We start from the raw sequence: 285,441 nt of genomic DNA, 5'->3' as shown, positions 1-285,441 counted from the left end.
AATTCTAAGAGAAAAATGCTATAAGGCACTCGGCCAGGGTGCCCAAGCAGGAGAGTTATTTACAGTTTCTTTCTTTCAACAGCAAGTTTTCTGAGTGGAGCTAAAGCAAATATTCACTGGGGAATCTAATTTGTAAAAGACATTGAATGCTAAAAAAAATTGAAGGCAGAGAAGAGGAGATCAGACATGCTAGAAAGAGATAGCTTCACTCACATTTAAATTATTGACCCACAGACCTCTAAATAAACTCTCAAGAAAAATGTATAACAGTTCAAAGTAAGAAATTTGGACATGCAGGATGCATCCCCCCTTGTAATATTCTATCTCCAGCCAACACTGCATTAGTACACAAGAACTGAATATTAAATCCTTCAAAACTGTTATCTCCTTGTTAAAACTCAGGATAAGCCCAGAAGAACTTGAATTTTACCATCAAAGCAAAATTGAGTCAGAATGCCATTTAAAAATGGCATAAATTACTCTCCACAAACAGGACTGCAATCTCATGACCAAATCTATACTTACCTGGCATTTCTTTTTTGAAGTCTCTGATTTGAAGTGTGCTAACTCCAAGATAACAATTCTCTGAACTTCTAGGTAAGCACCTCACTTCCATTGTGAACATGAAATATGAATAGTTTGACCTGTAGGATTAAAAAATAAATTAGAAATACAAACATTTATGTATGGAAACTGTTCAAGCTGAGGGGAAATTTGAGCCTGCTGCTGAATGGGGTGGAGAGCCTGGTGACACAGGGCACAGAAAAAAGTGAGGTGTTGAATAAACACCTTCTTAACTTCAGCTTTTATTAGTAAAATCAATTTCAAAAAATTGATATTTTTTTAAAATTTATTTTGAAAGTTTTGAAGATTTGAAATTTTGAATTTTTTTTTGTTTTGTTTTTCTCCAGACCCTGGAGACCAACAGGAAAGTCTGGAGCAAGATGGAAGAGAATCAGGTCAAAAAATGCCAAAACAAACTGGACACACATAAGACCATGGTGGGATGCACTTGACAGTGCAGAGAGGTGGCTAATATATCCCAGCCTACATCCCAAAGGTTCCCTCTGTTCCACTGTTGGAGACAGTTTTGGTTCAGAGCACAGAGCACTGAGCACCTTGGCAGTTTTATCAGCAAGGCCCTGCTATGTATTTTACCTGTTTGTTTGTTCAATTGATCCTTATTGGTTTGCTTTGGCACTTTGACAAAAAGAAATTAAAATTTTTAAAAATGTCAATGTGGTTGCTTAAGTGAATCCAGCAAATGCAAGTGCCAGTCTCCGAAGGAAAACATACAAGCATGTTAAAATAGCAACACAGCCTCAGATGAGTCATATTCATTGAATTTTAGAACAATTTTTATTGGAGTGGACCTCCAGAGGTCAGTTAGCCCATCCATCTGCTCAAAACATGTCTAATCATATCAAGGGATGCTTGTCAACTCCTCATGCATCTCTGTTTTCTAAATCCCTTTCCATCCCTCTCAGTGCATTACCAAGGAGAAGACAGCTACTACCCCTATTATTTACAAGAAGGAGCTGGAAGAAACAGTGTCTGATCAGAGCTGTAAAAGAAACAAGAACTCTCCCCGTGGTTTTTGAATCATTTTAATGTTCTGGATCAGCCTTCCGGAGAGAACACAACAGTGAGCTCAGCATGGAGCAGGTACAGCGGCACTGGAGATGTTCTCCAGCCCCACCTCCACTTGCTCACCATCAGGGCACAACACAGCCCCCAGCACAGGGCCAGAGACTCCTGGTGGCCAGGGAAGACAATCTCTGAAAGGAAACCCTGACCTTCATCTGATCAGAGCATCTCTCTTAAGTGCTGCTCTCCACTAAGTGGGATCCCAGAGCATAGAGGAATGAAGAACAGCTAACACTGGGATCACACTCAGCAATTCAATCTCCATCTGTTCCAGAAGAAGCCAGGGCCATTATCCTGTGCTGTCAAAGTTGTTAATGAGATATTTGGCTTCACTGCTAACGTGCCAGCCTGCCTCCAAGAGAGATAGCAAAATGAATGGATCAGGACAGGGGAAACAATGACCCAGATGTCTAACAGTGTCTTCTTGCAAACCATGACAAAAAAAGATAGAGAAGAGCAAAGAGCTCATAAAGAATATTTCTGATTCACAGAACTCAGCAAAAAATTTGGCCACCATCATTTGAATTTTTGACTATAGAAGAGAAGAAATGTGGCATTCACATTTTCTGAAATATCCCTTCACCCAGGATTTTTCTCGTGGGAAGCTGAGAAGCCTCAGAGAAAAAAGAAAACAATTAAATCTGATTTGCTTCTCCTGTGTTGTGCTCATGTGGAATGTGTTTAGGGATTGTTTACCACAGGTGATTGTTCCATTGATTCTGCTGTGAGTTATTTTGACTCTTTGGCCAGTTGGGGCCAAGCTGTGTCGGGGCTCTGGAAAGAATCATGAGTTTTCATTATTATCTTTTAAGCATTCTGTAAGTATCTTTTCTGTATTCTTTAGTACACTTTAGTATAGTATTCTTCAATATAATACAGTATAATAAAGTAATAAATTATCCTTCTGAGAACATGGAGTCAGATTCATCATTCCTCCCCTACCACGAGGGTCCCTGCAAATACAATAAAGAAATAAATTCAAATTTAAAAATTAAATTTTTAAAAATCCTGTTCTTGACCATGACATAGGGACCACCAGATAGGAACAAAGGAGTGCTTTTAGACTTCATCTGTGTATAAAGATAGAGAAGAAAGAGAGGTTTTGAAAAGAGAGAAAAATTCTTTAGGGTTATGGAACAGATGCCTTATAGAGTAAAATGTATTCCAGAGCTCTTCCCTTATTTAAGTGTAGGTTATCAAAGTTACTGAGAAGTGGGAATTCTTCCATCTCAAAAAAAAACAAAAACCAAAAAATCAAAATACAGTTCAGCACTGAAATATGAACATATCTAAAAGCAATGCAAATATACAAATCAATTACTCAGGAACTTTCCTCAGGACACGGCAGAATCACTGTCACTAAGTCTGCAGCAAGCTGGGTAAAGGATCCATCCTTACTAAATCAGGAGCTGGGGTCCAGATAGAGAAGCCACTGGGTAAAGTTTCAAGGCCTGAATTTATTATGGGAGGGAATGATACAGAACCATAAGGAGCTGATCCAGCTTTAAGATCTATGAAGGATGGAATCCTGCTTTCATTTTGGCAGCAGACAATGTCTTGGATGCAAGTCCTCACAACTCCACTGCATACACTATATCTGAGCTGAGTAAGTGGGAGCACCAGCTGAGGATACAGCTTATGGGATGGAAATTTACAGAAATGAAACTAATTAGCAGCTTCCCAAGCTCAGCAGTATTCGTCTGACTCTGCTGCACTGAGTATGCTGAGAAGGCTTTGGCTATAATTATGCAGCCCTGCTCATTGCTCCACTGTCCAGACCAAGGTTTATGGAGTGACAGGAAATTTTTGGTTGTTAACCCTGGCTGTTAGTTACTGCTTTCACTTCATTTTTTCCCAGTCACAACCGATGTTTATGTTTCCTACCTGCTTTATGAGGGTTTCACAGTAGGTTTTTAGGCACAGTTTCCATCTGGCAGCATTGCAAGAGAGCCATTGTCCTTCTTGCTTGGTAGGATTCTTCATCTCAAAGGCAGATTCAGAACTGCAAGCTGGGGAGGTCAGCTCAGATTTCCCCTTCCTCACTCCAGCCTTGCTGGGCAAGCCAAGGCAGTTCAGTTTCTTCCACCTATTCCAGTGTGACTGACACTTCTCTTGGATCCAGGCACCTTTTTCCTTTCACCCAGCAGTTTTACAAGGTGATCTTCAAGGCATCCAGAACTGCTTCATCATTGCTTTGTAAAAGGACACTTATCTTTTATTATCATGTGCTGATTGTATTGCAAACACGCATTACCCTCACATTATCAGCGGCCTCTGATTTATCACCAGATTTATTATAGTTCCATAATGGGGTCAGATTTATGCTTTCATTTACTTTTATGTCTTAAAGAGACCAGCACTGGTTACATTTATCTCCTTTTCCTCATATTTTACTGAAAGCTACTTCTTTGCTGCTTTCTAACCAGAGTTCTCTTTCACACAATCAAAATCTTCTTGCCACACAGAGAGAAGCATGGCAACTGACACTTTCAAACAAAATTTTGACTTCACTCACTACAGTATATGCCACAGAAAAGGTGCTTTCCACACTGAGCAAGTACCTCTGCCAAGAGACAAAAAGTGTAAAAAAGAGTGAAATAAGGAAATCTTCTAGTCACTACCACCCTACAGCCTTCTTAATTAACCAGACTCTTAATATCATGAATACCTCTAAATCAGCAGCTATTTTTTTCTCACACAGAAATCCTTACACCTCTAAATGTGACAAGTGAAACCCACCATTGATCCAGGTGGGGTTTTCCCAGCACATCTTAATTTATCATCTCTTATAGCTCCTGGGCATGAAGTGCACCAGGAACCTCTGCCTACTCTGCTATCCACAGAGTATCAGCTGGAACCTGCTGTCAGCTAGGAATGGAAATGGAAGCACAAAGCAGCAGAGACAGAAGCCTCTTCCTGGATGAAGCAGAGCTCTGTCGGAAAAGAATATCTGAGTGCTGTATCTAAGAATTCTGTGCAATATCAGGTCAGGTATAGGCAGCAAAGTTATCCATCTCACACTAAGTTATCCATCTCACTGCCCTTGGTAACCTAGGCTATTGCAAATAGACTCCTTTTCATTAAAATACTGGAAATTTGTCCACATTGCACTTCCAAAATGGAGAATGCCTTGATTTAAGCTTTTCTCTGGCTACAAACATTTCAGCATATATTTTCAAGTAGTTTTCTCCCCATTTCCCTAGAGACTTCTCACTTGAGAAAGATTAAATGCCTCCTCATTCTGCTTCCCATATCATCCAAATCCTTTTCATATTACCATGGTTTCAAAATGAGAGGATAGAATTAGAGTAGGCATAAGAAAGTTTTATACAGTGATGGTGGTGAAACTCTGGAATATCAGTGAAGTGTAAATGCCTAGAGATCACTGGAAATATTCATGGTAATGTTGGACAGGGCTCTGAGTGACTTGGCCTACCGGGAGATGTCCTTGCTCACTGCCAAGCAGTTGGATTGATGACATTTAAAAGGTTCAGTGCACCTCAAACTGCTCTACAATTCTGTGATCCAGCGTTTCTCCCATTTGCTAGATGGGTTCAGAGTCAAAAGGAGTCAAAAGGCTCACAGCCTGCTAGAGAATGGAGCACATTTGAGTTTTTTGAGAAGCACCTGGGCAGCAGCACAGGGGCTCTAATTTATCCCAGGATCCTGCTTGTCCTGGCTGCTGTACACACTGCCCACATGCATGTTATGGTCCAAGGATAGGAGATGCCTCTCATTGTATTTGTGTTCTCCTCAGATGAAGGAAGGAAGGAATGATGAATCTGACTGCATGTTCTCAAAAGGCTAATTTATTATTTTATGATATTTTATTATATTAAAGAGTGCTATACTAAACTATACTAAAGAACACAGAAAGGATACTTACAGAAGGCTAAAAAGATAATAATGAAAACTCGTGACTCTCTCCAGAGTCTTGACACAGCTTGGCCCCAATTGGCCAGAGTCAAAACAACTCACAGCAGAATCCAATGGAACAATCACCTGTGGGTAAACAATCTCCAAACACATTCCAATGAGCAAAACACAGGAGAAGAAAATCAGAAAATTATTGTATTCCTTTTTTCTCTGAGGCTTCTCAGCTTCCCAGGAGAAAAATCCTGGGCAAAGGGATTTTTCCAGAAAATGTGAATGCCACACTTCTGCCCAAATTAAGGTGCAAAAGAGACCACATGCCAAAGTGAATAGTATGGACTTCATTTAACAGTAAATGTGAGGTGGAGAGATAGAAAGATCTAGGAGGAAGGCGGTGGGGAGGGAAGAGAAAGAGAGAGACAGAGCCTGACCACAAAAATTGCTTTTAGCACAGAAAGCACCTTAGAATTCAATGCTGTTTTTGCTTGGCAGTGCTCCAGGCCCCAGGATCACTGTGATGAAATCCAGCATCCTCTAGCACAACAAGGTTCACATCTGCTGCAGGCTCACTGCTGACACCCAGGCCTGAAAGGGAATTTGGAAAACCCACTTACACAGGCTCCAGACTGACCACAAACCTCACCTCTGTGGCAGGGCAGATTTTTAGCAGAACAGACACGTTCTGAACACACAAAAGCTCCTTGCCACTGGAGGGGCTGCTAGACCACTGTCCCAGTGTGGTTCATACCACCCACACCACACAGCTGGGACAATCCACCCCAAGTGGACGCTCCAGCCAGAGCAATCAAGAAAACCTTTCTGGAGCAGCTGGCAGTGGCCCAGACCATTTACAACTCCATGGCAAAACTCCTCCACATTTCACATTTCAGTCAGTATAGAGACACTTCAGATATTTTTACAAAATCTTTTCTCACTTTGTTTTATTTCCTCCAGCTAAACGGAGCTTGGATTACTTAAAATCAATATCACAAAATAAGAGTAAATATTGCACCTTTCACCAGCTGGACTGAGCAATTCTTAGCCCTATTTCAAGGTGAGAGGAAATCCCAAATTTTCCTCTCTGAAGTGCTCACACAGGTACCCAACAGTGTTTACCTAACTTGGTTTTTTATAAATTTTTGCATGGAACACTGCAACAGACATGGACAAGCTGTGTTTTATCAGGAAAAGATGAAGCATCCAGTGTTCCTTCAACTCTCTTTTTAAGCTCTCTGCTGCACAAAGCACAGTGTGGAGGCATAGCACCCATGCAGGGCTCACTATCTTCACTCAAAGCAGCTCTGGATTTGGTCCACTGATCTCTTCTAGTGTCAATTTATGGTGTAATGACAGTCTCTGTGCAATATCCTGCTCTACAGCCTAGGAAATTCAATCTGTCTCTCAACACTCCTGTATTTTCAATCTTCTCTGTCCCACAGAGATGTGCACTTCCACATCTGAGTGTACAAGCTGTCACCTCTCACTTGCCTTTCTTGAGAAATCAGCAGCTCAGTCCTTCCTCATTTCTGTTTTAGGCTGGCTGGCAGGGGATTTTTGCTCCATTCTTTTTCTTCCTTTCTGTGTTTCATTTGTTTGTTTGTTGCAATGTGTTTTGCATGAGCAAGCCCAGGTTAAGCATTGTGAGAAGTCATGACACAGCTGGAAAAGAACTGCCCATGGGAGAGGAACACTCTCAGAAGTAAGGATATTACAATGACTGCTGGTGCTGGTGAGCACAGTTTGGGAAAGCAGAATAGTTCCCTGGCTTATTCAGAAAAATTTGGAGGTGCTGAGTTTGCTAACACAGGTTAATAGGAAGATGGGTTTTGGTGAGACAACATCTTTCCATGAAATAAAAAGGGGATGATACAATACAACCCCGCTTCCAGAAACCAGGAAAAACCCAGAGCAAGGCAGAAGCCAAGAAGCAGGGAGGCATTGCTGGCCAGAATAAAACCCAGTCCTGCACTTCTCAGTGTGCAGAAGCTCAATGCTTTTGGTAGTCCAGAAATGGGAAGGGACCAGGACATGGCAGTTTCCCAGTGCTCCCATTAAATCAGGCAGTTCCTCAGAACTTGCCAGCTGCAGGAGTGAGCACAAAGGAGCAAGGCAGACACAGGATTGTGTGGTGTTTTAGAGCTCTTTTGCTTTTCACTGACAGTCCTGCAGCCTGTCTCTCTCCCAGACCTGCAACATCTCTCCAGAAGTCCCACAGCAGGGTTGTCCAGAGCCTCAGGGGTTCAGAGGAGTTTCCACCTCAGTTTTCTATGCTGGTGTTCCTAATGGCTTTGAATATCCTAATGTTATGGGAAGTTCCAGAACTACCCTCCTTTGATTTACCCCTTATTTTGTAGCTCCGGGTTTGCATTAACAAAAAAGTAAGACTTTGTGAATAATAGTCACAGTAAATTTAAACTATTTATGCCATTAGCATTTCCTGCAGGGTTAGCCATGCCCACCCCAGTCTCGTGCTGCACACACTACAGCCATCAGAGTCAGCACTCAAAGGCAGAGGAAGGACACCAAGACAGCTTTCATCCCAGGGCTGGGAGAAAAAGATGGAGCACAATCAGATTTGGGAGACTGGGATGCATGGCCGGGCAGTTTTTGCTAAAACACTCAGTCAAGCACTTGGGCAGCAGGAAAGTGTCAATGCCAGTGACTTTCACTGGCTAATTCCCTGCCACCAGCCAACAAGAGGATTAAAATTCAACAGCAGACCTCAGCTCTGCCTTCCTTTGCTGTCTGTATGAACAGCCACTGACAGAGGCTGAGAAAGGCTCACTGTGGTCCAAGGGGCAGCACGGAGGCAACAGCAGGAAATCAGAGGAAGAAAAAAAAAGGCAAATAATGATCAAGGAGAGCAGGAGCTGGAGAGGAGCTGTTTGTGCACCTGAGCATCATCCTGCCTGACATCCAGACTGTGCTGTGTCAAACACAGAGGGGTAAAACTCGATGGGAAAAGGGAGTCTGAAGCCCAGACTGACAGAGAGAAGTGGGACACTGATCTCCAGCTCACCCCAGGCCTGACAGAGCCCCCTGCTTTCCCCAGACCACTCCTGTGAGGAGCCCTCATCTCTGAATGCCTTAGAAACTCCAGGAACTACCAATAGGGAGGAGAATGGTACAAAATCCAAGGCAATGCTGATGGGAAAGAGCAGGAGAGCCCAGCAGGCCAAAGGGAAACACTGCTGGGCTTTGGAGAGGGCTGGAAGTCTATTTGCCCCCACCTGGAAGAGGGTGAAGGATTTCCATCTTCTCCTCCCTTTCCTACCTACAAAATCTTGCCCTGGGTAATGGCTGATTAAACACTGCAAACTGCATTGTTTAAGACACTGTTGCTGTGATACAAAGAGAACTTCTTTCAGAGCCAATATCTGAGAAAAACAAGCACCTAGAGACACTTAGAGCTCTTGGAGAAGGAATTTAAATTGGTCAGGAAGAGCCTCTGAAAACCAAAAAATCAATGACAATGTCCATTTCAAGAAGCAACCCCATGGAGAACTATGTTTTTCCTCACATGACCAGCTCCATTGACCGAAACCACACTGAATTGTGTTTTGTTTTTAGTAAGGAAAGCTAACTCAGCAAAGGCCCTTTGGTTATTATTTGTGTTTTCTATATCTATCTTGAAATATTGGAGGATACCCAAAAGTGGAACATACTTATATAAATATAGATATAAATAAATAGAAATAATTTTATTTTTATATATATATATATATATATATATAAATATATATAAAATTTGTTGTTTATGATGTCTTCAGACAGCACTGTGCTAGTAGTTTGTGAAAAAATGACATAATAATCTTTTATGTCCCAGCTGCTTCAAGGTGAACCAACTAAAGAAGCTGCAAAGATTGCTGAAGGATTTACGATCCAAAATCCTTGTGGCCATTGCCACAGGTCTGGAGAACAAATTCTTCCTCGATGTTAGGACAGGTTTATTTAGTTCTGTGTGACCAGCTCTCCTTTCCTTCACCACAAGTTAAGAAAACACTCAAAGATTATTTAAATCACAAGTTTTCTTTGGGTAGTGACTGTCCCATCTTGGGTCCAGTAGAGAGGGTTTGGGGAAAAAAAATGAATATTAAGGGCACAGTCACAATAAATTAGCTAGGCCAGACTCTGAGAAGGGCCTGTAGCTCTCTCTCCATGGATAATCTTTCTAACCAGAGCTCTCTCCCCTGTCTCTTCTCTCTTTAACAGTTTTGATTTTTGGAGCTCCAAGGTATTTTTTTTTCTGCTGAGTGCTGGGTTAACAAATGCAGGAAGCATATATTAGCAGAATTCTTTGGAGACCACCTACAGCAGCGAGATGAACAATGGGCCCTGAACCATGACTAATTTGTAGCCCAGAAATACGTTGTGTTTTTTAAATGCAAAACTGTTACTCACACTTAATAGTTTATTTGAACTAAAACCATATTATTATCCCCTCATTATTTTACCTGGTATATTTTAGACAACTTATCTCAGGGTTGCCATAGCTACCTGCTGAGTGCCTTTGACTGGAGTGTTTGCAGTAATCAAAATTAAAGGCTTCTTACAAAAAGAAGTATGCTCTGACTAAAGAGGAACCTGGGCAAAATTGCCCATAATTGTATTCTTTTGCTCAGTGCTGCTGCTGTTGGGTGAGCTTGTGTGGTGGTTTGAAGCACAGCTGGAAAATTAAACCCACTCAAGCTGCTCCCTTTCCCCTGCCTCTCCCAATAATGGGGGAACACTAGAAGACTGAGAGTTGGAATAACAATTTACTGAAAAATGGCAATAGCCACAATAGTATTAATAACAAAGAGTGTACAAAAGAGAGAAAGGGTTTTACCTACAGAAGGGTGCTCACCACTGAACAAACAAAACCAAACACACTTCAGTGTTAACTCTACAATCCTTAGTCTCCCCCAGAAAAATCACATGAAAATAAAAGTTTGGAGAGGACTCTGGAAGTCTGTGGTCCAACTTGCAGCTCAGAGTGGGTCCAGCCAGGATTAGGACCTTGTCCAGGCAGATGTCAGAGATATCCAAGGACAGAGGAGGTGTAAAGAAACCAGCACCTGGCACTTCTCAGTGGCTCCCAGTGTAAGGACAAGAGGCAGTGCTCACAAACTGAAACAGGAAATTGTGTTTGAACACAGCAAGCCCTTAGGAGTGGCCAAGCCTTGGAAGAGGCTGTGGAGTCTCCAGCCTTGGCAGCTGTGCAACCAGGTCTAGGTGACCCTACATGAGCAAGGGGGTTGGGAGCAACCCCAACCCCTGTGAAATTCACCATCAGGGATGCAATCCCACAAACCCTTGAAAGGCAGGCAGGACAGACCCAGTGAGACCTTCGGCTGAAAGGATAAATGCCATCAAAGGCAGGGGGAGTCCCCACTGACCTTCTTATCAGCACCTCCAAAAATGAATGCCTCCATCATGCCTAAGCTGGCCTAAGCCACGATGCCAAATCCCCAGGAAGCACAGGATGCATCCAAGCTCTGCCACTGCACCTCTGGGTGGCACAAGGTCGTTCCTGGCCCTTCCCTGTTCCTCTATTCCCCCTTTGGGGAGCAGACTGGACACGTCCCTGAGCTCTGATCAGGTGGCAATGACTTGTGGGGACAGGCAGAACTGCCCCAAGTCCCCCAAAGCTGGGACACATGAAGTGTCATCTCTCCACAGCAATGCTTCAGGATACCTCAGTATGCCTCTGAATGCTTTGCTTTTGCAAAGAAGTGAGAGCAAGTAACTTAATACTTTTGTAAAGAAACCATTTTCAATTAAATGGTTTTAATTCAGGGCATTTCATGCCCTACTGGAACCATCCAAATGAACTGCAAGCAGTTAGACAATTAAAATGAAGGTCACTACCAGTCCATACTAAACAACAAACCTGACAAAGTATTTAAGTACAGAAGGGCTGTGTCGCCTCGTTCACAGGGGTTCCAGGATGAGGGAAGAGACGAGAAAGTTGACTCCATATATCAGAAGGCTTGATTTATTATTATATGATAGATAATATATAAAAACTATACTAGAAGAATAGAGGAAAGGATTTCACTACCATGCTAAGCTAAGAATAGAAAGGAATCTGAAAACAAAGGTCTTCTCTCAGACCCGCCGGTCAGGTGAACTGTCATTGGCTCTTAATTGGAAAAAGCCTGACGGGGCAAATCACAGACATCCCCTGTTGCATTCCACAGCAGCAGATAAGAATTGTTTACAGTTTGTTCCTGAGGCCTCTCAGTTCTCAGGAGGGGAGAAATCCTAAGGAAAGGATTTCTCATAAAACATGTCGGTGAAAGGGCTGGATAGTGCAATTAAAACAGTTTGCACAAACACAGCTCCGCTGGGTTAGGGACAGACTTTTGGAAACCAATCAGCAAGGCAGCAGGTTGCATTCAGGGGACACTCTGGTTTTCCACTGTGGCTAAAAGCAGCTCTAGGATTGGGTGGATCTGAATGTTATCAGCTTGTCCCCCCCTCTGCACCACTTGTTGACAAGCATCCCTGTCTAGGGCTCACCTTAGAGAGCTGCGGCCCCTACAGAGGAGGCTCCAGAAACCTACTGTGATCCAGAGCAGGAGATGTGAAAACTTCCCTTTATTTTAGCAGATAAAACATCCCTGCAATCAGCAACAGCAGCCAGCTGGCAATGTAGGCACGCAGGGAAAAGTGAGTGGGGAGCTTGAAATACTCAACAAGTCCCTTGGCAGAGAGCTGGAGCCAGGAGTACACAGCCTCCCCCTGCCTCTTGCTGGAAGGTGTGTAGAAAGGAGCCATTTGTCCTTTACCTCCATTCATTCAGCTTTCTGGAAATGAGAAACAAGCAAACAATCAAAAAAAACCCCACAAACCCAAACCTCTGCAGATTGTGCTGAAATGGGGCCTGACACATTAATAAGGCAGGAAAACAATTTCTGCTCTAAAAATATGGAGTTGATTTGCCTCACACCCACATAACAACCCATGTGCCTGAAGCAAACTAGCTTCAAAAAGTCATTTTTCCTGTGCAGAGTTTAGCACCCTGAGTCACCTCTCCAGCACTGCAATCCCCTGATGTCCTGGTCTCCAGACTGCCTAAATTTCCACTCCTCAGGCTTCTTAGATTACTTGCTCTAAAATTAATCTGAAGTAAATTACTCCTTGAAATGAACTTTTTTGGGAAAGTTAAATGTCAGCCTTTCCTAGTGCCCACTTCAGCACAGATTTCAGGAGGAATTATTGGCTCCCAGTGCTGGTGTAAAAAGCCAATAATGCTCATTAGGTTATCCACTGCCACAGCTGAGGGATTGTCCCAGTGAGAAAACCCTGGCACCTTGCCCAGGTGTTGTAGAGGTCCATGTCCAAGGTACATTTTGATCCTAATAGCTGGACAAAAGCCATCCCTCCCCCTGGCTCCCACACAAGCACAAACCAAGTGTGAAACCCAAGGCAGTGCCCTCACCCTCTCCTTGGGCTGGGTGACCACTGCACAAGGCTTAACCCTGCACACTCACAGCTTCACTGAGGGGACCCACAGACATGTTTCATTATTTTGCAGCTTTTGTTTTTTTTTGCAAAAAGATGGTTACACCTTGCACAAAGAATAAGAAGAATCATTGGTGGCTCTTTCTTCTCCCTATTTGCTCAGAAAGCCCAGAGCCACACACACATGAATTTGTGCTCTGCAGAGACACATCTGGAATTACAAACCAGCTCTACTTTATGTGTGACACACCAAGTTGAGTGGTGCTCAGCTTGACAGAAAGCTCAACTCGTGCCCTCTAAGACACAGGAAATTTTACCCTCTGACCAAACCCTACCCTGAATGGGGGACAGATAGAAACTCCCACTGAGCCTCCCAACACTGCTGCCATTAACCATCCCTCTCTGGATCACTGCAGTGAATCCATGCTCGGCAAAGAAACCTGGGAAGAGCACAGCCCACTTGCCCAAAGATGTGCAAAGACTGACAAAGCTGCAGGAGATGGACTTTCAGCACAAGCTCAGAGACACAATTTGTCCTGTCATGACAAGAAGCTGCCCTGCCACAGCTCTCACCCCCACCACTGACACCAGGGAAAATCCCATCAGCCTGGGCAGGAAGCTGACTGCAACAGGCATTTAGAGGGATTCATCCTTAGAAGGGGATGAGTGGAGGAGAAGTCCTGAGAACTCATTTGGCAGCTGAAAGGTGCCTAATGTGTGTCAGGTGCCAACATGAGGAAGAGAGGTTGGACTGTGCTCCAGGTTAATGGCTCATTCAGCTGCTGAATCAAAGTTCACTCCATGCAGGAGCTGCAGTGGCTCCCAGCAGCTGCAGGGTACAGGATAGACTGGGTAGATGGGTAGAAAAATTCCATTTCTATCCCATGCCTACACCTCCCTGGACTACTGGAGTCCCTGCTGAGGGACCAGGAAAGCAGCATCTCACAGACATTGCAGTCTGTCACTGGTAGGAAAAATGTAATTCCACAGCTCCCAGCAAGTCCTGCACCCTGTGCTGGACTTGCACAAATGGCCAGAAAAATTGGGTGTTAATCTTCCCCATCACAGGAATAGAAGGTAAAGGAGATAACTCTCAGACCCAAATGTGCAACAAGTCCTGAGGGAGAAGAGAGAGCAATGCCAGATGATTGCTGAAAGAGCAGAGTTAGCAAAGCACTGAAGGTCTTAAATCCAGAGGTTTGAAAGGAAGAACAGCTCAGCACAACCCCTATGAGCCCCCCTTGGCAGCAACAACAGATTGATGGGGAGTGATTTTGGGAGGTTTTGTCCATGGCTTTTCTGGAACCAGTCCCCCTTATGCTGACACCTTTGCTTGAAGGGCTGAAGTTCTGCCCTTTCACCCTGGTGTATATCCCGCTCCCAGCTAAGCCTCCAGGAGAAGAGATGGGCTGCTTGGCTTAGCTTTGCTTGCTGTGTCTCACATTTACAGCTGCTGCCCTCTCCAGCATCTCTTCACACACCAAACCTTCACATTCTGCTCCAGACCCACAAAAGTGTCTCAGCAGACAAATTCAGCTGGCAGCCTGTTCTCCAGCTCCCCTATGCTGCTCTCCCCTATCCTCTCCTTGGAAGGATTTTTTTACTGTACAAGTGAAGCTTGAAGAAAGGAGCTTTCCTAACAGAACCTTTTCATGCAAGTTTTCTCAGTGAAACACAAAGCATAGCTCGTGTTCCTCTGTGTGAGCATGAAAATTGCTGCAGTAGGTTTTATATCTTTTCATCAAAGCAGTTTTTCCAGCATGGACTGCATAATGAACATTAGTGTAAAAGCAGGTCTGTTAAAAAGTTTTCTTCAATGTCATAGTGTCAAAAAAAAAAAAAAATCTGCAATTTTTCTACCATTCCCATCCTATGTTTGTTTTCAGGCACCCTCTAAATTTGCTTTTTTTTTTGGCATAGTTTTTCAGGCCCGTGTCACTGGAAGAAAGGACAGTGTAAGGAGATTTTCTTACAGCTTTGATAACACAATATGCAGCCAAATACTGAGCTGCAGAAGAGAATAACTTACTATTTATTTATTATTTTATGATCTAATTTATTATTTTATGATCTATATTATACTAAAGAATGCTATACTAAACTATATTAAGAATAGAGAAAGGATGCTGACAGAAGGCTAACAGAGACTAAAAATCAATGCATTAATTTGGCCTCAGGTAAAATTTAGTCTTACAGTGTTCTGTACAGGAGTACTTCATAAAAGTAAATTAAACAGGACTCAGTGGGAAAAAACAGGTTTGTTCATCTCACAAAAATATACACCTTAGATTCACAAAGAAAAGTTCTCTTCACAGTTCAGAAATCCCCCAGGTTAGCCCTGAGCACTGAGAGCACAAATCAAGTTCTCTCTGCTCCCAGGGCACCCACTTTTGAAAGAGTTCTATCTAGAGGTTAACACACAAAGCAACCTTGCACATTTCTCTTAGGGCACCATCACAAGTATGGAAAAAAATGCTTTGGAGTGAAACAGACTGCAACTAAAATAAGGAAAGAACCAACTTTGGTAAGCTGCCAAGTGACATCCCTGTCACAGCGACCTAGAGTACATTTGTTTTCCAGCAATACCACAGCTGTAACCCCATCATCTGTCATTCCAACCCTTGGCTTTCAAGGACAGCCACACATCAGAGCAACCAACAGACACCGTGGTGGAGGAAGAAATACTGAGCTACAAAGAGATGGTAGACAAGCACATTTTCCTGGGATATTTTTCTGGGAGCTCAGCTCAATGCAATTTGACCCAGTAAGACCATGATCTGCAGCTCATAAACCAGGTAAATGAGTTTCACAGCCTTGCTCATCCATTCCAAATCTGCCCCTTGTGCCACAGGGGCTCCCAGTCTGTCCTTGTCCCTCTGACCTCCCACAAACACAGCTGTGTGTCAGACACCAGGGAATGGGCCCCTTCTCACCCCTAGCCCAGCAAAGCAGCCCTTCCCTGGGCTCCATGGGCAGCCAAAGCTTCAAACTCTTTTTTGTAAATAAACTATTCTGCACCTGTCACAGGTGAAAAGGAGAACAGAGGTTCAGGAGGGAAAAAAAAATTAGTCTTTAGTGAGCAGCAATTTGAATTAGCTAAATATTGTGACAGACAATCTGCATATAAACAAAGTGGGTTTTGTGTATTCAAACATCAGCTGCTGGAAAACAACAAAGTTTTATTTTCTACACAGGAGGAAGAATAGATAGACTTCTGCATTCTGTTAAGTACCTCCATTATAGCATGAAAATAGCACAGCAAGAGTGAGTGTTTAAAACAGCTTTACTGCAACAGAACACCCAAATCTTCTTAGTAAATAATAGAAATGGTTTGGGTATGATTATCCATTTCAAACATATTTATGTCATACTTCAGAGAAAGGCAAAACTAATGTTAGAGCAAAAGAATACTTCAATGTACAATTATCTTGACTCTTGGAGCAAAGAATATTCCTATTAAGTCTACCACCTGGGGTTTAAATTTCACATTTGCTGTACAATTTTATTTTTTAAACAGGCTACCTCACAGGTATTGGGGGGTTGCATTAAAGAGATTTTATAGCTCCTTGGTGTAATGCTCAGTAGCTGTTTTTCTTCCACTAATTCACCAAGCCTGATTCTCTGGGGGTTCCCAAATGATGTTTTCAAGAACCATATGGAAGTTTGGGTGTGGTATTTTTGGGGTCCCCCATCATTGGGAGGAAAGGATGAATCTGACTCCATGTTATTAGAAGGCTGATTTATTATTTATAATCTATATTATATTAGAGAATGCTATATTAACTATACTAAAGAATAGAGAAAGGAAACAGACAGAAGGCTAAAAGATAATAATGAAAACTCGTGACTCCTTCCAGAGTCCCAACACAGCCTGACTGTGATTGGCCATTAAGTCAAAACAATTCACATGAAACAATTCACCTGTTGGATAAACAATCTCCAACCACATTCCAAAGCAGCAAAACACAGGAGAAGCAAACGAGATAATTATTGTTTTCCTTTTTCTCCGAGGCTTCTCAGCTTCCCAGGAGAAGAATTCTGGGCAAAGAGATATTTCAGAAAATATGATGGTGACAGTTTGGAGGGTTTTTGTCCTGCTAGTTGCATTGCCACATTTCTCTCAGTTTAACTCACTTCTCTCCTCTTGCTAACACTTCTCAGTGGTCAGTGGGAAGGAAACAGAATTTGAAAAACCAAGTGACAAATCTCGCAACAGCAACTGCCACACAGAAAAGTCGTAATTTTCCTGCATTCTGGAGCCTGCTATTTCCCTCCTCCTTTTCACAAACTTCCCTTGACAACTTTACAGAGATCCAATGCTCTCCATGAGCAGATGGCATCAAGCTTGGGAATCTCACACATGCACTGTTCCATCAAGCCCTGTCTGACCCAAAGCTGTTCCCAGCACTATCATTGGCTTTCTTGGAATAAGGAGCAAACCCATCTTCAGAGATTTTAGGCTCTTGTGTAGCCTGTAGTGTTGTTTAGGCAAGAAGAAGAAAATGCATAAGCCAGATTTTCTTGGATTTTGTTGACAGGGCGCATCTCAACATCTTACTTTATTCAAAGTTTTAGAGAGAAAGCAGTTTATCTTCAAATTCCAAGCCTACTGTTCCATTCAGTCCCCTGCTCTGAGAGTACAAGTTGGCTTTGTCCTCTCATTATTGCCAGAGGGATACATTTTTCCTCTACTTCCTTCCCAAGTTCTGTGCTCTCTCCCAGCTCCCTCCAAAACACAGAAAACATCATGATCTGCTCCATCCTTAGGTCCCACACTTTCCTCTGGCCTGGCCCTTGGACAGCACCTTTCACACAACCAGCATCAGGGTACAGGAAAGAATTTCATGGCTCCTTCAGCTGCTGTGAGTGAAAGGCACCCACAGGAGACATCAGCAGCAGCAAGGTCCGTGTTTGTACATGGAAGAAAAATGTTCTGTTCATGACCCAGCACAGCAGAGATGTCTCTAAACCAGGCTCAGCTGGAAGCTGAATTAGCTCAGCACACCCCAACCAGGAATGAACCTGTACATATCAGGGAAGTCCCTCCTTTGTTACCACAGCTTTGGATGGGACTGCAACTTTCCCCAGCTCAGGCTGTGCATTTGCCCTCATTTCTGCACAGAAGTCACCAAATGGAGTGATTTTAGTCCAGGCAGAAGAAAACTACCTCAGTCCATTGCCTCCCTGCAGTTCATGCCTTACCAGTGAAGCAGCCAGAGGCACACTTGGTTCGACCTGGTGAGCTCTGACTAAAGTTTTGCATGCCAGATAAATGTCTGGGCTTGGTGCACTGAAATGGAAGGGATGAGACAGTGGTGAAGCTCCATGCAGAGGGACCTGCACAGACAGGAGGGGGTTAGAGGAGGAAGAACCTCTGCTTTGCAGGGGTGCCCTTTGAGTCTTCCTTCTGCTCCACGACTCTTGTGCCCCTGAACTCATGAATGAGGGAAGTTTTCTGTCTCTGCCACCTAAGTTTGCACTTTGTGACACAGAAGCAGGAAGAAAATTCAGAGCCTGTACTCAGTGGGTTGGGAAAAAAAAAAAAAAATACTCCTGTGCTGGAAAAGGCTGTAGGTGACTTCAGGCACCAGGAGGAAGGTTGCTGCTCCACTTTCAGGTCAGCAATTACAAAATAGATTTAGTGCCATGATGCTGACATCCTGAGGGAGTTCTGGGAGTTCTTTTCTGAGCAGTGTTGGAGGCAGCTGAGCCTAAATCATCCGGTGGCTCCAGAAGAGAGAGCGAAGTGAGTGCTGAGTAACAGCAATGGGTGTCTCCCTGCTGGGGGAAAAAGCACTCACACATTCTTCTTTTAAATGGACGTGTCTCTGAAGTGCTTGAGCACTAACCCATGCAGCACGGGGAACAAGCAGGAGCCTGAGTGCATTCCAGGGCCATGAACTCATTTGGATCACTGTCACACTTTGCCTACAGGCTCATGTGCCTGGAGGGCTTTGATGGATGGATACTGTTCTTCAGGCAGAGCTGGCCAGAAGAGCAAGGATGGTTAACAGCTGGGTACAGTGATCCTAAAGGTCTTTTCCAAGCCAAGCTATTCTATAATTCCACAATAGGGAGATTCCTTTAAAGTGATAAAGAAGATGAATGTGTGAAGCTTTATTTTCAGGTGGAGAGCTAGGGAGTCATGCCCTGAGCACCCTGTTCTGGTTTACACTGCTTTGGGACTTGGCATAGTTTTCAGAGATGCACATTTGTCAAGGACAAAGTCCCTAGGCAGAAATCAAAGCTTCACCCCAAATACAGCAAATGTGAATTTTAACCTCCTTTTTTCCCCTTGTCCATAGGATTTTTCACTTATTTGACTCCTCTCTGCTCAGAAAGGGAGAAAATTAAAGCTGAAAGCGAGGACTCCAGGGGACTCATTAACTATCCAAGCCTAGGCACAGAGTTCTGCAAATGATGGACAGTAGATGTTAAATTAATCTCAGCATGTTCCTACACAATACCAAGGTGAGGCTGAGCATGACATCCTTAACAACCATGCCATGTTCAAACAATACTGTCCATTAATTACACAAATCACACACAGGCCCACAGTTTTCCAAAGGCTTTCAGAAGTCATTTTTGGGGGAATTTCCTGAGTGTCTCCTTTACCTGCCAGGTGTCATCATGTGGTTAATGGGCCAGAAGAGTTATTGAAAGGTTGTTCTCTGCTGCTTCAGGCTTGTCCTTTACGTGTGTAGAGTGTACATTTTGCAGGAAGAACATTACAGTAAAGGGAGCTCTCCTCACCTAGAATGAAGCAGAGGACAAATCCAGATGATGTTCAAGTACAAACAAACAAATCCAGGGATGTTCAAGTAAATATCTTTAACTAATGTCCTTTGGACAAAATAGACCAAATATGCCAATACAGACAAGTTATATAAATTTCACATACTTTGGCAGGGACTCTGCCCTTGAAAAAACCAATCAGGATGGACAGATGGCCTTTGAATCCATGAGAGGCAGGGAAGGGGAGCTAATCAGAGTTATTTGGCACACAAATGTCTACAACATTCACTACCCTGAGAAAAGACAGGCTTGCACATCTGTACCTTCAGGTTCAACAGGCCCTACCTAAAGTGCCAGAGGCTGGGAAGGACTTTCAAAGAGAAATAATTTTTGTGCACCTCCTTTCTTCTGAGCCCTGTCAGGAAGACAAGACTTGGTCCACAAGAGCTCCCTTTTTGCTTTTTTAACAAAGACAGCCCAACAGAACCTGAATGAGAAGGGCAGAGCACATCCAGTGACAGCAGTCATCACTGAACACTTCTGTGCTGATGAGAAAGGTTCAAGGTCAAGCAGGGAAATGAGGTCAGTGTCAGCAGGTACAGGACCAGGCACAGGCTTACCAAAGCACAGCTCAAGAAGAGACCAAGAGAAAGAGTCTGAACTTAGGGCACCTTTAAGACAAAGTTTTTTCCCAATACCATGATCTCAGGTTCCATCTGCACTGTCCTGAGAGCAGCCATGGTCCCAGGAAGGGGGCAGAGTGTGCAGAGCCCATTTTGTTTGCTCAGGTCCTGGCAGCACCAGAGGAAAAAGAAAGTAATGACACAAATTCTTTTAACTGTGGAACAGATAGGAGTCAGGATGACTTAGCAGAGCTTAAGAGTGAGCCCAGATCTCCTGAATCCTTATTCTGTGTCTGGCCCAGGAACTCTGCCACAACACTCAGTCACCTTATACACCTTAGGAAAAAAAATTTTTGTTGTTCTTAAGAGAAGTTCAGGGAAAAGATTCATTCGTCTTGTCCCACCTCTTCCCAGTTGGATGAAGTTATCCTTCTTCAAATAGGCAAAACGAGACTTTGAGAGTGCTTTGGTGTTCCTTTTATTAATAACGGAGCAGAAAAAAGAAAAAGATGTGTGAGAACTGCAGAGAGAGAAGTCTGCAGGGCTGAGAGGACTAATTGGAGACAGATGGCCAGATACAGGCTCTTAGAAGCATGAAGATCAGCTAAGAACATCTGAAAATCTCTTGAAATTCTGAAAGAGGAAAATCACAGATTTCAGTTCCATGAATCCAGCTGCAGTCTCCAGTAACGAAACCCAACGCAGCTCAGTAAACATGAACGTGGTCACAGCTGACACAAGACTTTATGCTGACACACCTGTAGATGCTCTCAGCAAGAAACCTGTGAGAGATTCAGCTCCTCTTGCTATTCACTCCTTCACCCCACCATTGCCATCCTTGACTGCATGTTTATAAACTCTGCCTAATCTGCCTTCACTTTCTCCTCTCAGGAACTCTGTCATCCCTCCCTGTGACCACCACCCCCACTGCCTGATTCAGAGGGTCTGCCTGACATTTACACCTCTGCTCATTGCAGAAGGAGTGACAACAGGCCAGTGTTGACTCCCCATCCCACAAGCATGTGAAGCATTCCCCAAGAGGGTTAAGACTTGACTTCCTAAGCAGTGTGTGTGCAGGCTTTGACAGACCCAGTCAGTGACCCCATATCCTCCCTGCCACCCTTTTGATCTCAAGAACAAGCAGAAGTGCTGGACTGAGGCAACCCCGTGGTCTGGGACAGAAGACATGGATGGGACAGATGACTTATGGCTCCAGAGGAAGGTCTGATCTGCCTTCTGACCACTCAGCCACGCTGCTGCTCCACACAGACAGCACCCCTGTGGGAATGGCATGGAACAGCTTCCTGCAAGGGACCCCAAAATGAACGATCCTCACTCGCACTCGGTCTCTGCGCCAGTGCAGGGAAGGGCTGCAAGTGTTCCAGCAGGCAGTGTGGGAGGTGTGGGGATGCCCATGTCCCCAGCATGATGCCCAGATACAGGGGAGCAGCCTCTCCACCAGCTCTGCCTCCCTGGCAATGGCCTGACATCCCCCTGTCAGCAGGAGCCCCCGGGAGCTCAGACCTTCACTGCTGCAGGCAGCACTGATCTTTCACGCTGCAAATGGGGCCATCCATCTCTGGCTAATGCAGCTTGTTAAAACAGCAGCCATCGCTTTGATGAAGCAGCACAGTGAGAATGTCGTTTCCTAGCTGCCACTTTTAGGGAGATAAGCTCAGAGATATCAGATAACAAAGATGTTACAGGAAACTTAAAACGCAGTGGACAAACCTCACCTCACTATCTCTGTCCACTCTCAGGGGTTTTTTCCCCTCTTCCTTATATTCCTTTGGATGTTCTCTACATATGCTATAGTCACTCCTTCTATCTCCCATGTTTAGTAGAGGGGACTTTTACTCCATCTACTCAGAAACAGAATCTGTTATGTTCCTAAGTCAAATACATCTCAGTGGAATTGTAACTCTTTGTGGCTCATAAAACACACTGTGTGAAGTCCCAAATATGAGAAAGATTGCTTCAAGGAAATAGCACCGCAGCACAGACGAGGGTAAGTCAGAGCAGAAGATATCTGGACACAGAGATGGAGTTGATCTTTCTTTATAGGGATATGTGCCTGCCTGTTCAATGCTAATGCCTCTCCCATCCAACATTTCTCTCCCCCATCTCTCCATCTTCAATGTTTCCCTTTTGTTTGAGGCTCCCTGCCATCAGGCTTCCAATACTGTGAATTTCTTCCCAAACACTGGTTATTTTTGAAGCTGCTGATGTGACACAGCTCTAAACTTTTTCCTTTTGGGGTGGGGGTTAATCATTGAAATTCAGATCTTCGCTATTAAAATCCATCAGACAACAAATGAATCAAGGTAATGAGACAAGACTGTCACTTTGTGGGAAATCAATGTCATGGTGTTTTAGATGCAGATTCCACTTTACAGTCACATTAAAAGAACAAATCTATCTAGGCCTCTCATTTCAGTGTTGATTCTGAGACATGCACCATCAAACACCAGCTATGCAGCCTGTGCAGAATATGAATACAAGCACATATCTTATGTTAGGAAGAGATGGTGCTAGGCTGCACTTCCCAAGACTTTTGGATGAAGGCTTCCTCTTTTTTTTGTAGCTTTCAAAGTTTTCAGTAGAAAGAATTGGTCAGTGTTCAATGTGGTTACCCAGGTCAGTACTGTTATCTTGTCCCATAACCACAGCAGGATGCTGAATCCCTGTTGGAAGAGCCTGTCCTGCAGAAACCTGCAGTTCTTGTAAGAAATCCCCCAGGAAAGCCATTATGATACCCTAAAACAGAGTCCTGGTGAGGAACAGCATTTTCTAAAGCTCATTCTAGGAGGTATCCTGTGAGCAGAAGTGTGATCCCACAGGCTTGAAGACACAAGGGGTTTTTCCTCACCAGCCTCTTTGCCAGGTTTCCATCTCCTGGGTGCCTCCACACAGCAAAGCCTGCATCCTAAAGACACAGATGCTCACAAAACACAGAACAACATGAACAAAGAACAGTGCCTTTACTGGCCCCCACAGCACCAGCAGCACTCACATGAGCAAAATCAGAGCCCCACCTAATTGCAGTCTACCTTGGTAGCACAGTTCCTTCCTCCTCTGCTACAGAATCAAGCACAAATATCCTTTAGAAGTCCAGGACAGAGGGGCAGGTCTTCTTTTGGGTTTCTTGTTGTTGCTGTAGCTGCTTTGCTTTGTTTTGTTTTGTTTTTCCAAGCCAAATATTCAACAGGAGATCTCCTTTGTCACAGGGTGTGGTTTTTGCAAGTCACCTTTAAAGTGAAGACTTTAGAGGTGGTTGTCTGCTCTCTACCCACCTGGAAACCTGCAGCCAGGCCCATCAGGTGGGCTGCAAAAACCCCACAAAAGCTGTGGTGCTTATTAGCCATGGGGGCTTAACAGCTTGGGTCAGGAATGGCAGCAGCACCAGGCATGAGGGTGCCCATTCCCTGCAGGGAATGTCCAACAGGGGAATCTGGGTCTCCAGGCTCTCACACAGCCTAAATACCTGGAGCTTCCTGTTAAAGAAGCTTTGCTTTAGCAGCTTTTGGAAAAGACCCCGCTGATTTGTTGGCTGTGAGCTACAGTCTTCAGCCCAAAGTTGATAAAACATTCAGAAGGGCTGGAGGGCAGCTCTTTCTTGTGCAACACCAGCTGATTGATTTAGTGTAAGCACTGAGAAATGCAGCTACCCCTCTGCAGTGAGATTTTGGACCCATGCTTTGAATTAATCTCTTTGGAGAACGTGCAGAATTTTTTTAAAAACAGACCCAAACACCAAGGCAAGAGTTCAGTGTCATTGCAGGAAAACCTCAAGGAAACTTTTTCCCTGGCAAGACCTCCTGAGTGCTCTGTGCCTAGGCACAGAAAGCAGTCAAACACGTCATCAAAGTGGGTGTGTGCCTTAGGACTGAACTCCAGGTGGAGTGCTGATCCTGTACATTGCATCACATAAGAAGGCTGCTGTCCCTGCCCAGAGCCCATTGCAGGATCAGGACCTCTTTGCACAGCAAGATGAATTATTTCAGGGAGCAGAACCAGAGCAGGGTTCTCCATCTGTGTCACAGCTGGAGGACCCAGAGACAGAGCATCCTCTCTGCTCCAGCAAATTGCTCTCAATGCCAACAGTCTGAGGTCCAGCCCAACCCCATGAACCTTCTTAACTCTAAATGATGCTGGTTATTTTCCTAGCAAATATTCACAGCCTTCACACTTCCTTAATGTGAAATGTGTATTTTATGATTGGCTTTTGGCAAATATTGAAATTAATATTATATGTGTTATGTTAGAAAGTTATGCTGTACTAATTCTCTTTAGTGTGTTAAATAGAGTTTTAGGCTATAACAAAATGTTAAAATAGAAACTATGCTATGTAGGATCCTTTTTTAAAAGAAAGGATTCACAGCAAGATAACAGCCACAGGACACCTAAATCTTTCAGAGAAAGAGAATTTATTGCTCTCTGATCAGAAGAAATGAACTTCTTCCTGCCTCGCTCATTCCTGAAGACGCCGTCAGGATTCAGAGGAAGAAGCTGACACTGCCCAGACAGAATCCTGTGTTTGAATGGAATTTATGCATCATGGGTGAGGTGTATGAATATGCACCAGGCTGTTGCTTTTAAGGGTTAATCCTCTGCTAACGTGGGTCCTTTTTCGGGCTTATTTTGCCCAGAAAGAGGTACCCAGACCATCCATAACTCTTTGTTTTTATTGTCTCGTATTGTCCAAATTCAAGTTGTCCAAATTTTTATTACTATAATCATTTTACAATTTTTATAACCATTTTATTCCTATGAAACTTTTAAAATTTTAAAAACAAGTGATTGGCGTTTTTCGCACTTCCCGAGGGGCTTTGCCCTGCGGGTGAGTTTAAATCAGCCTGCCATGGCCAATGGGTCACACAAAACACTGCTGTCCCCCCAGGTTTCCCTGCTGCAAGCCCGCTGGTTAAATTGGGACCCTCTTTGGGCCAGATGCTGATGTTTTTACTCAGCCATTTCCTCCTTTCTTGCAGACTCAGTGTTGAAACCTTGGTGCAGGGAAGTTCCCAGAAATCCAGGTAAAACTGTGGATGCCATGGGACAGAGAGAAACGGCAAGCGTTTCCCACATCGGCTTGTGAGAATTTTTAGGGAGTTGTAAGGATGTGATAACTTGCTAAGTACAAACAATCTGCAGGTGCTGTTTTTCTACTTCATCTCTATTCTTCTCAAGTGTGTGAGGAAGGTGTTTTTATTAGTTGGCCAATCAAGCAGAATTTATCCGATCACTCTATAAAACCGCGCTGTTCTCTTGAATAAAGCCTTCTTTGCTCTTCCCACAATCCTGCCTCTCGCCTGCTCCTGTGTCATCCTCAGCACAGAAGTGACACGAAGTCCCCCAGGGGCTCATGAAGCAGAGCACCATTGCTGCCGGGTGAGCAGAGCAGGACTGTGCCCGCTGTGTGCAGCAGTGTCCCCGTCCGTGCTGGCTCTGCCCGGGTGGCACCTCGGGCTGTGTCCGTGTGCCCTCTGTCGCCGGGAGCTGCGCGTTTGTCACCTGCCCACGCAGAGCCGCAATTCCCGCTTTCCTGATGCTGCTGGCAGCCCCATGCTTTGGCCAAGCAGTGCTCCCTTCCTGGCTGCCCAAACGGAGCAGCACCCGCTGAGGAACCCCCAGGAGTTTCCCTAAATTTGATTTGTGGAGAGCAGTGACCCAGAGCTGCTTGCTGAGCTGAAGGTCTGCATCCATCTCTGTCGCTGACATATTTTATGAAAAATCCTTTTGTTAGGATCTTTTATCCTGAGAAGCTGAGAGGCCTCAGAAACTAATTGTAAACAATAATTATCTGCTGCTGTGGAATGCAACAGGTGCATCTGTGATTGGTCTCATGGGGTTGTTTCTAATTAATGGCCAACCACAGTCCAGCTGTCTCGGGTTCTCTGGTGAGTCACAAGATTTTATTATCATTCCATTCCTTTCTATTCCTTGCTAGCTTTCTGATGAAATCCTTTCTTCTATTCTTTCAGTATAGTTTTAATATAACATATATCATAAAATAATAAATCAGCCTTCTGAAGCATGGAGTCGAGATTCTCATCTCTTCCCTCGTCCTGGGACCCCTGCGAACACCACCACACATCTCCCTCACTCTGCAGAGTCTCCATGCTCAGCTCTGCTCTGGAAAACTCTTCCAGAGTCCATCCTCTTCCATGCTCCTCTGAGGTGTGGTCTGCAAGCAGCCCAGCACGTGTTTTACTCCAGAAAAGTTTGAATTAATAACTCTGTGTCAGTCACACCTCACCAGCCTGACTTCCAAACTCCAAGTGAAAGCTGCAGGTGCTTAAGGCATGAGTCAGGATGCTGTTTTCCTCTTCCATGCTCTTTCCAGGGAGAGAAAGGCAGGCACCTTTCAAGAACAAGCCACAGGGAAGGTCTGACCAAGGAGGAACCTCCACTCTCCCTTCCATCAGGCTCAGAGCAAGGCTTTACAAATAGGAACTAGAACAAGTCTGGGTTTAGCATTTTAGCACCAGGAACATCCCTGGGGTTGTGGCCCCATTCTGTTCCAGGAACTAAGTGTCTTTTCAGACCTACTATACTAATGAGATGGAGTTGTCTAAGAACCACCATTATACCCATTCTTTCAGCCAGTGGAAACAGCACTTTGCCCTGGTTATAAAGCTCATTCATGGCCCAAGCGAGCTGGAAGAGAATTTAAATTCTCCTCTGTCACCAAAGGGGTTACCAATTATCACTGAAGGGGTATTGGGGACAGACAAAGGTGATACAGAGACTCCATCATCAGAAGGCATGAAAAAGCACTTTATTTTTAGAAATCCACAGTTCCTATAGAAACAATGGTGGACCTAAGACCTCTTTGGCCTTTAGGAATCTTCTCTCGCCTATTGGTCAAGAAGGGACAATCCCATCTTTGGCAAACAGAGATTGCCTGCCAGGTGCAGGGCTTGAGGTAATAATTGTGTTAATTCTTTCTCTGAGCTTTCTCACAGCTCCCCAGGAAAACCCTGGGAGAGCTCTGTCTCTCTGGCTCAGAGGATCTGTGATTACCACCCTCCTCCCCTTGATGAAGCTCTGTTCTTGCAAAGTTGGGCTCACTGTTTATGGGCAGCATAGGACTCAAACAGGACTGCCTTGCATTTCACACCTTCCTGAACCCTGCAGGAACCTTTCCTGTCTGCAGCAGACAGCACACACAGGACATGGTGCCTGGACAGACACACACAGTCCCACAGGTAGGGCTGTCCCTGTGGTTTGGCACGGGACAATGACAGTCCCAGGCAGCCTGACACGTGGCACTTGCAAGATCCTGTGTGTCCCTCCACAGGAGCCCCTGCAGGGGAACAGAGGGATGGGGTTACATGATTTACAAACAAACACCTCTCTGAATTTCAGTGACCCCAGTTTGTACCTAACCACTGGCATTTTAATGGGCACTGTGTAATTAGTGAGTAAAAATAACTTTAGGGCTATTACCATGAAAATGGGAAGGGACTTTACTGTCTGGTAATTAAAATCTTATCCCTTCTGGTAGCATACAGAATCAAGGAAGAGGAATTTTTGCTTAGGGTATAGAACCAAATTGCACAAGCAGTAACTGTGCTTTATCTCTTGGTAATGCACTATAAAAGATTCAGATTTAACTTCATAAAAGGCAGCAGTAATCAAAAGCCAGCACACTCTTATCAAACATTTCAAATATGCTCATATTTATTGAACTTTTTTGTGTGTCTCTCTCTTTTTTCTCTTCCTGAGCTATTTTACTTATTTTAATGGTCTGATGGTAAAATGGAGTGAAAATGTAGACAAAAATTACCCAGAGTTTCTCTTGAAGTTTGCTCAATGTGACTGCCAAAAAAGATCTGTGTGTACCATGTGCTCATGGGTCAGAGTGAGTTTTGAGGGTTCATTATTCCCAGTGCAGATAGATCAAAATATGCAAAAGAAAACTGCAAAAGAGAAGGTAAAATTACAACGAGAGTGTTCCCAGAGCTGTGCTCATTTTGAATCAGGAAACCACACCAGTAATATCCCATTCCAAAGGCCCCAATACTGTGCAAGAGCTCCTGCAGTGCTGGATGAGGAAGGGAAGGTCTGGCTGGGTTGGACTCACTGTCCATCAACAAGGCTGGAACAGCCCCTGCCCTTGGCCTTCCAGGACCCAAGTGTCATTCCATCTGTGCTCCTCAAGGCATGGAGTGCTGCCAGTCTGAGACCACCAGCACAGCAAGGACATGAAACTGCTGGAGGAGGCCAAGATGCTCAGAGGACTGGAACACCTCTCTTGTGAAGACAGACTGAGAGGGCTGGCATTGCTCAGCCTGGAGAAGAGAAGGATCCAGGAAGATTTTCTAGCAGCCTTCCAGTACTGGAAGAGGGCCTCCAAGAGATCTGAAGGACTTCTGACAAGGGGGATGTAGTGACAAGACTAGGAGGAATAGCTTTAAATGGGAAGAAAGTAGGTTTAGATAAAATGTTGGGAAGAAATACTTTCCAGGGAGGATGGTGAGACACTGGCACAGGTTGCCCAGAGCACCTGGGGTGTCCCATCCCTGGAAGTCTCAAGGCCAGGCTGGATGGGGCTTTAAGCAGCCTGGACTAGTGGAATGTGTCCCTGCCCATGCCAGAGGGGTTAGAACTAGCTGATCTTTAATGTCCCTTCAGACCCAAACTGTTCTATGATTCCATGATAACAACATTTCTTTGAAACCACCTAATATAAACCTGCTCAAATGCAATTTTGCTTTTATTAAGCAAAGCTTTGCACACTGATGGAAAGAGTCCAGAGCTTGCATTCATAAAGTTAAGTTATTGCTACCAATAAAAATAAATAGATGGCAATTACTGAGGAATTATATTTAGAACAAAACCGACTGAATTTATTACCCCTCGGAATATGTGCAGCATAATATGCAGCAAAACAGAAGTTTGAGGAGAAGGAGTGGGCAAAGAAACTTCTCTTTCTCTTTAATGATGAAGCCAAGCTCCCACAGTATCTGAAATCTGAAGCTGTGTGTGAAGAGGGCCTCTAGGTACAGCATTGTGTGCAGATAACAGCAAGTGGTTCAGTGGGCAGTGTAATGCAAAAAGAGCAGAGACAGCTCTGCATTGAACGAGAACACCAGGCTGAGAGAAATCCTGTTAGAGAGATGCCTGCTGTTAAACTTTATCCTCTACACCCAACAGGTTTCAGTCAAAACCCACTGATGTTCTTCCCACTGATGCACCCCAGCTCTGGCCACCAAGCCTCGCTGCAGGTCAGAGCCCTTTGCTCTGCCTGTGGAGTGTAATTCATGTGGAGCTCACTTGAAAAGTGGACAAGGTTATCAAGCCCAAAAGCACTTCCAAGGGTGTACATGTGCCTGCCCTTCAGGAGGAAAAAATGAAGTTCCTGCTGTAAAAGCATGACTGCAGCTTTTATCAGCTTTTCTGCCTGTGGGCACAGTGCTGTAATGGGAATGAGAAGCAAGCAGAGGATGCTCCCACACAGTACAGCCCAGACCATTCTCAGATTAATAATGACACATTCCAACACACATTCTTCTAATACAATATTGCTAAAATAGATTTTTTTTAAGAGCATTTAAAAGCTGGGAAAATTTAAATTATAGTTCTCACAAGTTACCTCTGACTGTAATCTCAGAAAACCACATCTAATACTGTGGAAATATGAGGTACATTTTCCTCTAAAGTGATAATAGTTTCCTGGTTAGGAAGTGGCAGTGCAATAGCTTCCAAAAGATGTTCTGAAACAGCTTCCAGATGATGTCCTTGAAAAATGAAGGACTGTCCAAAACCAAAATTGGCACAGATTATCTTAGATATGCTGTCTCAAGAGCAGAGACTCTTGCTCCCACCCAGCTCACCCAGGATGCAGCTCTGGAGGAGACTGGTGTGCAGGGCTTTGGTTGGTTTGAGAAATGCCTGGTTTCAGCTCAGCTTCCTCGCTTCCTTAGTCCTGTTCATCCTTTCTCTTCCAGACATATTCAGCCAGAGGGGGGCTCTGCCCTAGAAGCATCACTGAGGAGGAGCAGCACTTGCCACACACAGACTGATTGCTTGGTGCCCTTGTACCTAATACCCCTGCATGAAGTCCCAGAGTTCTCTTGCCATTGTGCTGGCAGGCTGTTAAAGACATCTCCCTTTAATTTAAAGACTCACATTGATGGAGAACTCAGTCCCTTGGCAATCAGGCTGATTGCTCTCTCCCTCTCTTGAAAAATCTACATTATATTTCTACATTGATTCTCGCTGACTTCAATTTCCAGTCACTGGGTATTACATCCTTTCCTATTAAGAAGCCCTCTAACACCTCTTCTCCCTGGGCAGTCATTTCATCAGGTTCTTTGTGACACACTGAATAGGTTGGCAGCCTTATTTAGGCACCACAATACAGCTGGTCCCAGCCCTGACCCTGCCCCTCCTGCTCTGTAGTTCTTTAATTTCAGGATAATATCTGCCTCCTGTTTGTCCAAGACTAGAGCAGAAAGGGACCTCACCACTGTTGCAATAGGGACAGAGTGGGATGGCCAGGAAGTCTCCCACCAGCCTTCTTGTGAAGATTTCAGGATTTTCAGGGTTTTTTTTTATTGTTTGTTTGTTTGGGCTGGGTTCTTTAAGAGGTGTTTTGTGAACACAGATCTGTTTAGTTGATACAGGGGCAGGTGAGAACTGATTTCCAGGAGGTCAGCCTGTGAATGCTGCTGTAGGTGCTTGTGTGGTCCAGAACAATGCTCAGGGGAGACCCACAGCCCTCACCTTGCCACAGACAGAATGTGAAGAGTGCATTTGGGATCATCACTATTACTCTTCTGACCACTATTCTACTGATATCCTGGGACATCTTTCTGATGCTGTGTATGAAGCCAAAGTCTTGAAGAAAGGTATCCTTCAGGAACTGTGGATCTCTGGAGCTGGAAAGGCAGGACAGCTTCTTCATGTACCTAATGGAAAGCCGATATTTGGCTCAGGCTGCCTCATGCCAGCCTAAGCTGGTCTCTCCAAAAGTGCCTCAAGACATCTCCATTTGCCCCTGAGCTCTGCAGCTTGGGGCTCTGTTCACAAGGCTCCCCATCATGCTGTGCTGATGTGGGGTTTGGGGCCAGGGTCTGCAGCAGCAGGGTCAGGATGCTCTCACAGGCATGGACCAGCTTGCTAAGGACAATGTGCCCCCTTGTTACAGCCTGCAGCGCTACAGCAGGCTCCAGATTTCTTTCCCTGTGGGCTCAGCTGCACCCACTTTATCCACATTCAGCCTCCCTCACTTTCCAAACACTGTCAGAATGACCTTTTGACTGAGGTATGCTCCAATTCTTCCTCCAGCAGTGGATACCCTCCAGACATCCTCTCTGCCCCATGGAACCAACCTCTGGCTTCTCTAAACCAGCACATTCCCCCATTCCTGTTCACAGTTTCACTCAGATTCTCTCAGGGTTATCTTGCAGCTGGGCTTTGTGCAGCCTGACCCTCTGTGTGGAAAACTCCCTGGAAGCAAAACCATCCCTGCTGCTGCTGCAGCAGCACAGCTCACACCCAAACTCTTCAAAGGAGGGTGAGCTGGAGAGAGCCCCTGACTGACCTCACCTGGGGAGAAAGAGGAGGCACGGGCCTGGGAAACATTCCCCCTTCCTGCCCAGAGCCCTGGTGCAGGCACTCTTGCAGGCACAGCTGGTCCTGGCTTGGTTTCCCAGCTGAGTGTGGAGGAAGGACTTTCCTCCTCTTCATTTTCCAGTGGTCAGACCATATGAGGAGTACTTGCTGTTTGTCAGAGCATGGATTGCCTGATTCCAGGTCAGGCTGATCCCAGGAGCCCCAGCCAGTTCCCCTTTTCCAAGGAAAGCCCACACCCACCAGGATGATTATTCTTCCTAACTGGAACCAGTGCTTGCCCAGTCCCTGTCTTCCCTGTGCCCCTTTTTCCTTCCTTGGCCATTGCTGGTGGCAGTGCCCTGCAGCCTTCCCTGAGCCAGGAGGGCAGGCTCCCTGCCAGTGCTGCCAGCCAGGATGGAGCAAGGCTTGGCTCCACTCCTCCTGGATGAGCTGAGCCAGACAAGGTGTTCCTGCCATCCCCAGCACACATCATCCAGCCCTGCCACAGTCCCATTTACAGATGGCCTGGATGTTGACTGGGGGAAGGTTTTCATGCCTAACCCAAGTCAGTACCACCAGCAGTTGGTGTTGATGTGTCCCTCCTTTCTGCAGCTGCTATTAACAGACCCCAGGCCTCTGGACAGATCTCTGTGGGACAGGACTGCCACACAAGGCATCCAAACCAGTCTGACAGCTGGCTACTCACCTCCAAAACCTCCTCATTAGCAGATGGTGTCAATGCACAACAAAACAAACCCAAATCAAAGGAAAATATGGTTTTTTTCCCATACATATATGCAAGAGCCTTTCATTCAGACCTCTGCTGCTTATCCCATTTAAACTGATCTACAGATGACAGAGAATGAAGAAGAACCAAATAGGAGCTGACTTACGAGTCACAGACCCTGTAAATGAAGAGAAAGCCCTCTTCTTACTCACTGGCATTCTTGCAGGTCTGCAGAGTTTAGCAGTGTGCTCCTAGAGCTGAGGCTGGGCAGACACATCAAGGTACTGGAGGTGATTTACCATTTGGCACTAGTTCTATCCAAAGGAAGTGCTGGGATGGAAACTGCATTTATGTCAACAGGAGCTCGGGTCCAGCTCAGCTCCAAGGGCTTTTCTGAAAGATACAGCTCCCATTCCACACCTGGGAGGCCAGGGGAGGAAAGTGAACTCCTTTGCTTCTGAATGAATCCCCAAAATGTCTCACCTTCTGTGCCAATCTCTGCCTGCTCCAATGTCCTGTCCAAGGTCTCCTGGCCACTTTTATCAACCCCAAGAGGAATGCACAGGACACACAAGGCTGCAGTTCCCCTCTCCTCTGGCTCATTATTGTGCTCATGGGATGATGCTGGGCTGCCCAGCAAGAGGGAGAAGAGCACCCTTCTTGAGTGTCCAGGGAATTTTTCTCACACCTCAGTGTCCATTTTAACTTTTCCCAGCTCTTTCCATCTCACACGAAATTCTGCAGGGCCTCACCTCAGCCCATTGCATCACTCACCCTGGTGATGGGTCTCCCCTGGCAGCTTGTGACAAAGCCATTCTATTCTGTGGGGGAAAGCTCTTTCTGACTGAGAGAGCTGCTCTCTGATCTCTGCTCAGACTCCCAGCCTGACATCCCATTGTCTCAGAGAGGTCAGCAGTCTGAGGAAACAGAAATAAATGGGAAAACCTGATCACTGCAGCTGCTTGGGAGGTAGGAGAGGGTCAGCTTCAAGGAAATCTGTTCTCCTCCTTCATTTCTTCTCCCCCTCTCAGAGAGAAGTCCTTACTTTTGAGCTCCCACCCTCAGGCTCAGCCCAGAAAAGCCAATTTGAAGGACTGCAGGGCAGCACCACTGACACACACTGACTCCTGCAGTCTTACACAGAAGACACAACTTTAAGCCAGAGCAAGAACTCTGGTCATGGGCCCAGAGGGAAGTGATGGATCTTGGCTGCACCCAGGGCACACACTGCAAAATGAGGCACTACTAAATGTGCTGGAAAACCAAGACAGCCCCAGAGGGAGATCAAAGTTAACCCACAGCTTGACCCTTTTCCATGCCCTGCACACAGCATGTGTTAGAACAGCTCCCCTGATGCATTGCAGCAGCCCTGCTTAATGGCAGCACAATCCAAAGCACTCTCACTTGCTCTGGCTGTGTATTGCTCTGTAGAAAACAGAAAAAAATATTAACCTGAGGTACCTGAAAGAGCTCATTTCACAGCAATATATTTTGACACTGCAACAAAACATCCACAGAAAATTCCCAAGCATGGCTAAATTCATTCTGCCAGTACACAACAGCCAGCTTGCACTTGCTCATTCCAGGAGAAATGCAGAAATCTCACAGGACCTCGAGACAAGGTAGAAAGACATCCCATTGTTCTCTGACCACCACTGCAGAGGTCACACAGGGCTCTGAAGCAGGGAGGCTTAGTGGCATTTCTGGATCCTTTTGTAAAACTGAAGCACAGCTATTCCTTCCTTGTTAACAGCCTGGATTTCTTCATAGGCACTGACAAAGCAGGGGCTGTTGATGAGTGCCCTCTCAGGTGGAGCTGCTTTGGAGAAGTCCCTTTTGTCTGCAGACAAGGGCTTTGAAGCTTTCACTTCGTGCCTGTGATCAAAAACCTCCTCAGCCTTTCAGCAGGAGTGGAAGGACAAGGATTCCAATTGCTGAGAAACAGCAATTTTGCAGTCAGGGGAAAATCATTAAGCCCTGATTGATTCTTCACTTTTTTTGCTATAGAAGCACGTTTTTTCAGCGATGGATTTCAGCAGGTAGCAATTGTGTGGCTGTTCAGCCTCTGCCCAAACTGCAGGGAGAAGCAGAGTGGCTGGGAATGGAGGGGGGATTTCATTTGCTGCCCTCAGCCTGGGCAGCACCTGTGCCTAAAGTAGCCAGGGCAAGCACACAGCTCTGCTTGGTTTAAATTTTATTTAGGACCTGATTTTCTGCTCTCTACAGGAATCCATTCTCCAACACCATCCTCATAGCCCAGGGAGCATTTTGCACGTGCTGGTGTTGCCACCTGTGTATGAGAGCACATCCCAGCCCTCCTCTGGATCTGCTGCTGGCTGTGCCTCGTGGATTGAAGAGCCAGGGGAGAGCTGGCAGTGCTGGTGAGAGGGAGCACAGCACAGCAGCAGCAGCCTGGGGCTGTCAGGTCCAAGTCTCTCCAGCACTGAGTAGCTCTGGGTACCTGCCAGGCAGAGGAGCTCCACCAGGTTGTGGAAGGGATTTTCAAACACAGCTGGAGAGCACAGATTTTTCTCCCCTCCCACTGGCAGAGCTGCAGCACACACTGCACTGCAGACACAGGCCTGCATTGCTGTGCCAGTGCCTCGCTGTGGCTTGCACTTCCTTTTCATGGCTTGTGCAAGGGCTGATCCTGAATACCCCAAACCCAGCGCTCATCTGATCCTGGCAGCTGCCATCCTGAGGCACTGCCACCCCTGCTTTGGCCACCTGGGTGGCTTTTCTAGCAGCTCTAACCCTCTGCAGCTTCCCTAAGGGTCACTTTCCAGTGTGATAAGACTCATTTCACCAGGTTGGTCTCTCCCCAGCCAGCTGACTGAGCCAATGCTTCCAGGCATCCAGGCTCTTCAGTGGGATAGGGAAGAGATGGGAGGTTTGTTCATGTCAAAATTAATAAAAGAGCCACAAGGTGAAACATGGAGGGATCCTCACATATATCACAGCCCCCTGCAGTGCAATCCATGGGCCATCTCTCACAGCAGCTGGCAGTGCTGCTGGCAGATAAACTAAATAATGGCACTGTTGTGTCCCCTACCCCTGCCTCAGCCAAGTGATTTCTTCTTCACACCTCTCCTCTAGAAATGTATGGTAACCAGATTATCCTCAAGCCTGCCAGACTGCCTTAATATTGGATAGAAATTCAGAAGTTATTGCAGGTAGGAAAACAAAAAAAAAAGCAGATGCAGCTGCATGAGCCTCAATCGCCTTGAAAAGTCTCAGTTCCTTGTGCAGTGGAGGCACAGGGGAGTGAGGCTGAGCCACAGAGCACCTGGCAGGAAAGGCAAGTAGACAAATTCTCTGCTTGGAGGTCAACCCACCAACTTCTGCTGTGCATCCTCTTGTTGCTGTGTACATGGGCACAGATTCCCAAATGGGGCCACCAGCAGTGACCCAGTGCTCCTTCTTGTGCCTCACCAAACTGGTTCAGCCACACCCCTGCTCAGAAGGGTGTCAAGTGCCCTGGGGCTGGTCAGGGTGGTTTCCCACTTTCAAAAGCTGGGCTGGGAAGGTGTTCCTGCTGTAGGAAGGTAGAGGAGCCACTGAATTCTTTGTCCTGGTGCTTCTTCCTTGAACTGTCCTTTCTCTGGACCTCAACATATTTTGCCCTTGCAAAGTGCAGATCTCCAGTATGGAGTATCTTGCTCAAACCTTTCATTAAAGCAACACCAACAAAATTAGCTGCCCCAGAGACCTGATGAAAGCCCAGAAAATGTTGGAAAGATTTAAAGGAGAAAAAAACACAACTATTGACAGTGGTAAATGCATCTTAATTAAAGTCTTGGAATGCACAATTCAAGCACACTCTAGTCATCCTCTAAATCCCTGCAAAAGTTAATGAGATCAGTTTTTCCTACAGCCCCCACTGATCCACAAAGTACAAAAAGGGAGTGAGAACTGAAAATGAAATATTGTGGGTGCAGGGCTAGATGCTGATTGCATTTACAGGAGTATAATTGCAACAGGATCCCTTGCAGATCCTGCTGGCATTGTTCCAGGAAGCATGGCAGCAACTGCTGGGTTGTGCTGCAGGGGCAAATGTCTGGCCCTAAATAACTGAAGCAAAAAGTGATGCTGAGGAAGTCCACCTCATGTTCCAAATGAAAAGCAAATATCAGGTACAATGGCTTTTCTACTTCTTCAGTCCAAGGGAGGATAAAATTACATCCTTGATTTATGAATAATAGAAGTTTGGTTGGTTTTTTTTTTTTTTTTTTTTAATCTAAAGAATCCCCAGAGTTGCACTGTTGCCAAAGCCTCTTGTAACTCAGGCCAACAGTGAGAGAGAGAGAATGTAACAACCCTGCAAATTCCCTTGCAAAAAACAGAGCAGCTTTGGTATCCCAAGGCTTGCAATAAACATCCCCTACTCACACCAAAGAAACAAACATGAGGCTTCTTCATGTGTGCAAGTCTTTCAAGATCTATATAATCCCTCTTAATGCAGAAAGATCACAAGTTTGATTTAGACAGGGTCAGGGCTAGCTATTTGCTTAAAGCAAACGCTCTGTTTGCCCTGGGATAATCTGTGAGTGTTCCTGTGCCCACTTGTGCTCATCCTCTCCCTGTTCAGGATGCCTGCTCACACACTGGGAAATTCACTGAGTGAAATCCACTCCACAAAGTGCCCCACATGCCCTGGGCTGGTGTAGAGGAGATCTGCACACACTTTCCAGGGAAAGGGGATAAAATTCCTACCAGTGACCCTCAGGGAGCTTCAATGGTAAGAGTATCTGACTCATTTTCTGGGGCTGGATGTCAGACAAAACATCACACTGCTTCACTTCTGCAGGTGGATTTGGGGCACAGAGCAGTACCCCAGGAAGTGACACCTGCCTGGAACGAGACTTTGCAAAGGGACAGCCATCACAGTCTCCAGCTGCTGGGTTATTCCACAGCACAAAATTTCCCAAAGGAAAAATAACAGGTATATGCACATTGTGGCCTTAGGGGAGTTTGATGCTGTTTGGCTCCTACTGGGGAGGGTGGGGGGTTGGTGGGATTTTGGTGTCATGTTCTTTGTGGTTTTTTACATAACACCACCTAGCACTATTAATACTGCTGCTCATTAGGGAGCACTGTGTTACTTCCTAGGAGTAAAGAGCTAGAGAAACCTCCTCAACAAAATCATGAAAGGGACACTAGAAAAAGTTGGTATGGAAGAGTTGCAATTGATCAATTTTTATGGAAAGAAGGGGCAAGGGAAGAAGGCAGGAAAAAAATGTGTCACCTGAAGGCACATGCTGCTTTTTTGAAATGGCTGTCTGGCTTTATTATAGAATCATAGAATGGTTTGGGATGAAAGGGATTTGAAAGGTCACCCAGTTCCAACCCCCTGCCACAGGCAGGGACACATTCTACCAGGACAGGTTGCTTAAAACCCCATCCAGCCTGGCCTTGAACACTTGCAGGGATGGTGCATTCACAATGCCCCTGGGCAACCTGTGCCAATGCCTCACCACCCTCACAGTGAAGAACTTCTTCCCAATATCTCATCTAAAACTGCCTTCAGTCAGTTTAAAGCCATTTCCTGTGGATCTGTCACTGTATCAAAAATCCCTCTCCCAGCTCTCTTTTAGGCCCCTTTCAGATACTTGAAGGCTGCTATAGGGTACTCTAAACATTTTGCCAAAACCCGTTGATTTTTGAAAGATGCCAGTAAAGAGGTTTTTAGTTGTTTCAACCCCTTGAGAACATCCTGTCAGTATTTCTCCCATGCCTCTATCTTAGAGTAAATGAAAACCCATAAGCCCTTTTAAGTCTCTCATCAAGCAAGTTTTGGGCCCCTACAGGGTCCCAACCACCTCTTTCTTGCACGTTAGAGCACCTGACTGAGAAAGCTCAGAAAGATTCTCACCAGAACCTGTCAGTGAAACAACAAATGTAAAGAAGAGCTCTTCAGGAGAAAGGGGGGAGCTGAAGACACCTGATGGAGTCCCTGCCTGTGTCACAGTCATGGGCCAGGCCACGATGAGAGCTCAAAAAAAATAAAAAGAGGGAGAGTAATTAAAATCCCCTTCTCATTCTGTGTTAATGCTTTCCATAGGTTAAAGAGTCTGATTCAGCAGCCTATGCAAGAAGGACTGATGACCAGAGTGACACACCATGCTTGCCCCATTCTTTCTCTGTGGGACATCTGAAAAGAGGATTTATCTAATCCCTTTCTACAACAAAATATTAAGAATATTTTACTCCAGCCTGCAGTGCCCTGCAGTAGGAGTTTAGATGCCTCTGCTCAAAAAGGGACATTGCTGGGGCAAGGGAAAGGCAGCCATCACCTTCCTGCTCACCTGAAACATATGTACACACACACAGAGCAAGGTCCACCCCCTCATCCCTTCAGTGAGACAACATTTAATCTCCCAGTCTCCTAAATCTGTCAGCTGGTTATTTCAGCTGCACCACAAAGTCTGGCAACCAAGCCCCTTCCCTGGTCTTTCAAGCTTCTCAGCATGAGCCAGCACTGCCTACAGAGAATCTTCTAGAAACCAAGGACTTACACTGGATAATTCAACCACAGAGCTGAAAAGCTCTGCAAGCCACAGAGAAACAAAATACCCCTCTGCCCCTGTTTCTCTTCTTTCTAGATATTACCTAGAAAAAAACTGACCCTCTCTAATGCCACCCTTTCCTGTTGTGATAACACCTTCTATAAATGGAGGGTGTGATGCTCTACCACCAAAGTCAAAATGTTTTCCCTACTGGTTTTGTTCTACACAGCCCCCTTGGGTAGGTACCCCTGAAACTTCCCTGTCTCCCTCACCCAAACCCCAATCTCTCCATCAGGGGAGGCAAAACCCTGGAGCCATCACCTCTGTCAGGTGTCCACGCACAGAGGCACAAATGCAAGCCAAGAGCCACATCCCCAGGGCTCATTGCCTGTTTCTTAAGGGTGAATTTTCCCCATGATCCTTAAAGCACCTGACTGTAACTCTGCTCACCCCCACACCCATTTCCAGTGCTGTGTCACATGTATCTGTCCATCTGTCCATGCTTCTGCCCAGTCCTTGAGGATCACAAAGCAAAAGTCCCTGTCTCATGCAAGACTGGTGCTGCTGTCACCGAGCCACAGCTTTGTGGCTGGGCTTCGAGGTATGTGGTCATCAGCAGGAAACAAAGTCTGCATCAGAGCTGTGATGATTCAGGGGGTTTTAGGGTGGTTTTTTTTCATTCCCCACCAGCCAATAAGAGCACTCACAGAACCACTTCTCTGGCAGGAAGCAGGGCAGATACTCCTCTGACAGTCGGGCTCCTCTTCTGGAGTGGTGGAGATGGCAGTGAACCTCCCCTGCAGCTTCACTGCACTTTGCTGTTTGGCACTCTGGAGCTTCACTGGGACTTCAGGTGGTAAGAATGGAAAATAATTGCTGTTTTCCTTGTGGTTTACGTTCTGTGAGTGCTGCTAGGTAGTGCTCTGGTAAATAACAGCCTTTCTCCAAGTGCTGCCCATGCTGGCTCAGCACTGCAGGGCTCAGGCTGCAGCTGAAAACCCAACTGCTCAAAAGACTTTCTCCTTGTGTAGTGAACCATGCTGTCCAGGGATATCATTTAGGGGTTTTAAAGTCAATTTATGGTTTTAACTCATTTGTCAGTGTTTAAACTCTGCATGACCTTGATTATTAAATCTAAAGGCTGCGGGTAACAATCTGACTTCTAAGTACAGATGGACACTTGAGTGCAGATTAGCTGACTTTTAATGAAGCATTAACCTGTTTCATTTCTTTCTTTGCTGAGCAAGGGAACTCTCTTGATTGCAGCTGGCCTTAAATCTTTAGAATGGGAGCTGCAGACATGAGTGTTTTTTCTCTGAAGGTTTTGGTCCAGTACTATTGAATATATTTCAGTATTACTTTGGTTCACATACACAGAAAGAACTTAGGGATGATGTTGGGTTAGCCAGTAGCTTGTTGTTTCTGTTGTGGTTTCCTTTGGGGGCTGCAGAGGCATGCAGGAACTCTGCCACATCTTAAATGTAAAGATAAAGCCCTAGCCTTGCTAGGGGGAGGAAGTTTTTAAAGGAGGAGGAAGAAATGGGGAGGAGGCTTTCAAAGCATCTGGTGGGGAAAAAAAACCAAACCAACACGTTGCCATCTGCTTATTTGTTTCACTGCAGCCTGGGAGGGAGCAGCCACAGGACTGATTGCTCTCTCATACTGCAGGAACAAGGTCCCCAAAGCAATCCTCAAGGAGGAAAGCACGAGAGAGAGCCTCTTAATACAACATTCAGCTCGTATCTGCAAACCCAGCCCTTGTTTGCTTAATAACAGATGGCTGCCAGTTAATTTTGAGCAACAAAAGTGTCTAACCCTACTATTGCCCAACAGAAGGAGCAGGAGGAGGGCTGACTTTTCCATCTCTCTCTGCACATTTCCAAATTCAGGAGCAAGGATGGGCTCTGAATAGGATGCTCTGGTCCTAAGCATCTCTCCCTAGAGCAGCAAGAGTTGTCTGCTCAAATTGTGAGATCACACACTCGTGCCCTCCGAGTATCGTGGGTGCCTGGCCAAGTTATGCTGTGCCTCTGCTCCCACATAGCCTGGATGTTTCAGGAATGCTGGGATGCCTACAGCCCTGCAGTGCTATCTCACCCTCTGAGCCAAGTCTGCCTTGTGCCTGGAATGGGGCCATCACCTTACACAAATTCTAATTTTTAGGAAATGGCACTGAAGCCAGAGATGAAATGGTCAGAAAAGGCTGCAGAGAGAAAATCAGAATTACAGGTACCTCACACCAGAGAGTCTCTGGGGTTTGGAAATAGAGTACTGCAAGCTGTTCCAAACACTGGAAGTGATTTCAGACCTGCGTGTTTGCCATGCAGTGACCACCTTGAATGGGAATGAAAGCACACAAAGAAAACCAAATCCTAGCCCTAGAGAATCTGAGACCCCAGAGGAAAACAGTGGGATAAAGATCTCCCACAAGGGCTCAGTAGATTTTATAGCCACTTTGCTCTGGTATGAGTTGTTTTCAACACCCAAGTTACAACAGGTGAACCAGGTAAAATGCCCAGTACTCCTTAGTGAAAGCTGGGGGAAAAATATAACCTATATCCTATAAACTATCCCCTGCTTACAACACATGGTATATTGAGTCTACCTGTCTACAACACCTGCCCAGCCTGCTCACCTCTCCAAGTGATGCATTTCAGAGGCCTGGCCATGTGTGATACTGCTGGATCTCCCAGGCACTGGAGTCAGGAACGAGGGCTCCTGGACCCTGACTCTTGGTTTGAATAACACACATAATAGTTTTCTTTCCATCCACACAGTGTGATTTCAGCCAGTCTCATTCACCCCATGCCTATAAAAGACGTCAGCATGACTCAAGAGGTTCTCAAAAGCCACAAAAGGACATTGTGTACAGATTGAAAGAGGCTGTGGTTATCACCCCCTTCTGCAAAGAAAAATATCTGATGTAAACATCCCCAACACTGCAACACCTGACTTTCCAACAAGTGTGAGAGCAGATATTCAAGCAAGGGGTTGGGGAGCAGCAAGAAGAGCTCAAGGCAGCAATCTGCTCGCAGATAGCCTGGCAGAATGTCCCAGCTGTTAGGTGAGCTCAGGAAAAAGCTGGTCCCTTCAGCTGTTGGGTTGGTATTGGTGGCACAGGAAAAAGCATTGCATTTCTGAGAAACAGGACAGCTGCCTGCTGGGCAAACCAAGGCCCTGCTCTGCCTGGAGCTTCATTTCTGCCTGCAGACAGGTCCTGCATGGCCCTCCTCCATCAGCTGTGAATGCCAATGCCTTAAACCCCTGTGAAAAGTTTTACCCATGAGCTGAGCATTGGGTGAGATGTGCTTGCCTGAGAAACACCTTTGGTCCAAGGCTGAATGGTCACAAGCTTCTGTGAGTCTCAAATTCCACCCTTGCTGCAGCAAGAAGACACCATCCAACAGAGAACAGTGTCTCCACATTTCTCCTCAGAGAGAAAAGCAAGGCACAATTCTTCCCAAGAATATTTCTGGGTTTCACATTCTCTGAACCTCAGAGACAGAACAAACAATGCTTATCTCTTTCACTGCTCCTGTGTTGCTCACGAGTGGAATGCAATGTGGAAGATTGTTTACCTGAAGGGAATTGATGATTGGATTCTGGTGTGAGTGTTTTGATTCTCTGACCAGTTGAATCCAGGTGTGAGTGTGGGGACTGTTGGCTGACAGTCATGAGATGCTGTGCAGTGTGAGCAGAATTGAATGCTTGGCAGATTCAGTTTAGATGTAATGTAATATAGATGTAATGTAGTATAAAATAATATAGTGTAATGAAGTCATTAATTAGCCTTCTGATAAGATGGTTAGATGCATCCTTCCTCCCCTTCGTCAGGGGCAAAAATATCATTGATAAATAGTCTTGGGACCTACAAGTGGATTTTGGGCTGTTGGGTGAAAAAACAGCACAACACTTGCCCAGTGCTGGCTGCACAGCCATAGTGCCAACACAGATCAGAGGCATGGCAAAAGAGAGCTCACCACCTCCACAGCAGACACAAAGCCACCTGCACAACATCCACTCCTCTCCCACACATGGCCTGGGTCTCTCAGCTCCCACCTGCAAGAAAATACAGGGGTCAATAAGGTAGCTGGGGTATCAGCCAGGAAGAGAGATGGATTTGGACATGCTTGGGTTGAGGAGGGATATGGAATTGAGTCTCTCCTTTGCAGGTCAAGGTGTAAATCCCTGAGCACTGTTAAAACTGGGCACAGCAATTAACACCTGTGAGAAGGATGTGACAGTATAAGTAGGATGTGCATAAGCAACATGTGAGATAAATTTTTGTCACCTTCCATGCTGATGATGTTACATAATTCTGGTTTGGTTTATTTATTTTTTTTTAATAGACTTCAGATCATCAAGCTGCCCCTGCAAACTCCTTAAGTACACAGCCTATGCTCTGTGCAGCTGGCTGTGGGTGAAAGATCTGTGAAAAAAAGCTAGAGGTGATAAAAAGCTTGACTTTCACAGCAGAATGAGTACAACCTCTGTGTGTACATATGTGTGCACAAACACACCCAGGCTCGCTGCCTGCATGCACACAGGGTCACCTCCTGCAGTGGCTGGATGGCACCTTCTGCAGGATTGGAGATTTTTTCCCTCTTCTTTGGTTTCAGAAGTGGGAAAATGGAGAGGAAGGGAAATGTAAAAGGGGGTGAAATAATGACATCAACTGTAAGCTCTGAGCTTCTTTTAAATGATTGAAAAATAAGCGGTGTGTGGGGAAAGAGCTACATAAGCAAGTAAAAATATACAGTAAATGGTTTTATGAAGTGCTGTAATGTGAAGGATCATGGATTAACCCCCACACTCCATAGTTTCCATTTGCTACACACCTTGCTTCTCCACTCCATGACCTTGGTAATCATAGCATTGTTTGGTTTGAAGGGACCTTAAAGACCTTCTACTTCCAACTGCCCTGCCACAGACAGGGACACCTTCCACTAGATCACGTTGCTCAAAGCCCCACCTAGCCTGGACTTGAAAACTTCCAGGGATTAAACATGTGTCCTATCATCCTTTCAATGAAGAATTTCTTCCTAACATCTGAATCCTTCTAACACAAAAACCTCAAGATGCCATCAAAGGTTTAAGGGTGGGGTGTGGGATAAAAACTTGTATCAGTAAGATAAGATATGCAAATTAAGAGCAGCAGGACTCTCGAGCCAGTGTTTGATATGTTATCAAAACCATACTGCGCTCTGAGCAACATGATCTATCTTTATAAGCAGTTTCAAAGTTAGTCCTTTTATAAACAAGGAGTTATAAGAGACATTGAAATAATATCTGTGATGCTCTGGCTTTTTCTAAGTAATTTTGAGCTCTTCTTTCACTTCTAGCAGCATCTCTTTATGTCACTTCATGTCCTAGGACTGTTTCACCATTTCAGACATATAAATGAAAACTGCTTTGTAACAGATGTGAACAGAGACCTTCTGAGGTACAAAGTAAAAGGGCTTAGCATTGGTTCAGAGGGCTGAAGCCCCCACCCTTTCATGCCCCTGATGTGTTTTACCTGATGTTTGGTGCTGTTTCAGGTACACATGTTACACCACCCCACTCTACCATAAGACCTGGCTTCCCTGTCCCAGTGAACACCAACAACCCCGAGGTCCGCAGGGCCGCTCGCTTTGGGGTCTACAGGTACAACAACAGCTCCAATGACCTCTTCCTGTTTAAGGAATCACAGATAAAGGAAGCCATGGTACAGGTAAGAGCAGCAGGCTCCTGATGGTTCTCCAAACCATCTTCTAACTGACTCTCCTCTGGCATTCACAAGATACAAAGTCCCCAATCCTCCTCAGGGCTGCTAAAGCTGTCCCCTGGAGCACTGCTACACAGGAGGGCTCTGCGTGGGTGACACACAGTTCTCAGGTGTAGCACTTGATTCCCAGCCAAAGCTTTGGCATCTCTTTCCCCTGCCCTCAATCTAAAGGATGAAACTGCTTTCTCCAGATAGTCAGAGGGCTGAAGTACATGCTTCATGTGGAAATCAAACGCACCGTGTGTGAGAAGAGGGATCACCCCAGCCTGGACAGCTGTCACTTCCAGAGGGAAAAAAACCTGCAACAGGTATGTGTTCAGTTTATTCAGGGTGCCCAGGAACTGCAGGGGATTCTTGGTCATCTCTAGCTGTACAATCCCTTTGAGACCAGCTCTGCCACGTCTCCATGTGTGTACAAGCCTCTCCTCTGCAGAGCCAGCTGGGGTGAGGCCAGGTTCTCACCTTTCATGCATCCAGGGCCAGCTCCTGCCTGCAGGGAGTTGAACCAGACACATCCACCTGGCCCATATTCCTGGGTGACTGAGGAGAGTGTGCAGAAATAGAGTAGGTGCTAAATAGCTTTCCTGGGTGGGAAACACTTTGCACAGGCTTTCCCACTAGACAGGATTACTTAGCAAACAGCACTTTTCCTAGGATAAAGTGGGCACACAAAAGGATGCTGTTTTACTCCTGCCCCATCACAGCCTGCAATGCTGAGATCAACCAGCAGACACCTGAACTTTCTCACCTATTCCCCTTTTATTCACAGATGCTGAGATGCTATTTTGAGGTCTGGATCACACCTTGGACACACAAAGTGCATATCCCTGTTGCCCACTGTCACCAAGACCTTTCCCCATGAGAGCCTGACTTCCAGAGAATCTCCTACCCTGAGTTTTTCCTTGCCTGGACTGCTGAGGTCAATACTGAAGTGGGGAACAGCTGTACAGAACTGCACAGAGCTTTTCTCTCAAAGGACATGGTTGTTTTTTCCTTGAGAAAGACTCTCAAAAGATAAGGCCTGCCTTGACTGAATCTCTTGCTATCCAGTTTTGTATCTGTTTTTCCAAAACTAAACTGCACATGAACACATGTTGTCATTCATTTGCCATCCATCCTCTGCCTGAATTCCCAAGCACTCCCAGGAAGCTCTGTTGCACTTGTGATGAACTTTCACAAAGCCATGATGGAAACAAGTCTAAACCACAGCATGTGTGAATACAACACCTAGGAAAGCTTGACAACAGTGGGGTGGTTTGCCTGGGAATACATACACACACAAACACACAAGTTTTAAGATTTTCCAGTGCCTGGGAAATGGTCAGACACATGTGTCAGGAAGGGCACCACTGCAAATGCCAAGGCTAATAAATCTAATCATATTGCCAAAGAATAATTCTGAGGTTAAACAGCATAGCTCCACTCAGGTTAATACACAACATTTAATCTCTGGCAGACCACAGCTTATATTCAGGTTCAGTACAAGGATGGTCTTCTCTAGGTGGCCATCTGCCATTCCTTCAAGTCTCCACTCTTCATCCATGGGCTAATTATTGCTTACAGTGGACTAAGGTCCCTGTTAGGAAGGATTTGGGCAGCTGCTCCCTTAAAACAGCCATAAAGTCTGAGCCCATGATCAGTCATACATAGACCAGCACTTCTAAATGGGCAGGCCCTGATCATAGCCACAAGCAACACTTTTTTTTCCTCACAAATCCTCCTTTCTTTCTGAAAGTTGTTGCCTTTCTGCAGCAATATTGTAACTCCTATTAGCAGTAACAGTCCCAATTTCAGCCCTTTTAACAACCATTCAGTCAAGAAAGGCCAGTGAATGGCCTGGCTCTAAGCCAAGCACTGGGAATCTTAAAACAGATTGTATTAAGAGTACAGCTGAGTATCTGCTCCAAGTAATCCCAAAGCTGGGCAAGTCTCAAGTTCTGCTTCAGAAACAACATTTGTGACAAACAGGTGGCTCAGCAGCAGCTCAAATTCAGCACCCAGTGCTGGAGAGGCAGCTGTGCTGCATCTTATCTTTGGGAACAGCAGGGAAGCAGTGCTCTAAAGAAAGCTCCAGAAGGGCCACAAGAGGATGTAATGAGATGCTACATTCAGCCACCACCAACAACCTGGTGCCAAAGACAAGAAGAAAGGAAGTCAGCAATGGTGGCTTGGGCTGTCCACAAAGCAGGAAAGCCAAGCCACAGCTAAGTTGGTAGGAGAGCAGGAGAAGCCAAGAAGAGCTGGTCTTTGCATCTCAGAGGGGTTAGGAATGGTCTCAAGCGCTCTTCTCCTTCAGAGAATGGCTTCACACAATGCCAAGGGCTTCCAAGCAGGCTGTCAGCTCTATGCAGTCTGGGCAGATCCACGTTCCTTCAGCCAGCAGGACAGCCTGGTGCTCAGGAACAGATGTCATCTGCCTCTCATGCCACCAAGGGGGCGAGCAGGCAGCATGCTGTCACTTCAGGTCTGTGCAGAGATGCATGCAGGCAGTAAGATGTCACACAACAGTGTCCCCTGTGCGACTCTCCAAGGCCCTGACACACAGTGCTTCATCTCAGCCACCTCACCAAGCCAATTCTCCATTTTGTCAGAGCAACAAAAGTTAAAGCCAGGTGAACTTGGCACCATGCAGCTGACAAACCCAACAGGCTTTTGCTCTTCTCCCAAGGAAAATGCAGCAGGACTGTTCAGACCTCTCTATGCAAAGAGAAAAGCTCCTGCTGAGAAAGACAGATCAGCCTTATGTTCAAAGCTGCATCCAAGTGTTCACTGTGACACAGAATTCCAGTGTGCTTTACAAGAAGAAAGGCACACTGGAATTGTAGCACCCACCATCCCCTCAGCTATGGTAACAGAGCTTTCATCAGCACCAAAGAAAGGAGCAGAGCTAAAGTCAACTGAGCTCTTTGTACCACCCCAGAGCACTTCACTCTGGAAGGATTTGGGTAATTAAAGAGGAGGAAACTGCTAGCACTGACCTAAAGAACTGCAGCTAAATATCACTTCATCACAATGACATGCAGCAGTCAAAAAGCCAATGTCTCTGCCCTCTGCATCTTGTTTACACCAAGGTTAACACTTCACCAATGCACTCCAAGGAGCTCATAGCCCTGCAGACCTTGCTGGGTCTCTGACATCTATTTCAGGTTACAATGGCAATTCAATAATATTTTTAGTAAAGATTTAGGGCATGAGGTGAGAAGGAAAACTTGTTTCTGCCAGCTCTTTGTGTTAAAGAAAAACAGGAACAATCCCAGCAGTGACATTAAGAGCTTGTGGCACAACCACAACCTGAGTTTTACCAGAGCTTCAAAGTGGCCAGTGATCCTCAAACAGAAATCTGCATTTGCTCATAAGCTCTGCTCTGCAAATAATTCCTCTCATACTCCCAATTTTTAAATTGCACAGGAAACAAACTGCCTGCCACCAAAATATAAAACATTGCTGACTGACAGACTTCCCACCTGGCATTCTCTTGACATCAGCAGCTCCACATGAAGGACCTGGGAGTGCTGCCTGTACCAGATGCACCCAGTTTCACAACCTGACTGACTTTGAGAGCCCACTGCCAGCTGGGGGAGTCACAGCTCCATGGAACCAACACAAGGTTTAGCTGGCAGCACACAGATAAGGAGACACGACAGCTGCTGACTGTGAGGAAAAAGCCTTCCACACATAGCTAACTCCAACAACTTACTGCTACATTTTTCAGTCCCTGTCTCAAAAAATCAGAACATTAGCAAAAATCAGCTGCCCCCTGTGCTCATTCTTTTGCAGCACTGTTTTTAAGCAGACTTGATGAGAAGGCCCAAGTGTCAGCATCATCAGATCCCTGTTGTGATCACTGAGCAGACAGACCCACAGGCTTAAGAGGTCATTATCTCACCTGCAAAGTTTTTACTGGCACAAAGCAGACATAAATTTAAAGGAATCAGATTTATGCAAAGTCTTTGCAATCACTTTCATCAGCTGTTCCCACTGAGAAACCAACCTTTGCATAAAGGTGTCAGGGGCACACAGGTTTTGTTCCAGCAGCTCTAGTACAGAAGTTTGCTCCAGACAAGAAACAGGGCACTTAAATGTGGAGTGACATTTTAAATACTTTCAGCAAAACCTTCTTGATACTTGTGCCCTGCAGAAACATCTATTCAACCAAGGCAAAACAAAGCACATTGTAAAAATGCACAGCTGTGGTGTACTCCAGCTCAGCTCCTTTCCTTGGATTGTTTTACTGCAGGGCTTTACATTAAATCAGAAATTTCTCCAGGCCTTTCAGGAGACAGGGCAACATTCTCTCACATGCCATAGTCTGTCCCAAAAGAAACTCAGGTAAGACACAGGAAACAGCCTCAGGCTTCTCTGGGAGTTATGCAAAGAGGACTCCCTCCCTTTTTAGGGAACCACAGCCCCTTTCTTCTGCCACCAGAAGACAATCATGCTCTGACAATACCTTTGGATACCTCTGTAAATGCTCTTGCATCCAGTAAGACTTCTCACACAAGAGAAGAGCCAGCCTCAGAGCTGCAGAGCTGTCATGTTCCTGCACTCACATCATCAAAAGAGAAGACTGGCTGGCTTTTTCCAAGCCTGACTTGTTCCAGGTTTCTCCCTGCTCAAGGCAGGTGTGTCACCATCCATCTGAAATCAACACATCACTGACTCAGCCTCTGTGGAAGTGGAATGAGCCTATAAAACCAGTCCTCACAGGAGCATCAAGAGGACTTTATGCCAGTTTGTTTATTCCACAGGCATTTTAGTGCTGCTGCTTTATTCTTCCATTTGAAAGCCAATCAAAGATTGGAGATTTTTTTTAGAAAAAAAATAGTTTCTAGAAAAATACTGTTCTTATGCTGAATAATGAGACCTGTGTGTTAGTCAACCTGGGTTTTACTACAGATCCTCTCACTTCTGCATACCCTGGATGGATTATCAGCACAAGACCAGGAATGGCAGCCAGCTGAATGAAGTGTTAAGGCTCTTATGAGAAATGGAACTCCAATGGCCTGGTTAAGCAGCCTGTCACCATGAAAAGTTTGTTGCTTAGCACTGTGCCACCCTCTACAGTTGGGACTTTACAGACTTCAGAGAGATTTAACCTCTCAGACTGAATAAAGCCTGTCTGTCCAGCCTGTACAAACAGAGGGAGCTTATGGGGTACAAGTCCACTCAGTCTGCAATACCCTTAAAAAAAAAAAACATTAACTGAGAACTGCACTCTGTCCAAAGGTTACTTGGTGAAATACTTTGGCAAAGAAATCACTAGTGGAAACTGTGTACCAAGAGGCAAAGCTGTGCTTGCCCCAAGGGTGCCAAAACATCAGAAAAAAAAAAATCACCACAGCAGATTTGCTTTTCCAACCCCAACTTGAGATCCCATCAAGTTTAACTTTCATATCCCACCAGAAGAGGACAAACAGCTGCAAGGGCTGGCAGAGCAGTGCTCACTAGCTGGTGCTGCAGCAGCCTACCCTGCACTGGGTATTCCCAAAAAGAGAAGGCCCTGGCCTGTACAGGAACAAGTCAGCCTGATCCAGTCCTGCCACAGGACTGCTGCAGCCTGGCAGTAACACAGAACAGGGTGACAGAGGCACTGGCAGGGAAGTAATTTTCATTTGCATAGCCCTCCATTAATAGAAGAGCAGAAGGCCATTGAAATCAGGCAACATTTTTAGCATCACCTTCCCCTTTTCTGGTGCTTTTCATTATATATTTATAGCAAATCTCTTTCCTTTTCAAAGGTGAAGAAATGCAGCAATAGTGTAAATTTAGGTTGGATTGTCACCCAGTGGCAGAAAAGGAGAGAGCAGCAAAATCTTCAATTCCAAAGTATCAATGCACTAAATCACACAGCTCCTGAAGGAACCCCTTTAGTTCTTCAAGATGCAAAAGCTCTTATTTAAAATTATAATATGCTTTGGGTTGGAATGGACCTCAAAGACCATCAGGGACACTTCCCATGAGACTGGGTTGCTCAGAGTCCCCTCCAGCCTGGCCTTGAACAATTCCAAATGTGGGGCATCCTCAACTTCTCTGAGTAACATGTTCTAATCTCTCTGCTCTGTGATCCTGCCAGGCACAGAGGTGAGACTGACAGGCTGCAGTTCCCCAGGACTTCCTTTCTTGCCTTTTTTTTAAATGGGGGTTATTTTTCCCTTTTCTAGTTGGTGGGAGCTTAACTGGACTACCACAACTCCTCAAATACAATGGATAGTGACTTCACCCATCAGTTCCCTCAGGACCTGTAGATGCATTTTAACAGGTCCTGTGCACCTTCATGTTCCTCAGATGATCTAAAGTGTGATCTACTGCGGGTGATTCTTCAGTCTCCCAGGCCCTGCCTTTCCTATCTGCAACTCAGGCAGTGTGGCTGGAGTAATTCCTGGTGGAGAAGGGGGCAAAACACTCATTGAGCACCTCACCCTTTGAGATGTCTCAGATAATCAGATCTCCCCTTTCCTTCCAGAGAGGGTCCTCATTTTTCCTAGTGTTCCTTTTTATCACCCACACACCTGCAGAAGCTTTTCTTTCTGTCCTTGATGTCCCTGGCCACATTTAATTATTTGAGTTTTATCTCCTCTAACTTTCTTTATCTTTACCTTAACCTTTATCTCCTCTCCTCCCTTGCTGCTTGAACAACCTCTCTGTATTCCTGCCAGGCTACAGCCCCTGCTTCCACCCTCCACAGGCCTCAGTGTCTGGGCTTGTCCAGGAGCTTCCTGTCCATCCACACAAGGCCTCCTAGCATTTTTGCCCAACTTCCTCTCTACTGGGATGCATCACTGCTGAGCCTGGAAGAAGTGATCCTTAAATGTGAGCCAGCTTTCTCTGGCCCTTCTTCCCTCCAGGGCTTTATCCCATGGTATCCTACCAAGCAGATCCCTGAAGGTGCCAGTCTGCCCTCCTGAATCCAGGGCAGCAAGTTTGCTCTACACCCTCCCCCCTGCCCTAAGGAACTTAGACTCCAGCACCTCATGATCCCTGCAGCCAAGGCTGCCCTTGAGCTGCGCATTCCCCCTCCTTGTTGGTGAGCACAAAGTCTACCACAGCCCCTTCATCCCTGACTCCTCTACAAAACTTGAGTTCTTGTCTGGAATTTCTTTGTGCTGCCAGCCATTCCAGCCACAAAATGGAACAGCACAGGCTTGCCTTTGCAACAGCTGGCAGCAAGGCACTCTCCAGATTTACCAGGTAGAGTGTCTGTTAACAGAGGAAGTCCCTGGACATGCAAACATGAGCTACTATTGCATTCCAAAAACTGCCACCAAAGCTTTCCTCATCCACTAAGAGCAGATTTTACAGGTGCCATTTGAGTCCACATCCATCTTCAGACACCAGTCTTCCCCAAAATCTTTACCAGTTCTTCACAGAAAGCATGTTGAAGATTCCTGCAGCTAGCCCTCTTCTCCCTGGAATGGTCACATAGATAATGGAGACTTTCAGGACCTGGTAAAACATGGAAGAAATACTACAAACAACCCTTTTCAGAGCCATTGGAACTAGTCCTTGATAACACAGAAAATGCAACTTTCATTCATCATCTGACCTCAATGCTATAAAGAAACACAGGAGTCCACAGGTAACGATCCAATTTGATTCTGCATGTTGATTAACAGTTAATTGCAATGTCTGATGTTACTTACACAGGTTGGGACTGAAGAAACCCAATGGCATGACTAGATTCCTACGCATGTCCTGGATGTTGCTGCCTCTACCACAGCACCATGGTAGAACATGAGAACATGCACTGTAATCACTCCTGGACAGGAGGTACTAAAACAGAAATTAACACATGCAAGCCACCCTCTTCCACCCAAATCACACACAATTCAATTCCATCCATCACAATTCCTTCCAGAGTAAGACGACACAGAGTTGCATTAAAGGCGACTTGATGGTGTCTGTTCAAGATGATTCCAAACAAGGCTGGGCACAGGAAAATCAGTGGATTTCCTTGGAGGAACCACGAACTGAATGATGATGCCTCCCCATAGTCCTCAGATATGAACAGTAACACAGGCCACCTCCAGAGCATGAGCAGTCAGCCAAGACAGAGGACAGGTACAGCAAACTGCATCTCTTCCTATGGCCACAGCGCTGCTGCACCATAACAGACTGTCTGTCACTTTTTGACACACTTTTTGTCACTTGGTCACGCACTGCCTCAAGCACATGCTTCCTCTGCACCTCTGGAGTAGCACAGGACAGTGGGACTCATCATGGGCAGGCAGTTAAACATGCTGGAGATCAAGTCTGCCAATATAGGGAGAGCGGAAGGATCCCAGGTAAAGGTGCCCGTTGTGCTCGTGTGCCTCGCTGACATAAGCTACTGTCACTCCAGTGGGATCATGGAAGCTTCTTTTGTAGGATCCTGTCTCACTGAGTTCAACAACAAGGCTATATTTGGGTACAAACTTTGTCACAGTTTCCTGACTCAGCAACTGGAAGAAAAGAAAGAGAAAGAGAATCAACAAAAGGTTTTGCTCTCCACCATCTGATCTCACACATTTATACAGGCAAAGACCACTCCACGCTCCTCAGAAGCAGCAGCTAAGAACACAAGGACACTTTTTGAGTGAACACTCTTACACAGGGTTAACACATCAATATCTGTAAAGCCAACTTGAGAAGAAACAAAAGGATCAGCAGAAGCTCACTCTAGTCCAGAGGCAGGCTGAAAGGCTGCTCACACAAGAGACAGCAGCTTGCTCTGGTGCAGCTGATTCCAGCTCCCCACAGCATCACTCAGAGCTCCTGCACTGCACCAGGAGAGACAGGGACAGCACAGACCTTGTTCAGCTGGAATGAAATCCTAAGCACTGCTTGCTTTTTTTTTTTTTTTTTTTGAGGAAAGAAGTATTTTCAAGTCTTTGCATTGTTTAAAAAAAGCACCATGCTGTTTCTTTAGCCCTTAAAAAATCCACATTATCCCTGCTCATCCGAAAGCGGGGTGACACAAAAACAGGCATAAGTGAACCAGAACAAAATGTCACCTAACACCATCCACAACGTGCACTGTCTCCTAGAGTGCCTAGGGCAGTCATGGGAACAGCTCACACTTCCCAAATGCTCTTCAGACACCTGGTAATAAGCAGTTTAGGCACTTCAGGTGAAGTCTTCACATATCCAAATGGAGATCCTGTCTTGCTGCATGGTTAGAGATAGTCTCTTTTTCTTTCCTAAGATCAAGATGGAAGGCAACTTAAGAGATGTGTACCTGCTACTCAAAGAAGCAAATGTTAAATTTTACCACCTATTAATATATAAGGGCTGTTCAACCAGGGGAAAGCAACAACAGTTTTAACCACAGCACCTAATGTTTTTTTTAATCTTCCTGTGAAGAGGAAGAAAAAGGACAACAAATATTTATCACTTCAATTCCTCTACTAAAAGTGATATTTTTAAATAAAGTTCTTTTTAATATTTTTTTTACCTTAAATATCATCCTTTTAATCCATGTTTTTTCAGATAAGAAGTCCAACAAAGAAAATCCAGGATTGGGTCTCACAGCTGCCATAGCTACCCAATATCCTCCAGAGCTGCTTAACCTGATATTGTCTGGAAGACCAGGCATATTCTCAACAAACATATCTGCTCCACCTTTCATCAGCCCAGACACATAATACCTGAAAAGTATAGATAATAGATTAGAACATCTAAACTTAAACAGTTTAAATAATAAATGAGAGTCCCGATATTTAAAAAAAAAATTTTTCCCCATTATTTTAGTAGAGGGAAAGACAGCACTGCCACACACTTCTCCCCAGGAAAAAAGTCAGCTTACTCCACTGTGCTTAAGGAGCCCATAATGGAAAGATTATGCAACCCAGGTGTTTAAAGTGAAATTTAAAAATTAAGTATTGAGGAAGGTCACCTTCTTTGTCATTTTTAACCAGGCATAACTGAAGTGTAGGGTTTCTTTTGGCATTCCATTCATTTATTTAAACAATCCCTACACAGACTAGTAATAATTCCAAAGTCATACTCACCTTCTGATTCTAGCCATGGTAGTCTCCTGCACCAGGACAAAGTCTTCTGCAGGAGAGAGCTGCACACCATTGGGAAACCTCAGCCCCACCATTAAGACTTTCACTTCTTTTGTCACTGTGTCATATTCAAGGAGGCTGAAAATAAACAATTTTTGAGGGAAGATGAATATTTATGCATCTGTGTTTCATTCTTCAGGCATTCCATCTTTTCTCACATGCACCACATTTAAGTTAAGAAGGCAGAATAGCCAGGAAGCATTTGTTTATGAACACAAGAGAAATAACAAGGCACTTGAGAGTGGCAGCATTCATGGAGGATTTGTGCTGAATGCAATGCTAACCCCTTCACTTTTAAAACAAAGCTCCATGCCAGTCCTCTTGAAGGAAAAAGGGGAATCTCATTTGTTTTGCTGCAGGTCTCATTAGCAACACCCACACAATTCCCTCACCTTCCCCTGTGCAGTACAGTGTTTACAAAGGTGGGTTTATAAAGAGAAAAAATGTGAAGATCAAGGAAGTGGTGATTTCACTCCTACAGCTGAGCTGACAGCAAGTGAAATGCCTTGGTGTCCTAGGGTGATGTTATGATGCTTGCATCCCTATTTGTGTGTTCTGTTTTTACTGGATATTATGTTCTGTGCCTTCAAGATTGCTCTGAAGAGTGAAAGTTTGGTTTTGTTATCAGCCTGCTCCCCCCACGGCTGGTGGGACACACAGATGGGGCAGTACCTAGCGCTGCTTTTGCTTCTTGCTTTGCTGTTGCTTCTGCTTTGCTCCTGCTTTTTGCTTCTGCTCATTAGTTAGTTTAGCTAAGCAGTCCAAATTGTTCCCTGGACTGTTTTTCCTTTCCCTTTTTCGGAACCACTCAAACCTGCTCCGGACTGGGACCTGGCAAACACTGAGAGTTTGCACCTTGTGGCTGCAGCAGCTGCCCCAGTGCTGGAGGGACCAATAACAGAGCAACCACCCCAGGAGAGACTTTCTGAATTTGTCATCTTTTTCAGATTGGTGTCATCTGGTATTGTTCATTTTGTGTGCTGGGGGGTGCAGTGCCTGTTAAATAAACAGGTTCTTTCCACTTCTCTCCGAGGAATCCTTCTTGAACCGGTTTGGTGGAAGGGCCATGTGGTTTTGCTTTCTGGAGAGGCCCCCTTTGGAGGTTTTCTCCCAAATTTGCCCTAAACCAGGACAGGGAAGGAGATACTTGCCGCCCATCATCTGTGCCTTCCATAAGCAGGAACAAGTAGTCTTGTCTTTGCCATTTACTGCTGGAGTCAGTGAAGTAGATCTTCCTCCCATCCCTGGTCACTGTAAGATCATTTACAAATGACAACTTCTGGCCTTCTATCGGTGTTTTGGTTGACACAAGCATCTTTGTTTCACCTGATACAAAAAGAAGAAAAAAAAAGACACACAGTGTAGCCACACCAAAATGCATCTCTCTTCCCTTTGTGTAGATTTGGGTTACAGGGAAGTGAAGAGCTTCTCACTACCACAGTGAGATCAGGGCAGAAACAAAAGTACAGCAAACATGACAAAAGGTTTTATGTATCAATCTTTTTCTTTTCTTTTTATGAAAACCAAACAGCTACAACAGAGATCTATTCATGGATCCTAGGATACCAATTTTAACAACAAAAACTACGTAATGCCAGAAGATAAGTCACTGGTAGCTCTGATCCAGACAGCCAGACACAGAGAGGAACTGATTGCTTCAGGGAAATGAATATCAAGTTCTTGCATGACTAATTTCATCCAGACAGCTTCAAATCACTTCACAAAAAAACACAGGTATTGCTTTGCCTGCAGCATCTGGCAAAACTGCAAATGAAGCCCAGATTTGTCAGCAGAAGAAAACTCTGGAGCAGAAAAGTTATACCTGTATCAGGATCAACTTCATAGAGTCCATAATAAGCATCTGCCACAAACAGGGTGTGATTTGGCCCCACTCTCATGCCAAGTGGCCTTCCACACGTCGGCTCATCTTCACGGCCTCCTAAGGAAACAATTTTAAAATGGTTTTCCAAATAGAAATAAATACAAGGCATTCAGGGTACCTACACAGGTGTGTTGGGTCTGGCTGAGATGAAGAGCCCTCCCAGTGCTGTGCTTTGCACAGGCAACTAAAAAGGTGTTTTGGCTACTGCTGAGCAGGGCTGGCACAGCATCAATGCTCTCTCCAGCAGGCTGGGGGTGGGCAAGATCCTGGGAGGGGACACAGCCAGGACAGCTGACCCAGACTGACCAAAGGGACATCCAATGCCACATGGGGTCAGCTGAGATATGAAAGCTAAAAAAAGGAGGAGGAAGAGGAAGCAATTATTATTTACATTTGCCTTCCAAAACAAACTCTACATGTGCTGCAGCTCTGCTTCCTGAGAAGCAGTCAGACATCACTGGCTGATGGAAAATAGAGAATAAAATATTTGAGGTTTGGTTTGCTTTTTTTTCCTTTGCTTGCAAATGTGACCTTTGAGTCAAACTATGGCTAATAAAAACTCTATGGCATACATATGGCACATACATTCATTTAAAAATGATTCCTCCCTTACTAGGTGGGAGTGAAGCAGATATCTCCATGCCATGTTTTCACCAGTCTAGAGATAATCATAGAATCTGTCAGGCTAGTAACTAACAGCTGCCCAAGTTGGAGGAGAATCAGAATTTTGGATTTAACAAAATTCTTTTTCTCCAAAAGAATCAGTTTAATGCAGGTTTGGGGGTGGGTGTGCTCTGTTTTTAAAATTAAATAATTTTTAAATTAAAAAACCCTTTCATTCTCTGAAAAGGTCCAACATTGTCATGAACAGCTAGTTTCTCAACACAAAGACACTGAGGACTTCTATATGAGGAGGAAAGGGGATTCTGCAAACCGGAAGAATTTAGATTAATTAAAGGAGATATTTGAGGCCTGAAGAGCTAAGAACTTCAGAACATCAGCAGTCTGAATACCTTAGCAGAGAAATTTTTGCAGAAGGCAGATGGCTACAGCCTTTCCACTTCCCAGTTCAAGGAGCACAAAAGTCCAAGCTCCCCATTACCACTTTGGCCCCAAAGAACCAGGGCAGCACATCCTTCCCACCTCTCCCAAGCTGCTCAAGTCCAATGGAAATGAGCAGGACAAAGAAAGGTGATTCTTCACACCCACCCCCACCCACATTCATGCCTAAATCCAGTTCCCATCAGCTGTCCTACCAAGGTTGTTCTACTTATCAGGCAGCCAAGAGAGGGCTGCCAAGTCAGCCCAGAGTCTGATGAAGTGAGAGTCTAATGATGTCTAATCATCCACATAAAATTGCATAGAACAAATGATGGACATGTCAATGAGAGCTAATAAGGACAGCAACAGTTCCTGACCTTAATTTCTGACTGGTAATCAGCTCAGGGCTGCAGGACCTCAGGTGAGCTTCTGTATCATTGCCACAAACAAAACTCTCATCAGACCCAAGAAACAATTCAGGTGAGTTTTTGTATCATTGCCACAAACAAAACTCCCATCAGTCCCAACAACCACCAGCCAGGCTTCTCAGACTGCCCAGGCACTGCTGAGATGGACATTAAACTCCCCACAGAGATGGTTCTGTAATAAACAAGCTGCTACCAGTTTTCCTCACTCAGTTCCAGAAGTCCCATTAAATGAAGCAAATAATTTGCTCAGAAAGAGGTGTAGAATTCCACAAGAAATAACTGCAATTTAGCAGTGAGAAAATACCAAGGCTGGATCTCTGCTAAAGCAAGTGCAGCTACAACTCCCACTGTGCTTACAAAGACAGGAAGGGAAAGAGGTACAACAAAATGCAAGGCAAAATTCCATAGATGGGGAAGGTGACATTTATATTAAAAAATCTCTAAGTAAGTTGCTGTCCTTCTGCCCTGGGTAACCCAAAAAAGGTGTATGGTATTCCATATCTTCCCTACACCAACCTGCCCAAGATGACTGCTGTCCCTTTAGAATCCAGGAGCTGGAAGAATGGGGTGTTTTAGCCCAGGCTCACGGAGGCAGGTGACCTGGGGTCTCTTTAAAAGAGAAGGAACAGGCACACAGAACTCCTCTGTTCTCCCTAGGGCTTGGGAGCAGAGGCTGCAGCTTTTTTTGGCCAGGCTGCCAAGAAAGTTGTCAGGGGCAGGTTCTCTGAGTCAAGGCAGTGCAAAGCAGCCTGGCAGGTTTGTTTATCTCCAGACTTTGGAGGATTCTGTAACATCCTTCTGGCTGCTGTTGCCAGGGGCAGCTCCATTTCTGGGCCAGGGAGGAGATTTCCTTCAGATCTTTTTTTGCTGCTGCCACCCAGGACAGCTCCACCAGCACCATCCCCTCTCTCCTGAAGTCCCAGCCACTGACCCAGTTCCAGCTGCCACTGTCAGGAGAGTTCCTCTCAGGTGGTGTGGAGCAGATGGATCACCAGCATTTGACTGGTTTTGGAGTGGATTCTTCTGTTTTGTCCTTGTTCCCTGGTGGCTGTTGTTTGGTGGATGAGGGGGCTCTGTGATCATGGAGGCTTGGTTGCTGTTTATCAAAAAGATTCATCTAGTGTATGTATCTAGTAGTTAGTACTGTTATCTTGGTTGTTGCTGTTTTATTTTTTTAGTCAACTGCTTTTTTTTTCCCTTACATCTTCTCACATTCATCTCTCCTTACTGGTGAAAAAGGAAGGGTTAAAAATACAAGGAGAGATAACTCATTTTGGAGTGTCCTGTCTGTATAATTGTTTTAAGCCAAGACACTTTCCCACTCACAAATTAGCTTGAGTTCATTCACTCACACTTGTTTAGAAGTCCTCAGTTTTTATGAGGTGTCCCTTCAGATCAGAATCTCAGTAACTTCAGCTTTCACAAATATTAGATCAGCTTGCTGCCCATTTTTTTTCTTAAGATAGATGCTTTTTCTGGATGGACTAATGGGAAAAGGAATGTTATTTGTGATGCACTTCACTCTTGTCTTCCTCCCAATGATAAGATGCAGGATTTGCCACCAGCACACCATCCATGGTGAAGGCCTGGTAGTCATGACATAAAACCTCCTTGCATTCTTAAATTTTACAGCTGGAAACTGTGTGCTTTGCTATCAAGACCACCCATTTCCATTCTTTTGGCCCTCTGTTCTACTCTTCCTTCCAATGTTCCAAAATTTTCACTCATACTTCACTGATACAAACACATTAATATTTCTGCTACAAATTTCTGCAGAACAAGATGTGCACCTGCAATCCAGACTGAACACAGTTTAACCAACACATGCCCTTGACCCCAACATTTTCAAACACACTGTGCTCAGGAGCTGCCACTCACCACATGGACCATGGCCAATTCTGGCTATTGTTTGTATTTCCCCATCTTCAATTTTGATAATCTTCCCATCAGCTGTCCCAGTAAACAGAACATCTGCAAAAACAACTTGTGTGATTAGGCTGATCACAAAATAAGACTGGCAAGCATGCTTCTACTAGCATGAAGTAGGGAATAAGGAGACTTCAACTTTATTCACAGAAAACTTATTTCCAGTCAGGTTGATTATTTCACTCATAGGTCTGCTGTCCCTTGCAGGAAGGTTTCCATAAAGAGTTTCCAACAAGACTGATGAAACCAGGCAATATGAAAAATCAACAGCTTCAGGTAATCCCTTTAGCACACTGTTAGCAGATACAGGTAAAAAAGTGTAATCTGAGGGCAGAATTTACAGTAGCTTCTTACTGGGTAATGTACTTTCTTACAAATATTTTACTAATAAATTAGAAGATAAAGTAGAAGGAAAATAAATTATATGGCACGTCCTGCACTGAAGGACCTTTCAGTAAAGGTTAAGAGTAGTTCCAAATCTTACCCCTCCTTCAGGAGGCACAAGAAACAACTCCTGCACAATGCTATGTTCCCACTACAAGGATCTCATGGCATCAGAAGCACAGGGAACTGATTAAGGAATTGCTCAGAGGTGGCATGGGTTGTGACGTGGGAAGAACCCACCTGCCACAAGAGGAAAGTACAGGATGGCACCTGTGTTGGTTAGATTTCCTGCAAGAAGAATCTAAGCTTTCAGTTATTAATATGGAACATGAGGGAGTTATGAACATGGGATATGATATTGTGCAACAGCATTAAAATGTAAATAAGCTATTTATCAAATTGAGATTTGTTTTCTGTTATAAAAGCAAAGATCAACACCACAAAATTCAGCTTACTCGGCAGCAATGAGCTTTAAAAGAACAGGTAGTAGCTTCTAAATATTAATTCCCAGTTAAGAGCTAGCCAAATGAAAAATGGGACCACTTCCTCCAAATGCAAGTACCCCGGACTACACTGCTGATGGTCTCAGTCCTGGAAGACAGGGATTTTTAATGTGACATGAAAGAGAAGAAAAACAGCATAGAGAACCTAGGGGTTTTTTTGCATAACACAATTACTTTTAGAAAACCTGCACATTGAAAATAACTCCCAGAGTTTGTTACCTAAGAGGGCTACTGCTGAACAAACTCTTCCCAATGGAACAACGTTTAAAGAGCCTTCTTTAGAAGCTGCTTTTGCCAGTGCTTACCCCCAATATTGACAATGGACTCTGGTCCAACCAGCTGGTTTTCCCACAGCCGTTCAGCTTTCCGTAACTTGGTGTTGGGCTCTAAAACACCCGTCAGGAGGGGAGGTTCCTTCAAGCTACAAAACAGGAAGAGCACGTGATCCTTTGCACAACATGCAAACATTCTTGAGCAATGTATTTGACCATTTTTTCCCCCAATTTGCCAACTCCTGCACCCCTGAGTTATGCTTTACATAAAGCATAGTTCAAAAAGTGTTGCAGTAGCTTGAGCACTTGGCCTTCGGTTCTTGTCTCACAGAAGGCAAGAGTGCACCTGTGTAATTACAAGCTGCACTGACAGCTTGGATAGCAGACAATAATTTTCTAGATTAATGATTAAAGGAAGTAATTCAGCTCCTTCCATGATCAGCAGGGACACATAACTGCACAAGATGGCTCAGAAACAGACTGGGTGTGAATAATATTGCAATCACTCCCCAGTTTCTCAGTCCAGATAGAACCACTTTGCACTGTTAACTCTTGTTTGCTGAAACACAACAACAGAGCACACAGAAGAAGTTAGGCTTCCAGAACATTTGCTTCAAAACAAAAGAACCTTTTACCTTATGGGCTGAGGGTCTATAGGACAATCCAGGAGAACAGTCACTCCAAGCAGTGGCACAGCCACAGACACAGCCAAAGTCAGGAAGGTAACACGGAACACTTTGCTGCTGTAAGTACTGCCAAAACCAAACAAGAAATAGGATTAACATTGTTTTCAGATATAACAGTCCTCAATTTATCTGTAGCAGCCTCTTTTCTTCAGAAAAGGAAACAGTAACACTTTTGCACAACCACCATCCTCACCTTCAAGGTCCATTTTGAACATATTAGGATAAGAATAAGGTCTCAGGATACTGGCATAAAAGGCTGAACATTTTTATGTGATGGTTTCATTCATGCTACAAGTTACAGATGACTAAAATAAAAACAAACAAACAAAATAAGGCAAACTAAAACAAACCACCTGAGAAACACGATATTTTGGTTGTGGTTTGGTTGGGTTTTTTTTAAACTTGATCTTTAGTTTTGGTAATCGTTTCTATCCATCACAAGTTTTGAATAAAACTTCCACTAAAACAACAAACACAGAGGAATGTGTGCTTAACTTAGTGAGCACTGGTTTCAAACTCAAACCCCAGAACATAAAAGCAATTAATTAGCTTCTCTTTATGCATTAAAACACACAATAAAATAAGTAAAATTTTCTTCCACTGGAGAAAACCATATTTGGCTCTCTACAAGTTTTAGAGGAATCAATCAGGCATTTACAGAGAAAAGCAGAGAGCCAAGCCCAACAAATCCTAGCCTTGAACTGGAAAAGCAGCACATCTAATTTTAGCTGTTCTGAACCAATCACTGGCCCAGCCAGAAAGGCTCCTGACAGGATCAGTTAAATACAGACAAACAGTGCCTGGTGGTGCTGCACTAATCCCTGAACCACTTCCACTGTTTTGTCCTCCATTAGTCAGTTATCCAGACAGTAGGAAATATGAAGCACTGCCCAGAGCACAGATATCCCAACTGGGCAGCTACACACATGCACTTGTGGAACTGCTATCAGCATCAAGGTAACCTTTGGGATTATCAGTGAGAACAGCAAGGACAGAACTAGGGACAAGGATTTAGGCAGGATTTAAACACTTCTTGCTTTAACAGTAGATGTCTTAGGGAAGCAAAAACCTCCCAGTCTGTGTCCCCTTGGATCTGGCATCGAGAGCAGGGTGTATGGATAAAAGGCAATCCCCAAGTTCACAAAAAGACTTCAGCCTTTGGCCTGGTCTGTCCACTGTCCTTCAAAAGATGAAAGCTCAACAATGTAAGATTAAAAGTACTGTCAGCAGACACCTGAGCACCTCTGTGATAGCTGAGAACAGCTCCCACAACTGGGAATGAACAGGGACAGAATGGGAACTCATCTGCCAAAGCCAACCTAATTAAAGCTCCTAAAAGCATGACTTAAGTAAGGGCCATACTTCTGATCCTCAAGCAGACTTGCAAGGAACTGACAATAAAGGAAAAAGGCAGGAAGAATAAGGTGACAAGCAAACTCACACTTCAAGCCTGCAAACTGCAAGACCTAGTTTAGACACTGCTGAAACAACAAGAATTTAAATAAAACTCAAAGGCTTTACAAAAAAGTCATCTACTCAGAATCCTTCCTAACCTACACAATATTGAATAGTGACAACTGTCAGTCACTGGAGAGAATCACTGAAGTCAAGGTCCACTAACAGTGAAACAGAAAACCTTAGACAATTGTGTCTCTGTGATTAATCCTACGTGGCCTGCAGCTCCAAATCTCAATAAAGCAACTTACCAGGACTCCAGCTATAATTACAGCAATTTAGTTGTTACTACAACCAAAAAGCCAAGCCATTAAACCAGCTTTTGAAGACAACAGTAAGCTGGCAGGATGCTACTATGGGTCACCACAGCCAGGAGGCTAGGCTGCCTCATCTCCTTGGCAGAAGAGTTGCTGGGCTGGAGAGAAAAGCATCTGACCTCAAGAATTTCTGCCATGGCTACCACCCGGAAAAAGGCCAGGCCCAGGAATTTCCTCCACTGTTTTCATACAGCCCCAGTGAATACTCTGGGTCAGTGATAGGGGTCTAGAAATTCAACTGATCTGAACACCAAGAGAGGCTGAAGGCAGAAGGAGCAGCCTCTCAAGCTCAGGGATGCTGATGCTCTCCTCCAAAAACAAGGACTGAGTGCAAGCCATCAGTCTTTCATTCTCATGACCTCGAAGGGGCAGAGATAAGAATCTGCAAAGTACTCAAATCAGAAGAGCTGTAATAGATGGTGAACAAAAGTATTACAAGTCATCAGCTACCTTATGCAATGAAAGGCAAAACAAGCACTCCCTTTATTACTGCAACTGCCTTTAGTCACAATAAAGGGATTTTTTTGTAAAACACCTAAACAGAAAACTGTAAATAGAATCTTTTTTTAACTTAGCCACAGACTGTTTATTAGGTCAGACACGTGCAGATCAGCTGAAAAAACTGCATATTACTCTTTAAACTATTACCAAGACATTAACACACTAACCACAATTACATAGGACTAAATTACACCCACAACAAACCTGTACAAGCCACACTGGGATAACTGTTATTTCTTGCCTGGCAAAAGATAAACAGGAGAGGAGAAGAGAGGAGAAGAGAGGAGAAGAGAGGAGAGGAGAGGAGAGGAGAGGAGAGGAGAGGAGAGGAGAGGAGAGGAGAGGAGAGGAGAGGAGAGGAGAGGAGAGGAGAGGAGAGGAGAGGAGAGGAGAGGAGAGAGAGAGGAGAGGAGAGGAGAGGAGAGGAGAGGAGAGAGAGAGAGAGAAGAGAGGAGAAGAGAGGAGAAGACACGGAGAAGACAGGAGAAGACAGGAGAAGACAGGAGAAGACAGGAGAAGACAGGAGAAGACAGGAGAAGACAGGAGAAGACAGGAGAAGACAGGAGAAGACAGGAGAAGACAGGAGAAGACAGGAGAAGACAGGAGAAGACAGGAGAAGACAGGAGAAGACAGGAGAAGACAGGAGAAGACAGGAGAAGACAAGACAGGAGAAGACAGGAGAAGACCAAACCGATTTTTTTTGTTGTTAAAAGCTCTTCTTGCAGGCCGGCAGAACAGGTGAGGCGGTATCCTAGCCCCTCCTCACCGTCAGCCCCCTCCAGGAGCAGCAGGAGCACCGGGGGTACCGCCGGGCTGGCACCAGCGGCTGCCCAGCCCCAGCCAAGCCGGGAAATCGCGGCCCCGCTCGGCAGCCCCCCAGTGCCCCCGGTTCCCAGCCCCGGGACAGCCCTTCCAGCCCTTCCCCGGGCACTCCGAGCCCGGCGCGCCGCTCCTCGGGCCCTGCCGCGCCTTACGGGCGGTGTCTGCGCCCTCCCCGGGCCCTCCCGGGCAGCGCTCCCGGGGCCGGGCCCAGCCTCGGCCCTGCAGCCGCAGAGCCACGGCGGGCGCGCCGCCCGGGCCCCCACCTGCCCTCCTTGGCCTCCTGCGCCGGGCTGTCCTCGGTGATGACCTGCGGGCGGAGCGGCCGCCGCTGCCGCAGCCCTTCCGCCTCATTCATCCCGACCCCGATGCCGACCCCCGCGGCCGCCGCCGCCGCGTACCGGAACCGCGGCCCCGCCCCTCAATGCCGGCCCCGCCCCCAGGGTTACGCCCACCACCCCCGGTCACGCCCACCACCCTGGGCCACGCCCTTCAACCCGGACCACGCCCATCACCCCGGGCCACGCCCTTCAGCACGGCCACGCCCTACTCAGGTCTCCGCGGTTATTCCAGCCCCTGGGATGGCCGAAAATCTTCCCAGAAAGGCCTTGGCCGTGGCAGATGCTCCTAAGCACGTGCCAGAAGTTATTTCCTACCATAGTAAAGTTTTGGGATTTTTGTCAGTTGGATACACTGCCATACACGGTGTGGCTCTCGCTCATTCACTGGGCCTCAATTACAGGTATTTTTTTTGGATTTTGACGTATGTCTGAGGTTTTTAAACAGATTTCACTGGCAGAACAGTGTTTCCTGTCACCTTTTCTTTGTAACCACAAGAAAGGCACGACCAAATTTCCTCTCTAATAGGAAAACGTCTCCAACAAAAATAATACGATTTTCTGATTAACTAAGCTTTTACTGACTCTCACCATAGTCAAGTTACTTGGGTTTCCTTTTCTTGCTTGAAGCAAAGATTCAACTTCAGACTAAGGAAGCACCTCTGAATGCCATGACTGACAGCATTCAGGGCAACCTCCTTCTGCAAGGAGCCACCAATGTCCAACTCCCTGCCAGTCCAACAGCAGGGAGATGGGAATGTCAGCGTGGGAATGTGCTCAGTCAGTTTTTGAAAGCAGCTGTTTGTGAAAAATGCCAATGAGTTGTTTTTAAAATTTTAAAAGTTTAATAGTAATAAAATAGTTATAAAAATAACAATATAATTAGAGTAATAAAAATTTTGGACAATTTGAGTTAGGACAATAGGAGACAACAAAACAAAGATTTACAGACAATCCGGGTACCTCTTTCTGGGCAGCACAAGCCCGAAAAAGGACCCACGTTAACAGAGGATTAACCCTTAAAAGCAACAGCCTGTTGCATATTCATACACCTCACCCATGATGCATAAATTCCGTTCAAACACAGGATTCTGTCTGGGCAGTGTCAGCTTCTTCCTCTGAATCCTGACGGCGTCTTCAGGGCTGAGCGAGGCAGGAAGAAGTTAGTTTCTCCTGATAATGGGGCAATAAATTCTTTTTCTCTGAAAGATTTAAGTGTCCTGTGGCTGCTATCTCGGTGTGAGTCCTTTCTTTAGAAAAAACGTATCCTACACAGCATAGTTTCTATTTTAACATTTTGTTATAACCTAAAACTATATTTAACACACTACTTGAGAGAATTAATACAGCATAACTTTCTAACATAACACATATAATATTCATTTCAATATTTGCAAAAAGCTAATCATAAAATACACATTTTTTGCATGTTGAACTGCCTGCACATCTTCAGGTGGAAAAAGCAAACTCCAATGTGGGAAGAGCTGCTCTTCCAGCTCCCCCAGCCTTGGTCAGTGTTGGAGTCAGGATCCCAATCTGCAGCAGTTTGCAGGTGGTGTTTTACAATGCACTGGAGTGGGGGCACAATTTCACTCCTCATCCTGTGCACTGGGAGATGCTGTTGCTCCTCTGGTTTTGTGTGTTCTTGTTTTTTCTGTTGCTGCACAAGGGTGTTGAAATGTCATTCAGAACCCTTGCCTTTCAGCAACAGATCTTGACCAACAATAACTTCAGCTTATTTACATGCTGAGCTTTATGTGAATTTGATTTTGAAATTGCTCCTTTTAATACAAACAAGCCTATGAACTAAAATTAATATTTTGCTTAAAATTAAGTAATGCATTTTTTTTTCCAATTCATGGTGGCGTCTGATAAAAAAAATTACATTGATTTATCCTATAAGGGACATGTACAAATTTGCTGAAGTTCCTTTTGTATAATTTTGCTTACAGAAAGTTCCTTACCACTGCTAATAAAATTTTGCTTGAATTATATTTACCATAGCTCAAGAAAACCTTTTTAGAGACACAATTCCTGTCTCTTGTGGCGTGAAAGCTGTTTTGGGGAGTGGGTGTAAAACCTCCCCAGTGTGAGGATGGAGAACATATTGCACTGTCTGTGCATAACTGTTCTCTGCTGGGGAAGATCCTCAATATTAGAAGAAGACACAGTGCTGTTACATTTTTAATATTTAATAAAATCTTAGTGACTTTTTTTGAGAGGTTTTGTTTTCAAACATCTGCTCTACCTTTTAGTCTAGTTGCAGTCATAGGCAGAGGCATTTGCAGTCACAGGCAGAGGCATTACAGCCAAACCTCTTCATGTCTTTCCCATTTCTGCAGATCCAATTGCAGACGCTTGGTGGAGCAGGACATTTACAAGTTCCTTGTCACTGCACGCTGTTGGCTCTGCCTGTTGATCGGGAACGCTTGGTGGAAAAGCACATTTTCTCACTTGTTTTTCTGCTTGTCCTCTATAGAAGGTTGTAGGAGGTTCAGGCAATTCATGCACCCTTCAGTTCCCTCCTCGCCCAGGGCCACAGAAAGGAAATCTGCACATGCAGCAGTTGTGCCTTCCAGAACAGCTGCAGGATCATAAGCCCATTCCGGGCACCTGTGTGAATTGCAAATGGAGATGACTTGGAATTGAAAATGGGGGATTTTGAGGCAGTACTATTTCCCCTGAGAAATACTTCTTCTGTGGGAGACACAGTGTGGAGAAAATGTCACTCTGCACACCAGCTGTACTAAATGCCTTTCCAGATGTTCAGAAGATATACTGAACATTAATTAATATTAAATATTTAATATTGATCCCAAGGGTGAGAAACATGGCTGATCATATATTAACCAGTGGGAACTGGGTCCAACATATAAACAGGGAAAGATACATACAGCACCTCTACATAACCAGATGTTCCCATGATCCGTGTGTCTGGAGATCCCCGAGGCTTGGACTGTGCACACGTGAGCTTTTCTGCTCTTCCTAGGACAACATTCCCAGAAATCTTCCTTATGGTGCTTGTGTTCTCTGCTGGAACTGTGAAATGCTAGGCTTAGTCAGCCTGACTAAGGACCTTCTTTGTCCTGCATTTGAAAAGAATTTCTGTATTTCCCCTGTATTTCAAAGGAATTCATTTATTTCTGTGTTGCAGAAAGAGAACTACCTAAACCTTAGAATCAAGTGAAGTGAATTCTGTCAGAAGTACTGTAATACATGGCAGATACTTAGGAATAGAGGTGGAAATTAATGAGCACAGAAATGGAAAAGAGTTGGAAGAGGTAAGGAACTTTCTGTAACCAAAATTATACAAAATGAACTTCAGCAAATTTGCACTTAATGGGATAACATTTGTAAAATTTCAAGCCATTTGCTGTTGGCAACAGTGCTTTAAAAAAAACACTAACCCATGCTGTAACTATAATAAAACAGCCTTTATACTGGCAAGAGACTTGATGCTCCTGCAAAGTTCTTCAAATATAATGATGATGCAAGGACCCAAAGCAGAACTATTTCAAGCTCTTTCAAGTTGTGATTTTATAATCTTATCAAGACTGTGAAAGCAAAGTGGTGCTGTAGACAGAAGATTGACATTAGAGTCATACACCAAATTCAGCACATGTTTATACCTGCTTAACAGACGTGTTTATGTCTGCTAAACATTCCCTTAGCTTTCAGGGAATGGAACTTTGGCAGGCCAGAAATTCCAAATTCCCACCAAATCAAATGGGAATTGCAAGTCTTAGCAGCAAATAAGACTGAATCTGTGGAAATGCAAATCTGAAAATGCTTGAGAAGGATGTTATACCTTCAGCAGTCCTTGATGGTACATCTGTATGGTTAGTCTAACACTCAGCTGCAGAAGAGCATAAAAATCTAAAGCTGAATGAAAAGATGGTTTCAGAGGAACATTTGATCCTTCTTGGCCCAGTTACAGGAATACAGCTAAGAGATGATTCCATGGAAATCAATGTGGCTGTAGCAATGTAATCTCAGTAAAATCACAAAAATAGAAGAGTCCACAGGATACAAGATACATGTCACAAAAAATACAGTCTATTCCACCTGTTTGAAGGTTTCCTAAAAAACACTGGAATTTTAAGATAAACTTTGTGTGTTCACACCCTGCACTGCAAATAAGGCCTTCCTGGGGGAACTGGATGCTCTGCTGTCACAGGCACATGTCTGAAAGTGTGCTGGGGGCTGGGGCACAAAACTGCAAAAAGATTCCCCAGGAGATGTCTGATATTTGCAAACCTTATCCTGGGCTGCCTCGGAACCAGCACAGCCAGCAGGTGGAGGACAGTGATTCTGCCCCTCCATGCCATTGACATCCCACCTGCAGTACTTCATCCTGCTCTGCTGGGCTCCCCAGCACAGATGGCAAGAACATGGATGGGCTGGAGCAGGTGCCAAGGAGGGACTCTGAGATGCTGGGAGGGCTGGAGCACCTCTCCTGCAAGGAAAGGCTGAGACAGCTTGGCTTCTTCAGCCTGGAAAAGAGACTTAGGCTTAGGCTTGTTTAAACTGGCCTTCCACTGATGGCAACCTACAAGAAAGCTGGGCAGGGACTTTGTACGAGGGCAGGAAGGAACAGGGCATGGGAGAATGGATCCAAATGGATAGAGAGTAGGTTTAGATGAGGGATTCAGAAAAAAAGACTCTCCTGAAACAGGTTGCCCAGAGAAGGTGTGGATGTCCCATCCCTGACAGTGTTCAAAGCCAGGCTGGATAGAGCTCTAGGTAAGCCAGTCTACTGCAAGGGGTCCCCAGCCACAGCAGAGGGGGTGCAACACTGTGATCTTTCAGGTCCCTTCCAAGCCAAACCATGGTGTGACTCCATGATTATGGGATACTTCCCCTCCTCATCCTCTGGCAGAAAAAGAAACTTTGGAAACTTTGAACATTGCAGACCATGTCTTTTGGCAGCCTGCAACTGTCTCAACAGAGGATGAAAAAAGATGACACGATTCATCCCTTTTCTACCTGAAAATTAAAGGCTCCACTCCAGTCCTCTCTGGCACAACCATCAGGACAGGGAATTCTTCCCAGGGAAATGCCTCATCTCACCCAGGGAAGGAGAAAGCTACAAGCCAACGCTTTTATTCATTTCTGTATTGATTTATTCGGTTATTTCTTTCTTAGGTATTTATTTCTTAGTTAATTTCTTTCGTTCCTCGGGGCGCGCGGCGGCTCCTCCGCTGGCTTCGCAGAGGCAGCAGCAGCAGCGCCTCTCTCGATCGATTTTCCGCTCGACTTTCTGTTCGCTCTCCGTCCCCTTTTCCCTCTCACACCCCTCTCCACTCCCTTGCCGACCTGCGCCGTGCCGTGCTGATCCGTCCCGTCCGTGTTCCGCCTCTCCCATGCCGCGTCCAGCAAGGTGCCCCCCGGCGGGGCCGCCCCGTGCCGGCCCCTGCCCGGCCCGCCGCGGTGCCGCCTCCGCCGGGCTCTCTCCGTGCTGGCTGCGGCACCGCTGAGTACCGCTGGCTCTGCTGCTGGAGGAGCAGCACGGGCTTTTGGCCCCGCCTGGCCCGGCTCTGGCCCGGCCCCGAACGAAGCCCATCCCGCGGCTCCGCCCGCGGCCGCCCGGCTCCCATTCCGTCCCTGGCAACACCGCCGGCGGCTTCTCCGCTCCGAGCTCCGCTGCTCGTCAGCTCTGCCGCCGGCCCCGAGCCGCCGGTGCGGGGACGGCTGGGCAAGCAGCAGCACCCGGAGCAGTCGGGTGCCCCGGGCAGAATGGCGAGAGCGCACGGGCGGAGAAGCCTGCCCTGGAGCAGCTCTAGCGGGAGGGCCCGCTGCTGGGCAGCGGCGGCTGCGGCAGCGTTTACTGCGGGACCCGGCTCGCCGACGGCGCCCCGGGAAGAGACGGGGCCGGGTCGGAGGGGGGCGAGCTCAGCGCGCCGCTCGCCTCGGCTCGCAGGTGGCCATCAAGCGAGTGTCCCGGGATCGCATCTCGGAGTGGGCGCGGCGCACCCCCGGCCCCGCTGACGGCATCGCGGTCCCCCCGCAGCGCAGGGGCGCCCTTGTGCCCCTGGAGCTGGCGCTGCTGGGGTTGGTGTCGTGCCCTGACTTCCGCGGCGTCGTGCGGCTCCTGGACTGGTTCGAGCTGCCCGACGGCTTCGCGCCGCTCATGGAGCGTCCGGAGCGCTGTCAGGAGCTCTGGTACTTCCTGGGCGAGCGGGAGCTCCTGACGGAGCCCGTGGCGCGGGGACTGTTCCGCCAGGTGCTGGATGCCGTGCGGCACTGCAGCAGCCGCGGCGTCCTGCACCGCGACATCAGGGCCGAGAACGTCCCCGTCGACCTGGCTACGGGCGAGGCGTAGCTCATCGACCTCGGGTACATCGATCCTCCAGGACACATTCCACGATGTCAGGTGCGCCCAAAGCCGGGGCTCAGCCGGGCAGCGGCTTTGCTGGCCCAGGGGGAAGAGAGATGGAGGGAGGGGGACTCTTTCTTCGGCCGGCTGCAGCCAAGCTGCTTTTCGGCGGGGCAGGGGCTGGCTATGTGGAACGGGAGCTGGCTGGCAGGGAGGGAGCAGCTTAGGACTGATGAGCTGTGCCCGTGTCCCGTAGGAACGCCAGAGTACCGCCCACCAGAGTGGATCCTCTTCAGCTGCTACTGTGCTCAGCCAGCCACCATCTGATCCCTGGGCATCCTGCTGTATGATGTGTTCTGAAGGCACCTTCTTTTCCACAGATGAGAACATCATCTGGGGCCAGCTCTTTTTCCCAGCTCGAGTGTCTCAATGTGAGGATGCACCTTTCTCACAAACGGTGGCCCTTTTCTACGGGAAACAAAATTCAGCCCCCCAGTGTTTCAAGGTTGGGTCAGAGGTGGTATCTGGAGCTCCAAGAGCACCCAGAGTACTAGTTACTGGACTATGATTTCAGTGTTGGCAATATTTAGAGGCTTTGTATATGAACATACAGAAGCTTGCCTCCCAACCCGAAGAGCTCTCCTTCCTCTGAGCCCCATGGGAAAAATGGCAATGGTTATGGAGATGACAGAAGAAGGAAACAGGAGTTGAGTTTAGAGGGAAAAGGCCATAAGGTAAGGAGACCAAGCTAAGTCCTGTGTGGTAGATTTCAAGTTTATGTGCTGTAGGCAGAGCTCTGAGAACTTTTCCTGTGGTATGAGCCCAGGAATAGCTCAGCTGGACACTAAGCTTCAGTCTGTGTCCAGAGGGAAACGGTGAGAGATGGCCATGGGGAGAGCAGCCCAGAGCCCAGGCACACGATTGCCTTTGCCGCAGGGCCAGGATTTGCTGTGGGGTGCAGGAGGAGGCAGATGAACAACAGCTTTGGTAGACACAGTGTCCAGTCAAAGGTTTGGGTACTTGATTTCAGCCTTGCAGAGAAAGGGCCCAGTGTATCCCTGACAGGAGCTGACCCTTTCAGTGAACTTTGAGCAGGTCCTGATTTGGCTCTTTAGCTGGGCCACAAATGATGGGATACTAAGGATGGGTGTGCATCTACCCGCAGTGCCTCCAGTCCCCTTCCTGGCCATGGCATGGGTGGCCCTGGAGCAACGTGGGCAGGCAGAGAGCTTGCAGAGAGCAGCAGGGCAGGGAGCTCTGCTGAACTTCCTAAATGCCAGTGAGGCTGAGATGATGGATGTGTGGGAGCTGGAGAGCAGCGAGCATGGCAGAGCTCAGCAGCATCTGGGCTCAAAGGCTGCTGGGGAACTGGAGGAGGGAAGGGCAGCAGCAGAAGGAATGAGGGGCTTGAGAAAAGCAGGTTTTGGCATCTGCAGAACGGCTTTGTGGGGATTTGGCTGGAGATCATCACTGGCTGTGAGGCACCTTAGGGGCAGGGAGAGAGCAGTGATCTAAACCCACTGCCATGCCATCCAAAAGGGCAGTGGAGGCAGTGGCACCCCAGAACATCTTGATGTCAATGCCAGCTGGGAATGTAGCCACAATTGCAGGGGAGTGAGCATGAGGTGAGCATAGAATACATCTAGGTAGAAAACTTTTGGCTACACAGGATCTTTTTGATCCTTTGTCCCCCAAACATATCAATGGTGTCCCCGTTGTAATGCCAAATAACAAAGAGCAGCACAAATGACACAAAGAAAACATGGCAATAGAGGAAGAGGAGAGGCTCAGTGAGGAAAGGATGTGGTGGGACACTGGCACATCGAGTGAGCTGCACTCCCATAACCTCTAGGCTAGCAGGTCCTGGTCTCACATTCTCCTTTTAGTTTATTTAAATTAAATTTATTTTTTTAGTTTTTTAAAATCATCAAAATAAAATTAAAATATGTCATGAAAATTTAAAGATATAATCAAAACACTTCAAAACTACATCTAAATATCAGAACACATGTACAGTTGTACATATGTTCTGATAAATATTTATCAGAAAATAGTTACAACTGTAACTATGTTCTGATAAATATCAGAACATAGTTACAGTTGTAACTATGAAGCCTAAAACATAAATCCTATTCTTGAAACACTCTTCGGACAGTCGTCAGCTTCTTCCTGATCTTCGAGGAAAGACAGTTCTTCTAGACTGGAGGCAAGGACTTTGTTGATAAAGGAACTTCAGAAACTACCAGACAAAACTTCTTGGTAAGACAGTATCCAGTCAGGCCTGCAAAGTGGAGACACAGAATGTATAACAGAGGCTGCAATGCAAACCTAAAGTATCTGAAGCTCATGGGACACATTTCCCGGAAGCTTCTAAAGAGCTGCACAGGGAAACACGCTCCTGCTGGCAGCAACTTGAAGCAGGCCAGGGGGAAAACCCTGCCCTACTTCCACAGAGCTCCCACAGGAACAGCCTGGCCTCTGCGCTGCCCTGGGACAGCAGGGAGCCCAGAGCCCTGTGCTCTCCAGGAATGGCTCAGCTGCACATGCACAATCCTGCTCCTCTCCCTGCTCCACAGCTCAGCAGCCCTACAGCTCCAGGGGCCCTGGCAGCAGCACAGCTCCTTGCAGGGGGCACATGCAGGGCACAGCTGTTCCCTGGCAATGAGCACAGCCTCTCTGGGCTGCCACAAGACCCTTCCTCCCAACAGAGAGCAGCCCAGCTCCCCCCTTACCTCTGTGTGAGGCTGATCCATGCTCAAGGGGCTCCTGGGCCAAGGCCCCCTGAGCCAGCTGGGAGCCCAGATCTCCATTCCCAAGGCCAGGCATGTCTCCATTCCAAGCCAAACAGGTCTGTGAGTTGCCTTGGAACAGAGGCATCCCAGGTCCTGAGAGCTGAGAGCTGAGAGCTCTTTTCCTTCTTTCTCTGGGTTTTTGTTGTAGATTCAGAAGAAGCTGTCAACCAGGTTGAAGAGAAGAAGTGAGTTAATTGAACTCATGCCATTATAATCAGCCCTTCTAATGACTCAGGAATTCAAAGTATATTTCAGTTACTGAAAAGATTGCTTGTTTTTTTTATTTTTCATGAACCTAGCATCAGTTTAATTTCTCTGAACAATATGGAGCTAGCAAGCCAAGAGAGAAGGGTTCTACTACTTCATGTGGTGCCCATTGCTGCCTCACTACTACAGGATCCCTTTCCTTCCAAACAGGAAGAGTTTTCTTCAAAAGAAGGAGAAAAGGAGTGGGAACATTTCTCGTTTCATGCTAAATGCCTTCCTTTTCTCTATTAATTCTGACATTAAAAAGGCTATGGGGAGATAAAAGGCATGTGCAGGATGGAGAAGAATGTTTTCTTTTCAGCACAGCATTTCCAGGATCCCCAGGCACCACTCCAGCTCCTGCCACTCAACACTTCACACTGGAGGAATTTTCACTGCACCACTGGAGCACACTCCCAGGGACTGGGATCTGGGAGAGTCCACTGAGCCCATCAAGGAATTGAAATTAATTTAAATACATTTTTAAAAGAATGGGTGTTACCCAAGCTTTCCAAATGTCATCTCTGACTTATGACTAGAAAGGTCATTTTAGGACAGACATGACCTGTACCTACCTGCATCTTCAGATGTCTTCTCTTGTCTTCTCCTGCTGGGTCTTTGCCTGGAGAAAATGGAGGAAAAAAGAACATATGAGGAGGTAGAAAGAGAAGCGAGGGAATGGGTTGTCTATGAAAGGAGGCAAACCTTCTTAGCATGGTCACTGTGATAAAGGAGCAAATGTGACACATAAACCCAACAGGATGCAAAGCTGATTCATTTTCCTTATGCTTTCAGTTGCTGCAGTCAGACAGAGCTGGCCAAGCGCTGGCTGAAATAATAGCCAAGTCCAGCAGGGAACCCATCCTGAGGTGCTTTCAAGCCCTGCCTCCCCTTCCCCACCACCACCTCTGCTCTTGGGGCATTGCTGTTGGGTTTGACATTTTGCTGGATCATCACAGATGGGCAGAATGGTGAATGCCCAGAGGTTTGACTAAATACATGGGACAGCTGAATGTGCAAAATGACCAGAGGAGATGGGAAGAGTGAGGTGAACAGCACACTGGAGCAGCAGACACCTTGGCTTACCTCATCTCCCGAGACTTCTGGAGATCCAGCTGGAGAGGGCTTTGGAGAGACCCTGCAGCACTGTCAACAGGGAGACTTCCTGCCTTGCATATTGGGGGGATCAAAGGCAGTCCCAGTGACGCCTTCTTCATTTCCCAACCAGTGGAATATGACAAGGAGGTCTGGAAAGAGTAGAACACAGTGCTCAGATCAAGCATTCAGCCTTGCCCTGCTTCATGCCTCAAGACATTTAGATATGCCCTGAGCTGGGACCTAGCAGGAATAAACAAATCAAACTGATGAAGCAGATTGGCACAGGATGGGGAATGCAAAGAGAATTGGTGAGGGAGAGACCATGTCCTACATTTCTGAGCTCTCCCCTCATGCTCATTCCTCTGCAAGTGTGGCTGCATTCCCAGCTGGCATCCCCATGTTTGACATCAAAATGTGCTGGGGTGCCAGTGCCTCCACTGGCCTTTTGGATGGCATGGCAGTGGGTTTAGATCACTGTTCTCTCCCTGCTCCTAAGGTGCCTCACAGCCAGTGCTGATCTCCAGCTGTGGCCCCACAAAGCCATTCTGCAGGATGCCAAAACCTGCTTTTCTCAAGCCCCTCATTCCTTCTGCTGCTGCCCTTCCCTCCTCCAGTTCCCCAGCAGCCTTTGAGCCCAGATGCTGCTGAGCTCTGCCATGCTCGCTGCTCTCCAGCTCCCAGACATCCATCATCTCAGCCTCACTGGCATTTAGGAAGTTCAGCAGAGCTCCCTGCCCTGCTGCTCTCTGCAAGCTCTCTGCCTGCCCACGTTGCTCCAGGGCCAGGAAGAATGGGGCTGGAGGCATGGCGGCAAATGCACACCCATCCTTAGTATCCAATCATTTCTGGGATATGATGCTAAAGAGCCAAATCAGAACCTGTTCAAACTTCACTGAAAGGGTCAGCTCCTGTCAGGGATACACTTGCCCCTTTCTCTGCAAGGCTGAAATCAAGTACCCAAACCTTGGATAGGACATTGTGTCTATCAAAGCTGTTGTTCATCTGCCTCCTTCTGCACCCCACGGCAAACCCAAAACAACTGCAGGTCCTGGCCCTGCTGCAAAGGCAATCGTGTGCCTGGGCTCTGGGCTGCTCTCCTCATGGCCACCTCCCATCCCTTCCCTCTGGACACAGCTATGCCACAGAACACAGCTGCCTAGAGGCTGATGGAGTCTGGAAATTGCATCTGAGACAACTGTGCAGAGGGCCTGGCTGTACAACTCACAATCTGAGACAACCTGACTAGGCAGCTTCCAGCAAACATGTTTGTCCATCCAAAGCACACACAGCTGACAGAAAACAAGACAGAGATGCTTCATAGCTACCTGTAGGTTACTAAATGGAGAAGGATTGCTTTTCCAGATTGGACAACTCTGACTGCTTGTTGGTGTTTTCTCAGCCGTAAGACAGATGAAGAACCATGACAGAGCCCAGAAACCATTCAAGGACCTCTCCTGTTATTGACACATGCTGAGGCCAAGAAGTCTGCACTTCATACCCCTTGCAAAGACAGCCTGAAGCACAGTGTCCAGCTGAGCTCTTCTCGACTCAGCTGCTTCCCTTGGCTCACAGCACAGGAAGAGTTCTCCAATCTCTCCCTACAAGCACATAAAGTAAAAATCTGCAGCACAGGACTTAGCTTGGTCTCCTTACCTTATGTCCTTTTCCCTCTGAAGTCTGCTCCTGGTTGCTTCTTCCCGTATCTTTGTATAGCCAGCACTAGTTTTCCCTTCCTCTTTCTTTCCATCATACATTGTGGTTGGCGTGAATGGAGAAGAGCTCTCTCGGATGGGAGGCAAGTGCTTGGAGGGAACGATTGAATTTGGATGTGTCTGGGGAAGATTCTGGGCAGTAGTGGAGCCAGTCAGGCCTGCAAAGTGGAGACGCAAAATGTAACAGACTCCACAAAGTAAATCTAAAGCACATTAATCTCTGTATTTCATGGGACAGACTTCCTGGAAACTTCTAAACAGCTGCACAGGGAAATATCGTCCTGGCAGCAGCACCTTAAAGCAGGCTAGGGGAAAACCCTGACCCTCTTCCACAGAGCTACCACAGGAACAGCCTGGCCTCTGAGCTGCCCTGGGATAGCAGGGAGAGACAAATCCGGACCTCTTCAAACTTCACTGGAAGGGTCAATTTCTGTCAGGCATAAGGTCTCAGAGCTCTGCCAACAGGACACAAACAGAAAATTTACCTCACAGGACTTAAGCTTGGTCTCCTTGGTTCCTTTTCCCACATAAGTCAGCTGTTTGTGTCTAATCTTCTGATCCCAGCCGGTGCCAGGTTTTGCCGTCTCCTTCTCTCCATGGAACATCTTGCTTGCCTTGGGAGAAGTAGAGATCTTGGGGATAGGCAGCAATGGCTTGGAGGGAAGGAGCATTGAAGGACTTGCCAGAGGAAACCTCTTGGCAAGAGAGAAGCCAGTCAGGCCTGGAAAATGCAAATGCAAAATGCAAAATGGAGATACAATCAGAGCCTGCAATGCAGTATCTCATGGGACAGATTCCTTGGAAACTTCTAAACAGCTGCACAGGGAAACATGCCCCTGCTGGCAGCAACTTGAAGCAGGCCAGGGGGAAAACCCTGCCCCACTTCCCCAGAGCTCCCACAGGAACAGCCTGGCCTCTGCGCTGCCCTGGGACAGCAGGGAGCCCAGAGCCCTGTGCTCTCCAGGAATGGCTCAGCTGCACATGCACAACCCTGCTCCTCTCCCTGCCCCACAGCTCAGCAGCCCTACAGCTCCAGGGGCCCTGGCAGCAGCACAGCTCCTTGCAGGGGGCACATGCAGGGCACAACTGTTCCCTGGCAATGAGCACAGCCTCTCTGGGCTGCCATAAGACCCTTCCTCCCAACACAGAGCGGCCCAGCTCCCCCCTTACCTCTGTGTGAGGCTGATCCATTCTTGGTCTTCAGCTTGTCCTCAGTTTGGATTTCTTTCAGGCCCCCATGCCATGACTAGGAAGGGCGGTGGAGAGAGCGGGGGCAGATGCACACCCTTCCTTAGTCTTTGGTCATTTTTGGCACAGCTAAAACTCCCATCCGGAGGTGTCCAACTCAGAACTTGGTCAGATTTCTGGAGAACATCAAACCTTCACCAGCCCAAAAGGCTGGAGAGGTTTTCCTGCACGTGTGGAGGCTTGCTCTCAGCACACCTAATCAGCTGGGTGCCCATCACCTCGCAGAGGGCACAGGCAAGCTTGGTGACCACAGCGCAAACGTTGGCGCTTCGGACAGGCAGCGCCTTGTTCTCCAGGCAGGACCAGAGCACGGGCAGGGCGTAGCGCTGGACCACTTCAGGGCTCCTGGCATAAACCCATTCCACAAGCACTGCCGGGACAGAGACACAGCTCCTTACCCACCAGCCTCAATGCAAACAAGGATCTACCTCTGGTTTTGCTTCTTGGAAGCCTCTCTGGCCAAGATCAGTGAAATAGCACACAGAGCGCCATGACCCAGAAACGGGCAATGCAGCTGATCAGCCTTGACACAGAGCCACCAACCCCTCAGGACTAATTTCTCCAAACAGAGCCTTGTACCTGTGGCAGACTTTGTACCTTTACTAAATTATTTCACAATTTGTTTCTGCATGGACAGTGAATGAAACATCAAATTGCCTTTTAGTTCCATTAAGAAGTTTTCTAAACCCACAAGGAAGATTTGGAAATGCATCCTAGAGAGGCAGATGAGAGATTTCTAATAAGAGGGATGATTCCATTTTTGTAACTTTGATGTCAAGGGCCAAAAGTCTCATCTGGCTCCTCCCTTTGCTCCATGGCACATAGCAAAGGGCAGTATTAGAACACACTTCAAAACTCCAGCCCACCAGAGATGGGTGCTGCTTGACAGCTGGATGAGAAACATCAATGACTAGCTGGTGTCTTTGGCAGAATGCTTTTGTGACTTCCAACAAAGAGCTCTTTCAAATCTCAGGGTGTTTTAGAGAGTTACCCAGAGCCCATTGCCTTGCATTTGAGCATCTCCACATTTTAATGGCATTTCCCTTCCCAATGTTAATGGCATTTTTTCTTACAATGTGTACTGAAATAGGGGCAATAGAGAGATAAAAATGCTACACAGGGGACTGAAATTTATCCAGAACACGAGTATTTTCTCACATTGTCTCTGGAATCTGCTCTCTGCTCATTTTCTGAAATGAACTATATCAAACACAGACAAAAATTTACTACCAATAGGCTCCTTGCGTAGCTGATTTGGCTGAGAGATCAAAATCTGAAATGCTCAGGAGACCAGTCTTTTTTTTTTTGATCAGGTAAAATGTTATGTAGTAGCCATTAACTGACTGTGGGGGAAGAGACTTCATTTTTTCTATGCTGTTAATCCACCAGCAGTCATCAACATTGAAAGAGCAGCTGAAAGTACCCAAAACCGATTCTGCTAAGCAGTAAAAGGGTTATGGTCCCCATTTTAAAATGGGACTTCATTTTAGTTTAAATGCAATTAAAGATATTGGTCACTATGGAACTTGAAAAGAGCCCCAGTGAGAGCTCAGCCCCGAGGCCGAGCTCTGCCCCCATCTCAGATGCCGCACAGCCCTGCAGCAGCCAGGGAAACCCTGCCAAATACACCTGCCTTGGCTGTTGGGCAGGAGGGACAAGCTCAGCACCTCCTGATGTGGAGGAGCTACTCTGCTGTCTGTTCACAGGCATTCCCTGTAAATACTCCCTCAGAGACCTCTTGGCTTAGAAGGGGAGGCCATACCTGTGATACGCTCCGTGACATCCAGCAGAGCTTCACCACTCAGCTGGCTCCATTGGTGGCTGAGCTCTTTCATCATTGATACTTCATCTACAAGTGAAACACACGTCTCTGCTCACTCTTCTGAGGGCATAGGAGAAAGGACAGTGGGGAGGGAAAGGGCAGGGGCAACCCCATTTTATACAATAAAGTCAATTTCTGCTGATTTTTGAATTATTTTCTTTTTTTCCTTCCAGCCTAATTGGCAGGGTTTAAAATTCCAGAGGAAAAGCTCTCCTTTCACATTTGTAAATCCAAAGCTGTCTGCTGTCCCAGGAGCCATGTTAAAACATTTCACATTAGAGATCTCAAGAGTTCAGTCGCATGGAAGCAGTGAAAGGGTTTTGCATCCCAGAGCAAAAAGGAAGAAGCCCATACTTGGGACACAGAAAGGCACTGACTCAGGCAGTTTGTGAGTTCACAGAGCAGCTGAGGTGGAGAAAGTGGAAACTGCCCATGAAGACCTGCCTCTTCAACACTCCATTTTTCAGGCGTATTCCCGGAGTGCGGCATTTTGAGAGCTGACATAAATCTGTGTGGCAAAGGAATTTACAGCAGCCCTTGCCTAGGCAGGTATTTGCTACTGCCATCTTGTTCCATGCAAAACAACATGTGGAACAAGGCATCATTGACAGCTGGATTTAGACCTGTTTTTTCTAAAGAAACGAACTTGGTGAATCATCAATTCCCCTTTGAAAAAAGAAGACAAAGAAGAAAGGTGGAAAAGAGGCAGCAAATGCCTCTAAAGTGGAGCCTTCCAGGTGGCTGCTCTGCAGAAGCTCTGATGTGCCAGTGTTCCTTCATGCCAACAGCAAAGCTGTTCATTTGGGAAGTCAGATGGGGCCCAAGCAAACTCCAAAACCCCTCTGGCCTTTGAATTGTAGGAAAGCTGTAGTCCAGGACTTGTTCTTCAGACCAGCAGCACAGAGCCAAGGGAGCCTGGGACTGTTGGGAAGTGCTGCTGCACATTCCAGCCTGTTGGGGATGGTGCATAAGGACTGCACCTCCACAGCTTCTGGTGGGTGTCAGCTGGAGTGTTCCACAGACAACAACACCTCCCAAGGCAGCTCTTGTGTGGGAGAGACAGAGACACAGCTGAAGAGAGTCCATGCCAGGGCTCAGCCTTACCCAAATGAGCAATGGATTTGTTCAGCGCGTTCACAGCTGCAGCATGAACCCCGGGATCCTTTGAGTTTAGGTTCTTTGTTATTCCCTCCACCAAACGGACCATCACCGGGTTCAGGGCATCTTCCAGGAGTCCAATGATTTCTGCCAGCACTTCCAGTGCCTTCTGCTTCACTTTCTTGTGGCTGTCATTTATTCTCAGGAGAAAATAATCAAAAATCTGTAAAGAGAACAAACAACATGAAAGTTGGATTAAAATTACCTTGTCTGAAGAGGGGATGTAGAAATGAGCACTCAGCAATATAAAAAATAAAAGTGATCCTTTCTGTCAGGTCAGCCCTTGCTTGCACAATTTCACCATTTTCCTTTTGGCCAGTCACAGGAATGGTTGCGCAACCTCATGCTGCTTGAAAGCTTTTAATCTGTTTTTAAGAGTTTTGTTTGAGGACAGAAAAGTTCCTATGGTGTTTCTCTCCACCTATAAATAATTGAATCAATTCCATTTATTAATTCAAAAGGCTACCTTTGCTTTTGAAGTATGGAAGCAGGTATTTACAATGCCCATTTTTTATACAGTTGTGTCAAGGCAGTTATGATTTTGGCTGGAGGAGATCTAAGTTTTATTTTGTCTGTGTCTGGAGAAGGGCAGGGCTCTGGTCAACTCTTCCAGGATCCAGACCATTTCTCTAACTAACAGGTAGACTTCTGAAATGTAATGTGGTCTACAGCTCTCATCAGAGCAGGTTCAGTCCCTTGACAGCCACACTATCAGGCACCATTTTCTGGAAAAAGGGAAAAAGCATCTACTGGGAGGAGAAAGGATAGATCTGTCCTTAGCTGTTTTCTTCCTTTTCCAAAGAGAAAAAAAGCCCCCCCCAAGAAAGGTAGGCACTGTCTTTACCAAGAGGAATAGAGATGAGGATGGAAATAAGTAGCCAGAGTTGGGCCTGTGCAAGACAAGATGGAGTTACAGAAGTATCCTTTAAAAAATATTTCATTTAAACCAACCCAGCCTGATACTTCTCTTCCCCATGCAAACCTATTTTCTGTCTAGAGAATAATTGCCATGCTTTCAATGGCTGGATTCCCTTCTCTTAACCCAGCTGGGAGTAGGAGACAGCAGCAGTTACAACAGCAGAAAATTCTACCATCGTCTGATGAACAGCAGCAATAGGCACATGCCAGACAAATACAGCTGGGCTGAAATAACTTGTCCTGAAGTCTGGACCTGAATTAAATTTGTCTGGGTAAGAGGGACCAGCCTGTCCCAAATCATCAGGATGTAGTGCCAAGACACACTGAATTAACTTTATTTCTACAGGCTTGGGAAAGAAGCTGAAGAAAGGGAAAAAAAAAGATACCCCACATACTTGGACAATGTTACTGGAGATAAGCTGGGGGCTGGTTTTGCATAGATCTAGGAGGAGTCCCACTCCTTCCATCCGTGTTTGAAACCCCTTGGCTTCCAGGAGATGGTAAATCTTCTGGAGGGACTCCCTTCCTTCCACAGCTGCAGGTGATGTGACCTGGGCTTTAGGACGGTGGAGGAGGCGTCCACCAGGGGCAGACTTCGCCCTGGAAAACAAAACCAAATTAGGACCTGTTGGTGGTAATATACCTTCAGTTAATTGTGAGCAAACATCTTGAGGAGTTTTCCTAATGATGTGATTTCAAGCTAGAAGCTCTGAAGGACAACATGGACCTCATGACAGTCATTATGGGAGACAATCTGCAAGTGACATTCTCACCCACTGCTCACTCAGGAAAACCAAGGATGAGATGCATCTCATCTATCTTCAGATGGCTTCCAAGGCACACATTGCTTTGTAGGGAGACACTACTTCCAAGTTTAAATGCCTGCTCATATGGGACGTGTGTGTCTTATAATAAGGAAACTCATCAGTCTGGAGAAGTGTCTCTACACCAGGCATGACAATCGGGAAAAGTAGCTCAGATGCATCTGAACAGATGAACAGGGGCATAGCTGAAGGATCCAGAAAATCAGGAACAGAGATAGAAACAGAAGCCAGACATGCTAGAACTACGCTCACATTTCATTTGCTTCCCTAGAGACTAGATGCACAGCCTAACAAATCCACTAGGAATAATCCTCTTGGATCAACCTGTCTCTTCCATGAGCATGGGAAGATGCTAGCCATGCTACTGAGGCATGTGATCACTTTCCTGCCACCACTGACCATGACAGAGCTAAATAAATTCCCTCTGTTATCAGAGGAGAACAGGTACAAGTAGCTCTGCCACTGGCATGAAGAGACAGCAAGGACCAAATTCCTGTCTTAAATGCTGATTGCAGCACAGGGGGAAATAAACCAAACATGCTGTCCAACAAACATGGAGTTTGTTGTCCAAACTCTATGAAGGACAGGGATACCAAGACAAAAGTCCACATTGAGACACCTGTTGACTAAAATGGCTCAGGAGTTGACTTGCTCCTTACTACTCAAACTTGGTACTGTTTGAGGGTAAGAAAACCATGAATCAGCCAGGCCAAACCACATGGATGGGAACTGCTTGTTTGGGGAATGGCATCTTGCTTCTAAACTGGGACTTCTCATTAAAACACTCATCTAAAAAGGACTCCACTAGGATGAAAAAAAAAACCCTGGTTAAACTGACTTGTCCCAAGTCAGGCAGCAGAGACTTGGCCCTCTCCTAGCCTCCACTACACTGCCCTTGCCGCTGCACTGGATCATCTGAGCTACAACCAGTGGGGTGTCTTTTTGTCTTTCCAATTTTTGTGGAAAGCCCTGCAGAGAAGTTGTGTTCAACACAATGCAGAAGTAGACATTTTTTATCCTAGAGCATTTGTAGGGAAAGGAAACAATCTATGCCACTGGTCATCTCCAGCAGAAAGATTTGCCTTGTCATGTGCTTGGTCACATCTGACAGAAGTGCTCAGTACCGTTTGCTAGGAGGCAATGTGGCCTGGGGCTCCTTCATGTCATCATTCCTCTTCTCCACCGGTTCCTTGACAGATGGGCATTCACTCTTCTGGTTTTCCATCCCCTACAAAGACGTAGAGAAACCCCATGAATCTTTAGAATATAAAACAGGAAATTCCCTGTTTAAAACACAACTTAGAACCAGGATCACTGCTACCAAGGCTTAGGGAAATATTTCCTAACTTACAGAAATAAACAGACCAGAGATTCAGTGATGCCAACTCTTGGTTTGCAATAGCCCAAGGCAGGTTATGGGTGCTACCACACTGAGCAGCAGTCTAAAATCCCAAATTCATTAGTCTTGAGCAAAATTGGGAATAATGGAAACTGATAGGCACTGAGTGGTCTTAAAGGAAGCAGCAGAAAAAATTGGACTCTTTGGAGATTGGCCCGTTCTGTTGGAAGTTGATTTGGTTCAACTCTTACTCTCCCTGCTCCTGCACAAAGTCACACTCCCTTCTGTAATGTAGATAAAAAGAATAAACCCCCCCCCCCAAACAAACAGATGATTTTCACTGGATGCTGCTGAATTCACCAAGCTTCTTGCAGCTCCACAGGGCTTGACAGCAGGACAGTATTCCCGAAAGACAGACAGCAATTGTAATAACAAGGATTGACTTGGACATCTTTTGTATATTTGGAAATTTTCTTGGCACTACTACTTCCAGTCTCTTTTGCAACGACTGTTATGTTCAGAAGCACTATTCTCACTTAATTGATTTAGAATTAAGAAATAGGGGGCAGAGTAGGGAGAGTGGGGTGGGGGCTTACATGTGAGTGTAAACCCATTTTCTCCTCTTTCCCTTTCCTCTTTGTGACCAATATTCAAAGTATTCAAAACCCCACTTTTCCCCTAATAATAGCAGTTCCTCTGTGGTCTGCAGATGAACAGGCTGAGGATTAACACTTCATTCCCAAAAGCAAAATGATTCAGCAGAATAGGAATGAGATAAAGACACCTTGGGTATGTTTGATCTCATATTAGCAGTGGCAATACTTGCACAAAGTAGATATTCCTCCTGCCAAGCACTTACTTTCTTCTTAATTCTTGTCAGAATATCTTCCAGGTCATGTGGAGAAAGAGATTGTTCCAAAAGCTTTTTAAATTTTTGATTATTCAGCAACATCTTCACCATCTCCTGTCCATAATGCCTAAGGAAGGAAGGAAGGAAACAAAGAAAAGTGAACCAAGGAAGAGTGTTAACAGAAGAGGCTGGTGCCTTAAACTCATCAGGTGCAATGCTTGCATGAGAAGGCACTACCTACTCTGCAAAGAGGGAGATTTACCTCACTTGACACTGCACAGTGCTATAGCTGAACACACGAGATAAGAGGAGAATGTAGGGCAAGAGAAAAATACCATTTCTCTCTGAAACTGGGGGTGTGCTTCTGTGGGATCAAAGGATTCCAGAGAACAAGCAAAATACATCTGCTTTGTTGTCAGAGCCTGTTAGCAGTGTCCTGCTGCCATTGCACAGTAATTTACCTTTCTTTAACTGGCAGGGAAGCCAGGACCAAACACCCCATCCTTGCTTTTGATTATTCTATACTGTATGTATGCACAGGGGCAGCTAGTTGCTCTGGTGTTCTTGGCAGCTATTAATGGGAATTTCATCATCAAAGTAAGGGGATTTTGGTGGTTTGGGGTGATTTTGCCACTTGGAAACCACAGTTTTCTTCAAAAAGAAATTTGGAGGTCACTGAGCAGCATTCTAGAAATCTGCAGAAGGGGATTAGAAAGACTGAATATGTTACCTAATGACCTCTGGAAATATTTCTAGGGAAGTCATAAGTTAATGTGAAATAGATGTTTGGGATTCTTCAGTGATGAACATTAGCCAACACTTTGGCTTTCCTTGTGCACCTAAGGCCAATCAAAACTGTTGGACTGGCTAATCTGAGCACTCTTTTTATCTCAGTAAAGAATCCTTCAAGTCACAGCAAGGTGGCAATGCTCCTTCTTGCTGGCCAACCTCAGGTTACCCAGTACAGTCATTTCCCCAGGCAACCCAGAGCAGTGGTCACAGCACCAAGCCTGACAGAGCTCAAGAAGCATTTGGACAATGCTCTCAGGCACATGGAGTGACTCTTGGGCTGTCCAGCACATGGCCAGGAGCTGGACTGGATGACCCACATGGGTCCCTTCCAACTCAGCATATCCCATGATTTGATGACCCTTATTCACACAGAGAGGTCCCTTATTATTTCCTTCAGTTTCCACTCTTTTGTGGTTTTGCCTTTATAGCCAAACACAAAACAGTTCTCCTGGTTTTGGAGGTGAAATAAAGATCATTACCTTGTGTCCTTGTGACAGTCCTGAGCCAGTGTCCCTGCCACCTGTGCCAGCCTCTCAGCCCTGGGGGTGCCTGCGAGCTTGGTGACTCCCATTTTCTCCACCAAGGACAGGAGGAGTTCGGCCGCACACTTCCGCGCCTGGGTGTAGCGGCTCCTGGGAAGGAGAGAGCAAACCCTGGGGCACAGGGACAAGAAGCAGCAGCAGCACAGGCCTTGGCCAGAGCGTGCTCTCTGGCCTTGCTGGGGGAAGGAGTCTGGGTTCTCCCTGCAGCTTCAGACACCTGCAGAAGGTTCTGTCCTCAGATAAACACTAAGTCAGCATTGTACAGAAGGACTGCCTGCATGGAAGAGGGAGGAATTCAGTCTCCCTGCACTATCTGATACTCCATTTCTTTCCCAAAGTTTACTCGGAGAAAGATTAAAGTAATAGATTGTGGTAATCACATGCTTTCTGAACAGAGAGAAGCTGTGAGACAAGCAGAGAAGAAGGATAACACAATTCTTATCTTGCTTGCTGTGCCTGTGTTGTGCTAAAGTAGAATGCAATATAGAGATTATTTACTCAAAGTGAAGATGTTTTGTTCTCTTGGCCTATCAAGGCCTAGAAGTGTGTGTGTGAGACTGTCATGAGACAGTCATGAGAGAAAGAGAGATGAGTGCAGTTCTGTGCAGTTGTGAGCAAGAGTCAGATGCATCATTCTCTCTCCCCTTCATCAGAGTCATTGTTGGTTTACAATAATAGATCACATATGAATTATTTAGAAATTAAGGACAATTCATGCTGACCCATCAGAGGGCACCCAGTACACAGAGCTGCAGCGGGATGAGGCTCTTTCTACCCATTCATCCCCAAATCTGCAGACCTCTGGGAAAAAACAAATGCCGGGAAAAAATGCTGTGAGGCGTGAAGTTGCGGAATATCCAGCAATGCAGACTGCTTCTTTTGTAAAGCTTGGCAAGGGATACATCTGAGTGCTTTACCCTATTGCAAAGCTGAGGAAAGGGTGCCAGTCAGTTTAGCCAGGTTGTCCTGCTCCAGAGGCTGTCTCTTGGGAACTATCAGGCCCAGCACCAACACTAAGGGCAGTATTTGCTTCAGCTGTCCTATGGCACTTGGCCTGTGAAGGTGCCTGGAAAGTGATTCATCATCTCAAGGCTAACATGAAACATCATTTTGAATAGAAAGTAGAGCTCTAAGGTCAGGACACTCATACAAGTTTCCTTTGGCAGGAGCTGCACCTGCTGTGCAGGCTGTGCCACACCCAGCACATTCTCCCCCACATGCTCCAACATCCTAGCAATGACCCTCCTTATTTCTCAGGTTAATGGCATCATGAGGATACGTGGTTTTCCCCAGGGCCTCTGTGCTTAGCATTGCAAAATATGCAACAGCACTCACAGCTGCAATTGCAACTGTCCCTCTTCCCACAAAAGCACAAGGCTCTATCCTTAGCTTTTGCAAGCACTTTCAATTCCCCACTGTTCACCACATCAAGGAAACTCTGACAGACTGGGAGAACTCCTGGAAGCAGCAGGAAGCTGAGTCAGAGGAGCTTTAGTTTGGATATCAGGAAAAAGTTTTTCACCCAGAGGGTGCTTGGGCCCTGCAACAGGCTCCCCAGGGCAGTGGTCACAGCACCAAGCCTGACAGAGTTGAAGAAGCATTTGGACAACAATCTCAGGCACACAGGATGTGCCCCTTGGGCTGTTCTGTGCAAGGCCAGGAGCTGGATTCGATGGCCCTTATGGGCCCCTTCCAACTCCCCATATTCTACAGTTCTGTGATTCTGCAGGAGGGCAGAAACAGGTGACAAGAGGAAAGAAATGAGGTTGATCAGAGAATCAAGTCACTGAATCCACAGAAGATGCAGGATACAGGACCCTTCCCTCCCAGCATTTCCATTCTCTCTCCCATCCCTTTCCTCACCCACACACTGGAAGGTGAAGAACATCACTAAAAGAAGAAGAAGAACCTACTTGACTCCCTTGTCCATGAGAACAGTCATTGCTCGTGCAGGAGTCATGTTCTCTACCATCATCCCCAGGCTCTGACAGGCTGCCTTCTGAATAAACTCTGGGGAGTTGTGCACCATGTGGAGAAGGACAGCAGCAACCTCATCTGCCTCGGAGTCCATATCCTTCTTCAAGATGGCAAAGAGCTCTCCCAGAGTGACAACTGCTGAGCAGGACACCTTGGACCGGAGGTTGGTCACCTGGGGAAATCATGAGGGAAACATAAGAATCACCTTGAAAAGAAAGCCAGTTTCCTTAGACAAAACTCCCAGGAAATCACAGCATGTCCCGCTGTGTATAGAGGAACATAAAAGCACAGAAAGAGCAGAAGAGCCCAAGCACAGAAAGGCACTTACTCTGACATCAATTTCTGGCCTCATACCTGCTTACTGCAGGCATAAAAATATGCACTTTTACTAAAGTGTTCTACTTAACCCTTCTATAATGTCAATTGCTTAGATTTTAGGCCCTTTGATTTGAAAAACAAAGAAGCAAAATAAAGTAAGGGATGCTTTCAAACCATAAAGGCACAAGTCATAAAGGTAAAACAGTCAGGTGCTCCTGTTCAAAAAAGCAACACCTGTACTTGAAGCACTCTGACAGAAAACAGAAAACACAGGCTCAGATCTACAGCCTCATTTGCAGTGTTCAATTACAGCTTGGGCAGAGATTAGGACTCTGCCATATAATGTCATTAGGGTCTCAGTTTCTGCCTTGCATGATAATGGCACCACACTCAAAGACAAGTGCCAGACACCTGACCTGCCAGTAAATACAGCTGCATGTACACACAGATCCTACAGATAGCTGACAGACTTTAGAAATAGAAGGTCTAAAACCAGAAATGAAGGCAGTGCCTGAGCACACATGGAGATGAACAAGCACATATCTACTCTACAAGCTGTGTATGAAGGATGGGGGACGATTCAGAGCAATGTTCTCACCTCACTGGTAACTGCCAAGCAAATCTCACGAAGTCGACAGAGCAGGACTTCTGGATGGGACTCAGCCAGGCGTGGGATGTTGAAGAGTCCCTTCTCCTTCAGTTCCCTGAAAGGCAAGTACCAAAAAGATTGATTTTTCTCTCTACCCAAGAACTGGGCAGCACCCTCTGAAATGACCTCCCATGGTTTGACTGAGGCAGCTCAGTCAAACCATGGGAGGTGCTTTTCAAGGAGTATTTGATGAAATCATGGAACACATTGCCACAGTATGCTGTGGCTGTCAAAAGCATACACAAATCCAATAGGCATAGAGAGGGCTTTGAGTCTTCATTTGTGGCCTTTCTAAAAATCTCTGCTATTAAGTCCCTCTGCCACTGCTTCCTTGAAGCTGTGAGGCCAGGCCATGCTGCTGTTTCTTGTCACCTCCCTGTAGCTGTCCCTGAGACACAGTCCCATTGGGCTGGTACAGGGGCATTTTCCTTCTTTGTTTTCCCCAGCAGGCAGTTCAGCACTGAGAGTCTGCACTGCCACTCTGGAGCTGAGTTTCCACTATACAATCTAGGCCTGTGTGTCACCCACTCCACCTCACACATTCCCCAAAACCACAGCAGGATGTCCCAGAAGATTACAATTCCACCCCTGGGCAAGAACTGTTGAAACTCTGGCTTCTCCCAGAACCCTCCTACCTAAAACAACCCCCACAACAGCAACATGTTATTTAAAAGGTGCAAACAATTCCCTCTCTCAGCACGTGCTTTGTGCAGGCCCTCAGCCTCAGGAAGGTGTGTGAGGCATCAGGGCTGCAGCACAGGGCTGGCGACTGATCCCACGGGCACCCCTGAGTGTCATCAGGGCCCCCCACACCTGCAGAAGCTCTCTGCACCTCACAGGGCACCAAAGAGAAATGGGGAAGAGAAAGCAGAAGAGAAAGGGCAAAGCAAAGGAGATGCATAATGGCCGATTGTTCATGCTTATCCCTGTGGGAATGAAGCATCCATATGTGAGTGGATGCTAACCCAGACATCAAAAAGACAACCAATATCAGCAACATTTGTAGGGTTATCACCTCTGGGCCTCCTTCGGTCTCTGTAGAATTTTGGGACCCATTACAAGTATTGACAAAACATCTCAGGCCCATATGAAGCAGTGAGAAGGAAAGTTGAATTCCAAAAGTGCAAGATTCCTAGAGGATTTTATTTATTTTTCCTTCTCTTCTGCCATGAACCCTTCAGGAGTAATGGCAGGCTGAGGGACTCGAAAGCACAACTCAGTCGATTTCTCAGAAAGAGGAGCTCCCTGGAGCTGTTTCTGGGGCTCACATGCAGGAGGAGTCCCTGCCATTGCTGTCAGCAGTGGGAGCAGAGAGGAATCTTACTCAGTCCCCCTGGGCCAGCGGCCCAAGGCACCCAAATCTCTACACTCAAAACTGCTGCCATCCTGCCTCTGCCTTCAGCCAGCAAATCATCTCATCCCACAGCTTTCTCTCTTCCCTTAGCATTTCCTTTGCAGCTCCATGGAGCAGCAGGCAAAGGGAGGAAACAGCACGGACCTGCTGCAGCTGCAACACTGCTGCAGAGCAAGGCCAAGAAAAGGCTGCTCTCCCATCTTGATGCTCTCCCTGCTCTGCAGTGGTTTCACCAGTGCCCTTTGGCCCTCTGGGCTCTCGGCGCTCCGAGGCACAAGCAAGAGACGCTTCTGAGGGACCTTAGCGCTAAGAGGGACACCGAGGGAACGGGGCCTTCCTTACCAGTCATCGCTGCCCAGCATGGAGAGTGCCTCCTGCAAGGACTGCTGAGGGTCTGCAAACACTCTGTCCCTCTGCCCGTGCCCACGGGGCGGCTCCTCTCGTCGCTTGGCCCCAGTGGCCGTCTGCGAGGTCACTGTAAGGAGAGGGTCGGCCGTGAGTGCTGCAGCCCCGGGCAAGGCACCCCGCCATGGCGCGGCCTGCAGCCCCAGCTCCCAGCCAGGCTTCTGTGTGGCACACCCTGCCCCTGGCTCAGAGACTTCCCTGCTGGCTGGCTCCTGGGGCTCCTTGCTTGCTCCCAGCCTCCCCCAGCTGGGCACAGCTCCAGGCTGAACCTGACAATTGCCCCCACGGCGCCAGCTCCCAAGTGCCACAGGTGCCACAGCCTGCGGCAGGTTCCTGAGGCCGCAGAGCCCCCACTGCCTGCCAGACAGTGCCGACAGCAGGACTGGCTGGGCAGGAGGGAACCCCACAGGGGCCTCTCTTGTCTCAGCGCCCTGATTTCCCCCAGCCCTGAGGACAGGGGCACTCTGCAGCTCCCTGAGGAAAGACCTGCAGCTACCTCACGGCAGCACCAAGCCAAGCCTGAACAACCCAGCCCTGCTGGGCCCGGCTCAATCCCCACGGAGCAACGACCAGGGAACAGCCATACCTGACCCTTCACACCTGACAGCGCCTCTGTTTCCATTGACTTCAAATACTCTTGGCTATCAACTTTTGGGGTAACTTATAAGTAGATTTGCTGTTCATTCTCAGGACAGACTATGGATCCAAGATCCCAGCTGTGCTGGCTGAGGCAGGAGGCAGTTTGTGCTCCTTGTAAAAAGACAAACCCCTGCAGGAAAAAGCTGCCACGGAGCAGGCTTACCTGAGGAGCTGCCTGGGAAGCTGCCATCCCCAGGGAGGGTGGGTGCACTGGGCAGTAAGGGCACTGCTTCTTCTTTGTCCTGCTTCTTCATGACTTTTTTCTTCATGGCACTACCAGGGTGCTTCTTCTGCACACTAGGAGCTGTGCCATTGACAGGTGGTAGGCTAAAGGCTGCAGGGACCAAAGAGGAGCTTGCAAGTGGAGGGTGCTGGACAGGGTGATGATGGAAAGGGCCAGAAAACTTGCTGAAGCTGGGCAACATCTCTTTGTTTTCCCAAAGAACTTTGAGTATAACAATGGCATGCTAATATGGGACAGTGATCACAGAATCAGAGAGTCCTAGAGAGTTTGGGTTGGAAGGCACCTCTAACCACCATCTAGTCCAGCCCCTGTGAGCAGGGACATCTTCCCTAGATCAGGTTCCTCAGAGCCCCATGTAAGCTTGAACACCTTTAAGGACGGACCAACAACAGCTTCTCTGGGCAAACCCTGTCAGGTTTTCATCCCCTTCATTAAAAAAAAAATCTCCCTAATATCTAATCTAAATCTACCCTCTTCTAGCTTAAAAGCAAACTGCAGTGATGCTTCCCCTAAGAAACAAGAAAAACCCAGTATTGCTTTGCTTTTGTTGTCCTGTTCCAGAGGCAGGCAGGGGAAGTTCCCAAAGAAAGTGCAGACAGCCTTGCGTGATGTCCTCGGGCTGAGTGCTGCCTCCTAAGGGCCCTGCTGCCGCCCTCGGGCAGCGCTCACAGCCCTGCAGGCAGAGCCCCTCAGCCGGGATTCAGTCGGGAACGCTGCTTGCTCCTGGGGCTACAACAGAAACCCTGGCTGGGGCTTCAGCACAGCTCCACAGTGCCAGCTCCTCAGCAGGGAGTGGCAGGAGAAGGATCTCTGGTGTTTTCATCAGGAGGAGATGAATTTTGTTTCTTCCAGGTTGCAGCCTGGTAGAAAAGCATTCTTTTGGACTCACCTTCCCTGGAGGCTGCTCCCCAGGAGAGAGTCTGAAGCCCCAGAAATATCTGTCTTGCTTTGCAAGACAGATATTTCTACTTTGAAAGAATTTAGAGGTGAAGGTGGGAAGCTGATCTGTTACTGACTCAATGAGGCCATGGGCAAGACACTTCATCTGTATTTTTCATTGGGAAACCGAATTATATCCTAATGCAAGCTTCCACTCAGGTGCAAGCAGAACAGTCCCCCAGTGTGATTGCACCAATGTGCAAACGGCAAGCAAGTGGTCAAAAAGGACCACCACAAGTGTAGCCACCACTTACTTGCTTCAGCTGCATCCCTGGGCTCAACTGCCTTAGGAGGAAGCTGCAAGGATGTTTCCTTTTGTCTCCTCTTCATTGCTTTTTCCATAAGCACCATTTTCTTCCACTCTATGTTCTTTTGAGCCAGCTGGCCCAATGCAGCACGGACCTAGGTGCAATGGAAATACAGCACAGACTGTAAGCAAACACTCCAACCACACACAACATCTCATCAGGAGCACAGAGTCCACAGAGTGCCACAGGCATCAATGCAGCTCCATGTACATTCCAATAGTTTCAGAGGAATGTCTCCAGTCCTCACCCTGGCAATTACACACAGTGAGGTGGAACACTGTAGTGCCACAACCTCACACTGCTGCAACTGCAACCTGTGTCAGGAAGCCCTGCTTGAAGCATGAAAGTCATAGGAGAGCTCCAAGACAGAGGAAGAGCTCACATGGCCAGCGAGCAGGCAGTTCAGTTCCTACAGGCCATGGCAGAAGAATGAAAACCATGTGCAACACCCAGCAAGGAGGGCTGATGAGCTGTTGCTTAAGACTCATGGCCAGGAATTGCAGTTGTTTCTCACTTCCTGGCTTCTGAAGGACTCAGCTGTAAAGGACTTGGTCTCTCAGACCAGCAAACCAAAAGGAGGAGTCTTGTAAAAACGAGTTGCAGAAGCATTGATGTGCATGAGCAGAAAACTTGAGAATGAGAGGGCTGTGAGATACAGCCACAAAATCAAACTCTCCCATTTGGTTTTGCAGCCTTGCTTACACTCAACATTGGAATCTTTGCATCTCTGCTTCCAAGGATGCACTTTGCCCACGTTAATGATGTGTAGCTTGCTCTGCCATTCAGAGCTTCTCTAAAACAGCCTTTGCACATAAAGAATGCTTCTTGCATGACCTTAGCACCATCTCCAAACCAGTGACCTTGGCACCACTGGAAATGGCCAAGCAATTGCCCTGTACCTGTGAAATATATTCCCAAGAGAATCCCCATCCCCCAGGGAGTGGAAGATTATGATTTTCAGTGACATTTTGGGCCAAGCACTAAACAGCCTCTGGAAAGGAAGTCTGCTCATCCCTGTCCTTATCCCTCACCTTTCCAGAGCCGTCCCTCAGCTCTTTGTCCCTCGTAAGACCAGCACTGCTGGGATGATCTGTCTCCTTGGCCTGGCTCAGTGGGAGGCCTGGGAATGGAAGCAAAGGTTCCTGTAAATCTCTGGCAGACTTCAAGCCCCCAAAAATGCCATGCTGGCCAAGAGGAAAGGCAGATTCCAGGTTGTAGAGCTCTCCTAAAACACAGCGATTGGGATTGAGAGCAGCAAGGTACAATGCCTAGATCCTCTCCCAAAGGATGGGCTACTGGGAGCAGACATGACATTACTCTGCTAGCCAGCAGACTGAAACCTGCTGCATGACAAAGGCCTCAGCCCCTGCATGCTGGAGAGACTCTGTGTCTGATAGAGAAGGGCAGAGATGGAGATTGCTCTTGACAGAGATTCTTATCTGCCCTTATTCATGCTGATTTTAGTAAACAGCCTCTTTACGGTTCCTGAAAGAAGTCCCAGATTCTAATACCTGGATGCATTTAGATCAACATTTTCTTCTCTTTGTTGGAATATTTTAGAGGGCATTCAAAGAAAAACCTAGGGTTGCAGGAGTGATACCCAAACGTAAATTGTTTTCTTGGCACTAGATAATTCATTTTCCCCCAGGATTTTCCTTCTCAGCTGTATGAGTTTGGGCCACTTTCAGGCCAGCCGGACTAGAGATTGATTTTCTTAATGCAAGTAGAACAATGGAGCTCATTCTGAATTACTCTCCAACAGAGCTGTTAAAATTCTGAGAACTAATCATTCTATACAACAGCTTCACAGAGGATAAAAATCATGAGGCCGCAACATAGAAAAACCACAATGTCATAAACCAGGATTATTTGCCCCTGCAGAATGGCCAGCTTAATAATAAAGGAGAGTAAGATCTGGGCTTTGAGAAAGGAGAGCAATTCTGGATGGAAGGCAAGGTCTTGGAAGGTAAGAGCATGTGGGAAGATGGCAGGGAAACTATAGATACCAGGGTAAGCTCCTTGGGACTATGTCAGTCAGTCAGGCCTGCAAAATGTAACAGAGGCTGCGATGCAGACTGAAAGCATCTAAAGCTCCTTATTTCATGGGACAGACTTCCAGGAAGCTTCTATACAGCTGCACAGGGAAACATGCCCCTGATGGCAGCAACTTGAGGCAGGCCAGGGGGAAAACCCTGCCCCACTTCCACAGAGCTCCCACAGAAACAGCCTGGCCTCTGCACTGCCCTGGGACAGCAGGGAGCCCAGAGCCCTGTGCTCTCCAGGAATGGCTCAGCTGCACATGCACAACCCTGCTCCTCTCCCTGCCCCACAGCTCAGCAGCCCTACAGCTCCAGGGGCCCTGGCAGCAGCACAGCTCCTTGCAAGGGGCACATGCAGGGCACAGCTGTTCCCTGGCAATGAGCACAGCCTCTCTGGGCTGCCACAGGACCCTTCCTCCCAACAGAGAGCAGCCCAGCTCCCCCGTTACCTCTGTGTGAGGCTGATCCATGCTCCTGGGGCTCCTGGGCCAAGGCCCCCTGAGCCAGCCGGGAGCCCAGATCTCCATTCCCAAGGCCGGGGTCCAGCACAGGAGTTTCCAAACTGAACATGTCTGTGAGTTCCCTTGGGAACAGAGGCATCCCAGTCCTGTTTTATGCTGAGAGCTCTTTTCCTCCTTCCTCAGGGATTTTATTATGCATTCAGTAGAAGCTGCCAACCAGGTTCAAGAGAAGAAGTGAGTTACTTGAATTCACGCCTTTATAATCAGCCCTTTTAATGAGCAAGGAATTTAAAGTGTATTTTAGTTACTGAAAAGATGGCTTGTTTTTTTATTTTTCATGAACCTAGCATCAGTTTAATTTCTCTGAACAATATGGAGCTGGCAAGCCAAGAGAGAAGGGTTCTACTACTTCATGTGGTGCCCGTTGCTGCCTCACTACTACAGGATCCCTTTCCTTCCAAACAGTTGGGAATTCACTGTGCTCTCTAGAATCTGACACTGTCAAGGAAGAAATTGTTTTCAAAAGGAGTTTTCAAGGCCTTTGTTTCTGTATTTCCCACTCAATTCTAGGTCAGGTTTTGCAGTTTTGGGGATTTTTTATATTACTTTATCTTTACAACAAAGGGAGTTCTGTGACACAAACAATGGCACCACGTGTTAGACACAAAAGGAGCTTTGCTTTCTCCAGTAGATATACCCAGTATTCTGTGAGCTGTATTTGTAGGTAACAAAGTGCTCATCCCAAAGTTCCACTTTTGCTCTACTTACTTGTTCTGGGGGTTTATTCTCTGCTTACTTTTCAGCAGAGACACTCAAACCCAAATAAACACGACCCATCTCAAAACAATTCTGATCTTGCCTAATACTGACAATTCAAAATGTCCTTAATGGAAATAGCTCATGGCTGGTCATTCTCAAATACTCCCCAACAGAGCTGTTAGAACTAGAAGAACTAATTCTTTACATGGCTTCACATAGGATAAAGTCATGTGGCATCCAAGCAATATGAGAGGGATATGTGTCTCAAAACTGGATTCTTTCACTGTGAAGAATCGGGCCAGTAACAAAAGTAAGACAGGAAAGGACATAAGTAATTTTTAGTCCAGAATTAATCCATAAAAAGTGTCACTTTACTTACTGAGTAATACTTCTCCCTAGCTGCATTAAGCATTCCAGCTGCATACCAGCAATGAAGGAGTCATTCCAAGGGGGTTGTACCCAGGATTTGGCAGAACTAACCCTAAGCCAAGGAACCAGGGGATCTGATCCCTTTTTCTGCATCAGCAGAATTGTTTCTTCAACTCTCATCTCTCCTATCATTACACACCCAGAGATGCCAATGGAACAACAACTGTGTCAATGAGGCTTCCAACTTAAAAGCATTGCCTGTACCAGACGCACTAGAGACAGCATTTTGTCTGGCACAATTCCACTTGTCAGGGATCAGGCTAGGCAGGGACAGGCACAAGGCAGAAGGCATCTCCTGACCCAGCCTCAGCCTGCAACACTGACACAGGCAGAGACAGCCAGGGAAGAGATTTGACATGGTGAACCTGCCCTAGGTGGCTTTGGGCTTGTGCTGTCAGAGGATGACAAACTCTCACCCTGCCTAGGCTGCATCCATTTGGAAGTCTCCCTCTCCTTCACTGGAAAAGTCAAAAGGACTTTCTATCATATGAGGTTTCCCTATTTCTGCCAGTGCAAAACCAGGCAATGTCCATGAATCTCTTTCACATCTCAAAGGGCTCAAATCAGAAACTACTCCAAGGAAAGCTTTTCTCCTTCAAAAGCAGGAGGAAGGAGTGGGAATATTTCTCATTTCCTGCTAAATGCCTTCCTTTCCTATTCTCATTTTGACACTTGAAAGTCTGCAGGGAGATAAAGCGCATGTGCAGGATGGAGAGGAATGCTTTCTTTTCAGTGCTGCATTTCCAGAACCCCCACATACCACTCCAGCTCCTTCCACTCAACACTTCACACTGGAAGAATTTTCACTGCACCACCAGAGACCACTCCCAGTGACTGGGATCTGGGAGAGTCCACTGAGCCCGAATAAATTTAAAGAAATTTTTGAAAGAATGGGTTTTACCCAAGCTTTACAAATGTCACCTCTGAGTCAAGATTCCAATGGTCATTTTTGGAAAGACATGCCCTGTACCTACCTCCATGTTCCAAGGACTTCTCTTGTCTTCTGCTGCTGGATTTTGGCCTGGAGAAGATGGAAGACAAAAGAGCATATGAGGATGTAAATAGAGAAGGAAGCGAATGAGTGTACCATGAAAAGAGGAAAATCTTCTTAGGATGCTCACTTCTATGAAGGAGGAAATACAGCACAGAAAGCCCAACAGGATGCAAAGCTGATTAACTGTCCTTAAGCTTTCAGTTGCTGCAGTCACACAGAGCTGACCAAGCTCTGGCTGAAATAATAGCCAATTCCAGCAGGGAACCCATCCTGAGGTGCTTTCAAGCCCTGCCTCCTCTTCCCCACCACCACCTCTGCTCTTGAAGCAGTGCTGTTGGGTTTGACATTTTGCTGGATCATCACGGAGGGGCAGACAGATGAATGCCCAGAGGTTTGACTAAAAACATGGGACAGCTGAATGTGCAAAATGACCAGAGGAGATGGGAAGAGTGAGGTGAACAGCACACTGGAGCAGCAGACACCTTATCTTACCTCATCTCCCGGGACTCCTGTAGATCCAGCTGGAGAGAGCTTTGGAGAGACCCTGCAGCACTGTCAACAGGAAGACTTCCTGCCTTCCAAATTGGGTGGATCAAAGGAAGTCCCAGTGACACCTTCTTCATTTCCCCACCACTGAAATATGGCAAGGAGGTCTGGAAAGAGTAGAACACAGTCCTCAGATCAAGCATTAAGCCTTGCCCCCATTCATGCTTCCAGACATTTAGATATGCCCTCGTTGGGACCTGGCAGGAATAAACAAGTCAAACTGATGGAGCAGATTGGCACAGGATGGGGAATGCAAATGGAACTACTGTGGGAGAGACCATGTCCCACATTTGACACCTCTCCCCTCATACTCATTCTTCTGCAAGTGTGGCTGCATTCCGAATCCCCATGTTTGACATAATGATATTCAGGGTGCCACTGCCTCCACTGTCCTTTTGGATGGCATGGCAGTGGGTTTAGATCACTGCTCTCTCCCTGCCCCTAAGGTGCCTCACAGCCAGTGCTATCTCCAGCTGTGGCCCCACAAAGCCATTCTGCAGGATGTTAAAACCTGCTTTTCTCAAGACCCTCATTCCTTCTTCTGCTGCCCTTCCCTCCTACAGTTCCCCAGCAGCCTCTGAGCCCAGATGCTGCTGAGCTCTCGCCATGCTCGCTGCTCTCCAGCTCCCACACATCCATCATCTCAGCCTCACTGGCATTTAGGAAGTTCAGCAGAGCTCTCTGCCCTGCTGTTCTCTGCAAGATCTCTTCCTGCTCAGGTTGCTCCAGAGCCCCCATGCCATGGCCAGGAAGTGGGGCTGGAGGCAGCAGGGGCAGATGCACACCCATCCTTAGTATCCAATCATTTCTGGGATATGATGCTAAAGAGCCAGATCCGGACCTGTTCAATGTTCAGTGAAAGGGTCAGCTCCTCTCAGGGATACACTGGGCCCTTTCTCTGCAAGGCTGAAATCAAGTACCCAAGCCTTTGATTGGACATTGTGTCTACCAAAGCTGTTGTTCATCTGCCTCCTCCTGCACCACACGGCAAACCCAAAAGTTCCTGGCCCTGCTGCAAAGGCAAACGTGTGCCTGGGCTCTGGGCTGCTCTCTCCATGGCCACCTCCCATCCCTTCCCTGTGGACACACCATGCCACAGCACACAGCTGCCCAGAAGCTGATGGAGTCTAGAAATTGCATCAGAGAAAACCGTGCAGAGGGTGTGGCTGTACAACTCAAAAGCTGAAACAACCTGACTTGGCAGCTTCCAGCAAACATGTTTTTCCATCCAAAGCAGACACAGCTGACAGAAAATGCCACCGAGACATAGAGGTGCTTCATAGCTACGTGTAGGTTACTAAATGGAGAAGGATTGCTTTTACAGATTGGACAATTTTAGCTGCTCTGACTGCTTGTTGGTGTTTTCTTAGCCATAAGACACATGTGGAACAATGACACAGCCCAGGAACTATTCAAAGACCTCTCCTGTTATTGATACATGCTGAGGCCAAGAAGTCTGCACCTCACACCCCTTGCAAAAACAGACTGAAGCACAGTGTCCAGCTGAGCTCTTCCTTGGCTCAACTGCTTCCCTGGGCTCCCAGCACAGGAAATGGACTCCAAGCTCTGCCTACAGCACATAAAGTGAAAATCTATCATACAGGACTTAGCTTGCTCTCCTTACCTTATGTTCTTTCCTCTCTGAAGTCTGCTCCTGTCTTCTTCTTTCAATATTGTTGTCGCCAGTGCTAGTTTTCCCTTCCTCTCCATCAAATGTCTTGCTTGTCTTGATTGAAGAAGAGCTCTCACAGATGGGAGGCAAGGGCTTGTAGGGAAGGAGCGAAGAGGGACGTTGCTGGGGAAGACTCTTGGAAATAGAGTCGTCAGTCAGGCCTGCAAAGTGGAGACACAGAATGTAACAGAGTGCACAAAGTAAATCTAAAGCATCAGAAGCTCCATGTTTCATGGGATACATTTCCTGGCAAGTTCTAAACGGCTGCACAAGGAAACATGGTCCTGCTGGCACCATCTTGAAGCAGGCCGGGGGGAAAATCCTGTCCCGCTTCCCCAGAGCTAGCACAGGAACAGCCTCAAAGCCAACATAAAACATGACCTGCCTCAAAACATTTCTGATCTTTGCTAATACTGTCAATTCAAAATTTTCTTAATGGAAATCACAGAGGGGAAGTCATTCTGAAATACTCTCCAACAGGGCTGTTAACACACAGAGACAATTCTTTACATGGTTTTACAGTGGATACTACTATGTGGCATCCAAGCTATTAGAGAGGAACACCTATCTTAACACTGGATTTTTTTCCCTCTCTTAAATATCCTGATTAGTAGTAATAGAGAGACAGGCAAGGATCACTGCGATAGGTTATTCCTAGTCCAGAATTAATCCAGCAAAATTGGCAACTTCTTTGATGAGCAAGACTACTCTCAAGCTGCGTTAAGCGTTCCAGTTGCACGCCAGCAATGAAGGAGTCATTCCAAAGGGGGCTACACCCAGAATTTGGCAGAACTAACACTTAGCCAAGGAATCAGGGGATCTGATCCCTTTCTCTGCATCAGCAAAATTATTTCTCCAACTCTCATCTCTCCTATCATTACACACCCAGAGATGCCAAAGGAACAACAACAGTGTCAATGAGGATTCCAACTTGAAAGCATTGCCTGACCCAGATGCACCAGAGACAGCATTTTGTCTGGCACAATTCCACTTGTCAGGGATCAGGCAAGGCAGGGACAGGCACAAGGCAGAAGGCATCTCCTGACCCAGCCTCAGCCTGCAACACTGACCCAGGCAGAGACAGCCGGGGAAGAGATTTGACATGGTGAACCTGCCCTAGGTGGCTTTGGGCTTGTGCTGTCAGAGGATGACAAACTCTCACCCTGCCTAGGCTGCATCCATTTGGAAGTCTCCCTCTCCTTCACAGGAAAAGTCAAAAGGACTTTCTATCATAAGAGGTTTCCCTATTCCTCCCAGTACAAAACCAGGCAATTTCCATGAATCTCCATCACATATCAGAGGGCTCAGATCGGAAACTACCCAGAGGAAAGATTTTCTCTTTAAAAATGTCTCATTTCCTGCTAAATGACTTCCTGTTCTATTCTCATTTTGACAGTAGAAAGGCTGCATGGAGATAAAAGGCATGTGCAGAATGGAGAGGAATGTTTTCTTTTCAGCCCTACATTTCCAGGACCCCAAGGCACACCAGCTCCTGCCACTCAGTACTTCACATTGGAGAAATTTTTGCTGCAACACTAGAGAACACTCCCAGTGACTAGGATCTGGGAGAGTCCACTGAGCCTGAATAAATTTTAAGAAATTTTTAAAAGAATGACTTTTAACCAAGCCTTCCACATTTCACTTCTGAGTCAAGATTCCAATGGTCTTTTTAGAACAGAGATCCCCAGTACCTACCTGCATGTTCCAAGGACTTCTCTTGGCATATGCTGCTGGATTTTGGCCTGGAGAAAACAGAGGACAAAAAAACATAAGAGGAGATAGAAAGAGAAGGAAAGGAATGGTCGTACCATGAAAAGAGGCAAACCTTCTTAACATGGTCACTTCTATGAATGAGGGTATACAACAAGAAAACCCAAAATGATGCAAAGCTGATTAATGGTCCTTAAGCTTTAAGTTTCTGGAGTCACATAGGGCTGGGCAGGCTAGGCTGAAATAATAGCCAAGTCCAGGAGGGGACCCATCCTGAGATGCTTTCAAGTCCTGCCTCCTCTTCCCCACCACCACCTCTGCTCTTGGGGCAGTGCTGTTGGGTTTGACATTGTACTCGATCATCACAGATGAGCAAAATGGTGAATACAAAGAATTTCCCTAAACACATGGGACAGCTGAATGTGCAAAATGACCAGAGGAGATGGGAAGAGTGAGGTGAACAGCACACTGGAGCAGCAGACACCTTGGCTTACCTCATCTCCCAGCACTCCTGAAGGTCAAACTTCACAGAGCTTTGGATAGACCGCGCAGCACTGCCAACAGGGAGACTGCCTGCCTTGCGCATTACGGGGATCAGAGATTTTCCAAATGATTCCTTCTTCATTTCCCCACCACTTGAATAACGCCAGGAGGTCTAGAAAAATAAAACGCAGTGTTCAGATCAAGCATCCCACATTGCCAACATTGCTACTTCAAGACATTTAGATGTGCCCTCCACTGGGGCCTGGCAGAAATAAAGAAGTCAGACTGATGGAGCTGTTTGGCTATGGATGGGGAATGCAAAGGGAACTACTGAGGGAGAGACCATATCCCGCATTTCTAAGCACTCCCTGCCTTCTCATTTCCATGGAAATGTGGCTGATTCCCAGTATGCATCCACATGTTCGACATGAATATATTCTGGGGTGCCACTGCCTTCACTGGCCTGTTGGATGGCATGGCAGTGGGTTTAGATCACTGCTCTCTCCCTGCCCCTAAGGTGCCTCACAGCCAGTGCTGATCTCCAGCCATGGCCCCACAAAGCCATTCTGCAGGATGTTAAAACCTGCTTTTCTCAAGCCCCTCATTCCTTCTGCTGCTGCCCTTCCCTCCTCCAGTTCCCCAGCAGCCTTTGAGCCCAGATGCTGCTGAGCTCTCGCCATGCTCGCTGCTCTCCAGCTCCCAGACATCCATCATCTCAGCCTCACTGGCATTTAGGAAGTTCAGCAGAGCTCCCTGCCCTGCTGCTCTCTGCAAGCTCGCTGCCTGCCCAAGTTACTCCATGGCTGCCGTGCCATGGCCAGGAAGAATGGGGCTGGAGGCAGCAGGGGCAGATGCACACCCATCCTTAGTATCCAGTCATTTCTGGGATATGATACTAAAGAGCCAAATCAGAACCTGTTCAAAGTTCACTGCAAGGATCAGTTCCTGTCAGGGATACACTAGGCCCTTTCTCTGCAAGGCTGAAATCAAGTACCCAAACCTTGGATAGGACATTGTGTCTACCAAAGCTGTTGTTCATCTGCCTCCTCCTACACCACACGGCAAACCCAAAACAACTGCAGGTCCTGGCCCTGCTGCAAAGGCAATCGTGTGCCTGGGCTCTGGGCTGCTCTCCCCATGGCCACCTCCCATCCCTTCCCTCTGGACACAGCCATGCCACAGAACATCGCTGCCCAGAAGCTGATGGAGTCTAGAAATTGCATCAGAGAAAACCGTGCAGAGGGTGTGGCTGTACAACTCACAATCTGAAACAACCTGACTTGGCAGCTTCCAGCAAACATGTTTTTCCATTCAAAATACACACAGCTGACAGAAAACACCACCAAGACATAGAGGTGCTTCATAGCTACGTGTAGGTTACTAAATGGAGAGGGATTGCTTTTCCAGATTGGACAACTCTGACTGCTTGTTGGTGTTTTCTTAGCCATAAGACACATGTGGAACAATGACACAGCCCAGGAACTATTCAAAGACCTCTCCTTATTGATTATTGATACATGCTGAGGCCAAGAAGTCTGCACCTCACACCCCTTGCAAAAACAGACTGAAGCACAGTGTCCAGCTGAGCTCTTCCTTGGCTCAACTGCTTCCCTGGGCTCCCAGCACAGGAAATGGACTCCAAGCTCTGCCTACAGCACATAAAGTGAAAATCTATCATACAGGACTTAGCTTGCTCTCCTTACCTTATGTTCTTTCCTCTCTGAAGTCTGCTCCTGTCTTCTTCTTTCAATATTGTTGTCACCAGTGCTAGTTTTCCCTTCCTCTCCATCAAATGTCTTGCTTGTCTTGATTGAAGAAGAGCTCTCACAGATGGGAGGCAATGGCTTGTAGGGAAGGAGCGAAGAGGGACGTTTCTGGGGAAGACTCTTGGAAATAGAGTCGTCAGTCAGGTCTGCAAAGTGGAACACAGAATGTAACAGAGTGCACAAAGTAAATCTAAAGCATCAGAAACTCCGTATTTCATGGGACAATTTTCCTGGCAAGTTCTAAACCGCTGCACAAGGAAACATGCTCCTGCTGGCAGACACTTGAAGCAGGCCAGGGGGAAAACCCTGCCCCACTTCCCCAGAGCTCCCACAGGAACAGCCTGGCCTCTGGGCTGCCCTGGGACAGCAGGGAGCCCAGAGCCCTGTGCTCTCCAGGAATGGCTCAGCTGCACATGCACAACCCTGCTCCTCTCCCTGCCCCACAGCTCAGCAGCCCTACAGCTCCAGGGGCACTGGCAGCAGCACAGCTCCTTGCAGGAGGCACATGCAGGGCACAACTGTTCCCTGGCAATGAGCACAGCCTCTCTGGGCTGCCACAGGACCCTTCCTCCCAACAGAGAGTGGCTCAGATCCAACCTCACCGCTGTGTGTGACTGAGCCATGCTTTCAAGGCACAAGTGAGTTGGGTGAACTCCCACCTTTACAATCAATCCATCCAATGGATGAGACATCCAAGGGGTTTTTTTACTATTCAGAAGATCGCTCTGTTTTAAGTTTTCATGAAACTAGCCTCAGTACAATTCCCCTGAACTCTAGGGAGCTGGCAAGCCAGCCAGCTTGCTAGAGTTGGAGAGAAAGTTTCTACAACTTTATGTGTTGCTCATTGCTCATCTACTACTTTGAAATTCCTTTCCTTCTAAACTTTTGGCAATCCACAGTGGTCTCCAGAATTTGACAATTACACCTAGGAAGTAATTGCTTTCCAAAGCTACTCTTCATGGCTCTAGTTTCTCTAACTCCCAGTCAATTCTGAGTTGGGTTTGGTTGGTTGCTTTTATTTCTCTTCACAACAGAGGAAGTGCTGTCACATAAGCGATGGCACCTCATGTTGGAAGAAGCTTTGCAATCCACATTACATGTCCCCAGTATTCAAGGAGTCTGTATCTGCAGGGAAAAAACTGGCCACCCAATTGCAAATTGCCACTTTTGCTCTGCTTCATTGTTCCTGGGGTTTTTTTCCCTGCCTTCTTTCCTGCAGACACACCCAAAACCAACATAAAACATGACCTGCCTCAAAACATTTCTGATCTTGACTAATACTGTCAATTTAAAATTTTCTTAATGGAAATCACGGATGGGAAGTCATTCTGAAATACTCTCCAACGGGGCTGTTAGCACACAGAGAGTTAATTGTTTACATGGTTTCACAGTGGATACTACTAAGTGGCATCCAAGCTATTAGAGAGGAACACCTATCTTAACACGGGATTTTTTTCCCTCTCTTAAATGTCCCAATCAGTAAAAATAGAGAGACAGGTAAGGATTAAAGAGATAAGTCATTCCTAGTCCAGCAAAACTGGCAACTCCTTTAATGAGCAATACTCCTCTCTACCTGCATACAGCATTAAAATTCATACCATCAAGGAAAGAGTCATTCCAAAGGGGGCTACACCCAGAATTTGGCAGAACTAACACTTAGCCAAGGAATGAGAGGATCTGATCCCTTTCTCTGCATCAGCAAAATTATTTCTTCAGTTCTCATCTCTCCTATTATTACACACCCAGAGATGCCAATGGAACAACAACAGTGTCAATGAGGCTTCCAACTTAAAAGCATTGCCTGTACCAGAAGTACCAGAGACAGCATTTTGTCTGGCACAATTCCACTTGTCAGGGATCAGGCAAGGCAGGGACAGGCACAAGGCAGAAGGCATCTCCTGACCCAGCCTCAGCCTGCAACACTGACCCAGGCAGAGACAGCCAGGGAAGAGATTTGACATGGTGAACCTGCCCTAGGTGGCTTTGGGCTTGTGCTGTCAGAGGATGACAAACTCACACCCTGCCTAGGCTACATCCATTTTGAAGTCTCCCTCTCCTTCACTGGAAAAGTCAAAAGGACTTTCTATCATAAGAGGTTTCCCTACTCCTCCCAGTGCAAAACCAGGGATTGTCCATGAATCTCATTCACATCTCAAAGGGCTGAGATCAGAAACTACTCCAAGGAAAGCTTTTCTCCTTCAAAAGCAGGAGGAAGGAGTGGGAATATTTCTCATTTCCTGCTAAATGCCTTCCTTTCCTATTCTCACTTTGACACTTGAAAGTCTGCAGGGAGATAAAAGGCATATGCTGGATGGAGAGGAATGCTTTCTTTTCAGCGCTGCATTTCTAGGACCCCAAGGTACCACTTCAGCTCCTGCCACTCAGTACTTCACACTGGAGGAATTTTCACTGCACCACCAGAGAACACTCCCAGTTAGTGGGATTTGAAGAGTCCACTGAGCCCGTCAAGAAATTGAAATTAATTTAAACAAATTGAAATTAATTTAAAAGAATAGATTTTACCCAAGTTTTACAAATGTCACCTTGGAGACATAATTCCAATGGTCATTTTAGAACAGACGTGCCCTGTACCTACCTGAATGTTCCAAGGACTTCTCTTGGCATATGCTGCTGGATTTCGGCCTGGAGAAAATGGAGGACAAAAGAACACATGAGGAGATAGAAAGAGAAGGGAGGAATAGTCGTATCCTGAAAGGAGGTAAACCTACTTAGCATGGTCATTTCTATGAAGGAGGAAATACAACACAGAAAACCCAAAATGATGCAAAGCTGAATAATTGTCCCAAGCTTTCAGTTGCTTCAGGCACACAGAGCTGGCCATGCTCTGGCTGAAATAATAGCCAAGTCCAGGAGGGGACCCATCCTGAGGTGCTTTCAAGCCCTGCCTCCTCTTCCCCACCACCACCTCTGCTCTTGGGGCAGTGCTGTTGGGTTTGATATTTTGCTGGATCATCACAGATGGGCAGACAGATGAATGCCCAGAGGTTTGACTAAACACATGGGACAGCTGACTGTGCAAAATGACCAGAGGAGATGGGAAGAGTGAGGTGAACAGCACACTGGAGCAGCAGACACCTTGGCTTACCTCATCTCCTGGGACTCCTGGACATCCATCTGGGGAGAGTTGCACAGAGACCCTGCAGCACTGCCAACATGGAGACTGCCTGCCTTGCGCATTACGGGGATCAGAGATTTTCCAAATGATTTCTTCTTCATTTCCCCACCACTTGAATACCACAAGGAGGTCTGGAAGGAATAAAAAACCACAGTGCTCAGATCAAGCATCCCGCATTGCCAACATTGCTACTTCAAGACATTTAGATATGCCCTCACTGGGACCTGGCAGGAATAAACAAGTCAAACTGATGGAGCAGATTGGCTATGGATGGGAATGCAAAGGGAACTACTGTGGGAGAGACCATGTCCCACATTTGACACCTCTCCCCTCATTCACTCTCCTCTGCAAGTGTGGCTCCATTCCCAGCTGTCACCCACATGTTTGACATCAAGATGTCCTGGGGTGCCACTGCCTCCACTGGCCTTTTGGATGGCATGGCAGTGGGTTTAGATCACTGCTCTCTCCCTGCCCCTAAGGTGCTTCACAGCCACTGCTGATCTCCAGCCAAATCCCCACAAAGCCATTCTGCAGGATGTCAAAACCTGCTTTTCTCAAGACCCTCATTCCTTCTGCTGCTGCCCTTCCCTCCTCCAGTTCCCCAGCAGCCTTTGAGCCCAGATGCTGCTGAGCTCTCGCCATGCTCGCTGCTCTCCAGCTCCCACACATCCATCATCTCAGCCTCACTGGCATTTAGGAAGTTCAGCAGAGCTCCCTGCCCTGCTGCTCTCTGCAAGCTCTCTGCCTGCCCAAGTTGCTCCATGGCCCCCATGCCATGGCCAGGAAGAATGGGGCTGGAGGCAGCAGGGGGAGATGCACACCCATCCTTAGTATCCCATCATTTCTCACCCTGCTAATGAGCCAGATCAGGACCTGAGTTCAAAGTTCACTGCAAGGGTCAGCTCCTGCCAGGGAAAGGTCTCAGACCTCTGCTGAAAGCACATAAACTGAAAATTTACCAAACTGGACTTAGCTTGGTCTCCTTACCTTAGTTCCTTTTCCCTCTGATTTAAGCTCCTCATTCTTTCTACTGTTCTCATCCCAGCCAGTGCCAGGTTTCCCAGTCTCCTGCTCTCCGTGGCACATCTTGCTTGCCTTGGCCGAAGGAGAGCTTTTCTCGATGGGCAGCAATGGCTTGGAGGGAAGGAGCATGGAGGGACTTGCCAGAGAAAACCTCTTGGCAAAAGAGAAGCCAGTCAGGCCTGCAAAGTGGAGACACAAAATGTATCAGAGCCTGCAATGCAAACCTAAAGCATCTGAAGATCCATAATTCATGGGACAGATTCCTCGGAAACTTCTAAACAGCTGCACATGGAAACATGCCCCTGCTGGCAGCAACTTGAGGCAGGCCAGGGGAAAACCCTGCCCCACTTCCCCAGAGCTACCACAGGAACAGCCTGGCCTCTGCGCTGCCCTGGGACAGCAGGGAGCCCAGAGCCCTGTGCTCTCCAGGAATGGCTCAGCTGCACATGCACAACCCTGCTCCTCTCCCTGCCCCACAGCTCAGCAGCCCTACAGCTCCAGGGGCACTGGCAGCAGCACAGCTCCTTGCAGGGGGCACATGCAGGGCACAACTGTTCCCTGGCAATGAGCACAGCCTCTCTGGGCTGCCACAGGACCCTTCCTCCAAACAGAGAGTGGCTCAGATCCAAGCTGACCTCTCTGTGAGGCTGAGCCAATCTCACAAGGCAAGAAGTGAGTTGGGTGAACTCCCACCTTTACAATCAACCCATCTAATGGATGAGGCTTCCAAGGTTTTTTTTACTATTCAGAAGATCGCTCTGCTTTTATTTTTATGAAACTAACCTCACTAGAATTCCTCTGAACTGTACAGAGCTGGCTAGCCAGGGGACAACACTTCTACAGCTTTGCTAATGTGTTACTCACAGCCTATCCATTTTTTTGAAATCCCTTTGCTTCTAAACTGTTGCCAACCCACAGTTGTCTCCAGAATTTGACAATTACACCTAGGAAGAAATTGCTTTCCAAAGCTACTGTTCATGGCCATTGTTTCTGTAACCCTCATTCAGTTCTCAGTTGGGTTTGGTTTGTTCCAAACAAATTCCACAAATTCTCTTCACAACAAAGTGCTGGGACGTGAACAAGCTCGTCCCTTACATATCCCCAGCATTTAAGCAGCTAAATCTGTAGGGAACTAATTGGCTTCCAAACATTCTGCTTCTGCTCTGCTTCATTATCCCTCTGTGTTTCTTTTCCCCTGCTGTCTTTCTTCAGAGACCCAAACCCAACATAAAAATAACTTGCCTCAAAACATTTCTGGTTATGTCACAACATAACAACTCAATTTTTTTTAATTAAAAGGACGCAGGTCAGATCATAGAAAGAAAACTGTTCTTAATAAATCTGTATTTTTTATCCCAGTAAAATAGCCAGATCATTTATTAAAGCGCAACAGTCGAGGTTTAATGAGATAAATCAATTCTACTCCGGAATTAATCCAGAAAAAATGTCACCTTACTTATGAGCAAAACAACTCCTGAGCAGCATTAAGCATTGCAGCAGCATGCCAGCAATGAAGGAGTCATTCCAAGGTGGCCATACCCAGGATTTGGCAGAACTAACACTTAGCCAAGGAACCAAGCGATCTGATCCCTTTTTCTGCATCAGCAGAATTATTTCTTCAACTCTCATCTCTCCTACCATTACACACCCAAAGATGCCAAAGGAACAACAACAGTGTCAATGAGGCTTCCAACTTGAAAGCATTGCCTGACCCAGATGCACCAGACACAGCATTTTGTCTGGCACAATTCCACTTGTCAGGGATCAGGCAAGGCAGGGACAGGCACAAGGCAGAAGGCATCTCCTGACCCAGCCTCAGCCTGCAACACTGACCCAGGCAGAGACAGCTGGGGAAGAGATTTGTCATTGTGAACCTGCCCTAGGTGGCTTTGGGCTTGTGCTGTCAGAGGATGACAAACTCTCACCCTGCCTAGGCTGCATCCATTTGGAAGTCTCCCTCTCCTTCATTGGGAAATTCAAAAGGACTTTCTATCATATGAGGTATCCCTATTTCTGCCAGTGCAAAACCTGGCAATGTCCATAAATCTCCTTCACATCTCAAAGGGTTCTGCTAAGAAACAGCCCCAAAGAAAGGTTCTCTACTTCAAGAGCAGGTGGAACGAGTGTGAATATTCCTCATTTCCTGCTGAATGACTTCCTTTTCTAAAATAATTCTGAGATTATAAAGGCTGCATGGAGATAAAAGGCATGTGCAGGAGGGAGAGGAATGTTTTCTTTTCAGCGCTGCATTTCCAGGACCCCAAGGTACTCCAGCTCCTGCCACTCAACACTTCACACTGGAGGAATTTTCACTGAACCACCAGAGAACACTCTCAGTGACTTTGATCTGGGAGAGTCCACTGAGCTCGTCAAGGAATTGAAATGAATTTAAACAAATTTTTAAAAGAATGGGTTTTACCCAAGCTTTACAAATGTCACCTTGGAGACATGATTCACATGGTCATTTCAGGACAGACATGCCCTGTACCTACCTGCAACTTCAGAGGTCTTCTCTTGTCTTCGGCTGCTGGGTCTTGGCCTGGAAAAAACAGAGGACAAAAGAACACATGAGGCCGTAGAAAGAGAAGGGAGGGAATGGGTGTACCCATGAAAGGAGGCAAACCTTCTTAGCATGGTCACTTCTATGAAGGAGGATATGCAACACATAAACCCAAAAGGGTGCATGGCTGATTAATTGTCCTTAAGCTTTCAGTTGCTGCAGTTACACAGAGCTGGCCACGCTCTGGCTGAAACACAGCAGTCATTCTTCAGCTTGCATCAGAACTCCCCAGCACTGCTGTCTCTCCTTTTGGAGCCCAGTGGCTCCTACAGCCTCTCTGAAGCAGCAAGAGCTGCTGGGCTGAGACACAAGTCTGTCTGGAGGGCAGCTACGTTTGTACTGCTGCCCAAGCTTGACTTGGCCTGCCCGTGCCTTGCAGTGGTGACAGCCTTGTGCTACATGTGGTCAGAGCACTGCTCTCTCCTGAGAATGATATTACACCTCCTGGCTCCTTCCACAACAAAATGGCTTTTTCCAACTCAGCCACTAGGGAAGGATATTCACATTGCACTTTCAAAGCCCTACCTGAGATTCTCAATTGCAGTGATACTCCTGTGACTCCCTCTTTATAGTTATCACTCGGATAAGCTTCACACCTACATTTTCTCACACATATCCAAGCCAAGATCTTTCCATCAGGTAAAGTCCTATGGCTCTCCTCTAGCACCTTGCCCTCTTTGACATTAAGCCCAGACCTAAACATTAAACATGGATCAGGTTATACACCTGTGTCCCAAAACTTATCAGGGATCTCATTTCACAGTGGAGGACAGGGCACTGAGAAATTAGACCTGATGCTCACAGAAGCAGCACCTGAATTTGCAGACACCTTTCCAACAGCCAATATTTGCCCATGCAAATTCTCATGGCTGAAGAATTTAACAGTCAAGGATCACAGCATTCAAAGTTCTGCAGGATCCAGAGCCATGCAAAACATTTCCCAAATGACACCACAACAATTACAGACGGAATCAGTAGCAAAGTCCAGTAGAGGACCCTTCTGGATGTGCTTTGAACCCTTGCCTCTTCTTCCCCACCACCACCTCTGCTCTTGGGGCATTGCAGTTGGGTTTGACATTGGATGGGCCAAGTGGTGAATACAGAGAGGCTTGCCTAAATATATGGGAGATTGTGGAAAATGACCACAGGAGATAGGAAGAGTGAGGTGAACAGCACACTGGAGCAGCAGACCCCTTGGCTTACCTCATCTCCCGGGACTCCTGGAAATCCAGCTGGGGAGAGCTGCACACGGACCCAGCAGCACTGCGAACAGGAAGGCCTCCTGCCTTGCAAACTGGGGGGATCAAAGGAAGTCCCAGTGACCCCTTCTTCATTTCCCCACCACTGGCATATGGCAAGGAAGCCTGGAAAGAGAAGAAAAAGCATCCAGCTTTGCAACATTCCTACCTCAAGACATTTAAGTATGCCCTCAACTGAGACCTGGCAGGAAAGGACAAGTCATACTCATGGTGCTGCTGGGGCCCAGCACAAGGAATGCAAAGGGAACTGGAGAGGGAGAGACCATGTCCCACATTTGACACCTCTCCCCTCATTCACTCTCCTCTGCAAGTGTGGCTGCATTCCCAGCTGTCACCCACATGTTTGACATCAAGATGTTCTGGGGTGCCACTGCCTCCACTGGCCTTTTGGATGGCATGGCAGTGGGTTTAGATCACTGTTCTCTCCCTGCCCCTAAGGTGCCTCACAGCCACTGCTGATCTCCAGCTGTGGCCCACAAAGCCATTCTGCAGGATGCCAAAACCTGCTTTTCTCAAGCCCCTCATTCCTTCTGCTGCTGCCCTTCCCTCCTCCAGTTCCCCAGCAGCCTTTGAGCCCAGATGCTGCTGAGCTCTCGCCATGCTCGCTGCTCTCCAGCTCCCACACATCCATCATCTCAGCCTCACTGGCATTTAGGAAGTTCAGCGGAGCTCCCTGCCCTGCTGCACTTTGCAAGCTCTCTGCCTGTCCAAGTTGCTCCATGGCCCCCATGCCATGGCCAGGAAGAATGGGGCTGGAGGCAGCAGGAGCAGATGCACACCCGTCCTTAGTATGCCATCTTTTGTGGCCCAGCTAATGAGCTAAATCAGGACCTATTCAAAGTTCACTGCAAGGGTCAGTTTCTGTCAGGGTAAAGGTCTCAGACCTCTGTTGACAGCACATAAACTGAAAATTTAGAAAACTGGACAAAGCTTGGTCTCCTTACCTTACATCCTTTTTCCTCTGAAATGATCTGTTTCTTTCTCAGCTCCTCCTCACAGACAGTGCCAGGTTTCCCACTCTCCGGCTCTCCATGGAACATCTTTCTTAGGATGTTAGAAGGCGAGCTCTTCATGATGTGCAGCAACGGCTTGGAGGGAAGGAGCATGGAGGGATTTTCCTGAGAAGACATCTTGGCAAGAGGGAAGCCAGTCAGGCCTGCAGAGAGGAGACACAAAATGTATCAGAGTCTGCAATGCAACCTAAAGCATCTGAAGCTCCATATTTCATGGGACAGATTCCTTGGAAACTTCTAAACAGCTGCACATGGAAACATGCCCCTGCTGGCAGACACTTGAAGCAGGCCAGGGGGAAAACCCTGCCCCACTTCCCCAGAGCTCCCACAGGAACAGCCTGGCCTCTGGGCTGCCCTGGGACAGCAGGGAGCCCAGAGCCCTGTGCTCTCCAGGAATGGCTCAGCTGCACATGCACAACCCTGCTCCTCTCCCTGCCCCACAGCTCAGCAGCCCTACAGCTCCAGGGGCACTGGCAGCAGCACAGCTCCTTGCAGGGGGCACATGCAGGGCACAGCTGTTCCCTGGCAATGAGCACAGCCTCTCTGGGCTGCCACAGGACCCTTCCTCCCAACAGAGAGTGGCTCAGATCCAACCTCACCGCTGTGTGTGACTGAGCCATGCTCACAAGGGAAGAAGTGGGTTCAGTGAACTCCCACCTTTATCATCAAACCATCTAATGGGTGAGACACTCAAGGGTTTTTTTAATTTTTGAGACAATTTCTTTGGTTTACTTTTTCATGGAACTACCCTATGTTTAATTCCATTGAGCTGTATTGAGTTAGCAAGTCTGAAAGTAAAGACAGAACGCTTCAACGTTAAGAGAGCAAAAAGATTCCTTTTGGAGGCTGGCGTTCTCTGAATCCACAGGAAAATCCACACAGGTGTGACTGCTACTTCTGCAAACCACAAAATCCTCTCAGCCACCAGGCAGGCCTTATTGGTGTTTCTGTAGCACCATAAAACCATCCTCAGTGTTGGAGCCGATCAGCAAGCAGAGGCAGAATGGGAAATTTATCTGTAGTCAGACCCAACACTGATGGCAGAGAAAGCAACGGGATTTGCATCTCATGACCATCTCCAGTCTGGGCTCAGCTGTGGCCACAGTCCCTGTCCTGGCTGACACTATGAGGGATTTGGCCAGTATCAAAAAGGAGAAAGCAGTGGAAACGAATGGGACAATGCTCTGATGCCATGGGTGTCCTTGCAGGATCATCTGTAGCTGTCAGCCACCTACTCTGACACAGAGCCAGCACTGACCACCATGGACCAGTTTTCCCTGAAATCTGGGGGGATATTTTTCCCATTTGGCTCCGGCATTTTAGCTCCCTTCTATCCTCACCTTTCCCTTCCGTGGTCTTGCCTTTTCCACTAACATCCATCTCCAAACCCGTGCTTCTGCCAGGCAGAAGTGTCTGGGTTTGAATCTGGGATGGCTCTCGCAGTTGGCAGCGACGGGAGCTCGGTACCCAGCCTTAGAACAAGGCCGGGTGACTCCAATCGCCAGCGCTCGGCACAGAGAGGCAGAGCCAGACGCGTCTGCTGCCGCTGGGGCCGTGTCAAGCACAACCTTCAGCTGCCCAGCCTGGGGCTGCCCCTTTGTGACACACTCCCCATGGATCTCTCGTTTCCATGGCTGCAAAAAACCCCACCCCAACTCCATCCCCCCTTCCATGCCCTTCCCAAGGGCAGCCAGCCCTAAGCCCTGCCTGGCCAGGACTGAGGGTTTCACACTGTCTAGGATATAGACCCTTTCCAAAGCCACTTTTCAAGGCCTTTAATTCTGTAATTCCCACTCAGTCCTGGGTGGCAGCTTGTGGGATTTTGTTTCATTGTCTTCAGATCAGACAAAGTGCTGGGATACAAACAATGGCACAAGGCGGTGGAAGTAAAAGCAGCTTTGCACTCCCTAGTGGATGACCCCAAAATTAAGCTGGCCAAGAGCTGTAGGCTCTCTGACCATCCAACATTCCTCTTTGACTCTTCTTCATTGTTCCAAGGGTTTATTTCCTGCTTTCCTTATTGACAGACACACCCAAACCCAATATAAACATGATCTGCATCAAAACATTTCTGATCTTGGCTAATACTGTCAATTCAAATTGTTCTTAATGGAAAGAGTGGAGGGCAGGACATGCTGAAATACTCCCCAAGAGAGCTGTCAGAACTAAGGGATCTAATACATTACATTTTTCCACAGAGAGTTAAACCATGTGGCAGCCAGACACTATGAGAGGAATTCCAGTATAAAAACTGGATTTCTTTCCCTCTGTAACATGTCCCAGTTAGTAAAGAAAAGAGACCAACGTATGGATTCATGACAAGGGCATTCCTAGCCTAGAATTATTCCAGAAAAAAATTGAACTTCTTCAATGACCAATACTTTAACTACATTAAGCATTCCAGCTGCATATCAGCAATGAAGGAGTCATTCCAAGGGGCCATACCGAGGATTTGGCAGAACTAACACTTAGCCGAGGAACCAGGGGTTCTGATCCCTTTCTCTGCATCAGTAGAATTATTTCTCCAACTCTCATCTCTCCTATCATTACACACCCAGAGATGCCAATGGAACAACAACAGTGTCAATGAGGCTTCCAACTTGAAAGCATTGCCTGTACCAGATACACCAGAGACAGCATTTTGTCTGGCACAATTCCACTTGTCAGGGATCAGGCAAGGCAGGGACAGGCACAAGGCAGAAGGCATCTCCTGCCCCAGCCTCAGCCTGCAACACTGACCCAGGCAGAGACAGCCAGGGAAGAGATTTGTCGTTGTGAACCTGCCCTAGGTGGCTTTGGGCTTGTGCTGTCACAGGATGACAAACTCACACCCTGCCTAGGCTGCATCCATTTGGAAGTCTCCCTCTCCTTCATTGGGAAAATCAAAAGGATTTCCTATCAGATGAGGTTTCCCTATTTCTCCCAGTGCAAAACCAGGCAATGTCCATCAATCTCCTTCACATCTCAAAGGGTTCAGATCAGAAACAGCCCCAAAGAAAGCTTTTCTCCTACAAGGGCAGAAGCAGTGGGAACATTCCTCATTTCCTGCTGAATGCCTTCCTTTTCTAAAATAATTCTGAGATTATAAAGGCTGCAGGGAGATAAAAGGCATGTGCAGGAGGGAGAGGAATGTTTCCTTTTCCAGCACAACAATTCCAGGTCTCCATGGTACTCCAGCTCCTGCCACTCATCACTTCACACTGGAGGAATTTTCACTGCACCACCAGAGAACACTCCCAGGGATTTTGATCTGGGAGAGTCCACTGAGCCCATCATGGAATTGAAATGAATTTAAACAAATTTTTAAAAGAATGGGTTTTACCCAAGCATTACAAATGTCACCTCTGAGTCATGACTAGAAAGGTCATTTCAGGACAGACATGCCCTGTACCTACCTGCATCTTCAGAGGTCTTCTCTTGTTTTCTGCTGCTGGGTCTTGTCCTGGAGAAAACAGAGGACAAAAGAACACATGAGGCCGTAGAAAGAGAAGGGAGGGAATGGGTGTACCCATGAAAGGAGGCAAACCTTCTTAGCATGGTCACTTCTATGAAGGAGGATATGCAATACATAAACCCAAAAGGGTGCATGGCTGATTAATTGTCCTTAAGCTTTCAGTTGCTGCAGTTACACAGAGCTGGCCACGCTCTGGCTGAAACACAGCAGTCATTCTTCAGCTTGCATCAGAACTCCCCAGCACTGCTGTCTCTCCTTTTGGAGCCCAGTGGCTCCTACAGCCTCTCTGAAGCAGCAAGAGCTGCTGGGCTGAGACACAAGTCTGTCTGGAGGGCAGCTACGTTTGTACTGCTGCCCAAGCTTGACTTGGCCTGCCCGTGCCTTGCACTGGTGACAGCCTTGTGCTACATGTGGTCAGAGCACTGCTCTCTCCTGAGAATGATATTACATCTCCTGGCTCTTTCCAGAACAAAATGGCTTTTTCCAACTCAGCCACTAGGGAAGGATATTCACATTGCACTTTCAAAGCCCTACCTGAGATTCTCAATTGCAGTGATACTCCTGTGACTCCCTCTTTATGGTTATCATTCGGATAAGCTTCACACCTACATTTTCTCACACATATCCAAGCCAAGATCTTTCCATCAGGTAAAGTCCTATGGCTCTCCTCTAGCACCTTGCCCTCTTTGACATTAAGCCCAGACCTAAACATTAAACATGGATCAGGTTATACACCTGTGTCCCAAAATTTATCAGGGATCTCATTTCACAGTGGAGGACAGGGCACTGAGAAATTAGACCTGATGCTCACAGAAGCAGCACCTGAATTTGCAGACACCTTTCCAACAGCCAATATTTGCCCATGCAAATTCTCATGGCTGAAGAATTTAACAGTCAAGGATCACAGCATTCAAAGTTCTGCAGGTCCAGAGCCATGCAAAACATTTCCCAAATGACACCACAACAATTACAGACGGAATCAGTAGCAAAGTGCAGCAGAGGACCCTTCTGGATGTGCTTTGAACCCTTGCCTCTTCTTCCCCACCACCACCTCTGCTCTTGGGGCATTGCAGTTGGGTTTGACATTGGATGGGCCAAGTGGTGAATACAGAGAGGCTTGCCTAAATATATGGGAGATTGTGGAAAATGACCACAGGAGATAGGAAGAGTGAGGTGAACAGCACACTGGAGCAGCAGACCCCTTGGCTTACCTCATCTCCCGGGACTCCTGGAAATCCAGCTGGGGAGAGCTGCACACGGACCCAGCAGCACTGCGAACAGGAAGGCCTCCTGCCTTGCAAACTGGGGGGATCAAAGGAAGTCCCAGTGACCCCTTCTTCATTTCCCCACCACTGGCATATGGCAAGGAAGCCTGGAAAGAGAAGAAAAAGCATCCAGCTTTGCAACATTCCTACCTCAAGACATTTAGGTATGCCCTCAACTGAGACCTGGCAGGAAAGGACAAGTCATACTCATGGTGCTGCTGGGGCCCAGCACAAGGAATGCAAAGGGAACTGGAGAGGGAGAGACCATGTCCCACATTTGACACCTCTCCCCTCAAGCACTCTCCTCTGCAAGTGTGGCTGCATTCCCAGCTGCCACCCACATGTTTGACATCAAGATGTTCTGGGGTGCCACTGCCTCCACTGGCCTTTTGGATGGCATGGCAGTGGGTTTAGATCACTGTTCTCTCCCTGCCCCTAAGGTGCCTCACAGCCAGTGCTGATCTCCAGCCAAATCCCCATAAAGCCATTCTGCAGGATGTTAAAACCTGCTTTTCTCAAGCCCCTCCTTCCTTCTGCTGCTGCCCTTCTCTCCTCCAGTTCCCCAGCAGCCTTTGAGCCCAGATGCTGCTGAGCTCTCGCCATGCTCGCTGCTCTCCAGCTCCCACACATCCATCATCTCAGCCTCACTGGCATTTAGGAAGCTCAGCAGAGCTCCCTGCCCTGCTGCTCTCTGCAAGCTCTCTGCCTGTCCAAGTTGCTCCAGGGCCCCCAATGGCATGGCCAGGAATGGGGCTGGAGGCAGCAGGGGCAGATGCACACCCATCCTTAGTATCCCATCATTTCTCGCCCAGCTAATGAGCCAGATCAGGACCTGTTCAAACTCCACTGAAAGGGTCGGTTGCTGTCAGGGGAAAGGTCTCAGAGCTCTGCCAACAGGACACAAACAGAAAATTTACACACTGGACTTAGATTGGTCTCTTTACCTTAGTTCCTTTTTCCTCAGAAGTCAGCTCTTTGTGTCTCATCTCCTGATCCCAGCCGGTGCCGCGTTTCCCCATCTCCATCTCTCCATGGAACATCTTGCTTGTCTTGGGAGAAGAAGAGCTCTTGGGGATGGGCAGCAACGGCTTGGAGGGAAGGAGCATTGAAGGACTTGCCAGATGAAACCTCTTGGCAAGAGGGAAGCCAGTCAGGCCTGCAGAGTGGAGACAAAAAAATGTATCTGAGCCTGCAATGCAAACCTAAAGCTTCTGAAGCGCCACATTTCATGGGACAGATTCCTCGGAAACTTCTAAACAGCTGCACATGGAAACATGCTCTTGCTGGCAGACACTTGAAGCAGACCAGGGGGAAAACCCTGCCCCACTTCCCCAGAGCTCCCATAGGAACAGCCTGGCCTCTGCTCTGCCCTGGGACAGCAGGGAGCCCAGAGCCCTGTGCTCTCCAGGAATGGCTCAGCTGCACATGCACAACCCTGCTCCTCTCCCTGCCCCACAGCTCAGCAGCCCTACAGTTCCAGGGGCCCTGGCAGCAGCACAGCTCCTTGCAGGGGGCACATGCAGGGCACAGCTGTTCCCTGGCAATGAGCACAGCCTCTCTGGGCTGCCACAGGACCCTTCCTCCCAACAGAGAGTGGCTCAGATCCAACCTCACCGCTGTGTGTGACTGAGCCATGCTCACAAGGCAAGAAGTGAGTTGGGTGAACTCCCACCTTTATCATCAAACCATCTAATGGGTGAGACACTCAAGGGTTTTTTTAATTTTTGAGACAATTTCTTTGGTTTTCTTTTTCCTGGAACTACCCTATGTTTAATTCCTATGAGCTGTACTGAGTTAGCAAGTCTGAAAGTAAAGATAGAATGCTCCAATGTTAAGAGAGCAAAAAAGATTCCTTCTGGAGGCTGGCGTTCTGTGAATCCACAAGAGAAAATCCACACAGCTCTGACGCTATTTCTGCAAAACACTAAGTCCTCTCAGCCACCAGGCAGGCCATATTGGTGTTTCTGTAGCACCATAAAACCATCCTCAGTGTTGGAGCCGATCAGCAAGCAGAGGAAGAACCCGAAATTTATCTGTAGTCAGACCCAACACTGATGGCAGAGAAAGCAACAGGATTTGCATCTCATAACCATCTCCAGTCTGGGCTCAGCTGTGGCCACAGTCCCTGTCCTGGCTGACACTATGAGGGATTTGGCCACTGTCAAAAAGGAGAAAGCAGCGTAAACCAATGGGACAATGCTCTGATGCCATGGGTGTCCGTCCTTGCAGGATCATCTGTAGGTACCAGCCACCTCACTCTGACACAGAGCCAGCACTGACCACCATGGACCAGTTTTCCCTGAAATCTGGGGGGATTTTTTCCCATTTGGCTCCGGCCTTTTAGCTCCCTTCTATCCTCTCCCTTCTCTTCCGTGGTCTTGCCTTTTCCACTAACATCCATCTCCAAACCCGTGCTTCTGCCAGGCAGAAGTGTCTGGGTTTGAATCTGGGATGGCTCTCGCAGTTGGCAGCGACGGGAGCTCGGTACCCAGCCTTAGAACAAGGCCGGGTGACTCCAATCGCCAGCGCTCGGCACAGAGAGGCAGAGCCAGACGCGTCTGCTGCCGCTGGGGCCGTGTCAAGCACAACCTTCAGCTGCCCAGCCTGGGGCTGCCCCTTTGTGACACACTCCCCATGGATCTCTTGTTTCCATGGCTGCAAAACCCCACCCCAACTCCATCCCCCATCCATGCCCTTCCCAAGGGCACCCAGCCCTAAGCCCAGCCTGGCCAGGCCTGAGGGTTTCACACTGTCTAGGATATAGACCCTTTCCAAAGCCATTTTTCAAGGCCTTTTATTCTGAAATTCCCACTCAGTCCTGGGCTGCAGCTTGCTGGTGTGGGATTTTGTTTAATTCTCTTCACATCAAGCAAAGTGTTGGGACACAAACAATGGCACCAGGTGGTGGAAGTAAATGCAGCTTTGCACTCCCCAGTAGATAACCCCAGGACTAAGTTGCCAAAGAGCTGTAGGCTCTCTGACCATCCAACATTCCTCTTTGACTCTACTTTATTGTTCCAGGGTTTTTTTTCCTGCTTTCTTTATGGCAGAGACACCCAAACCCAATATAAACATGATCTGCCTCAAAACATTTCTCATCTTGGCTAATACTGACAATTCAAAATGTCCTAATGGAAATACCTGATGGCTGGTCATCCTAAAATACTCCCCAAAAGAGCTGTTAGAACTTTATCAACTCATTCTTTACATGGTTTCAAAAGGATAAAATCAGGTGGCAGCCAAGCACTATTAGAGGAATACCTGTCTAAAAACTGGATTTCTTTCCCTCTGTAACATGTCCTGGTCAGTAAGAAAAGAGAGACAGCTATGGATTCATGACATAGGTTATTCCTAGCCCAGAATTAATCCAGAAAAAAAATTCAATTACTTCAATGACCAATACTTCCCACTAACTGCATTCATCATTGCAGCAGCATACCCGCAATGAAGGAGTCTTTCCAAAAGGGCCATACCCAGGATTTGGCAGAACTAACCCTTAGCCAAGGAACCAAGCGATCTGATCCCTTTCTCTGCATCAGTAGAATTATTTCTCCAACTCTCATCTCTCCTATCATTACACACCCAGAGATGCCAATGGAACAACAACTGTGTCAATGAGGCTTCCAACTTGAAAGCATTGCCTGTACCAGATGCACCAGAGACAGCATTTTGTCTGGCACAATTCCACTTGTCAGGGACCAGGCAAGGCAGGGACAGGCACAAGGCAGAAGGCATCTCCTGCCCCAGCCTCAGCCTGCAACACTGACCCAGGCAGAGACAGCCAGGGAAGAGATTTGTCATTGTGAATCTGCCCTAGGTGGCTTTGGGCTTGTGCTGTCACAGGATGACAAACTCACACCCTGCCTAGGCTGCATCCATTTGGAAGTCTCCCTCTCCTTCATTGGGAAATTCAAAAGGACTTTCTATCAGATGAGGCTTCTCTATTTCTCCCAGTGCAAAACCAGGCAATGTCCATCAATCTCCTTCACATCTCAAAGGGCTCAGATTACAAACAGCCCAAAGGAAAGCTTTTCTCCTACAAGGGCAGGCAAAAGGACAGGGAACATTTCTCATTTCCTGCAGAATGCCTTCCTTTTTTTCTACTCATTTTGACACTGGAAAGCCAGCAGGGAGATAAAATTGGGGTTCTTTATTCATTTGTCACTGGCCTTTTAGCTAACTTCTATCCTCACCTTTTCCTTCTGTGGTCTTGCCTTTTCTAGCAAAATCCATCTTCAAACCCGTGCTTCTGCCAGGCAGAAGTGTCTGGGTTTGAATCTGGGATGGCTCTCGCAGTTGGCAGCGACGGGAGCTCGGTACCCAGCCTTAGAACAAGGCCGGGTGACTCCAATCGCCAGCGCTCGGCACAGAGAGGCAGAGCCAGACGCGTCTGCTGCCGCTGGGGCCGTGTCAAGCACAACCTTCAGCTGCCCAGCCTGGGGCTGCCCCTTTGTGACACACTCCCCATGGATCTCTCGTTTCCATGGCTGCAAAACCCCACCCCAACTCCATCCCCCCTTCCATGCCCTTCCCAAGGGCACCCAGCCCTAAGCCCAGCCTGGCCAGGACTGAGGGTTTCACACTGTCTAGGATATAGACCCTTTCCAAAGCTGCTTTTCAAGGCCATTAATTCTGTAATTCCCACTCAGTCCTGGGTTGCATCTTGTGGGATTTGTTTCATTCTCTTCACATCAAGCAAAGTGCTGGGACACAAACAATGGCACCGGGTTGTGGAAGGAAAAGCAGCTTTGCATTTCCCAGTTGATAACCCCAGAATTAAGTTGCCCAAGAGCTGTAAGTCTTCTGACCCTCCAAACATTCTTCTTTTGCTCTACTCATTGTTCCAGGGGTTTATTTCCTGCTTTCCTTATTGAAGACACACCCAAACCCAATATAAACATGATCTGCATCAAAACACTTCTGATCTTGGCTAATACTGACAATTCAAATTTTCTTAAATGAAATAGCACAGGGCAGGTCATTCTGAAATACTCTCCAATTACACTGTTGGAAGTAAGAGAACTAATTTTTTACATGGTTCCACAGAGACTTAATGTGGTAGCCAAGCTTTATCAGAGGAATTCCGGTCTAAAAACTGGATTTTGTTCCCTCTGTAACATGTCCTGGTCAGTAAGAAAAGAGACACATGTATGGATGAATGACATAGGTCATTCCTAGCCTAGAATTTTTCCAACAAAAATTCAACTACTTCAATGGCCAATACTTTTCTTGAACTGCATTAAGAATTGCAGCTGCAGATCAGCAATGAAGGAGTGATTCCAAAGGGGCCACACACAGGACGGGCAGCACTAACCCTAAGCTGAGGAACCAAGGGATCTGATCCCTTTTTCTGCATCAGCAAAATTATTTCCCCAACTCTCATCTCTCCTATCATTACACACCCAGAGATGCCAATGGAACAACAACTGTGTCAATGAGGCTTCCAACTTGAAAGCATTGCCTGTACCAGATGCACCAGACACAGCATTTTGTCTGGCACAATTCCACTTGTCAGGGATCAGGCAAGGCAGGGACAGGCACAAGGCAGAAGGCATCTCCTGCCCCAGCCTCAGCCTGCAACACTGACACAGGCAGAGACAGCCAGGGAAGAGATTTGTCATGGTGAACCTGCCCTAGGTGGCTTTGGGCTTGTGCTGTCAGAGGATGACAAACTCACACCCTGCCTAGGCTGCATCCATTTGGATGTCTCCCTCTCCTTCATTGGGAAATTCAAAAGGACTTTCTATCAGATGAGGCTTCCCTATTTCTCCCAGTGCAAAACCAGGCAATGTCCATGAATCTCCTTCACATCTCAAAGGGCTCAGATTAGAAACAGCCCGAAGGAAAGCTTTTCTCCTACAAGGGCAGGCAAAAGGACAGGGAACATTTCTCATTTCCTGCGGAATGCCTTCCTTTTTTTCTACTCATTTTGACACTGGAAAGCCAGCAGGGAGATAAAATCGGGGTTCTTTTTTCATTTGTCTCTGGCATTTTAGCTAACATCTATCCTCACCTTTCCCTTCCGTGGTCTTGCCTTTTCCACTAACATCCATCTCCAAACCCGTGCTTCTGCCAGGCAGAAGTGTCTGGGTTTGAATCTGGGATGGCTCTCGCAGTTGGCAGCGACGGGAGCTCGGTGCCAGCCTTAGAACAAGGCCGGGTGACTCCAATCGCCAGCGCTTGGCACAGAGAGAGGCAGAGCCAGACGCGTCTGCTGCCGCTGGGGCCGTGTCAAGCACAACCTTCAGCTGCCCAGCCTGGGGCTGCCCCTTTGTGACACGCTCCCCATGGATCTCTTGTTTCCATGGCTGCAAAACCCCACCCCAACTCCATCCCCCCTTCCATGCCCTTCCCAAGGGCACCCAGCCCTAAGCCCAGCCTGGCCAGGCCTGAGGGTTTCACACTGTCTAGGATATAGACCCTTTCCAAAGCTGCTTTTCAAGGCCTCTAATTCTGTAATTCCCACTCAGTCCTGGGTTGCAGCTTGCTGTTGTGGGATTTTGTTGCATTGTCTTCACATCAGACAAACTGCTGGGACATGAACAATGGCACCAGGCAGTTGAAGGAAAAGCAGCTTTGCACTTCCCAGTGGATGACCCCAGAACTAAGTTGGCCAAGAGCTGTAGGGAACAAATTCACCATCCAAACAATCCTCTTTTGCTCTACTTCATTGTTCCAGGGGTTTATTTCCTGCTTTCCTTATTGAAGACACACCCAAACCCAACATAAACATGATCTGCCTCAAAAATTTCTGATCTTGGCTAATACTGGCAATTCAAATTTTTCCTAATGGAAATAGCACAGGGCAGGTCATTCGGAAACACTCCCCAACAGAGTAGATAAAATTAATCCTGCCTGATTTGGGATAACGAAGCCTGAGCCACAGGACCTTTGGGTTTGATCCCTTTTTCTGCATCCGCGAAATTATTTCTTCAAGTCTCATTTCTCCTATCTATTCAAAGAACCTTTGCATCCTGCATCAGATGCCCCCAGTGTTCAGTGTGCCGATATAATCACCTTTCCCACTGAACTCAGGCTGGTGCTTCAGCAGCCACAGCACTTCACACATTTAATAACAAAGAGTTAGAATGGCACACAGGTCTTGCCCCAAGAGCTACAAAAAATTTTAAAAAATGGGAGGGGGCAGGGGAGTTAGAATAGTTCGTTCTTTTTTAATATAAGCATATCTGTATTTAAGCAGGGACACTGGGCTAATCATACTGGGGGCTGGTTTGTAAGCCTTGTCTTTAGCAATTCCCACCAGTCTGCAAGCATTTTGCACTACAAAGGGGTAGATAAGTTTTTACAACACATCCATGAGCAAGTCTGAGCCAGAAGTCAAAGCACAAGACAAATACTCCCAAACCTTCACCTATGGGGAAAGGAAGCAGAAAAGCAGATGAAACAAGAGCCCTTGCCAGCTGAATTGCCTGCATTTATCCCATGGTCCAACCTTCCTGTACAAAAGCACCTCAATTCAAACACACAGCTTAAGATCAAGGAATTAAAGTGTTTTGATAATATTTAAAACCTAATTCCTATTACTTTCAAGGACAGGTCAGTGCTAAATTCCTTCAAAACACAAACGCAGGTCTCTTTGGGATTGCATCCTTCAAAACAGGAATGGAGGTTTAGAACTGCAGAATTCCATTGGTAAAGACCTTTAAGATCATAGAGTCCTTCCAATAACCTGAGACCCCTGACACTGCCAAGGCCACCACTAAAGCATATCCCAGGATGGGATGCTATTGGCCTTCTTGGCCACCTGGGCACACCTGCCTCACGTTCAGCCACTGCCTTCCAGCATCCCCAGGTCCTCTTCTGCTGGGCAGCTTTCCAGCCACTCTGCCCCCAGCCTGTGGCCTTCACCTTGTTGAACCTCATGCAAGTGGCCTCAGCTCATGATCCAGCCTGTCCAGATCTCTCTGCAGAGACTTCCTGCCCTCCAGCAGATCAACACTCTCACCCAGTTTGGCATGGTCTGTAAACTGCCTGAGGTGCCTTTGAGCCTCTCCTCCACATCATTGACAAAGGTGGGAATCACAACTGGCCCCAGTGCTGAGCCCTGGGGAACACCACTTGTGACCAGGTGCCAGCTGGATTGAATTCCACTGAATTCCACCACTCCCTGGGCCCAGCAATCCTGACAGTTTTTAACCAGGGAAGAGTACATTAGTTCCTCAGTCTTTTCCTCATCCTTTGTCCCGTGTTTCCCCCCACATCCAGGAGAAGACAGAGGTACTCCTTAGCCCCCCATTTGTGGCTGATGTATTTACAGAAATATTTTTACTCTCTTTGCAATTTTGTAGGAAGAAACTCTTTACTGTGAGGCTAGTGAGGCACTGGGAGCAGGTTACCCAGGTGAGGCAGATCGTGTGAGATTGTAAAGGAGCAAACCTTTGCCATTTGGGCACACTTCTCTTTGTTTCTTTGCTCAGGCCTTTGGTGAGCACAGGAGTCATCTAGGTAAAAAATTTTTGACTACACAGGATCTTTTGTATCGATTGTCCCCCAAACATGTCAATGTGTGGCCCTGTTGTATGACAAGTTAGAAACAGCAGCAAACACAAAGAAAACATGGCAAAAGAGGAAGAGGAGAGGCCCAGTAAGGAAAGAATGTGGTGAGACTCTGGCACATCAAGTGAGCTGCACTCCCATAACCTCTAGGCTAGCGGGTCCTGGTCTCACATTCTCCTTTTGGTTTATTTAAATTAAATTTATTTATTTAGGTTTTTTAAATCATCAAAATAAAATATATGCAATTAAAAATACGTCATCGACATTTAAAGATACAATCAAAACACATTTATTCAAAATTTCATCTAAATATCGGAAGATACAGAACATACAGAATACCTGTAACTATGAACCCTAACACATAAATCCTGTTCTTTAAATACTCTTCAGACAGGTGGCAGCTTCTTCCTGAGATCAGAGGAAAGAGAGCTCTTCTGAATGGGAGGCAAGTACTTTGTGTAAGGTAAGGGTAAGGGAACATAGGAAGTGTCCAGGGAAAACTTTTTGGAAAGACTGTAGCCAGTCAGATCTGCAAAGTGAAGACACAAAATATGTCAGAGTCTGCAATGCAAACCTAAAGCATCTGAAGCTCCGTATTTCATGGGACAGATTTCCTGGAATCTTCCAAAGAGCTGAACTGGGAAACATGCTCCGGCTGCTCCTTGCAGGGGGCACATGCAGGGCACAACTGTTCCCTGGCAATGTGCACAGCCTCTCTGGGCTGCCACAGGACCCTTCCTCCCACCTTCCTCCCAGAGAGTGACCCAGCTCTGCCCTCACCTCTGTGTGAGGCCGAGCCATGCTCAGCCTTCCCCTCACTGCCAAAAGCTGGGTTGTGTGCCTTGCGTATAGCGGGGATTACAGGCAGTCCCAACGACCCCTTCTTCATAACCCCAGCACAGGAGCACACAGGCATCAAGGAAACCTAGAGAGAGTACAACACTCTGCTCAGCTCAAGCATCCAGCCTTGCCCCACTCGATGCCTCAAGAAATTTAGCCATGCTCTTATAGCTGGGACATGGGCAGGAAAAGAAGAGTCAGACTGATGAAGCAGCTTGGCCTCAGATACAGAATAGAAAGAGAAATGCTGAGGGATAGACTGAGATACACTAAACCAGAGTGGACAACTTCAGCTGCTCTGACTGCTTGTTGGTGTTTTCTCAGCCCTAAGGCAGAGGAGGAGCCAGGACAGAGCCCAGAAACCATTCAAAGACCTCTCCTGTTATTGATACATGCTGAGGACATGAAGTCTGCACTACACACCCATTGCAAAGACAGCCTGAAGCACCACAGTGTCCAGCTGAGCTCTTCCTTGGCTCTCTTGGGCTCACAGCAGAGGAAAAGGTCTCAGAACTTCCTACAGAACATAAACTGAAAATCTACCACACAGGATTTTGCTTTCTTTCCTGACCTTACATCCTTTTCCTGCTGAGATCAGCTCCTTCTTATTCCCACAGCTGTCATCAGAGACAGTGTGATTTTTCATACGTTTCTCCTTCTTCTTGCACATCTTATTGGGCTCAGAAGAAAGAGAACTCTTCTGGATGGGAGAGAAGAACTTGGCACGTAAGGGCACATGGGGAGTGTCCAGGAAAAAGTGTTTGGGATCACCACACTCAGTCAGTTCTGCAGAGTGAAGACACAAAATATAACAGAGGCCACAATGCAAAACTAAAGTATCTGAAGCTCCATATTTCATGGGACACATTTCCTGGAAACTCCCAAATAGCTGCACTGAGAAACATGCTCCTGCTCCTTGCAGGGGGCACATGCAGGGCACAACTGTTCCCTGGCAATGTGCACAGCCTCTCTGGGCTGGCATAGATGCTTCCTCCCAACAGAGAGAGGCCCAGCTCCCACCTCCCCTCTGTGTGAGGCTGAGCCATGCTCAGCCTTCACCTTGTACTCACTGCCAAGGGCTGGATGGTCTGCCTTGCATATAGAGGGGATCAAAGGCGGTAGCAATGACCTCTTCTTCATAACCCCAACACTGGAACTTATAGGCATCAAGAAAACCTGGAAATAGTAGAAGAGAGTGCTCAGATAAAGACTCGAGCTTGTCCACATTCATGCCTCAAGAGGTTTAGCCATGCTCTTAACTGGGACCTGGCAGGAAAAGTCTGACTGATGCAGCAGCTTGGCTCGGGATGGGGAATAGAAAGGGAACTGGAGAGGGAGAGACCATGTCACACATTTCTCAGCTCACTCATCATGCTCACTAATCTGGAAGTGTGGCTACATTTCCAGCTGGCATTGGCATCAAGGTGTGTCGCTACCGGACACGAAAGAAACAGACGCATACCTTGCTCCGAGGTGAAGAGCAAAAGAGGAAGTTTATTCTCTGACCCCAATATTTATAGTTTTCCAAAAGTGACAGTGGATTGGAGGGTGACAATGCCACCTCTCCAATGCCACTGGACAAACTAACAGTCCATCAAGTTTCTCCTCCTCCATAAAGGAATGCAAAACAACGTGTTATCTACAGAAAGTGTGTGAGAAAGTTCTCCACAAGGAGGTAAACATCAGAAGGATTAGAAAATATTAGAAAATCAGGGTGACAAAGGTGCTCTGGGGTGCCACTGGCCTTTTGGATGGCATGGCAGTGGGTTTAGATCACTGTTCTCGCCCTGCCCCTAAGGCGTCTCACAGCCAGTGCTGATCACAGGCCAAGGCCCCACAAAGCCATTCTGCAGGATGTCCCTGGGCTCACAGCACAGGAAAAGGACTCGGAGCTCTTCCTATAGCACAGAAACTGAAGATTTACCACATTGGACTTAGCTTGGTCTCCCTACCTTATGTCCTTTTCCCTCTGAACTCAGCTCCTGGGTTTTTCTATTGTCCTCATCCCAGCTGGTGCCAGGTTTCCCAGTCTCCTGCTCTCTGCTCAATATCTGGCTTGGGATGGTTGAAAGAGAGCTCTTCAGGATGGGAGGCAAGGGCTTGGAGGGAAGGAGCATGGAGGGACTTGCCAGGGAAAACATCTTGGCAAGAGAGAAGCCAGTCAGGCCTGCAAAGTGGAGACACAAAATGTATCAATGCAAACCTAAAGCATCTGAAGCTCCATATTTCATGGGACAGATTCCTTGGAAACTTCTAAACAGCTGCACAGGGAAACATGCCCCTGCTGGCAGCAACTTGAGGCAGGCCAAGGGGAAAACCCTGCCCCACTTCCCCAGAGCTCCCACAGGAACAGCCTGGCCTCTGCACTGCCCTGGGACAGCAGGGAGCCCAGAGCCCTGTGCTCTCCAGGAATGGCTCAGCTGCACATGCACAACCCTGCTCCTCTCCCTGCCCCACAGCTCAGCAGCCCTACAGCTCCAGGGGCCCTGGCAGCAGCACAGCTCCTTGCAGGGGGCACATGCAGGGCACAGCTGTTCCCTGGCAATGAGCACAGCCTCTCTGGGCTGCCACAGGACCCTTCCTCCCAACAGAGAGTGGCTCAGATCCAACCTCACCTCTGTGGGAGACTGAGCCATGCAAGGGAAGAAGTGGGTTCAGTGAGCTCCCACCTTTCACATCAACACATCTAATGGGTGAGACACTCAAGGGGTTTTTATTTCTGGGACAATTTCTTTAGTTTTCTTTTTCCTGGAACTACCCTGTGTTTAATTCCTCTGAGCTGCATTGAGTTAGGAAGTCTGAAGGGAAATACAGAAGGCTCCAATGGTAAGAGGGGAAAGAAGATTCCTTCTGGAGGCTGGCCTTCTGTGAATCCACAAGAGAAAACTCACACAGCTGTGACTGCTATTTCTGCAAACCACAAAGTCCTCTCAGCCAGCAGGCAAGACTTATTGGTGTTTCTATAGCATCATAATGCCAACCTAATGTTGGACTTGATCAGCAAGCAGAGGAAGAACCCGAAATTTATCTGTAGTCAGACCCAAAACTGATGGCAGAGAAAGCAACGGGATTTGCATCTCATAACCATCTCCAGTCTGGGCTCAGCTGTGGCCACAGTCCCTGTCCTGGCTGACACTATGAGGGATTTGGCCACTGTCAAAAAGGAGAAAGCAGCGTAAATGAATGGGACAATGCTCTGATGCCATGGGTGTCCGTCCTTGCAGGATCATCTGTAGGTACCAGCCACCTACTCTGACACAGAGCCAGTACTGACCACCATGGACCAGTTTTCCCTGAAATCTGGGGGGATTTTTTTTCCATTTGGCTCTGGCCTTTTAGCTAACTTCTATCCTCACCTTTCCCTTCCATGGTCCTGCCTTTTCCACTAAAATCCATCTCCAAACCCGTGCTTCTGCCAGGCAGAAGTGGCTGGGTTTGAATCTGGGATGGCTCTCGCAGTTGGCAGCGACAGGAGCTCGGTACCCAGCCTTAGAACAAGGCCGGGTGACTCCAATCGCCAGCGCTCGGCACAGAGAGAGGCAGAGCCAGACGCGTCTGCTGCCGCTGGGGCCGTGTCAAGCACAACCTTCAGCTGCCCAGCCTGGGGCTGCCCCTTTGTGACACACTCCCCATGGATCTCTCTTTTCCATGGCTGCAAAACCCCACCCAAAATCCATCCGCTTACATTCCCATCCCAAGAGCAGCCAGCCTTAAGCCCAGCCTGGCCTGAGGATTTCACAGTGTCTAGGATGTAGACCTTTCCAGCGCCACTTTTCAAGGCCTTTAATTCTGTAATTCCCACTCTGTCCTGGGCTGCAACTTGTTGGTGTGAGATTTTGTTTAATTCTCTTCACAATTTATTCTGATCTTAAACTCCTTTGCGTTCCTTTAAAGTTCAGAGAACTGAGAAAGTCCCAGACCCTTGAGTGAACCAGTCTGACACCCACAATGGAAAGCCAGCACATCAAACAAAGTGGGACAATTTGTGGGAGACAAACAATTGCACCGGCTGGTGGAAGTAAAAGCAGCTTTGCACTCCCCAGTAGATGACGCCAGAATTCAGTTGGGCGAGAGCTGTAGGGAACAAATTCACCAACCAAACATTCCTCTTTTGCTCTACTACCCTACTCCAGGGATTTATTTCCTGCTTTCTTTATTGCAGAGACACACAAACCCAACATAAACATAATCAGTGCTCGGTGGGCCAATATGATCAGTGTATCATGTAGGCTATGCAAAGTTCTCCTTGGTTGTGCAAGGGGTTTATTCCTGCTTTCTTTCCTGCAGACACACCCAAACTCTAAATTACAACACCTTCCTCAAAGCAATTCTCATTTGGACTGTCTGTGAGAATTCAAACCTGTACTCAGAGCATTTCTCTGTCCCCAGGCACAGGTTCCAAGGCTGGGCTCTCTCCTCCATGGAATGAAGCAGAGCTGCTGCACTTGCCAGTGTCTCCGGAGTCTCGCCATCAGCGCTTTGAATGCAGCTTTTGTACACACTCTGCCCCCTGAGCCCAGCAGCATTCCTGGGCATTGGCTACCAGCACCTCACGCTATGGAAATGGCACCGCTCGCCTGCCAGTCTGGGAGGGCTGGAGGGCATTGGGTGCTCATTTGCTCTCAAAAACAAATTGTTTTGTTGTTGTCATGGTCATCATTGGAGGGTTTCTTTCATCCTTTCTTCCCCGGGCAGCGGCGAGGGGCAGCACAGGGTGCATTTCCCGGAGCGGGTGGGCAGGTGAGCAGTGGGGAAGGGAGCCCTGGGGAGAAGGGCAGGCAGAAAGGCCCCAGGTCTCTGCAATGCAGGTGGCCAGTCGCCAATTGCTGGCTCTTGGAGCCACTGCCAGGGCCTGTGGCTGCCAGAGGTGCTGGGCTTTGGTAGCTTATCCCCTCCAGCCACTGGTACGAATTGACCCAGATGGGAGTGTGACAGCCACGCCCCTGTCCCTGTCAGCCCACAGGACCCCAGAACATCCCCTTTTGCTCCTTTCTTGGCCTCTGGGTAATACAATCTATTGTATTTGTGGGTGCCTGACAAAGGAGGGAACAACAAATCTGACTCCATGTTCTCAGAAGGCTAATTTGTTACTTTATGATACTTTATGATATTACAGAACACTAAACTATACTAAAGAACACAAAAAGGATACTTACTGAATGCTAAAAAGATAATAATGAAAACTGGTGACTCTTTCTAGAGTCCCAACCCAGCTTGGCCCCAATTGGCCAAAGAGTGAAAACAACTCACACCAGAATCCAATGGAACAATCACCTGTGGGTAAACAATCTCCAAACACATTCCACATGAGCACAACACAGGAGAAGCAAATGAGATAAGAATTGTTTTCCTTTTTCTCTGAGGCTTCTCAGCTTCCCACGAGAAAAATCCTGGGTGAAGGGGTTTTCAGAAAATGTGAATGCCACAACAATGTATTGAGATTTTTCTGTCTTCCTTGCCTTGGTGCTACAGAAAGGTTCCTGGGTTTCACTGCCAAGAGTGGAACCACAGATTTGATAACTCTAAAACACCCATTTTTAGCAAGAGCAGCTCAATAGACAAGGGCTGGCTGGAACAAGGGAGCCCCCCAGCTGCATGGTGCCAAGGAATGTGAAAGGCTGTTTGGCATCTTGTGTAGTAACAAAATGAGTGGGCTTTCCACAGAGAGGGTCTGTCACTGCCATATTTTCTGAAAAATCCCTTTGCCAGGATTTCTTCTCCTGGGAAGATGAGAAGCCTCAGAGAAAAAAACAATATTATCTCATTTGCTTCTCCCTGTTTTGTTGCTTTGGAATGTGGCTGGAGAATGTTTGCCAACAGGTGCATGTTTGATTGGTTTCATGTGAATTGTTTTTAATTAATGACCAATCCCGGTCCAGCTGTGTTGGACTCTGAATAGTCAGTCACAAGTTTTTCATTATCATTCTTGTTAAGCTTTCTGTCTGTATCTTTCTCTATCCTTTAGTATAGTTTTAGTATAGCATAATTATAATATAATACAATATATGACATGACATAATACAATACAATACAATTAAAATATTATATGATTATGATATATAATGTAATATAATGTAATATAATGTAATGTAATTTAATGTAATCTATAATGTAATGTAATGTAATGTAATATACTGTAATGATAATCTCATATACTATACTCTCATACATTCCTCTACTCTCCTCTACTACTCTCTATCTCTACTCTACTCTCATCTCCTCTCCTCTCCTCTACTATCATCTCTCTCCTCTACTCTCCTCTCCTCTCCTAATATCCTCTCCTCTCATCTCCTTACTCTCATACTCCTCTAATATCCTATCCTCTACTATACTATCATCTCATACTACTATCCCCTCATCATCCTCTGCCTTCTGAGCATCTGGCGTCCGATTCATCTCTTCCCTCATCCTGGAGACCTCACAAACACCACAGGGTCTCTAGACAGGAAAGGGAGGCATGGCAGGTGGGCCTTTTCTCTGTGCTCTGGCTGAGTTCAGGCAAAAAGCCCAGCAGCTGTAAATGAGGTTTGCAGCACTGATCCCTTAGGACATCTATCTTCCTGTACAACCAGCTCACCCCAGAACCTTGGGACCTCTATTCCATGACCCTGTCTGACTGTGCTGTGAGGCTGTCATTCCTGGAAGTGCAGAAGACCAAGGCAGAGAAAAGTAAAATCACACCCCCAAAATTCAATCAGAATAAAAAGAAATTTGAGTCTCCTGCATGCCAGGTGCAGGATGAATACTAAAAAGCACTGGGTTCTACTCTCCCAGCCCCAACCTACCCAAAAGCCAAAGTAAGCTGTCAGCTCAGACACAGGGAGTCAAGGCAGATACACAATAGCTGTAGAGAAACAGAAGCAAGAGTAAGAATGATCTGCCACAGCAGATTTCATTGCCACTGTTTGTAGGCTGGTAATTTTTGCACAGCAATGATTATTTCCACTGCAAAAAGGTGGTTATGTCCCCAAATCCTTCTATCCCAGATAAAACAGGGCTGGGGTCACTGCCATGTGAAAAACATGCTTCACTTCTAGAGTCAGACAGAAGATATTTCATTGTCCAGAACTGTCTGTTTTCCAGGTGGAAAAGGATCATCTGTTCCTGAGTAATTTAAAAACAGAAACCTGTGGCTGAAATCAGTTTCTGTGGCTTTAATTGGTCACAGAGGCAGCCCTTAAACATAATTGTGTTAGACCAGAAAACAGTCTCCATTTTTACCAGCAAATTACCAGTAAATAGATTAGAGCAGCTGTAGCACTGAGAGACCAAGTGAGGAGACAGACACCTGCTTTTCTGTCAAGACCTTTCTGTGACTTGCCAGAGGGCTACGAGTGGCACTGGAACCTTTCCAAAAGCAGCTGCTGGAGATGGAAGGCTAAGGATGTTCATCCCCTCCTTACACCTATTGTTTTATCCACGGGGTAGGCAGAGGGTGAAACTCAGTCTTTTTCACTTCTTAAGGGACAGGACACCCTGCAGAGGATGTGCTTTGTGTCACTTACAATCCAGGGCACCTGGAAAGAAATTCCTTCTCATCTGCTTGTCTCTGGAACAGCTACACCCTTTGTACACAAGGCTGTCTCTCACGTTGCCCACACACACCCTGCTTGCACTCCTTTCCACTTGTGCAAGGTGTGCACAAAGCAAGGAACTCAACTATCCATATCAACTAATGGTAATTAAATATTCCCACTCCTTATTCTCTGCTTGCATCACACAGGAAAAAGTGCAAATCAGTGGGATCTCAGGATTTATAGGAGACATGCTGCTTATTGTCATCCAAACATTCTTCAACTTTGCTCTTTTTTGCAGTGGCAGTTTTCTGGCATTAACTCATTTCCTCTGAGCTGCTGCTTAGAGAAAAGGAGCAAAGCAAAACAGCAGTTTGGATCACAATTCATTCTGATCTCAAACTCCTTTGCCTTCCTTTGAAATTTCAGAGAACTGAGAAACTCCCAGACCCTTGAGAGGACAGGTCTGACACATATAATGGAAAACCAACCCATCACACCTATTTCCTTTATTGAAAATATGAATACAGAGATCAATGACGACAGTGGTTTTGGTAAAGGACAAGAAACATGTTTAAAGCATGATTACAAGTAAACAAAATCCAATTAAAGGCTTAACATTAGACTGTACAAAACATACTTCTGACAGATGGAGCTTTCCCTTTATAGAATTGGAAAAATCATAGTCTGTGTCTCCACCTGGGGGGAAAAGCACCATGACCAGGTCTTGGCAAACTGAGTGGGAAAACAAAAGCACACTGGCCCTTTGCAATAAATTGCAACAGGTAAAATTGACTTTGGATCTCTTTTAATGAAGATACAAAGGCAGTCTGGCAAACAACCCATACATCACTCATGAACACAGAAAGTTTTATAAAAATTCAACAACTCTGCTTTTCTAAATGAAGCAATTGCCCCCAAGTTTGTACCATGATCCCACTGATACCTGACCACTGATTGGTGACGATCAGCTTAAGAGCCTTGCAGGCCTGGGGTACTTCAGAAACTTCCTTCTTCCTGGCATTTCAGGCACTGAGGAAACCAGTGCCAATTCTGTGGGCTGAATCCCTCCCTGCACATGAAGTAGAAAGCACTGCCACCACACACCAGGGCTGTTGTTCATGAAAATGCAAAGCTCAGCTCAAGCTGGCAGTGAAGAGGCAACTGCTGCAGCCAGCAGACATAGTGGATAGAAAGAAATGGGGACTTCTCTGGAAAGAAACTTTAAACTCTGGAAGGGAAAGGCAAAATTTTGATTTCAATTCAAAGCTTTCTATGAGTAGCCTACTCAGTAAAGCACAGTATCCTTCCTTTCATAAGAAATGCTCTTTCCAAGCCCTGCCTGGCTGTGTTTTACCAGACTCAGGGTGCCATTGCACGGGCTGGGCACAGTCAGCTCCAAGAGCCACTGCTGGGACACTGCAGAAGTGCAGTTTTACCCAGAGACTGAGGCTGCCCAGCACAAGCTGTGTCCACTGCAGGACACCATGTGGGCAGCACAGCAGCACCACCTGCTCTCTTGGAATACCCCAAGCAGGCTTCTGAGCAGATGGGCATCCCAAGCACCACAGCTCAGCTGTGGAAATGAGGTTTGTATGGAAAGGACCCCAAGGATCATCTAGTTAAACCCCCCTGCCATGGGCAGGGACAAATTCCCCTAGACCAGGCTGCTCACAGCCCCATCCAACCTGGCCTTCAACATTTTCAGAGATGGGGCATCCACAACTTTCCATCTGCACCACAGCTGTGCCAGCTGTGAATTCATTGTGCTTCTGCAGCTTCCTGGTTAGCCTGGAACCTCCCTGGCAGCCATGGTCCCTAAGCCCATGCAAGCTGAGACAAAAGGGATGCAGGTGAGGGAGTGCACCCATCTCTCATTTTCCCTGAGCAGAGGAATTGGATGACAAATGTCCCAGTGCACCAAAGCATTGCTCCTCACACAGACAGTGTCTGTGAGACAGTTCAGATGAATTAAACCATGGGTCTGTGACCACTGGGACAACAGACAGGGAAATTTCAGGCCAACAAGACAAGGAAATTCTATGTCCATTATGTAAGAAATGCTTTCTTGATTAAAGGAGAAGTGTGCAATCTTGTTCAGAAATAATTTTTCTTCCTCCACACTGTTATTTCAGACTGCGTGGAGACAACTTGTTTAAACAAGTGAGTGCACTTTTTCTGTCAAAAACATTAACTCTTGTCTGCTTCCCACTTGAAAATTACTTAAGGAAGCAGGTTGGGTGGTTTTTTTTTCCCCCATTGCAATGGCAATAAAGCACTGTCTATCTCCTAAAATATTAACATCCTGTCAAACCTTCAAACCTTCTGATCTTCAGTTTCCCAGGAAGTCCACAGGGCATCTACTTACCTTATATAAAATGCATTTCAGTCAGAAGGATGGGATATTTAACAAAGCATGGTGTTCCTTACTGTATTATTCAGTCCCTAGAGACATTTAAAATAATTTTCTTTTAATGCAGCTGATGTCCTCGGAGGAACTCTGGGATCTAAGACACCACAGCTGTCTCTGAGAACATATCATACTTCAAGCAGCCTGTTTCCCATTGTGCTACCAGAATCCCTGCTGGCCAAAAAACTCCCCACACCTTTCCCAGTCCTACAGATCACCTACCCATTTCCCTCCTGCCTTCCCTGCCTCCAGTTAGGTGCACAAATTGTCCTTTTGGTCACAGTCCCCCTGGAAAAAGCAGTGTTGCTCCAATTAAGTTCAGGAATAAGTAGCCCTACTAGCAAATTCTTCTGTACAGCCCAGATGTAAGGAACACTTCAACTGGAATGTGGTCATGACAAAATGAACCCAGAAATAAAACACTGACTCCATTAATTGCAATTTTGAAAGCATAGGAATGACAAAGGCTGCTCTTCCCTGCTATTCTGAGGTTGCTGGTCTGGAATGCTGCTTCACTTTCCAAAAGGCAAGAGGCACTTTTTTTAGAGGACTGTGCAGTTTGTGGGTACCCACAGGGCACTTAACTCTTTGGTAAATCAGCATGGCAGCAGTGCACTGAGGGTATGGAGGAAGTCCAGTCACTGGGGGGCTTTGTGGCTCCTTTTTGCAGCTGCAGCTGCTGGTGCTGGGTTACCTGGGTGGGACATGAAGGGTCACAGGCCCACCATCTCTGGGAAGTCCCAGGACAGGTCCCAGTGGTGGCAGGAACAAATCCATACAAGGAAAGCCAAAGGAGATATTAGAATAATGGGTAAAGTCAAGGAAGAATTATCCTTGTGGAGAGTGGCCATGTCCTTCTCGTGTCCCCAGTAAATAATAATGAAACACCTACTAGAGTACCCAGAATTGCTGAAAAGGCACCACAGCTGCAGTGAAATCCAGCTGCTTAGACTCAGATTTCCAAGCTGAAGGAAAACATTGAAGAAGTGTTTTCCAGGGCTTCTTTTAAAACAGCATGAAGTATTGTGTAAAAAACATTTCCCTGTACAGTAACATTAAAAAGAGGAACATTAAAAAGAGCATCTGCCTCTTGCTTTAGTTCATGTTAAATTTCAGCATGGCTCACGGAAACCACCAGCAGCTGCTCTGCAGCAGCCCTGAGCACAAGGAAAAGGAGTCCCGTGATGGTGGAAAACTGCAGACTGCTCCTAGCCCTGTGCCACCTCAAAAAATGTTGTGGAGTGGAAAAACTAGTTTTTTCCTAGAAGGAAACAGTTTTTTAAAAAAACACCAAGAGAGGACTATGCTGTTTGCCTGGTTATTCGAGACCTTCCACATTTCCAAAGGAGAGAAATTCCAGAGCTTCCTGTTACGAGGAATTCTTCTCCTTGTATTTCTGGTAAGCATCCAGTATCTCTTTGACAACACTTGGATCATCAAGTGTGGTGACATCTCCCATGTTGCTTGATTGCTCAGTGACTACTTTCCTCAGCAGCCTTCTCATGATCTTCCCAGATCGGGTTTTAGGGAGGCGCTTCACCACCTGCAAAGGAGGGAAGGGTGAACCTTTAATGGAACTTGGGTCCTGCTGGAAACCACAAGGAAATCTGGCTGGACTATCCTAAGCCTGGCACACCATTTAATGGCCACAGCTCCTCTGAGGCTCCTGGGAAACAGATCATGGAGCACACAAGATTACATTCAAGGATAGGAGTGTCACTAGCCATATATTTTATTCTAAGTGGATTTTGTTCCCTATTTCCAGGCTGAGTGCTACAGGACTCACAGCTCCTTTAGAAATCAGGTCCTGAATATGCTGTTAACTATTAAAATCTAATTCCACATGAAAACTTAGGCAAAAATGGTGACACAAATCTCAACACATTACCAGAACAGACAGAAATATACATACATACATAGATACAAATAGATATATATATATAAATACACACACACACACACACATATATATATTCCACTTTACAGAGCAGGAATATAAAGCAACACAATTCTGCACATCAGCTGCAGGGTCTCCCACTCAAGGGGTATCTCCTGTCTGCTGATGTTTCTCTCTGCCTGGTATCTGTCTGCCCACACACCTTCCTTCATAACCAGAACAATCTTAAATGCCTTGGCCATGCCTCCTGGGAAGGACTTAGCAGCAAATTCAAAGGCTTTAGGATAAATGTAAGCCTGAGGAAGAGTTCTCAGACACTGAGCAGGGACACCAACAGGTCTCACATTTTGCAGCACAATCAGGCCAGTAGGCTACAAAGTTCTGTAGCATTAACTGATGGGCAAGGAGAGAGTTAGAGGACTTCTCTGCAGGACTATCCCAAAACACAGGGAAATGGAGGCATTCCCTTGCACACCTGCCAGTTCTGGAAGCTTCTCCAACCCACTGAGGATATCCTGGGCTGTTCCAAGTTGAAGGAGCCACTGTTGCCTGTGCCTTGGTGTCCACCTTACATGCAAGTGGCTGAAGCAGAGCCCCTTAAAGAAGAATCTGGTCACTTTCTCCAAGAAGAGAGAAATGGATGCAGGCAGACCTTGGGGGACAGCTAAGGGGCAGCTTTGTGAACTCTTCCCCTAACAAATAAAGGGAGCTGCTGAAAGGTGAGGAGGTTTGAGACAGAGCTTGGGGCTCATCAGTGCTTCCAGGGCCAGGCCTGCTGTGCAGCAGACACAGTCAGTGCTTTGAGGTCTGGTGTGGATGCTAATCATCACTGCAAGCTAGCTGGGCAGTGCCACTGCCTCTCAGTGCCTCTCTCACATGCAGACAGACCACTGCACCTGCCCTTCCCCTCCCTGGATCCCTCCTGCCAGTTCTGTTTTCCTGCCTCTTTCTCCTGCCAGAGCAGCAGCACTGCAGGCAGGACAGTGAGCTTGCTTGATGTGAGCATTTCCTGCTGCTGGTACCAGTCTCAGTCTCCCACTTACCAGGATGTGGTCAGGCACAGCATACTTTGCTATCCTGGAAGCCACTATGGCTTTGAGCTCTTCTTTGATGTGGTCTACACGAGCTGTCTGCTCCTTTAGCACTATGAAAGCAAAGGCACCTGGAAGACACGTGGGCAGAAGCCACAAACATCACATTAGATACTGTCTGGAAAGACCAAGGATGCCCATTTGAATGTCAAGGAAGGTTTCAAATCATTCCTATGCACAATCTAGGGGCTGACAAGAAAACCACTGATTTTTTTTTACAAAAGCAAGTCAGACTGCAGCCCTCAAGTGATGGCCCAGCCTTTTCTTGGCATCTGTGACTGATGTCAGTGACAATGACAAGCCAACACGAATGACCAAAGTGTTACTGGGATCAAAGGCTGGCCAATGTGAATCAGCCATTCCCATCCTGTTCAAAGGACATTCCTAAGCACAATCCTATTAAAGGGAGCTCCACCATACACATGAACACTATGTATGGAAACAGTTTAGGGAGTAACAGCCAGGTTAGGAGCATGCAGCTGTTTTCCTGGCTATCTTTGTCTCTTGGGGCTGCAGTGCCAGTCAGCCTCCCATTCCCTCAGCAGCTCCTAACACGCAGGGTTAGAATTTTAGGGAAGTATATGCAGATATCATGTCAGGACACTGCTTTTCACATACCTTCTCCTTTGATCTTATGTGGATACCCAACCACAGCTGTCTCAGGAACCTCAGGGTGATCAGCCTTCATAAAAAGTCAAGCAAAAATACACAAATCAGAACTGCTTCAAGCCCTACAGGAAAGCTGGATGCCAACCTCCTACTGTGGGCTCAGCTGGTGGCCACGGCCACAGGCACATCTCAGGGAGTAACTCTGTACTGGCCCTGCTTTTATAAACAAAAAATAACTACCCACTGCTAAGCCCACTGCACACCAAGCTGAATCTGCAGCAGCTGGAAACCCTCTTTCTCTTCCTTTGTGGTCCCAGGGGGCAACTGGGCACTGCCAAATCACAAGCAAAACCCGTCTTGCAGTGCTCAGTGCTACAGAGAACTGTGGCCAGCAGAGGTAAAAAGTGAAGTGGCCAACATCACAGCCCACACTGGACTTGTGTTTATAAGTGCCCAAAGCATACCAAAAGGCAGAAAGAATCAGATTTCTTCATTCCCTAACCCAAATGCATTTTTGTTACTATGCCACACATCAGTGATTACTTCTGTTGCTCTGCAGAGTTTAATTTAATATTCTTCTGCAATAAGATGTGCACAGACCAGAAGAAACCATGCATCTGCATCCCACAGCCAGGAATGGATTATGTTATCTTGAATTAGCTAAAAATATGAAAGTAAACATCATAGAGCAATCTAGGCACATAAATATATCTTCTTTTACACAGGCACACCCATACATAGATTGTGAGAGGAACTGGAGCCTATAGCTATGATCAGAAACTTGCACAGACAAAAGAATTACCCACAGAGGATAAAGTAGGATCCTGTGCTCCATGCAAACACAGCTCAGGTTCATCAGATGTTACATTTACGTGCCATTTGCAAGACAAGGCACATAATACAGAAATAAATATACTGGTCAAGCTTTAAATATAAACCTTCTGAGAACTTTTTGTTTTCAATGCCCAGAGGAAATATTATTTTCTCTCAAAATGACAGGCTAGTTTTGCAGCTGACATAAACCAATGTTGCTTTATGTTTAACATTGCTGAATTCTCAGGCATACTCAGCTAGTTCAGGTAAGTAGGAACCACAGGTTTAGGAAGGAGAGGTCAGGTATTGTCACAGACATGTTTTATGAAAAATCCTTTCGTTAGGATCTTTTCTCCTGAGAAGCTGAGAGGCCTCAGAAATGAAATGTAAACAATGATTATCTGCTGCTGTGGAATGCAACAGGGAGATCTGTGATTGGTCTCATGGGGTTGTTTCTAATTAATGGCCAATCAAAGTCCAGCTGTCCCGGGCTCTCTGGTCAGTCACAAGATTTTATTATCATTCCTTCCTTCCTTCCTTCCCTTTGCTAGCCTTCTGATGAAATCCTTTCTTCTATTCTGTTAGTATAGTTTTAGCATATCATTTTCTTTTAATATAATATATATCATAAAATAACAAATCAGCCTTCTGAAACATGGAGTCAAGATTCTCATCTCTTCCCTCATCCTGGGACCCCTGCCAACACCACCACAAGGTATTAGCAGAGGGGAAGGAAGAAATAGGAGAGACACTTATGGAGTGTCCAGCAGCATCCAAAATAAAACTGCATCACTGAAACCCAGCTCTGACAGCTCAGTTGCAGGCACTGCCCACAGTGTGGCTCCCCTCACTTGCTCATCTGTGGTCTCCTCAGGAAGGGAACCTTTTCCTCTTGCACCTTTGCCATTCATTGTGCATCGGGCTGTGTCTGTGCAAGGACAGGGGTTTGAGGGCAAGAGACAAAGCTGCTTTGAACGGGTCACCCTACCCACAGACATGCCCTGACAAGGGACCCCCACCTGCTTGGAACTTACCATTGCATCTTCAATTTCTGCTGTCCCCAGCCTGTGTCCACTGATGTTAATGACATCATCCATGCGCCCTGTGATCTGGTAATAGCCTTTGGGGCACCTGTAAGCACCATCCCCTGTGAAGAAGTAACCTGCAGAAAGACACAAGGCACATCAGCAAGTGTGCCAGTGTGTCAGAACCCAGGAAATTCCTCTGGCTGCCCTGGATGGCTAGAGCCCCTGCCAGGGGGGGCTCAGAGACCTTGGCACAGAGCCCAAGACCCCTGTGCCTTTGATTTTGACCCATGGAAAAAATTACCAACCTTATATGAGGAATTACAAGCCAGGAAAGTTTAAGTAGAATGATAGTTAGTTTTTCAGAGAGTGAAAAGTAGTATTTTGGGGTTTTTAGAATGGGGGCTTGGGGTCCCAGGATGGAGGAATTTGGACGTGCCTTGTCCTTTTCTCTCCTTCTTCCTAGCCTCCATCTTCTGGGGGATGGTGTCACTTTTGGATTGGTTTAGAGTAGGAACACACTGTCTAACATAGATGATAGGTATTGGAAAGTTATTGTAAATACTGTACACATGGTTTTTAGTATAAAAAAAAGGGTGGCCAGTGTGCCACAGCCTGACCTGCCAGACAGACCTTGGTGGGTCAGAGAAAGAATGTTAAAGATAACAGCAAATAAACAACCTTGAGAACCAGAACAGAAGAATCCTGACTCCTCCTTTGGCTGCTGGGCTGGGAAAGGAGACTCTGACACATCTCGGGGTCAGCCAGGAGCACAGAGCCCCCCCAGAGCAGGGCTGGGCTGTGCTGCAGGACAGACCCTGCTGTAGGATGGCCATAGGGCAGGGTGCTTCAGGCAGCTCCCAGGCCTTCCCAAGCTCACAGCTGTGGGACCTGCCTCCCACCATTTCCCATAATTTCCCATCATTTCCCACTCCCCTCTGCCATCCCTGCCCTCCTCTGCTCCACCTGGGCTGTGCTGCCTCCTAATGAGCACCTGAACAGCACCAAGATGGTGAAGCCCAGGACTCTGCCAAGATGGACAATTCACTGCAGGCCATCAGCAGCAACCAGTGGCTGATGTTCCTGCAGTGAAACCAAGCCCAGGCACAAACCCAGCCGTGCTCAGCTGGATTTACAGAACCAGGAGGGGCTCTCTGATCTCTCTAGGCTTTGCCTGCCTCCATCTGCACAGCAGCTGTGTGCTCACACCTCTTGGTGCACACACAATACTAAGGCAGAACCACTTCAAATGCCATTTGCCATCATGCCCCAGGCTACTGGTCAAGCTCAGAACTGCTGCTGGCAGCACACAGTGGAAAACTCCAGGTGTTCAGCTGAGAGGGAGCAGCTCTATTCCATTTTGCACATGGGAACACTGCCAGTTTTTTTAAATCACACTAGGATGGATGAAAAGCCATTTTCCCTCTCAGCTAACGAAGATCCAGATCCCAGATAACAGCCACCCTCTAGCATGTGAATGTGGGAGAAACACTGCTAATCAGATCAGCTAAAAATTCCAAACCACCCCATGATAAGCATGGAGGGTCTAAAACACATGATGGAAACTGGAAAAGGTCCAGGGTTTCCTGGAAACTCCAGTGTCACTGAGGAACATCCTGTAACACAGATTGTGTTGGCTCTTCACCAAGCCCATGTTTGGATCAAAAATGTTCCAGTGGCACATCTGAGAAGCAGCAGGCAGCTACTGCTGTGAAATCTGAAGCTGGTTCTTGCCAGGACCCATTATTGCCCCATTCATGGACTTTCAGTCATGTTCTCTGCTCTTCCAGATCAATTAAACAACTATCAACTAAATACCAATGAGACATCAGATGCAAATGTAGAGAGTAATAAGAGACTACGGGGTCATTCAATTTCTTGTATCAGTTTCCCATTCTTATTATCCAGCCCATTTTGTACAATTTTCAAGACTGCCTGTGTAATTCTTGCCACCCTGTAGCTTTCAAATCCCTTTCAGTTTCTTCTCCTGAGTGAAGACAGTTTTCTTGTCCAATGTCCTACAAAAAATGCTTCCCTGACACTTCTAGTTACTTACCAGATGACTTGAACATATTTTAAAAAGGAAGGTTGCATCACAGGGTTAAGATTCAGTGATGCATGAGGTATTTCCCATCCAATATGCCTTTTTCCAAGCGAGATGCAAAGCTCCAGAGAAAAGGTGCTTGGACTTTAAAGCCTGGGCAATAAAGTTTCTAGAAAATTTCTTTCTGGAAATTTTTTGTTTCTTTTGACAGCTAGAAAGGTCAACACTACCTAAAGCCATCACGGCCTGCTTGCAACCTGTGACACACACCCCAGGCCACCATGGTACAGAAATACTCAGTATTCATGCTGAATATTCAATATTCAATAACTTCATGCTGAAAATATTCAGTGTGCTTATAGTGCAGTGAAACTGCCTTCCCTTGGCACTCTCCTTACCTGGGTAGGCTTTGAAATAGGCATCAATGAAGCGCTGGTGATCTCCATGGATTGTTCTGGCCATGCCAGGCCATGGCTGGGCAATGCAGAGTGCACCAGACACATCATTGCCCTCTATAACCTCTCCCTGCAGGTTCAAGCACAGGAAGGATGAACAGGTGAACAAAAGAGGAATGATAAAGAGCCTCTGTGTCACTGATCCAGCAAGAGTCACCCTGTTGCTCACTGCAGACTGCCAGGGGAGGGTCACAAGTGGAGAAAATAAATGCAAACAACTCTTCTAGACACTTGCAATGCCCTGTTGGCAAATCTGTATGGACAACTGAGATATGCTCTCTCTATATATAAATAAATATATAAATTGCTCATCAATTCCACCATTTTTAAGGAGAAACAAGCAACCTTCTGGATCCTGTTCCTTTGCCATCCAAAAGGTGATTAAAGCAGAAACACACACCAGCTTCTCATCTGGGCACCCAGCACAGCTCCAACTCACATTCTCATCCATGAGCACAGGCACAATCCCAAAGAAAGGTCTCATAGCCATCGCTGGAATGATCTCAGCTTTCTCCTCCGAGGGCCGTGGGGCAATGCAGATGCCACCAGTTTCTGGAAGAAAAATGAAAAACAAAGTTTATGTAGTCCATTCACTGCTGGGTGAAAGCAAATTTCAGATCTTCTTAGGTCAAGAAGAAAACACCTTGCAAGAAAGAGCCGCTGGGAATAACTTCTGCAGGACCAAAAAGCGAAGACATCTGAGAGCAGCACAGGCTTGGGCAGCCTCAGCAGCCCCACTTCCTACCCAGAAGTGATTTTACACTTGTAAGCATAAGCACATCAGGGGATTTATCTCCCTCTAGTGTTTCTACAGCTGTCTAAGGTTAGCAGGAAAAACACTTCAGGAGTCTGAATTACTGTTATTACAGAGTATGAGATTAACCCACCCCTTACAGGCAGGCTGAGCTTATCTTCTAGTCAAAATTGAACCTCTTAATCATCCTTTTTCATTCCTGCTGGGATGAACATTAAATCAGACTCCAGCCTTAATGAGGTCTTTTCTATTCTAAATCTAATTCAGAAACACAAGAGAGAAACAAAAAGGAGAGTAAGGCTTTTAAGAATACAGCTCCATAAATAAAGGTATATTCTGCCACATGGAGAGTGCATTCCTCTACCAGCTTTGCTGAGCTTGTGAAAATTGAAACCAGGGGTTGGAATGGCTGATTTTGACCCTGAATTTGCATCCAGCTCTGAAGAAGGGTCTCTGATGTCCTTAAGCTTTAGATTTGCAGTAAATGTTTTCACATGTGGCTCACTCATAGAAGCATTTCCCATTTCATCGATGGGCACGCATTCACTTCTTGTTTCTGTAACTTTTGAAAAGAACAGCTTGAATTGTTCCAGGAAGAAGCACCCCAGACACCTGCTGCCCTCTGCCAGACAAAACCTGCATCAGAACAGGGATCCTGACTGAGCTGAAGGCTGCTCTTGCTAAGTCAGTCCTCATCCAGCAGCAGCACTGAGAGCTGTGTGTTTGCCACATCCCCCCCATCCTGCAGCCAGCCACACTCCAGGCAGTAAAGTCTCACTCCTGAGGGAGCTGCATGGCACCAAGGGTGCCTTAAAAATTATTTGCAAGGTGAAGACCTATTATAAGTTGGTTTAGAAGTACCAGCTTTAGCCACTGTCAGATGACATCAAGCAAAACTTCTAGGCTGTACCCTGCCCTTGTGAAGCCTTTCTATTCAGAGGCAGAGCTGGCAGAGAAAAGCTGTGTTTCCACATTGCCTGTGGCCATGCTGTCAGCAGGGTACAAACCCACCCAGACTTTGGGCAAGGACAGCAGAGTCTGAGCTGGGGATGGGCGCTTTGAACGAGGCTCCCCTCTGCCATGGAGAGATCCTGGCTGGCAGCAGAGTAGAGCTCTCTGCCACCACAGACAGACTGGAGGAACTGCTTCTGGACTGTTCCAGAAGCACCAGCCCAGTCTAACCAATGTGAGACAATGCCAACAACAAAAGCTTCCAAGGGGTACCCAGAGATGTCTTTCAAAACCAGTTTCTCTTCTGTCGGGACCCAGGACATCCCTCTGTCTTCCCTGGAGGACTCCAGACCCTGGCAGGGGGCTCAGAGACCTTGGCACGGAGTCAAGGACACCTGTGCCTTCCATTTTAGCCCCTGGAAACAACTACCAACTTTGTGTGAAGATTTACAAGCCACAAGGATTTAAATAGAATGACAGCTAATTTGTCACGGGGTGAAAAAGTAGAATGTTGGGGTTTTTAGAATGAGGGTTCAAGAGGCAAGATGGAGGAATCTGGGAGTGTCCTGTCCTTCTTCTCCTTCTTGCCCTCCATCTTCTGCTGAGGTGGTGACACTTCTGGATTGGTTTAGAGTAGAGACAGTTTGTCTAACATAGGTGATAGGTATTGGAAAATTATTGTAAATAAAGTACACATAGCTCTTAGTATAAAAAGTTAACACCACCCAAGGGCAGGCAGTGTGCCACAACCCGACCTGCTGGACAGACCTCAGTGGGTCAGAGAAAGAATGTGTTAGATAAGAAAAATAAACAACCTTGAAAAGCAAAACCAACAAATTTTGACTTCTTCTTCAGTCACGGGGCTGGGAAAGAAAACACTTTCCAGGACCTCGGGGGTCACCTCAACCACAGAAACCCAAGACTCTTCATGGCTGGTTTTTTTTTTGTGAAATCAGTGACAAAAGTGAGAATAGCTAGTGTCTCTCCTGCATCACGAAGAACTACGCCTAAAACTCAAACACAGCTTTGAATCTCCTCCTGTCAATCACAGCCTGGTATCTTAACAGCAAGATCCATAGGAATTTTTCATCTGCACTCACCGCACTATCAAAATTGCTTCTCATAATTGCTCTCTCACTCATTTGCCTCATCCAAAGACTTTAAAGTGGATTCTTAAATCACCATTTGCTGATGCCTGCCAGGCTTTATTAGCTGGCAACAGGTTGCTGCTTTGGAGAGCAGTGTCCCGTGGAGGACACTGCACACAGCAGCACCATCACCCAGCTCTTCTGAAGCTGTGTAGGAAAGGTGACACTGCAGGACCACAGCCAGCATCCATCACATTGCTCCTGTGATCTCTTCCCACGCTCCTCTTCTGTTTAAATGGCAGATAGAATCTTTCCAAGATTAAATTGGCTTCCTCTTCATTAAAGCATCAACTGTAGAAAAAGATTGATTCCACTTTCTAATAAAATCAATGTCATGAATATTAATCATTAATTATGCTTCCAGGAGCTGGTAACTGTTTACCTACAAAACTGTGCCTGCTTCAAGGTGAGACCAAGTACTCTGCACAAACAGAATGTCCAGTGAGTGCTTTTTAACCCCTCACCTGACAAAATCCCAGAAGAGATACAGTTTAATACAAGACATAACACTGTACTTTGGAGGAAATAGATAACACAGCATTAACACTGCATGCACCAGTTAAACAAACCAAAAAGTGTTAGGGCAAAACTGCATTCTTCTCAATGATGTGCAGTAATCAACTGCTTCTCCATGGTGTTTTCTTTCAGAGCAGTGAGGAAGAAAGTATATGATGAGCAAAAACCTAGCCAGTCATCTTCCCTTCTGCTCAGCATGTAGGAACCCAAAGGATTTAAGAAATCAGTAGGTGAAGTAGAGAGCAGTTAACATTGCTGCTCTGGTGGTTTTATTTCAAATCTGAAAATTAAAAAAAAAAAAAGAGCCTGCAAGTCTGGTCTGGATTAAATGGAACTTGGTTGTGTGCCAGAAGAAAATTTATCACACTGAGATAGAGAGCCTGCTAGCAGGAATAAGGACGAAATCAGGAGCAGCTTGACTGGAAAGGGAATGAATATGCTGCTCAATGGTAGTTTAAGACTATTTTTCAGCAGAGGCAGAATGCCAGCAGCTGTGCTCCTGTCTCCATGGCAAACTGGATCTCATGACTTGAGAAGGACATATTGCAAGACACCTCTCTAGCAACTCCTGAGTGCTGGTGCCCAGAAAAGAGAGGACTGGCTGCTGAGGAAGGAGCCAGGAAGGAGCTGCAGGGCTCCTCAGAGCAGAGGGCCCCACCAGGCAGTACAGCCCCACTTTGGGTACAGCACGTGGCCTCTCCCTGCAGCTGGCCAGGTCAAAAAACCTCAACTGCTGCACACAGCTGGGCCAAGCATGCTGCCAATACACAAGTGCATCCTTTCTGAGGCATCAGAGCTCCAGGGCCAATGCAGCCACAGAATATCCATTCAATCAAGGGAGAAGGTGCTCCTCAGCAGCCCTGCTGGGTGATGGCCACTGTCCTCCAGCCACCTGGTGGGCAGCCAGCAAATGGTGATTTAAGAATCCACTCTCCTCACTCCTTTGCAATCTGCCAGAGCAGTTGCACCAGGTCCCTTTGACTACACAGCTGAGTTTTCCATCCTGCCCTGATCATTCCCAGGAAAGAGAACAAAGCACACCTAAGTACAGATTGTGGCTCTGTGGTGCTTTCAGTGCTTCTGCATGGTAACACCATAACAAGGTTAGTACAGCTAACAAACTGAAAATGAGTTTTGCAATTCAAGCTGACTATTGCCAGCTTTGCCCAGAAATTCAATCTCTGCCTCATATTTCTAGCAGCAATTGGCATTTTCCAGCACTCAAAATATCAATTAACATTTAGAGGAAAACAAAAGACCCAGCACTGCTATTGCTTTTACATGTTGTAAAAGACATTCTGCACGTGACATTGCTGTTTTGTGCAGAAACTCCCCAGAGACTTTCAAAAGCTTATCCAAGTGCCAGGAGGGTTTTTTTGACAGACTTGTTGGATCAAACTGAAATGTGTTAATCCCTCTCTCCCCACCAGCAGCCTGTCACCCTGATTTTCTAATATTTTCTAAGCCTTCTGATGTTTACCTCCTTGTGGAGAACTTTCTCACACACTGTCTGGAGATAACACGTTGTTTTGCATTCCTTTATGGAGGAGGAGAAACTTGATGGGCTGGTAGTTTGTCCAGTGGCATTGGAGAGGTGGCACTGTCACCCTCCAATCCACTGTCACTTTTGGAAAACTATAAATATTGGGGTCAGAAAATAAACTTTCTCTTTTGCTTTTCACCTTGGAGCAAGGTGCGCGTCTGGTTCTTTCGTGTCCGGTAGCGACAGCAGCCTGTCACTGGTCAGGGTCCCCTGTGCCCCCCAAGGCTGCCTCTTACCTGTCTGCCACCACGTGTCCACGAGGGTACAGCGCCCTTCTCCCACCACCTGGTAGAACCACTGCCAGGCTTCCTTGTTGATGGGCTCTCCCACTAGACCAAAACATGAAAGAAAACAACCTGAGACCCAGGAGACTGCAGGCAGCTCATTCTCCCTCTTGGTGCACAACCAGCTGAACACATGATGTCCAAGCAGAACGCTCACCACACTTCTCCTGGGATGCACAAAGGACTGTGATGCCCTCATGTAACTGAGGACTGACTTTTTCCAGAAGGACCAAAAGGCAAGAAATGAACACCACTGAAAGTAACTAATCAATGCAGGTCATGTATTAAGAACCTCCAGAATAGGAAATAATGCAGGAAAATGCTGCTTGGGTCACCTGTGGCAGTAAAATTCAAAGTGATGCCCTTTAACATAAGATAAATCTTTTTAGTCAAGAATGTGATCCTGCAAAATAATATAGAAAGCAGGCAATCATACAAAAGTTCAATGGATCCAAAATGTGATTTTGTTGCTTCTTCTGCTGAGAAAATATTTGAAAAGCCAGATACAGAGCCTGCTTTATCATCTTTTTTCTAACCACATTCCACGTGATCAGCTGAGCTCCTCTGGCATCTTCATTTCACCAGCTAGAACCCTTTGTCATTTTCAGACAAAGATTTGATGTCCCTTACCTGAACCCAAAACCCTCAAGGAAGATCTGTCATATTTCTTCACCCACTCCTCTCCATAATTCAGCAGCAGGCGTATCGCCGTAGGTGCGCCGTAGAACTGATTAATCTTCAACCTTTGCACCACCTCCCAGTAACGACCTGCAAATCACAAACTGGCTTCTTACCCTCCCTTCCAGCACTGACACGCTGCTGCAAACGCTCAGCTGAAAGGTTAACAGCCAAAGCTGGAGCTGTTACTACTGTGAGTACACAGCAAAAGCCATGACAGCTTCTTTTTCCTACCCTGGATTCACAGATGTTCCTGGGTGTTGTACACACACAATCCAGAGCAATGAAGCTTACCTCTCCTGAGCAGGCAGGTCACACTGGACAGGTCTCTAAACCTCTTCTGCCACATCCAGCCAAGCCTTTTCCCACCACTTCCTCACCTGGGTCAGGGTACACTGGAGTGCTTTCAAACAGGACAGAGGTGGCTCCATTGCAGAGTGGTCCATACACAACATAGCTGTGTCCTGTGATCCAGCCAATGTCGGCCACACAGCCAAAAACATCTCCTTGCTGGTAGTCAAACACATACTGCAAAGAGAAACAGAAGGCCAGCTGATTTCCTGTTGGAGGTGCTCACAGGAAAGGTGCTGGACTGGGCATCCAGCTGGGAGCAGGAGAGGGCAGGGGGCAAGTGGAGCCAGGCGTGGGGGCCACGGCCACAAGAAGACCAGCCCGAGGTGAGGAAGGCAGTCAGAGGGACCAGTACCAGGCTGGAGCAACAACGCTCCAACCAAAGCTCAGAGCCTTGGATACCTAAGGCTGCCTGCTCCAGGTGGTCCACAAGGCAAAGCTGGTTCTGAGTCGCAGGGAAACTGCAGACCACAGAGTCTCAGACCCTCCACCAATATCAGCAGATTTCCAGGAGAGATCTGGAGGAACTCATACGTGCCCATAAAACATTTACTGAGAAGTATTCTTAGCTGCTCAGCTTCCCTATATAAATGCATCACTTTCCAGATGCTACCCTCTCCTTGCTCATCACATTCAAGGCAAAGATCTTGGAGAACTCATTATCTCCTCTTGGATATGGCAAATGCTTCCCACTGTAAATCTAACTCCTCTACCAATGGTGAAGAGGTCCTGACTCATAAGGAGTCAGGTTTATGGATCAGAACTAAAAGAAAACCCCGTGAGTGTGTGACAAGAGTGTCACATGTGAGTGCAAAGACCACAGAGATCACACAGGTCAGCTGATCCCTTTGTCTAGAAAAGACAATTCTCACCTTACTTTCCCAAGTGCCTTTCCCTCTCATGCACTCTGCAGGTGGAGAAAATGCACCAGGGTGCAGATTTACCTTCTGCACTAAGAAAGAGGTGCCTTGGTGTTTATGCTGTCACTTAGAAAAGCTGACATTAAAAAAATGCCCTTCATGCAGAGAAGTCTGACACTTGAACATTCAAATCTTCTAAAAATGCAACCATGTCAGCCTAAAGAAAGAAAACCTTCACATGAATTGTGTGTGATTACAAACAGGGTGATACCACTAAAACCAGATGGAGATCTTTCACCACAGTCCTCTCCTCATTTCACTGTTACCTTTTAATATGCAGACCTCAGACCAGAAGCTTCAAGAAGCAGTGCCTTGACTCTTTCCATTTTCATGAGAAAGGAGGTTAAAATATTTTCCCTAGATCACCCAGAAAAGCAGAACAAAAGTGCAACCACAAGAGGAGAAATACAATTTCTGTTCTTCTGACAACAAGTACTATGTGAAGAGGCTGGTTTAAGAGTCCAGATCCTCTCTGGAATAAAAATGTGCAGCATCCCAAAGCAAAATACAACAATAATATCCACATTATCACTGCCAGTAAGACACTTTCCAGAATTTCCTCAGCTGGAAATTTTGGGCAGCTAACATTGGCACATTTTAAACACAAGAACAGCGCTGCCATTTCCCTGCTTTCATAATTCTATGCTCAGGTTTCATCATATTCCTCAGAACAAATCCTGAAGATTAATTACACAGCTCAGATGCTTTCCAGCTTGTTTACAACCAGGAAGCCAACAGGGCAGCAAGCAGAAAACACAGCACTCCTCCCTGATCCAGGTCTCTCCTGTCAGCACTGCTAAAAGGCAAGGGAACCTTTCCCAGAGGAGTTACCTTGTGTGTGAGAGCAGCATACAGCAGGTATCCAGCCTGGGTGTGAACGATTCCTTTGGGTTTCCCAGTGCTGCCTGAGGTGTACAGCATGAAGAGCACATCCTCACTGTCCATGCTCTCTGGAGGGCAGGTGGGATCTGCCTTGGTCATCTCCTAAGAAAGAAAACGTGGTAGTGACAGAAAGACTGGTTCTGTGGAGCCAAGCATCATCACTCCCTCTGTAAGCAAGGCAACAGCACCCAGAGACAAGAGCCACCATTGCTGCTGCCCCTCACAAATCTCCATGGATATATCAGAGCTTAAATGGGCTCACCTGGGGGAAAGGTTCCTACCACAGCATCTAACATTTCCACCAGTACCTCTGCTGGGCAGAGAAGTCAAGGAGAACTGGCCAGATGAAATGACATTTCTGGGGAAAAAATGGTAAGTCATAGCTGCTTACACTTCAAGCCTTTGCAAGCTGCTGGTAGAAATCCAAAATGTGACTGCAAAAACTTGACAGCAGCAGCAAGGTGGCTGGGTACTGCTTAGTACTTTCCTTTTCCTGTAAAAACTGCAGTGCTGCAGTTAAACTGTGTGTTCACCGCCCTTCCCTGGCCCCAGCAGTGGATGACTGTCCTGTCCATTTGATCCTCAAATTCTAATTTTTCCACCCAGAAGAAGAGTGCTTTACTCTCCTGCCTCTGTCACTCTCTTCATACTCCCCTGTTTGGCCAGCTGGGTGAGATCCTCTCCTCACCCCCACAGGAGGGAAGGATGCAATGCCCTGCTAGGTCAGAGCCTCTCTCCAGCTCTGTACTGCCCTGATGAATAATTCCTGCAAGAATTATTAGGTGGCCCCTTGGAGGAATTTCTTGGTACTGCCTTTTTATGAGAATACACTGTAAACACAGTGCAGTTACAAGGGAACGTTACCATCAGTAGGTCCGGTTGTTTAAAAGTGTCTGACAAACAAAGCTTAATAAAATAGGAAGAGTTCACAAAATGTAATTCTTAGCCTCTGAGTTACAGCACTGTTGCTTATATCAGGTATTTCTCATGACATTTCAGCACTGCCAGTTCAGGCTGACTTGTCAGTTTTTGAAACAAAGATGGAATCCTCATATGCTCCATTACAACATTAAATTCTGCAGTAAGCCATTGCACAAGAGCTGGAGAGTACAGCTGCTGTAAAGATCAGCAAGGACAGCTAACACCAATAACTGTTTAATTCTTGTCTTGCTTCAGATCCCAAAACTGACAATGGGATGAGCTCAGCTCTCAGATCACTAAAGCACCTCAGGCTGTTTGCAGACCAAGGAAAACAATCAAAATGTCCTTTGTGGAGTGAGGAGCAAGACAATTTCTGAGTAAAGCTTGTCTTCTCTGTTTAACTTACACTAGTACTTCTTCCTATCTCATGTGACCAGCACAGAGACTCTTGAGCAATTATCTTGCCAGCAGATTAGCTTTTTCCAGGCATTATTAGCATGAGTAGTTCCTGTTTACTGCTGCCAGCAAACTGATAAAGCTACTTCTGCATTAGGCTGGAATCCCATGTGTGCCAGCTAAACACATAAAAACAGCTGCTGTTTTCTTCCCCAGGAAGCACAGGCTCTAAATATTTCCAAGCCATCACTGTTCTGCCACCATGGGACAGCCACAACACTGTTCATGTCTGGATGAAGCTCTCTAGGAACTTCATTATTTCTGCACTGCTGCCTTTCAGCAGTGTCCAGTCTGAGTGCACATGCAATCCCTAACACAGTGTCTGAACATGGTGAAATAACAAGAGCCACGATGGTCTCCGTGGCTCTGGGTCTCAGGAATCACTCCTTAAATCTCAGCACTGTCTGCAAGGCTTCTGAAATGGAGCAGCACAACCCCTGCCCATGCTGAGATAAACCAGACATGGATTGAGCTGCTTGGACTCACAGTCCTAGCAGACTGTAAATACAGGCAGTCCACTTGAGGATGAAGATCCAGATGCTGTAAGGAGCAGAACTCAGGTCCCAAAAGCACTTCTGGAGAGAAAGATTATCCTGGCCAACACTCAGACCTGAAAAGAGCTATCCAACAAGAACATACCTCCTCAAGGGGAATATCACGGTCGCCCATGTGGACTTTGTTATCTGTCCTCTGAGCCACAAACACATGCTGGATGCTCGGACAGTTCTTCACAGCTTCATCCACAGTTGCTTTCAGCTCTATGGTTCGGCCTCCCCTGACTCCCTGGTTGTATGTGATAACTGCTTTGCACCCAGCTAAAAAGAGAAAGAATCAGCAGACATGCCAGCCTGTCTTCCAGGCTAGCATGCACACCCAGCTTTCAGTATTTTGGGGGTGAAGTACAGGACAACATGTGTGACAAACAGTCAGAACTGCTCTCAGTCAAAACCAGTCGGGGTCACTGATGAAAACATTTAAAACCTTAGACACACAGAGATTAAGGGTAGCTGGGACCTCCACAGATTATCCAGTCCATCTCCCCCACCTCAAGGCAGGGTCTGCCTCAGCTAAAGCCCTCCTGACAGCTATCCCCTCCATCCTCCTAAACACCCCAATGGCATCTACTCTACCCTCTCCCCAGCAGTCCATTCCAAAGCCTACCATGAAGGTGAGGAAGTCTTTCCCAACATCCAGCCTCAGTGTCACTCACTGCAGCTTAAATCATCCATCCCTGCCTTGCAAAGCTGACATGCAGAGCAGCTTCTTCCCAGCTCCCTGTGTGAGGGATAACTAAAACATGCACTTGCTCTCTGCAGATCAAACCCACTAAAAAGAAAAAAAGAACATGACCATTTCTGTAAAACTTATTCCCTTACACTAGCCACAGAGAAACTGATGTGACTGCTAGGACGTGAGCCACTGGCTATTTCCCTCATCTGTTGCTATTTTTAGCACTTACTTTTTACCTAATCACAATATACAAGTTCTTTGGGGCTGAGAACAGCTCTGTCTGCTGGTAGAAGGGCTCACAGAGCAGGGGCAGGCTGCCAGCACTTCCAGTATCACACATAAATCACAGGATCCCAACTGAGAATGCAGAATTAGTTCTGTCCAAGAGTATCAAAGAAACACTGCAACTATACTGCAAAACAACAAATCAGGCCCTGTCCCTAAGCTCTGGTTTTCCTTCCAGTTTCACTGCTGCCAAGCTTATTATAACCCAGAGCACAGTGAATGCTGAGCAATTTATTAAGTATTGTAAGGCCAGAGGACACTGCACGTGTCACTCAGGAAAAGGCTCCTCACTGCACTCTGCAGGGGAGAGTGAACTGCCCTGCTAGGCAAGAATGAACCAAGCAAACTCTTTCTGCCAAGAAAACACAGGGCTGGGACATGCCTTGGAGCACTGAAACAGAGGTGTGCTTGTTCCCCAGGCTGCATCTACTCACAGTCCATGATTCTCCCAGCCAAGGACTCGGCGCTGAATCCGGCGAAGACCACAGTGTGAACAGCACCGATCCTGGCACAGGCCAGCATGGCTGCCACTGACAGGGGGGACACGGACATATAGATGGCCACCCTGTCCCCTTTCTGGATCCCATATTTCTTCAGGGTGTTGGCAAGGCGGCAAGTCAGATCCTGAAGTTCCCTGTGGCACAGAAGGAATGTTGTCATGTAACTGCACAACCCGATTTACACGGGGCGAGCAAAGAAAAGAAGAACTTGGGCAGAGCGAGGCTTCACAATCACCTCTGCACCTCATCTCAGCAGAACAGGGCATAAAGAAGGGTGGCCTGGGGCATGCTGGCAGCCAGGCTGCTCCTGCCACTGTGGAAAGGAGAAGAAAGGGCAGAGTGGTGCTTGCTGCAGAAGGACAGGGGAGAGAGCTGCAGGCACTGTCCAGAGCTGCCAGGCTGTAATGTGGCCACAGCAGGCAGCAAGCCAGGTGCTGTCATGCTGCCTCCAGAAATCAGGGCTCATTTCAGTCACTCCTGATGCCTTTTTTACCTATGAGGTTCAGCCAGAAGCCACTGGGAACACAAGGGGGATAAACACAAGATGAAATGGAAGTGTTGTCCGAAGATTTGCCACACTGTTCAAGTCGGGCAACAGCTGGAAGTGCTCCACAACCAGGAGCTTCTCTTTAAATTGCAAGGGTAAGCAACACGATTGCATGCACAAGGAAAGAAAGGAGAACTCTGGAGACACTTGTATGAGGGGCAGATTTTACAAGAGTCTCATCAAAGCTGGATCACCTGCAGAACACAGGTACTTGCAGAACACAGGTACTGCTGCCACGCTTGCACAGAGACACTCAGGAGCACCAAGAACGGAAACAAAGTCTCTTCTCATGGGACTCTGCCATGACATGGTGACAATAACAAAAACATTCCTCTGAGGAGTGAAAAAGCACTTTGTGGGCAAGGGCTTGCACATTCCCTTAGTCTGATGCCTGCACAGGGGATAACACAATTGCAGGCACACCTGGGACCAAGATGCTGCCATGGACTGGATGCCTGTATGCCTGCAGTGGAAGGGCTTTGGGAACAAGGGATACTGTGCCAGGTGAGAAGTGGTCTCATGCCAAGTTGTTTCTGGCTCATTAAAAATTATTTTGTTCCCTCTTTTAAACCCTTGCAAGTTGGAAATAAAAGCTGATAGTTCTCTGCTCTGAAATACCTTATCAAAACTATGGGCTGAGAATAAGTAATTTTTGGAGGGTCCACCCTTTAACTTGTCCTAAACCAAGAGAGAAGACAAGAAAAATGAGATAAATCCAAGGCACAGCACTTCAGATTATTTATTCTATTTATTCTATATTATTTATATTTATTCTATATAATTTATTCTATTTATTCTAAGACTATTCCTGTAGCATCAAGTAAAGAGTCCATTTCTGAACTCTGAGAGGTGGCCAGACGTGTTCAGTGACTGTTCTCTGGCAGTAGCTGGTAACAGCTGTCCCTGCAGGGTGACCACAAGCCTGCAGAAAGCAGGCATGGACCAGATGCACCCCAGGCTGAATTCTCCCTAATCCCTTAGAGTGGAAGATCAGCCTAAACTCAAGAGCACGACATTGAACACCTCCTCCCAAGCCCCTCATGACCGAGGAGGTGCACAGTCAGTCAGATTTATTATTTTGCTTTCACTGAGCTCATGAACTGAGTGACTCTGTGCAATAATGAATTCCCAGCCAACCACTGGTTTGGTGCCTTGTCCTAAAAAAGGCCAAATTTTCTGGTCTGGAATTTATCTGATGCTGCATTAAAGAAAAATTTCAATGTGGATAAATAACAAAGAGTCAAAACAAAAGCTGCTCAACTACAAAGCACGTGAAGGGAAACAAGCCCCAGAGAGACAGCTGTGAGAAAGTAAAATGAAACTACTTATCTGCAATGAAAAATACTCAAGTGCTTTCTGAGCTGCAGCCTCTTTCCCCTATACAGAAACACCAGAGATACTCTGGCATAGGTTTGTTTTCTGAGAAACTCCATGATTCCTCTTGTTCCTTTTGCTTATTCAGGACTTGGTGACCACAATGGCAGAAGCTCTCATTGTTTTTTTTATGATTAACCCCAATTTGGCATTTGCTTAATGAGCACGTGTAAGGAAGGTGATGGACAACATGGATCAGTCTTTACCCATGGACCTATGTGCCTCTTCTTTGTATGCTGAAATGCTGGGATAGAAAGGCCTTGGAGGTCCCTCAGAGCTGCAGCACATGGAGGAATGGACACAAAGGTGAGGAAAAGGGGAAGCCAAGAACTCCAGCAAAGACATCCACATGTCCCTGAGCATCTCTTTTGGCCCCTGTGGTAGCAAGTCAGGCTTGCTCTCCAGTTCAGGAAAGGGAGTTAGCAGGAATTCTGTGTCAGGAATCCTTCCCTTGACTCCTTCAAGCACATTTTGTTATCTAACAGGCAGGCAGCTGGCACAGCAGGCAGTGTGTTACACACTGTCAGTCCCCAGCCCAGACACATCCTGGGGAGGAACGAGCACTGTGCAGAGTCACTGCACCGAAACAGAGGGAGCAGGAGGAGACCACAGCCACCATCCCCCTCCCCCTCTGCTACTACTGCCGAGCTTGGCATTGTAGTTCCTCCATCCCACCAGGTCAGAAGAGCCAGGAGCAACTGAAGCCCTCAGACCCAGCAGTGCCCCACCCCTGGCACAGAGGCAGTGGCATGGAATGCTGGCCAGAAGGTGTGTTGGTAGCATGGCATATGCACCTGCTGCCTGCATTCCCTAGGAGAATTCCCAGTGCAGCCACTCAGAGCAGGGCACTGCACCCAGCACAGGGAGGCAGGAAGAGCCACCAGAGAGGAACAAAGCCATGGGGCACAGGGAGGGTCCTGCAGCCTCTGTGCAAGCAGGGCAGACAGCAGGAGGATCTCAGCAGAGCCGCTGCAGGAGAAGGAAATGTGCTGCAAGCAAAGGGAAGTGCCCAGCCCCTCCTGACAGAGGCAGGCAAGAAACCACAGAGTCAGTTGATGAGGATCCTCTGCAAAAGCAAATTGTAAGAGCTGAGAGCAAATAAGAGAACAAATTGGACAGGAAAACATTGCTCCAGTGGATAAAGTGTCAGAGCAGAGAGGAGAAACGGGGAAGCAGCAACCAGAAGGGGAGCCCATTTGCTAAGGAGAAAGAGCAATAGACCCAGTCTGTGCATTTAGGACAAAGCAAGCCAGGAAGGTGGCAGAGGTATTAATGAACACAGACAAAGGACCAGAAAGAGACATGTGGACCTGCTGCTGAACAAACATGGCTATCAGTGGTCACCAACAGTGTCACCAACACAATTTCTTTCTGTATTATCTAGGATTCGAGTAAGATTAGAGTGTTAAGGGCTAAAACTAATAATTAACTCCAGTCTCTCTCTCTATGAGGTGTGCTTCCATTTTGCCCACAGATAAGGTTTGAGCCTGTTGTCCTCCAGACTCATCACTCACTATGCAGCCATCTCCTCAGCTACCACAGCATCACTCCTAAGCACAAGACCTACAAGGCAAGCCCTCCAACAGAGCCAGCATATCATTGCTCAGGCCAGTCCTTCTGTTTAATCTGACAGACAGCACTCCTCTCCCTGTCCTTACATCTCTGTTCAGCAGCTGACAGACTGTATTTCTGCCAGATCCCTCCCCAGATACAGCTTCCAGAGCCCACTGCTCAGGCAGTGTCTGAACAACTTCTGTAAAACCCATCAGCACCACGTGGCCCTTCTGTGACGCATTTCGGGGATGCTTTGCACAAACAGCCTTCCAGCCAGCCTGATGTTACCTTCTGCCACAGCAAGACAGCACACAGCTTTCTAAACAAAGGAAGCCACTTCCTGTAACATAAAAACAAAAATTGCAGCAAGACTTTCTTTGGGAGGCAGCTTTTGCAAAATTATTCTAGACTTAATATATTCAGTGCCATATACAGGCTTTGACAGCACCTGGTTTAGAGCCTTAGCCCAAGCCCTGTTCTCTGCTGTCAGGACACAAAAGCTGGGCTGACTATTTCTTGCAGCAATCAGTTTATTTCCTGGAAGCATAGTTTGGATTAGGCTGAAACTAATTTGAAAATTCAGGTCAAGCGTCCAAAGTGGGCATCAGAGAACAATGCCCAGCCTTCCTGCAGATTTCCTGAACTCATGGCAAGAGAAACCCCTAGTAACCTTTTTCAGATGAGAAAGTGAAAAATCCATGAGCTCTCTTGGATGTGGAAAGCTGCAAGCCTGGGTGAGATTTATTTGCAACCTCAACTTCCAAAGGCAGCTCTGGAAAAGAGTTTTGCTGCCAATGGCAAGTACCATCAGGGATTCCAGCCACAGTCTTCACTGTGATCTCTAATGCAATGTCATCTCTTTCAGCTCAGGCTGAGGAATCCACTGGGTTTTTAAAGGCATAGCTGTCTTGTTGCTCATGAAGATGTCCAGCCACTTCTCTCCCACCTACCTAGGACCCTGACTCCCGGTCCTTCAGCTTTCCTTTCTCCCTGCTTTGTATTTTGCATTTTGAATTCTCTGTCAGCAACATTTTCTGCACCAAAGTGATCACTCTTCTTTTGAGACCTGCATCCCTTTTGAAAAGCAGGTGAGCTAATGCCTTCTGCTGCCCACTTCCCACAGCTCCCATTGACAAGAGCCATGGGATTTTGCAGATCCACTGGGTCACAGGTGGATAAACTGTAGAGACCATGGTAAACCAGGGAGCACCAGAGAGAATAAATAACTCCATGACAGACAGGGGGAGGGCTGGCATGACCTTAGCTGCTGTCTTCAACACCTCCTGTTGTTGAACTTACAGAGGCTGCAACCCAACAGCTCCAGCCACCAATTCCACCTGCTTTTAAAAGAACCTTTAAAAACCCAGGCTCAGGAATGCACTGGGGAATTCCTCTGCAAGGTTTCAAAGGCCCTGAGCCCTGACAACATCCACAGAGCAGGACAAAACACTCCTGGTCTGGTTGGACCCTTCTGACCATAAGTTCAGCTGTCAGCTCACAGCACCACAGCGCTGCTAAGCCACTGCCCTACCTATGAGCTTTTGGTGGCTCAGCCTCTGGAGAGCCAGAGAGCTTCCTGATAATTGATTTGCATGACCTGTTCCCACTTTATGGTCATTTGCAGGACCGGTTCCTGCTGACTGCAGCCACCAAAGCCCAAGAGGTTTGTATTCCCTGTTGTTACAAAGCAGTAAAAAGCCAAGTCTCTTGCCTTCTCATTCAAAACCAGAGATGATTTGAAACTCAGCTAAATTTCTACTTGATAGAAATGAAACCCTCAGGGAAGAAAAAGCAAAAAATGGCCAGTGAACATTTTTTTTTTCCCTGAAAGGCTGAGTTGCATCAGCTAGAGAGACAGGACAAAACTCAGCAGTGAAAAAGATCATCACAACGGAGCTTGTAAGGGCAGCCATCACCTCCTGGTGCAAAAGTGAAATGTTTCACCCATGGCTTTGGGTATCCTTGCCCACCAGCAGATGTTTGGATTCCCTCCCTAGCACTCAGCACTTGAACTCTGCTGCACAAACACAACCCACCTTGCTGACAAGTGTGCCCAGGGATGTGGGCTCACTGACAGCACAGTGGAGGCAAATTGAGGCTTTTATTTCTGCCAAGGATGAGCTAGCTGGGACAGCACTTTCCAGTGCAGCTGTGTTCCCTGCCAGTGCATGGAGGACATCCCACTGATGAAGGTTTTTCCCTTCCTCAGGGAGGAGAAAGCCTGTTCCAGCCCTTTTCCTGCACATCCATCTTCTTCCTTTGCAGGCTGTGATGGGAACAAGGCCAGCACTCAGCTGTTTTCTTGTCCCTGACAACTCCCCAGAGGAGAAGGCAGAGGACCAGGCCAGCAGCTGCATCTTTCCTTGTGCTGCCCAGGGCTTATCTGTGAGGAGAAGCAGCTCACAGCAGCAAGCTTTGCAAAGCAGATAATGAGAAAATGGGTGCCTTGCAGTATGCTGCACATAAGCCCTGGACAGCTCTCTCCCAGCTGAATCCATGACCTTACTCAAAGCTGGTCCAGAAGGCAGTGCCCAAATTAAAGCCTTTGGTTTCCTGGAGTGCTAAGTCCTTACTCTGAGGCTGCTGAGCCATTAACAGGGCATCCAGATCCTAAGGAAAGGGGCATCTCTCTTCTGCCAAGACATGTCCAGCACGCCTTTCATTCCCCCTTTATGCTGAGGCTGATGTGCTACAGAAGGCTCACCAAGGACTACCAGCATCCCAGCTCCTGGGCCACCTCCTTCTCTGATGATAGGCTTTCCCTCAAAAAAATTCCAGCTCAAAGAAGGCACTACTGCAAAAGGTTTTCAGCTGAGCTCTGTCTCAAAGGGAAGTCAATGCCAACACACTGTGGGAAAAGCTTCCTGATCCATTCAGAACCTGTAAAAATGCAGCCCAAAGATGACAGAAAAGGCCAAATACTCAGAGTATTGCTGTTTTCAACAAAGCTATTCCTGCCTTAATGAGATAAGCAGAGAACCAAGCGGCCTGTTTTACCACGTGGTAGGACCAAAGTCTCTTGAGAAGCTCAATGCAGTCACACCTGAGCCAGAGTATCAGGCAGAAACAGAAACATGGCTCTCAAATACAGGCAGAAGTTTGAAAACAGGGATTGCCAATACATCTTTCTCCTTTCTGGTACCAGTTACTGTGTGTCTGTAAGGCTGCACAACGAAGGGTTCTGTTTTCAGACATGGGTTACTTGTCTTAGTATCACAGCAATCACAATTCCACAGGTGGAAAATAAACTTTCTTCCAAATGCCCAATTTGGGCATGGCCAGGGGAAAAAAACCAGTCCTGCTGCTGTTCAGAAAAGCTGTCCCTTATCTCCAGAGATTGAAGATAAGATGTTTGAGCGTCTGCAGCAGCTCAGTACATTTCAAGCAGTAGCCCAAGGGGGAGGTTAGAGTCGCCTTGAATGAGGCTGTGCTGTCTGTTGAGCTGCTTCTCTTATCAGGCTGATCTGAGCACAATTGTCACCTCTTTCCTACCCCTGGTGTTCATGCCTGAGGCATAAAGAGAGAGGTAAAAGTGCACAAATCTGGGAGAAAAACATACCATACATAAACTCCGGGAGAAACCTTAGGTTCCATCTCCATGTTTACCAGCAGCATGGCAAAATGCAAAAGCACTTAGCCAAGTTACCCAGCTCATCACAACATATTTATTACAGAACAGGCCTAAACACCCTGCCAAACAACAATACCAAGATTAAAGCCAATGCACTCCTCTCACAGATTTAGATCACACATTGTTTATTCCTGTTGCATGGAGCACCAACCTCTCAAAGTTATTTTTACACCCACTCCTCCCTGCTGACCACTTTCCTCACTTGAATGAATAATGTTTACAGGAGCTTTCATAAATTTTGGAGATTGATTAGACTACTAGAACATATTCAGACCCAAGGAGCTCTAGGAATCCCAACAAGTTCCAGAAAACATTCTGTAAAGGTCTGATGCTGGGGACATTCCTCATCTCCTCTACCTTCTGATCTAGCAGAACAAACATCTGCCTCCCTGAGATTCAGCAGCTCAAACATTTGGCTCCCTAAAACATGCACTGGGGAACATACAAGTCTGGGAAACATTTAAATCTCACTAGAGGCAGAGATGATGTAAAAGGCAGCACTGTCTCCTAAATGGGGGCACATAGCAAGGAGAAGAGAAATATGCTGAAACCTGCCACGTTCTAACAAACCCTGCAATCTATAGCGTCAATTACAAGTCAGTGTCACTCAGAGCAGCCTCAAGGTTGCTCTAAACTGCACTGAGGATGGGAAAGAGAAACATGGAGAGCTTAAAATCCCCTCCAGCCAGGGCTCAGTATCAAGCTGTTGACCACCAACTCGAGATGTTTGCACCAAGATGTTTTCTGCTCTGAGAAACCAGAAGCTACTCACAGAAGTTTTCCCATGTGTATCTCCAGCAAGCAAAAAGGAAACTGCCAGATGAAAAAAATCCCATTTCCTGTGTCCCCCACACTGCCAGGCATAGTGAGAAGGTGCCATACCTGTATGTGACATGCACTGCAGTGCCGGGTTCATCTCTCTCCCAAATCAAAGCCACTCTGTCTGGAGACTTTTCGACGTGCTGATCCAAGCAATTTACTGAAAAAAAACCCAAAGCTTTAAACAAAGCCTGGAGATATGAAAGGTGCTTTGCAAACCTAGCTGGGTTAAGTGCAACAGCAAGCAAGTGCAAGATGAAACATCAGGTTTTGGGTTGCTAGACACACACTAATGTATAACAGAGGAACTGAGAGCATTTGCAGCTCCAGTAAAGCTATGCAACAAATTCTACACTTGATTGGCACAGTGGCCTTAGAGATGGATACCCATGAGAGACCATGGCAAATCCAGACATGGCCTGAATTCATGGCTCAATTCAGCCATTTAGCTCCACTGGCTAAACTTAAGCCAGCCCAAATCCTTCCCCTGCCCCCAGCAGCACAAAGGCAAGACACCCTTTTGATGTTTTTGCTCCCCAGGGCAGCATTTCACTACAGAGCTCGGACAGTCTTCCCCAGCTGGCTTATTTAGCACTGCACCATTTGGATTTTCTAACTAAAGCTCGTGTGAAACATTCTTGTTCCAGGGTATAACAAAGAGCTGAACCTCAGCTAACTGAAACTGTCTAAAACTGTAGGATCTATGGTAAACTCAAAGCTCAGACATCCACAAATTTTCAGACCCACGGGAAAGATTAATGTGTCTCAGGCTGTGTATTCCACCTCCTAAAATTTAAAGGTATAAAATTCCCTTTTAAAGGTGCATCTCTCTCCCCCTCAGCAACTTGAAATGGAGGACTTAGGGAGAGCACCCAACCTGAAGAAATGTATAGAATCCACAAAAGAAACCTGCCTGCATGTTCAGTAGCAACTTGCCTGATAGTTAAAGAACATCCTTGTTAAATATTAATTCCAAGCCTATATGACACTTACTTATTGCATCGTAATCTTTCAAAGGAAGTTACTTTATTTCAACTGGCAACCAGTCATGGACACTGCTGTATAACTCAGAGAAAATCTTTTTAAAAATTGCTGGATTTCAGACCATATTTCCTGGAAATATTAATTCTGATGGGAAAGGATTTCATTTTTCCAGATAAATTGTAAAACGCTGTGGGCTGTAGTAGCTTTGGCTCCTCTGTGATCACACCACCACACCACCACACGGGGTGGGAATGAGCCCCTAAAGGTGCACAGAGAAAGAAATTCCTCTGAATTTAACACATTTCATTGCAAGACCAAGTGTTAGCCTCAAAAATTTGAAAAAGCATTCTTCAGCTGTTTAAAGTCTTTTATCATTAATGCAAAACCTAGCAGCAGTACTATAAAATAATACAAAGCCATTTCTTAAGCCATCCTAATATAATACAAGAGGACAAAAGCTCTAGTGGGGAATTTTTTAAGCAGCTATGCACTCGTTTCCTCTGCCTGTGTCCATTGCTGTGGCAACAACAAGCAGCAACTCCCACCTCCAAGCTCCTCACAGCTACAGCCTCACATAAAGTGCCACGCTACACTGCATCACAAAATGGCATTCATTGCCCAAACAACTTTTCTTACTCATGAGCAGCCACACCAGCCTTCAGAGGGAATTTCTGCAGCAGAAAGCCCTGGCTGAGCCAAGTGGGAGATTTAGCCCTGTGTTCAGTAAGAACCAGCAGGTGAACCAGAGCCAAGTGCTATTATTTCCTTCCTGATCTTAGGCTTACATGAGCCTTTTGCCCATTTTACAAAATAGAATTTAGTGACCTCCTCCTTACTACTACACCCTACTGGTTTCTCCATACATTTTCTGGCTTCCTTGACTGCTCAGAAACAATTAATGTCAGTAAGACAAGCTCCTGAGAATGTGTCCTGGTGGGAAATGCAGTAGTTTGCCAGGTTATTCTCCTGGCCAGGAGTTACAGGGCAAGAAGTCCAGAAGCCCTGAAGCTCACAGGTCCTCAAAATGCTTCTGCAAGGGCCCTCAAGCAAAGAGCATCAGATGATTCAGTTGCTCATGGTTCAGCTGTGCTGGGAGACGTGCACACAGGATGTTCTGGATCAGGGACCTGAACTGTTGCCATGTTTCTGCACAGACACTGTTCAAATCAGGAGGTGAAAGGACAAAATCAGAGTCTCCTAACAGAAAAGCAGCCACTTGGCTGTGGCAAACTACTGAAAAAATCCCACTTCCTGTGCCCCCCACACTGCCTTCATCCACACTTGAAAACAAAACCAGCAACAGCAAACCTGCTTAATTCTGTGCATCTGTTTCAAAGGCCTAAGATTTCCTTCTATGTATGCAATAAAAACTTAAGTGGCATTTTCTGTCTGCTGAGGAACAAGACCCAAGGCCAAGCAATATGTGGATATCAAAGATCTGCCATGGGATCCAGAAGAAAGTGTTGATCCCACTCTACAGAGGAAAGAAGTAGATCCCTGACAGGCTGTGCTCAGACAAGATCTTCCTTTCAACAGCAATTAATGCTAACAAAACTCTGGCTGAAATCCTCTGATTGCTGGGTGCTGGGCACAGGGCTGTACACACATCTCCATAAGCTTGGGATCCACTGCTGGGCATCATCCCCTGGGAGGAGACACTCTCTTATGCTCTCTGGAAGACCTGAGGAGAGTTTTCTCTTTTGGCTGTCAAAAAAAGTGGCCAGAATGTTACAGTTACTGCACTACTGAACCAGTGCCCCAGTGCCCTCCCCGAGGAGCAGGGAATGAAGGTCAGAAATGTTCATCCCTGTTAAAATACATCATCACTGCATGGTACCCTGGATGGGGCTGGAGCTCACTCCCAGCGGATGAAGCACAGGAGGACACAAGAGCCTTCAGGGCAAGACATGGCACGGACAAAACTCAGAGGGAGTCAGGGCAGCCACAGCAAATTTTACTTGTTTCATGTTGAGTGGTGAAATTGGAGGAAAATACCGAGATCCTCGTTTAGAAGAAAAAAAAGAAAAAAATCCCTGCAGCTTCTGCCATGAAAGCCTGGGACCGTTCCCCACCTGTGGATCATCCTGAGCCAGCACGAGCAGCACCCGGCAGAGCCCAAACTGGGCATCCCATCCCGGGGCCGATCTCCGCAGGTCGAAGGGCGGCCGCCCGCGAAGCAGCGCCCGGGCAAGAGGCTTAGCCAGGGTTACCCCGGCTTCGGATTTTCTCCCCGCTTCCAGCATTTCGCAATTCCTGGCTTGTTTCCTCCCAGCGCCGCCCAACCGAAATCCTCGTTTTCACCCCCAAAAACGGGCGATGGAGAAACTTCTCCCCGCGGGACGCCTCCCGTCCAGCCCGGCGGCCCCGCCGGGGCGCGGGGGATGCGCGGCCGGGACCCCTTACCCGAGACGTTCAGGCGGCCGCCGAGGAACCAGCGGGCGGACCCAGCCGTCTCGCCGGGCTGGCAGGCCGTGTGGAAGGGACTGTCCCAGCGCAGCCACCCCCGCGCCACGTCCGCCCAGAACGCGGCGGGGTCGCGGGCAGCCCGCTCCTGCCAGGCCCGGTACCCGCCGGGCGGCAGCGCCCCGGGAGCCCCCGCCGCGCTGCAGCAGCTCCGGGCCGCCACCGGAACCCGGCCCGGGGGGCGCGGGCGGCTGAGGGCGCGCAGAGTCCGCGCTCGGGCGGCGGCCAGAGCCATGGGGACACAGCCCGGCACCGCTGTCCCCGCCGCGCCCGCCCGGACCGGGAGGGCGAGAGGGAACGACCGAACCAGGGAAAGAGAGAGAGAGAGAGAGAGAGAGAGAGAAACAGAGACCGCCTGCGGGGAGGGGCTGCCCCGGCGGGGCGGCTCCGGGAGCGCCGCACCCCGAGCCCCCCCACCCCGGGAGCGCCCGAGGACACCCCGCACCCAGGGACAGCCCGCACCCAGGGACACCCCGCACCCGGGAGCACCCCGTCCCCAGGGACACCGGCACCCCTGGGAGCACCCTGTGCCCAGGGACACCCCATACCTCCGGGAGCACCCGAGAGCAGCCCGCACCCAGGGACACCCTGCGCCCGGGAGCGCCCCGAGAGATCCGCCTGCACCCGGAGAGAGAGAGCCAACACTTTGCCCTGTGGCAGGGGTGCGCCCCTGTTCACATCCTCAGCGCCACGACAGGGGTGCCCAGGTACGGCCAGGCACTTGAACATAAAAAGCAGCTCTCGGCACACACACGCTGTCGCTGTCGTATCTACCGGCCACTGAGCACAAAGTGAGCACGGCCAGTGGCACCGTCCTCATGCACAGACAGTATTTGTGCTCCTGGGTAGGTGGCAAACACATTGTGCCCTCGTACACCACCAAACGCACAGCGGTCCTAACCCTGTCCCTTCTGCTCAAAATGGGGTGGGTGTCTCTAAGCGGGGTACACATCCATTTTTTACTTGGCAGCCCTGCCAGCACCATCATTACCATAACGTGGAATCCCTGGCTTTGGTAACACACTTCTTCCTCTATATTAATCTAGGGACCAGATTTCACCCTGACTTCATGGTGCAAACCCTCAAGAATGAGTGGTAAGGTTTTACAGCAGGTAGCACAGAGTTAATTCCTTGTCTATAGCAGAGACACGCTTCTTTCTGGCACGAATTTTTTAGATAGCTTGGTCCAGCCTCCCAGCACAAAGTCTGAAAGCTCAGAATGGCATGGTCTGGGCATCCTTAAGAAGTGCCAAACTACCTGAGCACCAACTCCACTCACCCCCAGGGTTTGGGTAGGCAAAACACATTTCCATGTTCAAGATTAAAAACTTGAAATAACTCTTCATGCTATGAAGCATCTTCTGGCAGTGGTAGAAACAACTTGTGGGTTTTTGTTCTAAATATATCACCAGGCACTTTTTTGGGATTTTTGTGAGAGATTTTCTTACACTGCTGAAATTTTTACTGTGTTTTATAGGCAAAAAGCAAGAATAAATACAATTTTAATTTCCTTGTAAAGTTGGCATTAGCACATGGCTGCTGCAGTTCGATATTGCTACGTTGTGTTTTGACTGTCACTTTCGGTTTGCCCAAGCCCTAAATTCCAAGCAGCAGCACGTGTGCCACCTGGTGCCAGACAGGGGCACGGAGAGCACTTCAGCTTTCACTTGGTTTCCCCAAGGATTGCCCTATCAAAAAAAAGTTTCCTATCAAAGATGACTCATAGTAAGTCCTACCCCTTTCAGGATTTCAGAGGAATGCTTTTTTTTACAAAACAAAACAAACGAGTTGTCAAAAAAAAAAAAAAAGCATGAATTTGAATATTTGGCCGTAAAGCTTACCTGCTTCATTTGCAGCCTTTGAAATCTGGGAACCTTTCTCTGGTTTTCTTCCACCAAGGCTGATTTTCCTCTTCTACCAGCAAGTTTTGTTTTGCTCATGATTCACCCGAACATCCCCTGCTCTCAAATTTTGGCTGCCTTTTTCCTCAGAGAAAACCATGGCCAGCAGCAACACAACCCAAATCCAGTCTGATCACCCCATTGAGATGGGTTGCTGAACCCAAACACAAGCCCAAATCTCCTTTCTTGCCTCAAAAAGAGGAGAGAGGAAAAAAGTCCCTGAGATTCTGCAATGCCTACTTGTTCTACCCATGACTTTCTGAACAAGGGAGTGAAGGCTGGCACATCAGTCTGTTGACTTTTTGAGGAATAAAGGGTGTTACAGTACATTTTTAAGTATTTTGAGTGTGCCAGGAAAGGCTGGTGCTGGATAAAAGACAGGTCACAGAATTGCTTCCTGTGTCTCTCTCCATTCCTAGGGCCCTCTAGCATTGTGGAGTACCAACAGGAATGCTGGCATTCCCAGCTCTGGAGAACCCTGGTGACTGTCATCTGGAAATGCCACCTCTGTGTGGCAGCTTCCAAAGGTTCGTGGCTGCCAAGGCAGAAGAAATCACTCCCTGCTACAGCCAAGCCTCCTGGCACAGTCTCCCAGACCAGCCAGGCAATCTCACTGCCCTGCAGGAGATTGCAGCAGGTAATAGGCACAGCTGCTGAACAGCTGCAGATCTTGGCCTGCATTGAGGGTTTTCTGTGCTGGTGTTGTGGCAGGCACTGATGAGCAATGCCAGTTGGGTAGGGGCTGAGAGTTCTGCTGACAGAACTGTAGCAAAAAAAACCCAAAAAACTCTTAAAAAACCCAAACCCAAAACCTCCCAAATTTCCACATCTTTCTACTCCTATTCTTAACTGCTGCCAGCAGTTACTTATTGGCTTTATCTTTGATTCCTGTCAGTGTCACTGTCATATTTTCTGGAAAAATCCCTTTGCCCAGGATTCTTCTCCTGGGAAGCTGAGAGGCCGCAGAAGAAAAGGAAAACAGTAATTTTCTGTTTTGCTTCTCCTGTGTTTTGCTGCTTTGGAATGTGTTTGGGCATTGTTTACCTACAGGGGGTTGTTTCATTGGTCTCATGTGAATTGTTTTGACTTATTGGCCAATCAAGGTCAAGCTGTGTTGAGACTCTGGAAGGAGTCACAAGTTTTCATTATTATCTTTTAAGCCTTCTGTTAATATCCTTTCTGTATTCTTTAGTGTAGTTTAGTGTAGTATTCTTTATATAATATAGTATCATAAAGTAATAAATTAGCCTTCTGAGAACATGCAGTCAGATTCATCATTCCTTCCTGCCACAGGGCACCCTGCAAATAGAATACTGTCAGTATATAAAAGACTTATTCAATGAGACATTCTGTTTCTCAATTGCTCATCCCTCTGTTTTTCCTATTTTTAATGACCTTAAAAGAAGAATAGTAAAGTTGAGGAATTCAGGACTGTCACTTGGCTATCACTGATCTGCTCCTAACTGTCCTTTCCAATGGTCTTCTCACATGGTGTGCACCCAGTTGATATTGACTCCACAAGGAAAGTCAGGGCCAGGCAAAAACACCACCACAGAGCAAAAGCACATGCTGGTCTGTGTTAGAAATTCTCCCAAGCCACAATTAACCCAGATTTTAATAAAATCTTTTGATCATTTTCAGCTACATTTCTGCCTGCAGATTAAATTGGACATGTTCCCAGGTGGCTGTTCCAGCAGGTTTCTAAGCCCATTCAGCTCCATCTGCAGAAGGGAGGTTTAGACCAAGGATGAAATAAAGCTAAAATGCAGTTGCTCAGGTACCACTTCAGCAGATGAGCACAGACCTTGTGTCCAAAGCAACGGGAACTGCAGCAGGTTTGAAGGAGCTGAGTACCTGAGCTAATCTGGAATGTGAATCTTTGTCAGATCTGCTCACATCTGGTCACACCTGAAACAAAGGTCAAAACTGTGTGAAAGATGTAGATTTGCTGCACTTCCATTTATGAATGTGTAATAAATGCCCAATGAGTGATAGGGGAGAAAAACAATACTTAAAAATACCCAGATAACTAGACAGCTTTTGGACAGGCCAGGCCATCAGCTGTCTCATTCTCAAGAGTTTTCTGCTCAAGACTGGATTTCAAACCAAAGGGATTCACTGCTGCTGCTGACACCCATCAACACAGAAATTCCCTCCCCGTTTGGCTCCTCTCCTGCATCAGCAGCCCACTCAGGGTTTGCTATGTGCTTTGTTCAGAAAGTCCTTGCTGATTAATCTCCACATCTCCCCTTTGGCAGCACTTGGGGCTGCCCAGCCTGAGGGTGGAATAAAGGCTCCAGCATCAAACCCTTCCATCCCTTCCAGCTTGGTACTGTTGCTCAACCCAGTTTACTGCTGGGTTTGTGCTTGGTGCTCCAGCAGCACTGTGAAAGAGAGATCTGAAGGATGCTGAGAAGTAAATGATGACCTCTTGGGGAAAACCAGCTCCGTCACCTCATTTTGTTTTCCCCACTTCCTTTGCCTCACCAATTCAGCACCAAGAACCAGTGCTTGGGAATACAAGTGGTGGGGTCTTGACCTGCAGCACAGAGAGCCCACATAGCAACTGCCAATTATCTCTTAATCATAAACCTGGAGTGACAGGAACCTTGGCATGAGCTGCAGCTGCGGGTGTCTTAACCCCTGGAACTGCAGGATGAGCTGCTGCAGGGCTAGAGATTCCCTGGAGTCTCTGTGGAATGCTTCCATGCAGCAAATCCTCACTGCAGGGGGCTCCAGCCAGTGGAGGAACATTGTGGGGGCCTGGTAGCACTGTTCTGCCTGATCTGAGTGGCTGGGGGTGGCCAGGGTTGTGCTGGGTCTGCCTTGGCACAGGCATGTCTGCCTTGGCACACATCCCCTCCATCACTACCCTGGCCCCAAGGGACTGCTCTGGTGGGGGGAAAAGTCTTGGCTGGGAGGTGTGTCCCACAAGGGATGGGGGAGCACAGCAGCACTGTGGAAGCTGGTGTGATGTCCCACTCACAAGACAGATGGTGTGAAAAATGCCAATCACTTGGTTTTAAATTTTTAAAAGTTTAATAGTAATAAAATGGTTATAAAATAGTAAAACAATTAGAGTAATAATAATTTGGACAATTTGAATTAGGACAATATGAGACAATAGAAAAAAAGAGTTACGGATGTCCAGGTACCTCTTTCTGGGCAGCACAAGCCTGTTGCATATTCATACACCTCATCCATGATGCATAAATTCCATTCAAACACAGGATTCTGTCTGGTCAGTGTCAACTTCTTCCTCTGAATCCTAACAGTGCCTTGGAGGCGGGAAGAAGTTCGTTCCTTTTGATAAGAGGGCAATAAATTCTTTTTCTCTGATTTAGGTGTCCTGTGTCTGCTATCTCACTGTGAGTCCTTTCTTTAAAAAAGTATCTTACACAGCATAGTTTCTATTTTAACATTTTTTTATAACCTAAAACTATATTTAACACACTACTTAAGAGAATTAATACAGCATAACTTTCTAACACAACATAAATAATATTCATTTTAATATTTGCAAAAAGCCAATCATAAAATACACTTTTTTAACAGATGGGAACCTCCATCTATGGATCAACACAAGGCTGGGCCTGATGGGAACACTCTGATGAGGACAGGGAGAAGGCATTAGAGTGTGGCAGGGAGGGTCTGGCAGCAGTGTCCCTTGCAGCATGTTTTCTGAAGGGTTATAAGGCTCAGAACAGTGCCCATCCACAGTTCGGGACAGAGGCATGAATATGCATGATTTGCAGTGAAAAGAGAACAAGAAGGCACAGCCATGAGCATTGCACAGCACATCTGTAGGAGCCACGTGCTTATCTCTGCTTCAAGTACAACATGATCCACAGTGAGCTGGAGCAAGGAGAATGGCACCTCTCTGGAGCAGGGGCATAGCTGTGCCCCTCAGGGTAGGGGAACAGGGAACCTGCCCAGGGACAGGCACAGTGCTCAGCTTCATGCAGGGACAAACTCACTCATCTGAGCCTCTTTTGAGTGCTGCACCCAGCTGTGAGTTACTGGATTTGCTCCAAGCCCTGGCAGGGCAAGATCTGGCCCTGTATGGATGGGGAATGTTCTGATCCTAGTGGTGCAGTGCCCAGGCCAGTGCCAGTGGTGCTGGTCCTGGTCCCAGTGTAGTGTCCTGGCCAGACTGTGGTGATGCTGCCACTTGCAGTGCAGTGTAGTGCACCAGTCCTTTCTTGGCCTGGCCCCAGAGGACTGGAGTAAAAAGCTGCAGGTCAGCACTGCTAGGCTGACTGCGCTGCCAGCACAGGGCCCACGGTGGTGACGCTGCCAGTCCCTGTGCAATGCAAAGCCCAGCCTCAGGCAGATGTGCTGGCTCTGGCCTTGGTCCCACCAGTGCAGTCACCCGGCCCTGTGCAGACCGTGCCAGCGCTGGCCCCGGTCCCAGGGCAGTGCAGCGCCCAGGGCCATGCTGGCGATGCAAGCGCTGATGCCACCAGCGCAGAGACGGGCACCGGTCCCCGTCCTGGCAGGGCCCGCGATCGCGCTGGCACTGCCGATGCCGTTCCCGGTCCCAGGACGTGGTAGCACCGTGTCGCTCCTGTTCCCGGTCTCTGGCCGAGTCCCACGCCAGTGCGCGGAGTCGCAGCGCGCTGCGGTGCCCAGCCGCGTGTGCTGCCAGCCGGTGCCCGGTGCCGGCTGACGGTGGAGGCGGGCCCGGGGCGGGCCCGGCCGGGTGGGGACGGCCCGCGGGTGATGTCAGGCTGATGCTGTCGGTGCGGCGCGCGGTGCATTGTGGGCGAATCCCGCCGCCCGCCGCGGCTCCGAGGGGTAGGATGCGCTCGGGGCCGGCCCGTCCCACAGCCGCAGCCGCAGCGCGCCGGGCCGGCGGCACCGCGCCCGACGAGCCGCACTGAAGGACGTGGGGCATGCGCTGCCTGCGCCGGCCGCAGCGGGAGGCGCCGCCGGCGGCGGGGCCAGGTGAGCTGGGCCGGGCCGGACCGCACCGCGGCGGGCACGGGAGGGGAAGGGAGGGACGGAGGGACCGTCCCGCTGGCGGCCTGGGAGATGCGGGACCGGGGACCGCACCGGGCCGGGCCGTGCCGAGGCTGCGCGCGGGGCACTGCGGGAGATGTAGTTTACCGCCCCACCCGGCGCCTCCAGCCGAAGGGAGAGAGTCCCGCGTGCGGGACTCGGGTTCCCAGCGTGCCCGCGGGGGTGGGCGGGCCAGCGGCGGAGTGACGGCTCGGTGGCACCAATGAGAAGGTGGGCCGGGTGGGGCGAACCAACTGCCGAGAGGGGCGTCGGGGAGTGGGGGGGCGGCGTGCCGGCAGCTGCAGTGCAGGGGCGGACGCGGCCACCTCCTCGGCGGGGGGAGGCGGGACGGCCCGAGGTGAGGGCAGGGCAGGGCGGGGGCCCGGGCGGCGGCCGCCCCTCAGCGCCGCTCCTGCCCGGGCCGGGGGTCGCGGCAATACCCGGGACTGCCGCCGCGGGAGGGGCGGGCAGCGGCCTCGCTGCGCTGTGCACGGCAGGGGCGGGGGCGCCCCGAGCCCTGAGAGGCTCCGCCGGAGGGAGCGGCCCCGCCGGGTGGTACCGGGGACCTCCGGTCCCGGTGTCGGGCGGGGGCCGAGGTGCGAAGGCAGCCACGGCCTTGTGGCGGGCCGGGCTCTAGGGAAACGCACGGAGGGTGTCGGCCACCTCGGGAGGTCAGGTGCCGTCGGGGGCTGGGCACGGCATCCTGCCCGGGGCCACCGGGTGCCTGTCCAGCCGCATGGGAAAAGGCGTCCCGCTCCGTGGAGGGCCCTGGGGAGCGAGCGAGCGCTTCTGCCGCGCTGCGTTGGGATAACTCCGTGGTGTTCGGGTTTCAGGCAGGAGGCTGAGAGTTTCTCCTTTTTGGCGGGGTGGAAATGGTACTCCTGTGTGCGTGGCCGTGTCTCCTGAAGCTTTGGGGCTCAGAGCCTCCCGCTGTGGTGTCGGTATTGCTCGTGGCGCCCAAGCTGACATTGCTGGATCTGTCCATAGTCATTGTGCTTTCCTTGCATTCCGCGAGAGGAGGTATCCGGTAACCTGGGTCTGACCCACTGAGGACTCTCCAGATGAACACCGTGACCTTGACGTGCATCTAGGATTTAACAGGGAACCAGAATGCTGCACGAAGCATTGAAGTCACACTGTCACTCTGACAGCTCAAGTTCAAGACCCACTGTGTGTTTTGTGGTGTGGGGACTTCAATACCTGTTGGTGTCATGTTTCTGAGCAGTTCAAACTAAACCCGTTTTGAATTTTCTTAGGCTTGCAAGTGGTTTGACTGATAGAAGGAAAGGTTTCCTAATTCTACAATTTCACACGGATTTCTTGTAGTCTCACTGAAAATGTTGCCTTTTAGCAAGAAACTTCTCAGTGAGTCACAACAGAGATTTTCAGCCTGGGGACTTCCTACGAGTGGAATTTAGCCTCGTGTTGTGTTGTGCTACAGGGTGTGCTAATGCTCCCTCAGCTCGTAGGTGCTGTGCCTGTACAGGTGCTCTGACTAAAGAGCATCAGTTCTGTCTCACGAGTGTCAGTGTGTCACCACATTTCAGTGTGCTGCCTTCTTTTGAGAGGATAAAGAGTGGCAAAATAGGAATGATGTTCTGGCTTTCTTCCTTTGCGTGCCAGTGCCCACCCAGCTCCCAAGGAGCATCCCCCTGGTGATATAGGTGGAATCAGAAACTTTTGAGATGTGGTGCTCATGAATGTTGTATTCACTGCTGTTACTGCTGTGTGCTTTGTGATCATCTCATTCCTTCAGGAGCAGGCTGTGTTCCTCTTCTCTGGTGAAATAAAACACTGGAATATCTTTTAGGACTCTTCTGTCACACCTTAGGGACACCTGCCTAACCTTTCTCTTTTTTTTTTTTTGGAATAGTCCTCAAGGGAGAAGTCAGATCCCTATCAATGTTCCTGGTCCTCCAAAAAGGAGTGTCTCTAGTGCTAGGAAATCAGCCCCAGCATTGGTGCTGATCAAGTGGTGCTCATGGCCCATGTGTGGATTTCCTTCCCTCTCCATCCCCAGGGTTTGTTGGGGAAGGCAGCAGGCAGCCTGCAGCTCACCTCTAGTGGAAGCAGTTGGCACTTGTTTTTCAAGGCAGGAATGATCAGACAGATCCAGGAAGAGCCAAATCCATCTTTCTTCTCTATCTTCAGTGTGGGAATCCCTTCATGCTGTTTCTTGCTCTCTCTTATGGAAAGATTGTTTGATCACTTTATGGTTTGTCAGGTAGCACACTCCTCTCATGTGGGTCTTGCTGTGGGCTCATCTCTTCAATTGTGTCCTTTCAGTTTTTTGCCTTAGTCTTATCTGTGTGTGTATCAATGTGCAGAGTCTACAGAAAACACTTCAGGAGCGGTTTCTCATCCTGGGAAGCTCCTAGGTTAGATTTGTTTGCCAAAGCTCCATAATGACCTTCCAGTAACATTGTTTCACTTTGAAAACAGAGCAGAGGACAGAAAATAGGTCCTTATGGAGGAATAGGTGTTTGTAAAGTCTTCAAGGACTTGATAAACTTCCTTAATTTTTAAGGACATGTGGACTTTGTTGTTATCTTCTGCTTTGAGTATTGCAAGGCACAGTCTGAATATATGCTGGAGCCATTGTGGAAGCATTTGCTAAAAAACTGTTTTAGCTCTGCTAGTTTACTGAGCAAGATACAGAGTGGACACAACCAGTGCTTCCCTCCCCTTCTTCCATCAAAGATAACAAAAAAATGGATATTCCTTTGAAACATCATGAAATCCCCTTAAATGTCATTGTGGGACACAGTCCCTTTGGAATAAATGTTAAGATTGCTTTGAGAGGGAGGAATAAGGAAGGCCAGCTGTGAGACCTCCCTCCCTAGTTCAGAGGAAGAATGGGAGAATCTGTTGGGTATTTGTTGAAACTTAGGAATGAGAGGTGAGGAAGATGGTGTGGCTTTTACCTGGTGCATCTGGAAATTGAGAGTCCCTTGCATGAGAGTTTGCCCAGCTCTGAAATGGACAGGGACAATCCTTGTTGGTCAGGCCAATCCATGATCTTCTCCACAACAGTGCCCAGTGCCTGTGGATCACACTGTTGAGAGCCACAGCAGTTATCCCCAAAAATATGGAAAATAATCTAGCAATGGCAATGTGTCTTGGACATTAATGTGTCAAGTGGTTTTTCACATGAACTTTTCTGGTTTTGAAGACTGATGGATACATCAATATATTAAGACTCAATAGGGAAACTATAAAACTGCCATTAGGTTTTTTCATGGGATTCACAATCCTTTGGTGCCTTTTGGTCTTACCCAGTCCCACACTGTTTTCTGTTGGGCCTTCTCCTCTGCTCAGGAGCTGCACACATGGGAAAGGATCTTTTTTTGTAGTTGAGAAGGAAGATGTTGGCAGTGTGATGGACTGTAGAGCTAATCAAACAAGATGTGTTTGGAAACCCCTTCATTTTGGTGTCAAGCTGTGTCATCTTTAATTTGGTGAGCATTATGAAAGGAACAAGCTGGATCCTGGGCTGGCTTCAGTCGGATAGGTGCAATGGAGAGCAGAGAATGCCTGTGGGCATTCCCTCTTAGAAGAAATGAGGCATCCCAGCCTTCAGAAAGAGATCTGCTGTCAGGTGTGGCAGATGGAAGTGGATTCCTCTCTGTCTGTGCAGCAGGAGATGTTGTCAGACCCACTGTCAGCCCAGGAGCTGCCTGGGTACGAAGCTTTGGTGGACTCCCAGTCAGACAGGAAAAGACAAAGGGAGGCATTGATGTCTGGTGAAAAGGTTTTGACTCCAGGATCACTCAGCTGCTCAGGCCAACCCCCTGGATTGTTCCAGTCCTTTCTCTACCAGTGACCAAGAGATGATGCTCAAGGAAAGGCTAAGAAGATGGGCACACTGTGCTTGCCCTGGTCACACCCCTTATCACCTGGGGGGTGCAGGATGCAGCTTTTCAGCCTTTTTGTTTGTTGGCCTGAGTAATTTTCCATGTACACAAGGTGTGACCGGTGTGCTAAGGGCACTCTGTTGTGAAACCTAGCTCTGCATTCCTATGTGTTTTCCTCTCTTTTTGCCAGTTACTAGATTTAGAGAACACTTTAGTTTTATTCCTGGAACATCCTAATTTCCAAGGCCTTTGGTCTGATACCACACATGTGCTTGTTGAGTCTTCCTAAAAGCACCTCACCTATCCTAATAGATCTATAAATCAGGGCTTCTCCCTTCTGCTTGCCACTTAGTTTAATTTTTAATCTTCAGTTTTCTAAACATGTCTGTCATGGAAGACTGATTTTCCAGATTCTCTGCTGAGCTCTTCAAAACAAACAGCAGCCAAAAATCCTAGGTATCTTATTTCTGCTCTTTCCTTCAGTCTTTCTATTTCTTATCTGTCCATCATTTAGCAGACTGGCTAGGTGGCCTCTCATCACATATGGGTAGAAAATATGTAGATTTTATCCAGAAGAATTTACTTAATCTCTTCTATCTCTTCTTTCTCATCAGGAAAAAACTTCACTTTCACTTGGAATAATTTGTACTGTTTTCTTCTTTTGCACACATCTTCCTATTCTAAAGACCTTCTGTTGGGCCAGTAAGTCAGAATTAAAACAAAGTAGAAGTTGCACTGGCCAAACATTTTCTTTCTTTCTTTCTTTTTTTTTTTTTTAAGGTGATACATTTCTGTTCAACAAAGTGCAATTATTTCTAAGTTATATTTAAAATTGCATCTTGGTAATATATCCTGATCTGCATGAGAAAACTGAAGTTCCCCATTGCCTCCTGTTTCCTAAAGGCACAGGCCATCTGTTCTCACATGGCAAATCACTGTTGCTGCTTTATTCTGGTCTGATGGGGTGGCTTTACTATTACATTTTTTCCATTTAGCCTTGATACAAAATTATTTCTTTATCTCCTGTGAGTCTGTCTGTTTATTTTGTAGTGTGTAGTACTCTTTCTCCCCTGGAGTGACCTGGCCTTTTTCTGGTACCTTTTCCATGCAGCACTGGAGAATGTGCCTGGGTAGCTCTGTGTTCACCCTTGACTCTGTTCATCCTTGTTTCCTGTCATACCTCTGAAACCTGTTGCATCTCTTTGGTTTTTTGGGTTCCATTTAAATACCTTATAATCCTGAAACTACTCTTTCTCTGTGTGTTTGAGAGAGATGTTTCTTCTAAAATTCAGCCCATTTTTTCCCTGAACTTGTAGCTCTTTGTGAGAATCTGCCTCCCAGCACCTGCTGTGCCTCTCCTACCCCAGAGTGATCTGTAGCTTCTTGACATGCAGCTTAAATTCTTGGTACCTGTTCTGCTCACTGAAACAAGGGTATGGTGTAGCTGTCCAATACTTTCACCTTCATTGAGGCATCAGCACAGTGCTTCTCTTGATTGGACACTCTAATAAATTGTCTGGCTTGTTTCCCTCATTTCATGAAAGTTGCTTGTTTGCTTCCTGTAGCACCTCAGCCCCAGAATAGAAGTCACCTTTGTGGTGACATTGTATTAGGAAGCTTAGACTTTGTGGTCTAGTTATGTCTTGAATTATTTAAACAGAATTCAACTGCATTAGACTTCTGAAATTTACTTGTTTAGGAGTTGTGCAAGTAATTTATTGAAACTAACTGATTTCTTTAAATTGTGTTATCCTTGGGAAAAAAAAAACAAAAACAAAGGTTAGCCTCAGGCAGAGTTACTCCAGTAACTCCAGAGTTGCTGGTTTTAAGCAGAAGGGACTGAATCTTGTAATTTCACAGAAGGCCAAGAGCTTCCTGCTGTGAAGACAAACACAGAGCACAGCTTGACTGAAGCTGAAATGGATCTGAGGTCTGCTCCTCTGTTGTGCTGCCACTTGCATTTGACTGACCCTACAGTGAACCAATTCTACAGCAAGGAAATGCTCCTATTTGTTAGGAAGAGGAGTCATGTTCCTGCTAGCACAGGTCACTGAACCCATGGTGGACCCCTGGCCCGTGGTGGAATCCTACACACATGAGTTCAGAGCAGGCAGGAGAGAGAGGACCTGTTTCTCTTCATTTCAGGGAGATTTTTAGATTGGCTAATTAGGAACCTGAAGCTGTGGGTCCAGCATTGGGGTCTGTAGGATTTATGGGGTAGTGTAGGTAATATGGTGTAACAGTGCTCCCATTAATTCTCACTTTTCATTCATTAGTGTCTAAGTACCCAAAATGTGATTTTTGGGCAGGTGTTGAGTTTTGGGGTTTTTTTTGTGGTTTTGTTTTTAGTAAAATTGGTAGTAGCTAAAGCATGCCTTCTTAGAGGTGCCCAACCTTTGTCTGAAAAAAGAATCCACCCTCTTTCATGTTCTAGATCCTGTCCTTAAGGAAAACACCCATGAAAAACTAATTTGCAGTTGTCAGATTTCAGCTTCTAGCAGAAGGTGAGCTAGAATGTCAGAGCCCTTCAGTTTCTTAAATTTTCTTCCACTGCATTCCTTGCTTTTGGAAGTTTCTTTGGGCTAAGTTCCATGCTTTTTAGAGAGTTTAGTTTTCAGGTGGAAGGCACCTTCCAGCCTTTTTTTCTGATTCAGGATTTTTAGTAACCATGAGACACTGGACTCTACCAGTCTCTACTGTTTCTCACCAGCAGGCAAGGACAGAACTGCTTCCCTTTTTTTTTTGCTTCTCTCTGTAGCAGTGCTCTGCTCTGTGTTCATAACCTCTATGGCTTATTCATAGATGTCTAAGCATGAGTTTGGTTGTATTAAGAAGCATTTTGTCGAAGATGCACTTTTTTCCTTCTGCTGTTCCCCATTTCTATGAAGAAATAAGGAGTGGTTGCTTCTCAAGCAGAGACAAGGCTTATGGGGCTTTGTCCAGTGAGCCAACAGGACAAAAAATAAAATGTAAAAGGTGGAAATGCAAAGGGCAGGTAGTCAAGTAGTTTGTCACTCTTGTGACAGTTATCTGGGGGAAATGACAGGAGCCATTAAGTTTCCAGGGCTCAGGCTACCTGGTTGCATAGGTCCTGCAGCCTCTTTTCAAGCCTGGTGGCAGCTCAGAAGCTGGTATTTCTGGTGTGCTTGTTGCTTCTTTTGCAAAGCACATTTTCTTTAACCTTGCTGCCTGTGTTTCTGATTGGGATGAGATTATATACATTTTTTCCCCTTCCAAACATCCCAGGCTGGATTTGAACCAGTAATTGTTCTGTCTGTGGAGTATTTATTATTAGAAGCATTCACCAGAAGCCAGCTTACTCTGGCAAGCTGAGCACAGAATGCACAATTACTCATTTCAGGTTGAGATAGGTTTGAAGAATTGCTATGAGCATTGACCAAGCCACGTACAAAATTTACTTTTCCTGTACTTTACTACAGCTATGAATAGCAAATCATTTTTACATTAAAAGATGGCATAAGTTTTATGATGCTTTTTTATAGAAACAAGTTCTGACCATATTAGTTCTGTAATAGGAAATTCTCAGAATCCAGTTACTTGGCATAGCACTGGAAAATTAAGGATCAAAGTATAAATGTAGTTTGTGTCAATGAATTGGTCCAGAAGAACACATTTTAAAGTTTTGTTGGGGGTTTTGTTGGTGTGTTTTTTGATTATTTGTATTGAGGATTTTGTTGGTTTTTAGGGTTTTTTTTCCCCTGACACAACAAGCTGGTGTAAAATCTGATAGCAGAAGGAGAAGGCATAGAGCTCAGTCACAGAGCTGCTTAACTCCACAGACAGGAAATCTCCTGGATGGGAAGCAATTGTTTGCACGTTCTGGGAGAGTGCAGGCCAGTACTGACAGTTGTGAACTGGATGGCATTCTCAGCACATGTGGAAGTGGCTTTTACAGAGGCAGTCCTGACCAGCTTGTAGAGCTCTCCATAATCCTGGTAACCCTTATTCCTTGGAAACTGACTCACACAGCAGTGCAGAAAGGAATGAAACAGACCACACTTGCACATACAAGAATTTTTGTATCTTTTACTAGTATATTCTTGCATAGACTGAATACCACCCCTGGAAGCACTGCACAGACTGCGAGGGTGCAGTATCCCAGGGATTCCTTTGTTGGAGGCTCTTCCTGAGAGGCACCAGCTTGAGCTGTTACATCATTGCTGCACTTTTGGGACCTCTGGTTGCCCTGGGTGATTTGGGACCCTGGCAAGGGGCTCGATTTTAGCCCATGTAAACAATTACCAACTTTGTGTGAAGATTTACAAGCCACAGAAATTTAAGTAGAATGATAGTTAATTTGTCACAAAGTGAAAAAGTAGAATTTTAGGGTTTTAGAATGGGGATTCAAGAAGCAAAACTGAAGAATCTAGGCATGTTCTGTCCTTCTTCTTCTTCTTATCCTCCATCTTCTGCTGAGATAGTAACACTTTTAGATTGATTTAGAGACAGACTGTCTAACATAGGTGATAGGTATTAGAAAATTATTGTACATAAATTATACATAATTCCTAATATAAAAATTAACACCACCCAATGGCAAACACTGTGCCACAACCCAACCTGCCAGACAAATCTCAGCAAGTCAGAAAAAGAATATAATAAATGAGAAAAAATAAACAACCTTGAAAAGCAGAACCAACAAATCTTGACTCCTTCTTTGGTCATGGGGCTGGGAAAGAAAAGACTTTCTAATACCTCGGGGGTCAGCTCAACCACAAAAACCCAAAGCTGCACCAACTCTTTCCAAAGGGAAATGACATCTGTGTGGACCCTCAGTGCCCCTTTGGGCTGGGTCATGTAGCAAGAGTCCTGTCGAAAGAATGGAGATTTTCCATATCAGCATGGAAGAGTGTATAGTGGAGGGGAAAGATGCAGTTTGCTAGAATCAGTACAGTTACCTGCAGAAATTGCTGTGGTGCATTCCCAGCCCACAGGAGAGGCACTGTGGGAATCTGTAGGAATTACACAGTCCAGTGCAGCTGTAAAGGCTGTGGCCAGGCAGCCTCTGGGACAAGGTGCTGTTGTGGCAGTGACCAGAGGCAAAGGCCAAATTTGATAGACTCCAGGGCTATGTATAAGAAGTACTGCTCAACAGAAGAAGAGAAACAGTGGGAAGAGTGGGAATCAACCCAAAATAGTGATGGAGTAGGGACAATTGAGGTAAAACTGATTCTACCAAAGAAATATTTAATCACTCTGGCTGGATGGTTTCATGAAAAAGCCCCAGGGGGAGCAGAGGCAATAGTTAACAAAGTACAAAAGGCATGGATGGCTCCAGAGAATCACAAACTCTCTTTGGAAGGTGTTTAGCTAACAGGAATTTAAATCCCATTGGTGTCCAGCTTACTGGATCCATGTGAAACACTTGATCCAGTATGTTTTCGATATGCACAGAGTTCAAAAGAGCAAAGTGTGCTCAGTAGTATCCATCCACTCCACCTGGAATGCAGTTACATTATATACAGCCTGGAAGTGAAGTGTTAATTAAGGCATTCTTCAGGAAATCCAAATTAGAACCTGTGCAGGAAGGTCCATGTTTTATTGTGTTCCTAGTTTGCAGTTAAAGATTTAGGTAAGGAAAATTGAATATGCCATTCTCACATCAAGCAAGTAGCGATGATCAACCAGTTGATAAATGACTGAATTTTGAGAATCCTTAATGATTTTGTTTTGGGAATCACTTAAGTATTTGTGCATGGGAATCTATAACTTTGGACTCTACCCTGTGGTAATCTTGTTAGTTTCAATTCTGTTAAGTTTGTTTTTTGTAGTAATGTTGTAGAAGGACAGTGGTTCAATGCCTCAAGGTTGTTTTCTTTTTCCTTTTACTACAATAGCATGTGAGATGAATTAAGATAAAAGAAGAACTGTTGAGGAACACACCTGGTGCAGATAGTTGGGTGTGCAGCTGCAGTGGGAGCTGCAGGTTGTGCCCTGGGTGGCAGGAAATATCTGGAGGCCCAGAGAAGGGGCCATGAACTGGTGCCACGCCTTTGCCAAAGAAAGAGCATGGGGATGTGTAGAGCTGGCTGGCTGATTCATCCAGAGACTCTGCGGAACCCAGATAAAACAGAAGACCCCAGACCAAATATCCCCATTTACCAAGAGGCACGTGCAAGGGGCACCAAGAGCACAAGAGGAACACAGCCTGTAAGGGCACAAAAGTCCAGTGGTGCCAGTGTGACTCCCAGAGTGGTTCCTGAATGCTCAGACAGGAAAGTTTCCTTAGCCAGCTGTCTGCAAACTAAAAAGAGATGAGACTGAAGATCAGAGAATGAAACTGTAGATTTGGAGGCAGCAGAGGAGGGATGAACCTGCTTCCCTGAGCATGCTGCAGCTAGGGGGAAGAGTTCCTTAGAAAAATGGGGAAATGGGCTGTAGAAGGATGATTTAAGTGACTAACAGTTGGCGTGATTTGTCATGTTTTTGTCAGTCCCAGCAAACCTCTTCTGTGTAATAACAAATAGAATATCTGTTGTGATCAGCATTGGGCCTGAAGACTGAAAAAAACTTGTCCCATTTAGTGTCATTTATTCTGATATGACATCAGTGCAGCAAGTGGCAGTTGCCCCACTTATGCTAATTTTTATAATGAACGTGCTTGGTAATATGAAGTCTACATGGCAAAACTTTAAATACATGAATTTTCCTAGGAAAATACCCTGTCTTCCAGAATTTTAATCAAATGATGACATCTCTCATCAGGAACTTGCTGTTATGTTCCTAACCTCTAAAGAACCTTTTGGCAAGTTTATTTAATAATTGATGGTTATTGTTACTGCATCTATCATAAAAATTTTGAATGGGTAAGATGAACACAGCTTTCTCTGGAATGGAGGTTTAAAATGTTTGATCTTAGTCTGTGGGCCCTTTAATAACATGATATAATAGGTTGTAATAAGACCATTGAGTAACAGATGTTATCGGTTTGCTCTGTGCCGGAGTGGTTTTTTCAAGATAAAATCCTGTTCTTCAAGAATAAGGCCTCAAGGAAGGTCCTGATGACCACTCTGAAAACTGACTTGGAATGGCCACATTTGATGGAAGATGAATAACAGGCTCTACACAAAAGCAGAGAGAAGGGAGAGGACATACCTGATGGGAATTCTGCATTACCTGAAGATCTGGTCACACTCTGGTCCAGGATCAGGTGATGACAACATACCCTTGTGTGTCAGGTGTAGGTTGAGTCTGATATCATAAGTCAACCTATGTTTAGTTCTTGCTTTTGTTCAGATATATTTGTTTTGGCTGCCAGCAGACTACTCAAGCTTTTCAGTAGTGATTTATATTGATTTTGCAGGTACAGATACTTAAGCTGCAGTTAAATGTTCATTGTAAGCGAACCATAATGCTTGCCTGTTAAATTAGTGGAGGTTGAGCTGGTTATGATATCAGAGGGATTTCCTGGAGTTGGATTTAATATTCTGCTTGTTTCAAATTTGGAGCAACTCTATCAAGGAGATTGGTGGAAGAAAATAATAGACTTTCCTTTCAAATTGTCCTGCTCCCCATTGTTTTACTTTTACTGCTGAGATGTATTTGGGGAGGATTAGGATCACATAAACCCCTGGCAGTGTAGGCGTGCTTATCTGGTGTGTGTTCCTAATGATTTGTTGTCATAATTACCTGTGCTGATTCTCCCTGCAGATAGGTGGGTTTGGCACAGAAATTACTGGTGTGTCTGACTGCTCTGTAATGTGTGTGAATGCAGTCTCTGGCAGTGTGGTGCTGTTTGTTTGGGGGTTTTGTTTGATTTCCTCTAGTCCTTTGCTGTTACTTTCACTGTGCAGGCAGTGATAATTCAGTTGGCTGTGCAACTGGGTAGCCATAAAAATGCTGTCAAGGTGCATCTGTTACTGTGTTTAATATGTATGTTCTGCTCAGTGCAGCCTCGTGTTAGCAGAGAATCTGGACCTTGATTGATTGCAGTCTGTCCTGATTGCAGCTTTTTTTTTTTTTTTTTGTTTTTCCCAGTGACTCCTTAATGGTCATAAACCATTCAAAGATGAAAAATAGTCCCAGCATCTTGCAACCTCACCTTTAGATGTTTTGAGTTTTACAGAAGTGAGATGCTGTGAACAGCAAGTCCAGAATTTCTAAGGCACAGAGGAGGCTTTGGGCTGCAGCTGATAGGAGTTGAGCCTGCTCTCTAAGTGGGGTTTGCTGCAGCAGGGGCAGGCAGTGAAGGGAGTTGTCTTCAAGGAATAATTCAGAACCTTATGAGTTCCTGCTGTCAGACCTACCCTAACAGTGTATTGCTTGTTTTTTATTGCTGTTTCAAGTTCAGCAGGGAGTATGGTGCATTCCAGGGCTGAAGGGCTGTTAGTCCAGTGCACTGTATTTTTTAATCAACTTATTTTCCTGTTCTGTTACACACATTCCTACCCTGATAACAGAATGCTAGTGCGTGGTACAAAGATGTAAGGGGTTTTTGTTTGTTTCAATGTGAGTGATTTAATTTTAATGGTTGGTATTGTGTGTTGGAAGGAGATGATGTTGGGAAACAGTGAGGGACACTGAGCCCATGCAGCTACTGCTGCCATTCACTGAGCCCTACTACTGCTGAGAAGTGGCGCTTGGAAACTCCACTGGGTTTTGTTTCCTTACTTCTAAGAATTCTCAGTCCTACTTGTTATATTCTCATCTTATTCCCCAGCCCATCTGTTTCATTCATGTTCATGTTTGGAACAGCTAAATTATGCTTAAATTCTACTTACAACTATTTTTTGGTTGTCCTTTCATGCAGGTATTGGACAGGGAGATTGACCTGATTTCTAGACTGCAGTTTATTGGGCTACTTCTTTTGGTTTTGCAGTTATCCAATTTTGTCTCACACAAAAAAAGCTGTAGTTTCCATCAACGTTCCATAACATCTCTTGGATCCACTCTTAGGGTGGATCATGCACCTGAGATGGTTCATAATGGGGAATTTGATCAAGAAAAGAGGGTCATGGGTTACAGCAGTCTAAATTGTTCTAATTTGTAGACTTCCAGAGGTAAGGATGTGTCCTGAAATGAAGTGGGATATTGCCCTTAGACCCTTAGTAAGGTGGTGAGAGACAGAATTCCATAGCTTTGTTCTTCTCTTTAATAACCACCTTGTGTCTGATGAGTTTTGAGCTTGATGTGAGTGAATTGTATTTTGAGCACTCCAACTGTGGTATACTGGGACTGAAGCAAGCCAACATAGGAAAGATCTCATCTATTCATTAGGAATTCCTACAGGGTGTGCTTGGTATTTATAGGTTTAATTTTAAGAATGCTATAATCCTGTAAAATTAGGAAATATTTTTATTCCAATAAAGCTGTTTAAAACTGTGCTTGTATGAAAGAGAACCTTGTAAAGGTGGTTGGGCTGTGTATATAAGACTTTTTCCCACTGGCTCTTTATTTTTTGTTCTCTGGCCACCTTGAAAAGCTAAAAAAACCAAATATATTGTATATACACTCCTTCTCCTGAAAATATACTCCTCACCAAAACACAAGTTGGGCCATACTGAGTCCTACCACAGGTCCATCAAGGACAGTATCCTGATCTGAGTTGGCTAGGAATGGGTATCTAAGATAGAGAATAAAATCTGGAAAGGCATATAAACTGACTCCTCAGACTGCTCTCTGCCACTTTCAGTAAACTGGTGAACATGGGGGTTTTTTGCATTTCTTTTATTTGCATTTCTTTGTTATAAATGCCAAGACTACATTTATAAAGCAATAAAGTTTGTATGTTTGGAAAGTTTATATAGTTGGCTGAAGGAGATATCAGTGTGGAAGAGCTGATTTCACACTTCTTCATGCTGAGGTTGGCCAAGAGATGGAATTTGGTCCTACTGTTGTCACTTTTTATTTCTCAGCTGCTTTCCTTTGTGCTTCACTTGCTATTTCTAGGAAGGCAGTTTTAGAGTCTCTTAAGCTTGCTCAATTTCCTTGCATGACTTCATAGGACAGGGGTAGAGAATCTCTTGACATCTTGTCCATTTCCTACAGGAAAAGACAAACTGAAAGTTGTTGTTTCACAGTCACTGTAATTTTAATTATGTTTCTTTATATTCACTAGTTGGTACATTTCACAGGAGAGTGAGGGCATAATCTGGGTTTAAGGTGCTTGGGTAACACTTAACATGCAGAAATGATGCTCTCTGCTGGATACTGGGAAGGAGAGGATCTGCCTTACCACTCTCCCACTGACCATCTCTTGCCTCTTCCCTTCTGTGCTGATGGTTTCTGCACAAATGTACCTTCATTGCTTCTTCTGCCCCTTGTGACCCTCCTGGCTTTTCAGCTTGATGTGTTATGTCTTGCTATGGATGCAGGAAATCCCTGGCCCATAGGCCTGAGCATGTTTCTGCAGTGTTTGTACCATCTCAGGAATAAAGTTTAGATTTGTGCTGCTACTGTGATCTAAAATAGATAACCTGGAATTCCTTTCAGACTATAATTAAATTGGCACTTGCTTTGGCTGCATTACTCTGGTGATACCAGAGCATATCTGTAAACTTAGTTCTGTAATTCCATATTGCCAAATGGCTGCTATTCATGGTATTGCCCAGGAGGATTTTATTCTATTTCAAAGCCAGATTCCTTTAAATAACAGACATGATATCTTTGTACATATGTATTAAAATTTTGATAAAGGAAAGTGCAATAGTGCACCAGGGAAAGTGATTGTACCTTGCCTGCTTTGAGTGCTCATGGACTTTCATGGTCAGTCTCTCCTCCAAAATTATTCCTTGGGATTACTTTCCACCACAGTCACCAGACTGAAATCTTACTATGCAGGTGCATCACTAAAGTGATGTGAATAGACCTTCAGTAGGGAGGGGATACTTATTTCTCTGTCTTATCACTGTTTGTGATGTTAAAAGTTTGGGGCAGTCTATAATTAACTAACTTTTCTTTAAATACCAGAAGAAAAGTCAACATTAAGGGAGATTTTTGCAGGGATTCTCTGTCCTGTGCCTCCTGAGGTGATGTGCAGGGAGGTTGTGTGCTCAGTACTCACTGGTAGTTTAGGGATGGCTGGTTCAGGTGTTCTGGGGAGCATAAAGGAACTTGGGAATGACATTCCACTTGCTCATTAGACAAAGAAGCACAAATATTGTGCTGCCAAACACAGCAGGTACTTTTTCTTTCCAGTTTCTTACTTCTGTACCCAGTGATTGACAGCTACCCCATACAGATGCAGGACTCTTTCAGTGAGAATTTGGAACATTTTGCAGCACCTTTCTTCTGAATCTCTTTAATACCCAGTTTTTTCTTATTTCTCTTCTATTATTTTGATTATCCTTTAGCAGGTGTTGAATTGAACATTTCTCAGCAGCCCTCTTGCTGAGTTGGTCTGCTGCTCTTTTTTTTCATGTAGTTATCTTTTATATCTGGAGTGAAATCTTCTTTTGTGAAGATTTTTATAAGATCTCTGAGATCTTTTGTTCATGTTTTATTTGATCATCCTTTGTCTTGCACTTTTGACATACCTCTGTCTGCTGCTTCCTTGTGCACATTACATACTGGCCCCTTCACAGCCTTCCCTCTCAGTCCTTTTATTGCTAAGGAATGAGTTATTTCTTCTGCTTGAGCTCATAATTAACTGGTAACTTTTTTGCCCTTTTTTTGAACCTGAAGAAATGTGATGGTTGAGTGACCAGCTCTAGAATTTTTTTTTAATTTGGTATTTGTGTTGTTAATCTAAGTTTGCAACCAAAGTGCTACAGTAACACTCATTTTTAGAAAGGAAGGTATTCATATTTTTGGGGAATGACTATAGAATTGCCAAGATCCATGATTAGTAGAAGATACAGCCTGCTTCTAAAGCCAGTAAAATATCTGAGCAAGATCTTTTATTAGGCCTCTTTCATTCATTTTCTTCTAGGAAAGCTAAGTTAATGTGTTTCTGAAAGTCATTTTTGCTGAAGATTTATAACAAAAACCCCTTAAAATTAATATCAACATAGGCTATCTGGAGCTCCATATAAAAGCAGGAAAAAGGGGCAAGCTGAACGTCACAGGCACAAGTTATCTCTCTGTATTTTAATTTGATAATCTTTAGCACTGTGTGTAGGGTATGAGGAGGACTAACTTATGCTTGGCTAAAGCCTTTTCTAACATTCCCCATCTGCTCTGCTTGGATTAAAGTGATGTGTCTGTAACCCTGGCCCTGTACAGTCCTTCTACCCTATTCAGACTTTTTAGGCTTATTGAATGCAATACCTGGCAAGCCTTTCTGATTTGTTTTGGATGTCATCCAATGCAAACCATAAAAGCTGCTGAGGTAGCAGCTGCTCTACTAAAGCAAGACTTCTTCACCTGGTAACAGCGAGAACCTTTGCAACATTTTGGTGTTGGATTCTCATTGCATTGTCAAGCCCAAGAGCCCTGGATTCCTGCATGGTGTAGCTGCTGGTTGCCACCCTTTAGTTAGTGCTGCTGACTTGGAGCAGGGTTGTATCTGTCAGGTTGTGTATGGAGTGAGCTCAGGTGTTTGCAGGGTGAGTTTGCCTTCTTTCCTAAGAGGCTGCTTCTGATTTAGTCACAAGCAAGACCTGTGGAAATGCAGCATGTACTTGTACTGCGACCTGTAATCATTTTGTCATTCATTCCCCCTGCCCCTTTTTTTCCCTGCAGATAAATGGCTCATTTAAACTGGGAGCTACTGAAAAACTCTCTGGCTGGCAAATGCAGTGCCTAGCAGCAGTCATCAAGGACGAACCAAACATGAGTGGTGGAGGGGAACAGGTCGACATTCTCCCGACCAACTACGTGGTCAAAGATCGCTGGAAAGTGGTGAGTAGCTCTGGCTCTAATGGCCCAAACAAACCTCCTCCTCCTCCTGCAGTGGCACAGCAACTCCCCTGCTTAATCCCGGCCTCTGGCAAGCAACAGTGGAGTGGTAGGGTTTGACATGTCAGCAAGATACTGCAGGGAGAAGAGTTTTTGAGTGGTGTTTTCAGAAGGCTATATCTGCTAAGGATTTTTACGTAGGATTGAACTGTTGCAGCAGACTGAATAGTGTTCTAGTAGAAACTTAGATTTCAAATTACTGTGGCAAAGAATACTACAGACATGACTATAAATAAACTGCGTTACATTAAAATAATGTAAAACCAAATGTTTTGGGTTGGAATGTCAGCTACTTCAAGAGTCAGAAAGTCCATGATTAACTAGCTGGTTATTTTAGCTGGTTGTTAGCTGGTGTAAATTTATTGGGATACTTCTTCAAATTATATCAAGAGTTTTAGTTCTTATCTCACCTGTTGTGCAAGCTGGATAGGCTTTGCTTTTAAAATGCTGGAAAAACATTTAAATCCCATGTATACCATTGTCTCAATTTTTAACTGGGATTACCAGCACTCTGAATCATTAAACTCCCAGCAGAAGCCTCACTAGTTTGAAATACAAGTGATTTGCAGTAATAGCACTGAGTGGTTTTTTTATGTTGACTGGCTGTGGTCACTCACAGTGGCCCTGTGATTTTGGAATGAAATGTGGAGAGCAGAGGACTAAAGAAGCTTGGGACTCTGAATTCACTTCAGTTCCAGGCTGTGGATAGGTTATTTTTCAATAGCTCACTTCAGACAAAATATTATCCTTTCATTAGAACCAGCTCTGTTCTTGTTGCTCCCCATTGCTTCTCTTCACTTTGTTCCAGCATTCTCCTCAGGCTTCACTTTTCTGTCTGGCCAATTGCTGAGCAGCCTATTTATATTTAAGCAATTCAAACTGTTCTTCATTCTCCTGGCTTCTTGAGAGCAGATGGAGAAGCTCAGTTTTCTCTGTGATTAGACACCAAAATGGAGACAACCCCTTTGCCCCTCCCAAAGCTTTCTGTCACAGCTGAAGGAAAGCTTTGCTGTGCTCCTGCAGCTCTGGACTGGAGCACATGTACTTGTTTTGGAGGGATGCTCCATGGGCAGGTTAACTGACATATGGGACTTGAAACATGCCCTGTGCTTACCAGTGTCTCAGAAAATAATGATTGCAGCTTTTATCTGTCTCTCCCTGCACAAACAGAAATTTCCCCAGAACCTGAATTTGGTCAGATTGGTGCTTGTTCTTTGCCAAGGTGAATTTCAGCACTCTCCTGAAGCCTTTGCTTCAGGTGCATGGTTGCTAATATTCATTCCTCCTTAACATGAGGAAGAACTCCTTTACATTGAGGGTGGCAGAGGATTGGAACAGGCTGCTCAGGGAGACTGTGGAGTCTCCATCTCTGGAGACATTCCAAACCCACCTGGATGGGTTCTTGTGTCACCAGCTCTAGGTGACCCTGTCGAGGCAGAGGGGTTGGACTGGGTGATCTCCAGAGGTCTCTTCCAACCCGAACAGTTTTGTGATCCTGGGATTCTCTGTTCTCCTTGGCTAACTTTAGCTTGTACCATTCCCTATTCATCCATCTTGGAGTTTCTCCTTCATAGAGAGGAGTGCTAAAACTTGTGTAAATGATGGGAGTATTTTTGTAACATAGTCTAAACAAAGTAACTTCGTTCTTGGCAACAGCAGAACTCTAACAAGCGCCAAAAACTCCAAATAAAGTCTAAAATAAGCTCAGTGATGCTTACAGGGAACATTTCAAACCAATTTTTAAGTTGGTAGAGGCATTAAGTGTGGGATTCAGTGCTCCATTGTTGCATGAATCTGTGACTGGGGCCCACGAGAAGCTCTGCCCACTAACTCTGCCTTGGAAAAGATAGAAATGTGCAGCTGTATAGTCAACAACAACTACCTCTAATTAGAGGAATAACCTTTTGTGTTTTATAATGTCTCACAGTAGCCTTAAATACTGCAGTGAGGTCATTGCCCCTCTTGAAGGCTCTGAGAAATGACATGACTTGCTAAAGGCTGTAAATAGCAATGAGAAATCCTTTTTTCCCAGCTCTGAGTAGAGCTGGGAATTTGACCATGTGCTAGCTGACTTGTGCATTGTGAACCTTCATTAAACAGTCATTTCCCCCACCCCCAAAAAAAAGTGTGAAGTGCAGACCCTTTCCTTTTAGGCAGCCCTTCTGTGCCTTTCCCTTTCTTTAAGCTGGTGTGGGACCAGTCAGAACCAAGAGCTGTGGGGAGCTTGGAGTAATCTGGAAAAACTCTGAAAATACTTCTGGTGGCCCAAGGAAATGGACAGCATAGGATCAAGTGACCAAGGAAAAAGGGACTGTACCTTAAAGTGAGCATACAGCTGTAATATCGGTAGTAGCACTTTTTCCTTTTGTCACAGATCTTTCTGAATCTAGCCCAGAATGTGCCAGCTGTATGGTCCAATATTTGCTGTGGGTGATGGATCCTGCTCAAGCAGGTGTGTGGCATATTTATGTGATGCTGGGGTGCAAGTGCCAGAAGATCTTTTTGTAATTTGTCCTCCCAGTGTCTCTGACTGTCTCTGGCTGGGCATCTGCTTGAACCTTGTAGCTCTTAGTGCTGGCATACTTCCATTATTGAGCCAATTTCTAATTTTAGATTGGTGTAATGTATTCCTTGAATTCCTTTCCTTCTTTCCTCCTTTCTGCTGGCTGACAAAGCTTTGACAGATGAAGAGGCTAGTTCTCTGCAGTTAGCCTGTTGGTCATTCATTTTCCTGTCACTTGAAGTCAGTAAAGTTTGGCTGTCTGACAGCAGTAACATTTTTGTTCTTATTTATGAAAAAAGACATGGACAGGGTGTGCTTATGGTTTTTATCAAAACTTATAGATATAGAAGTATTCTTTTTAGTCATCATTCTTTACTTGCAGATACTTTTGAATCTTTGACTAGATGAAATTTAGGCAGTACTGGAACCACATGACTTCTGCTGAGTCCCCAGAGGGTCTTGATCCACGTGAGCTCTGAATGATGTGAACAGTTTTGTTCAGGGGAGGGAACAAAGTGAAATGTAACTTGTACTTGCTTTGAACTAGGTATGGATGTTAAAGCTGAATTTTGATGTATCTCTTTAGTTCACATAAATGCCTTTTACTGGGGATTCACAACTGACACTTATTAGCAAGGCAGAGTTGGCAGCTCCTGCACTGAGCTTTGAACACAAGTGATGACTCCTGTACATGTGTATGTTCTTTTCCTAGGTGCAATCCATGTTTTGTTTTCTTTCAGGTTTCTGAGCTTCTTGATCTGAAGCTCTCCAGTTTATTTTGGAAACCTTGCCAAAAACCTCACAAAACTTTAGTGGATTCTTTACCTTGTCTTGTTTAGAAAGGTAATTTATTATTCCAAGAGGGAACCTGGGACAAGGAAGGTTCTTTGTCAGACTTAGGGCCTGTTTTGGTCTCATCCTGAATTGCTTTAAGTGGGCTTTGACATTTCTTCAGATGATTTAGAATGTGGTTGGCTGAGTTCTTGACTGGCTTCTCAGTTCATACCTGTTGTACATGAGTTCATTTCCCTTGAGATCAGATCCAGTCCTCTTAAGCAAGTGGAGTGGACTCTGGAGAGTTTGGTGAACAAGAGTCAACTCTTCCTCAGCTGTTAAGTCAGATGAGGCCTGCTGGCCTTTTCTGGATCAAGTAGCCCATTGGGTTGGGCTGCAGGAGTTGCAGGCTTGGCTGTACAAGTGCTCTTAGGAGACAGCCACAGTGGTCACCTTGTCAAATCTTTGAAGCCTGTGGATGACAGCCTTGACCCTGGCTGAGTTCACTGAAGGTTGCTGGCTTTCCATTTGGTCCTTTGCCCTGGATTTAGAGTGCACATTTCTTTACATTGCCACCAGTCCTGACACCAAACCACTCCTGCCCTGGTCCTGGAATGTTATCCTGGGAAGGTCTAGTCTTTATATAATATCCTTGGAAGGCAGACTTTGTTAGAGCAGTGGTGTCGTATATGCTTCTGGAATAAAAGATGAAAATTGTATTCAAGCTTATTTTTGGCTGGGGTTGTGTGTTGCCTTGGTTTCTTGAACTGTGTCTGAAAGTACTGATTTTTGCTTAGTGAGAAGGCTGCGTGTTGCTGTTGTTGTTTGGGGTTTTTTTTTAGTAGGCTTTGGAAGATTGTGCTACAAGAGTCTTTTTCAGGATAAATTAAAAATATTTCAGAATATTTAAAGGAGACTTCAAAGGGAGCCATCTATGTCCTGTGTAAATCCTGATTGTCTGTGTTCAAGTCCAAATACCTACCTGTTTGATCAGATGAAGTATTCACTTGATTCCACAGCCTGGAATAGACACCTGGACACCCAGCTCACACAGGGGCTCATGCAGTTAGGTGGGATGAATCCTGCTGGTGTTGGCAGCCTGTGTCCCAGTCATAACAGTAAGTGGGCTGTAGCAGGACCAGAAGAGAATATCTCCAAGGCAGTGAGGCTTAACATGGGTGGTGACTCATGATGACCTCTTAGGTGATTCTAGTTAGATGCTTCATTCTCTTCCTTGACTTTGTGTTTGCAGTTTCAGTACTGGTTTGGGGTTTTTTTGGCTGGTATGTGCCCATCTCTCCTTTGTGTCCAACAGAAGGCTGGCCCAAGTTCACCTTAGAAAGAGAACTCCCATGGAGCACCCAGACAATGAGGCAATGGATGTGACATAATCTGAACTCAGCCAAGACCTTGACTTACAACGGCTTGCTCTGGAACAAAGCAAAGGAAATGGCTGCTGATGGCCTCTCTGTTGCTGAAAAATCAAGAAGTATGGCAGTACTAGTGGTGATGTTGACAAGAATGTACCATCTGGTATGCTGGGAAAAGTATGCCAGAGAATAATTCCCATAAGAGCGTGAGCAAGGATGCAAGGAAACAAAGGCAGCTTTGACAGCCTTTCACTGGCTGGAATGTGTGTATAAATCAGTTTTCTGATTCAGCAGAGGCTTTGATCTTGATCTTGTGTGATCCCCCATTTGTTTCTCTGTAGACCTTTATGTGTCCTCCAGTTTGGTTGCTTTGCCAGGTGTGTAGTCTCAATATTGTCCTTCCAGTTCCCAGTTTACCTTTTTGCCTTCTGTAGCTTTTACTGTCTTTTTCCCTTTCCCATTAATATATCAGACAACAGAAGATCTTGTGTACTGCATCCTGAGATCTTAGCTGATGTGTTGTTGCTATGCTGAATGTAGCATTGTTTGGAAAGAAAGATTTTTAATAGCCAGCTCACTTAGTGTGAATTTCCAAGTGGAAGTAGGGCTGCACTGTAATAATTTATGAATAATCTGTGGTGACCTAGTTATTGGCTGTTTACTGCATAAATGTGCCTGTTTAGCCCCGTGGAAGGTCATGAGGAAAAAGGACAAGAACTTGCTCTGGACAGCAGCTTTCAAAGGGTTATCAGGTAATAGCTTCAGAGACAAGGCTGGCTGTCAAGCTGTTTATATGGAAAACACTTCCTTCTTCATGTGGAACTGTTCTTTTGGACGTGGGAGCCAGAAAAGCAAATTATTTTTATCACCTTTGAAGACCCCTGCTCTTGGTAGGCAGGGCCCCATGTTCAACAAACTGGACAGATACACAGGACAGGCCTTTGGTGGTACAGAAGACACTAAAATATTATCTAAACCTAAATAAAAATTGTGTAAGATCCATGTTTGACTATCTGTCTGACTGAAACTTATTTTCCTCTCTTAAGTGCTTCTGCTGCTGTTGGAAAGAAGTGACACTCAGGACTGGCAGAGCAGTTGTTAACAGATGGAACACAAAATGCTGAAGGGAAGGGCTGCAGCTTGGCTTAATGAACAAGTGCTAAGCAGATCAAGGGAGCCCTGACCCATCTCTGCTGTAAACCTGAATTTCCTCCTGGGCAGAACAGGAGGTTTTAAATATATCTAAGTGAAACAAATATAAATTTTTTTTCCTGGCGTAGACATTGACTCTTGAAACACATGAGGAGTCTTTATTATACATGATTATATATAACTATGTGCACATATGCTGTCAAGTCTCAGCAGAAGGAGGATCAAGGAATCACCTTCCAGGAAAGGCAGAGAATCCTGACTTGCTCTCTGAATGGGAGGCTACTCTACAAAAGGCAGACAGTCTATCTCTAGAAAGTGCATATCAAATATGCTGAAACTTAGACATCTTTAGCTTTGAGTTTATGTCAACTGAAGTCATGGATTCCTATTGTGGAACCAGTCTTTAATTTTCTGCTCAGAGACACAAAAAACAATTTGGTTGGGTTTCAAACTAAAGAGAAAAAGAACTGAGAAAGAATGGAGTAGTACTGGTGGCTTGTACACAACTGTTTTTAGGTAATGCTGTTGGCAGTTCTTTCAAATGTGACATTGAAGTAACTTCACTACCAGAGCAGACAAAGCATCTTGTAAAAGATTCCAGTGGATGTTTTGTTCTGTTTCTAAATCCTTTGAATGAGATGTAAACTTCATTTAACTTATTTCTTGAAAGATTAGTTCCAGCTGCCATGGTTATATTTTACCACAGAGATGTGTTTGTTGAGGGCGGGGGGGATGACAGTGGTTCTGCTATCTCCTTGAAGGGTCTTTCCTTGAATTTTGGCAAGAACATCATGGAGGCAAGAGGCATTATCATTTGCTTTTAAAGAAGTATCACCTGTCATTGCTTGCTAGGCTTCTTCTTTGTTTTTAGAGCAAAGAATTTATACATAGCACTGTCAAGTGGGTAGCTGGACTTTTGCCAAGCTGTGCAGTGAAGGGATTCAGGCACAGCACAGATTGGGAGCTGAGCTTGCTCTCCCTACGCAGTAGAGGAGCTGGCTCTGTGAGAGGCAGCCTGCTGATCCCTCTTGTGTACATTGTACCAAACCCTTTTGTACTTTTGCAGCTGAAGAAGATCGGTGGAGGTGGCTTTGGGGAGATCTATGAGGCAATGGATTTGCTGACCCGTGAGAATGTGGCCTTGAAGGTGGAATCGGCTCAGCAGCCCAAGCAAGTTCTCAAGATGGAAGTGGCTGTCCTGAAAAAGTTGCAAGGTAAGGCAAAAAGCCCTTTGGAAGTACTACAAGTCACTGTGCATGTTAGTAATTAGAATCCAAAGTTGCAAATGGTTTTTATAGTTTTCTGTTCAGCTTCCATCTATATGTGATGTCATTTTAAGTCATCCAGCTCAGAAAGTTGTTACGTTTGTCAGTTGTCTGCAACTCAAGTGAGATCCAACAACAGGGACTATTTTGTCTGCCAGGATATGAGGACAGTGAGGAGACTTAGACTGAGCTATTGGTCCACTGGTCTGTGCAATCTAGTGATACTGATTAGAAAATAAGGAATAGAGGGAGCAGCACCTGACGGAAAAATGAGGTTGCCTCCCAGAGGACATGGAGCACTGAAGCATGACATGACAGAGTCTCCAAGCAAAATGGTTGACTAGTAGAGAAATGCAAAAAGTGGACAACAGGAGGTATAGGGAGACTGACATGTACCTCACTGTCCTGAAGGCAAAGTGTGAACTGATGTGCCTGTTCTTAATGAGGTTGGAAAGGAGCTGTCTTGATGCTCTTGTTCCTGGCTGGAGGAGGGGGGCTTCTACTCAAAAGATTACTATGGAGGGATGGAAACAAGGAATTTCTAAATCTGCCTTTGAGAAACTGAGAACTGCTGTTGGCTGAAGGGCATTGTGCTTGGATTTCCTTTTTAAGGCAAAGCCAGCTATTGCCAGGTACAGTTTATGTGCTACAGTATAATATACATTTTTAGGGATGTTCCTTTTTGCAGGATTCCCACTTGGGCTGAAGAAACACCTGCTGAAGCAGTGAGTAGGATCCTTATCACCAGGGCTCATGCTTCAGAGATGATGTTGTGGCCCTATGAGTCTATACCTTTGCCTTTGTACAAAATCTCCAGAGATTTAATTGAATTTGAGGGTGAGACTGTTGCAGGCCTTGTGAAATGAGTTATTCAATGTTTGTGACAGATAGCCTCTAGGTAAAAGCCAGTGGATTATTTTTGAAGGTCAAATAGTTTTCCACATTTCAGCTCTCCCAAGAGGAAGACTGATAAGGCCTCTTTTGAATACTCTGGATTGTAAAAGATGCAGCTGAGCTGTGTAAAGGAGAAATCAGCCCAGGTCATTGTGAGGACTCTTGTTGATCTGTGAAAGGCCTGGATATACAAGCTCCCAGAGAACAGCAGAGTGGGTGTCTGAGGTCTGGACACAATGCCATGAGGGCAAGTAAGGCTGTGATTGACATATTTTTGTTTGGTTGTACATTTGAAACTGCTCTGAATTGAGTGAGGGTAGGGCTGTGTGGAATGATGAAGAGGACCTCAAGACAGTGCTGTCATGCTGGCCAGTGCCAATAGGTGCTGCATCCAGGGCATGGAATGCTTCAAAAGCATGACCTGAAATCACTAAAGCAGGACTAACATCAGAAAATGTGCAAGGTGTTGACTACTACTTGTGTTTATTTCTGGAAAATCGTTGAGAATACCAAATGCTTGAAAAAACACCCACATTTGTGTACAGGCTGATGCTGGTAACTGGGGAGAGGGAGTGGTGGTGTATGGAACTAGGAAAAGCCCCTTGGCAAAGCAGTTAGTAAATATTCAGGGAAGGGACAGAAAAGACAGAAGAAGCAGAATTGGCTGTGCATCAGCTATCCTGCATGTAAGAATGACACATTACTTCAGCCATGTTTTTACAAATCAAGCTGTTCTGTGAGGAATTTAGCTTTTTTTGGTTGAAGGTTAATCCCCAAATGCTTTACTGAAATAAATGATAAAGTTAAAATAAGAAATTGGGTTGAGAGCATGGGGAATCACGTATTGTGTATGTTTTCACTGTGAGTGTTGCCAAGAGGTGAGAAACATTTCAGAAAGGGAGATACTGCCTTTTTCCAACAGTTGGTGGGTAGAGTAAGTTTTTGGTATTACCATAGGTGATACAGTCAATTCATGGATTTCCAGATGAAAAGCAAGGGAACAATATTGTCTAAAATTCCTCTGTACTTTTCTGGCAGAATTGAAAATCGCAGTCCCTCTTAAATAGTGCAACTTTATTGTTTTCTATTTAGGTGTGACCCCAACCTTAAAGGACTAATGAATGAGCTGCTGCTCTTTCCAGAGCTTGTGATCAGAATCTTGCAACTTGCTGGAGTTCAGCAGAGTTTGGGATAGAGAAGGTTGGCCACTGGCCCATACTGCAGACCTGGTTTGGGTACAGCCTGACCTCCGAGAGCAGTAGCTCCTGGTTGGTGTGCACTGCAGGCTGTTGCCAGCAGTTTGGCTCTCTGGGACAGGTTGTGGAATAGCCACATAAGGAACACAGCTCCAGGTCCCTCACAATGTCCTTCCTGCACTAGCAATCCACACAGAGCAGCTGGGGAGCCAGTCAGGTAATGACTCTTCTAGAGAGTCTCTGAACCTTCAGATAAACCCCTTGTGTAGCTTTCTGCTGTGAGGGTGGTTGTGTGCTGGAGCAAGTTACCCAGAGAGATGGTTGGAGATACTGAAAATTGTGACCATGGACAACCTGCTCTAGCTGTCTCTGCTTGAACAGGGGCATGGACTGGATGATCTCAACAGATCCCTTGCAACACAAATGGCTCTGAGATAGTCTGAGATCACTGCCATGTCAGTATCTCTCACCTGCCCTGTAGAGTCATTTTGTTCTGCTCATACTTGATTTGAATTTTGTGGATGTGAGTTTTCTGCCTCTGTTTAGATATATTAATGTTTCCCAAAGGCAAAATTCTTTCTAACTTGCATTGTTACTTGCAAGGATCCTAAGTTGTCTTCTGACCAAACTTCCAGATCTGTTCACTGTCTTGGGTCTGTGAAACACCAGCAATGGTGCCTTTTATGCTTTGGGTGAAACACAATTGAGAAGTCAGCTTATGGAGTTTCTTGCTCCAGCAGGTGATGAGCTGAAGCTCTTAGTTGTCCTGTTGTTGCACTTGCACCCAAGAAGTTTTTAGCAACATTTGTGTCTTTTTCTTGCCTCCCATAGACTTTTTAGTGAAAATCAACACCTGGTCCCGCAAAGTTGCTGTAGAATATTTCCTTGTCCAGGCTGGACTTGCTGGGCTCAGGACATTCTGTCTGGTACTACTCCATCTGGCCACTTCTAATCAGAGCACCACAAGATAGCTTTTTATTTTAATCCCTTGGAGCAGTGTTTGCCTTACATTGTCTTGTTGCTCCTAAAGAAGCTAGTAGAGAATTACACTGCTAGGGTTGAAAATCTTACTAATAACAAATTCAGGAACTGTTTCAGGGACAGTTAGGGCACATCTGCACAGTGAATTTGTGCATGAATACAGCTGCTCTGTCAGAATGCGATTTTTGTGCCAAACCCCCATTTTATTCCCTTAAACACTACTGTAAAACTATCTTTAAGTGAGGTGTGTGTGTCTGATTGTACCATTTGCACACAATTGTAACATCCTGGGATTTTCTACTTTGCAGTCAAGCATTTTGAAACCAAGCCTAAGCTGCAGTGACAAAACTCTTCCTGCAGATTGTCTCCAGCAGAGGAAGTTGCTGGTGCAGCTGGACCTGCCAGTGTTTTGCTGTGTAGACAAGCCTTTGGATCACATACATTAAAAAGTAAATGGAAATAAGATCTGTATGGCTAAGTGAAGGAGTAACATGCATATCCAGAGAGCAAGAACAGCTTTGGCTGGGTTTTCTGTGTTTCAGCCTCTTAAGCAATGTCTCCATTGGTGAGCAATGCAGTACCTGCAGATCACTGGGTAGCAGCAGTTGCTCATGCCTGTACATCTCCAGCAGATATGGCTTGGGGATTTTACACTATAAACTTCATGGAGTTGGGGGATTTTGCTTTGGGTTGGTTCTAATCTGCCCTTCTGTCTGAGGGTGCATTTCTTGGTTTGGACTCTCATTTAGAGTCTGGAGACTACTGGGTATGCTCCTGAAATAGAACCTCATGGTCTGTTTGCTCAGAGAAAACCTTACATGACCCAAAGCCACTCTGGGAACACTGACACGTGGTGGCTGGGATGATTTAAGGTAGTATGGGGGCTTTCTTTAAAACCTCATTGCTTTTGTAAACCAGGACTCTGAGGCTCCTGGTTTTTTGAATCATGAGGAGAAAAAATGTGATGGTTTCCTATCACTGAACATATGGAAGGGAGAGTACTGTCACGTCTGGATGAGCAGATGTTTTTCCATCTCTTCAATGTTTTTCTAACCCTCTGGTTAGAAATACAAATGGACAGTGATCTGCCTGCTCCCTCTGTGATTTTTTTCCCCAGGGCTGGATTTACTGTGGAGCAATATTCAGGTGGCAAAGGAGCATCAGTACTACCCAGACTCAGTCTATCTATGAGATCTTTGAGGTTAATCAAAATGCCACATCTCTGTGAGAACAGCTCTGGCACAGCTTGAGCTTGAGCTGTCCCTGTCAGTCTGCCTTTCTAACAGAAACCTTAATTGCAGAAATTGTAAACCAGTGTCCCTGATTAAATCCAGTGGGCTGCTGCAGAGAGAGGTTTGGAAAGTATCTTGGGTGCCAAACCAGGAATTGTGTTCTCTCTAGATGCTCAGCTGGGGCTGTGTGAGGCTCAGAAGCAGATGCTTTAAATTCAAAGGTATTCTCCCTGTCCTTACCCACTTCTTGGTAGGTGTCTCTGGGACCACCTTGGGGACCTGTGAGACCACAGCACTGCACAAGGATCTGTCACAAGGAGTGCAGTTTGTGTGCCTTCTGCTCCACAGGCTCTCTAAATATGGATGTGGCCACAACATTCAGTCTCCTCTGCTGGGATTCTCTTTGGAGCAGCCTAGGAGGTTGTAATTTAAAATGGCCAGATTATTTTTGTGCTGAGCAATGTTCTCTGCTCATCTGCAGTGGCAATGTTGCCCTGGTGTGAGGTTTCAAAACCCTGAGTATTTGCTTTTGATCTCTTTTGGCTGCCAGATATTGCTAAGCTCTCTTCAGTGTGTTGTTTTATTTGTAAAAGCCTTCTTTTCAGTGTAACCAGTTTCATTGTGTAGGACTCTGATTAATATTATTCTGCAGTGCAGAGATCTTCTGCATATTGAGTAGTTGTGCAAGATGCAGCATGGTCACAGGCAGTGTAGTTTTTGAGTACCTGAATTTGTTACAGCAGATCCTGTACTTCTTGTTCCCTCTTTATTGCTGGGGCTGGACAGATAAGGTTTTCTAGCAAAATACTGGAAGAAGAGGAACCTTGCTTTTCTTACTTGCTAGTCCTAGGGGTTTTTGTTCTTATTACATTACTCTTATTACATGTGAGTTTTTTGTGTTAAAGTGGTGCCTTAATGCTCTGTGATTCAGTTTCTTTCACTTTTCTAGACACAGTTTATATGTTTCTACAATATTTTTCTAGGTGGATGTAAGCAAGCTCTCTGCAAAGACTAGAAAGCAGAGTGAATTGCCCTTGTCAGGATTTTAGGCCATCACAGGGTGGCAGATTCACAGACTTGCTGTAACTTGAGCCTCTCTATCCATCACTGCATTTTTTCCATGTGGAAGTGTTTGAATGAACTGGCATTTGTTACACATTATTTTTGTGCTAACTATGGTGCCATTGGGTGGGGGAAGGTCATGGCTGGGCTGAAAAAGGATTTAAACCACATTTTTTGAGATTGTGTGGAATTTTTGCTCCAGTAGTGTTGTGTCTTGACCTGTGTGGGATCTATTATCAGTACTCCTCTTCAAGTTGTTAGTTTTGGGAAACAACTGGAGGAAATTATGCCGTGCAAAGTCAGGCAGTTTTACCTTTAACTAATTTGGAGACAATGACCAATCTTTTGGGTTTGTGTCCATTAGTTCATTGATTTATTACAGAAGCTCTAGCAAGCTTAACCCAGTTGGTTAAATCCTAGCTGATTACTGTTGAGTAATGTAGTTATTTAAGCCTTACTTCCAGCAGAGAATTTGTCTTCTTTCATGTTCAAAACTCCTTTGTCCAGCTGAGTTGACAAGTCCCTGAAGTCTGGCTGGTTTGTCTGGCCAGAGATGAAACTTGGTAACTGCAGAGGAAAGGAGTCTATGTGAGCCAGCTCTGCCAAGCTAAAGGCAGCATTTCCAAGTAAAATTAGAAGATGATGAAAATAACTCTCATTTCATTTGCTAGTCCTGATGAATCCTCTGTTTCTTTACAATATTTGTACAGAAGTGAATTCAACATCCCCCAATACAAAACCTGTGATAAGCTGATAAACCTGACACTGACAGGCAAATAAAGAAGAGGATAGCTGTAAAATGTACACTATAATATAGAGCATTGAGAAACAACTGCAGCTTTCCAAATACCAGTGAGAACAATTGTACAACTACATGTCCATAGCTGTGCATGCATATCATGGACACCCCAGCAGTGCCAAGTACTTAAACAAGTTATGTTATGGTTAGTGACCATAACACCTGGGCTTTTCCCAGTATGTGACACAGATCCAGAAGAAAATTTAGGCTCTCAGGAAGGACCTCTGGAGGTCTCTAGTACAACCCCATGCTCCAAGCAGAAAAGAAATAGATCTGGTTGCTCTGGGCTTTTGTCAGTGAAGTTCTGAGTAACCTCCAGAGATGGAGATCCCACAACCTCTTTGGGCCCCTGTTCCAGGGTTTCACCATCCTCATGGAGGAGAAAGAAATAACATTTTATAGGAACTTCCCATATTGCAGCTCGTGCCCAGTGCCTCTCTGTGTGCCTCTGTCATGGGTTAACCCTGGCTGGCACTAAGTGCCACACAGCTGCTCACTCAGCACCCCTGCCCCCATGGGATGGGGAGGAGGGCAAAAATACAAAACTCACGGGCTGAGATGAGAACAGTTTATTAATTGAAATAAGAGCAATAACAGTAGTAATGAAAAGGTAGATAAGAAAATGACAGGGGGGAATAAAACCCAAGAAGTACAAGTGATGTGTACCACCCTCTGAGAAATGCCCAGCACATTCCCAAGCAGTGGTCTGTGGCTCCTGGTGAATCAGCCCCAGTTTGTATACCCAGGATGACATCCCATGGTAAGCAGTATCCCTTTGGCCCATTCAGGTCAGCTGTTCCAGCTGGGCTCCTGCAAGGCCCCAAAAAACTCTCTCAATGAAGCTTTTAACAGGGCTTACGGTTGTTCATTTAGACACACAGGAGAAACAGTGACAAGATCTTCTCAAGGGGTCCAAAAAACAAAATAGCTTTACTGGTAGCTTTAGAAAATCAGAGAACTTTGGCTAAAGGCTAGGAGCAGCATTCAATCAACACAAAACACTTCTCAAAGCATTGGCTTAGCCCACTCAGCTTCACAAACTCAAAGCAAATTTGATTTTAAGTCACTCAAAAAGAGGGGATTAGAAGAAGAAGAAAGGGAAGGACAGAAAAGATACAGAGAGGGACACATACAGCTACCAACTCCTGTGTCCACCAATGTTCAGATGATAGAAAGTCCAAGAGGAGGTAGGGTCAAGACATGTGCTTGCCATGTATTTGGCTTTAAATACCCTTGGCCTTCCTGGGCCCTTCCCCCAGGTGAGACTTCTGGTCACTTGGCCACTCAGGAGCTGGGTTAGGACTCCAGGGATGGGGTGTGGGGCATTTTTTCCAGTGGGACAACTGGCAGCTCTGTCAGGCTGGGATGCTGGCTCTAGGGGTGCACTGCCAGGGCAACGCCCAACCTGCCCTGCCCCACACACGTGCACCCTAAAATATCTTGAGACATCAACCTTTCCAGTCTCTCATTACTCCCTCCTGGCTTCTGGTGCAGCTCCTGACTGGCAGAGCAGGGGAGCACTGAAAAGTCCTTGACTTAGGGTAGGGACTACTAGGCAACAGCCTAAATTAAACACTCATGTGTTATCAACACTGTTCTCATCCTAAATACAACACACAGCACTGGAACAGCTACTAGGAGTAAAATGAACTCCAGCCCCCACAAAACCAGGACAAGCTCTGAGGAAAGTCAGGCTCCATCTTCTTGGCACTCTCATGTTAGGTGGCTTGGACCAGCAGAGAGTTTCCCTTCTATTGCCTTCCTAAAGGCTGAACAAACCCAGTTCTCTGCACTTTTTGTTAATGTTACATTTTCCTTTCCTTGCCACCATCCTGGTGGCACTGCTGAAGTTGTGATGTTGTATCAGTGTTGGTCTTGTGCAGGAGAAAATGCAAGAATTGGTAAGGTAACAGTAATAAGAGTAACAATTGCTATGAGATTTATGATAATTCATGCAGCAGAAGTTACTTCAGTGCTTTGGGTGAACTGTTAGGAATGAGACAGATACTCTATGGAGATGAATCACAGAATTTTAGCATAAAATTAAAAGATTAAATTTTTTAACTTTTTTGTGGAGAAGAGTGGTTACTGGTTTTCTGGTGAAAACACAGGAAATATGGAGTCTCTTACAAAAAAAAAAAAACCAACTTCAAGTTGCAACAAAAATGCCACATATTTCCTTCTTAGTATTTATTTGATTCGTTTCATTGCTGCATTGAAAATACATTAGGGATATTTAAGGACTTAAATGAGTGGAAGATTGGAAAGAATATTGGTGTCCACCAGTTTGAAATTGATCCTTGTGAAAAAATAGACTCAAAAAAGGATCATAATTTAGGTTCTTTTGGGGCTGTGTAATGAAAGCTTTTCATATAATGAAAGTTTTAAAGTATTCAAATGGGGACTTTAATCATATCTCTACAAGGTGATGAATATCTCTCCAAGGGTTGAAGGGGTTCTTATACATGAGAACATAATTATTGACTGTAATTTTCAAGCTTCTTCAGAAAAAGGATGGTGAAGACCATTTCAGTGACTGAAATATTTCTTACCCCATATTATATGGGACATTATTATGTTCATTGTAGTTAAAAGACTGCAGTAGAAAGAATACTTTTCTACAGCTGAACATTGAAATTTTGCCTTAACTGAATGCTTGTGAACAAAATAAAACACTGTAACTTTTCTCAAGTAAGTGCTTATGAACATTGGGCCAATGTATTTCTCCAGTGTTAGGTAATTAACTGGCCAAAACTCTTTATAATCTATTGCCCTGGTTTTTGCTTTGTTTTAGTAAGAAACAAATGCAGACACAGAGCATCTTTTCTATGGTATAACTTGTGACCCTCTGGAATATCTGTGTGACTGCTGAGCAGAGCAGTCTGGCAAAGGAGCAAGTGTCATCTGGCAGTGCAGTAAAATGATTGTGAGGCTTCCCATACCAAGTATACCTTGGAAAAAAACCAAACATTTATCCCCCTCCCTTCTTTCTTTTCTGGGTTCAAATATGCTTTGCTGCTCTCTGCTATGATCTCCATGCTTGAGGAGGGCATGTGTGAGAAGAGAGGCTATTTCCTGCTGCCTTAAAGGGAATTCATGGATGGAATGACAGTTGCAGCATCCTGTCTACACAGGAGGTTATTAACATGATTGTTCTTGTGTGCTTCATAATTCTGATCAGCCTCAGGACTGAGCTGCAGGAATCCCAAAATCACACCTGACTGTCAGCCTCCATCTGCTACTTCAGCATGGCATGAACTGCTCCAGGAGAGCAAACAGTTGTAATCTGGTGCCTCCTTTAGATGACAAATGAGTGAAAGGCTCTGGAACCCAGAGGGTTTGGTGCTGCAGGCATTCATCCCACCTGTAGGACAGGCTGGCTGTACATGCAGCACTTCTAAATGTGGCCTGCCTTTCCTACACTCTGTTATATTCTTTTTGTTTCATGCAGAAATGGGCACAGCTTTCTTTCACCTCCTTTCTTCTGTTTTCCTGGTGTTGTTGTGTTGCTAAACAGTGCATGGCAGAGCTGTTCCAGGAAGAGCCTAAATTCCCAAGGCCAACTGGTCAGGTTCAAGCCTGTTTTAGACTGGAAAGGAGGATTCAGTATAAAATCATGGCAGTTTGGGGATGCAGGTAATCAAGAACTGTCAGTCCATCATTTTCAAAAATTATAGTAAGCAGAAACACGTTGTCATCCTAAACAAGCAAAAAATTCTCAAAAATAATAAAAACTAAAATGCTTTTTCTTTCTGTAAAATTTTGTGATCCAGAAAATAATGGTGTTATGGAGGAAACTGATTTTAAAAAAATTTTAGAAATTAGCAAGGATGTGTCTTAAGTCAAACCACTGGTTTCACTGAAATTAGTGATTTAGCTGGGCAGGTTCTCCCTATCAGAGGGTTGCTTTTTAATGCTCATCTGTAGTTTTGCAGCAACAAAAAGCATATGGTGTCTGTGCTTTGCAATTATTTAAAAAAATAAAAGCAAGTAAAAAAAAATGAGTAATTTACCCTTTTCACCACACAATGGCTCTCATTGTCACTAGAAACAGTCACTGTGTTTTGGCTTTTGCCTCATATCCATCCCCTGGTGCTCTGAAAGGCGAACAAAGCAAAGTGGGACTCAGTGTGTCTGTGCAAATCTGTGAATCATGGCTGGGATGAGTGTGGGCTTGCTCCTGTCCATCCTCTCTGCCACCTGTGTGGGTGGGCAGTTTGCTGAAGCACAGGAGTGTCATGAGATCCTAAAGAAACAGAACTGATTCTTTCTGAGGTTATCCAGATATGTTGACTTTGTAGTGACAGCTCTGGCTCCGAGGGTCCCTTCACACTGGCAGGCAGCACAGCCACCCCTACTGGGACATGTGGCACAAAGGTGAGTGGGACAGCTGGGACTTCCTGGTCATTCCTTCATGGTAATACCCACACCAGGATGTGTTCTGTATCTACACAGTATCTCAAGGGGTTTCCTCAGAAAAACAAAAACCTGTCAAAATCAACACTGAATTTGCAATGAGCTTGTCAACAGCAGAAAAGCAGTGGCACTCAGTATCTGTAGCTGCCCTCAGGCTGGGGGCCTGGTGTGTGAGAAACAGGGTCAAGGAAGAGCGTGTGCCCAATGGGAGCAAGGCCAGGGGACATGGGAAAAACACAGACATGCTGCTTGCCACTGCCGGGAGAAAATCCATGCAGCCAAAGCTCAGCTGGAGTTGAAGCTGGCCAGAACTGCAGGGGACAATGAAAAGGAGTTTTTTTCAAATATCTTAATGGAAATAGGCAGTGTAAAAATAACATCAGCCCCTTGCAGGATGGGCATGGTCACGAGACAGGGACAAGGCAGAGGTGTTTAACACATTCTTTGCCTCTGTCTTCAACATGGCTGAGGAACCGAGGGGGTCTCAGTGCCCTGAGCTTGGAGGATCTTCACTGTGAGAATGATCAAGTCCCAGCTGACACTGAAATTGTGCAGAGTCTGCTGCTCCAGCTGGGTCCCTACAAATCTGTGAGGTTTAATGGGATTCATGCAAGAATCCTCAAAGAGCTGGCTGATTTCATTGCAAAGCCTCTCTCAATGATTTTTGAGTGGTCTTGGGAATAATCCAGAGAGGTCCCAGCTGACTGGAAGCTGGTGAATGTTGTCCTGATTTTCAGGAAGGGAAAGAAGGAGGACCCCAGAAACCACAGGCCTGTCAGTCTCACTTCAGTGCCTGGTGAAGCTGTGGAGAAGATGATTCCAGGAGGCATTGAAAAACAGCTGAACAGCTGGGGCAACCCTGGATCTACAGAGTGGGAATGAAATGATGGAAAGCAGTGCCATGGAAAGGGACCTGGGGATCCTGGTCCATGGCAAGTTGAACATGGCTCAGCAGTGTCCCTGCAGCAGGAGGGACAACCCTGTCCTGGGGACATCAGGGACAGCATCAGCTGGGCAAGGGAGGGGATTGTCCCCTCTGCTCTGCACTGGGGCAGCCTCACCTCCAGTGCTGGGGGCAGCTTTGGGTGGCACAGTATAAAAAAGATACAAAGCCTTAGGGAGTGTCCAAAGGAAGGGGATGAGGATGGTGAAGGCCTTGAGAGGAAGCCATGTGAGGAGCAGCTGAGGGCACTTGGTCTGTTCAGCCTGGAGGAGACTGAGGGGAGACCCCAGTGCAGTGACAGCTTCCTTGGGAGGGGGAGAGGAAGGGCAGGCACTGATCTCTCCTCTCTGGTGACCCATAACAGGTCCTGAGAGAACAGCCTGGAGCTGAATTGGGAGATTCAGGTTGGATATGTGGAAAAGGTTCTTCACCCAGAGAGTGGGTGGAACAGGCTCCCCAGGGCAGTGGTCACAGCACTGAGGCTGGCAGAGTCCAAGAAGCATTTGGGCAATGCTCTCAGGCACACAGTGTGACTATTGATGGCTCTGTGCAGGGCCAGGAGTTGGACTCGATGATCCTTGTGGGTCCCTTCCAACTCAGCTTATTCTGTGATACACTGAAGAGAGTACTTTCCGAATCTCTTTTCCTGAAATATGGTGGTTTGTGACATCCCTTGATGGTTTCAGCATGGGCTTGCACATTCAGTTCTGAGACTGGATAATGTCCATGCCAGAGTCATGAAGGATCTGCAGATACATAACATTCTTGTTCATCTAACCAGATACAGGTGGACACTAGGACTGGTGTTTGTTTGTCCTAAACCTGTTCTTCCAAAGGTATTAAGGAGCAGTCAGGGTCTCTATTCCTCCTGTTCTGGTTTCCAGCATCTCTGTTACCTTGTTGTGACAGGAGAGAGAGTGTGGTTGTTCTGGTGGGATGCTGCTGGGCCCTAAGGCAAGCTCTTGATGCTCTTACTGAGGGTCCTGGCATGGAGCTCCATATTCCACAGCTGTGTGCAGGGCTCTGGTCAAAGCTCTGGTTCTTCAGTGAAAAAGATGCTCCTTTGTCTCCTGCTGCCCTCCATGTCCCTATTCTGTCATGTCTTGCTGTCCCCAGTGGTTTCTGATGCCCCAGGCCTGTGGTACACACAGTGACAGCAGTAGCAGGGCCTTGAGTGTGCTACAGGCAGTGCAGTTACTCATTACTCTGTGTGTTCATGTTCTTCCCTTTTTTCTTTAAAACTAGGAATTTTCAAACAATGAGCTTTGGTTTAAAAACTAATTCCAATCACCATTGCTTAAGTGCTACAAAGTAACATAGGGTAAAGTTATGCAATGATACTCATGCCCTTCCCTGCTTAGAAACCCCACCAGGAACCAAGAGTTCACCTTTGTGGTGTGCATCAGCCTTTCCTCTGTTATCAGCAGTCTGCTATTAGGGGAATTCGTGCCTCATCCTTCCCCTTCTGAGAATCCAGAGAGCAAACCATCCCAAATCCATTACAGGTCAGGTTCTGAAACCACAGCCTCCCCTCCCCACTGAGGACCAGCTGAGTATTGTGGGTGGCTGAGTTAGTTTGATTTTCCCTGAATAGGTGTAGTTTGTACTAACATCATGCCAGAACTTGACACTGAATGGCCCTGATTTTTTTTCTTCTGTTGTTATGAAATTGCTTTTGTGTTTCAATGGAGTATTTCCATAAACATCTTTGTTTTCCAGGCGTCTCTGACTATAAAATTCAGGGTTTGTTCATGCTGAGGTAGCATTAGATTAGCTGTTTCAGGGTAAGCAGTGCTAGTAGATAAGTGTGGTGGTGGTGTGTACAAGTCAGCTTGTACTGAGTGAAGTTGGTGTGAGGAGCTGAGCTCAGTTTGTTATGCATAACTCCTTACCTGATACCCTTTTATGGGTACCAGCCCTGAATCAGAAACCATCTCTCTAAACATCATGATCACAGGGTTGTTATCTTGTGTTCTATTCTGTTCATTTCTGTTTCTTTCCAGGGAAGGATCATGTTTGCAGATTTATTGGCTGCGGAAGAAATGAAAAGTTTAATTATGTGGTCATGCAGCTTCAGGTGAGTTCTGTCCTTTGCCTTTCCTGTCTGAAGAATAGAGAAGGCATCACTGGGAAGGATTTACACTGAGAGAATAAGGCCAAGCACTGGTGCAAAGGCTTAGTTGTACACAGAAAGAGGATGGAATAAAAGACAGTAAGAAGGGCTGGTGTTGCTCTTGATATCCCTTGGGATGGTTCCAGTCGTCAAGATGAGCTAAAATATTTCATAGCTCTGCTTTTCTGTTTAAGATGGCTTTCTGTCAATTTTCTGGGGAGAGCACTCAATTCAGAATGCTCACAGGAGCAACCCACAGCATTGTGCAGCAGTGGCAGCTCTTTGGAATACCTCCTGCTGAGCTGTGATGCAGCATTCAAAATATGCCTTGTATCAGAGCTCAGAGTGAGCCATGGTGTCACAGCAGCAGCACAGTTTCTCTGTGAAAGGCCATGATCTCTGGCTCCCCTGTCTCTCCCAAGCTCAGCAGTAGCTCAGCTTCTGCTGTGGAAGTGTTTACTCCTGTTTGAACACTGCTGATATCAAGTCAATAGGGGCAAATACTTGGGTAGCTACCACATGGTGACTGCACTGCTAGGCAGTAGGTGAAGTAAAGCAGGTACCAGCAGATCCCAGACTTCTTTAAAATAAACTTCTGATTCTTTTGTAGCTCTGCTTTGCAAAACAGTTGTATAAAGCCAGGAAACTCCTGGTGCTTGGGTTTGCCTTTTATGCACCATTGGCATCCCAACTGCTGTTATGGATAGAAAAAATCCTTTAGCTTTCTAAACAACCCTGGCTACTGCTGCTGCTGCAGTGTGAACATGAATATGATTCATGAAAGGGCTAGCCTGGAGCTCATGGAAGAACAAGGCTTCTACCCTCCCTCCTGTCCTTACCAAGCCTGATAAAAGAGACTTTATCTGGGAAAGAAATTTCTCTGCATGGGTTCTCCTACTTTCTGGTTTGCTCTTGACTATGTAACTGAGCTTGTAGAGTAGGCAGAGCTAAAAATAATTTCATTATTTGCAGGTGAAGATGTTGATACATAAGGTATTAGCTAGTTCTGCACCATCACTGTTCAGGCTAAAATTCTCCTTCAACTTCAAGACCTGCTGAGACATGGTTTATCACGTGTCCCCCTGACTGTGGTGTACTGCAGTTCTCTCTTTCTCTTCAGACATCAGGACTGAGGCTTCCACTCTCAAGCTTTGCAACTCATTGCATCTGCACCGTCCCATAATCAGCCTGACAGTGTTTATTTGGAAAATGATGCTCATTTTGTCTCTTTTCCTGGTAGCAGTAGGAGCTGGGGAAACTTATAGCACATTTCAGCGTGCAGCCCTGAAAAAAATGAGCCTTGCTTTCCATGTTACCATTGGATAAGAGAGCTGGTGTTCCAGGAGCAGCTTTACAGTGGAAAGCAAGATCTGCTGTCAGTTCAGTAACTTGGATATTTCAGAACAGCACTGACAAAGCTGTGCTGCCTCTAGTAAAGTGTCACAGAAATTCAAGGAGATAAGCACTGGAGAGGTGGTTTAGTTTGATTTTGTTCATGATAAAGAGCAAACCTGGGCGGACTGCTGTGGCTTGGCTCTATCTATGAGCTGGCCTGTGTCAGGTGTGATTCTTCAAGGGCCCAGAGCCTGAAGTGAAACATGGCTCAAAACAATTTGAGAGACTTGTCACATGCTACATGAGCCAGCTGGCACCTTTATGTCTGTACATAACTTCAGAAGTGGAAGTAAGTGGATGGAGATGGCATTTGGAGAGCAATCTCTGTTTTCTTCTCAGCTGTTTGGAATTTTTTATATATTTGCTGTTGGGAATTTTGCTTGAATTCATGTGGACCTGTATTACAAGCATATGTCTTCTCTAGATGTTAGATGTCTTCTGTATATGTCTTTACAGAAGCAGAATCAAGAGGTGCTAAAGCATAGTAATGAACAGCATGTCCCTATAGCTTTTGTTCCTTGTGAATGTTCTCTGAAACAGCAGGCTCTTGTTCCTAATGTTTTCAATGAGTTGGTAAATGCATTAGTTCTGTGGGTTACAAGAGCACTCTGCCATGGAATAGAATCATTTTAGTAGCTTCTCTTTACAAAGCTAAACAGGTATAGACAAAACTCAGATGACAGACATCAAATAGCACTGTGATTTTTTCTTGCATTTACTCTGTCCTTTTTTTCTTTTTCTTTCCTAAATTGTCTTGATTTTTATGCATAGCTGGTAGCCCTTTTGTTTTTCCTCAGAAATTTAATTAATTGCAGGTAAATTAGCAATTTGTTTTGATAACTATGAAGTCAGTGGAAAAATCCTCCTCTCCTGATTTTGGGTATGATTTTCCTGATAGACAACTTTCCCCATTGTGGTGTTGCCACAACAATGCTGGCTTGAGCTTGAACCAGACAATGTGTGCTAGGAAGTTTCCAATGAAACTGCAGCATCATGACCTGCTGATTGAATCTGTGCTGCTTTAATCTTTAGAAGGCTCAGAGAGCAGTCAGAGCTTGTGCTAAAATCAGCTTCTACATGGTCTGGGTTTAACAGTAAGGAGATGCTGGTCTCTCCAGTCTGAGGCACTGCTGTCCATGCCGTGCCTAATGTACAAACAGTGACAAGCTGGCTTCCTGAGATAACAATATGGTATCTTCTTATCAGCAAATGCATCACTTAGAAACTAAAATGAACTACTGCAAGATCTTGCACAAGAAATGAAGCAGACACGACATGAGCTCCTCTCTGAGTTGCATGTCTGCTTTTTTGGGGTTGCATGTTAGAAGTCACAGCTGTGAAAGGCTCTGCTTTCCTGTGATGGTTTAAGTGTTCTATTGACTGTTTCAGGGCCGAAATCTTGCAGATCTCAGAAGGAGTCAGCCTCGAGGGACTTTCACACTGAGCACAACGCTGCGATTGGGCAAACAGATTCTGGAATCAATAGAAGCCATTCACTCTGTGGGATTCCTGCATCGGGACATCAAGCCTGTATGTTGTTTTGGAAATTTTCCTTTGGTTGTATGTCTGTCTGTTCTGCTTGAGTCAATAAAGACAGTCTGAGTATGGGCAGGACTCAGCAGATACATTTAGGCTTCCCTGCACACTCCCACTGTCTGACATGTTTGGTACTTTCTATAGGTGCAGAATAGTAATATTGTATTGTCCTTTTTTTAAGTGCAAAGCAAACCAGCTTTTATTGGCAGAGGCTGCCCCATGGTGGGTTGGTAGCTGTCAGTCATACTTGCACCAGTCAAGATCCCATGATGATGCAGTCTAGTTCTGAATGGTCCTTTGGAGTCCAGCCAATTATCACTGTAGAAGTTGTTCAGAAAGGAAGTCTTGTTCTGTGACGCACCACTTGAATAAATGTTAATTCATGTATCTGACTTAGCTAAATCATGCTCTTAATCCTGTATGAGTGATTGCCAAAAGAATTGGAGCCCAGTTTCCAGTGTCAGAAACACAGTCACATTGTTGGTCATCTGCCTAGGCAAAGCACAGCAATTCCAAGTCTCATGGTAGAAGCCAGTCTTCTTGCTACAGCTCTTCACTACTTGACCTGAACACTTGTTGCTGTGCTATACCTGTGACCAACTTCTTCCTAGCAAACTCAGTTGCTCCTTTTAAAATCAGCTACTTTTGGCTGACTTGATTCAGCTGAAAACCAGTCACTGATGTGCTTGGCTACAAATCCTTGAGCAGCCACCCATTATGGTAAAGGATGGAATTTTAGGATTGAGGTTAAAAATAGGAGCTGCTCTGTTTGCTTGTTATCGGTTTATTTATCAAGAACCAAGCCTGGTGGTTTCTATATGCCTCAATGTTCAGATAGATCTTGGCAGTGCACTGCAGTAAAGGGAGATCCTGGGAGTTAGGGCAGAATAATTCATGCTAGCAGCTGAGCTATGAACAGAAGCATTTGCCTACAAGAACTCCAGCCGGTTATGCAAATCATGGAGTTCTCACTGCAGAACTAGTGGTGTTAAATGTAGCTCTTTCTCAGAAGAGCAGAAATTTAGCTAACCTAATGTGAATTTTAGCAATTTTGACACTCCACGGTCTCTCATCTGCAAAGCAAACTTCTTATCAAGGCAGTGATTCTCTAATCATGATGTTTAAGGTGGATCTTAAAATAATCTCTTTGACTTGTTTCCACCAGAGGCATGTGGAGCTACATGATGAAGTTTTGCTAACAAATAGCCACTCTTACCCAAGCTGTTGGTATCACTTTGACTTTTCTTTCCTTCTTTGTCCAGTCCAACTTCGCCATGGGCCGGTTACCTTCAACATACAGGAAGTGCTACATGTTAGACTTTGGTCTGGCCCGCCAGTACACCAACACTACTGGGGAAGTTCGACCAGTAAGTACATTGCAGGCAGCATTTTTCCATTTCTGCAGCTGATTAGGAATGGAAAGATGTTGTGGCTCTCTTTGTTTTGTGGTTGTTGTGTGTGGTCCTTATATTGCACTGCATTTTCTGCGTGGTGAGAAACAGCAAGTGACTTCAGCTGAGTTGGGGATCTAAGAAGGGATGACAGATTTTGTCTTAAAAGATGTGTGGCTTTTTGTGGTTTTTTTTCATTTATTTCCTCTAGGATAATCATGTTTTCCACAGGCTTGCAATATTTACTGAGTACAATATGGACTAACAAAGAGTGAGCCCAGCGCTGGCCATATAACTTCTGTGGCCCCAAAGGACTGGTCTAGTTCAGTTCTGTGTGGTCTGGGGAAACAGGTTGGTGTATTCTTAAAGCTTTTGATGAAAAAGTGTGCTAGAAGTTGAAAGCTGACCTGATCTCTGGGACTGAGCTTACTGTGAGATGCAGCCTGTAATGCTGTTCTCACCCTTCCTGGCTTTGGTTTTATGTCTACTGCCCCTGTCCAGATTTCCTAGCAGGGATATTTCAGTGTGCCTGCCTGGGGGGGAGGTAAGGGCAGGGGGCATGACTTGTGCCATGTAATATGGGTTTTATCTTCAGCTCTTTTACCAGCATGGTGTTATCTGGGATCATTCATAAGGATGTGTAAAGCTTCAGATATTCTAGGATCTGTCAGAGAATTCCTAGATTTATTTCAGAACACAGTGCAAGCAGAGAGTGCTCATACAATATCTCTGTTCATCATCCTAGGCTTGCAGCTTTGGATCTGCACACTTTTTACACCTGCAAGATAATTGTTGTTCTGGAAAGTGTTGATAATGTGCTAGCTAAACACAGAGACTCTGTAGTGCAGGGTATGGTTGGGGAGTGGGAAGAAAGCAAAGGCCAGTGAGCAGATTTTGTGTCTTTAGCAGATGAATATAGCTGGGGTGTTTTTCTTTCCTTTTGGTTTTTTTTTCTTCTTTCAGAAGTCTTTTCAGTTTTCTTTTTCTCTGCAGCTGGGAGCAGCTCCAAAGGTTGTGCCTGCCCCTTATTCTTAGAAAGACACACATTACATACTACTGGACTTCCTTGTCAATGCTTTTTAGTTTGGGGATAACCCTTCTCCATAGGGTTATCCCCAAACTAAAATTTTGTCCTTCACAAAATATAGCCCCACTCCTTTCCTCTTTCTGCAGTCAGAATTCAAGTCCATTACAGCTTAAAAGTGGCATTTGTTTTTCTGCAAAATTCCTTCATTTCTTAATGAAATAAAAAAAATTGTCTGTATTTCAAGTCCCATTATTAGAACACTGTTCTTTCTTTACAATTAAAGAAATTAATTTTTCCAAATGTCTCTTCTTTTGAATCCTCTATTTTATTCCTTTCTCACCATAATTTAAAATTATTTCACTTTTAGTTTGTTCCTAGGCCCTGTTTTTAGAAACAGCTCTGCATTCAGCCTTTTCCAGGGGAAAGATTCTTCAGCTGTGTCTTGGAAGTTGTGTCCTGCTTGGGTTGGTCCTGGGGGGGCTTTGTCAGAGTGCAGGGCTCTGAGAAGGTTTGTCTCCTTTCTGCTCAGTCTGCTGGTTCATTGTTTGCTTGCCACAGCTGGGTCTCACAGAAGGGTGAATGACATATGATCTGTTCCTAAAAAGATGCTTGCCATCCCCAGAGGGGTGGGAGTGTGCTTTCCTGAAAGTGGTGAAAAGTCTCCTTTCATTTGGGATATAGGAGGATCATACAGGGTGTAGTCTTACATACCTGATGTACCCGTTCTCCCATGCCACACTTCAGGGGATCAGGCTTTTTGACAGAAATGATACAGCAAAAAAACCCACATAAATATTCACTTCAGTGCCTTTTAACATTATGCAGTAGTCACTGGGCTCTTTGGTCCTTTTGTGTCCCTGCTGCCTGATACCACTTTGAGTCCCACTTATCAGACCAAGGCATTTGTCTGGAGAAGCACAGAGTGATTGCTGCCCAAGTAATGCACTGAGGATTAGCAAGGAGATGGAGGGGAAGGGTGGTATGAAGGCAAGAGAGATGAGACATTTTGTGGTGTTTTTGCATTTTTTTAAATAAGAACTTTATCACTTGTTTCACTGAAGAGATTATTTCAACCCAGTAAGGTAAATTCTTTTTCTCCATTCTCTTTCCATTCATTTATCCATGGAGAATACATTTTTCAGATTTATCTGAAAAATCCTGAGCCTAGTATTTTTGTGGTTTGGTTCTGAGGTACAATACACAAGATAGGTGAGGGAAGGGGCTCACTCCCTTTTTTTGGAAGCATGTCTGGCTTTTACTTTCAGTCATATTCATTTTTTTAACAGAAATTTTCTGCTCACGTAGGTTCTCTGCAGTTTCCTACAGTTTCAGAAGCATTGTCATACTTTATGAATAATACCATAAAAGTATCAGCTGTTTTCATATCCTCTGAAATTCAGAGCCACAATCTTCTTATCACCTTTTCAGAAAAACTCTGAATGACTTTCTAGTAATACAGATAATGAGCCAGGTCTTTAGGATGCTGTGGATTTGTTGGGTTGGTTTTTTGTTTTTTTTTTTTAACTTACCTCTTGCCTCTTACTTTCTAGAAAATGATTAAAACTTTGAACTGGGATCATTTCAAGGGCTGTCCCAGCAGCTTTTACATGGGGAGCTGTTACTCTCCTGAGCCCTTGATGAGAGTTATGGATTTGATCTCTATGTCTCTGCAGAGGATGGATGCTTGACAGTTCAGCTTGATAGATCACATTTGTGAAATTGTGGCCCACTTAACCTAACTAAATCCAGATTTATTCTGAATCTGAATTTATCCCGTGCTTCTAGGAAAACAAAACTGATCTCCCTTGTGTGGGATGCTAATATTAGCACAAATGCTAGTCCTTGGAGAAGAGCTGTTGTGGCACAGATTTGCTTCCATAACAATGGTCTCACCCCTCTATTGCTTGCCCATTGCCACATGTTACAAAGTCTGCTGGGCAACAGCCTGCAGGAACTTACATTGCTCTATAAAACAGAAGATGGTTGAGACCAGAAGGTGTGTAAGGAAGCATCAGCAACCTTTCTTCCCTCAGCTGTTCTCAACACTCTCATTATTTGAAATTTCTTTGGGGGCTGTAGAAGTCAGGCTTTGATAGTTACTCCTTTGGATAGGCAGAGCAGATGTGCATTGGTCAGGTACCATGTGGTGTCCATGGTGTGCTGGGAGCTGCTCAGGGCCTGGCTCAAGGCTCTTACTTTGGCTACCAGCAGCATTTCTGGCATTTGTATCACAGCCAACATCCTGGCTAGCAAGGGGGACTCTGGCTAAACAGGAGAAACAGAACAGACTGCTAGTGGACACAAAAAAATTAATATTTTCAATGTGTTTTGTTTCCAAGCACTTGCAAGGACAAGTTTCTGAACAAGGAACAGGCAGGCAGCTTGCCAGGACTGCTAGAGGAGTTGCTGATTTCTTACTGCTCCTCCCTGTCTCTCTAAGCCACACTCTCTGCTGTTTAAAAGGTGACAAATTCTGGTTAGGATCTGTCATCTGTATCCAGCAAGGAATGTCTGACCTGAAATTTTTAATGTCTCAAGGGTGTAGTCAGTGATAAATTCACAAAGTATTCCTGGTTCATTAGGCTTAGTAACATCTTCTGGTGCTCAAGACTTATGCTTTCTGACAAAATTCAGAGAAAAAATTACTTAGTCACAGTAAACAGGGCCTTCTGCAGGGCTCTGAGTCTCCCAACATCCCTTTCCTAGGGAATATATCTTAACTTTGTGCACAGCTATAAAGCTTAAATGAGAGAGAATTCAATGTGCCTGCTGCCATTCTGCCTGTGGCTTAAATAGATGCTGTTTGTGGTATTCTGCTGTCAAGTGAGAAACTCCTGTAGGAGAGAAAGCTTTTGAACCTGAGACTTCCAAACTCTGAGTGAGTGATCTCATGCTGGAGAGAAGAATCACAGACAGATCCACAGAATGGGTAAAGTTGGAAGGGACCACACTGGGGCATCTGATCCAGCCTTCCTGCTCAAACAAGGTCATCCCAAAGCACATGGCACAGGACTGCATCCAGATAGTTCTTGACTATCCCCAGTGAGGGAGACTCCACAGCCTCTCTGAGCACTCTGTCCTGGTGCTCGGGCACTGCACAGGGAAGTTCTTCCTCATGTTACAGAATCACAAGGTTGGAAGAGACCTTCAAGATGATCATCAAGTCCATGTTCAGGTGGAACTTCCTGAGCCTCAGCTCCTGCCCCACTGTCCCATTGCCCAGCACCCCGAGCAGAGCCTGGTCCGTGCTCTGGCCCCTCCCTGCAGGCACTGACAGACATTGATGAGGTTCCTCTCTGTGTCTCTGAGCAGGCCCAGCTCTCCCAGCCTCTCCTCAGAGCTGAGGTGCTCCAGTCCCTTCATCATCTTTGTCACCCTCTGCTGGACTCCAGGAGCTTCACCTTCTCTTGTCCTGAAGATCCCAGAACTGTGGGATCCCAGTCTGCTGTGCTGGGCACAGCACGCCAGACTGGCCTCACCTGGGCTGAGCAGAGGGGCAGGATCACCTCCCTGGACCTGCTGGAAGTACTCTTCTTGATGCATCCCAGGATACCATTGGCCTTCTTGGCTACAAGGGCACTGCAGGTTCGTGGACAGCTTGTTGTCCACTGGGTTCCCCAGGAAACTGTGTTTCTCTTCAGTGTTGTGCTTCCCTTATGACTACAAACCTCTGTTGCTTGTTTTTCTGGTTCTGCTCAGTGCTCACAAGAAAACTCCTGGATTGCTTCACCCTGCCATGTTGTCTCTGCAATATGTGGATGTAGGAGTAATCCAAGCCCCATGTGAGTACCATGGTTTGCAATTGCAAGGCTTTCCTCAGTTTTCTGAAGAAGGTTTCGTCTGGTTTTAAGTCAGTGGGAGGTGGTTACAACTAATTATGCTATCTGTACTGATCACTTACCCATCCATAGTGACTGTCCCATCCCCTGCTCCAAGGAAAGCTTCATACATTCAAGCCATTCCTGTGAAATGCATCTCTTTGCCTTCCCAGTCCTTTTTTCCATTCATTGCAGCACTAAAGCCATGCAGTCCCACCAAGTCTCCACAATCCCAGTGAGATCACAGATTTGCAATGGCACATAGAGCACTAACAGCTCCTGTTTGTTACACACATGTAGGAGGTTTTGGACAGGCACTTGAGCTGGGCCCTCTGTTGTGCTGCTTCCCCAAGAGAGATGTGGAAGCTTCTATCATCCTCTGCTGTGGCACCTCCTCACAGTCTCTGTTCTTCTATTTCTCTTCAGGTTACAGTAATCCTGTCCTGCTCTACCTGCTTTAAGTCCTCCTTACTGATTAGCAAGATGAGATGCCAAGTGTTTGCAAAGATGCTCTTGCCACTGTGTCAAACAGGTCCCTTCTTCCACCAGCAGTTCTTTTTCCTCAAAGAGAGGCCTTTGGTCAGAGCAGCCAAAGCCACAGCTTTGACAGCTTGGTGTTGACTTGCACAATGCATCTGCTGCTGCCTAAGCTTCTCCCTGGCAGGATTTAGGAGGGCACCCAGACCCCCATGCCTCGAGGTCTGTAGTCACTCTTAGAATATTCAAGATCACTGCTTGAAAACCAGGCACTTCTGGTGTTCCCATGAATGAGCTGCAAGGGTTAATAGTCAGATGGCCACACAAACTTGGCAATCTGTCTTTATTATCCCATATCCAAGTTCCCAACAAGTCACAAAGGTCCTGAGATGTCAAGTTAGGTCAGTAGATGGGGACTTTTTTTTCCTGCAGGAAGGAATCCTCAGTGACCATCGCTCACCTTTGCTTCCCTTACAGACATTTGATTGAGGCTCAGGTAGCTCCCTTGGCAAAGTTTTGTTCCTCCTCACCAGTTCCCAGGATATTTAATCTATTCTGCACCTGCAGATCTGTATGTGGGGCAGCTGCCTCTCTTCTGCTGCCAGCTTTCCCTTCTCTTGGGAATATCCATCTGTTACTCCTTTGAGCATTACAGCTAGCTGGCCCTTTTTCCTTGCATTGCTGGGTTCTTGATTTTCCCTTCCAGAGGCTCTGTGAAGATTCTGTTGATCTTCATGTGGGGAACCAGGCCCTTTGGCCCATCACCACCATTACTGCAGGCCCAGTGAGGCCCACAGTGTCCTGAGCAAAGTTCCTGGGTTCCCTCACACCCTTGCTTTAAGTGCTGTCACAGCTGCTACAACTCTGTTAGTTATCAGTTTACTGTGCTGCTTATGAATGCCATAAAGAGAGGGGAAAAATTAAATCAAAATTTTCATGTTCTTCATCCCAAAGTTTTTGCTAAACTTTAAGAACCAGCCTCACAGTTAAACTTTGATATAAAGGAAATCATGTTTTGAATTTGGCTGCTTTCAAAACTCCTTGTTTATTGCTTCTTTGGAGGACAGCCATAGTTGACACCATCAAATGAGAGAGAAATGTGTTTTGCAGTGCAATTTCTTGTAGTGTGGACCTTTTGAGAGGCTGATGCTTTTGAAAACTCAGCTGTACTGTATGGACTAGCTTGCCCTTGCCTATATGCACAAATGCTGCAGAGAAAACTGTTGGTGATGTACTACTTTCCCTTAGCAAAGCTGTGTAGACTTTTCCTAATTAGAAAGGTAGCTATCCCAGCTAGTTACATTTCTGCTGATTGTGTTCTTTAGGAGAGTGTCAAACTTTCATTCTGGTGTGTGGGGCCTGAGCCATCATTATGCCTTTTAAAAATTAGAATTGCACATGCCAGGTGAAACAGAATGCATCTGCCCAGCTCCCTGTGACCTAGCCTGTAGGATATCCAGAAACATCTCCTTTAGCACTGGAGGCAGGTTAGCTGAGCGATGCAGTTGTTATGATCCATATGGAATAGGCTGATGAAAACTACTCCACCCTTTTAGTGCCTTTGTACAAATCTAGATGGGGTACCAGTTGCTGATGCCTAGGATACCCCCTGTCCAGTTGCAGAAGGTGTTGCAGATCTAAGCTGTGTTCAGAAGACAGTAATGACAAACTTGCATGAGCTGGGATTGAAAAGATTGTGATGATAACATGCACAAGAAGATGAATGAAAGGAATTTTATTAAAGTCTGTAAAGTACTAGTTAGTAAGTGCTTGCAGTTGCTGAGGATACTCTTCTGAGAAATGAGAACAGTTTTTTTCTTCCTGATTTTCTTCCCTTCCTTTATTCCCTCCCACCCAAAAAGTCTATTTTGTGGAGAATCCCAAGACCTTTCATAACAAATTTGATATTACAGGATGCAGTGATCTGTTTTAAGGATTTAACTGTTATTTCCCTTAGATGCAACCTCCTGCTGTGGTTCAGATAGAAACAGGAGCAGTTTTATTCACCATGACATTCTGGTTGTACAACCCATGCAGCAGTATCAGTAGTCAGTGCTAAGACAACAGAACTCAGCAGCTGGGGAATGAACTGAGAAAATTTTGGGTTCTTTAAATATGTAGAATTCTCTTCTTTAGAATGTGCACAAGTCAAATTTTTCATCTTGCATTAATTTTTATAGCAGAGAGCTGGACTAGCAGAATCTGTTTGATATGGAGAGCTAAGGCTGAGAAGAAAATGTGAACTTGAAGGGGGAAATGAACATAAACTTTGTTATGCAGATGATGAACAACATATGCTTATGTAATGGAGGTGTTCTGAGTCATGAAGGTCTTCTGTGCTAATGTAGGTCAGGTTTTGGACAAGAACTCCTTGATCCCTGCTTGGCTCTGCCTGTTTTGTCACATGCAGCACAGAAGGCATCGTGCCTTTGCTCTGTCTGTGGTACCCTGACTTCAGAAACACATTCCCTGTGTCTCCACAAATATTAATTGCAAGCATTCAAGGGTTTAGCAGCTTGATCTCAATTATTTATTTGAAAATAAAGGCCATGTTTTTCCTAAAGCATTTGTCCCATTGCAGGATATGACAGTGGACTGTACTGCTCAGCAAGCATTTTATTTTAGCTTAGTCAGCTGCAGCCCATTGATTAGATCTCGATCTCCTTGTGGCTCAGACTGCACTGCAGTAGTTTGCAGTGCCTTGCTGGAGAGGCTGCACATGCACGAGGGCGGCTCTGGGAGTCAGTGGGCACGGGGATGATGGTGTAGGCAGGACAGTGCACAGCCTGTGCAGAAGAGCGTGAGGAAGGCTGAAGAAATGTGTCAGCTAATTGAGAAAAAGGTATTTATTTTCCAAATGTCTGGGCATAGTGTTAAAAATAAACTTTGCTGCAGTGAGCAAGGTATTAGAAGAGGAGATGATGGCATGTTTTTCTACTAAGTAGTTTTCCCCCCACTGGAAAATGAGCTATAAAATAACACAGAGGAAAGGAACTTCTACATCCTAATACCCCAAATATTCAGACAGAGAAGCCCAGTAGCTTTATACTTGCTTTGTACTTGAAATACATGTAAATTTGTAATATTACATTATAAATGAACATTTTGGAGTAGAATAACAGAATTGTGGAGCTGTATTACTATATTAGCTTGGGTGGGAACATAATTTTTGTCTCAAATTTTGCATTGTAAAAAGGTAATTGCAGAAAAGGCTGAAAACACAGCACAGTCATATTTGTTCAGAGATGAGGAAAAGGAAAAAGAATGGACCTAGGTCTTAAAAACACTGCACATTTAATATATAATAGATATGCAATTTCACTGGGAACAGGTTAGTTATAAAACAAATTGTCACAAAAATTATGTTATGGTTCTCATTGTTACTTTAATTGCTGGAGTAGCAAATTTGGACTTGAGAAGTAAGATTATGTTCTGATTTAAAATGCCACAGTTACAGAAATCCAATGCTGTTGAAATTACATGTATGAAAAGCAGACTAGGTGATGGATTTGAAACTCTCTTAGCAAGCAGGGAATCTGGTGTCTTGGTACATGTGGCTGTTTCTCTGCTTTCCTCACTGTAAAGCTCAGGGTCAGCCAGGGTGACCTCAGATCATCTACATCAGGTTGTTGTTGGTTTTATTTTACACAGCAGCTGCTAAAGGGGAGAGGGAAAAGGAAGGGCAACTCAGGCTCAAATTTTATATATACCTGCAGGGGACTGAGATCCCATTTTCCATCTCTGAGTGCTTTTACTACCAAGCTGCAGGGGGGGTATACATTACATCTGAACGTGTCATTTCCTTCTGGCTGATGCTATTCCACTTGAAGCTCTGATTATTCTTCCCACTGGAAAATGGAGGGAGGAATATAAAACTCTTACTGTGGCCAGTGATGAGGGAGCAGAGGCTTTGCTCCCCAGGTGAGTGAATGTTGGATTTGAGTTGGATTGCAGGTCAGATCTCCCCTCAGTCAGGTAAGTGCATTTGCTGCCAGGTCATACACTTCCTCCCTCTTGGTAATAATTATTCATGTATTCCATGCAAAAGGCATCATTTCCAACCTGTGTGTTCTTAAACTTGCATCTCAAAGTACCCTGTGGCTTAGGGATGAGAGTGTACTGTGCAAGGAAGGAGATGGGGTTTACATGTGGGGAGGTTTGAACTTCAGTGTGCTGCATCTCAGTGATTGCCACAGCTGCCTTTTTGTCTTCTTCTTTTTGATAGAAAAGAATCATCATCTCCATCTGGTTCCAGGAAAGGGTTTTGAGCTCTAAATCCCAAAGGAGATGTGACTCCAAAACATTTCCATTTCAGTGGTTCCCTTGGTCTGTTTCAGTGGATGAAAAACTTCTCTTTCTTACTTAGCACTCTGTTCTTTCTGTGGGGATATTCTCTGCTGCTTTTTGCCTTATGGAACCTTGCATGTAAGAAACAAGTGCAGCTCTGAGGCCAAAGCTCTCTTGTTAAAAATCATGATAACTGAATAAAAGGATTAGAACTGAAATAAGCTTTTGACTAAAAAAAAAATACTCATTCTTTGTTTTTACTGTGAGAAAGGCATTCTCATCTTCAGCATAAGTTCAAGTGCTGTAATCATGTGATGCATGCTATTTAAAAAAAGACAAAATACCTTGGTCTTTAGTGATGTTAAATTCATTGGAAGTTTTGAACTCTCCCAAAGTAAAGTAGCAATGATGGCATTTTAATTCAAGTGCTTTGTGTCTTTTGCTTTGGAAAGAATAGCAGGAGACTTAAATAGCTTTCTCAAAACTAAATTTCATGCAAATTTATGGATTTCTTAGGATTTGCACGTTTTTAGGAAAGTGAGACTGAAGAAACTCCATTGTGTGGATTGCTTTTGATTACTTGATTTCTATTGGAATAAGTATCTCTCAGTCAAGGTCTTTCCTCAGGTCACTGAATTGAGTTTTAAGATTATATAACATATTATAATATTAGTTTTTGCCTCTGATGAGGATGTCCCTCAGATTTCTCTACTGTGCCATTCACAGATACAATGACTGCTCATGTGACCTAAAAGCAGCTCTGAGTTTCCTCCTGCTCTCTCCCAAAGCACCATTCTGCATCCCCCCACGGACAGTGGAGCACGGCAGCAGTCACCAGGGAAAGGGAACATGCCTGAAGTTGGCAGCTGTGAAACCTGTAAAGTTGGCAAGCCACTGTTTGTATGGAGATTGATTGTGAGAAAGCAAGGTAGTGGTTGCAGAAAAAAAACAAATATCTTGGGTGAGAACCCGTAACAATTCAAATAGGAAAGGGGCCATTGGTGTTGCTTTTTAGAAACTTATGTGCTAATGTTAGAACTTGCTCTGGATGAAAAGGGCAAGAGATGAGGGAGCAAATCCCCTTGTGGGCTGTTAGATCAGTTTGGTTAGGGGAGGAAGGGAGGAGCACACATCAGATAATTGTAGGAAGGAAAAGCACAGGAGAAGCATACAAGGTGCCTGTGGTAAGGCTCTCAGCTTCCTTTTTCCAGTTATTAGGTGTGGTATGCAGGCAGGGGAAGGTTTTCCCTAGAGGGCTCCCTCTCACCACTTACAGAGCACTCACAAATCACACAGGCTCACAAAGGGCTTGGTATGTTTAGTGTCTAAATGAAACTCAGCACAGGATAGGCCAACAGCCCTGGGAAGGGTAATGGGAGATGGCAACAGCTAAACAATACCCAGGTTTCTGTTGGGATACAATATTGAATGTTTTTTAATTCATTTCTGTTTAATTTTTTTCTCATTTTGTTGGTTTTTTTTATCATGTTTTTCTTTGGGTTTCTCTCTGTTTTACAGTTCTTTTGGGCTCTTCTTTTGAGGCTGTGTTTGATGCGTTGGCTTCCCATCCGCTGCTCGTAACCATCTCTGCTATGAGTTGTGAGTGAGCCATCACCATGCTTCTGGGTTTTCATTTTGGTTTGTGCTTTTGTTATATATGGAAGTCCAAATTACACCTGGTTTTCTTTTTTCCCTCATGATCTGTTTGTTTTTCAGCAGGATTGTGACACCTACCTAAATGTGATGCAAAGGCCTAGAACACTTGGGATTCTCTCTGAGGGGCTGGCAGATATTTGGGTGGTGCCAGACTGATTTTGTCAATTCTGTGGTTTCAGACACAAGGGGAGGGGAGTTTTCTCATCTTACTTTTCTGTCTCCAGCTTCTTCTAGTCATTTCTGACTCCCTGTGGACATAAAATATAATGCAGTCATTAATGATTCTGCAAAATGCTGCTGTTTAAATTAAGAAGTCAAAATGCATATAAGAGGTGTGGATTTTCTCTCTGCCAGAAGAGGTGGAGAGGCATCTCCTTCATGAACCTGTATGAAGAAGCAGAAAGTTCCTAGAGGTCACAGGAATGATTCCTTTTAGTTCAGTTGAAGCTTTCTTTCACTTCTCCTTCTTACCACAACCTTTCAATACAAGTCATTTCTATCCAAGATATATCTCCAAATGCTTTCCATGATCTGTGGCATCTCCTCTCCCATTACCACTTTCTCTTCAAACTGTGCTAACTTTTTTTTCACGTTCTTACTGCTGAAACTCCTTTTCCTGATTCCAGGAGGAATGGGTCAGTATCCTAGATGACAGCAGGCCTGCCAGGGGCAAAGGCTGTGCATCTCATGAGGTGTCTGCACAGGCTTCCAGAAAGCTGGGGGGGAACCAATGGTCATGGTCATGAGAGCACCACAGTCACAAGAAACAGCAGGAGGAAAGTACTGGCATCCAAATACAAGTTTTTAGGAAGGCACATTCAAAATATCCAGTTTCCTCCTGCCAGTGAGGCAAAAGGAATAATTTTAATCTCTATGAATGAACATGGTGTAAGGAGCAGGGATTCACTTCAATGAGAAAATATGAGCACTCCTCAAATAAAAGGGGAGTGTGCAGGAAAGACAGGCTTCATGTGAATCATGAGGGGGACACTGTTGGCACTTGAAATACAAATGATCCTGAGTGTTTAACCTGGAGAATGATGGGTGTATAAGAGCACAGTTTGGAAAATGCATCAGCTTCATACAGGATTTTGTTACTTCTGTCTCTGTCTGTGAAGTGGTCTACATTGCTAATGCAGTGAAAGGAACACAGAGTATAGGTTTTGCTCTGTGCTGGTGATCTGACACATTGTCCCAAGCTGAAACTCATTTTAAACCAAGTTTCTTACACAATGCAGCACTGCGTAGTAAGGTACTTTAGCTTTGTGGTACACACAATCTCAGTGAAAGAAGATATATGCTTTATAACATTTTTTATGGTAATGCTGACGTGTAAAAAAAGAATCACCTGTGGTTTAAAATTGTATTTCAACTTGCTAGCTTATTATATATTCATAATTTTGGTGATTCAAATCACTTGGATTACATGTGACTCCATAGTCTGAAGCTCCTAAGTGTTGCAATTTCGATTCTGTCACAACTGTGGGCTGGTCTGGACAAAAAGGATGCTGTATCCAGGCTCCTTCCCACTGCTGACCAGTGCAGTGGTGGGATGAAGTTTATTAACTGGAAGAAATGAAGTGTGTCATCTGGAAAATTAATGTTCATGCATTCAGAAGAAAAGTCAATAGTAGTTGGGTCTGCAGCATGTGCTACAACAAGTGCTCAGGGAAGAGTTGTTTATTTGAATGGAAAACAAGGTATCTCTACAGCCTGGGAAATACTTGATTGCAGTGACAATTCCTTGTGACTGGCAGGACAGGCAGGTATGGTTAAAAGAGGTGCAGCCTTTATGAGCAAAAGACACTGTTACACAGTTAGAATCTGCCTGTTTTGTTCAAAGGACTCTAAAGGTCCTGTCAAAGCAACTGCACAGTTTTGCTCAGTTGCAGTTCTCTCCCTTCCCTGAGATCCCACCTGAGAGAGGAGTGGAGGAAAATCCCTCTGGGTTCAGGTGTGGGACTGCTGGGGAGCAGCAGGTCGTGTTGGCTGTGGTTAAAGGCCTGCACCAAAATCTGGGCTTTGCTTTGCTCCTGGGAGAAGAGAGGCTTGCTACCAATGCTTGCAAACTGCCTGGCACTGGTTTCAGAACAAATCTAAATAAAGACTGCACAGATAGACTGTCTGCCAGAAATAGTAAGTATTGATCTAAAACAATTTTTAGAGACATTGCTGACATACTGAAGCCAGCACACATGGTACTTGGTTCAGTACTTGCATGGACTGCAAAAATTGAATAATTTTTGTTCTGATAACATTACAGGTTAATGTTAGAATTGCTCACAATTCTAACAGCCTTATGGCTCATAAAAAGTATCCAAACACAATATCTTTCATTCATAATGGAAAAGAGGAATATCTTCTTTCTTTTGAATTTGTAGAACAAATTTATGGTGATGGCTATATTCCAGTGGCCAGTATTCTGCTTTTCAGGAACTCACATCAGTGAATTCATTCTGTGGAATTCTTAAAAATATTTTGCAGTCGTTTGTCAGTGGGAATCCTGAATTGCATAGTTCTGAGATCAGTGAGGTACATGATCACAAATATGATATCTCTACTATTACCTGCTGCTAAATAAGTAATTTATAGTTCAAGCTGGTGTACTGCAAGATTAGATACTGGATTAAGTGCATGGGATATGCATATGGGTTCTCTTTGGGGAGTATTGGATTGGCATAAAAGTTGTAAGATAGACTTACAGCCTGTAATTCTTCAGGCTCTGCTTAGCTGTAAGATAGACTTACAGCTTTTTTTTTTTTTTTGTGCTTAGAGTGATTATAACTTAAGAGCTGCATTGTACACTGTACAGGTGTGGGTATGTTACATGGTGTTGGTGAACTTGTTAAAAATATATTTGAAATTTTATCCTTTCTGAGAATATTGAAATTCAGAGCAACTTCCCTGTAGCCCAAAGGAAGCAACTGAATTGTACATATTTAAAGTAACAAAAGGATGCCCTAGAATGAAAGTACAGAGTTTTAGGCCTAGTTTTTGAAGTACAGGCACAGCTGAAAGAGCAAACCTGAATCCACTGACCTCTGTGGGACAAGTTACTCAATTAACTTGTTATTAACATGCTCAGTTTGGAGTAGGAACTTCATTTTGAATATGTTTAGTTCTTTGCCCAAGCCTAGCCTTATGATGGAAGAAGCCTGAACCTGGTTTACCACTAGAATTTTGAAAGCACTGCTGTTAATCTCGTTAACTCTGGTGCTTCTAGTTCAACTAAGAGAATTTGGTAGATGTCATTATTTAAATGCAAGTTTTTTCAGAATGACATCTGCATTAAGTGAACTCACATGGTCTAATGTTCTTGTGGAGGCAGCAGTAGAAAGAGTTGGAACAGTTGCTCAGCCCCCAAAGCAGAGAAAGCCTCCAGATGGGACAAATAAGTCACAGGAGGACTGCCTTTCCACACCCACTGTATCAAGCCTTTAATTCCCAAGGACATGAAAAAGAGAATCAGGGAAAGATAAAATAAAGATAGGATATACTGGGAAGAATCTGGAAAAAAGCAAGAGCTCTGAAAGTCAGAGGTTCATAATTTGTTGAAGTCTTACAGCAGATGCTTACAGCAGTGGTCATCTGTCAGAGCAGGCAATCCCCATTTCCATCCTGACCAGGCCATCTTCAGGCTCTGCTTAGCTCATGTTACTCGTGACTCAGTTTTGCACTTCTTTACTAGCTTTCCCCTTGACCTGCAGTTTAAAAAGGAAAATCTGACCCTGGTTAATGCTCTCTCTATGCCTGGACTGTTACTGTTCTAACATAGCACTGTAGCCACCTTGCCTTCTCTGTAGAGTGAGCTTTCCTCGATACGCAGAATCGGAGAACGCTCTCTGTGTAGCTGCTAGACACAAGAAGGCATTAAGAGCCTCCTACTCCTTGGGTGCATACAAAATAGCAATTTAGACAAGAAGTTCTCAGCAGTTGGCTGCACAGGGGATTCAGTCATCCACTCTGTTTCTGAGATATTTCTCTTGCCTCCCTCCAGCCTCGCAACGTTGCTGGTTTCCGAGGAACTGTCCGCTATGCCTCTGTGAATGCACACAAAAACAGGGTGAGTGTTTTGGAGCTATAAGGAGTTACCAGTAAGATAATTCCCCCTCAGAAACCTATTTTCAGGAGCAAAGGAGCAAGAGGTGAGAGTTCTGGTTTGTTATCTGTGGAAGTTAGTATATCAGGAGATTTCCATTAGGTAGTTAAGGGTGTTGACTGTAAATTCAAATTGTGCTTCACTTATTGGGTCCTCTATAGTTGGCAGGCTTTAAAATTGTAATTATTGCATTACAACACACTTTTTAAAGGCAAAAGTAAACCACACTGAAGGGGGAGTCTGGTTATATTCCAGGCTGCTAGCTGCTAGTCTCTAGCAGAACTTGGCCAGGAATTACTAAGTGCCAGGTCCCCAAATTCATTCTTGAGCTGTAATTTTTAGTATTAACATCATATCATCAGGAGAAGAGCCGCCTGATGGAAGCTAGGGTTTTTTTTTTTTTCCTGAAAAGAACCATTACTTAGATAGTATCTGGCCTGTTTCATTATAAATGCTTCTAGAAGGCTCATCTAAATTCTTCTCAAAACACTCCTCTCTCCTATTTCAGGAGTGTTCCTTTGCAGACAAGAAACAGTAAGTTTGGACAATATTCTCAGGCACAGGGTGTGATTCTTGGGGTGTCCTGCACAGGGCCAGGATTTGGACTGGATGGTCCTGATGGGTCACTTCCAACTCAGCACCTTCTGTGGTTCTAAGTTCTGCATTTCTGCTGCCAGATGGAAACTGTCAGCCCTCCTGCATTACCTCCAGGTTTCTGGCATTGCTTGGAATGAGATTGTCGGATTAGCTGTGACATACAAAGAAATGTCAGGTTTTTTTCGGGAGGGAGCAAGTTATTGTCTACAAAAGGTGATGTGGGGAGGGCAGCTGAATGCCATCATGAATTTTTTCTGTTTCTTGAGAGACACTGAGAAACCTGAGGTATAATTTTTGCAAGAGTTGAGTAGGCCCAGCTGTAGCTGGCATCAGCTGAATGTATATTTAGACCAAAAAATTGCTGTATAATGCAGGCTATTTTGAGAAATCATATCCTAGACATTGGAAGTTGAGTATCAAAAATGAGTTCATGTGCTTTGACAATTTCAGCCTTTATCCCCATGTTTCCATTTCCCATTCACTAACCCAGGAGGAGAGTTGTACATGAAAATGTTCTAAATCTGTAAATTGTTGTGGTGCATGATGGTGAGTCTTTTGCAAAAACCCTTGAGCAGATTCAAATTATACTTAGGCTTAAAAATAATAATAAAAATTATAAAAAATATGTTGTATATACAGTTTGGGGGCTTTCTTAATCTAAATTATTCCTTGTCCCATTAGTAAATATGTATCTTTACCCTTCAATTTGGCTTTTTTAATCATTGACTGGGAAGGATGACTTCTTTTCCTGCCCTTTAAAATGAGGTTGCTCATCTGGAGAGTACACCTGGACCCCTCAGCCATGGGGAACTTTGCTCCTCAGTCTTGGTCTCTCTTTTCTCCAGGAGATGGGCAGACACGATGATCTGTGGTCCCTCTTTTACATGTTGGTGGAGTTTGCTGTTGGTCAGCTTCCATGGAGAAAGATCAAAGACAAGGTAGGAAAATTGGTGTCTGTGCTTAAGAGAGGGTGCTACATTTTAATTATTATGACTCTTTATTATTCCTCCTGCAGCTCAGTGCAGCTTTTTTTTTCTGGAGTCAAGCCAGAATCTCCTTTCATCGGGTCTTGCTGCAAGATGCTAATCTGCTTTTGTGTGTTCTGATACACAGGGTGGGCTTCTCTTACTTTGAGTAATCAGACATTTTTTATGCATATTGTTAATCATATTTGATCACATGGTTTTTACTTTTTTCTTGCAAAGTGAACAACACAAGTGCAAAGACTGTGCTGTCCTTTTGACAAAAAGAGCCCTTAGAAAGACAGGAGGGTAACACCTTGCTGTGCCAAACAAGCCAAATGGGATTTGAAATTAGAAAGTTAAACAGAATAAAGCTAAGTGTTCATGTTGTCTTGGAAATATTTTGTGCTAAAGAATAAAATCCCTGGAAAGAAGTAGGTCACCTGTGCACAAAGCTTCTGAGTCAAGATTCGCCTTTGACCTCTGCCTGCAGTGCTCCAACCTCCTTGGGCCTTGAACAGCAAACAGGAGGAGTGTGTAGACACTGTGCTGGGTCTAGGAAGAGTCTGTGTTCCAAGAATGCTAAGTTTTATAAATGTGAAGCAATGGAAGAGATTCTTTGCTCTGATTTTTTTTTTGTTTGTTTGTTTTTGTTTTTGTTTTTATTGGTTGTTTTCTTTTCCAGGAGCAGGTTGGCATGATAAAAGAAAAGTATGAACACCGAATGCTGCTAAAACACATGCCTTCAGAGTTCCACCTTTTCCTGGATCACATTGCAAGCCTAGACTACTTCACCAAGCCAGACTATCAGGTGGGAGCCTGCCTTTGTTACCCAGTGTGATGCATGGCACTCTAGACTGGCATCTAGATTTTTTAACATTTCCATGAATGTGTTTATATCTGTCTGAGTATTGGTGAGGGAGAGAGATGGGGAAGACTGACTGGTGACCAGAATCCAAATTTATTGTGGACTACTTATGCTTATATACTGCTCTAGGAAGGCTAGTAATTTTTTACTACAATGATTGGGTTAATCATCACAGAACAAACTTACACATTTTGCAACATCTCTTGCTTGTAGAGGTTGCTTCAATCTTCTTTCATGTCAGGCAATCTTGATTCAATCTTCAAAGCTCTCTTTGTTCTTGACAAGGCATCCTGATTATCAGATCTCATGTGTTAATCAGGTCTAAAGTAGTCTCTGTCTTGTGTGCCCAATAGCTGAGGAATACCTTTCCTAGAACCAGGAAAAAGAGGCTGGACTGTACTGTTCAAAACCTCAAGAGTTCCTTCATCTCCTTCCACCAGCCTGTCCAAAATAATCCTGAACTCCACACCAGATAGTTCTTCCCAAACAATACAGTAGTTTTAGCTTTCATTAAGACACAGAAATTTTGAGGTACTCCAAATGTGGCAGAATTTTGGCACAGCATGCCAAGGTCTAAGAGCCTACACTGACAGCTCAATGGTGTACACCAACCCCTTTGATTTCTTGCAGACTTATATAGGCCTTGGCCATTGCTATCTCTTCCTTTAATATTCATCTCACATAGGGTTTTTCCTTCCATTCAGTGTTTGCTGTCAGCCTATATGTGAGTAACTCAGACTAACACAACAGAACTGAAGCAACTTGATTCTGTGTTGCTTTTTTTTTTATCACAATGGTTTTCTCTCTACATTAAAGACAGTGATGGAAACAACATTTTATAAGCAGATCTGTGCAGTCTTATCTGAGTGCCTGGTCCTGTTGATGGTGCATCAAATGAGTGGGAAAGTGGTAGGAGGGTGTTCCAACAAGGCACTCTCCAAAAGTGCCTTTGTGGTTTAGCCATGTCCATGTTGTAACATAGCAACCACATATTTTTAAAAATTAAAAGGAAAAGGCAAATACTTTCTAGATAGTGGCAAATATTATTCTTCCACTGCACTAAGAGGGAGAGCTACAGAGGGATGGAAGTGGATTGATGAGATGCAGAAGAGGTTGGATTTGTTTTTCCTGGAGTAGAGAAGTCAAAGAGGGGATCTGATTGCTCTTTCACTGCCTCGAGGGACAGTTGTGGGGAGAATAGAGGCAGCAAGGGAAATTGTGACTAAATCCAGCAGGGGCGTGAAAAATTCAGTGTGGATTTGTATAAACAGGTAAATAAAAAACAGGTACTTAGAAAAGCTGTGGAACTCCATCCTTGGGGATTTCCAAAGACTGGCTGAATGTCAAATATGATCTGCCTTTTAATTAGCTCTGCTTTGAGCAGATGGCTGGATTAGAGATTTCCAAAGCTGCTTTTGAACCTACATGCTCCTATATTCTATTCCAGCTTAAAATAATTGTGTCCTAATGGTACCAAAAAGCCATCCTTGAGACTGAAATGGAAGAAGATGTTTCCAGACAGAATTCAGGCTGTACAAATCACAAACAGCTCTTTCACAGTAGGGCATTTGACTGAAGCTGTGAATTGCCTTTTTGCCTTCAGTTTCTTGCAGGTGCAGCTTGGGCAAGAGGCCTCCAAAAGGGAACTCCCCACAAAAGTCTGGCATCTGAAGCTTGCCACTTCTAGACCTATTCCAGACAGCAAATTCTCCAAGCATCTCAGCTTCAGAGATGTCTTTATGTTGATTTATCTAGATGTATTACTCTGAATTATTAAAAAACTATACTAAAGGCCATTTGAATTTGTCACCAGTATCAGACCCACAGAGAAATAAAGGAAATTGGGAAAGTGTGTTTATAAATATATAAAGTCATGGCTTATTTAAAAATCTGAATTGAAGTTTTAGATTCTCCTAAGCACATGTCATGCTGAGTGACAATTTAATTACAGCTGTGGGCCCCTGAGAGGATGTCTCCAAGAGACACATACCAGACTGTAACAGGACACTAAGTGTGACCAGAGATCACTACTCTCTGATGGGTAAATGACACAAGTTTGCCTAAGCAGGGGAGAGGAAAATGATGGTAGAATAAAATAGACTTGAGCTGTCAGGTGGTGGATCTTATACCCTGTGTTTTTGTACTTCTTGGGCTCATGTCCTCAGATGTCAGGTCTGTCCCTTTAATGGATTGCTGTCAGTGTTGGCTCATGGTTAGGATCAAACTTTCAGCACTTTCACAGCAGGAGGATGTGGGTGTTAGAGCAGCATTTTTGGGGTTTTCTGACTCATTTGACAGCAAGAGGCATGCCTCTTCCCTGGAAAAGTGCAGATAGGATGTAGTAGAAAATAGTTTGTACTACACTTACATACAGTCCAGCTGGTAGAAGAGTAGTTTCAGGTGTGGCTGGGGAGGTGGCTGGCTTCTGTCCCCAAAGATCTTTTTGCAATGAGTATCAGAAAAGTAATAGTGACCTTTTCTCCTGGAAGATTATAGGAATTTAAAGTGCAAAGGCAAGTGCCTTTCCCTGGGAATCCATCCTATTCCCTCAGCTAGGGCATTGTGAATTGCATTTCAGTCAAGGAAAAATGATCACATCAGCTGTTGTATGAGATGTCCTGTACAAATCCTGAGCAGGTGTGGAAAGGTGAGTTTCCTAGAGGGACATCTTCCTTTAGATTCAGTCAATACCAGATATTGTCAGAGCAACTGGGAGAGACTCCCTGTGAACAACCAGTGCTGGGTTGAGTTCTCTCATGCTGACCCAGTGTAGTGGTTTAGCTCCAGCTGGCAGCTGTGTACCAGGCAGCTGCTCACTCACTGTACCCCCTGCACAGTGGGATGGAGAGGAGAATCAGAAAAAAGAGGGGAAAAAAAAAGGAAAAAAACCATAGGTCCAGACAAAGACCATGCAATAGTTGAAACAAGTAGAATATAATAATCATAATTGTAATTAAGAAAAAAGAAAAATATAAAAAATAAAAGAAAATCAAGTGATGCAAAATACAATTGCCTGATGCCCAACCAGTCTCCAGGCAGCAATTGGTCCCTTCCAGCCAATTTCCCCAGTTTATATACTGGGCATGGTACTCTGGTATGGAATATCCCTTTGGGTCAGCTGTCCCAGCTGTGCTCCCTCTCAGCTTCTTGTGCAGCTCTCCACCAGCAGAGCATGGGACACTGAAAAGTCCTTGAGTGAGGGTAGGCACAACTGAGCAACAGCCAGCAACAGTTATCAACACTGTTCTCATCCTAAATGCAAAACACAGCACTGTACCAGCTGTTGGGAATAAAATGAACTCTATTCCAGTTGAAAAGAGGACAGCAAGTTACTAGGTATCTACCATCCTAGTCCTAGTGTTTTCCCCCTAGAAATTGTTGTAGGACTTACAAATCAGGAGCATTCCCTTATCAAAAGGGGACCTCTGCCACTAAAGAGGTGTGCCTGATATTTATTCTCAAATACTGTGTAGTAGAGTACAGTGCAGATTAGAAACTTGATCAAGAGCAATTTGCTATGTCCAAAGTTTCTGCTGAAAGATTCCATCTTCCCAGATAGAATTCAAGGCTTGAGTGCCTGGACAATCCATAACTGGTTGGGTACATTTTATATGTGATATTTCAGAATTGGTTGTGATTCCTTTCCTGAGCCTTGGCCAGGAGAAGCCATTTGACAAGATGTATCATGACAGCTTAGTGGGTAATTTGTGCCCCACTGGCTGCTTCTCTCTCCTTCTCTGGGCCATCAGCCCAAAATGTGGCATGCTACTACATAATGTGCAATTAAGCTTTATGTCCTCATGGACAGTAGCATCTTTAAAAGGGAAACTTACTGGACCTCTTCTTTATCCCACTAGTGGTTTTGATACTCAGAGTAGGAATTGCACATTGTCTCGTCCAGCAGAAGGAAACTCAACATGGGAGGCTTGCAGTGACTATGGAAACTCTTCTGATTCTTAATATTCTGTCTGTAGGCAGAGGATCCCTGGACAGGATCCAGTGACTTTTTGCATGGCTTTCCAGGAGCAGTGGCTGTTGCTGGGACTGTTCTGTGCAGTTTTCCACTCCATTTCTCTCCTTGTAAAGCTTTGACCTTTCATCAGAAGTATAAAGGTTTCAGAGAAAGCTGAGAAGACTCAGTAAGTCCATTAAATAGCTTTAGAATAATAGCAGGTGAAGATACCTGTATCCTTCAGCCATGGAAGAAGATCTTCCAGGGAGTACAGTAAAGGGCTGTAAAATCCCTAATGACCTGCAAAGTCAAGTGCAAGAGTTACAGAATAAGTTATAGCAGAAAGTAACAAAAGTTGTTTCAACTGAGTGAGTCCTTGAAGGAATGCTAAGAATAAGGCAGCTGAACATCTAATTTTATCATGTGGTTTGTTACTTCATTTCTTGCTTCAGTGTCAAAGAAATGGAAGGTGGCAGAAGCAGTACCAATTTTTAAATAGCTTCACAAGATACCACTCCCTGTTCCTGACATGTCCATCACAAAGAATCAAAAGCTGTGATAAGACTGGCATTAGTGGACAGATGGGTGAGGGTGATCTGATGAACAGAAGCCAGTATGGCTTTTATAGAGGCATCTGTCTACAAATGTGTGGAGCAAGGCATCTTTGAGTTTGTGAGGATAATAATTTCTAAAAGATACTTGACAGTAATAATTTCCAAAGTAGCAGTCAGAAAACAAATACAATCCTAAGGATTTCCTGTGCCTTGATCTGACTGACAGCCAGCTCTGGAAATTCTGTTAATCAAATGTAGTGTTACCACAGGAGTGTGCACCTGATTCTAGGGTTCCGGGTCATAGAAAGGAGGAAAAAGTTGGCTCATCTGAAAGCTGCAAATAGGCATTTTTCTGCATGGAAAAAGTGGAAGGTAATGGGGAAGGTAGTGGGGAATGGCAGGCTTTCCTGTCCTTCTGATCATGCTGATAAACAGAACTGGAATATCGTTGCAAATAGGATGTTTGCTCATGCTAAATTTTATTCATAACTTAGTGTTGATTCTACACCATAAGCTGAATGTTTTTGCCATCCCATTGTCTCTCCCTATAGAGGGAAAATGACAGGCTGAATCCTGCCAGTTCTGCATTATTTAGCTAAATAATTTTATTAGAAATGTAGGACCTCACAGCTCTGTTAGCCTACAGCATCCAGTTTCCTTTTGACAGCAGAACATCAGATTTCTCTGCTAGTGCATTGGTGCATGGAGAACTATTGACAGTAGTTTCATTCTCTCCTAGAGGATACCAGTTCTTAGAAAAGGAACAACCTTAGAGCACATCAGCCATGAGCATTTGTACCTGCCATCTTATAAAGGAAATGTTATCATCCTTTTGAGAGTTTTGTTTTCTTAGGCAGCCAAGTGTGTCAGGCCCCATCATGCACATTAAACACAACGTAGGGCTCCTGACTAAGCCATATTTGAGCCAGACACTGCAATGAGTCTGCATCCTAGGGTTGCCTTTTCCTGTTCTGTTTATGTCTTTTGGCAGCCCTTGAACTCTGCATATCAAATGTACTGTTCTGCATAATGCACTGTCTAATCTAGAGGAAAGCTGAATTGAAGTTATGGATTTAGAGCTGGAGTAACAAGCTAACTGCAAGGTTTCATTGACTCTGTGTCAAAATGTTGGATGCATTTCTTTTGTAGGTTTGATGAAATTTTACTTATTAAGCCAAAGCCAACCTGAGAAATAACTGTTGCAATTTCATGAGTTTTCCTTTCATATTTTAGTACTTTTCATAGGCAAACTGGAGATTATGAGATGCACTTGGTCCTCGTGCACATACTTCAGATTTTTGGTGAGAGCCACTCTCACCTACTGACCAGAAATTGTTCTTGCAAATCTATTCCAGCTAATCATGTCGGTTTTCGAGAACAGCATGAAGGAAAGGGGCATCACTGAAAATGAAGCCTTTGACTGGGAGAAGGCTGGTACAGATATCTTGTTGTCCACTAGCACCTCAACTCCTCCACAGCAGAACACCAGGCAAACAGCAGCCATGTTTGGGTGAGTGTTGTAGTTGTACCAGTCAGACAGTGGATAGCAAGCTCAGGGCTTTTTTAAAGATTTCAAGGCAATTATGATTCTGGGAAGTTGGAACAGCTTGGAAGGCACCACTTGATCTGACTTTTTTTTAATATTCATTTATGTCTGTGATGGTGGATAGTGAGCTGAGAACTGCTGAGTGCATGCACTGCTCACACCTCCAACACAGCTTTTCAGCCTGTTAACAGTGTGTTTCATGTGCTGCTGCAAAGATTCAAAGAGACTGATGCTCAGAGGTACAGATGAGTCCAAACAGAAAAGGTTTGATCAGGCCTGGTTCACTGCTCTGTCTCGGTGCTTTTGGGGGGCCTGACATTAGGGGATAACAGTAATCCCTAATACTGTTATGGAAGATAAAACCTATAAGGCCCAGTAAGGCTCATTTGCTCATGCAAAAGGAGAGCTTTCTTCACAGATCAATATGGTGTGATGGGCACTTGTGAAGAAGTTTTCAGCCTGTGTATCAAGGGTCCTAAGATGCTTTCACTGATCCATCCTACTGTCCCTGTAATTTTCATTACACGGAATCCTCCTGTTCTGATTCAGGATGTCACATCTGGGACTGCCTGTTTTTCAACTAAGTAATACCCTAAAATCTGCTGAGGAATTCCTGAGGGGTGGTGTAATAAGCTGCCTTCTTTATACACTGATAATTTTACCTTTCCTTTTGTCTCTTTTATAGGGTGGTTAATGTCACTCCGGTACCTGGGGACCTGCTCCGTGAGAACACCGAGGATGTCCTGCAGGGTGAACACTTGAGTGATCAGGAGAATGCTCCTCCCATCCTGTCAGGTCGGCCAGTGGAAGGCCTTGGGCAGGCTCCAAACACGGCTTTCAATGAGGGTGAAGTTTGGGAAGAGACAGATGTGAATCGCAACAAACTCAGGATCAGCATCAGCAAAGTAAAGAACATTTCCTTGTCTCCTCTGACTGTTGGATGCAGGGCAATGGTTTATAGATTGCTAGAAGCCACTCAGATCCAGTGATGTAGCATGCTATGTAGTAGAAAGCATTGAAGAATTCTCCTGTGGCAAGGGGAAATTACAAGGAATTTTTTCACAGAGTAAAAGCCATTGGGATTAATTTAGATCTTTCTGCAAGTGACATTTTGGGGGCCAGTAATGCTAAAGTGAATCTTTTTTACCATCATATCATTATCTAGGATTTTGGTCAAGGAAGGAAATTCTAGTCCTTGCATAGCTGATACAATATCAGAAATGTCCCAGGCATGGAAATTAAAAGCCAAAATTTTATTGTGCCCCAAGCTCTTGTGTTACTATAGGACACGAAACAACACAATGCACACACACTGGTGTTCTTAAGGTGAAAAAAGGGAAGTTTATTTTCTGACTCTAACATTTTTAGATTTTTAAAAGTGACAGTGGATTAGAGGGTGAAAGTGCTACTTTTCTGATAACACTGGACAAACCAACAGTCTATCAAATTTCTCTTCTTCTATAAAAGAATGCAAAACATTAAGTTATTTACAGAAAGTGTGTGAGAAAGTATGTTACAAGAATGTAAACATTAGAAGGCTTAGAAAATCTTAAAAAATCAGGGTGACACTCTTGGGTAAATAAATGTAATCAGAGATGTCTTCATAAACTGTATTTTTCTGTACTTTGAATCATCACTCATTTTTCTCTTCCTTTTTTTAACTTTCCTTTTTAAGGGTAGGAAAATCTCTATGGAGTATCTAACAGTGGTTTACCCCCTATGAAGAGTGAGAGAAACCATTCCTTAATATTCTTATATTTCTGCATTCCAAGATCATATTAAGCTTTTTTAGCTTACATAAAATGTATACTTCAATTGATTTTCCTCATAATCTCTAAGGTGTTTTTCAGTCCTTTCTTGTAAATGTTATCTCATTTCTTGAAGGCACCCCCAGTGAAGGTTGATTCCAATTTACTTAAAATTCTCCAGTGCAAATAATTCAGATCAACATGTTATCTGTATGAAACATTAGCAGGGGTGTTCCCCAACACTGAGAAATTATGAATGAAGTTCAAATTACTTCTTCATCTCTCACTGGTAACTCTGCATTCCCAGAAGTTTTTATTTGAAGGTATATGAAATAAGAAAAGCCTGACAGAGAGGGACAGTTCTGTTCACACAACATATATTAAAAAAAAAAAAAAAAAAAAAAGAAAAGAATATTACAGAAAAATCCTAGCAACTTATGTGTGTTTTTCTTTGCATTTCTACCACCAGGTGCCTTGATGCTCCTCAGTCAGACTTTTCACAGGGGAGTCCTTTCTGTGTGCTAGTTGTGTGTCATGTCTTAGGTACCTCATTCACAAACAGCTAAAGGCAGGGGAGGTTTCTAGAAGCTCCACAGCACAGACAGGTGACTCTTGTACCAGGCTCTGTGCTGTTTGTTGTCAGGCTGCTGCCAAAGGACCTTAGGGCAGCATGGCAGTGAGCACTTCAGCTCTGACAGGTTCTGTAGCTACACAGCAGCCTGTGCAGCAAAGCCCAGGGCAGCAAGCTCTCCAAAGCTGAAGTCCTTTCTTTGAGAGTTGTTATCTTTAGTTTGACTCTTGCCTGTCCTTTTGCTTTGCTAGACTTACTATCATTAGTCTGGCTGTTCTCTGAGAGAGGATTGGTTTTTATTTAAGTAACAGTCACTGTGTGGAGAAAAGAAGGATGTTTCCAATTTGATACCTAAGGGCACAGCTCTACCTCTGCTTGTAATCTGAGGCATCAGAACCACAAGGGCACTGGTGTGTTTAAACACCCTTCTGCTATTCACAGCATCACATCCTTCATCTTCCAGTCTAGTAGCAATAGAATTAACTGTCTTTCCCTGTCTTGCTCTTTGTATTTAGGAGGTGAGTGGAGCTTGCCATATTTCTTCTCCCTAATAACTGTCTAAGGTGATCCTTACTTCTCTGTGTAGACAATTCAGATCTCCTTCTGTCCCACTTGTCCCATTTCTCTGTTAAGGACAGAACTACTGCCACTGTTCTCCCACACCACCCCCCAGTTCTCTGCTCTTTAATCTTACCAAGTTGATGCTACCCAACAGTTACATCAGCACTTTGCTCCCTTCACAAACACATTTAACCTTTGTTTGTTGCTAACCTTCTCCTGACCATGACTGGATTACAGATTAAATCATTATCATCTATCCCACTTTTCCTCTAATGCTTGGAAGTTCTCCTCCACTCTCCTTAGCTGCAAAAGCTCTTTAGTTATGCATTCCAACTCCAGCTTGGGTGGTTTAGGTCTGCTAATTAATGGGCACTGACTGACTTGCCATGTACACATTGCATGACAAGGCAGCTGTCTGGATCAGCAGCGTTTTACTGAGATGCTGCTTGAGTGTGGCATTAATGGGGGACAAGGGAAAGTAGGGCAGGGAAGGGTAAGCATTCTCCATACAGGCCCCTACACATAGGCAGTGTGTAGCAGCTGATGCTGCATGACTGGCAACACAGCAGTGTTGAATGCAAATCCTGTGCTGCTGCTGTGCTTTTGACCCTCTCTTCCAAGGAAAATCAGCATTGTGAAAGGCAGAGGGCAGCTGTGTTGGTCACCTACTTTAGCTCCTTTTTCTACTGCTAAATTTAAAAAAAATCAAATTTAATAAGGCAATATGAAAGAGGAAATGTGGAATGATAGAGTGTCCATGAGTGTGTTCAGCTCCCTGCATGACCTTGGCTCTGTAGAAAGCTCTTACAGATGTTGTGGTTGAATGGATTTCGTAGAAGACTTTGTTTAAAGGACCAAGATTAAAACAAACAAACAAAAAACCCAAACCAACCTGGTAATTAGGAGATGCCTTAGTCAGACCAGATGTTAAAGTTTGTACATTGCAATGTAATGCATGGCCTCTGCTTAAATGAATGTTGACAAACAAGCTTCTTAGACATATTGGATAAGCAGTTAGGTTAACCCATGAAAACTCCTTTGGATCAACACTCAGGGTAATCGAAATGCATAAGCCATCTTGTAAAGAGGTTTAAATATTTGAATTGATTTAAAATCCATTCCTTATTTTAATACTAGCTGATTGCCAGGGCAGAGGGACCCTGCCTCCCTTCAGACATTGCTCGTGTAGATTGTGAAAATGCAGCTGAAAGTGTATCCTGGGAGAGAGTCCAGAGCAACAGTCAAGGATGGAAATCAATGTCTTTGGCCAGATCTTGAAGTTCTTTGTGTTTACCCCCTCCAGACTCAGTGCATGGTGGAAGAGGAGCAGAGAAACGGGGTGTGCCCCAGTTCCCCTGTCCGAGTGCCTCCGGAGTCCCCGACCGCACAAGTGCGCTCCCTCCGCTACCGCCGCGTCAACAGCCCCGAGTCAGAGCGGCTCTCCACCGCTGATGGAAAAGCAGATCCACATGAAAGAAGGTTTGTTCACCCTCTGTAGCCTCCTTCTGCTTTTAGCAGAGTCCTGAGGGTTGACTGTTGAGACCAACCATTAGATCAGCAGCAAATGCTTGCAACTTTATCTACATTGACTTTCAGTTCACGTCCTTTTCTACTTCCCCTTTCTTTGTCAAAAATTTTGATGTCTCACACATGGAAGGCTTTCCCTAGAAGAGTCTGAAAGGCTTCTGGATGATCCTTGTTGAAAACAAACTGCAGTTGTCCTAAAATCTGGGCAGCAGATGCTCTGGCTTTGTGCAAAGCAAGCAGCAGATGCAGGCCAAATGAGAAACATTGATCAGAACATGGTTTGAGGTTTGTTTCCACAAGCCAGTATGATGCATTGTTCACAGGAGTCTTAGGATGAGGGAAGAGACAAGAAAGTTGACTCTGTGTTCAGAAGGCTTGGTTTATTATTTTATGATATATATTATATTAAAACTATACTAAAAGAATAGAAGAAAGGATTTCATCAGAAGGCTGGCTAAGAATAGAAAAGGAATCAATAACAAAGGCTTGTCTCTGACCGAGACAGTCTGGACAGGTGGACTGGGATTTGCCATTAATTAGAAACAGCCACATGAGACCAATCCCAGATCCACCTGTTGCATTCCACAGCAGCAGATAAGAATTGTTTGCATTTTGTTCTTGAGGCCTCTCAGCTTCTCAAGAGGGAAAAATCCTAAAGAAAGGATTTTTCATAGAATATGTCAGTGACACCAGTAGAACTTAACAAAGGGGAAAGATGTTGTTGGGAGGAAATGGTTGTCATCCTGTCTGCAGGAGAAAGAGATGCTGAATTGCTGTCATACTGAAGCATTTCTTCACACCATTGTAGGTTCTAAAGAAATGTTTTTGTTTAAGCCTGTATTTCTGAAGTGTACCAAGAACTGAGTGAGGAGGGCCTATGCAGGCTTTCTCTTATGGTCCCTGTCGTTACCCACAAACCCGATGTGTTTTGAATGGCTTCTTGTTGTGTCCCTAGGTCTCGGATGGACATCCCTGGCTCTCCATCCCGGCTCGTGTGCTCCTCGCAGCCAGCCCAGATGCTGTCCATCGATACGGGCCAGGCTGACCGGCAGGCCAGCGGCAGGATGGACGTGTCCGCCTCCGTGGAACACGAAGCCCTCAGCAACGCCTTCCGCTCGGTGCCGCTGGCAGAGGAGGAGGACTTTGACAGCAAGGAGTGGGTTATCATTGATAAGGAGACAGAGCTGAAGGACTTCCACCCCGGTGCTGAGCCAAGCACCTCTGGAACCACGGATGAGGAGCCCGAGGAGCTGAGGCCTATTGAAGATGGGGAAGAGAGAAGGCGCCTGGGGGCAGATGCTGCAGTGAGGCCGAAGACTCATGATGGGCGAAGTCGGGGTATGCTGCCTGTGACTGAGGAGGACAGTTCCCATAGACATGAAGGACCTTCTCAAACAGTGTCTGACAGTAGACATGAACAGCAGACAGGAAGTCCAGCCCACTCCCCCTTACATTCAGCACCAGCCCTCCGACAAAGGAGACGAGAATCTGAACCTACTGGTCCTCAGAGACAGGTAAGATCCCTGGGTCTGTACTTTGTTGCCTATCATAGCATCATCTTAGGAAACCTCAACTGTGCTGGAGAAGTCTTTGATTCCAAGCATGGATGCTCTTGTAAAGCTCTTCTGACAGTGCTGGCAAATGTTGTGAACACCTTAGAAGTGCTCCCAAAAGCCAGTGATGTCCTTCTGAGGACACACTGTTATGAAGATTTTTCAGCCATTTTGGTACAGGGGCAAGAGGAGAGCACAGCTGTGATTTGGGTATCTCTAGTCACTCCTCTTTTGCTCTCCCACAGAGTTTTGTTAGTAACTGCTTAGCTTTATGGACTGCTTAGTGTTGCTAGCAAATCTCCACATAGTTTCTCAGCAACAATAGGAGTGTATTGCAAGAGAATGACCTCTAATCTAATCACACATCAGCACTGCACAGCCCCATAGCAAATCATAAAATAACTCCCTAAAATTAATCTTGCTTCTAAATACCTAACAAAAAGCTCAGAGTAGCCAGCACATACATCTCATCAAACTTACTTCAGTGAGAGGCATTGCTGTTACCATGCATTTACTCACAGAAGTGTTCTTTACCTATTGTGTTTTTTCCATATAGTTGTAGAGGGCTTTTTTCCTTTCAGTTTTGCTTTTTTCCTGTAGTCTTCTGATGCTATAAAAGTAGTTCAGTTTTTAGTAGGAGGTGATTTATTAGATTAGCTGGAAAAATATGATACACTAGGCACAGAGTTCCTGTCATACCCAATCTTCTTGTTTAAGAAGAAGGCTGTCCCAGAGCATTCAGTGCAAGAGGCAATCAAATTGTTCCCCTAAGAACTTTTTGTATTTATATGTTGATGAAGATCTCTCGTGCACGTGGGATCCATAAGCAAAGCAAAGAGCAGGCAAGTTTTGAGTCATGTACACAGGGATACCCTCCTGTGACAGTGCAGTCTGCCTGCTCCTGTCTGGAAGAAGATAATTTCGTTTCTGCTTCCCTCTTGAGCTTATTCTCCAAGGAAGTGTTCACTGGACTGAAGCATGTTAAAAGAACATCCTTCTCTTCAGGTCTTGCCCAGAATCTTCTCTTCTCTGGATCCCCAAGAGATAGAAGAAGAAAACCATGAATGAGACAAGAATCTATGTAAAAGGAATCAAAGCAAATCTTTGCAAATCACCAGGAAAGGTGTTCCCTGTTAAGGTGTATGAGCATTTACAGGATGGCCAGAAATGCTGTCAGTAAGCACAAGGGCTGTCCTACTGAGCATGGAACAGAAGCAGCACATGCTTCTCCTAGAGACTGCATTCCAGTTGAAGGGTTCCTAGGCAGAGGTGTTTGCTATAGAAAGCCAATATGTTGAATGCCCCAGATATCTAGAAATTGCATAATGCAAGATTGGCAGAGTTGGAAGGGTCTGTGTCTGAATTTGCTGTGGTCTGTACACTTTGGGGGTTGGTCAGTGCAGAATCTGCAAGATGCAATGAACATGGTAAGAGCCAGCTGATAAGAACCAGCTGTAAACAACAGCATAAGAACCAGCTGTAAACAACAGCAGAAACACTTCATTGACATATTTAGTGTGGCTAAAGAAGCCTGGAGAGGCCTTCTTGGCCACAGCACATACACCCCTATGTGGAATGAGTGGGGGAGTTGGATATGATGCAGCACAAAGACTTCTTATCACTGCACAGTGATATTTAAAAAGCAGGCAAAAAAGATAACATAATGGGATTGGGGGTGATTACTGCTAATATATTAGGCAGCCTTTGTTCTCCAGCAAACTGCTTTTTTTTTTTTGATCCTATGTTCTGAAATACCCTCTATTAACTCTGTGGCCTAGCTTTGTACACACAGACCAACACTGGACTTCTTTAGCTGACTGGGATTTAGTGCTCCTTCCTTTGATGTCTGAATCCTTCAGTTACCACTGCAGCTGTGCAGTGATACTCGTATTTTTCCACTTGCTGTCACAAAACCAGCAATTAACTCTCAAAGGGACTTGGTGCCTAAAGGGAAGTAAAAACCTGTTTTCCTTAGGTGCAGCAAATACGGAGGGATGGATGGCTGGGACACTAATAAGAAGTTGACCAAGGACTTAACTAGTGAAAATACTGAAGGCCTCATTAGCAATGACAGATGTTTCCTGTAGCTCATGCTTGTGCTTCTCTGGGTTTGATTAAAACTGTGATTTAGTTATGTGTGTGTATGTGTGTGTGGGGGGGGTGGGTGAGTACATCTTCCTTATCTTTAAATATGAACTGAGCCTGTAAGATAGGTAAACATTTCACTAAATGCTGAACTACCATGACTGAAGTCATAGGCTTTGTTGTACCCATTTGTGACCTCATTCTGGTGTCCCAAAAGCTGGTGATCATCCCTTGGTGTCAGTAGCATACTCATTGAAAGCAAATGGGGAATCCCTGCTCTAAAGCTTCCTTCTGTTTCTCCATTCTCTGGCTCCAGTCTATGAGCCATCACTTGTAACGGGCAGAAAGACAGTGACTTCTGGATTGTCATAGAATCACAGCATGCTTGAGGTTGGAAGGGACCTCTAGGGATCATCTAGTTCTACCCTCTGCTCCAAGATGGATCATCTAGAGCAGGTTGCTAAGGACAGTGTCCAGTCAAAGTATCTCTGAGGATGGAGACTTCACAACCTCTTTGGGCAACCTGTTCCAGTGTACAATCACTGTTATGGTAAAAAACTTTTTAAAATGTTTAAATGGAATTTCCTGTATTTCAATTTCTGTTCCTTTTTTCTTTTACTTTCACTGGACATCACTAAGAAGAGTCTGGATCCATCTTCCCATCAGGTATTTATAAATGTTGTTAAGGATCTAAACACTCCCAGCTCTCTCAGCCTCTCCTCAAATGAAAGGTCTTCGAGTCCCTTCATCATTTTTTGTGACCCTTCTCTGGGCTATCTCGAGCATGTCCACATGTCTCTTCTGCTGGGCAGCTCAGAACTGGAGCACAGCACTGCAGGTGTGACTCACCAGTGCTGAGCAGAGGGCAAGGACCATTTCCCTCAGCCTGCTAGCTGCACTCCTGACACATCCTGAGGGGTTGTTGGCCCTTTTTGCCACAAAGGCTTGTGTTCAGCTTAGAGTCCACCAGCACCTCCAGGTGCTTTTCTGTCAACGTGCATCCAAAACAGGTGGCCCACAGTGTGTTCTGTTCCTCCCCACTTCCCTTTGTTGAACTTAGTGAAACTCCTTTTTCCCATTTCACCAGCCTATCCAGGCACCTCTGGATGTGAGCAAAGCCTTATGGTGTGTCAGCTACTCCTCCCAGTATTATGTCATCTGTGAATCTGCAGAAGGTCCATCTCTGTCCCATCATCCAGGTCACTGATTAAGTTGTTAAACACTAGTGGCTGCATTATCAGTCCCTGGCTACACCATTAATGACTGGACACTTTTTCTCCAAGCACAGTATTTTATGACCAGGAGCCCACAGATTTCAGTCTAATTCACTATCTACTTATCTAGCCCATATTTCATTGTTTTCTCTATGAAGATTTTATGGGAGACAGTGTCAGAAACCTTACTAAAGTCAAGATCAATGACCTCCCACCCAGTCCTCTCAGCACAGAAACCTCTCAGGCTCATCAGACATGATTTCCCCTTCATATATCCGTGTTGACTGCACCTTCTTCATATGTTTGGAAATGCCTTCTTCCAGGAGGATTTGCTCCATGTCCTTTCCAGGCTGACCAGCCTTTAGTTCCCTGAGTTATCCTCATTTAGAACTCAGATGTTTCTTCAAATATGTCAGTGGTTTGGAAGACAGATACTGTAGCTCAAATGTGAGAGATGGTGCTGTCCTCATTAAAACTCTGTGGGTGTAGGAGGGAGCACAGAATGATCAGATGCTGCTGTGAGGAAAGTCAAGTACAGAGGAAGCTCTGAATAGCCTGGGGGAGTTTTTGACCCAAATATTCTCACATATTAGGAATCTCCCAGTTTCAGATGACAAGAAAATGGCTGCAGTGGAGCTCAGATCTCATGGGAAGACCTGGTATAAAGGGAGAACAGAAACTGTGTCCTGTTCAAGCCCTTCTCTCTGTGCATCACTCAGTACATCTGTTTAACAGAGCTCTAAGGGTTTACTTTAATGTATGCATTTCAGGGATGACCTAATAAGACTCAGAGGTTTTTTTAGGCACTAGTGTGCAGATAAAGCTGTAGAAATAGATAAAGAATGACTGGAAGAAAAGATTGAAGCTACACTTCTGTTTACCTATTAATCCTGACACAGGGTTGCTGTTACTGCTGGAAATAATTTAAACCCATACCTCACAATATAATTTAAAAATCTGTCAAGTTCTTAAGTATGCTGAATAAATTCACTGATATTTGACAGGGATGGCAACTTACTGCTGCCTTCTGCAGTGAAAAGACAAGTGTTCATACATGTGTGAATTTTAGAAACTGTTTCTGACTGTGCTCAGGTCTGTGCTCATAGGCATTTCTTGACTCTCAGTCTCCCCTGCTGCTAGTGCAGTTGGCATTGTACAAAATGTTTGGGGATTCACCTGCCTAAGACATGCCTGTCCAAATGATGTCACATCTACAAAAACCACAAGAGAAGTGAAAAATTAAAGTGGGAGATGATATTTACTTTGCTTTATCTATCCTTGAATATATTCTACAGGGTTCAGAGATAATTTTGCTTAGGCTGATTCTTACAGGCCTAGAGTCCATCTGAAAAGGTCCCAATGTGAAGAGGCACTAGTATATTTTTCCTCACCAACTCAGCTGTTAGTTAAAATCATTCTTTAAAATCATCTTGATGCTATCTTTGGCCTCTTTTCTCACACAGCCAGGAGAGTGCCACAAGTGGACTTGCTTAAAATTGTCCATGTCTCAAGCCTGTGAGGGCAGCAGGGGAAAAGGAGCTGTGTGTCTTGGTTTCCTTTGCCTTCTACAGCATCCTCTGTGGGCTGCTCTGAGGGCACCTGAGGGACCATTTCTCAGTGGTGAGAAATGGGCATTGGCAGAGGGGAGGACTCATTGCCCCTCACCCAGTGTAATTCCCACTGGTCTGTGTTTGATGCCTGTTGTAGATGATGTGATTCTTCAACAGTCAGATCCTCTGTTTTCCCTCCACATGAGAAGAGAAGCTTGTCAGCTGATGGAGAAGGATGAGTGTAGAGTTGGCCTTTTACACTCTTTAGATTCAGGGTTCCTGTCCATCCATGTCTTAGGAATAAAGGATCAGCAAAAGGGTGGTAGTGGAAGTAAAATTTACATATGTTCTTTAAATATAAATATATATATATATCTGTCAGGTAACAGCAATCAAAACCTTAAGCTCAGTAGACATTCCTAATTACATTTTATATCTGTAAAATACATTGATTTCTATTGACATCACATTCTCCTTGGACTTCCCATACAAAGTGTCTTGCTGACCCTGTCCAAACAGAGCAGAATAGGCCTGATGGAAGGTGGTCCAGCCTGATTGCTGCAAAGGGATAAAGGGGGGCAGCACCCTGAGCATTGATTGAGTAATTGAAGCATTAGAGTATCAGTGAGACAAGGTGGCATGTCTGTAAGCTCAGCTTCATCCAGGAGGCAGCAATACCAAAATGCACTTGCTGATGGGATGTTGTAATTGCTTCTTCATGGCCTGGGCAAGTTCCTTGCTCCTGTGCTGTAGAGAAGGTCTCTCTGGGTAGCTGGAGGGTTCCTTTGAGATCTGAGAAGTCTTTACCATTTTGAAATGATACCTGCCTTGGAAGGTATACAATATGCTAAACCCAAACGTGGAACAAAAATTAGGAATAAAAATTCCAGTAATGCTTAGTTGTGTGACTTGCAAATAGCACACCAAGGGCTGAATTTCTACACTATCTATGCAAAGAGAAGATGGTTGTCTTTCTGAGAAATTAGAGCTGCTGTCTAGATTTTATGTGTCTCTCTCAAGTACTATGTATGACAGCATTACCTTATTATTATCTGAGACTCAGATCTATGCAGTGACATGCAGTACATTTAGGACTGCGAATAAATTTAATGCCAACCATGAAGTGAGTAGCTCTCAGGCACTTCTGAAGATAAGATATCTGCCTCAAAGCACTGCAGAGATATTGAAGGTGACAGGAAAGAGATGACACTGGATGACATTGAGCTCTTTTTCTAGTGCAAGTGCAACATCTCCAGTAAGGTAAGGAGAGCAGTTTTGGCTTAAAGAAAATCCAGTATTGCCTTTCCACATTTCACCTGCAGAGACTTCCTGAAAATAAATGCAGCACAAGGAAGGGAATGCATTTCCATTTTCCCTTCCTTCCCTTGAAGGGAAAAAAGTGATTCCAGGAAAAAAGGTCTGGTTCTGGAATTGAGACTGCTGACCCTTGTGAAAGTGCTAGTTTCATAAAAGAGGTAGAAAGGGAAGGAAGGGCTTAGCACTTTCAGGGTGAAGGATCTGAAGTCATTCCCTTAATGCCTCTCTCTTCCATTCAGAGCATAAAGGGAAGGTAGGGACTGCAATCTCATCCTGACTCGAACTGGCCTCAGTGGGTGTACTTCCTCCCTCTCCTGGCTATCCCCAGGATCACAGAAGCAGAAAAGGAACCTAAGAGTGCATCTTCTCCTCATGTCCTCCTATGGCCCTGTGTTTTGAATTTCTCACTGAAAGGAGAATTATACTCTGCCTGCCTGTCCAGCTGCTGTCTACCCACTGCTTACCAAAACTGGAAGTATTAACACTCCCCCTGCAGGTACTCAATATAAAAATGTATCTGGAGGCCAGCAATGTAAGTGTGAGAAAAGAAAAGTCTACTAACAGCCCCCAGACTTGCTTTTTCAAATCCCTGGAGTGAGATTTAATAAGAGTCATTGAAAGAGCCCCTGAGAATCCCTCACTTTCAAATACACATAATCATTTTAGCACTGTTTCACCTTTTATCATCCATGTGGTTTCCAAATGTGTTCAGAGTTTGACTCTTACCCATATGCAAGATGTATGAATAGCTTAGTGGCATGCCAAGATGAGCACTGCCAGTGGAACAGAGAGGTGAGGCACGTGGCCTGAAGAGCCAGAGGAGGGGACAGAGTAGCAGAGCCTGGCACTGCTGGTGTCACTCTGATCCACCTGTGGCTGGGGAGAGCGTGGCAGGCTTCCGTGGTGCCCATAGCATCCCTGGGAACGCTTAGCCATAGAGAGCAGTAAGTAAGGCCCTGTGTAGAGCAAAAGCATTTTTCATCCGCCAGCGAAGATGTCCGCAGCATGCGCATCACAAACCAGGGGCGAGTCAAGTCTTTGCCTGACACCTTTTCCTCCACTCTTCTTGGTCTTTTTCAGTTGGAGGAGGACAGGCCTTCTCAGCACTCCCTCCCGAGGTACAGCCCCCTGAGAAGACTGGCGTCCTCCGTTTTCTCCTCCTCAACCCTGGAGACAGAACACTACCCTCACGTTGGTGGCACTTTCATACAGCGCAGCCGTTCGGCGGAGAGCAGCCCCGTGCGCATGCCCCACCGCAGGCACATGCCCCTCACGGCAGGAAACCACAGACTCATGCCTTCCGTCCTCCGCATTTCCAGGTCCCAGCTCCAGCAGGTGTGGGCCCGCTTCACACACAAAACATAGCCTGTTCAGGGAAGCAGCGGCCTCCATAATGCAATAATAGATCCCGCCCACCCACAATGTGTCACCACTTAAATGCAATATTGAATCCCAGACAACACTGGCCTAAGGTACTGTAACTTCCAAAGCCCCTGCAACCAGACCCCACAGAGACTGAAAGCATCTGCCTCTCTAAACCTGCCAGCAGCCCGAGCGAGGGGCGGCGGCGAGGCCGAAGATGAGAACGCAGATGGCGAAGGTGCGGTGTGTGAAGGAGGCGGGTGCCAGGGCTCCTCTGAAAAACCCGCTCGGGCCTCGGGGTAGGAAGCGCAGGGCTGCCTCGCTGAACGCGTGCGGTCGAGCGGCAAACGCTGGCAAGTCATGACTGGGATGGAGAGACTGTGGAGGTACCAGCCAGCGTTACCTTCCTCAGCAAACGGGCTCAAGCATCTCTGCTGGTGTCTTACGCTGGGCCGAATCTGTAGGCGGTTTTACTCCATCTAGATGTAGGCAGACTCCCACTCAAAGCTCACCTGAGGCAGGACCTCAGGTTTGTCCCTCTTGTGGAGTTACAATCATGTATCTCTTTGTTGCTTTGGCTTTGGAAATCCCCTTGCTTTTGTTGCAGTTTGGTTTCCATACAGTGACCACACGTTTCTGTCTCTCTGGCTGTGCCTCTGTTACATGACAGTGGGACTGTTTGTCTGCTCTCCACTCCTAAGCTGCTCCAAATTTTCCTACCTGCCCCCAAGAGGCACTGACTGTCAAGTTGGATAGCAAAGATTTTCTTACTGATCCAGCTGCAAATTATGCTGGTTTTAAATTCCAGAAATTTTAGGCAACTGCAGCTTTTCAGTGGCAGAGCAGTCCTGCTTCTTGGCCTTGCTTGGAAATGCCTGTGATAACAGATCTCATTTGAGAAATAAAGTGGCCTCAGCTCCTGGTATACAGAGCCCATGAAGCCCTTTGCTTAAACTGTGAATCTCAAAAGAAAAGGGAGATCAAAGTTAATTTAAATTGTCATAAGTATCTTTATTTCCTGTGTTTGCACAAATATATTGCCCTTCTCAGCAGAGTTGCAGTGTAAAACACCAGACTGTATGAAGACTTTCTGTAGTCAAGTGAATGTGGTAACTGTCTTCTATTGCCATGAGCCTTTGGTCTCATCTTGTGGGAGCACTGGCAGTATGGATGTTAAGGTGAAGGAAGAAGCTGGTGCTCAGGGCTTTAGGGAAGTGCAAGTCCAAAGTAAAATACTGTGCAGAAAATATACATGCATAGGATACGGGCAAGAAAACGTGCAGAAAGCTCAGGCAGATGTGAAAATGGGTTGGAGTAAGTGTGGGTGTTGGAAGGAAGTTGTGGCATGGAGGTATCACTGCATAGGTAGGGTGTTTCAGGTGGGCTTTGAAGGAACAATTCCTCCTAAGCAGTGCTTTCTGTAGGTACATCTGCCCTACCTGAAGCTCCCTTAATATTAGATTCACCTTCCCATAAGCAAGAGCTGATAGTGCAGCCCCAGACAGGGTGGGTGGTGCTTTCTGAAGTTCCTAGAACCTGGCCTAGTGTGCCTGCATGGACATGGTCTGACAGGCTGACAGAGCATCCTGGGGGTGCAGGGATGGAGATGTGGGGGGAGGGCAATACTCTCTCCTTGAGAAGATTCAGCACAGGTATGAGCAGCCTCTTCCCACTGTCATTCTTGAATCAGTAGCATCAATTTCTTTTGATTTGCCCCAAGAACATGTGTGAACAGGACAGTTTGCTGATCAGACAAAATTTTTATCTGCATTTTTTTCACGAGCTTTATTTTTTAAAAAGGTACTGGCATTGCCAAAATTACTTGGGTTGGATTAATCCTATTTGGCAGTTCCCTTGTCAAGGACAGATACCAGAAAGAGCAAGGATTTGCTCTTCTCAAAGTGACATGAGAAGGGATGATTTCCTTAAGTAGACTCTGCTCTGGTATTATTTTTTTTTCCATCTTCTAGAGACTTTGATGGAAGAACAGATTCCAGAAAAAATAGAATTTGTGAAAGCACTAGACTTAAATCAGGAACTCTCAGTAATTTTTGTTCATAGCGTCCAAAACACTGATGTTCGCTTTTCAAAGTCAATTTTAGGAATTAAAATTACTCTTGTTCTATTTTTAAAGAAAAATCCAACAATTTTTAGTTTCGCCAGTCAGAAAAGGGAACAAACTGGATAACTGGGTATTTATAAACTCTAAGCCTTTTGTTCAGACAAAAACAATGACTAGCAAATAAATAGCTCCATACATAAATTTCAAAGGTCAGTAATCTGTCTAATGCTGCTCATCATAATGCTACTCACATAAACTTGATACTGCTTTTCTAAGTTCAAAAATCTGATTTATAAAGTGATTGATTTATACAGACTTCAGTAAGACTTTCTTCCAGTTAAAATTATTAATAAATTGAAAGCCAACTAAGCAAACAAAATATGTTTATATGTTGCTATCTCTTACAAGAGGGGCTGTTTCTCATTAGGACTCCTGACCTCCTACCCTTAACTCAGCACTATTCCATGCCTTTAGTGGCTGTCAAGAAGAACAAAGAAATCACTGAGGAGAAGGTTTGCAGTGACAGAAGGTGGGTGGTTTGATAAAACACTACTGACAGATCAGCTCTGCAGAAAGATCTGAACTGCTTGATAAATTGCTTGTGTTCAAAGTGATGATTGCATCCACACAGGGACAAGGTCATGTTTGGAGTATGAAAGATGTAAGTCACATGTACAGAATGAGAGAAACTGTGCCCTGGGAGATGCTGTCTCCCAAATTGAGGTGGCAGTTAGGTGAAGTGATTAGCTGCATCTAAGTTCTCACTATGCTGCTGCTGCAGGAAAAAAATAACAAAAAGAATAAATAAATTCTTCTTCAGTGTATTAGCAGGAAAAGAGAAGATATGAACAGAGGCAGGTCTTTTGTGGTGGTGAGATCACTACCAGACATATCCAAGTCTTGTATGGAAATTTTTGTAAAAGATTTTCAAAACCTAAAGAAAAAGAAGTGATACCAGAATGCTTCTGTAAAACCTGCCTTGCAGAATAAGCTGGAAGAAATGCAGTCTGTCCTTAAATGCAAAACTAAAAAGTGACATGATTGCTGTTAGGTGTCTCTGCCTGAGTAGAGCAAGAGGGGTTTTAACCTGCCAGGCAAAGATATGAGTCTAAGTGCTGGAAGATAAAATAGCAAAGGTAAACCTAGAAGCAAGATGCTCATTTTAAAGACATAGGTGTGTGGTAAACCACTGAAATACTTTATTTAAAGACACTGAATTCTTTGCTGTTCAGTCTCTGTAATTGGTTTCTAAACAAATCCTGTTAAACCATCAAATTTGGGCTCTATACCAGAATAACTGGACATGTTGCTGTCACCTGAGCTTTATGGGAAGTCTTATTTCATGATCAATATGTCTTTTACAATTTAATTCTGAACAAATTAATTGGTGCTAATGGCTGGAATTCTGATGTTAAAGTATTATGCAAAAAGTATTAAAAACAGTCAATTTAAAGAGGTTTCTTAACATCTTCATCTAATGCTGTGTTAATTACTATGGAATCTACATATTGTTGAGGAACAGTTGGCAAATTAAAGAAATGTGAAAAGAGGTCTTTTTATATATATATGGAAATGTAATAAATTAATATTGAAACTAGTTGCAGTGCAATTCTAAAAAAAACCAAGCTTATGTAGATTACATTTATATTGCATTTATTTATTGTGTTTAATTTATAATGACTGCAATTATAAATGTAAATATATCCAAAATCAGTTGGCAAAAAACCCAACTGATGGAAGGCTGTTGACATGAAAACTGATCATGGGGCAGTGGGCTGAAAAGTTAGTTGCCCTAATTATTTGTCCTTGTATGTTTGGTAGGGTTCTTTTAGTTCTTCAGATGGAATAAGCCAGCGGGAATCAACACTAGTGAAATAAAATTCCCTTTCAGCATCAGACTCTTAGGCAAATTGGGTTCATCAGAAGGGTCCAAGAACAGGATTTGCATCCTGAGGGAGATACTCTTCTTTTACTTCCCATTGTACATAGCATGTGTTTCCCTCAGAGTCCAAATTGGAAATGAGCATTTGCCACTCCCTCACAGAGATCATTGGCATCAGGACAGGAAGCTGTTGCTGGGATCTCATGATTCTACTTCAGCAAATGCTCATCACTTGTATATACATATAAAAGCCATCTTTTTATATCTTGGCCTCTTGGCTCCTTTCACTTTCTTTCTATGCAGAATGGGAGATGTTGCCAATTTATTGCTCTCTCCTCAGCCTCCTTCCCTCAGGAAGGAGCTAATGAGGTATGATTTCTGTGAAAATGTTACTGTAAATGCTTGGGTTAAGCTAGCACTGGGTAAATGTGGTTGTGCCAGCACGCATTCACTTTCAGGGGAGACTGTTCTGGTGGGAGGGGGTTGACTGAAAATAAGTTGCACTGACACAGGTGCAGTTCTGCGGGTGCCAGTTTTCATTAGGAATATCCTCTTGGTACCCCCATGATGATGAAGTCCATGGTGTGAGCCTGACCTTGTCTACCATTCCCATTATTTTTTACTATTGTTGGGGGGCAGGCATGTGAAAAAGTTACAGTGCATCGCCTCTTTCACTATTTAAAGTCTCTTTTGTTGCAGTGATGACAGAAAGTAAGATAGAAATGCCCTGTAAAACAGCCATATGGGTGATATAACCCCATCCTTACACTACCTCTTCATGAAGAAGTCCCTCCTGTCCTACCACTCCTTCTCTTTGTTGTGTGTCTGAACCTGGGCATTGTGCTGGTCAAGGCTGCTGCAGGACTGCTGCTCTGAAAGGGACAAGCTTGTTCAGAAGTTGTGTTTGTTGGGCTGAATGGCAGCTGACACTCCCTCACCCAGGATGGAGAAGCTGTCCTTGGACAGTGGCCTCCAGGCTGGATTGAGATAAGGCAGCTGATGTTCTCCTCTAGGATCTTGTCATTGCTCTGCAAGCAGAGATATTGCTCAGCAGCTGCCACCCAGCTTCTGTTCAAATCTGAATCTGGATGCAAGAACAGCAGCAGTTGGCTATAGCCCCACACTGCTGGTAGACCTCACATGCAGAACCCCCTCACCTTCCCTACTGAGAAGCTCTCTTAGATCTGGTTGCCTCTTTTTTCCAGTTTGCCTCTCCCATCTCTTCCCCATACAACAAAGTCTTTTTGCTCTGCCTTGGTCTCTTGTGTGTGTCCCACTCCACACATTGGTAAACCCCTGGTTTACCTCCATTCCATTCATGGAACCTCATCCCCTGCATCCTTATTGCATCCCTGGATGCCTGCACTCCCTTCTGCCTTTGCCATTCCCAAAAACCTGCAGAGCATGTCTCCTGCACCGGTTTCTTATGCATTGCATAGCTCATGGTGCCTCATACAATCCCTAGAGCACTTTGAGCAGCCAAGAGGCCTTCCCTCCCTCTGACTTCCTTGGAGGAAATTGCAAAAGAAATGGCATGTTTTGGCAACTGGAGCAGTCTCAGCTCTGCATGGAATCTATGTGAAAATCAAACTGTTTAAAGGCAGCTTGATTTCAAAAATGAGTATGGAGGGTACTTTCCATTTTCAGGGCAGTAGCATGAGTTTCAAGTCCTGGAGTCCTTAGGATTTTGAAGGCTTCCCTAGTTATTGTCTGCCTCAGCAGCTAAATTTAGGCTTTTGGACAATTGCCAGAAATTTAGCTGGCAATGGCCTTTCCCTTAAGATACAGGTACCATCTGCATTTGCAAACCATGTAAATAGCTGGCTGAACACCACTTCTGGTGTTGTGAGCATGTCTCCAAGTTCCACTTAAATCAGTGCCTGGCCTCTGTGAGTGAGAAAATGTTGCAACTCCAGTTGCAAACTCTTCAAGTTCTTCCAAATGGACATTTTTCTGGGCTGGCAATTTGACTGTCCCCATTCTCCAACCTATGAGCTGGGAGAGTGAGGAGGTTTCAAATCAAATAGGGTATTTCAAGCAGCCAGGAGAGGGCAATTATAAGTACAACAGAGCTGACACTCTTCATTAAATATAAATTTTAACACACCAGTGTTTCCTCCTGCTCCTGTCTTGAACTGGAGATATCATAGACTGGTGGATTCTTTCTTGGGGATTGGTGTTCTTTACTTTGACACATACACTGACTGTTCTTCCCTTATCAAGCCTGTGCCACTGCCATTAGGCCACCAAAGTATCTTGTTGTTTTAAACAAGCTCTTTGTTTCTTCTGCCAATCCATTTTACACCCAGCTCTCCCCAGATGTGTAACACCAAACCCAGGTGTTACACAAGAAGGCAGCATGCCTTTGAGAACCAGTCAACAATTTTTTTTCCTTTTTGTTATATTTTTTACATACAGGACCTCTGGAAAGAGGCCAGTTGCTTGAACTGATCAGCCATAATAAGCAAAGGTGTTTTGAGCACCTTCCCCAGCCCATTCACGGGCACAGAGGTTGAGTGGCTCTTCAGTAGCTAGGCTGTTTCTTTTCCAAATGTGGCTCTAAAGCCATGAACACACAGTTCTTTTAACTCACCTAAGCTGTGAGCACTTGAGATTAGAAACAAAACAAGTGTCATTTGGGGCACTTCTCTGCTCTGTGCTTCAAACATTTCTTCCAAAGATTTCACTTTGGAGTGGTTATCTACCTCATTTCTCTTTTGTTTCAGTAGCATTGCCAGGCTTTGGTACCATCTTTGCCACTGACTACTTTGCCCCAATGTGTGCAGCCTCTTTTGAGAGTCTTGGTGATTTGTTTTGTAGTGGAAGCCTTCTGCAGTCAGAAAGACCCTTCTGCAGTCTGGGAAACCAGAGCAAACACCTCAGTTTAGCCTTTCCCAAGTTTATTCTGAAACAACACTTGTGGTATTCATACCTTCCTATGGGCTCTTAAACTCTAAGGATCCCCAAGTGCTTTATTTTTCCCATGAGTCACTTCCCTGCTGTTTTACATGGGGGAGTCAGCAACAAAAAAAGCCTTTTCAGAACATGCCAGGAAGAAGCCAGATGTTTGGTTACACAAAGGGAATTTCAGGAGGCTAAATATTTTTTCATAATCCGTAAATTGTCAGGACAGTGGGTGGGACCTATATACCAAATACAATAAATATCACTGAGGCATTTCTTTGACTGCAAATCACCAGGAGCTTCCCTTGCTCTCTCGTGGAAAAAATGCACTATTTGAATCTGGTGCTGTGATCCTTTGTAAATAAATTAAGGCAAGAAAATACAACCATTGCTAGTTCACTCCTCTCTTGTAAAATAGCTCAACAATAGGATGCACTGTGAGACTGAAGGTCAGAAAGCATGGAAAGATGTGTTCAGTCCTTTTCCTGTTTTCTAGTGTCCTTCCCTCTCACACCACCATCAATCTTCCATGATATGTATACATGGAACTTTTTGGAGCTTGACAGCAGCACAAGATTATTCTTGAAAAGAGAAGATTTTCTACTGCTTATCTGGGGGTATTGGTGACAGATACCAACCATGTTTGTCCAGTGGGTCTGGCATCTCTTGCTTAGGCTACATGGAGTCTCTGTGGTGTCCAGTTACATTTGTATTACAGCCACATAGTAACTGACGCAGTTCTGCGTCAATGACTCAATTTGTTTGTATTGTCAACTGCTGGGTTATATGAATGACACATTTTATTAATGATTGTCATTCGAGATTTATTCATGACACTCTCAGAACTTTACCTGAAGCTGAGACCATTTTGCTACTTTCACATTGCATAAGAAAGGGCTCTTTTATCCCAATCTATTCAAAAGAGAAGCTTTTATTTTTTATTTTTGCTTTTCTTGTTTCCCTTTGGTAAAAATGAGAAAGAACAATTCGGAGATAGCTATTGTATATTTGTCTAGCTCTGCTTGACAGTAACAGATGGGCTGCAAGAGGCTAGTTGAAAAAAACAAAATTGCATTTCCTAGCAGACAAGGTCTGAAGCCTTTAAAATCATGGATAATTTGCAAACCCCAAACCTGTTAGTATTTATTGTGAAAAAATTGCCTCAGCTATTTCTCAGCTGGAGAACATGGAGTACCTATTTCTTGACCTTCTTCCCTATTGAGAGAAGCTCTCCCCAGAGTGACTGGAAGAGAAAAATAATTTCTGAAAAGGCTGACCAAAGTAAGCCAGATGTGCTTCCTAATGTCACTGTTGTCCCCAGGATGGTGTTGGGATGCTTTATGCTGGAGCTCCCATTTCTGTGTGTTTGTGTGTGAGCGTGACCCACACGTGGCGTGCAGACAGTCACACGTGGTCCTGCCTTACAGAAGAGCTTCTGTGCCAGCAGTGGGCCACTTTGCACACCCCCCAAAAGCTGAAAAGGATGTTGCAAAGAACAAACCTCAGCCACTTACAGAAAGTACCTTTATGGCATCTGGTTCAGGCGGTACACCCGGCCTCCTCTGCATGCTGCAGGTCTGATTTCAGCAACCTGGCCCAGCCCAGGTGTCTTCATTCAGCATGTTGTGCATAAATACACATCTCTCCTTTTGCTGTCAGCCAGTGGCAGAGTATTCTGGTGATGGGAACAGTGCTGGCACTTGGGACATAATTTATAGTATGCAAACACCTATTTTGGGTAATATTAAAACATTAAATAAAACACATAAAGGCTGATCATTGTGGCACTACTTTGCTTTTTGTTGCGTTTCTATGCCACGTGTTTTGTGTTTGGGTCACTATAACACAAACTTGCATTGGCAGTTCCAGGGGACAGCGCAAAGATTAATTTCTGGGAAATGTTTCTAAGTGTTATTTGCTGTATTGCAACTTCTTTATATCACACCTGCCGTTGAAAAAAAAAATGATGTTACGATGAATGTACATTTTGAACAAGCTGCTATCCATGTAACCTGGGGATTGGAAGCAATCCTCATTTTACATTCACTTGCATGTCTTCTAGTGTTCAAAAAGAAAATTGCTTTATGTTTGGAGGTTTTATTTTTTCATATGCAAAGTGGTTCAATGAGTTACCTCATCTAGTGCACTTGCCTCCTAAAAATCCCCAGGGTTTCCTCCTACAACAAGTTTCTCAGTTAATTATGAGTGCAATTAATTATCTGGCAACATGAAACACAGTAATGGCAAATTTCCTCTGAACAAGTCAGATAAGGAGGATTTCAATGGGACTCTTGCCCCTTCAGCTTGGTCCTTCCTAGAAAACCCCTACCAGATCAGGTTCTTATTCAGCACAGCTGACTTCTGGTTATTTTTATGACATAGGAAGATGTTTAGCTTTCAGAATATTCTTCTTCTTCTTTCTTGCTGCTATTAAGTTGCCTTTACAGTTAGGGACTAGAGGAATTTTTTGGATTATCATTTCCTTCCACTTTGCTCAGTATTTCCCAAGTCGCCAGTGAGTGACACAAATGAAGTGCTCCCCATGTCTGCTCACACAGGGAGCTCTGCATCAGCTCTCACTGGAGACACTGGTGGGTACAGAGTTGGGAAGCTGAGTAGCAGGCATCCCACCTTTACAGAGCTTCTGCTTCCATCCAAGACGCTAGGAAAACTGGCACAAACCTAACACGAGAAAGCACAAACAGGGAGGAGCAGAGCACTTGTCCAGCACAGGACTGGATTGTCCTATTCACCTTGGTAAAAAGAAAGAAGAAAAAGGCTGTGGAGTATTGATGGTAAGATGCTGGATAGAAGAACATCTCTAACATTTATGGTGCTGATTCTTGGAACATGGAGATCCTACAAGTAAGCATAGCAGCTCTAAGACCCCTGCTACTTTTACCTCATTTGATGCTGGTTGAAGAAAGAGCTGCTTCAGAAACTCAGATTCTAGGTTTTTTCCACACACTGTTGTCAATCCTGCCAGATCTCCCAGTCCCACTCAAGCTTTGTCTATGTTGGCAGAGGATAATGTCACTTCCAGGATATGCTAAGGTCCTGATAGTATCCAAATAAAAGCTGTTACAGGGAAGACTGGACTACAGCTCTTGCTGTCTGTGTGCCATCTGCATCTCTCAGGACTAAGGCCTCTTCCCATTCCAAGTGGAACAATTAACGCTGTGTTGAGAACTTGATTTCTGCTTCTCAGACCTTTCAGCTCCCATAAAAAAATCTCAGGGACCAGCATATCCTTCCTTTGCATTACCTTGTGTCACCTGTTAGACTTCTGTTGCTGCTAAGCAGGAGAGTCCAAACCATGTTTAACCAACTGTTGTTTGAGTAGGAGGTGAATGTGGGTTTCTGTGGTCGTTGCTACTGAGAGGAGACAAAAGCTGTAGGGAACCTGTTGTGCTTCCTGGTTTGCCTGAGAAACTCCATCTGCTGGGACTTGAGTTTGCTTGAAGCAGTGGATCTCAGTGCAGTCCCCTTCAAGCAGGTCTCCAGGATTAAGAGGTCCAGCAGAAGGGATTCCTCAAGCTGCCAGGAGTCCTCATGGACTGCTAGGGACAGAAGGTTTGCAGAAGCTGTGGAAGTTTGTCTCAGGGGGAAGGCAGCAGGGAGAGGGAGGGGACGCAGCCTGCTGTAGCTTTAAAGGCAGTACTGTGTAGGGATCCATTTGGAAGGACATAGTTGACTAAAGGGATCCAAAGCCTGTTTTCCTCGAGTCTTTTTATTCTTCCTTATCTAATCCCTTTAGAGCCTAAGGTCAACCCCTTTTTGTACTGCAATAACACTGTAATATATGCTTGCACTAATTCTTCTGGTATACCAAGCATGCAAGACCAATTTAAAGCTTTTTTTTTCAGAAGAAAAAGACTGTATTATTGTGTATATAGAAATACTGAGAGAGAATTTGGATTCTGTCTCCTGTATAAAAGCATGCATTGATTACCTGTATGTAGATCATGCTGTAAATGCTGCAGAGTACTGTAAAATCCTACACTTGAAACCACAATGAACAGGCAATGTCATCAAAATCAAATGAAACAGAAGCTGTGCAATGGATTTTGTGCCTTTTTTAAATCCATGTATGTTAATCCAGACAATCGGGAAAAAAAAGGAAAAAAAAAAAAGAAAAAGTGAACAAACAAAAAAAAAGCTTGTATACTACCAAAACCTTATTAAAGAATCAAAGGCAGCATCTTGTTGATGGCTGGGTTTTTTATTTGCTTTCTTTCTTCGTTTTCCTACTTCATTTGCTCTGGGAAGGTGTCCCCTGCTCATCCTTGGGTAGGTAGGAGCACTGCTCAGGCAGTTGAAGGAGATCTGGTAGAACAGTGAGAGTTCCATTATTGCTTACACACGTGATCACTAAAAACTCACAGTTAAGACACATCTGGGAATGGAAACAAAGTTATGTGACTGTTAGAGATGTGGTTTATGTACTTTGGGAAGGCCACCATGTGGTTTCAATTCAAGGCATGTGAAGGCTCTGGTACCTGAGGAAAGGGTGGTGGAAATCTCCCTCATGCAGAAGAATCACAAGACTCCAGCTGCAGGCACAGGCAGGTGATGGTCTGGAAGAAAGAGCCTGGATAAGGCTGTGGTCTCACATTTGGAGGGCTGTACAGTGTGTGAGTTCCTTGTCCTCCTGGGAATTCCGTGGAGGGTCAGGCAGGATTCTTCTGAGCCTGCCTTTAGCAAGGTCCAAAGCTTATCTTCTCCATGCTTCAAAGTGTGTTTTAGTCAGCCCCTGAGAGGCTGCTGGTGTGTGGCAGATGTGTACATCTGTCAGGCTCTGCAGAAGGATCCAGTGGTGCTACGGTTTAGAGCATGGTCTGAAACAGAATAGTTGGTAGAAGAAGTGCATTGTTTCCTGAATTCATGTGAGATAAATATTGTGAGGGGTTTTTTTCCTATACCTGGCTGATTTTTGCTTACAAGAGATGAGAGAAAAAAAATCCCAAATTTTAAATTAAAAGGAAAAATTATGAGGCTTATATGGGAAACTATTTCCTCTGCCCACATCAGTGCAGAGCTGCTTAGGAGAGCAGGTTTTTCTGGAGGACACTGAGCCCACTCTGTACCATGTGCTGCATTAAGGGTACAGAAATTTTGACAGAGAATAAACCCACTTGTTCTCAGGTCCAGAAGGTCCTCAGAGACCAGGGGGCCTGGGTGTAGCTGGGCTTAATTTCTAATTATTCCCAGTTCAGCACTGTGAGTCCAGCTGAGTTCAAGAAGAACTTTCACAGGCACAAATTCACAGAGAATGTGGTCTTGCCACTGGGTCTGATTGTGTTCAGTAAGAACTTGATCACAAATTCACAGATCACAGATTCACAAATAATGCAATTTATCAATACTATAGATCTGGCAAATTAAGTAAGAACTTCCACAATTCAGACTCATGGATGGTGCTTTTTCTTTGCCTCAATGCCCCCCTTCTTTCATACAATAATTTTTGGTGCTTTGCAGAGGGGTGGAACAATCACATGTCATAGGTGGGATTTTGGTGACTGTCATCATGTATGAAAGGCATGCCCTTTTTCTCTTCATTTGCATTCTAAGGTGCGTGAAAGTTAATATGCAAATAAGGCTTAATGAGGGTCTTGATTACTTTTGGTCAGAATTTAAAGTTGATACAAAAGGTGAAATAATCACTTTAGTCCTCGTCCACCCACTGAGGCAGCAGTCAGTGGTGCTCCAGGGAGTCTTTGCACACATCCTAAGCTCCTTAATGGACCAGAGTTATAACACAGCTTGTTGTGGAGGGTGAAGGGGGAGGCTGATGGCTGGTACTGAAAAACAATACTGGGCTGTGAGGCCTCCACTTCACCCCAGACAACATCCAGTGGTTTGGCTTGAGCCATGTGCAGGGTCAGTGAGGGGCCCGGCATGGTCAGTTTGTCACCACCATAAACCAGCACTTAGTACTCATCACATTATCCACCCTGTGGCTGCAGCCACACAAACAACAGCCATAACACCCTTGCATACTGGGGGACATCATAGCCTGCATATTCATTTCTCTTGCCCACAGGGGACATCATGAGGTTCATTTAACTTCATATAATTGATTTTTGGGGTGTCTCTCTAGGATGATTCCTTTTCCTCCTCTTCCACATCTTTCATTTCTATCCATACAGATCTTAAGCATACCTGACAGATCATTACCCAGCTTATCATTCATAATAATCCACAAAATCTGATAATTACAATAAAAACTAATAACAAAGATTGTGATAAGTTCTGTAGCCAACCAGCAAGTGAAAAATTCAACCCATGCAGGAGCTTGTTTAATGTCCATTTTCCATACTACATCCAAGATCTCTATTTACTCTTGCTGATGCTTCATATGATCTAGTTGTTCATAAAGATCCTTTGTTACATTTGATATGTGAACGGAGCAGGTATCATCAGACAGGCTAACACATGCACACACTGCATTTTCAGGCCATAATAAAAGTCTAATTTTAGTCTGTTTTGCAAAGCCATTTTTGATGTTGCCTGCAATTGTGCCTTTACTCCCTCCAGTGCCACAGGAGTTGCATTAGTCAATGCTTTGGTTTTCAGTAAGGTTATATAACATCATTTGATCTTGGAATGCCATCAGCTGGGGTGTGAAAATAGCTTCCAGAGCCCACCCCACTGCAGGTCCACTCGTCACAAATACCTTGTTGGTAAAGACAAGCTGGTAGAGAAGCCCCTTCTGCTGATCACATGGCCAAGAGAGAGGACAAAGAAAAGAAAAAACACAGCACAGCAACTGAGCCTTCGCAATTACAGAGTTCCCCTCTACCCCTAAAAAGTGACCAACAGGAAACAGGGACAAAACCAAAAAACAGGAAAGTACCATTTCTTACTGTCCAAAACCAAAAGTCAATGCTGCTGGGTTGTCTGCTCTACACCACCCACCAGGGGCTCTCCTGGCAGTGACAGTTCCATCAGCAGTGGTGACTGGAACTGGGGCAGTGGCTGGAACTTGTGGAGAGAGAAGGAAGTCTGACTTTCCAGGACATGCTGGGCAGCAGCAGTGAAAAGGTCCAAGGAAAATGTCCTCCCCAGCGCCAGAAACAGGGATGGCTTCCAGCAAGAGCAGCGAAATGGTGTCAAGAAATTCTCTAAAGCCCAGAGAGAAAGGGACGGTGATAATCTTGGGAAGGTTGGCATAGGAAAGATACAGAGTACAAGGCACATATTTTGATTACCCAGTACACACATATTGACATAGGTCTTGTGACTCCCTTTTGATTCAGCCACACACACCACTATTGTAAGAGGCTGCTTCCTCCAAAGGTGACAAAGTGTCAATAATCCCAGTGGGTGTTGGCATCACCATCCCTCTGCAGACCATGTTCCATCACTGCTGAGCCACTTGGTGTGCCCCAGAAGTGTGTGCTTAGCTCTGAACCAATAAAGTCAGGCCTGGTGTCATTGTTAGTCAAAAAAGACCAGACACTGCATTGTGACACTCCCCACACCCTTGGAATATGCATTCCTCGTGGTATATTAGTACACATGTCCTGTGGATGATGATAAATCATAGAAATCTTTTCTCTATTAGTCACAAATATGAATAGTGGCTCAGGGATGTTGCAGTTCCATGTGGTTGTATTGTTCTTGTGCCACTTCAAACCATATTTTCCTTAGTGCCTCAAGTCAGATTTTTGTGGTTTTTTCACATAATCTCCCAGGTTTTGGTCAAATCCATAGTTAATATTTCCCAAGAACTGGTGAGCTGGGAGACTGAGGGAGATGAACACATAGGGCTTTGAGTAATATTGTGTGCCCATCCAAAAGCTTGGATTAACTGCAACATAAGATTTGAAGTGAGACCTGAACTTTCATCTAGTAACTCAACCCCTTGAAGGATTTGACAGAACAATTAGCTTGGGAAGAATATAGAATGTTAAACATCCATCAGATTTCTTCCTCTTTGGACCAGTCTTGAACCATCATGGCTGTGAAACATGAGCCATTGTCACTCTGCATTTCCAGTGGGAAGAGAAATGTGCTGAACCATTCTTTCATCATTCCACTGACACCTCCCAGATGGACAGACCCCTATAGGTTCCTGAGCAGTGCCTGCAGGTGACACTGTACCCTTATGAACTGGGAGGTGGGAAGGTCCCCTCATGATCACACTCATCCTCTCTTTATCTGTTCTGCCTGTCTCACAGGGAGACCTGCCCTTTTCAAGATCAGAGCACCACATTTTGGTGGCACTGAAAGAGTGGGAGCCCAACTCCAGTGGTGTCTCCACCCCTCCTGGTCCCTTTTGCCATAGACTGCAGTGAGACCCATGCCCACTGAATCCCCATTCTGTGTGAATAAGGTCAGTTTGGTGTATGGGACAGAGTTGTTGGAACAATCTCAGTTCACTTACTAACAATTCTGATAAATTCATGTGCACTTACATCATTCCCATGATTTTCCTTCCCTCAGCAGTTCATAAAGAGATCAGGCAATAATGGAAAGAAAGCATGGTCAAGGAGGGGAGTTATGAAAAGCATGTCCTTCAATTCTAGGGCAATCATCCAAGTATGAGCAGACCCCGTGGCAGTGTCACCATCTTGACAATGTTTGGAACTGCAGCAGTTGAAGTTGCAGTATTAGCAAAAAACTGTTGACAATCCATGATGAAATACTACTGTTGGTTTGTTTACTGGCCACACTGGTGAATTATAAGCCAAGTGATGCCTCTTTTTTCCAAATCTGTCACCACCCAGTCCTCATGAGTGCTACTGTTGGTAGGGGACATTCCTTTACATTCATGAACTTGGAAGAGGGCAGTGGTATTGATGTTTTTATTAGGTTGGTAAGTTTTGCAGACCCTGAACTATCCCACATTCTTTCAGATTTTATTTCTATCTCTGGCAACCCAGTTGCCTTCTGTTGTGAAACTCCGCAGAGTTCTACCTGGCAGTTTCTAGGTTTGACCATAAAGTAGGTAGAGTCCTAAAATATTTGTTTGGGCAGCACTCACAAGCACTTCAACCTTAGTCAATAACCTAAGACAAGTTTTATTTAGAGAAAGAATGTTAAAGAGGTGAAACGTGCAGACTTTGTGGTAAACACCATGCTCAGATGCATGTAATGCCACAGGCATTCCTGGACAAGTGACCAAAAAGCCAAGAAAGAGTCAGGAGTGGAGATCTGAGGTCAAACAGGCAGGAAAATGTGTCTGCCTTAGCTCATGGCATAGTTCCTGCTCACAGGAGAATGAAACTGACAGAGGGCTGCCAGGATGACCAGGAACTAGAAACATCTGACATGAGGAGAGGCTGAGAGATCTGGGTTTGTTCTGCCTTAAAAACAGGATTGCTTGTGGCATCCTTTTTCTTCTTTGAACTGCCTGTGGAGGGAGATTCCATACTCTTCTCAGAGGTGCACAATGGAATGAGATGTTATGGACAAAAGTTGCATGAAAGGAAAGTTAGATTAGGAACTAGATCCTAAACACCCCCAACTTTTTCACTGTGAAGAGCCTCAAACTCTAGGAGAGGGTCCCAAAGAGGTGTGAGGTTTCCATCCTTGAAGTAATAAAAACTCAGCTGGATGTGGCCCAGCACAGGCAGCTCTAAGTTGGTCCTGCTTTGAGGGGTGGTTGGAGCAGAGATCTCCAGAGATTCCTTATATCTTTTTTATTCTACAGTTTTAAGATACAGGCTAAGCCTCTCCACTCCTGATCTTCTGGCACCTTCCCTCAGTTCTTCCCCATTAGTAGAGCAGAGCAGAAAAGTTCTTCTCTGGCCTTTGGGGAATAGTCCTAGAGCGGCTGAGTGTGATGTAGTACAAAAGACTGTCAAGACAGGACCCAAATTTCTCTCGTGAGGGGTTCAAACTGGAAACACCTTGTTCAGCAGAGTTCCTTGTAGTTGGATATTTGTGTTATTTGGACTTTCTCCACGGGGCATTTACAAGTGGCAAAGCAGCGACTGTCTCAGGCTGCTTTAAGGAATGAGTTCTGGCAGTTTTGGGGTACTGCATGCAGCAGGTGAAGCAGTCCAAGTCTCCCAAAGGTGGATACAAGCAAAGCAGTCACTGTTGTGCTCAGGGTGCAGTGTCCATACAGGCAAGCAGAACATGTATGGAGAAACTGAAAAGACAGACAGAAATACAGTCCATTTCCTAAATACTGCAAGGAATTTGTAGAAGTGGAAGTACATGGGGGCTAGAAAGTTATCTACAGTGGTAGCAGAGGGGCACAAGAAATAAAGAACTACTATTTTTCTTACAGCAACATCCTGCTGCCCAGCTCCAGGTCATACATTGTTGCTTAGTGCAGCCTCATCTCAGAAAAACTTTTGATGTCTTGCAAGGGAAAGGCTATTGAGGAAAGAGGGTTTGCTGGAGACAGGGCTGCTGCTGGGGCAGACTGCAGGGCACAGAACCCATATCTCTGGCCTATATAGGATGTGCTCTGCAGGACTGGATTCAGCTCACCTTGACCACAAGCAGAAGGGATGATACAAGCCAAGGGCTGGGAAGAGATTTGAAGATCTACACAGGTGCATATTTCACTATGCAAAGAAAAACAGCAATTTTCCACCTGCATAATCAAACCCAGCACGTCAAAAATGGCATGAGGTAGTGCAGCAAAGGAGCTGCTCTGTTGGGGTTGTGGAACTCTTACCAGTGGGAGGCTCAGCACAAGGCAAGATGTTGGTCAGGTCCCATTCCCACTGGGGAAGTGCATCCTGATTCCAGGAATAGCACTGTGGATATATTTTTTGGGTAAAACAAACCCAGCCAACGTGCATCATCCAATCCTAGGCTGTTGAATAAACTAATTTCCAAGAAATGCCTGAGGGAAGAAGCCATGTGGGTAATTTCCTTTGCAAAGGGCAGTAAGTGCCTCTTACCAATCCAAGTTCCACGTCTGCCATCCTGATACAAAAGGTAGAGTGGGTCAGTGAAGGCCCAAACCAGGCTAATACAGGGCCACCTTCAGGGCCAGACTTCAGTTTTAATGACAGAAGAGAAGCAGCTTTGGATTCCAGAGGTATTGCCAAAACCAGTGTTTCAATTTATGATATAAAAAGAAATATTAACTGGATTACAACTTACCACCACGCAGAACAGCTTGATGCTGCCCACCAGCCTTTTGAAAAGTCTCTGTTGTACAGGAGCATAAAAACAGTACATTTTTCAGGGTCAGCACATGCAGATTTCCAGCACCATTTTTTATTGTGCCGTTGGACTGAAAAGCCACTGAGGGCTTTTTCTCCCTAGCAGAGACAAAAAGATCCATTCCCACGGCCAGGTTAATGTGGTAGCTGTGAGCAGCTCTGGAGCTGACATGGTTAAGTGGGTGCATGTTTAGTTGTGTAGCCTAAATATCCTCTGGCACTGCCAAATGCCACTGGAAAATGCAGATGTTTGGAGCCCTGCTGTTCATGGTCAGGACTTTTCAAGGGTAACATGTGATGCATTATTGACCAGTTGATTTTATTGAGAGGTTACAGTTTGCAAGCCCTAACAGAATTGTGCTGTAAATTATTTGATTTAAAATCCATTCTGCAGAGTGGTGCTGATGGGATTTTGATTTGCAACTGATTGTTAATTAGGCCATGCTTGACAGGCATTTCCTATTTATTTCGGCCTTGTTTGGTCAAGTGTGTGCATGTGTGTCTGAGCTACTGTTTTTCTGTAGGATCATTTGCAATCATTTCACAGCCTGCTACTGCCACAGGCTGCTGCTGGAGAAACAGTGTCCCCACCACCTGTCCTGTGTGCCCTTCACTTCTGGCTGGACACCCCAGGGTCTGATAATGACTCTGTATGTGCCAGCTTTCATGACTTGCTGATGATTTCAGAGGAAGCAGAAGCCTGTAGGAGACAGAATGAGGAGCTGCTACAGGGCTGTGGGAGCAGAAGGGAGGATGGATAGTGCACCAGGGGAACACAGTAGCACTCCAAGTGTTACTGCCCCAGGGGCAATGGAAAGTGATCAGGAAATTTATCTAGCCCAGAGGTGCCCCTTCAGTTCACTGGGCATAAAAGTGAGTTGCTAAGTGGTTCCAGTAAGGAAGGAGTGACTATGTAAATATATAAATACTGAAATAAATACATAAAGAAGATTGGGAAATGTGAAAAAATCCCGAGGAATCGCTTGAAAATGGTTCTTTTAGGTCCAGGTTAAAGACTGCTAACAAAGGAACTTCTTTGGCATGTTTGGTTTCCTTCATTGATAAGTATCTGTGAATCTCTCTAAGGTTTGTATGAATCAAATGATGGAGTGATGACTGCTCAGGCATGTATTTTGGAAGCATGATGGATTAGATGCTTTCCATGGATTCTTCCTGCTGCTGTTGGTCCTGATGTGTTCTGTGTCAATGCTAATGTTGTCTGAATGCTAACTCAGCCTCTTCTTTTGTCACACTTGTCTTCCTGCAGGCATACATGCTGAAGTCATTTGAAATAAATGGCCTGCCCAAGGCGGTCCCTTTAAGTTTGCCTTACCAAGACTTCAGAAAAGATATGTGCAACTACTGGGAAAAGCCTAAGTTATCCCAGCGGATAAAGAAAGTTGATTTTTCAAATATTGTCTTGACTGCTCCTTGCAAACCTCTGGAACCTTATCTGGAAATGAACGGAAAAGAGGAGGAGGAGGAGGAAGAAGAAGAGGAGGAAGACTATGAGGAGGAGGAAGATGAGCAGGATGAGGGGGAGGAGGAGGAGGAGGGCAATGAGATTGACATGCACAGTGATTCCAGCAGCGACCTGAGTCAGAAGAGCACGGAGCGCAGCCAGGAGTGCGCACCATCCACGCTCCTGGCTGATGACCAGAAGGGCTCCAAGGGTCGAGCATCCACTGCTGATGGGGACCTGGAGCTGGAGGAAGGCTCAAAAACATTAGTGCTGTTTTCACCAGGTGATCTGAAGAAGTCTCCAGTGGCTGCAGACTTACCTCCAGAAGTCGATCTGGGCACTCTTGCTGCACTGACGCCTCAGAGCGAGCGGCCGCAGCCCATGGGGAGCCAGCTGGATGTGTCTGAGCCAGGGACCCTGTCCTCAGTCCTCAAATCAGAACCAAAGCCTCCCGTGGCAGTGGCTACAGCCTCCTCCCCGTTCACCAAAGTGGAGCGCACGTTTGTTCACATCGCTGAGAAGACCCACCTAAACGTGATGTCTTCCAGCGGGCAGCTGATGCGGCACGAGGAGTACTGCCCCCCGGGGCAGTTCGAGGAGGTCATCGTCGAGGAGGAGCTGGAGGACAACCTGGTGCTGGTGGAGAATGGCAGCATTCATTCCGGGCTGGAAGGGGCAGAGACGGAGAGCTGCGCGCTTTCGGCCAATCACGTGGAAACCACCTCAGAGACTGTGGGGGAGCAGCCGGCCCTTCCCAACGGCGTGCCAAAGCTTCCCGAGGACAAGGCGGAGCCCTCCGGCAAAGCGGCGCTCTCGCTGGACTTGGAAGAGCCTGACAAGGTGGCTACAAGGGAGCCTGGCCTGGAGAAGGCAGCATCAGCGACAGAGCACCTGAAGAGAGCAGAGACCCTCCTCGAGACGCCGCAGCCGGGCCCCAGGAGGCCGCTGGGCTCCCGGTATAGAAGTCGGATACCCATTTTGTTCTCTGAGGAGGACACCGGCTCAGACCTTTCAACTTCACTCTCAGCCAAAGAAAGGCTTTATAAGAGGGCAAAGCAACCCGACCTGGCTCGCCTGGTGATGGAGAAGAGACAGAGCCGCCTCCTGCGGCTGGCCTCAGGTGCCTCCTCCTCGGCCTCCTCCAGCGACGAGCGGCGGCGAGCCTCCGAAACCCTGTCAGCCACCGGTTCTGAGGAGGACACCCACGACTCTGATGACTCCATCCCACGGAAGGGAGAGAAGAAGGCGGTGCTGCTGGGGAGAGAAGAGAGAGCCATAAGCACAAGGAGCAGAATTCCTCGTCCCATCGTGCCGGTGAAAACGCCGCTGGAGGCGGCGAGGTCGGAGAGCTCCGTGGCCGCTGCAGTGGCAGGGCTGGGCAGCTCCCCACAGGATGCAGCTTCTGCCTGCAGGTAAGACCAAAATGGTGAGAAATGCAAAGAGCTGGGCCTGTTGAGGAGAGACAGCCAGGGCTTTGCTCACCTCCCTTCATGACTTCATCCTTTACTTGGCTTGAATGCATCGTCCATCCTTGTTTCCTACAGTCATTTCAGCCCACAGGTGTGTGAAATACCTCTCTGTCTTCTTTTTCTAAAGCCTCTCTTTGCTTGCCCTGGCTTTGAGACCTTTCCTTTTACAAGCACTTTCACTTGGTCTGATAATAGCAGATGCCCCCGGTGTTGAGCTCTCGGTTTGGCAGCTCAGCCATGACTTTGCAGGGAGACCTGGCCTCCTGGCCTGACTATTGCAATCAGAGCTGCAAGGGCAGCGAGGCTGCCAGCTGGGATTGCCTCAGTTGGTTTCTCTTCCATCACAGTTACCATCAGAGGCCAACTTGTGCAATCCAACTCATGCCCACATTCCCAAGTTGTATCTCTTGCCTTGGAAGAGGTTGCTGCATCCATTCTGCATGTTAAGAAGAGTCCCAGATACCATGCCTGCGTGTTCACTCAGAGGCTGTTGGAGCATCAAGGCCAACACTTAGCAGTTAAATGCATTGAGTTACAGGATGGTGTTCAAACTGGTGCCCCACCTGGTTCACAGCGTAGGTTCTGCCATCCTGGTGCTGGAGATTCCTTGTAATTGCCTGGCAACATTCACACCAATCCTGCCAGGAGCCCAAGAGTCCCTTTCAAAATTCCCCTTCATTCTCCCTCTTCTCGCTCTTTTCTTCCTCTGCAGGCTTCAGACACAGAGACCAGCTGGAAGTGTCCCGTCCGAGGGCCGAACAGCACAGGTACAAAGTCGGCTTCCTTCGTCACCGAGCTCCACTTCTCTTCCTCCACGGAGCAGCTCGCAGAGGTCCAGTGCTGCATCCCCTCGGAGCCCTGTCCTTCCTTCCAGGAACCCCAGTACTTCCCCCAGAAGCCAGCTGCTGCCTCGCAGGGAAAGTCCTTCTCCCTGCCGACAGCATAAACCAGGGACTGCTCCTCAGCGAGTTCCTCCTTCCCCCCGACCTCAGCCCTCAGCTCAGGCCCCGGGGCCTACAGGAGATTCCCTGCCATCTCCTGGCGTGGCCAAAAAACGACAAAGAGGAAAAACCCAGACTCAAAGTCCAGCAACCAAAGGAAAGCAGGTGTCCCTGGAAAGTAAGGCAGCTGCCAGATAATGACCTTCTTCTGCGAGCCCAGCAGACTGGGTAACTTCTGCATATAGTACACACTTGAGATGCTGCAGCACAGCCTCCCATGCTGGACCCACGAGTGTATAGCAGTAGCTGTACTTGAATGCTTCACTCACTCTCACCCCACACTGCAATCAGCTCCCACGGGCCTGGCAGCCTCTGAGCACGGAGCCTTTTCAAGGGAGACACACCCAGCCCGCAGCTCACGCTTGCTAACGCACAGCACCCAGCCGTGACCCAGGCAGCCTGCCCAGTGCCTGACCTGCCTCCCTCCCCAGGGGTTCTCCTCTCCCTTAGCAATACCAGTCCTCAACACCGACTCCAGCTGTGGAAGGAGGAGCAGAGGTGACAAGAGCAAGGCCTGCTAAAGAGGAAGGCTCCTGTCCTTCAGGCAGCTCCTTCCCTTCTCCTTGCTGGGAAACACCAGCCTTGGTCTCTGCCATCTCCCTGAGTGTTGGCTCACCTCCCGCCACCTGTGTTAGCAAGGGATAATTGCCACTAGCTCATTCAAGAAGGATGGATGCATCCTTGTGTGCTGAGATAAGAGAAGGGGTAAGGAGGAGAGGACTCTTCTCTCCTTTCCAGAGATGCCTCTACAGGTGGGAACTGGGAGACAGGCAGGTCTTGCTGCTCCTACCTGCTCCAGTATGTCCCACAGAGGAGGCTGTCTGGCATTGCTTCTCAGACACTGCTGCTGTTCCAGCAGATGCCTGTGTGGTGGGTACTTAGGTGGAAGTAGGGATGTGTTGGCAGCTTGCTGGGAAATCAAGAGCTCTTGCTAATTAATGTAGAAGGGAGCACACTGCAGCCACATCTGTCACAAATACCAAACTGTGATCTGTGGACATCACATCCCCCAGCAAGGGTGGTTCCTCTCAGCCTGGGCGTGGTTGGTGCCACAGACCTGCAGTCCACCAAACACAGCTCCATTGTGAGGATGTGAATTGTCACTGGATGCCTTTGGCCTGGGTGCCCCTTGCCCCTGAATTCCTTGTGGTTTCTTGTCACCCTCTTGGTGTTTGTGAATTTTGGCACTGTGGTTGAAAGTTCCCCTACATGGCAGGGTGGGAAATTATTATCCTGTAGTATACCCAAAACCTGCTGCTTTGCAGTGAGAGGTTTGCTGGCATGCCATGGCCATGTGCTTTTCTATCTGAGGGGACAGTGGGTGGAGTGGCAGAGGTGGGGTTTGTGTCTTTTCCTTGGTGCTCACCTCTGCCCCACGTTGAGGATGAACAATGTGAACATAAAAGCAAGGGCTATGCTCTTCAAGTAATATTATCTGAGCATAAGCTAGCACTCAGCTAGAGCTAAATCACCCAACTGTTTAGCCCCCAGACTAATTAGGAAGGCTTGGAAGTGAAAGAAAGAAGGACTGGTACCTGTCTGATCTTGATGAGATCTTGAAGTAGACAAAATTCTCCCCACACCTCACAGGAGAAAACACTCCAGACCCAAATACTTTGTGCTTCACACCATTGTCATGCCTAAAAGAGGCCTTGCATGAGGCAGAACAAAAATACAGCTGCTCTGTGCACCTATTCCTGCAGTTGCAACTACCTGCAAATTTACTATTTGCAGACAACAAAGCTTGACAGAGGAATCTGAACAGTAATAGCCTTGATTCATTTGAACATGAATGCAAACAGTCACACACTGATGGCCATCAAGTTCAGGGGGTCCTGAAGCTGCTCATATCTACAGCAGTCCTGGAAAGGAGTATAAGAGCTGTGACAGGGTGTCTGGGAGAAACTCCTTACACACCTGAACAGGGAAATGTGTAGAATCAGGAGACAGGAATTACCCCTTCATAAGACAGTCTCAGTGTTGCCAACACTAAGAATTCATTTCACCCAGCTCAAAGTGTTTTCCTTTGATGTGGTTCATCCTGGTGGAGCAAGCAGCACAGCTTAGTCTGAAAACATGCCCTCATCTTTGCACAGCAGCACTGGGAATTCAGAGGGAGCTCAGGCTGTGGTCTGATGGACTGAGCTGATGTTGCCATCAAAAGCAACATCCCTCCAAGTTCCAGCTGTTTTGTTGCACAGTTCCCCCACATTTACAGTGCAGCAGCCATTTGATAAAGTGGCTGGAAATGCTGATCCAGCACGAACTGCTCTGATTCACCAGTTTATTTTTCATCTGGTTCATTTCATCACTCTGGTTCACCATTTGGTCCCACAACAGAAAAAGGACACACAGAGACTGTCACCACTTTTTCTGGTGGCACTGTAACTTTCTCTGAGTTTGAAGTGTGGGTCAGACTAGAACCTAAGTATGCACTGCAGGTTTAGAAACTAGAAAACAGAACAAACTCAAAGACAGATTCTTTCCAGAAATATTAATCATAATGGGACTCCTATTAATTTATTGAAGGTCTATTAATTTTAGAGTGCTCAGATGGTAGGACTTGGTTGTGAAGCCTTTACCAGCTGGTCCATCCAGGTCTTAATGCACATGCCAAAAATGACATTGAAAGAGCTTTGAAAGAGGACTACAGGACTATTAACAGGGTTAGCAAACCTGCCTCATCATGGGAAGCCAATAAAGCACAATCAGTGTATTTGTTCAGGAAAAAGTTTAAGGGACAGTTTTCTGTGGCCCAATGTCAGAAAGGAGGCTCCAGGGCAGGCACAAGGCTGGGTTGGACAGGGCTCTGAGCATCCTGGTCTAGTGGAAGGTGTCCTTGCCCATAGCAGAGGGCTGAAACTGGATGATCTTTAAGGCCCCTTCCAACCCAAACCATTCTGTGGTTCTGTGGTCTTCCTCTGGCACATGAAAGCAGAGAAGTCAGAACAGCCAAGAGGAGCAGATGAAGAAATCAGGCAAGCTTTTCATTGTGAAGCAAACATCCAGTGAAGTCTTTCACAGGGCTGTGGGGACTTTCTTATTAAAAGGTTTCTGTGAAACTGAGCTGTCTTCTAAGGGGTCTATCTACCATGACCCAATCACAAGAAGCAAGGCAGGATTCTGGTGACACCAAGGTATCATCTCTCTCTGTGGTGCAGCAGATTCCTGGTCCCACCAGGATACATGCCAAAGCTGGTATGTACTGGAGAGCCACCTGGCAGATCCCACAGGTTTCAGAAAGCAAGGGAAAGATGGCCCGCACAGCTGGACATCAGGCACAGGTCTATGCTGAACTGAGCAGGAGTAATAGATCTGAACAGCTCCAAGCCCATTGGTTTATTATGCTTTTTTCCTCTGAAATTTTTGCTTCAGACATTTTTGTTTTAAATAGTTTTTCTTTTGTTCTAATCTGGTTGCAAGGAAATTAAAAATATAAGTAAATAGATATGTTGTATTCCATGTTGCAGAAATTACAGAAAAGTTTACATTGAAAGGAACCCTTGAAAATCACCTTGGCCAATTTTCTATTGAAAATTAGACCCTGGATTAGATGAGGTAGGGCTGTGTCAAGAAGAGTCTTCAGTGTCTCCAGCAAGGAAGATTCCACCACTTCCATGATTTAATGAATCAAAGAATGGTTGAGGCAAGATGGGACTTCTGGAGGTCACAGCAAAGCTGTTCACAGTGTTGTTTGGCAGGGCTGGGCTGAAGGGTCCATAGAGATCTGAGACCAGCATGAGTCACCTCTCCTCGTGGTTGTGCTACCAGACTCCCTGCTCCTGCACAGCCCTGCTTCCCAGCTGTCCCTGGCATGAAGGGCAGCAGGAAAGGGCATCAACAGCATGGTGTGCCCCAGGGCATGTCCTCCTAGATGGGGGTGCTCCCACCCAGGGGAACAGCACACACAGAATTTCCTCTGGGTCCTCTCTTCTGCTGCTGCCCCACAGGAAAGTTGGAAGGGCGCCTGCCATAACTGGAGCAAACAGAGGAGAATGTGTCTGGGGACAAGAAGGGATGAGGCCTGTGATGCTAGGGAGAAGTTAGGTGGTTGAGGAATGCCAAAGGATCTAGTCTGGCATCACAGGACATGGTAGGTTGTCACATCTCAGAAAGGTGGGAGAGGCAAGGCCCTGTTGCTCTCTGCTCTGAGTCTCGTGCAAGCTCTGTCAAGCTGGAGGGCACACAGTGCTGCTCACACACAGCTGGGGTGTGTGGCTGTGTCCTTGCAGGTGATTTTGCCCTTGTGTGTTTTGAGGGAACTCCTGGCACAGGCCTCCTCTGTTCCTGCATCTGTGTGCTCATCTGCATGGGTAGGGAGAGACACGTCTTGCTCATCTGTGTTGGCACTCCAAGAGTCCTTGGGACTGCCTGGTGTCGTGCTGAGTCCTCACTCTGCAGGGGCCTTGCCCACCCGCTGAGATGCCACCCTGGCTGGTGAGAAGGAGCCAGTGGCTGCTGGCTGGCCAGGAGCTGCCTGCAAAGAAGCATGGATACAGGGGGATGTGCCACGTGGGGAATCTGAAAGGCAGCTCTCAGCACTAAGCCAGTGTGGCAATGGATTATATGAGCAGAGGGAGAAGAAGGACAGATGGCACCAGTCAGACTGATACTGTGGAGAGGCTCAAACACACGGATGGATGGAGCTGCTTAACTGATTGGTCTGGTTGGCAGCACAGGCACTTCTGTTTGCCTTGGTGAAAAAGGTGTTTTGGTAGCAAATATCTCTGGGTCAGTTGTGCTTGGAATCAGTGAGAGGCAGAGACTTTGCTTGCCCTTTTTAAAGTAAAGAATATTATAATATATATATATATATTACTACAACAATATAAGTAGTGACCATTATATATAGTGACTAAAGGTTAAAAAGGATACTGCTACCTTCAGAGAAGTCTCATTTGTGACTTCAGATGTGTGCAGGGCTGACTGCTGTGTGCAGTGAATGTGCATGGGGGAACAGGATACCACTCTACCAAAGTGCATGTCAGCTGTGAGGCTGCACCTGCCTGAGCACAAACCAGGGCTGAAACACTCCAGCCTGGGTGGCTGACAGCTGTCCTGCTTGCCACCAGACCTGCAACAGCTGCTGGACTGGGACACAGCTCTGTGGGACATGGATCAGGATCTGGAGCATCACTGTTCCCGTGGCTGCTCCTGGCTAACACAAGCACTGAGAGTTTGGTGGTGAAATGTTTTGATCCAAAGCAGGTTGTGTTGGGGCAAGAAAATCTTTCACATTTCTCCTTTCCCACACAGAGGTGTTTTCTCACTGTAGATCCTATGTAGGAAGAGGATCACTGATAGCCTGGGCAGCTCCAGTAGCATCTCAGTGGTGCCTCAGCACACTGCTTTCTTCTCTGTACAGTTTATTGACCCACAACTGTTCCACGTGCACTGACACCAATGCCCAACTAAGGCCTTGCCCCACACATCAGTCACCTGCAGTTAATCCTGTGAACACAGGGAAAGTCCCGTTGTGGACATAATGAGTTTGGTATCAACTTAGTTTCTTCTGGCTGAACTGAAACATGCCCGTGCTCCAGCAGTGCTAGGCTGGTTTGACAAAGTCGAGGGGGACCACCTGAGAGCTTGCAAGCACCTTTGGTTCCATCTGTTTACCAGCTACTCCTGCACCTCCACATGAGGAAAAGAGAGCTTGGGCTGCTGTTCAGGCCCTTTCCTCGTGTGGCACATGTAACTGGGCTGCTGGGTGGGAGCCCGTGGGCTCAGTGTGTGCTGGCTCCCAAGGTCCTGTGCAGAACCCCCAGTGGCTGTGCAGGTGCTGCATTCCAAGGGGCTGGGACTATGCTGGCAGTGGCAGCAGAGCCAGGTGATGTTAAGACCTCCATGAGCATTGGGGTTGGCAGTTTTGCAAGGCCAGGGAATAGCTCTGCCTGTAGGCTGGGGTGAGCTGTGATCCCCATCACAGCCAGAATCCCAGGAAATGACAGTGATTTATACACCATCACTCTCCTGTCACTTCGTTCCTAATGTAGCTCCTCCAGCAAATCAGTAAATACAAATACAAATAGAGTAACTGTATGTTCCCTCCAGGGCAGTCCCCTTCTGCCTGGGGGGTTGAAGCCCTCCTGGATTCTGCAGCACCTGAGGCAGACTTGGCCATCAACCTGTGCAGCTGGCCCTGCCCCATAGAGGCCATATGCTGGGTCATAAGGAGGAACATTACCCCTTTTATTTCTGGAGCTGCAAATGGCTGGAAAGCAGGTTTAAAGTAAACACTGATGCCCTCTGTGCTGAAAGGAGCAAGGGAGCTACCAAAGCAAATCCAGAGCTGGGTTCCTTGTAGGGACCAAGATAACAATTTCTCCTGCTCTTAGCTCCTGAACCAGAGGGTCGTCAGGGTGAGAGCTCTGCTTTGGTGAAGACACTGCAGGACTGGTGTCAGCACGGTGCTCCTCAGTGGCTGCTCTGCCTCTGGCTTGGCCCATGTTGCCCTGCCTGGAGCTCTGGCACAGGTTCCCAGGAGGAGGCTGGGGCTGATGTTTCCTCGGGAATGCACGGCACAGGCTCGGGACCGTCCCTGCAGAGGGTGGGATGAGCTCTGCAGGACATGGGGGTACCCCCGTGTGTGAAACCAGTGTCAGCAGGACTGCTGTGCTATGGGACCTGCTGCTTCTTCTCCAGACAGGAATTGGAGCTGGAAACACAGATGATTTTATAGATCTCCTTTTAACACGATAGCATGTGACTCTACACTCAGACGTTGTACCTGGCGCACCGACGTTTTCCTTCGCCTCTGGCACACTCTGGAGACACGACTTCTGCTCCCTGGTACTGCCTGCCTGGAAACGTGACTGAATCCCAAGGCTAAATCTCTCTCTACATATCTTCTTTGCATTCTTTAGGAAAGCAGCTGGAGAATGTTTACACACTGCAAACAGAATGTAGGACTCCGACTGAGGAACCACAATCTGGTTCAACTGCATGGCAAATTTCTTGGCCATAAAATCTGGCATGCATCACAGAAGCCCTGTCTGTGTACAGACCCACCTGGCTTTTGTCTTAATTTCAGATCACGTCTTAAAAAAAATAAACAATTATCCCATTTCTTGTTCATATCAGACACAGTTGTCATTAGATTTGTTATTAAAAGGGGATTCTGGATCATGCCAATTAAAAGCCTGTCTACCTTTTCATTGGTGTCTTCTCCCATTTATTGGTGTTGCAAGACATGTTCCTTCACCGTGAACCTTGTTTACACCCACACTGCAGGCAGCAGGCTCAGCCATCCACTCCCAAAACAGCACTTGTCAGGGAAAAAAGCCTGCTTTTTTAACAACAATAAAATTTTAAAAATATGCTTTGTAAAGTCTAGATGCCACAGTAAGAGTGCCAGATTTGTAGACATGTTGGACCTGCACATTAATATGTGCAAAGAGGAGCAAAAGCAAACCAGTAACTTGGCATGGTTTGACTTTTAGTACTCTCTGACCATCTGATGTTTAAGCTGAGGACAGCTTTTACAACATTCCTTTTACCATGCTCAAGTTACCTCATGCCTGTGGTGTGCAGACCACATTCAGGGGTGTGTGGTAAGAGTATAGTACCCAGCTGTAGGAGAGGGTGGTGGGAGAGGGAACAGAAAAGAATCACAAAACCCTACTCCCTTGGAAAGTTATTCCTGTGGTGACAGATTTTATTCTTTCTCCTACAGCCAAAAGAAATCACATTTGACTTCAGTGTAGAACCCAAAATTATAAAAATAAACTTTGGGACAAGCTGAGCACCATAAACTGGGAAATTGAGAAGAATTTCAGAACTGCAGCAGGGGGTTTTCCAGATGGGCTTCATCACCACCCCTGGATGGCAAAATGAGAGTTTCTCTGGAGGCAGGTCTGTCAGGAACAACGTGCTGGATTCAGCCTCTGCCTTTGTCAAATGAGAAGACAAGTAGAGGAAGAAACTAAACCAGGCTGCTCAGGTTGGAACAGCCTCACAAAATAGGAAAAGTCAGGTTTGCAGGAGGAGGCAGAATCTTTACTCAGAGCAGCTTTTGTTATATCTAGGAAAGCCAAGGAAACTGTTGGGCTCAGGGATCTTCCTTCTGCAATCACCTTGAGGCATTTCAAGACAAGAAAAGCCCCATTGCAGACAAGGCAAGCCACAGGAGTGCCTTAACACTGCAGAGGAAGCCTGCACTGCAAGGAAATGCTTGTTATTCCCAACCTTGCATTCATCTTGTCTCTAATGCCAGAGGGAGGCTGCCATGGAGCAGCCATGGGGCTCTGGAGTCAGCTGGACACAAGGACCCTTCCTCATGCCAGTGAGAAAAAGTCCTTCAAGCCTGTAGCTTCAAGGAAGCTGGCAAAACTTTTTGAAGTTTCAGAGAGTACCTGGAGACCATGAGAAACTTGCAGCATCCACACAGATTTCATCATGTACAAAAAATGTCAAAAGAAAATAACACAATTGAGTCCAGCTGTTTAAATTCACTAATTCATGTCTGAAACAGAGGTAAAGCCTCAGATTTAAAACAAGAGGTTTAACAAGCCCAAAACTTTGTGGTGTAATGTCCATAGGCTCATAGGATAATTCAGGCTGGAAGAGACCTCTAGTATTATATTGGAATTTTAACCTCAAAGCATAAATGTAAATTGAAAATTGTCAATAAGCAGCCAGTTTGGGACAGTGCATCTCATAGGAGTAGTCACAAAAGCTGCATCCTCAAACAAGGAACAGGTTGGAGGCAAGAAGACCATCTGGAAAGTAATACCAGATGCCCTACTCTCTTTGTCATGTGTCTTGTTAATGTTGGATGGAGTATTGAGTTTCTTATTGATTCAGGGGAAGCCTGAGTCAGCTCCTGTACTGCTGAAACTGCAAAATGCAAAGGATCCCCATTCAAACACAGGGCGGAAAAGTCAAAACTGAAGTCTTGGTCACCCAAGAAAGGAGCTAGAAGATGCTTAGATTAAATGAGAAATGGTGTTACTAGAAAATGAGTAGAGGAAGGTGATCAGTGAAGGGAGACAGAGAAGTTCTAACA

General features: G+C 45.8%; 6 protein-coding genes and 1 long non-coding RNA gene across 11 annotated transcripts; 2 read left to right on the top strand and 5 right to left on the bottom strand.

The window, feature by feature from the left end:
- Positions 1-39,825: 39,825 nt before the first annotated feature.
- On the top strand, positions 39,826-45,982 carry CST7 (cystatin F). 2 transcript variants are annotated; one of them, XM_009093698.4, is made up of 4 exons: positions 39,826-39,981; positions 44,666-44,838; positions 45,084-45,200; positions 45,662-45,982. In XM_009093698.4, the coding sequence occupies exons 1-4, from the start codon at positions 39,906-39,908 to the stop codon at positions 45,752-45,754; spliced, it is 459 nt and encodes a 152-aa protein (XP_009091946.1). In that variant the 5' UTR covers positions 39,826-39,905; the 3' UTR covers positions 45,755-45,982. The 2 variants fall into 2 exon arrangements, with proteins under 2 accessions (XP_009091946.1, XP_018773574.1); XM_018918029.3 differs by having other exon boundaries at positions 39,827-39,978.
- Positions 45,983-52,469: 6,487 nt separating this feature from the next.
- APMAP (adipocyte plasma membrane associated protein) lies at positions 52,470-65,567 on the bottom strand. 2 transcript variants are annotated; one of them, XR_007777132.1, is made up of 10 exons: positions 65,416-65,567; positions 62,007-62,123; positions 61,405-61,520; positions 60,165-60,257; positions 56,758-56,874; positions 56,087-56,261; positions 54,879-55,013; positions 54,323-54,515; positions 53,883-54,068; positions 53,195-53,330 (listed from the first exon to the last, which is right to left on the bottom strand). XR_007777132.1 is itself a non-coding variant. In XM_050972449.1 (9 exons), the coding sequence occupies exons 1-9, from the start codon at positions 65,505-65,507 to the stop codon at positions 53,121-53,123; spliced, it is 1,248 nt and encodes a 415-aa protein (XP_050828406.1). In that variant the 5' UTR covers positions 65,508-65,567; the 3' UTR covers positions 52,470-53,120. The 2 variants fall into 2 exon arrangements, 1 of the variants encoding a protein (XP_050828406.1); XM_050972449.1 differs by lacking the exon at positions 53,883-54,068 and having other exon boundaries at positions 52,470-53,330.
- An 8,393-nt stretch (positions 65,568-73,960) lies between these two features.
- On the bottom strand, positions 73,961-89,473 carry LOC127059446 (TOG array regulator of axonemal microtubules protein 2-like). Its single transcript, XM_050972934.1, has 15 exons — positions 89,450-89,473; positions 89,058-89,293; positions 87,082-87,234; positions 85,820-85,937; positions 84,746-84,849; positions 83,193-83,397; positions 81,826-82,042; positions 80,662-80,748; positions 78,822-79,269; positions 78,137-78,372; positions 77,593-77,809; positions 75,928-76,088; positions 75,417-75,463; positions 74,536-74,755; positions 73,961-74,084 (listed from the first exon to the last, which is right to left on the bottom strand). The coding sequence occupies exons 1-9, from the start codon at positions 89,471-89,473 to the stop codon at positions 79,034-79,036; spliced, it is 1,380 nt and encodes a 459-aa protein (XP_050828891.1). The 3' UTR covers positions 73,961-74,084; positions 74,536-74,755; positions 75,417-75,463; positions 75,928-76,088; positions 77,593-77,809; positions 78,137-78,372; positions 78,822-79,033.
- Positions 89,474-90,019: 546 nt separating this feature from the next.
- Positions 90,020-92,808, bottom strand: LOC127059445 (TOG array regulator of axonemal microtubules protein 2-like). The gene is made up of 3 exons (XM_050972930.1): positions 92,650-92,808; positions 91,785-91,917; positions 90,020-90,143 (listed from the first exon to the last, which is right to left on the bottom strand). The coding sequence occupies exons 1-3, from the start codon at positions 92,753-92,755 to the stop codon at positions 90,020-90,022; spliced, it is 363 nt and encodes a 120-aa protein (XP_050828887.1). The 5' UTR covers positions 92,756-92,808.
- A 34,573-nt stretch (positions 92,809-127,381) lies between these two features.
- LOC127059392 (uncharacterized) lies at positions 127,382-130,879 on the bottom strand. Its single transcript, XR_007777142.1, has 3 exons — positions 129,856-130,879; positions 128,974-129,079; positions 127,382-128,689 (listed from the first exon to the last, which is right to left on the bottom strand). It is a non-coding gene; the product is annotated as an uncharacterized LOC127059392 (long non-coding RNA).
- Positions 130,880-135,911: 5,032 nt separating this feature from the next.
- On the bottom strand, positions 135,912-169,310 carry ACSS1 (acyl-CoA synthetase short chain family member 1). 2 transcript variants are annotated; one of them, XM_018921016.3, is made up of 14 exons: positions 169,101-169,310; positions 165,169-165,265; positions 157,115-157,314; positions 155,805-155,980; positions 153,738-153,890; positions 152,016-152,163; positions 151,588-151,725; positions 150,910-151,002; positions 146,201-146,313; positions 145,705-145,831; positions 143,272-143,399; positions 141,434-141,497; positions 140,768-140,886; positions 135,912-139,370 (listed from the first exon to the last, which is right to left on the bottom strand). In XM_018921016.3, the coding sequence occupies exons 1-14, from the start codon at positions 169,279-169,281 to the stop codon at positions 139,197-139,199; spliced, it is 1,911 nt and encodes a 636-aa protein (XP_018776561.1). In that variant the 5' UTR covers positions 169,282-169,310; the 3' UTR covers positions 135,912-139,196. The 2 variants fall into 2 exon arrangements, with proteins under 2 accessions (XP_018776561.1, XP_050828215.1); XM_050972258.1 differs by lacking the exon at positions 169,101-169,310 and adding an exon at positions 168,493-168,924.
- Positions 169,311-175,727: 6,417 nt separating this feature from the next.
- On the top strand, positions 175,728-283,589 carry TTBK1 (tau tubulin kinase 1). 2 transcript variants are annotated; one of them, XM_018921014.3, is made up of 15 exons: positions 175,728-175,812; positions 191,951-192,109; positions 199,032-199,179; positions 212,757-212,830; positions 215,651-215,791; positions 217,060-217,164; positions 232,451-232,516; positions 233,995-234,087; positions 234,797-234,922; positions 240,841-240,995; positions 241,717-241,936; positions 245,215-245,390; positions 246,394-246,952; positions 273,770-275,376; positions 276,146-283,589. In XM_018921014.3, exons 2-15 carry the CDS (start codon positions 192,002-192,004, stop codon positions 276,570-276,572), a joined length of 4,005 nt encoding a protein of 1,334 aa, XP_018776559.2. In that variant the 5' UTR covers positions 175,728-175,812; positions 191,951-192,001; the 3' UTR covers positions 276,573-283,589. The 2 variants fall into 2 exon arrangements, with proteins under 2 accessions (XP_018776559.2, XP_030091220.1); XM_030235360.2 differs by lacking the exons at positions 175,728-175,812; positions 191,951-192,109; positions 199,032-199,179; ... (1 more) ...; positions 215,651-215,791; positions 217,060-217,164 and adding exons at positions 227,529-227,725; positions 228,316-228,396.
- Positions 283,590-285,441: the final 1,852 nt, after the last annotated feature.

The sequence above is a fragment of the Serinus canaria genome, chromosome 3 (assembly GCF_022539315.1).
Source record: "Serinus canaria isolate serCan28SL12 chromosome 3, serCan2020, whole genome shotgun sequence".
Classification (NCBI taxonomy): Eukaryota; Metazoa; Chordata; class Aves; order Passeriformes; family Fringillidae; genus Serinus; species Serinus canaria.
Note: the sequence above shows the minus strand (reverse complement) of the source record. Positions and strands in the feature narration are given on the sequence as shown.

Excerpts from the sequence above, each read along its gene's own strand:
- CST7 (XM_009093698.4), top strand. The coding sequence starts at position 39,906 with ATGGCAGTGAACCTCCCCTGCAGCTTCACTGCACTTTGCTGTTTGGCA. Across the intron at positions 39,982-44,665 it reads CTTCACTGGGACTTCAGGTG|GTACACATGTTACACCACCC; the intron begins GTAAGAATGGAA and ends GTGCTGTTTCAG. Across the intron at positions 44,839-45,083 it reads TAAAGGAAGCCATGGTACAG|ATAGTCAGAGGGCTGAAGTA; the intron begins GTAAGAGCAGCA and ends TGCTTTCTCCAG.
- APMAP (XM_050972449.1), bottom strand. The coding sequence starts at position 65,507 with ATGAATGAGGCGGAAGGGCTGCGGCAGCGGCGGCCGCTCCGCCCGCAG. Across the intron at positions 61,521-62,006 it reads ATAGACCCTCAGCCCATAAG|CTTGAAGGAACCTCCCCTCC; the intron begins GTAAAAGGTTCT and ends CCTGTTTTGTAG. Across the intron at positions 56,262-56,757 it reads TGAAGTTGATCCTGATACAG|GTGAAACAAAGATGCTTGTG; the intron begins GTATAACTTTTC and ends TTTTTGTATCAG.
- LOC127059446 (XM_050972934.1), bottom strand. The coding sequence starts at position 89,473 with ATGAGGCCAGAAATTGATGTCAGA. Across the intron at positions 83,398-84,745 it reads ACATTGCCTCCTAGCAAACG|GGCGAAGTCTGCCCCTGGTG; the intron begins GTACTGAGCACT and ends TTTGTTTTCCAG. Across the intron at positions 82,043-83,192 it reads TCTCCAGTAACATTGTCCAA|ATTTTTGATTATTTTCTCCT; the intron begins GTATGTGGGGTA and ends TTCTCTTTACAG.
- LOC127059445 (XM_050972930.1), bottom strand. The coding sequence starts at position 92,755 with ATGAAGAAAAAAGTCATGAAGAAGCAGGACAAAGAAGAAGCAGTGCCC. Across the intron at positions 91,918-92,649 it reads CTTCCCAGGCAGCTCCTCAG|TGACCTCGCAGACGGCCACT; the intron begins GTAAGCCTGCTC and ends CTCTCCTTACAG. Across the intron at positions 90,144-91,784 it reads ATGCTGGGCAGCGATGACTG|GGAACTGAAGGAGAAGGGAC; the intron begins GTAAGGAAGGCC and ends CTTGCCTTTCAG.
- ACSS1 (XM_050972258.1), bottom strand. The coding sequence starts at position 168,787 with ATGGCTCTGGCCGCCGCCCGAGCGCGGACTCTGCGCGCCCTCAGCCGC. Across the intron at positions 152,164-153,737 it reads ATGCTGCTCTCACACACAAG|TATGTGTTTGACTACCAGCA; the intron begins GTAACTCCTCTG and ends TTCTCTTTGCAG. Across the intron at positions 151,003-151,587 it reads CTTGAGGGTTTTGGGTTCAG|TGGGAGAGCCCATCAACAAG; the intron begins GTAAGGGACATC and ends GTTTTGGTCTAG.
- TTBK1 (XM_018921014.3), top strand. The coding sequence starts at position 192,002 with ATGCAGTGCCTAGCAGCAGTCATCAAGGACGAACCAAACATGAGTGGT. Across the intron at positions 199,180-212,756 it reads TGTCCTGAAAAAGTTGCAAG|GGAAGGATCATGTTTGCAGA; the intron begins GTAAGGCAAAAA and ends GTTTCTTTCCAG. Across the intron at positions 217,165-232,450 it reads CTACTGGGGAAGTTCGACCA|CCTCGCAACGTTGCTGGTTT; the intron begins GTAAGTACATTG and ends GCCTCCCTCCAG.